This window comes from Tenrec ecaudatus, chromosome 9 (assembly GCF_050624435.1).
Source record: "Tenrec ecaudatus isolate mTenEca1 chromosome 9, mTenEca1.hap1, whole genome shotgun sequence".
Taxonomy (NCBI): Eukaryota; Metazoa; Chordata; class Mammalia; order Afrosoricida; family Tenrecidae; genus Tenrec; species Tenrec ecaudatus.
Window position 1 is genome coordinate 148585754 of NC_134538.1, and position 278255 is coordinate 148864008.

The following is a 278255-nucleotide window of genomic DNA, read 5'->3' on the forward strand; positions in this document are numbered from 1 at the left end:
CTCAACGTATTTTCTTTAAGAATTGCTTTCATAGTTAAAATCTTGGACCTGTGCAATTTTATCTCCTTTTTAGTCTAATATTTTATAATAAGCATTTCTTTTATCATTAAAAAAAGTCTTTGCCAACCTTAATTCTAAAGGTTACAAACCTCCCTTTAAAGTTTTAAAACATGCAAGACAGCATATTGGTGAAAGAAAACACGTGTGTGTGGAAACAGCAGTTCCCTACACATGCACATTCGGGACAGTTGTTATCTCTGAGATGGGAGGAAGGAAAATGAGACCCAGGAGAAGTCCACAGAGAAGTTTAACGACCTCTGAAGCAAACATGTCCAAGTGGCAGGATTTCCTACAACCAAATGGTGACACAAATAGCTTTTAATTCTATTCTACTTTTTGTTCATTTGAGTACTTTTAATTGTCACTGGTACTTATTATTGTCAGATACTGTTGAGTTGGTGCCACCTCATGACAAATCCTTGTACAACACAACAAAACACTGTCCAGCTCTTGCACCATCTTCACAGCCAGTCATTGCTATGTTTGAGCCCATTGTTGCGGCGACTGTGTCAGTCCATCTCATTGAGGGTCTTCCTCTTTTTCACTGACCCTCTACTTTACCAAGCATGGTGTTCTTCTCCAGAGGCCAGTCCCTCCTGATCACATGCTCATGAAATAAGTTCAAGATGCTTCTAAGGACCATTTTTGGCGCACTTCTTCCAGCACAGATTTATTCATTCTTCTGGAAATCCATGGCATATTCAATATTCTTTGCTAATACCGTAATTCCGATACATCAATTCTTCTTTAGTCTTCTTTATTCACTGTGTCCTACTTTCTCATGCATACGAGGTGATTGAAAATACCAGGGGCTTGGATCAGGGGTACTTTAATCCTCAAAGTGATAGTTTTGTTTCTGAACGATTGAAAGAGGTCTTTTGCAGCAGATTTGCCCAATGCAATGCATTATTTAGTTTCTTGACTGTTGCTTCCATGACTACTGATTATGGATCCAAGTAAAATGGGATCCCTGACAACTTCAATTTCCTCTCTAGTTATCATGCTATTGTTTACTGGCCCAGTTTGGTGGATTTTTTACATTTTAGTTAAGTGAAGGTGTAATCCCTACATCAGGGAGTGCTTCAAGTCCTCTTTGTTTTCAGCAAGTAAGGTGGTGTGGCAGGGTACGGTCACCTTCATGTTGCAGGTTGTTCATCAGTCTCTTACCAATCCTGACGCTGTGCTCTTCACTGGAGTTTTCAGATGATCGGCTCAGTATGTAGATTGAATAAGTATGATGAAAGGCTGCAATGCCGACACACACTTTTCCTGATTTGAAAACATGCAGTATACCCTTGTTCTATTTGCATGACTGCCTCTTGGTCTATGTGCTGGTTGCCATGAGAAAAAGCAAGTGTTTGGGGAATTCTCATTCTTTGCAATGTTACCCATAATTTGTTGTGATGCACAGTCAAATGTCTGGTGACTCCCCTCTGAGCACAGACCAAGGAGGTGAGCAGCTTTGCCCTTAGTCAGAGTGCGTGGGCGAGTGGACTAATACAGATGTGGTTAGGAACACATTTAACACCTTCTTATTTATTTTCCCTTTGACCCATTAAAATTTTGTTCTGGTTTTTATTTTGGATTTAGGTTGTGTGTGTATGTGTGACGGTGGTTGTTTTTGGTATACTTTGATGTGAAATCCATAATAGGTAAATCTATACAGTAACTAGGTCAATCGTCTCTTAGGGTTGTCAGGGGAGGATGGAAGGAAATGAGGAGCTGACCGTACGGGATGTTCTAAAATTGATCGATGATTGCACACCTCTTTTAGAAATATTTAAACCACTGAATTGTATGGTATGTAAGTTATACATCAATAAAACTGTTAAAATGTCTTTGCATAGTCAATAAAACACAGGTAGAAATTTTTCTGGTATTCTCTGCTCTCAGCCACAATCCACCTTACATCAGCAATGATAATCCTTGTTCCACATGCTCTGCTGTCTGGGTTGTATCTGCCAGTTCCCTGCTGATGCACTGCTGCACTGTTTGAATTATCTTCAGCCAAATGCATGGGCTATTTTGGGGATATTTTCTGCATTGCATTGGGCCACTGTTCACTGGAATGGTTATAAATATGGATCTCTTGGTGACACAGTGGGTCATGCATGGGTGCTGCTAACCACATGGTCAGGAGTTCAAATCCACCAGCTGCTATTCAGGCGAAAGATAAAGTGTCCATCCCCAGAAATAATGTTCGGGAATCCCATGAACGGTTACTATGACTTGGAATCGACTAGGTAGTAGCGAGTTTGGTTTGGTTGTTGGTCCAGTCAGTTGTCTAGGTAGCTGCCTTCCAAATTGCTTGGCATACACGAGTGAGTACTTCCTGTGTTGAATCTACTGAAGTATCTTGTTGGCATGCTGTCAACGTCCAGAAACTTGCTTTATTTTGGTTGCCAATGCCTTCAGTGCAGCTTGGATGTCGTCCTTCCTCCCCACGAGTGTTTGATCATGTACTGCCTTTTAAAATAGCTGACAATCGACCAGTGCTTTTTGGTATGACAACTCTCTGTGAATTCCTTTCATCCTCTTTGGATGCTTCCTACATCATTTAATATTTTGTGCCAGGTATGTAGCTGATGTTATATGGGTGATCGGTGAAGTGATCTGGACTAAGTCAGGTTGATTAGATTCTCAATCTAGTCAACCTTCTCTATGACTTCAATTTATAAATGGAAGACTTTTCATTATTTTCTTCCGAATCTGATTAATTTTAAATTGTAGTATGAACTATGTATGTGTCACAAAAATGCTGTTTCGAAGTGAAATTCTATGATGTAATCCACATTCACATGCAGTGCAACCACCACAATTATCCATCTCCAAAACAAATTTTAATGTACAAATTTCCAAACAGTAGATATGCATGCTTCCAAACCCAAACCCAGTGTTCTTTCCATAATAACTCTGCATTTCTCCCTACTCCAGGGCCCTGATAACCTATCAACTTTCTGTCTCTATGTATCTGCCTATTCTAGAGGGTTCATATAAATGAGGTCATACAGTAATTGTCCTCTTGCGTCTGATTTGTTTCACTTTGCTTATTTTTCAAGGGTCATTCATGTTATTTCAGGGTTACTATAATTTGGAAGCAACTCAATGGCTGTTTGGTATATGCTACATCACCTTGGTTTATCTTTTCATCTACTGATGGTAGTTACATAATCTGGTGTCAATTTGAGACTATTAAAAGTGAAGGGGTGGAGTTTAGCCTGTCAATCAGGTCGCAGCTTGATTACCTCATCTGGAGGTGCTACAGAGATAAATAGCTCACTGGAGGCCAGACCCACATGCACCCCTACTTTGTCTTCCTGCTGACAAGACACATGGGAGCTACACTGATGGATCCAGAGCACTGGAGCTTGAGGAGTCACATGGAGAACCAGGCCAGCACTGAGATGCTTCCACCACCACTGGATCCATAAGACTTTCCACCCACCGGCCTGTGATCTTCCTGCATTCAGCATCATTGCATGGCTGTGTGAGTCTAAAGAGGAACCTATGGACTAGTATTGACATATGGGCTAATATCGGACTTATGGATTTGAACTGGACTGGACTGGGATGTTTTCTTAATGTACAATTACTCTTTGATATAAAGTTCTCTCTTACACACGAGTGTCACTGGATTTGTTTCTTTAGTTAACACGGACTAATGCAGTGAACAATTGGGCTGTTTCTTCAGATATCTTTTTCGCTATTAAAAGTAAATTGCCATATGTTTTGCATTTACACCTTTTAAAATAAATGTAAGAATTTTAAACAAAACAGAAAATATACAAAGAATCTTTCCAAACCCCATAAACAAACCCCAAAACTTACTGCCATCGAGTTGATCTTGACTTACTGTGACCCTCTAGGACAGAGTAGAATTGGGCCTGTGAACTTTTATGAGTGTAAATTTTTACACGAGTGAAAAGTCTCATTTTTCTCTTGAGGAGCAGCTAATGCTTTGAACTGCTGACCTCGCAGTTATCAGTCCAACAAGTAACCCGCCAAGCCATCAGGGCCCCCCAGAATTAAACTCTCTGCTATTGAGCTGGTGCCTACTCAAAGCGACCATATAGGACAGTGGTTCTTAACCTTCCTAATGCCGTGACCCTTTAATGTAGTTCCTCATATGGTGGTGACCTCCCCAACCAAAAAATTTTCATTGCTACTTCATCATTGTCATTTTGCTACTGTTATGAATTGGGCGACCCCTGTGAAGGGGCCGTTTGACCCCCCAAAGGGGTCGCGACCCACAGGTGGAAAACCGCTGGTCTAGGACAAAGTAGTACTGCTCCATGGATATCTGACTCTAACTATGGGAGTAGAAAGTCTCTTCTTTCTTTTGAGGAGCGGCTGCTGGTTTCGAGCTGCTGACCTTGTGGTTAGCAGCCCAAGATGTACCCACTACACCCAGAGGGCTCCCTCCTAAGTCCCATAGCTTAGGGAAATCGTTATCCACACCTTAGGTTAACCTTCCTCTGGGTTGCTGAATCCCTAGAGAATATAATTAATATATTTGGCTACTACCTAAAAGCTTGGAGGGTCAATTCCCCTCAGAGGTCCCTCAACAGAAAGGCCTAGGGATCTACTTCTGCAGGATCCAGCGCTGAAAATGCTTAGGGAGGACCGTTCTACTCTGCCACATGCAGCAGTTGAGTCAATTCCAGGGTAATGCTTTCTTGGGAGGTGGTGGTGAGGGGGCAGGGGGCATAAATGATGCTAGTGTCTTTCATAGAATTCACATTATAGGAAGTCCCCAGGTTAAAAGTGTTGTTCTGATATACACCCCTGAATGACAAACCTATTATAGAAAAACTTTCAGACACTACATGGTTCCCATGAACAAATGGGCACTACTTAGTGAGGAGGATCAACTATGTAACTACTTTCCATATTATGCTAAAGAGGTGCCCAGACGTTTTCCCCCCAGAAGTGTTATTTAATGCATATAAAGGTACCTCCAACCAAACCTCACTGCCATTGAGTCCATTCAGCTACATGGTGACCCTATAGGGCAGGGTAGAACTGCCCCTGTGCGCTTCTGAGTCAGGCGCTCTTTATGGGAGGCTATTTCTGCGGTGGAGCGGAGCATGGGTTTCTGCTGCTGCCTTTGCAGTTAGCAGCCCAATGGTAACTACTGAAACACGGGGGCTCCTCAATAAAGGCACACTGCGAACTACATACAAAGGCAAACATTTGTCTGGCGAAAGATAGAAATCTAAGCCACACCTAACTGTTCTGACCGGCTTAGATATGGTCATCGGGGGACTGCCTGTAGTCCCTTAATTAAGGGTTAACAGGTAAAAGAAGATTTGGCATCCATGGAGGGACCTCGTAATCCCTCAGCTTTTACATTTCAACCAAGGGATACCTAACTTCCTTTGGAATTGCACAGAATGTGGTCCAAACCAGCACAGCGGTTCAGGTACCACTTTACTCTTTCCATCAACAAAGCCACTAAAACTTCCTAAAGGTGTGAACCCTCCCCCAGCCCACCCCGGTGACTCCGATTCACACCGACCCTACAGGACGGTTCTCTGGAATTTCCCAAACTATCAATCTTTACGGGAAACGGTCTCAGAGTAGTGGGTGGGTTTGAACTGCCCACCTTGCAGTAAGCAAGCAGCCCAGTGCCTAACCCAACGGGCCACGAGGGTGCTATGCTAAAGATTTTAGGGTCTCTGTTTCCTGGAGGCAGCAAAACCAGGCTCGCTCCGGGCCTCCAGCCTCGCGCGACTCACAGGCCGCCGCCGCTATTCCTTTAAATGCCCGCGCGCACGTGACCGCAGGCGTGCACACGCCGGACATTCACGCTGACAGGGTACGGTCGTCCTCCCCCACCTTCCCGTCCACCCGTAGGGTTTCTGGCGTTTCCTCCCCGGAAGCCGCAGCTCCTCGGGGGACTTGCTCTTCCTCATCCCTTCCTTCTGGTCACCTATCCTCATCCTTTTCCGTTAGTCAGCGGCGCCGAGAACTCGCTCTTCTCTTCAGAGTCCTAGCCACTTTCGGGAGGAAGCTCCCCTGCGACTACAACTCCCAGGAGGCATCGGCGGGCTCGCCCCCCCGGCGGCGCGCGGTGCAGGTCGGGGAATGAAGTCCCACAGCCTCTTCTGCGCGTGCGGCCCGCACCTCGCGCACTACAGGTTCCGTGACCCTTCGCGCGCGGGCCGGGCTGGGGAGGGGCCGCGCCGGGGCGGGCCGGGGCGGGCCGGGGCCGGGGCCGGGGCCGGGGCCGGGCGGGCGGGCTGGCGGGCGGTGGCAGGGGGTGGGAGCGGAGGCGATGGAGGGGAGGAGTGGGGGCATGGGGGAGGGAAGGGAGGCAGGAGGCGGGGCCGAGCTGGAGCTGGAGCCCGAGGCGGCGGTTGCAGCGGAGGCGGTGATGTCGGTGCAGGTTGTGTCAGCAGCGGCTGCCGCCAAGGTGCCCGAGGTGGAGCTGAAGGACCTGAGCCCCTCCGAGGTGGAACCGCAGCTCGGACTGAGCACGGCGGCCGTGGGCGCCATGTCTCCCCCGGCGGGCGGCGGGGACCCCGAGGCTCCCGCTCCGGCCGCCGAGCGGCCCCCGGCTCCCGGCCCGGGCTCGGGGCCCGCCGCGGCGCTCAGCCCCGCCGCCGGGAAGGTGCCGCAGGCGTCGGCCATGAAGCGGAGCGACCCGCATCACCAGCATCAGCGGCACCGCGACGGCGGCGAGGCCCTGGTCAGCCCCGACGGCACCGTCACCGAGGCGCCGCGCACCGTCAAGAAGGTACCGGGGCCGAGGGGCTGGGAGGGCCGGGGGCGCCCTGCGCGCCGTCCTCGCTGTCCCTTTCCCCGGAGCCCACTCCGTCCCCGTGCTGCCATCAGGCCCCAGGGCTGGACACGGCCGCCCAGGGCGGGGGGACCCGAGCCGGCGCGCTCTGGCTCCTTGGAATAGGCAGGGCACCCGAGACACCGAGGACCCCGCCCCCGGCCCTGCGCCCCAACACATCCCTCCTGCGTGCGGGGAGGAGACCCCTTGGTGGTGGGAACACCTGAGCGCTGTCGGAGAGCAACCGACCCGGGGAACGAGCCAGCCTGTGGGTACCTCGCCCCGCAGCCCTGAGCTGTAGAGATGGGGTGACCCGCTGCCTCCCGGTGGCCGGCTGCCTGTCGCCCCAGAGCAGTCCGCAGCGGCTGTGTGTGCCCTTCATTCCAGAGACTGTCCTACCTAGGCTCTGGTGGGAGTCTAGACGGGCAGGCGGTGGGCCGACACTTCTATTCCCTTCTCTTGGGAAGCTTTCCCTCTCCGCTCAGAATTACTAAGCTGGGTATGGAGAGAGAATGGCTGTTGGTTTTTCTTTTCCCCACACGATCTGAAAGTGTCAGGAAGAAATGCTTCTCCTTTGGGAGAACCGATCCCTTGGGGCTCTCTCTCTCAAGGACCGACTTCTTTCACGAAGTTTGAAGAGGCAGTAGGTTTAGAGCTAGACCACTGTGGAGTGTGTGTGTGTGTGTGTGTGTGTGTGTGTGTGTGTGTGTGTGTGTGTCCAGCTGTCTGCTAACCCGTGGTGGTGTGTCCTTACTTTAGCTACCATCCCTCGGGTGTGTATTGCTTTCTCTCTTAAAGCGGAACCACCGCCATAACCAATCGGCAAATGTTCGAAGAAAAGGTAAGAGTTGGTGTGGGTCACACAAAAAAGGCTTCTAGAGCTCATTTCCGTTATGAACACTGTGTGATCCGTGATTTTCTTCTGGGTGATTCTGAACGACTTTCAACCGCTTTATCCGAATAGCACACACACAAAAGAAGTGATGTGCAGTCTGCATTGGCTTCTGTGTCAGACAGCTAAAGGGGAGCCCTGGATCCAGGTATACTTTTTGCTGTAATACATGTAAAGGGTTCAGGTCGAAGGCAGAGGACCCTTTCGTTCTAGCGACCCAAACATAGGTGGCAAACAGACACTGCCCGAGGTACTGAGGGGATTGGTTTAATGGTGGTTTGGGACAATGTCCTGTCTGTTGCAGTCTGAAGCTCCTGGAACAATTATAGGTAGAGATGCATCGTGGGTCCCAGTGCTCATCTCTGTTAGACCTGGACACGGATCTAGAAATCGGAATTCTGTGTGTGACAACTTGAGCTGCTTTATAACTTTGGTCAAGTCCTTTCCCTGTGATTAAGTCCCAGTGACAGCTAACATCCGTAACAAGGGTCTTTTTGTGTGTCGTGTCTCTTACTTTGATTAGATCTCTTGAGAATAAAACTTCTTCTTTTAGAACACAGGGTCTACAATCAGGCAGGCCTGGATTTGAATCTTACTTCCACTACTAACTAGCTTGGGGATAATTTCCAAAGTGTCTAAATATGATTCCTCTTCTATAAACACTCTACCACTGAGGATTGGGTACAGCGGTCCTGAGGGGTACATTAAGAAATGGCAGCTGTTAGGGTGGTGATGAAGGACTGGTTGTATCTTATTCTCCCCATCATGGCTTCCTTCATACCATCCTGACCTCCTTGGGGAAAGTACACAGTTCACTTGTAAAAAGCTTGCACACCACAGGTTCGCACACCAGTCTGTTTTCTTAATTCTAAATATGTTTCGTGACTATTTTTCCTGTCGCTGACGCCCTCCCCCCCCCCAATCCTTCTTCCTCCATGAAAATACGGGTCCCATGATTCTAGACTTACTCAGCAGCCTCAAGGCTGTGCACGACAGGGCTGAGCTTGCCTACTATGTTAATTACACCCCAGAGCAACGTTCCTGCTTGACTTGAAGCAGGTGAAAACTCCTGGGCAAGGATACATTTGGATGACACAATTAAGGACATTGAAAGAGCTGCCTTTGGCGGGGGCATAGCCTTTACTTTTCTTAATCCTAATTTGGCCAAGTGAAAAGAAACATAGCATCAGTTCCCCCAAATTTAAAGTGGCCTCACCCAGGGATTGCAATGTGGCCATTTTGATTCAGCGCACCTCCCTTGATTTTCAGATTATCAATTTAAGGGAGCAGTTGATGGTGCTTCCCTCCTGTTCTTCTGAACCTGTAGCGAGGGGTTGGGATATTGGGCTGTGTGGTTGGGAACTGTTGCTTTTATCTTGTAACTGACACACACAGGCACTTTCCAACACTGGTTCTCCTTCCTCCAGCCGTAGATCCCTGTTCAGTTTTCTTGGTTACCATTACTCGGCTTTGGAGTGACAGCGAAGGAAAGAAGCGTTGTAAGAGCCAGAATTCCCAAGGGCCGTAGTTAAAAAGAGGGAACCCCTAGAAGGGAGCACAGCCTGTCTTTGGAACCTAGTTCTACCCTGTAACTTGTGCTCTGGGGCCAGAGCTCTTCACACATTTGGACCTAATATCTTTCTTGGAGAAGCTCACACTAAGTGGACCCAACCAACCAGGAACCTCTTTGTTGAGAAGCGACGAGTGAGCTGGGAGGACAGGTCCAGTCCTCAAGGGGATTTCCTCTGCAGGGAAGACCAGGCACAAGGAGCTGTGTGGCGGGAAGGTTACAACATGCCGATGATCCGTGGTAAGCCCAAGAAACCCAACGAGTTTGTGCTGACATCAGGAGCGGTAATAACCAACCATGTGCAACCAGACTCCGTGTCTTTTGGCAAAGCAGTGACTTTGCACTGGCTTCTCTGCTGTTAGGGGAGAATGGATTGAGCTGCCTGAGCTATGTCTGGCCCTGGATTTAGGTAATTATAGATGACTGAACTGGGATGACTCTCATGGAGCCATGGGATGTGGGAATGGTACGATGCCATTTACTGGTTAGGAAAGGGCAGGCCTGCAAAGTGTTCAGCAAGGCAGTTGGCACCGTGACCCTGCTCTTACCAGTGGCCGGCCGTTCATATGCTAGCATGAAAGGTTATGGGCTCGTAGCTCATGGTGACCAGACAGTGAGATGTGGCTGACAACATCATTTCCATTTCATTGATGAGGAAAGGAGGCCCGGGAGGTAAAAGTCTCTTGCCCAAGACTCTCCATGTCGGTGGTGGCAGAGAAAGCACTCAGATCCGGGTCTGTCTCTTTCTAACACGTGTGGCTTTCAGGTTGCCTATTTCTAGCTCTGTGTACCCCGTTCTGGCCATCTCCCAGGGGCTTTTCACATCCTCAGCGCACACTAAAGGGAGTCTCACTCCCGGAGGCTTAGGTCATCCCACACCCGAGGCTGGGAGGGTCTGAGTCAGGGCTTTAAGAAGAAGCTGGAAAAAAGTATATCCACATGTGTAACCTCAAAGGATTCCAAAATCAGAAGAGGGAGAGAAGCATATCTTACAGATGGACTAGCAATTCAAGATCCCCATGCCCCTCTCCCACCAGGAATTTACTGGGGATCGCAAACACTTGCCCTGCATTTTTAAGTTTAACGGAAACGTGAGTACCAGAGGAATATGCCCCTGCCACTTCCTGCCCAGCTAACAGTTCCCTCCAGTGTTTTAAAATCCCACCTTCTGGAGGAATCCATCTCTCATTAAGCCTTTGTAACTCAGAAGGGGGAATATACTAACTGTGATGTTTTCCTGCTGTGCACCAGTCATTGCCTTTAGAGCTTGGCATCCTTTTTTTTTTTTATCGTTTAAGAGTCCTCAGCGATAAGGAGTATCGTCATTGTGTTACTGATGAGGAAGCTGAGGACTGGAGAGGGTAAGGAATTTGGCTCAAGGTTACTACATAGTATGGTGGTGGCAGTAACAGAACCCTCATCTGTCTGGCTCCGAAGCCCAAAGGCCATGGAGCCTTTCTCTGATGGAACCTTCTGGATCAGTGATTCTCAACCTTCCTAATGCTGTGACCCTTTCATACAGTTCTTCATGTTGTGGTGACCCCCCCCCCCCTGCCCCAACCATAAAATGATTTTCGTTGCTACTTCATCACTGTCATTTTGCTACTGTTATGTACCGGGAAACCCCTGTGAAAGGGTCATTTGACCCCCAAAGGGGTCTTGACCCACAGGTTGAGAACTGCTGTTTTACAGGAACAGACAGCTTCCTCTTTGTTCTACAGAGTGGCTAGTGGGTTTGAGCCCCTGACCTGATGGTTAGCAGGTTGGCACTTAACTGACAATGCCATCAGTGCACCTTGTGGGCACCACTCAAAAAAAGTCCAAACTCACAGCCGTCAGGTTGATTCTGACCCCTAACGACCCTGCAGACCAGAGTAGAACTACCCCTGTGGGTTACTGCAAATCTTTTGGGGAGCAGAAAGCTTTACCCTTCTCCCATGGAGCAGAAAGAGGTTTCGAACTGCTGGGCCTTGTGGTTAGCATTCCAAATTCCGTATACCTAATCAGAGCTGTAGTTTAATCAGCGTTATCAGTTTTCAGTGCAGTTTGCAGACTTATGGCCTGAGCTTGGTGACACTGGCGGGGAAACCAGCCGTGGATTGAAAATATTTTCCATAGCAGGTCCTGAACTAAATGGATCAACTGAGGAATTTAGCACTCGTGGTGTGTATGGTTTTAGCTGTAAAATTCAGTTAGCCATTTTCCTTCTTCCATCAATACGAGGAGCTCATGATTTCTTACTCTTTTTTCCCTAAGACTGTATCATCAGAAATAGATCAGTCTGGGTCTAGTTCTTCTGAGCTTAGAACCACTATTAAGAAAGGCTGCAGAGGTTCCGCAGCAGCTCGCTGAGATTCTCTGACTACAAGACGTTTCCTTACAGCCTTTCTGAGTACTTCAAAGCTATCATTGAATGTTACATAACTTGAGCCTAACACTGGATTTATCTTCTCTACAAACTTCGCCTTCACAGAGCTCCAACATGAACCTTTTGGTCACTAACCACTTGATACGATTGACAACCTTTTCTTGGAAACTCATCTCTTGACTGAAGACGCTCATAAGGATTGCCATTTACGGAGTACTTAATCTGCACTAGGAAGGCCCTTGACGAGATGGATGGACACAACGGCTGCAACAGTGGACTCAAACATAGGAGCACGTGTGAGGATAGGGCAGGACTGTGTGGCTATGAGTTGGAACTGACTGGACGCAGCTCTGGTAGCCCAGTGGTTAATCACTCAGCTTTGAACCGACAGGTCATTGGTTAGAAACACTTGCCATTCTGCAGGAGGAAGAGGTGGCAGGCAGTCTGCATCTGTGACGATGACACTCTTGGAAACTGGGGGGTCTATTCTGCCACGTAGGGTCACCAGTCACGATTCCATGGCAGTGGGTTTTAGACACTTTCTATCTTACCTATGTAAGATAAGATTTTTCATTTGGTAGGTTTTAGTATCTTTGCTTCACATAGGAGGCAGTATAATAATAACTTGCCCAAGACTCGACTAGCCGGTGATACCTTTGGCATGAGTAGATGGAACCATGCCCATAGCAACAGTGAGAAGAAGCTTTGCCATGCTGACAACTTACTTCCGGGACCAGACTGCCATATGAAAATATGTTTAAGTTACCGCTCTCACGCCTCTGCTCAGGTCACTCCGTACAAGCCGGTAGATCTCAGAATCCACCCTCTCCCAAGGAGAGGCCTCAAGCACCATGCCTCACCTCCCCTTCCCCTCAGTCACCTGCTTCATCTTCCTCACAGTCCTTTCCCGGCCACTCGTTTCTTGCTCTCAGGCGGTCCAGTCCCTGCAGACCATTCCCCAGGGAAACCCTGGATGGGATCAGCCTTTAGGAGTGAAGTCGAGACAAGGCCAACAGGGGCAGAACGACAATGGCGCAGCCCAAACTGCAGCATCCCGCACTTGGCATTAGCCGTTGCGGCTTCTTCGCTGGGCCGATTGCTGGTGGCCCTGAAGCATGTTCTCTACTCTAAAAGCTACCCGTATCCTTTCTGGGGAATCCTTTTTCTGTCTAATTCAGCCAAAGCTGACGTGTGTTGTTTATTGAATTGAGTGGTCTACTGGAGGAACCTGGTCAGCTGCTTTCTTAATTGCCTACACTGGTGCTACTGAGGGATGTGTGAGCAAGTTAGAAAGCCAGGCAGATCAGTGTCACTGTAAATTCATAATCATCAGCATAAGGGGAGTAATCAGCATGGCCTAGCAATGTCATGTAGTTCTCCGGGAAGTTCACTTTCCCATTCACTGCAAACGACAATTCCCCACCTGCTCTGTTTCATAGCTCTGGTGTATTCTTCCTTCTTATTCATTCAGCAAATATTTCTTGAGTGACAGACTGGGTGTGTAGCAGCGGACAATAGAGACAAAACTCTCAGCACTCCTGATGATTGCCTTTTTTCTTGTTGGTTTGTGGGAATATACTATAGAATCTGGATTTTAATTATTTGTGTATAGATTCCCCTCCCCAGTCTATTTCTTGTGAACTCATAACTCTTTTGTGATTTAAACATTAAAAAAAACATTTTTACATAATCAGATGTAGTAGTTTGTTTGTTTGCTTCCCCTTTGTCTGAAACATCTTATATCTTAGAATGATCTTTTCTACTTTGGTGTTTTCCAGACACCACTATGTGCCCTGGTGATAAGTTTGCAAACAAATTCTCCTATAGTTTTTTCAGGTGTCTTTCTCGTTGTGTTTATTACAGTTTGGTCGTAGATCCACCTGGAATTTATTTTTACTTGTTTGCAAATGAAATGAAATCTTGCTCTTTCATGGTTTTACTGAAGATTGCTTCTTTCTCTTTAACTTGGGTTTTAACTGTTCTTCCTTATCATGTAGCAGCATGGTAGCAAACGCTAATTTGATTAAGGACTGTATTTAACTTAAGAATATGACACTAAAAATTACCATCTTTGTACTATTAATTGTAGCAGTGGTAATGAGTTATCTCATAGAAGCACTAGATATGTTAGCAAATTATAATTTTAGTTTAATTGAGAGAGATTAGTTTAGTTTTGGTAGAAATTGGGTCCTAGGTAGCATCTGAAAACATACCTTACTTAATGCTGCAGGAATTTACTTGTGCAGTTAAACTAAGTTTGAAATCTGTACTGCTTTTGATTCCTTTCTAAGATGACCGCCCCTTTTGGGAGGCCTTTCAGGGAATCAGGTGTGTGAGGTGAGGTTGCAGGAAGAACAGTGTTTTGCTCTGGGTTGGTCCTTGTGAGCCAGCGGTCTTTCAACGTTGGCCTCACTGTCAAGAAGGACTTCTATTTCTGATAGTAAGTAAACACTGTGAGAGTCTTCCTCTCCCAAACTTCCTCGGATAAAACTTGATGGAGTAAAAAATCAACAAAGAAAACCCGGATGGAGTCTAGTTTTGGGTTCTTTTGTGTTTTGGGAGACAGAAAAGGACTAGGAATTTTACTAGATTAATTATAGCCTCTTGTTTCTATAAATAAGAAAAGATTATCGGTCTAACCCTGTTTGCTATTGTAGGGTTGGGGCCACACTCTATTCTGGAAGAGGAGACGCAGCTTGACTGCTTCTGGGTAATTGTGGAATAATCGCCCCTGAGGTACAATGAGCTGCTTTTGTGCAAAAAGCACTTACTTGCCATTGCCAAACTCCACTAAGTGCCCTGGTAATAAAATACCAAAAGATACGGAGGAGAGGGGAGGGAATATAGCCATGCACATAAATCAATAGAAACACTCTCATTTTACATGAAGGAGACCCCGTGGCACAGCAGTTACGTGCTGGGCTGCGAACTGCAGGTTGAGGGTTTGAATCCACTCAGTGGCGCCACAGGACAAAGACCTGGGGCTCTGCTCCAGTAAAGATTACAGCCTAGAAAAGCCCAGCCCGAGGGCTAGTTCTGCTGTGTCACATGGGCTTGTCACATGAGTCCAAATGCACTCCACAGCACCTGACAGCAAACAGCAGCACGCAGTCGACTGTGAGCAATGCTGGGAGCAGGAGCTGGTACCGCTGGAGGTCAGCCCTGAAACAGATGTGAGGGGCTTGGTCGTCCCTGAGGGGCTTCACCGTGTAGCAGATCCCTTGTGACATTGCCATGTTCCAGTTTCGCAAGTCTCCAAACTCCCATTTGTCCTACACTTGGCGCATGCAGGCCGGACATAGAGAAACTCACATTTGAAACAAAGTAACAACTGCGGACATACCACACTCAAGCTGATCTGATTCATTGGTCAGTCAGCCATTCTGGAAAACCCGAAGGGGACATTATTGTCAGAGGTGGTTTTACTAGGTTTGGAGTCCTTCAGAATCTTAACTCTTCGCTCCACATCCTGGGTCCCTGGCCAGCAGCCGTGGCTTCCCCTGAGCTTGTTAGAACGGCACAGGCTCAGGCACTCCAAGCCCATACCTGCGGGACTTCAACCTGTGGGTCACTCACTGTGCAGCAGACCTGGGCTTCACATATATTCTCATTTCGTGTTCTGAGATTTCAGAATAAGGCAACCATTTCAGGGTATTCGGACAGGGTAGACACACTAAAATTTGTTGTAAAAGTTGTGATAAAACACTTGGAAGATACAAAGCTCCAGATAAACAGAGATGGACACGTCCACAAACAGAGACATCTGGATGCCCCACACAGGTCTCCCGCATACACAGCGCACGCTGAGGTTGTAGACTCTTAGGGAAGTCACCAACTGTAACATCTTTTTCCCTGCGGAGCAGCTGGTAGGTTCTAGCGTTTGACTTTTTGGTTAGCAGTTGACTTAATCACGGTGCCCCCAGAGCTCCATTCTTTCCTAGTTCTGCTAAATTATATTTTGGTTTTTAGATGACTTCATGGGATATTTTTGGTGTAAGGCTTAACGATGATCTTAGGGCAAGAGTTTCACTCAGCCTCCATGGCTCCAGAAGGGCTGGGTTCTATGAGAATTTGAAATTCTGTTCTGCATCTTCCTCCTTTTGATCAGGATTCTTCTATAGAATCTTTGATCAAAATGTTTAGTACTGGTAGCTGGGCACCATCCAGTTCCTCTGGTCTCATGGCAAAGGAAGCAGTTTTCATAGCCTCAATTAGTCACATGACCTACTTTCTCCTCTTGCTTAACCCTCCTGCTGCTGCTTTTTCAGAGGAACAGAGGCCACTTGTGCCTAGAACGGCCCGGCCTCTGTGCCTCAGACAAGGAGGCACCACAGAAGCACTGGGCACAAATTTTGGGGCTAGATAATTGGGCTGTGCCATGAAGCCATGACCCTAAACCTCCAGACTAAGGAACCCTATCCCACGGGGTGCTGGTTGTATATCCATAGCTTCAACCTTTCATCTTTTCCTCTCTGTCCATAGTCATTATGTCTCACAACTTTTGTTGCCAATTCACCTTTTTACAGATGGACAAGACACTCACAACAGTTACATTCATTGGCTGTGTGTGATACTTGTAATTGCTCCAGAAAGTGAAATATCAGCAGATGGGCTGCCATTGGGGCTGCAGAACAATGGAAGTCCGAGAGCCAGTTTTATTTGCATTCCTGCTTCTGGAACTGCCTGTTCCTGGGCATGGGTTTCAGTCTGACGTACTTACCATGCCTGAGTGGAAAGGCATCCTTCTCACATTTTCTCTCAGGAGCTGGTATCTGAGATCGCTAGTGAAGCAGAGCTGCATGCTCACATCCCCTTGGCATTAATTAACATGCCCCTCGTCCTCTTCCCCCCCCCCTGAGAACTGGCGCACGTCAGTCGGCCCCGGGGGGGGCAGAAGGCACAGAGGGCCAGCACCAAGTGGAGCCAGCACCAAGTGGAGGAACGCAAGCCCTACCTCTGTGTGTGTTGTTGCTTAGACTGGAGCGTGGGAGTGGGGACTTGGCTTCATGTAGACAGGAGGGCCATTTTGGGTGTTCCACCGATGATGGAAGTGTTTCAGATAGGCAGAAAGCACTGGAAAAAGAAATTGTCCTTCCCACCCAATTGAACAAATGCTAGCATTTGTAAAACGGCCTTTGTTCTGCTAGGTGTTGTCGAGTCGGTTCTGAGTCACAGATTCTGTGTACTGCAGGTCTGGCGCCCTCCTCCCAGTGGTTGCCTTTGAGCTGGCCGTCGTCATTGCCGTCGTACGTCGTACCCCAGTGTAGCCATGTCTTACCAGGAGTGCCTTCCAGCGGCACCGGATCGGATACAATTCTGCCGCCATTCGCCATTCGTGCCAATCCCTCAGCCGGGGTCTGCCTGTTCCTTCTTCCTTCCAAGTCTCTTCTTAGTCTGGAAGCTCCGCGGAACATGCTCACCGTGGGTGACCCTGCTGGCTCTTTCAATAGCCCTGGTAGAGCGTCCAGCTTCAGAGCAACACACAAGCCACCAAAGCACGGCAAACTGACAGACAAGTGGTGAAGATTTCTTTAGAGATTTTAGGGATCTAACGTGTGACAGATAAAATGAAAGACTCCCTTTCTCCTTTATTCTTTCTCTCCCTCCTGTCATCAAGGTAACTGGCACCCAGAATTGGGTGTTTATAATTCTCCTTCATGGCTTACGTCTTTTGATATGTGCTTCAGTGGTTAAGCCTTTGGCTGCTAATAGAAAGGTTAGCTGTTGGAAACCCTCCCCAAGCAGATTTGTTGTAAAATAGCCTAGTGATGTGCCTCCATGAAGACCACGGCCTCCAGGTCATGACCGGGGAGGTTGGGGAGAAATGGGCACAAAAAGGAAGACGGTGTTTGAAATTGTGGGGGAGGCTGCACAGCTCCCTCTAACCTTCAAGCAATCGAATTGTACAGTATATGAGTTACATGCCAGTAAAACTAACATAAATCCTTAGGAAGAACACAGCCTAGAAACTCTATGAGGCAGTTAAGCTTTTTCACATTAGGTAGCTGTGAATTGAAAATTGACTGGATGGCACGCAATAGCAACTACACACACACACACACACGTTGTTCCTTAAGAAACAATATGTAGCACTGTTCTGTGTGTTTATGAATATTACATAAATGGGTTTATACATGTTTTATTAATAATTAAATCGCTCCCTTGGGTTGTTTCCAGTAAGGAGTTCAGATCTGGCACTTGAGACCTCTGCTCTGTTGACATGGGCCTGCTACCAACTCAGAGGACTGTTAGACTCGGCTCATCACCAGGCTGAAGTTACAGACTCCCAGCCGGATCCTCTGTCCTTGCTCAGCAGTAAGGCTTCCGTAAGCCTATTGGCCCACCTCTCCCTTCTTCATACTGCTGCATAATGATGACCGCTCACAGAACTTGGCAATGAGGATATCTAAATGTTATTTCCAGTTACCTGCAAAGCTAACCCTGCAGAGGTGCACCTGTAACAGTACCTTCCCAGCTGCATTGTTGTTAGCAGCATCAAGTGGGTCCTGATCCCTGGTGACCCCACGAATGATGGAACAAAACACTGCCAGGCCTTGGGCCACCACTGTGATCTGTTGGGGTTCGGATGTTATGAGCCATAGTGTTTTCATTGGCTGAACTTTGGAAGTTTATCACCAGGCCTTTCTTCCTCAATCTGAAAGCTTTCCCCAAACCTGTTCAGCAACATGCAAGCCACCAGAACAGACCTGTATGTGGTGGCTGCACATGAGGTGTGCTGGCTGGGATTCAAGCCCAGGTCTCCTGCATGGAAGGAGAGAATTATGCCACAGAACCAATAGTGCCATTGCTCTGAATGACTGGTGTGGCTTACACATTTTGTGGTCTTTAAGATCTGTTTGGGTACCCCAGAAATAAGAGATTTTTTCCTCCTTCCTTTGGAATAGTGCCTTTTAATTGCCTTTCCTTGGTTAGCCGACGTGCTTTTTGTTCCTCCAGCACATAACTGGCTTTTGGTGGCTCTTACAATTTAATGCTGGCATATGGTACCCAAACCCAAACCCACTGCCATTGAGATGATTCATAGCGACTCTACAGGACAGAATGGAACTGTTGTGAGACTGAGTTTTTACAGGAGCAAACAGACTCATTGTGATTATTCTGTGGAATAGCTAGTGGGCTTGAACTGCCAACCTTGCGATTAATAGCCCGATGCTTAACACATTGTGACACCAGCTCTCCTTTGGCACATAATAGGTGCTTAGTAAATGCTTGTCATTATTAAACTGAGGCCAAGTCATGGGTCACTGATTTATATCACACTTCTCCCTTTATCAACTTAATTGCATCTGTCTATCCTTTAAATGAATATAACACTTGATGTGTGCATACATGGGACTTTCATGTTGTCATCTGAGCATCTGGAGGTCACCTCCTGACTTAGATTCTCTGACAGATGGCTCTGGCAGTGAGACCGGAGCCCAAGGATTTTCTGGCTCCCAGGCTAGATAATAGCATTGGGAACCTAGTGTAGTCTATGTCACTGGGATGAGGTTTTGTAATTCTATAGCAGAACTCATGCTATTCAAGAGCATCAGGTTAGACCAGCTATGACTTCTTTGACAGACAACTTAGTTTGTATATGTTACAGCTTTGTCTACACTTTTCTTCCAGATTTGTTCCTTAAAGATATAGCTTCACTCATGGTAACTGTGTCCCTATTGGAAGGCAGATGCAGCAGGAGGGCTGTTGGCTTAAAGGGAACGGGACTCCACTGTCAGCCAGACTCTTAGAGCCTCTCGGACAGTCTTGGGAAGAAAAGAAGGGTACCCGAGGAAGGTTGGGACTTGGCCAAGATCTAGCAGAGTATCAAGGAATACTCTCTTCAGAGCACTTGGTCATAGGAATCACTTCTTCCAGTAGCGGCACTGTGGTAAGCAATTCGAGCTTACTAATGGAAAGGGGGAGTAAAATAAAATTCAACAGCTGTTGGTTGAATGCCATTAAGCTCCTTATTACATGTCCAATACGCCAGAGCAGGCAGCAGCACACAGAAATCACACAAGCCTTTCAAGTTTTACACCTGGTGGTGATGAGCAGCTTCACAGACTGCAGCTCAGTATCTGTGTCCAAACAGAGAGACACTTTCAGGGTTTTCAGATGACTATACAATAGTATTCTTGAGCAGAGATGGGAATTCAAGTGTTTAAAAATGTACTCGGGTAGGTCTTCCTATTTTATGCCTTTTCAAAAGTTGGGTAAAAGGTCAGAGTGAGAGAAACAAGCAAACTGTAGTTACAGTTCTTTTACCTCAGTATTCTGATTACTGTGATTCAAACGAGCCTTTGGCTAAGGTACTCACTCTTACTGCCACTACGTTTCTGATTCTGACTCGCAGCATCTCCATAGGACAGGGACAACTGCCCCTGTGGGTTTCTTAGACTGGAATTCTCTGTGGGAGTAGAATGCCTCATCTCTCTCCTTCAGAGTGGCTGGTGGTTTCGAACTGCTGACCTTGTGGTTAGCACCCCAACAGATAATCCACCAGATTAATCAGTTGGGCTTTTTTTTTAACCATTTCGAATATTACCTTAATATCTAATGAAGATTCTTGTAGATCCTTGGAAGCTGGAGTCAGAGTAGAGGAGGCATCAAGGAATTACTTTGGAAGTTGTTTTAATGGGTCATAATCATAGAGAAGGAACAGTGTCAGTAAAAAAATAATAATTATTAACCAGCAGTAGTTTACCTTTAGGTAGCTCAGTATAGCTTTCAACTCAGTCGAATCCCTTTACTTATTTGATACTAAAGTGGTTTGGAATAAACTAGTTGACTTCTCAGTATGAAATGTTAATCTCAGAGAAGCTAATGCTGCTTTTTCTAAAAACAGCTATGATGAAAAATAAAAATAAACCTAGATTGTTGATGTTTAATTATATTGGTACATTGTTAATATTTTCCAGTTTTGCTGAGCCCAGAGCCCAGGGCTGTTCGGTTTCTGTCAGGCCCTCACTGTTGCACTGCGGTGCTGTTAAGGCTAGCCGAGTTGATTAAACAGTTGATCACTTGGCTTTCTTTTTAATCAGGGTAGACCTAAAGTTGCTTTCAGGTCTATTTAAGACTAGGAAGAAAGACCTTCAATGTACTTGCACAATCAACCAGTACAAACCGCACAGGTCACAGCGACCTGATCTGCACCCAATGGTGGAGGACACGGGTTCAGGCAGCATGTCGCTCTGTTACCTGTGGAGTTGCCATGAGTGGAGGCCACAATAGCACCACCATCTTTGAAATAAAGCTTGTGAGGAGGTTGTGTCGGCCTTGACCGCTATTGCTAATACAAAGCCTGTGCCTGCTACGTATGGTTCTAGGAGGGCATCTTTGTGTTTGCTGCGAGTTTAGCTTTAATGATGTTTGCCAAGGGCATCCGTGAGCAAATAGGTTGGGGAAAGGGCAGGGGGGTGATTTTCAGGCTTTGCCAGTTGGTTGAAACCTTGAGACCTTTCATTATATACCGTATATACTCGTGTATCAGCCAAGTTTTTCAGCACATTTTAAATGCCGTTTTGTGATGAAATTAGGTGTCTTGACTGACTTTCAGGTCAGCTTATACTCGAGTATATATGGTAACCCCTCATCATTTTCTGGCATAAATAATGTAGGTTTGTAGCAAATGCCTCCATCTCTTATAAGCTCTTTAATTGGCCATGCACTTCTCTTCCTTCTTTAGCGGCAGATAGATGTTTTTGTGCTTCATTTATCTCTGCAGGAGAAAAAAAAAATCTCTTTTTAAAAAACATTTTATTAGGGGCTCATACAACTCTTTTTTTTCTCCTAAAGAATTTTGAGCATTGTGTAATAGGTGCCAGCTACTGCACTAGATGCTGGGAATATAATGAAACACAAAGCAAGCTGGGGTCCTGGCCCTAAGGGAGCCAAGAACCTGGTGGGGAGGGAGGGCAGTCATTAGTCTCCTGACCCCACAAACGAATAGTGAGCCACAACTGCCTTAAACGCTATGAAGGAAAGGAAGATACACGATGCTTTGAGAATTCACTACAGGGAGGACCTGACCAAACCTGACAGGGACTTTCCCCAGAGAAAGTGAGACTTAAACTGAGATATGAAGACTGTGTGCATGGGAAGCAATGAGAACATTCCAGGCATGGGCCCTCGGCTAGGAGGGGACCGTAGCCTTTGAATAATTGAGCGAAGGCCCCATAGTGCATAATCTCAAGTGCAAAGGGACCAGCCAGTGCGAGATGCACGTCTGAGAACTGGCCTTTATCCCAACGTGGGTTTGAAAGTCAGAGAACAGAGAACGGAGGCAGGGAAGAGTTGAGACAAATAGATTTATTTGTGTTATGAAAAGAATCACCTTTTTATAGTATGGAAAACATATTAATAGGAAGCAAAGAGTGGAATATATACATCTAGGGAACCAATTAGGATGCTATTAGAGTACTCTCAAGAGGGAGAGGCAGAGACAGAAATAGATTGGGAGAGGATGGACAGGTGGAGGAGAGTGGAGGTGCATAGGGCGAGGCTGCAGGATAAATTGCGTGTGGAGGGCTGCAGAGGGAGGAACTGAGGATGACTTGGGCAGCTGCGAAGCGGTGGTGCCTTCACTCAGGCTTAGACTATCAGAGAAGAAGCCAGGTGGGGAGATAGATCACGAATTTGGTTTGGGCTGGTAGCTTTTTAAATGGCCTTGACTCATTCAAGAGGAGCCATCAAGCAGGCAGCCAGAGCCAGGTAAATGGGTCTGGCGGTAGAGACTAGGGGGTGAATTGAGTCATTGGATTTGTGTTCTCTGAGACTGTGGGACCCAAGAAGGTGTTGCTGTTGTCAGGTGTTGTTGAATCCGCTCGAACTCAGAGTCACTTTATGTGTAAGGGAATGCAGTGACACCCAGCTCCGTTCCATCCTTACAATCATGTGTTTCACTTTACGTGACAGCTCTGGGTCAGCCCATCTCAAGCATCACCCTCTTTTTTTTGCTGACCTGTTCACAACCACGATCGCTCCTAGTGATTTAAAGTAATCAAGACTAACTCTCACTGTTCTCATTTCTTTCTTTAACAAATTTTGTATTAATATTTTTACCTTCTATCCTAAACAGCTTTTTGTCCACTCTCCTTCACTATTCTCATTTCTAAGGAGAATTCTGGCTGTGCTTCATCCGTGATAGATTTGTTCATCCTTCAGGGAGTCTGTGGCATATTCAATATTCAGCACTACGATTTGAGGGTGTCAGTTCTTTGACCATCATTTTTCGTTTCCAGCTTTCACATGTGAATGGAACAGCAGCACGGGGATGTCTGAACCTCCTCTACCTTCACAAGAGGGAGAATTACCCTCCGCATCAGCCTAAGGTTGATTCTTAGGAGGTGAAGGTCAGACATACCTCCTTTCTCCAGCCTTTCCACCACTTCTGATACCAGCATTCTCTCTGCTTCTCCCCCACAGCACTCTCTGTGTCTCTGTTGGGTTTAATAATTCATTGCAGTGGCCACCCAAGTACTCATTATTATGGGGTTTCTTAGAGAAGCAGCAGTCTGTACCATTCAGAATCAGGAATGACTCAGGAAACTGTTCTTTGGTCTGGACAGCTTCTCAGGTATGCCAGCTTCTGTTGTCCGTCCCCCTGGGAGGTTGTTATGTGAAGATCATTGTGATCAGTTCCCCCTTTCAACCTCCACTTTCCCCTCCTCCTGGTATTGCTACTCGCATTATTAGTCCTGAAGGGTTTTTCTGTCCTAATTCCCTCTGTTTCCAGCTCATCTGTACCAGTGAACATGCTCTGGTCTAGCCAGATTTGTAAGGTAGAATTGGGGTCATGATATTGGGCGGGGGGGGAAGCATTAAAGAACTAGAGGAAAGTTGTATGTTTCATCCGTGTTACACTACACCCTGACATGCTCATCTTTTCCTATGACCCTTCTGTAAGGGGATGTCCAGTTGCCTACAGATGGGCTTTGGGTCTTCACTCCCCATTCCCCCACATTCACAGTGATAAGCTTTTTTGTTCTTTGATGCCCGATACCTGATCCCATTGACACTCTTGGTCACAGGCTGGTGTGCTTCTTCCATGTGGGCTTTGTTGCTTCTGAGCTAGATGGCCGCCCTTTTACCTGCAAGCCTTTAAGACCCCAGGCACTATTTCTTTTGGTAGGTGGGCACCATCAGCTTTCTTTACCACATTTGCTTATGCATCCATGTTGTCTTCAGTGATCGATCGTATTGGGAAGGTGAGCATCACAGAATTCTGGGTTATTAGAACAAATAATTGTTCTTGCTTGCTTTGAGGGAGTACTTGAGTAAAGGCCTAATGTCTACTTGCTACCTTAATACTTAACATATACTTAACAAATCAATATATGTGCATAGATCTATTTCCTTATCATTATATACAAATATATATTTTAAATGTACATGCCTATATTTAGGCCTCTATAAATGTCCTTTGCCTCCTAGTTCATTCCTCTATTTCCTTTTACTTTCCTATTGTCCCACTATCATGTTCTGCCTTCATTTGGGTTTCAGTAATTCCTCTCAGCTACATTGACCTTGATCAAGCCCTGCCAGACATCCGATGCCCTCCTTGTCATCGATTTTAGACCACTTGTCCCTGGGTTTGTTGACACCCTCCTTCCTTTCCCCCCACCTCTCCCTCTCCCATGTCACCCTGGAACCATCAGTCCCATTGTTTTCTCCTCAAAAATTTTTTTTTCTATTTCTCCTCAAATTTTTTATCCCACTTATCTAGATAGACATGCAGAGACAATAATAAGCACAAAAACAAGACAGTAAAACAAAACAATGACAAAAATAGAAAAGCCTATACATTGTTTATTGACCTGTAGGAGTGTTTTCCAGTTGAGTTTGATGAAGTGCCATGCCCTGGCCCCAAAGTCTATTTTGGTATTCCCCGGGGAATTGCATTGCTTTGCTCCCCTTGCTGCTCTGTTGCACGTCCTTAGTGTTTCACCCTGGTGTGGTGGGTCAGATCGGGCACAATTCCCACACTGTGTCTCCAGTGTTGTCCCCTGGAGCATTATGGGTCAGTGAGGGACGTTGTGTCTCATGGTGGGGCTGGCCCTATGGTCCTCTCTGTGCATTGGCTGCTCTAAGCAAGAGCATCGTCCTTGGGGCTTGGTGGACCAGAATGTGTTCCAGCCTCTCTCCTGCCCTCATCGTTACTCCTGTGTGCTCTCTAATCAAACGTGCCCATAACTCTCTGTTCTTGGTAGTAGTCCCCTCCATCTAGGGTGGCTCATTTTAAACCCCGTGTGATGGCAAAACTGACTAGTTCTCTGCTTAGGGTTCTGTATCCATTATTTGCCTGGTGTCAGCTTTGTAAGGATACCATCCCCCTTGGTGAGTCACCCAATCCTTGTGTAAGTGTCCCAGGTCCATGGAAAGAAAGGCTATATAAAAGCATCATATGATGACATACAAGGGGCAACAAAAAGTTCATGGAAAAATGGAGTTGAAAGATAATAGAATTTTTCCATGAACTCTTTGAAGCCGCCTTATACAACCAGTCCTTTGTATCAGCCTGCTCTGTAGACCTCTGCGGTATGAGAGCACCACATTCTCCTCCCCCATTGGGGCAAGACATGGACAAGCACAAACAACACTCCTACCTTTTTGCAGTTTCTGTGGCTAGAATTTTTGTGGAGGTCATGAACTTCTCAGTAGCCTAACTTTTAGCTTCATTTGAGGATTTTAGTGGTTAATACATGCCACCCAGGCAGGAGGGCACTCCAAACTAGTAACTGGAGAAGGGAGCAGTGATGGAATTAAGGTAACCTTGACAACCATTAGAATGAAAATGCACTTGCCTGGGAAGGAAGTTGAGAGTGGGGCCCTCAGGGATGTTCATTGGTAGCATTTACAACTGGAGCTGACTGGCGGTTGTCTATTTTTAAATCCTGGGGGAGCAGCTCTGTGGGCATCATTGAGTTCTGTGCCATTCCCTCCTTTAGTCTGTGTTCCGAGATGCCGCCACCACGTTTTATTTTTATTTATTTATTTATTTTCACGTTTTAATATGTGCCTCAAACAGGAAATGAAGCCCTCGTCAGAGGCATCACCAGCCCCTCTCTTCCATTGCTTCTCTCTGGCTGCCTTCAATCACTGACACTACTCCAGTGGGGGATGCGGGGCGGGGTGGGTGGACACCTGGGGAGAGAGTGTACCCGAGGGCCAAGGTTTGGCCAATGGCAAAGCAAAGAGTGTCAGAGAGTGTCTCTCTTGCAAGTAGCCCAAGAGAGACAACCATGGGTTCACATCATACATTTTTGGTTAAACCTTTGCGCTTTTAGAAAATTTTTTTTTCTTTTCTTTAGGTATTAGAGTTCTAATACAGGTTTCCTCTTGATGGACTAGAAATTCGATGCTAAGTGGTGCGTGATACACACAAACCTGAAGAAATTGTCACATGGAATGTGAGCGGTTCGGTACTGTATTTCTCGAATGAAGCCAGTAGCTTGAACAGCAGGGCTTGTGAGTTTCCAGTTTAGGATTCTCAGTCAGGGTTAGTCATTGTCATGCTGTTGGTGCTAATCAAATAGCTTGTCTGCCTCAGTTTACTCCTTGTGGAGAGTGAAAGCAGTGACTTTATGGTGGGGAAATACTCTCAGAAGGGATGAGCATCATCTGATGTAAGACAGACCCAGTGGTATTGATGCACTTCAGAGATTCTACTTACCTGGTTCCTATTAGGCCTTTTAAAATGTTTTTATTTTCGTTTTTAAATTTCCTTTCTCCAACCGTACTCTCTTGGTGAGTGTTTGCTTATATCACATTAGATTCTCCGGTAGAACAAGGACTTTTGTTGGTTTAGCCATCAATAGAGAAGTTGATCGTGAACCTCAAATGTGGGAACATTTATTATATTAAAGCCTGGAGCTGTGTAGGTGGGGAATAAGCATAAAATGCATCAAAGCACGATTTCTGCCCTTCCACATAATCCAGATCCTTCAAAATGGCTCTGATGCCACGTTTCCTCTGCAGATCTTCTCCATGGAAATCACTCCTGACTCACTCACTCGCTCATGAGTTATTCCACTGGACCACCCTCTTAGCCATTCTTGTCTAGACGTAGTGCCTGTGGTCAGTGTCACTCATAAAAGGTCATCTTCAGAATTGGAATCCCCAGCAAGTGACTTGACCCTTGGAGCTATTTTCTTCCTGGCTCAGGTCACTGTCTTCTTATCTCACTAGCTGAATTTGTGTTCCCTTTTTCAGCTGACACCAACACGCGCGTACACACACACACACACACACACACACGCACACACCCTCCCCCCATACACACACAACCCAATGAATATTTATTTTGAGTTTGTTGTTATTTGGTGCTGGTGAGTCAGTTCCAACTCATAGTGACTCATCTTATGTTTACAGTCAAATTCTCATTTTAAAAAGAGAAATAAGAGGAATGCAGGGCTTTATGCTTATCCTTGATGAATTTGATCCTGTATTTTCAACCTATTATTATATCAAAATAGTTTTATTAAGTCTTACATGGTATGTATTTTATAATTTTCCAGTATTTGTAAATTACTATTTAATCTTCAAGATGTTACTAAACTTCTGTGAAAGTAAACCAAAGGAACTCTGGGCATGCTGTGGGTTAGGTTCTGAGCTGCTAACCCCAAGATCAGTGGTTCAAACCTACTAGCCACCTGGGTTGCTATGAGTTGGAAATAACTTAAAGGTGTTGTTTTTTTTAATAAGCTGATATAGAATCCTGACAATAGAGACTTCCTCTAGACTGATACTCAGCCATTAATTAATCTGAGGATGATAGTTTAGCCCATTGCAAATCAATCACCTAATGAGTGTAAGAAATTTAGCGCAACTTTAACACGATGTATTTGACCTCTGATTTCTCAGTCTAATAATTCTGCTAAAAGAATTAGGCAGAACAAGTATTATGTTCTCATCTGCATATATGTAGACATAAAAATCTTATGTACAGTTAGGTACAGTCATGGATATAAGTGTACATAGAGAGAGAAATGTATATGTCCATGTACATGTATGTGTACACATATTTATTCATATAGACACAGTGTTTTAATCTGGGTAAACTAGGGAAACAAGTCCACAAAAACTCATATGTATAAAAGAGAGTTTTATATAAAACGGTAAGTGTACATTAAGAAAGCATCCTAACCCAGTGCTGCTCATGCCCATAAGTCCAACATTAGCCCATATGTTGGACACCGATCTACAAAGCCCTCCTCAATCTCACAAAACACACGCAATGACACCGACTACAGGAGGAAAACCGAATCAGTGAGCGTTTAAGCATCTCAGCGCTGGCAGGGGTCTCCACAGGGCTGCTCCAGCACCCAGGGCTGCATCAGGGTAGGTCCATGTGGCTTCTCCTCAGGGATGTCTCGCAGGAAGTGAGCCTTGCCAGCGGAAGTAGGGAACTGGCTAAGGCTGCTGCACCCTGGTCCGACCATCAGAAACCAAGAAACCCGAGAACTCACCGAACCATTTATCTCTCCACCCTTCAATTAATCCTACATGTGTTTATCATCCAGGTTGACCTTAACTATCTCACACAGTAATAGGTACTTCGTAGAAATAATGGAAACACCTTGCAAGATTGTTTTATTGGCTTTGAAGGCTCAGGGTCTCAGTCTCATGCGGCAACTTAATCACTTGACATAATGTAGTTTAACAAAGTCCATGTTCCACATAGTCCATAGTTAAAAGTAAGTAGGTCTGCAAGCAGCCATCTAGGAAATGACCATCAGTCTCTGCTCATCAGGAACAAAAAGAGAAAGAAGGAAACCAAACTCAGAGCAGAAAAAGTTTATGAGAATAATAACCCACATGAACCAAGAGCTCTTCTCCCCTGTGACCAGAAGAACGGGGCTGTGCTTGACTGCTATTAGCAGTGGTACTGACTAGGGTCAGATAGAGACCTTAGTAGAAAGAGGAAGCATTGGAACAAAACCAAATTCTTAACAAACCCAGACTTATTGGACCACTTAAGACTAGAAGACTCCATGTGAGTCTCTCTCTGAAGTAATATTCTTTAAACTGGGACTTGAGCTCCAGCCTCCAGCCCGGGTCTCGAGCCTCCTGCCAGGTCTCCATCCCACCTCCCCTTAGCCCACGCTGTGCGTGGACCTGGCTGGTAAGATCATGGCCATCCAGGTGAGCATGCTACCATGAATTGTGTCTGACTCCCTCTTTTCTATCTCTCATGCCCTCAATGACTTTAATATAACATATCTATCTCAAAAAACAACTGGGACTTGAAACTATCCATCAAGGTCGCCTTTTAGCAAATTAACAGAGTGGCACACTAAACAAAGGATGCTACCTGTGAGAAGGGAGCCCTGGTGGTGTAATGGGTACATGCTGGGCTGCTAACTGCAACGTTGGCAGTTGGAAGCTACCAGCAGCTCCTTGGGAGAAAAATTAGACTTTTTACTCCCATAGAGAGTTATTGTCTTATCTACCCTGTCTTTTCCAATCGCTATGAGTCGGCATCGACCCAATGGCAGTGAGTTTGGTTTTTTTGGTGAGTTATATAGGACAGAAAGAACAATTGTTCTAAAGCAAAGATGAGAGAGAAAGGGCCCAGGAAAACTAGAGCATTGGAAATGTAACAACCAGAATAGAATGAAAGGGATTATTGACACAGTGTGGAAAATGTAACTAATATCACTGAACAGTTTGCATAGAAACTGTCTTGCAGTATAAACTTTCATCAAAAATACAGTTTAAAAATGTTTTAAGTAAAAATAGGGTAGCATAATTATTTTTCTTAGCGCACCCATTTTGGCTTCTGGCATCTTCTCTACCGTGGTGCAGTGGGTTATGTGTTGGACTGCTAACCGTTAGAGCCCACCTGCTGTATCCTGGGAGAAAGATGCGCGTCTGCTCCAGAAAGAGTTACAGTCTCACAGCCATGGGGAGCAGTTCTCCGCTGTCCTGCAGAGTTGCTGTGCGTCAGAAATTGACCCAATGGTAGCGGATTCTCCACTTGATCACAAACTTATCATTTTGCTGGATAGGTTTCTGAAACTCCCAAACTAGAATTTCTAGAAGTTAGCGTCTTTTGTCTTTGAAATTCAAGTAGAATTTTTGTTTGTCTAATCGTTAGCTTCTCTTTCATTCTCCATGATAGGTCATGGAGATATCATTGTCATACTCCGTAATTATCTGTGCCTGGAGATTTGAAGTCACCAAAAGCTCCTGGGTATTCTTGACCACGTGTCTTCTGTACTTTCCAACCTGGAATGTTATTCATGGTAAAGAAAATGAAAGCAAAATAAAAACCGGATACTTTAGATTTTCTAAAGTATCTTTTAATGCGATAGAAGGGCTTGCTCTTTCTTATCTTTTTTTATATCCTATTTGGCTGGAAAAATACCCTGTTTGGTAGCACTTTTCAGAAGCTAATATTGATTCTCTACGCTGTGCCAGGCACTGCATTAGAATATTGGGCTCCAAGGACATTATCTATGTTCTCAGGGAGGTTACAATATATGAGTGGTTGGAGAGATGTGTATTTATGTAGAGAGTTACATCATCACAAGATAAGGGCTAATAGAGGATGTTCAAAATTCCAAGATGGCAATGAGAAAACCCAAAATCTCGCTGGCATCCAGTCAGTTCCAACTCATAGTGGTCCTAAAGACAGCAGAATTGTATTGCAGGGTTTCTAAGGCTATCATATTTATCATATTCAGAAACATGCTGCCTCCTCATCTTTTGTGGAGCATCTGGTAGGTTTGAACAGCCGGTCTTTCAGTTAGCAGCCCCCCTCCTCCCCCCACCACCCAGTGTTTAACATGTCATCCAGGATCCTTCATACTAAGGAACGACCATCATGGCCAATGTGTCATGTTTATGTGTGCCTCCACCAAGTAAATTCTGTTCAAGTGAATTCATGAAGTATCACCAATGCAGGGGGATTGGGGTGGGATTGAATGACAGCAGCATGGGCAAGTATAGGAAGAGGGCCACCATGATGGATTGGGAAATTGTACAAGAATCCAGGGTGGTTGAGCTCTGGAATTGACAGAGAAGTCTCAGTAGATGAGGCTGGGTAGATAGCAGGACTCACCCGTAAAGGGCCTCATAGTCTGTGCTAGAAACTGGTCTTCAGGAGGCAGAGGAGTGTCCCCGAAGTGTGTGAAGACATGATGCAAACCAAGCCACTTATCAGACATCAAAGACCCAGAACCAAAAATCATATCATTGTGAAAGTGGAGACCCAAAGCCCACCTGGAGGCAGCTGGACATCCCTTACAGAAGGATTTCAGGGAGGAGATAAGCCATTCAGGGTCCAGTATAGCACCCATGAAACATATAACTTTCTTCTAGTTCTTTAATGCTTCCTCTCCCCCCGCCCCAACTATCATGATCCCAATTCTACCTTACAAATCTGGCTAGACCAGAGCATGTACAAGAGTACAGCTAAGAGCTGGAAACACAGGGAATCCAGGACAGATAAACCCCTCAAGACCAATATTGAGAGTAGCCATACCAGGAGAGGAAGGTGGGGGGAGAGAGGGGGAACCGATCACAATAATCTACATATAACCCCCTCCCAGGGGGATGGACAACAGAAAAGTGGGTGAAGGGCGACATCAGTCAGTGTAAGACATGGAAAAATAATTCATAAAAGATCAAGGGTTCATGGGGGCAAGAGGGTGGGGAGGAAAGGGGAAAAATGAGAAGCTGATACCAAGGGCTCAAACAGAAAGAAAATGTTTTGAAAATGATGATGTCAACAAATGTGCTTGACACAATTGATGGGTGTATGGATTGTGATAAGAGTTGTATGAGCCCCCTATAAAATGATTTTTTTAAAAGAAAAAGAAAACCAAGCCACTCAGAGTTCTTTCTTATCATGGACTGTGTCAGTTTGTATAGGCTGTGCAGTGTTACTAACAACCCCTCGTTTCAGTGGCCCAGGGTAATGGAATTCCTTTTTGCTTATGCTGCATACCCATTGTGGGGCTCCCGCCTAGGGCTCCGGCCAGGGGAGACAGCTCCTGTGGGAGACCTACGCCTCCTGGCAGAAAGCAGACATGGCTGAACCAAATGATTGTTCTTAGAGCTTCTGTTCAGAAGCCTGCTGTGTCATTTCCTCTCACGTTCAACTGGCTAAAGTGAATCACTAGGCCAAGTCTGCCCCTCCACCAAGGAGGGGCTATGGAGATATTGAGCAATAATGAAGTCTGTTGATGCGTGTCAGATGTTATTTTTCCACTTTCTGCATTAGCCAGCAGCTGCTCGTGGCCATGTTCCCAGCACCTTGAAGTAGCTGGAGGCAGTGAAGCTGGTGGTATATAGAGAAAGGGGAGACCAGAAACGTGCAGGCAGCTTCAGTCTCTGTTTGCACTCGCCACAGCTCTTCTGGTTCTCTGCAACTCTCCTTTGTGTCTATGAGTCAACGGGGGAGGTCCCTGGGCAGGTATGCACTTTGGAAAGATGGCTTTGAATGCTGCATGGAGAAGAGGAAGGGTCCTAGTCTCAGAGTCAGAACAGTTAGAACGTTGGGTAAAAAAAAAAAAGCTTTGTTTCAGACATGGAATACAAATTAGGGGCAGGACCCATTCTGTTGACCTTACTCCTGCTCATTTAATAATCTCCACAACTGAAGTGTAGCAGTTGGGGAGTGATTTTCAAGTGCAGGCGTCTCTAGGAGCTGTTTTAATCAGCTGGACTTTAAGAAGGGAACTGGAAAGAACATTGTCCGGCCAGCTGGAAAGACCCAGTTAGGAGAGCGCTATGTTAATGCTGAAAGAGGCATCCGGGCGTGTTGGTAGGGTCTGTGCTTTCTGTGGGGAGGCTTCAGAGCTAAGTTTTCTTTTGTGAATCTTTATAAAAACAAAAACAGAAACAATGCACCTGAAGGTTACTTATTAGGGTGACTTTGGTAGCATTTTTTCACTTTGGGGGAAATAAATCAACCTCGACTTCTATTTTTACAGATTTATGGAGGTAGAATTTATATGTCATAAAGTTTACCCATTTATTATATTTACAGAGTTGTGCATTACCGTAATGTAATTTTTGGACCATTTTTTGCCAGCTCCAATATGAAGCCATGTAGCAATCATCTCTCACCACCCGCTTCCCGCAGACCACCACTAATCTAGTGTCTGTCTCTACTACACCTTTGCCTACTCCGCACATTTCTCAGAAATGGGACGCCTATGTGTAGACCTTTTGACTTTTAAAGTCTCTCCTTCCTAGATCTTTTTCTTCCTATTTTCTCTATGTTTAGAGACTGCTTTGAAGGTGACAGTGTTTACCACTCTATCTTGCCTGATAAACTTTCTTGGTTTATAATTAATCCTCCTTTTCTCTCTATCAGCTAGCACAATGCTGTGCACATAGAATAGATAAATATAGATCAGATGGACATTAAAAAAATTCTTGGTTGATATTGTTCCAGTGTCTAAATTTCATTTATTGCTCTCACCCCCACTTTTTCCCTGAACTATTCATTTTCCAGCTGAATAATTTTCCAGCTGAATAAGTTCATACTTATACTGCTAATTGAACATTTTTGACTCAGACCTCCTTATTCCTGTAGATTAACTTAATTATACAGTACTTGGTAGGAGAGAGGTCAATAGTTTACCCCAAAAAAGTTGACGCCAATGAGGAGACTATTAAAAAACACAAAACCATTATTCTGACTCATAGCAAACGTGCAGGACAGAGTACAACTACTCCTTAAAGTTTCTGAGACCGCCCATCTGTCAATCTCTACAGGAGCAGACAGCCTCCTCTTTCTCCTGTGGAACAGCTGGTGGGTTGGAACCACTGGCCTTGCATTTAGCAGCCCAAACGCTTAACCCACTGTGCCAACAAGGACTCCTTAGGGTTCTGTTGGGTGTATCTCAATAATTCATTTCTCAGCTTTAAACCCTTACTCACTGATGACAAAGTTCTGCCGTCCTACTGTAATGTCAAGGAGCCCTTTGCACATGGAAACCCTATTATAGGGTCACCATAAGTTGGTAGTGGGTTTGGCTTGGGCTTCATGCAGTGTCAGTTGTGCTTATAATTGCTTTGGTATACACCTGTTTGGTTGGTATCTTCTCCCATTTGGTATCTTCTTTCCAAGAGCACAAAGCTATTCAGAGAGGATATTCAAGCAGGATACGTCAGTCAGAACCTTCATGTACATGACAGGGAATCTGACCGGGCTCTTTCCTGTCTGTGACCAAAGATAAACACTTTCAGTTTTTACGTTGTTTCTCTTCCTATATAGCCTTTGTTGATGTTTTTCTTCTCTTCTGTCTATCATGTTCTTTACATCTGACAGGAAGAGACAAACATTATTGTAAATCCCAAAGCTGGGCTCACCAGGAAGTGAGGACACTCCTCAGGGGCGAAAACTGAACGAGGAGTTACAAACCTGAGTTTGTAGAACTAGAGAACTCAGGCTTTGGGGTGCACAGGCATACAGTAATGCCAGGTGTGCCAGGCCGGCCTCCTGAGCAAAGCCAGCTAGACTAAAGTCTGCCCAGTCTCATAGAGCCTGTCCACCGTCTCTGAACTCTGGATGGAAAGGGTCTGCTTCCGAGAATCTGTGCCCATGGGCTTGTCCTCTTGGGTGCTTGTTTTCAAATACCCCTCTCTTTCCGTAACCCAGAGAGTTCAATGCTAATAAGTTAACCTACCAAGTAACCCTGAGTCAATGATGGTCCATTGACAACAGGCTGAGACAGACACAGAACTTCCCTATAGAGATGTCCTCTGGGCTCCTACGGTGTATGAAAGACTTTATTTGAAAATAGAACTTTAATAAAAATAGATATGGTCATCAAAAATTGAAAACTGCGTACACAACCATAAGTGGTTAAATTGTTGGCGCAGTCCAACAGCGGACTACTGAGCAGCAGTGGGAGTGAATACTTGTGGCTAGGGAACATGGGTGATAAGAGAATGCTGAAATTACCCAGACTCAAAAGAATGCCTACTGTGTGGTTTTTAAAAACAAGCTTAAAAGCCCAGAACTTCTGGAGTAAGGAGCCATCATAGTGACCTTTGGGAAAAGGAGAGTGGTCATTAGCAAGGGGTGTAACAGGAGCTTCTAGGGCACTGGTAACGTCGCATCTCTTGATCTGGATTGAAGTTATGTGATTGTTTCATTTTTGTGATAATTAGCTGAACGTATGATTATCCCAATCTAGTAGAAAGCAGCGATGAAAAACATGATAAATGTCCTAACTCCTAACCAAACATGGGTAAGTAGAAGGCACAATAAGACACGGTACAATTACATCCAAATGCATCCACAATCATACTAACTGTAAATGAATCGCACTTACCATTTAAATGACAGGTGGTCCAAGATGACCAGCATCATTTCCCCACTCTACATACGTGTCATACTTCCATTTAGAAGTAGAGTTTATTCCTCCCTCCTCTTGAATCTGGAGTGGCTTTTGTGACTGTTTAACCAATAAAGAGAATGTGGCAGAAGTGACATTCTGGGGTTGTCAAGGCTAGGTCATGAGAAGCTTTGTAGATTCTATCTGGGCCTCTTTGAACGAACGGGACTTTTGGAACACTCGTGGAACACTCAAGATGGGAACCTAGCTCCTCTACTGTGAAAAGACCCAGGCAGATGGAAAGGTCTAGCTGACCTCGTATCAACAGCCAGCATCGACTGTCAACCAGGTGAGTGAGTGAGGGCATCATGTTTGACATTCATTCCAGGCATACGGCCTCAGTCTAGCCATCTTCAGCCAGGTATTTGAATCATCTCAGGGCTACTCTCAGATGCCGCGGGACAGATACAAACTGTCCACTGGACCCTGCCTGGGCTCCTAACCCTCAGAGTTAAGAGTGGATTAAAATGGCTTGTTGCCATTAACTTTTTCCTTTCTCTTTTTTGGGGGGCTGGAGTGGAGTATAGCATAGAAAACCAAAGCTGAAGTTGGCAACAGGGAGTGAGGTGGCGCCATAGCCTAAAGAGCACTCTCTCTCAGGGGCTTGATAGTGGGTGTTGTTAGTGAAGACTTACAGCACAGTGAGAAAACGGCTCTCGGAGGCTGGAGACGGGGAGCCCTGTCATCTAATGGTGTTCAGTTTGGTAGTACTGTGTCACCTGTGGTGACGTGGAAGGAGAAAGGTGCCTAATGAGCTTGGTCTAGCTAAGAGATTGCTAGGCAGAATGTTGAAAAGTGCCACCTGGCACCTTCTAGCTGCTTATGATAAGGCACAAATCAAAAGAACTAATGATTAACTATTCTGTATTTAAGCAGAACTTAGAGGATATCTTTCTAACCCACGACCTGTTGTGAGTAGAACTTTTTTCATCTCCAGGAGTGATTTAAATTTAGAAATGCCTGTATGACTTAAAGTAAGAAATTACTTAAGAGTAAAGGTAAAATTCAGGGGGTTATCCATAAAACATACCCCAAAACAAAGGTGTAAATATGACGTAGTTTTAGTTACTACAAAGTAACAACAACATTTTTCTAATAGGGTTCCAGTTTCTTCATGCACAGGTTTTTTCCATGTCAAATATGTTTAAACATGTCATTGTCATTAGTGAATGACAAACTCTCTAGAATACATGTATCTCTGTCTCATTAGGGTGCTTTAAGAAAAGAGCGCTTTTTGGTACTATTGAAAAAATGGTTTTCCCCTCAGGACCCATAATGAGAGTAGTGATACCATGAGGATAGGAGAAAGGTACGGGGAGAAAGCGGGAACTGATAGCAATGATCGATGTACAACCCCCGCCCCCTCCCCCTGGGGAGGGGGGACGACAAACAACAGAAATGTGGGTGAAGGGAGACAGCAGATGGTGTAAAATATGAAAATAAAAATAATTTATAAATTTTGAAGGGTTCACAAGGGGCGGAGTGGGGAGGGAGGGGAGTAAAGAGGAGCTGATAACAAGGGCTCAAGTAGAAAGAAAATGTTTTGGAAATGATGATGGCAACGTATGTACAAATGTGCTCAATACAATTGATGTATGGATTGTTATAGGAGCTGTAAGACCACCCAATGAAATGATTTATTAAAATAAAATAAAATGGTCTTAAGGTCAGAACTAATACCAAATAATAATAATAATACCCCCCAAAAAACTCAAGTTTTTCCCTAAATCTTCCTAAATCATTGTAACTTTGCAACAAATTTACAGGTATGCTGCAAGTTTGTAGATGGATCAGACATTTTAAGGACAGTTGGAAGTACCTAAAAATGAACCGAGAGGGAAGACTGTCCACCCCAGTGAATAAAGAAACTGGTTGAAGTCCAGCAATGGATGGAAGCCAACTGTAGAACTGTACAAAAACCGGGATCGCACATGAATTGGGTTTTTCAATTTTAAGAAATATCTTGGCTTTAGCAGGTTTTCGGATCGATAGGTGCCAACAGCATCGCTGATCTTTCCATCTGCCTTCTGAGTAAATCAAAGTGAGTGAAGGCAATCTTATGGAAGGGATCATAACCAGGGATGAGTCTTGGATCACTACTACCTTCCACAGAGCAAAGCTAATCAAAGCAACGGGATTGACTAGGCTAGTACAATTCAAGGCAGAAAATTAGGGTAACTGACTTTTGGATCCCCAAGGGGTAAACGTAATAAGTTCTCATTAAGGAGATAAGACAATCATGTGGAATTATGAGGAAGAAGTTTTCAGAAAGCTGAAAACTCTATATTGGTGAGAAAAAGGCCAAGAAATGTGTACCGAGGAATGTCCCTGCTCTTTCCTCAAGGGTAACAAGGATTGTCCTATGAGAATTTTATTCAGAAGCCGTGCCCCTTCCTTCATCCTCCAGCTCTGATCTTGCTCCTTCACATTCCTTTCCCCCAGAACTCAAAGCACATGGGAAAGTAACACAGTTTGAGTCCTTCCTGGATGCTAAAACTACCTTTTTGATTTTACGTAAATTCAAGGGCCCAGAATTCTTCAGGGAAGAATTATAAAGATGGAAGCACCATCTTCAGAAGTATATAGACCTTGTTGAAGAAGACACTGAGAAAGTATAGCTTAATAACATTTGATGTTTTTATTTAATAAAGGTTTCTATGATTTTATAGCAGTGCTTTTTTACTTACACTGAAGTACCATATGTACTCGTGTATGAGCTGAATTTTTCAGCAGAGTTTTACAAATAATTTTTTGGGGGGCTTGTACAACTCATCACAATCCATCGATCCATCCCTGTGTGAAGCACATTTGTACATTCATTGCCATCATCATTCTCAAAACATTTGCTTTCTACTTGAGTCCTTGGTATCAGCTTGTTGTTTTCTCCTCCCTTCCCACTCCCCCTCCCTCATAAACCCTTCATAATTTATAAATTATTATTTTGTCATATCTTACACTGTCTGACGTCTCCCTTCACCCACTTTTCTGTTGTCCATCCCCCAGGGAGGAGGTTATATGTAGATCCTTGTGATCGGTTTCACCCCTTCCAACCCACCCTCCCTCTACCCTCTGGTATCGCCACTCTCAGCACTGGTCCTGAAGGGATCTTCTATCTTGGATTCCCTGTGTTTCCAGTTCCTATCTGTACCAGTGTCCATCCTCTGGTCTAGCCAGATTTGTAAGGTAGAATTGGGATCATGATAGTGGGGGGGAGGACGAATTTAAGAACTAGAGGAAAGTTATGTTTCATCATTGCTACACTGCACCCTGACTGGCTCGTCTCCTCCCCGTGACTTTTCTGTAAAGGGATGTCCAGTTGCCTACAGATGGGCTTTGGGTCTCCACTCTGCACATCTCCCTCATTCACAGTGATTTGACTTTTTGTTCTTTGATGCCTGATACTTGATCCTATCGACACCTTGTGATCACACAGGCTGGTGTGCTTCTTCCATGTGGGCTTTGTTGCTTCTGAGCTAGATGACCACTTATTTACCTTCAAGCCTTTAAGACCCCAGATGCTATATCTTTTGATAGCCGGGCACCATCAGCTTTCTTCACCACATTTGCTTATGTATACGTTTGCTTTCAGGGATCATATCGGGAAGGTGAGCACCCATTGATAAGACTTTTTGTTCTTTGATGCCTGATAACTGATCCTTTCAGCACTTTGTTTACCTTCAAGTCTTTAAGACCCTAGACACTATATCTTTTGATAGCCAGGCTCCATCAGCTTTCTTAACCTCCCTGGCAATCTAATTATGTCAGTAATTTTGTACCCAAAGCAGTACATTGTTTTGCATAAAATTTGTTGTTTTATATTGTAGGCCTATAATTCTTAAGAAATTATTCATTTTAATCTTTCTAGTAGACATTCCAGGTATTATAAACTTTAATACACAGTTAACATTTACCCTGAGCCACACTCTGGGATTAATCACATTTTCAGCACATTTTTTTAATGGAGTTTTTGTGGTAAAATTAGGTGCCTTGGCTGATATTCGGGTTGGCTTATACTCGAGTATGTGTGATAACACCCTTTGTTAAGACTTTAGAAAGGTTTAAGGTGGTGTCTTATAGACACACCTTATAGACAACACATTTTCACTAGCTCAAAGAACTTTTAAAGATCTTTTGAAGACCTAAAAAAGGAACCAAGAGAGAGAAGACTGTCAACTTCAGTGAATAAAGAAACTGGTAGAAGTCCAGGAATGGATGGAAGAAAACCCCGAAGAACTGCCATGGATGTGGGGATCTCACATTGCCTCTGAAACCGTCTCTGCTAAACAATAGAACTTTTGTTGTTGCTGTTGTTTACAACAGCCTCATACAGGGCTTGGCATAGATTGAGTGGGTATAGATTCGGGTTTTGTTTTTAATTGAATTGAACCCCACCAAAATTCAGAGGAAACCAACAAAGTTTCTCAGAAGTTATATTAATAGAAACACTTCAATGTGGATGAAAATCAACAAAGATAGTGCACAGTGAAAGGGACCTTTGTACTTGGAGCCATTTGTGAGCAGAGCAGAGGGAGAAGGCCACTCAGTTGTAAGCACGCGCCTTCCTTACATAAAAGGGAGTGTGGAACTAAGACTAGAGCCAAGAGTTGTGGAACGCCTCAAGCAGTAAGAACTGGGCTGTCATCAAGAACTGGTGATGTGTGCTGGACTCAATTTCAAAATGACTGTGGGCCGGTAACTGCTGTGTATCTCCTCTTCCTTTCTGATTTCCTTCACATTTTAGACGAGTGTCTATTGTGGTTTTTCTGAGACTGACTACTGTATGTTCGTATGTTGGGTGTGTGGGAGCAGATAATTTGTCTCTTTAATTCAGATCAAGAGGAACTATAATGGAGTAGCTGCCCCTGAGGAACTGCATCTGAGGAACATCATCCACACCAGGACCTGATTTAGCTTTCGATATTGTCGACATCAAGCTGATGCCGTATTGAGATGACCCTGTTGAAGGTCTTGGGAGAGGGTGAGTGTTGTGCATGCGGGCGAGAATTGCTGGGCCAGAGGGTGGTCTGTGGTAGCCTTTCTCCAAGATGCCACCACCAGTTTCTTCCCTTCTTACTCTTTAGCGGTGGAGTCTGTTTCTCCCCTCCTCTTGACTTGTTTAGCCATATTCTGGAACTTCCAAGACTAGATCATAAGAAGCCTTGCAGCTAATGCCTGGGCTTCTTGAAATCCTCTCTCTTGGAATCTTCACTCTCATAATTCCATCATTGTGTTTGAAAGACCCAAGTCAGATGAAGAGGACACACATGGGGATCGGTTGACAGCCAGTTGAGCTCAACTGCCAGCCATGTGTGAGTGAAAGAACCATGTTGGACATTGCAAACTTAGACATCACCTGAAGAAGAACCAAAGTCCAGATGAGCCCTCTATTGAGCCATCCCGGCCATCTTCATTCAAGTCACTCCTTGGGAAACCCTAGACATTATGGAATAGACAGGAGTGCTCCCTTCCATGCTCAGCCAGAATAGATGGCCAAGAGAATCATGGAATAATAAAATGATGGTTGTTTTATGCCACTGAGTTTGGGGGTTGGCTTTTCATGCAGCATAGGTAATTAAAACATTTTCAGAATAAATATGAAAGTAGTTCTACTCTATGCAGTTTGTAAGAAACATTCAAAACATATGGAATTTGAAAGATTAAAAGTAGAAGTATGCAAGAAGCATATTACAAAAGAAAGGTGGTATGGCCAAAAAAGAAAACAAACAAAAATAAAGAAAGAAAGAAAGAAAGAAAGAAAACAAATCAGTCCATCAGGATTAGGGTTTAAAATCATCACAAAAAATAAGAATTAACTAGGAAGTTGTATTCTAAATCAGTAGACTTTTAATATTATGGGCTAAAAATATAAGGTTAGACTACAGGAAGAAAATATGTAGATACCATGCTAGGAATACATAGCTCCCTGCGGTTAAAATGTAGATTCTGATTCAGTATAACTGGAGAGAAAAGGAAAATTACTACCTGTGTGTTGAATCAGAATGAATCAATTCAAACTTCTGCCACAAAGTAGGATATTTTCATACATCTTTATCAGTAATTGATATGCAATAGTCCAAAATTTGAGTGGGTATAGAAGATTTGAACAAACAAGCAATAAGTTTGATTCTGTTAAGTGAGCATTTACAGAGTCTTACACTTAACAGATGAGAATATGGTTTTTCAAAATCAATTGTGAAAAAGTTAAACACATACCGAATTCATAAAATTAAGTCTCATTAATCAATGTGCGAGTTATTAGCAAGACTGTTTTCTTAATCAACTAAATTGAAATAAAGCAAAAAGATAACCAAAATATTTTATCTGATTGGGAACTTGAAAGCCCATGTCTATGTTGCTCAAAGGCCAAAGGAGAAACCATAATGGAAATCAGCAGTCAATCTGAATGGTAATCTAAAATATTGTTTATGAAAACTGTGGGAAAACTGTGGGTAACAGGGAAATTGATACTTAGAAGGAAAATTTGAGCCTTAAATACATACATACATTAGAGAAAGAGGAAGCTCCTTCATTTTCTATCTTAAGTATTCAACTGAAAAGTTAGAAAAAAATTAATAAATCCAAAGAAAGAGAAAGAAGAAAAATTAGAACCAAGTCTAATGAAATGGAAAATCCAAAAGTAGTAAGATCAACAAAACTAAAAATTGGTTCAAATAGACAAACCTTGGAAAGATTGATCAAGAAAGAGGAATGCGAAAGTGCAAATACTTACTAGACTTGTTTAAGAGGACGTATCTACAAATAGAACTTAGACTATAGAGTACAACTCAATTGGGAAATTTAGGTAAGAGAACAACGTTGCAAAAACCAAAGAAAAACCACGTAACTGACTATAGCTGACTGAAGAAGTATAAAGCTGAGTGTCCGCTGCCATCAAGTTGATTGCAACCCATTTGACCTTACAGGACAGAGTGGACCTGCTCCAGAGGGTTTCAGGCGGCACTTCTGGACAGAAGCAGACTGCCATCTCTCACCTGGGCAGCAGCTGGCAGGTCCAAACCACCAACCTTTCGGTTAGCGCCCAGTGCTTAACCTACCGTGCCACGAGGGCTTCTTGACCTATGTGTAATAAGATAGCTAGCTCTGTAGTAAGACAACGCTGTTGTTGCTTTTGTGAGCCAGTGGGTTGGTCCCAAGCCATAGCAGCCTTTTGTACAACAGAACCAAGCACTGCACGGTCCTGCTAAAAAGTGGTTACAATACACCAATCCTGAAGAGTTGATGAGGACGGAAGAACGAAAGGGACAGATACTACTCGACTTAATCCAAGAGCACATAGTCCAGGTCCAGCATACATGATCAAGTCACAAACATTTTATCAACAACTGCATGCAACTAAATTGGAAAACTTAGATAAAAAAAGACAACTTTGTGGAAGAAAATATTAACTCAGCAAAACTGCTTTAAGAAGAAACATGAACTAGAATAGACCTATAATCCTCGTGTAAATTGATTTAGTAATTAGAAGTCTACCCAGTAGGAAAGAGAGACAGATGATGATCTCTTTTGTCATAGCCTTATAAAGTATGTAATTGACATGCAGTAACTGCACATGCTTAGAGTGGGCACCTTGAGAAGTTTTGACATGTGTACAACTGTCAAGCCGCCATCATATTTAAGATCAAAATCAGCAATCGCCTCTAGAATCTCCTGCCCCTCCAGGTGCCTGTCCTTACCCCCTCCACTCCCCACCTTGTCCCTGGGCAGACATTCAGATAGGCTTTATGTTGCAGTGGGCGAGTTTGCGTTTTCTAGAATTTTTTTACGTAAATGGCATGATACAATATATGCTCGTTTTGTCTGGCTTCTCTCAGTTAGCATTGTTATTTTGAGACTCATCTATGTTGTGTTAAGGAGTGTTTCTTCCTTTGTATTGCCAGGCAGGGCACTACCGTGTGGCTACAGCACCCCGTATTTATCTGTTCATGTGTTGACAGATGTTTGGGTGGTAGCCAGCCTGGGGCTCTTAGGAATACTGCCACTATGAACACTGTGTGCAAGCCTCTGTAGACACAATTGCGTGGTTGAGTACCTAGAAAGGTGGCAGCTGGATCCTGTCAGTATGTGTTGGACTTTTAAGAGAGAGTAACCCACTGTTACAAAGAGGCTTTCCTGGCTGGCCTTGCCCCAGCAGTGCAGGAGAGTGTGAGTTCCTCCATCCTCCCTCCGTTGGGTCCAGTCAGCCTTCTCTATTTCTAGCCGTTGCATAAGATGTGCTGTTCTAATCCTTTCCGTACTGCTTAGTGCTCATTCTTTTCGTGCGCTTATTTGCCACCGGCATCTCTTTATTGGCAAAGTGTTCAAGTTTGACCATTTATTATTGGTTTATCTGTTTTCTTATTTTAATTGAGTTTCGAGAGTTTTTATTCTGGTCTCAAGTTCTTTTTCAGAGACAAGTAAACCCCAATATATGGTGTATTCAAATTACGATGAACTGCACTTAGGGGGATGTCTGTGTGTGTGTGTACATCTTATTGCTAGTAATATATACAATGTGTCAAGTACTTTGGACATGTTATCAGGATAGAGCAGTCCTGGAAGAAGGCCTGCTTTGTCGAGAATCAGTCCATCCTCAATGAGATGGACTGATGCAGTGGGTGCAATAAGGGCCTCAAACAGGAAAGAGTAGGGTGGTGTAGGATCAGACAGTGTTTTGGTCTGTTGTGCATGGAGGTCACTGTGAGTCAGCACCAGCCTGATGGCACTCAATAACAACAGCCTTCTTTTGACAAGCTTTGTAAGTTTGTGTCTTTCAAGAATTTGTCCACTTCAATTCACTTGTCCATTTTTGGCATAAAATTGCTTAGGATATTTATTTTCTAAATATATGTAGAAAAAATATGTAATACCTATAATATAGCATGATGACACCTGCCTCATTCCTGATATTTCTCCTTGCAGTTCTACCACTTTTTGACTCATATTTTGAAACATTTCTTCACCATGGCCTTCCCCAGTGTACAGTCTTGATTAATGTTCTGTAATTTACTTCTAGGTTCTTATATCCATTGTGATGGCTACGCAGAAACTCGCAGACAAAATTCATGACTACAAGGGTTTATTAAGGAAGTCAACAAGCTGGAATGCGAGTGAGAGATGCCCAAGGTAGTTAGTCATTACCAGGACAGGTTTCGAAGTTTCAGGTCTGCTTACCACTGTGCTGTAAGCCTCTGTGGGTTAGGAAACCCAGCACCCTGATGTAAGTGCCCAGAGGCACCCCACTCCAGGAAGCCTCTGCTGGAAGGTACTCAGTTCCACTTCAATGGCTCAGCAAGCCCAATTTCACACCTTAAATGCCTAGAGGCACCCGCCCCTCCAGTTAGCCTCACCTAAGGGAACTCAGCTCTATTTCTGTGGGTCAGCAAGTCCAACTTACCCAATTAAGTGCTTAAAAGCACCCTCCTCTGCAAGCCAGCCTCCTGCACAAAGCACTCATCTTAACCTGCTCTGTGGGTTGGGAAGTCTATCACTCTGTTCCACGCTCTGGCTCCTCGTTCCGCTGCTGCTCCTTTGGATCCAAGAGGCTCGTTGCACTAGGAGTTAAAAACTTTGGCTTAAATAATTCACTGCCCCTGCACTCAAACTCTCGACTCTTTCTCAATTAAGATACTCCTAGACTCTACTTGGGCTCCTCCTCCCTCAAGGCAGTGAGCTGAGACATACATAGACGCAGTGCCCTTCACTGCCTAATGTGCAATGTCTTGGTAGGATTGTTTCATGCCCTATATTTTGTCTATTGCTTTCTTTGTTTGTTTGTTTCTGGTGCATAGATGTAAAGTCTTGTTCATTTTAAATGGTTGGAAATTGAATTTTTCTATTTTCCATCCCTTTTTATGTGCTTATTAAAATGTTTCATGACACATATATATTCACCAGAGGTACATGAGTCAAAAGTAAAATTAGTGTAAAATTTTAGTAGAACTGAGTTAAACCTCACCCTTTTCACCTCAACACTGAAAGACTTACAGTTACATATTTCACTGGTTTGTTTTTGTCTTGTTTTTTTAGGGAATTCCTTTTGGTTTGATTCTAATAGAGTTCAGTGATTATCTGTACAAAAGAGGGCTAATATGTTTTATGACTGTTTGAGTAGAACAATGCTTCCTGTATAGATGCTGATGTCTGAACTCAGCATCACTATCTTATTTCCTATTAGCTTCCAAATAGCATCAGGTGGTCATTTCTGACTTTAGAACAAGCCCACTAATCTAGTCTCATTGGATCTTGTGACCTCAAGAAAGAAACCTCCCAGGAATAGAAGAAAGGAGCATTCACATCCTAAAGTCTTAAAAAACAAAACCGTGATCCAAGCAGAAAATGATTTTGATATCTTTAAACCCTTCCACAATAGTCTCTTCTTCCTCTTCTTTTTCAATTATTATTTTTCTTTTTTTAATGAAAGCATTGTCTTTCCCTTAGTCAGTGAATTATTTCATTTGAATAGATTCTTTTATTCCACTACCAATAACTGATTTCTGAGATCTCCTTGGGGTAGGCAGACAGTGGTCAGCTGAATAGCTTACGGAATATAAGGAGGACATGAATTCTGTTGGTGGATGTCATTAAAGAAAGGAAGGTGTGTGTGTGTGTGTGTGTGTGTGTGTGTGTGTGTGTATTTTTTAGGAGAGTGTGACTCTGAGGTTAAGATAAGGGAGTTTGTGTACCTTTTCCAAGAGCAGGTGAGACTATCTGACAAAAGTGCGAACACTTTCAGTCTGGGGCTTTGTCACACATTAGGTAACCTGTGAACACCACTGTAATGGGAATAAAACAGCAAATAGCATGGTATTATTATCATGAACATACTTTGGACCCAGGGAGCTTCTGAAAGGAGGCCTCTGGGTGTTTTTGGACTACATTTTGAGAACCACTATTTCCAAACTCTTTGGAGAACACAAGACTTTAAAGCCAGTTTTTCTGTGTTTTTGATCAGTATGGTGTTTAACCTAGTAATTAAGACTCCAGAATTGAAGTGGGCGGTGGAGCTGAAACCTCCACGCAGTGAACTGGGAGTCAGTCCCAGTGCATGTGTGTTTAAAAGTAGTTGTTCCAACCAAAAAAAGCAGCTGTTGTCCAATGTTTTTGTAGAATGTTGCTAACCAGAGAGAGGAATATTTGAGTCACATCTTGGGGGAAGAAGAACCAAAGAATTAGAGAGATAGAAAGAAGTAACATATAAAAAGATAATCTAGCAATAGAATTGTAGATGTTCAGACCTGAAAAGTACCTGTAAAGTCATTTAACCCAACCCTATGACTTTATAATAATTATTCACTCAAACCAAACTCACTGCCATTGAATTGACTCTGACTCATATGGACCCTGTGAAACAGCCTGGAACTGCCTCTGTGGGTTTCCAAGACTATCACTTTTTATGGGAGTAGAAAGCCCCATAACCCCATCTTTCTCCCATGGGGTGGCTGATGATTTTGAACTGCTTACCCTGCAATTAGCAGCCCACAGCATAAGCCACTACACCATGGGTCCGCAAACTCCATCTCCTGAGCCAGATGCTCTTTCAATGCATACATGTGGCTCTGAAGTAAAACTGAAAAAACTTAAAGGAGATTATTCAGATCATGGTGACTTTTTTTGTTTGTAAAAATATATTTGTGGCTCTTGGAGAGTTTTTAAATTGTTGTGAGGAACATGTTTGACTCTTTCATCTCAAAAGTTTGCCGACTCCTGCGCTATATCAAATCGTACTTATATAATGTCTCTCTGTCTCTTTTATCATTTAGATCTTTATTATTTTGTGAGGTAGTACCGATGAAGAACACAGCTTTCCCCCAGATCCTGAATGCTTCCTCCCCCCAACTACCATGATCCGAATTCTACCTTGCAGGGCTGGATAGGGCAGAGGCTGTACACTGGTGCATATGAGGGCTGGAGGCACAGGGAATCCAGGGGGGATGATACCTTCAGGACCAAGGGTGTGAGGGACGATGCTGGGAGAGTGGAGGGTGAGTGGGTTGGAAAGGGGGAACGGATTACAAGGATCCACATGTGACCTCCTCCCTGGGAGAGGGACAGCAGAGAAGGGGGGGGGGGAAGGGAGACTCCAGATAGGGCAAGATATGACAAAATAACGAGGTATAAATTACCAAGGGCATATGAGGGAGGGGGGAAAGGGGAGGGAGCGGGAAAAAAAAAGAGGACCTGATGCAAGGGGCTTAAGTGGAGGGCAAATGCTTTGAGAATGATTGGGGCAGGGAATGTATGGATGTGCTTTATACAATTGATGTATGTATATGTATGGATTGTGATAAGAGTTGTATGAGTCCCTAATAAAATGTAAAAAAAGAAAAAAAATGTCAAACATGTATTCTATCAACCACTTTATTGCCAGTTGTTTCATGCATTATCTTCCTATTTGCTAAATCTATTCCTCCAGATCATTAGGATGAAAATTCTACGTATCTTATGATTTCATCTGTAAATATTTCCATGTTTCTCTTTAAAAATAAGAACTTTAAGTAATGGCATTGTGCTCACATTTGTCTAGGGTGATGATGGAGGCACATTGTTTTGTCTTCCAGGGTCAAAGGTTTAGGTGGGGGATATGCTTCTGTGCATTACTGGTGGGCTAGATCTAGATCTAGCTGGTTCTACAACCCCAGCCTCTTTTTTTTCGTAATTGAACTGGCACCTTGCAAACCTTGCCTACTAAGCAAACAGCTCAAAAGAAGTTAGATTTCTATACTACTAATGGTTGGCCCAGCCCAGCCAGCCTCACCTGTAGAGTATGCAGTTTTACTCTGAAGCACATTGGATTGCCATAGTCAGGATAGGATCGCGTGAGGGCAACTTTCAAACTAGTTCTTCTCTTGAGTTAAAACTTCGAGCTGCTTTAATCGTTTTTGTATTCCTGATCCCCAACCCATGACTTCATGACTTTCACTACATTTGCTGAGTGAATAAATTAATGTTCTAAGCAGCGTTTTAAAAAGTGAGTTGATTTTGGAGGCCTGCGGGAGGATATGCCAAGTACGACTTGCCCATACAGGCAAGGGCCTGTGAAAATACTCTGGGTGAATGGGAAAGAAAAAGGTGCTTTCCAAGAGAGTGTTACTTAACTGCAATTTGTTAACAGACGTTGACTTGTGGACGCCACTGTTTCCAGTGGATCTTTTTCATGGTGTCTTTGTACAAATGATTAAGTCAGCGTCCTTGCTTTAACTTCTTTTGCTAAAGGATACATAGCATTTGGGGCCCTGGTGGTGCAGTGGGTTAAAGTGCTGGGCAGCTAACCAGGAGATAGTGGTTCAAACTACTTGTCTCTCCATTGGAGAGTGATGAGGCCGTCTTTACATCCTCTGAAACCCTGCGGGGCAGTTCTGCTCTGTCCTATTCTGACTGTGAGTCAGAATCCACTCCGTAGCAGTGGGTTGCATTTAAATAACGTTGAAAGGAATCTATATCTTTTCTTGTAGTTCTTTTCTCCCTTGCTATAAATGACAATGCTCACGTCTTTGACACATCTGCTCCTATGAGTTTATCATGAGCTTTATCAAACTCCTTGAAATAATTTAAGGAAATAAAGAAAAACAGCTCTAAGTACCCACTGTATATGGATTATGTTATAGGGACCTCCAGAAGTTCATAGAAAAAAATGGGATGAAAGATAATGGAGTTTTTCCATGAGCTTTTTAAAGCCCTCTTGTATATCTATATAGTTTTGCCACAGGCCTTTAGAGTAAGCGATCATATTCATTATCCCTATTTAATAATGAAGTGACTGAGACACAAAGATTTAAGTAACTTACCCAAGGTTTCAAGAATCCAATCATGAATTTTTTTCTCTTGTTTTTCCTTGCTTTTTTAGAGCAGTTTTGTTGACCTATGATTTATGTACCATATAATTCAGTGGTTTAAGTAGATTTAAGAGTTGTGCAATAATCATTAAGTCTTCGTCCAGAACCTGTGCAGTTAAATTACCTTCATTAACTACCACAGAATCCTTGTTGGATGGGATGGTGCTTATGAAAGGATTTTGCAATCATATGAGTAATAAATTTATTATATAACACCACAACAATGGCTATTTTATAACGATGAGTAAGTATGACTAAGCAAGTTTTTTTTTTTAATATGGAAGTTTATTCCAAAAATGAATCTGATTTTTCCCCAGGTCATCATTTCACAGGTAATATTAAGACAAACATATGAACTACAAAAGGATAGTTATTACCTTTTGTTTTCTTGTAAAGTAATTAGAATTTTCAAATTAAAAACATTTTAGATTAGAATAGCACTTGTGCTTGTCATCATTCTCCCTGTAAGTAACTATAAGTTGTTTTGTGTGCTTACTAACAATATTTTTTTCACACAGGAGCCTGATCGATCTTTGCTTCTCTCTCTCTCTTATGAATTTATGCATCTGTAAAGAGAAAATAACTCACTCGCACTATAATAATAAGTGATTGTTACAGCAGTGGTTGTAACATATGTAATAAAACCTGCTGATTATGCAAATTTCTTTGCTGACTGGCTGCATGTCACCCTTTTCTCTCCCACTCAGTAGAGTGGAATTAAATATAAGCATGAAAGTAACCTTAGTAGGGAAAACTTGGAGTCTAATATATTTATTAAAAGGGACCTCGGCATTAGTAGGAATTAGTTATTTGGGATACAGTTTTACAGGTTGGCCTTGAGATGGTAAAAATGTAACTTAGCTTTTAAAGGATATTGTTTAGCCACTTTTCTTCAAATTGCTATATCAAAGATATCTAGTAGCATTCTTTTCTATCTTTTAAGCTTTAGTATTAGGGAACTCAGTTATAATGATTGAGGTCAAGGGATTTTTTTAAGGGAACCATTAAATAGCAGTGCTAGATAGATGAGTACCTAGACAATAACCAGAGTGGGGAAAACTCTGGGAGACGCCCTGGGTTTGAGTGCATCCTTCCCGGAGCCTGATGTAGGACAGCAGCCCACAGGGAGGAGGGGTGTCTTGGCCACCGTCTTTGAGCAGGACACCATTACTTCCGACTCTGCGTGGCAAGAGATTTGGTTACCATGCAGTGTGTAAGTTTTCTAAGAGGGAAAATAAATTTCTAGTCAAGCATTGACCATTGTTTTCCTCATTTCAATTGTAGTACCAGGCACCTACATTTTGTAAATTCTGGTCTGACCTGGTTTTGCTTCATTGGCCAAGACTCAACCAGGAAGAAGCAGTTCAAAGCCCTGATATTTACAGCAATTATATCTTAAATATTTATTCAAATACAGTATAATTCCAGGAGATAGTTGGCTTTAGTCTGAAGCTATGCATTGTATTGAGGTCAGACTCGGATGTGATTTGTTGTAAATCAGTAATGTTAATTCACTTTTAAGAACTTATTTCAGACCCAAAGTTAATGCTGGTTTATTGGTTGTAAAAAATACACTATCCTATTTGGCTTGTTTGATAGCAATGGAAAAGGATTGTTTAGATTAACATCCATAGTACTTTTGTTTGTGGGAATCTAACCATTTGTTTTGTAGGAAAAGTGACATTAATTCCACTCTTCTTTCATAGGAGGCCTCAGTTTGTAGCCTAGTTGTCATTCAAATAGGAGGGGTACCCCAAAATCCAGAATCCAACCCCCAAAAGCTGTATATTTAAATTTTTTTACAGAACAATCTTATCACCTTCAAAGTACTTAATACATTCCCCAAATCTGTGATTCCATTCTTTTTTTAAATTTAATTTTCTTTTTATTGGGGGCTGGTACAACTCATCACAATTACACATTCATCCATTGTGTCAAACATATTTGTACATTTGTTGTCATCATCATTTTCAAAACATTTTCTTTCTACTTGAGCCCTTGGTATTAGTTCCTCATTTTTCCTCTCCCTCACGCTCTCTCTCACAAACCCTTGATAATTTATAAATTATTATTTTTCCATATATTACACTGGCTGTTGTCTCCCTTCACCTACTTTTCTGTTGTCCGTCCCCCCAGGGAGGGGGCTATATGTAGATGGTTGTGATTGGTTCCCCCATTGTCCCCCACTTTCCCCTTATACAACTGGTATCTCTACTGTCATTATTAGCCCTGAGGGGTTTATCTGTCCTGGGTTCCCTGTATTTCTAGCTCTGATCTGTACCAGTGTACATCCTCTGGTCTAGCCGAATTTGTAAGGTAGAATTGGGATCATGATAGTTGGGGCAGGGGGAGAGGAAGCATTAAAGAACTAGGGGAAAGTTGTATGTTTCATGGGTGCTATACTGCACCCTGACTGGCTTGTCTCCTCCCCGGGATCCTTCTGTAAGGGGATGTTCAGTTGCCTCCAGATGGGCTTTAGGTCTCCACTATGTACTCCTCCTCATTCACAATGATAGGATTTTTTGTTCTGATACCTGAGCCCATCAAAACCTCATGATCACACAGGGTGGTGTGCTTCTACCATGTGGGTTTTGTTGCTTCTCATCTAGATGACTGCTTGTTTATCTTCAAGCTTTAAGACCCCATATACTATATATCTTTTGATAGCTGGCCACCATCAGCTTTATTCATTATATTTGCTTAGGCACCCACTTTGTCTTCAGAGATCAAGTTGGGAAGGTGAGCATCATAGAATGCCAGGTAAATAGAACAAAGTGGTCTTACGTTGAGGGAGTACTTGAGTAGAGACCCAATGTCTGTCTGCTACCTTAATACTAAACCTATAAATATATGCACATAGATATATTTCCCCATAATCATATATAAATAGACCTCTATAAATGCCCTTTGGCTCCTAGTTCTTTCCTCTATTTCCTTTTACTTTCCTCTTGTCCCACTATCATGCTCAGCCTTCATTTGGGTTTCAGGAATTCCTCTTAGTAACATTGCCCTTGATCAAGGCCTACCAGGCCTCCTACACCCTCCTCGCCATCAATTTTGGATCACTTGTTGTTCCCTTTTCCCTGGGTTTATTTATATCCACTTCTTTCCTTCTCCTCCCCCTCTCCCATATTATCCCATAACTGTTGGGCGTGTTGTTTTTTCCTCCAGATTGTTTATCCCGCCTATCTTATCTAGAGAGATATACAAAGATAATAATATGCACAAAAACAAGACAGCAAAAGAAAACAACAAAGATAGTTCAAGGTCTGTTTGTTGACCTTTAGGAGTATTTTTCAGTTAAGTCTGATTGGGTGCCATGACCTGGCCCCAAAGACTATTTTTGATATTCCGTTGTTCTGTCCCCATTGCTGTTATGTTGCACATCCTTAGTGTTTCGCCTCAGTGTGGTGGGGTCAGGTCAGATCAGGCGCAATTCCCGTACCATGTCTCCAGTGTTGTCCCCCATATTGCTATGGGTCGGTGAGGGACGTCAAGTCTCGTACTGGGGCTGGCCCTATGGTCCTCTCTGTGCTTTGGCTGCTCTGAGCAGGAGTATTGTCCTCAGGGCTTGGTGGGTGTGATTCATTGGAAACATTTTTCAAACTCATCTGTTTGGATTGCTTATAGATCCTCCCTCGTTTTTTTCCTCATTGCTTTTACATCGTCAAATCTCTGTCTTTTCATGTCCATCTCCATTCTCGGAAATAAGAAGTCCCAAGGAGTGAGGTCAGATGAGTGAGGTGTGTAGGGAAAGGGCGGCATGCTGATTTTTGCCTAAAACTGGCTCACTGAGATGGCTGCGTGAGCAGGTGCATTGCCATGATGGCAAAACCAGTCCCGCTCTTCCACAAATCAGGCCGTTTTTGTCACACACTGTTGTGCAATCTTTTCAGAACCTGTAAGTAGAAACTTGATGAACAGTCTGACTTGGTGGAGTGAACTCCAAATGGACTGCGGATTCACATTGTCATCCATTTGGGAATTGACATATAGCCAGAACGAGGTCGTCTCACCTTTTTAGACATGAGAAAACCTCTCAGACACTTGAGTTTTTCCCATAGCACTGTCCTTTTAAGTCATTTTCAACACTGCAACAGTTTCTGTGGCATCTTCTCCAGAGCAGGAAACAAAATCTCACAGCTGCACGCTGTTGTCTTAAATAAACCATCACCAAAAAAAGTGAGTGAAAACTGCTTTCATGAAAAAAACATTCACTGTGACCAGAGAGAACCTTCCCAGGTGACACCACTGGGTGCACTAACTCAGAGCACATTGCTCACCTACGAGGGGTGGAGGGTGGGAGGGGTGGGGGTGGGGACAGACATGTACTATGAAAGCTCCGCTTAGTGGACCTTTTTTCCATTTTTTTGGTACCCCCTTGTATATGTTTAGTTGGAAGGACAGTTACTTTGTGTACCCAGGATAATGCTGTTTATTTGAACACACTTGCTGCTACCTATTTTTTCCTAATTGATGTGACTGTTCTAAAACCTGTTCTGTCGACTGTCAGCCCAAAGCCCACACATGACTGTGAGAAGTGCCAGGAAAGTGTTAGTGCTCCCAGTTCCCTAATCCTCATCTCTGCATGTTTCGGGGTCACTGAGAGCAGATGGCTTAGATTCTGCAGATGCTAGTGGTCTGATTTTGACTATTCCTGGGCTGGGATTTAACACTTGAATGCCGGTATATGTCAGCCACTTAACATGTGTTAATTTATTGAATTCTAAGAGCTATGTGGGGCAGATGATGTATTGAATTTACAAATAAGGAACATGAAGCTCTTTACCCTATGACAGACACCTTAAAGTGACACAACTCGATTAGAGTCCATCCTGGGCCCTAGCTATTCCTCTTTCTTACTATTTCTACACTAATCTGTATCTACAGAACCTCTAGAGCTGTTCAGATGAACAGATAGACTGCCTTCTGGTAGTCAATATTCCATAAAGAGGGACAGACAATGGGGTGAGCAGATATGGTAAGAGGAGTACAAAGGTATGTAATGTATAGAAAAAATCATAGGTCTCTCAGCCTATTGCAGTCCTAGCTCCGTCATGTCTTTATCACCTTTTTTGCAGTTTCCCAGTGTGTAAAGTGAGGATACTATTTAGCCTACCTTCCCAATGGGGTGCTTTGCCAGTGTGTCCATGTGTGTGTAAGCACGGAAGATTATAAAACTTTAGAAATATAAAGCTATTCTGTATTTTGAGTATGGAAAATCATATGGCTTGGCCTCTCTCTTTTTTTTTTTTTTTAACCCAGGGAACAGCTAGTTGATCTTGGCAGTAAGCCATTGGAACTCAAAGAAATAGCATCTGTCAATCAGGGTCATTTCTTGGAAGGAAGAATTGAAAAGTGGCACAGCAGTCCTTCTCCTTGACCTCCTTCTCTGAAAGGGAATGTGATTAGTGAAGCGGTCTCATAATAGAGTGGAGCTTCTCTCCGCTCGCCGGGGAATTGAAGCTGAAGCAGCCAGGCTGGGTCTGTGAAGCTCGAGCCATCTGATTTTAAAGGATTTAATGACATTTACTGTGATTAAGGTTTTATGAGGGATGTGCACCGTAGAGCAGCAGCTCCCACTTTAAAAATGTTACAGATGCATCAGTCTTTGTCCCAAGATTGAGGAGGGGACACTCAGGAAATGTCCCTCAGCCATTCCACAGCATCTTGAAGCCTAGAAACTGACAGCCCAGGACTAGGCACTGAAGGACCACTGCCTGGATGGTAGAACTCAGGCCCTCATATGGCATGATTGGATATTTCTCCAGATCTCTATGAACGAGCTGACTCAATTATAGAGACAGTTACAGCACAACACTCAGCACTTCATAGATGTGCAATAAACAAGTGTGAGTGCTTAGTGAAAACATTTATCTAACTAGGCCTTATTGCCTTCAGATGAAGGCAGTGAGTGGCCAAAGAAACAACTTGAAATATGTTTCTGTAGCAGGGCCTCCATAGAGGGTGGCTGCATGCCTTGCTGGAACCCAAATTGTCTCCAATTAGGAAGGAAGATCTTGCTCAGTCCTTTATTCTCCTCACAGTGCCTGCCTTTCTTGGAGACGTCTGTGTAAATACATAAAATTAAGGCCACTGGTTTAAATTATTTGGCCAACGTCAAGATAAAATTAGGCTGAGAGTCAGTTTCTCTAATTCTCTCTCACGATGTAGACTTTTACCTTTATTTGCAAGATTGATTTTGCATTTATTTTCAAAATTGATTTTAGATAAATCACTTTTATTGATTTTGATTCTTGGAATTTTCGTTTTCTAGTGGCATGGTGGTAATGTGTGTAGAGCTGTGATCTGCAAGGTTCTTGGTTCAAAGTCACCAGACACTCTAAAGGAGAAAGACAGGACTTTGTACTTCCCGTAAAGAGTTAAAGTCTCGGAAGGTCACAGGGGCAGTTCTAGTCTGTCCTTTTTATTTTCCCCCGGATTTTTAAAATTATTTTATTGGGGGCTCATACAGCTCAGTCGGTTCTTATAGGGTCCCTATGAACCAGCATTGACTGGATGACAGTGACTTTGGTTTGGTTTGGCATACTTCAGTGTTTCTCATAATTCTCTTCCCCAGTTCCCAGACCAGGGGCAAATAGCCCTCGCTTTCTGAAAGATCGCTTTACATGCAGTAGTACCAGTTTTTGTTAACGGAAAGAAATCTGAAGACAGTTTTGCTTTTAGGAAAAAGACAAAAGGCAAAACTAGCATGTAAAGTTTGTTTCCCAGTGAAGCTGTTCAAGAGACAGCGCACCGCACCCGCCACCCCCACAGCCAGCAGGGAGTGTGTTGGCAAGCTTCTGCCCTGGGCCTGACGCTGGGCATGTATTAATCTGCTTTATATAGGCAGTGTACCTATCAGACTACCTGCCTTCACTGGATGGTAGTGCTATTTTAGGTTTTATGTATTAATTGTTAGGTTACTTTTTGGGTCTAGGAATGCTCACATTTTTTTCTCATGTTAATGAATGATAAGTGCTTTTTCGATTTATGCCATTACAACTTAGGAAAGATCTTTTAAGCCCTCTATTCTCAGCTCAGGGGGAACTTTTATTTGTTAAAGAAATGTGTTTGAAGGGGTGGGAAATTGATCTAAAATTGACTGTGGTAATGATGGTACAATGAATTGTATGATATGTGGATTAGGTGCCAAATAAAAATGTTAAAAAAAATAATATAAGTGAGAGTAAGAGTTAAAATATCAGTCTCAGTGAGAATTGAAATGAAATGCTATGGTTGATGGGGGTGGGGTGGGAGTGGGGGGAAAGAAGCAAAATAAAGAAATGTGTTTGAAACTTTTGAAACTATTTAGATGAGTCAGTTGGGGAGATCACGTCAACTTCCTCAGGTAATGGTCCCTGGGTGGTAGAAGCAGTTTGCGTTCGACTACTGCATTTTCAGTCACGTCACGTGCATGTGACAACTGGACAGTGAATGAGGAAGACAGAGGACTAGATGCCGTTTGAGTGCGGCGTTGGTGAAGGATCTTGGAAAACACCAGCCCAGAGTGTTCCTTAGAACTGAGCATGGTGAGGCTTACCGTCTCGTGTACTCTGGACATGTGATGCGGAGGGAGCCAGTCCCTGGGAAGGACGTCATGTTGGGAAAGCTGAGGGTCAGTGAGAAAGAGGAAGCCCCTCCTCGAGCTGGTTCGCTGCAGTGCCTGCCACAGAGGGCTCAGACATAGCAATCGTGAGGCTGGCGCAGGGCCGGGCAGTGTTTCCCTCGTGGCAGCCAGGGTCGCTGTGAATCAGTAGCACCTGATCAACTGCAGCAACAACAGCTAACGGAAGGTCAGCAGTCCTCACTTACCTTAGAAGCTAGGCCTGAAAGCACTAAGATCACAGCTGTAGATCAGTTCTGTTGGGTCACACACAGTGTCACCATGAATCAGAACAGATTAGTCAGCAACTAAAAAATGAAGGAGAGGCATAAAGTGGGGCAGTTTGGAAGCACAGTACCCATGAAAATACCACCCACCGTGGGCTTCCTCCCTGTGAAGACCCAGGAAAGAAAGGCAGTTGGTTCCCTCGTGCCATGTTACCTGTCATTGGACCAAATCTACCCAACAACCCTTTGGGGTCCCTCCATGCCCTTGATAGAGACTAACTGCCCAGGAGTATGAAAGGGGAAAAGATCAGGATGTTCTATATACCCTAGAAAGTACAATGAAAGTTCCAGGCTCTTCTGACACCAGGTGTTGTACTTTAACCTCAAAAGCAGTCTCTGGATGCAGTCTGGTAGAAGAAATGAACTATTAAACTATGCCAGTGCAGAGCGCTCACGCTGCTGCCTACATCAGTCAGTCCTCAGAGGCATTCGTTTCTGTTCTTCCCGCAAAGATTTATTATTGAAGTGGGCGGCCAGCTTGTGTGTATGTTTCCTGTGTCCCTAGCACACATATGATGCAATCGGGTGATTAGGGATGTGAAAGGGGAAAAAAAGACTGCTGGGATATGGCTGCTTTGGGCAGACCCCACTGCCCACTTACTCCAATTAGAGACTCTTTGCCATGGCCCTTTCTCCTGGGCAGTAGGGGTGGCAGAGAGGTTACCCTGCAGCCCTGGCTTGTAGTGTGCTGTCCTCTGAACCGGCTGTCCTGTGCACACCTGCCTGCGTTGTGAGAAGAGCAGTGATGAAGAAGGTAAACCACAAAGACGCTCCCAAGGGGGCTCTGAGGGCTGCGGGACAGCTCCGGGCACCAGGTGCCTGTGGGGTAGGGTAGTGGAAGAGTCGGGAGTTCAGACCCGGTGTTGAGGATGTTTGGGCTTGAGACCTAGTAGAAGTAGCCACCTTCTTCCTGAGTACTGCAGGACACTGCCTTGTATCGATGGACAAGTGGCCCAGAAGGTTAGAATCTAGGACTGCTACCATTTGCAGTGTATAAAAGAGCTCTTGTGTATTAGTGGAAAAATTCCTTGAGAAAGGACATCTAGTTCTATCTGAGTAGGAGCTCTGGTAGTGTAGTGGTTATGGATTGGGCTGCTAACCACAAGGCCAGCAGTTCAAAACTAGCAGCCACTCCTCGAGAGAAAGACAGGCTTTCTATGCCCTTAAAGAATTAGTCTCAGAAACTCATAGGCACAGTTCTACCCTGTCCTATAGGGTTGCTATAAGTCAGCATTGACTCCATGGCAGTGACTAAGACATGGAAACCAACCAAACCCACTACTGTGGTCCATCCTGCCTGATATACAGGACAGACCAGAACTGCTCTACAGAGCGTCTGAGGCGGACAATCACCCTGGAAGCAGACTGCCATATCTTTCTTCCTCAAAGTGGCTAGTGAGTTCACACAGCTGATTTTTTGGTTCACAGCCTGGTGTGTTTACTACTTTTAAGCAGAACATTAGATTTTATTGCCACTCTGACAGCACTGTTCACCAACAGCTCTACATCTGAAAGTATCAAGGACTCAAAGAGCATCCTCTGGGAGTTTGTTGCACATGACAGAATCAGTTGAATACAACAGTATATTCAATGCTTTTCCTGCACTCCTGCAGGTTCTTAGGTGTTTCCAAAGAACAGTTGTCAAAATGTTGTTTCTGATTTCTGTTGTTCCAAGTGAACAATGAAAAGCATACCTAAGCTCTTAGATTTTTAACAGGTTATCTCAGGAGCTGTCTAAAACTCAACGCCTACTGCCATTGAGTCATTGCTGGCTCATAGTGACCCCTGTGGGTTTCTGAAACGGTACCTATTGATGGGGGTAGAAAACCCAGTCTTTCTCCCTTAGAGCTGCTGGTGGTTTCGAACTGCCAACCATGTGAATTGCATCCCAATGCCTAACAACTACACCACCAGGGCTCCTCCACAAGCTGGTTAGACCCTGGAAAGTTCATCATTTGTCTTTATTATCATCCCCTGCAGAAACCAAAGATAGATAATTAACATAGCCAGGGAATTATCCAGTGTAAAGATGCAAGGACCAAACATAAACCCCCTAACTCTTGTTATTCCAGTTGAGCTGGGCCCAATGTGGGCCACTGAAACCAGCCATTCCTCCTACGTGGTTTCAGGCTGAGCAGGAAGCAGACATGCTTCTCTTGGCATTCCTTCTTAGGCACCTGGTGCCTCCTATCAGCCCCTCTGGGATGACTTACCTGGAGAGTGTCTGCTGACTCTCGCCTGCATCCACTCCTGCGTTTCTCAGTAACTAACCAAGAAAGGATGCTTTTTTGTGTGTAACATGGGATGTGATTTGGAGCTGTTATTAAAATCATTACCTGCTGAATCTTGTCGTTCCCAGTTTATATAAGCAAGTAAAATAACTAGAGGTCAGTAGAGAAGAAGGCCTGAGGTGTGAGTTGAAAGATGTACCCTTCATTGAAGAACTTGTTTGGAAAATATCCCTCTTCTATTGGTAAGAGAAGCAGCAGCTTGATTTATTTTAACTAATACAGTCAGGTCATAGTCTGTTGGGCCCAGGTGGCACGCTCACCAACCAGCCTTTCTATTTCTGATCCCCTCCTGAATTCTGATGTTGGAAATACAAGGTAGCCTACCTGCCTGTGTTTACTGTTGAACTAGGGGGAAAAAAAATCACTGTGTCCTGTCTAGTTAACAATCTGCAAGTGGTTCACTTTTCCACCAGTTAAATTTTGCTCCCCAGTTCGGTTAGAAACTGGCTCCCTCTACTGGCTACAATTCACTTGACATTTCATGAGTACACTCAGTTTACCTCCGAAACACTAATAGGACAGCTATGAAAGGAAGGGTTGTTAACAACTTTCCTCTAGTTCCTAAATGCTCCCCCCCACCACTATCATGATCCCAGTTCTACCTTACAAATCTGGCTAGACTAGAGGATGTACACTGGTACAGATAGGAACTGGAAACACGGAATCCAGGATGGATGATCCCTTCAGGACCAGTGCTGAGAGTGGCGATACTGGGAAGGTGGGGTGGGGATTGGGAACCTATTATAAGGATCTACATAAAACCTCCTCCCTGGGGGATGGACAACAGAAAAGTGGGTGAAGGGAGATGTCGGACAGTGTAAGATATGACAAAATAATAATTTATAAATTATCAAGGGTTCATGAGGGAGGGGGGAGTGGGGAGGGAGAGGAAAAATGAGCTGATGCCAGGGGCTTATGTGGAGAGAAAATGTTTTGAGAATGATGAGGGTAACAAATGTCCAGATGTGCTTTATACAACTGATGTATGTATGGATTGTGATAAGAGTTGTATGAGCCCCCAATAAAATGATTTTTTAAAAAGTAAGGGTTGTTAAATGCAGTTAGCCTTAGGTGACTTTTCTGAAAGTTTCTAGAGGAGATTTTTGAGATAGTTATAAAGTTTCTAGAGGAGATTTTCAAGATAGTTACAAAGATTGCTTCGGGGAATAACTAAAAAGAAACAGGAAAACAAAGGCCTACAGAAACCAAACCAAAAGGATCATCTACAGTTACAAGAGTATGTTTGATAGGAACCAAGTCTAATTTTAGGCATTAGGCTGCAAACCTAAAAGGTCAGTGGTTCAAACCCACCAGCCATTCCATGGAAGAAAGATGAGGCTGTCTGCTCCCATAAAGTTTGGCACCTTATATAGGGCTGAGTTGGAATCAATTTGACAGCAGTGTATATCCATACAGAAGAAGATACTTTATGCGATTTTTTTAAAAAGCAGCATTCAGATAATGAAATTATTTTACAATCCTTCAAAAGGACCCATTATTCTAACTTAGGAGTAGTTTGGTGTGGTGAAGGACCTGTGGTGCTGGCCTTGGACACCCCAGGCCACATGACGTGGGCGGCATGGTGTAGGTCCTCCCTCTCTGTGATGTCCTGACAGGCAGGCGGCAGTTTTCAGTTGGGTACATTTTGGGAGACACTTGTTTTAAAGCATTACATACTGATGGTTACAAATGCCTGACCTTTCCATTTGGTTACGTACAAATACCTTCAGCCCCTTGACTCTTGTCCGCTAGAGCTCCTCCTTGCCCTCTACCAGCCCCAAGTTCCTGGATTAATTCTCTACTCCATATTCTCTGTTTCTGTCTGTGCCTGTACACAGGAGTGCTGTAAATTTATGGGATGGCTGTTTTCAAAACTCATGATTTCAACCTTGAGTCTCATGATCTCTTCCTCCCCCCCCCCCATGTTGCTAACCTGTGACTGACTGTGCCACGAGACGTACAGCCAATGAATAAGATCAGCAACTACTTACTCTTCTAGGACTCGAGCACACCGAGGCAATAACCAGTACCCAAGCGTGACTCTAGCCTCGATGATTCTCATGATCGCTTATCTGTAATTTTATTTCTATTTGCCTTCGCCATTTCCTGCAGGGGCAATAACCGTTCTCTTGAGAGTCTCCTCAAACTCCCTTATAAATTCTTTCTCATTGTCCTTATCTGACCTGGGCCACCAATATGTTGAGGCCTTCACTTGTGAGCGGCCTCAATGTCCTCCTCACTTTCCCCTTATAAGTCTCTCTGCCACCTTATCCTTACCTACTTTCCTTCCTGTCCAAGAGGAAGGGTCAGCGGTTCTCAACCTGTGGGTCGCGACCCCTTTGGGGGTTGGGTGGGGGGTGTCAAACGATCCTTTCACAGGGGTCACCTAAGACGACCAGAAAACACATAAATATTTCACAATATATAATTACCTAGTGTTTTGTGATTAATCACTATGCTTTAATTGTGTTCAATTGGTAAAAATGAAAATACATCCTGCATATCAGATATTTACATTACGATTCACAACAGTAGCAAAATGACAGTGATGAAGTAGCAACGAGAATAATGTTATGGTGGGGGTCACGACCACATGAGGACCTGCATGAAAGGGTCACGGCCTGAGGAAGGTTGAGAGCCACTGGGCTAGGTCTTCCCGTTTTAGAGAGTCGTGTCATGTGCCGAGATAGGCGGCGCCACTTCGATACCATCTCCGCCATCTCCTGGGTGACTTCGTGCCAGCACATTGCTGCTTCTCTGCTGTCTGTATTTCAATAAAGCAAACACATTTCTCTGATTCTTGCTTCCTTCCCTTCTTCTTTTGGTCCTTATAAAGAAGAAAGAAGAGAGTGTGTGTGCATGCTATTTTGGCTTTATCATTTCATTTCCAGTTCGAACTTTGCACTCCCAGGTCCCTGCACCTTGTAAAACTTTCTCTTTTTTTCTACAGCATTTAACTGCTTTCTAACATATACCATCAAGTATTCATTATATTCATCATTTATTGTCTGTCTCCTTCCTAGAGTCTAAATTCTACAAGGTCAGAGATATTTTATTACTGTTGTAGTCCAAGTAAATAGTAAGAGTTCAATAGTAAGTGCTCAATAAACAGTTGTGAAATGAGAGCATGAGTGTTTGTACGCACTCCTTATTTCATTATCACGCTGGTTGCAAATAGATGTTTACGTGTCTTTCAAACAAGACTGTGAGCTGGAGGGCTTAAGCCACACATTCTGGGTCCACAACACCTGCTGGATTGGGGTTGGAAAAGCTTACTGAACTAAGGAGACTGTGGAACGTATACAACCGTTTTGGTTTACCTACCAAGTCGGCAAAACCTGTAAGTGATCTCTCTATAAGGAGGTAAGACAGTTACTGAAAGGAGATGGGTTTGAGTGAAGGTTTAATAAGAAAAATATCTTTGGTAAGAATCCAGTAGAGGAAACACTCTGTCAGCTTTGAAATGATCAATAAGCAAATTTTAGTAGTATCTGGCTAAAATAAAGCATTATTAATTTATCTGGGGAATTGGCATTAGGGCATAATAATACTCTTGTCTCAGAGGCTTAAGAGGATATGCAAGGGGGCTTGCTTCCAAAAGTTCATGGAAAAATTAGATTCCATTATCTTTTCATTCTATTTTTTCACAGACATTGTGAAACCCCCTTGAATAAGAGACCTGGTGGGGAGTGGTGGGGACAAAACAGTGGGCATGAACCCTAGAGAGACCTGCCAGAAATGGCTGCTAACAAACTTGGTCCAGGCTTAAAATGTGATCCTCAGTCAAAGGAAGGCCAGTGCTATTCTGGGCAGCTAACAAAGGAGGATTGTGCCACGGTGCAGCGAGCTGGCAAGAGCGCCCTGGGAGTATCGCATTCAGCGCAGCGTCAGCATGCTAGAGACAGAAGGGGTGAGCTCCGAGAGCAACTGCTGGGCTGAGAGGGCTAAGTAGATGCAGCTATGAAGATCCTTGCAAGAGTTTAAGCCTGCAGGGCCAACCGGATCCTGGCAGCTACAAGATCCAGGAGAACAAGGCACCCCCAGATAGCTGAATGGTGCGAACACTAGAGCAAGAGGGGAATTATAGACGACATCAAGATAAACAGAAAAATGTGGAAGCAGTCAAGGGTTCCATGTTACTTGGATCCACAACCAACAATCAGGGAAGCAACAGTCAAGAAGTCAACGACTCACTCTCTCACTCACTCTCTCACTCACTGTCTTACTCACTCACTGTCTTACTCACTCACTCTCTCACTCTCACTCACTCTCTCACTCTCATTCACTGATTCACTGACTTACTCTCACTCACTGACTCACTCACTCTCTCACTCATTCTCATTCACTGACTCATTCTCTCACTCACTCACAAAAAAAAAAAAGTCAAACAACGTCTTACACTGGGCAAATCTGCTGCACAAGATTTCTCAAGAGTGTTAAAGAGCAAAGACGGACATCACTTTGAGGACTACAGTGCACCTGGCCTAAGCAATGATATTTCAATTGTGTAACATGTTTGTGAAAGCTGGACACTGAGTAGGGAAGACCAAAGAAGAATCGATGCCTTTGAATGATGGTGTTGGCAAAGAATATTGAAAGTACCACGGATTGCCCAAAGGACCAACAAACCTGCCTGGAAGAAGTACAGCCGGTGTGCTCCTTAGAAGTGAGAATGGCGAGACTTAGTCTCATGCATGTTGGGTTATCAGTAGAGACCCGTTCCTGGAAAAGGACATTGTGCCTGGTAAAGTAGAAGGGCAGTGAAAAAGAGGAAGACCCTCAGCAAGATGGATTTTGACAAGGTAGATTGCCATCATGTTTGCAGCAATGGGACTCCAACATCACAGTGATTGTGAGGAGGGTATGGATCAGGGAGTGCTTCATTCTGTTGTACACAGGGTGGCGATGAGTCTCAAGCAGCAGCATGGCGCCTGGAAGCAGCAGGGAACTGTGTACGGTCAAGCTAAAGGAAGGCACGGATTCCTACTTCTGAAAAGGAACGCCTTGATGGAGCTTTGTAGGTAACAACATTGCCTTCACGCCTCAGGACATTGGATGCTTTTCATAGTATGAAGCTATGAGGCCCACATGTGAGATTTAAGTTCTTTCCCTGAAGACATTAAGTGTTATAGAGGATTGGTTTAGTATTTTTTTTAACTGTGTACACTATATTAAAACGCTAAAGGAGCCCCGGTGGCTCTCTGGTTCAAATCCACCAGCTGTTCCCTGGGAGGTTGATGAGGTTGTCTGTTCCTGTAAAGATTTACATGGAAACTTCCTTTAGGGACAATATGCGTTAGAATTAACTCAGTGCCAGTGGGTTTTGGTTTGTACAACAAAGCAACATGGTTTAAGAGTTTCAACAGTAAATCCACTTTAGGTCTTGGGTTTGTTTCAGTTTGTGTCACTAATTTAGGGACTTTGGGAAGTGTCATAAGACTCTTCTTTTGAGACAGAATGGTCGAAGGAGGTCAGTTGTAAACTTCAAAAACAAAAAGCAAAAAGGAGATAAAATTCTGTTTCAACACACTTGCCTGTCCTAAGACAACCTAGTCCAGGGATCAAGATGTCTTAGACTAATAACAAATTTGTTCTTTAGGACATTTTCCGTGGCAGAGAGTAGAGCCATTGCTGTAGCTTAGTTATTTCTCCTTTCAAGGCAGGGCAGGGTAAAATAAGGTGACTCACCAAGAGATAGCTATTTCCTGAGATAATTATGCTTGTGTTTTCAAGTGAAATAGCCAACGGAGTCACATGAAAACATCTATTTTCTCACCGCTTGGCTCCTATGGTTTCCAGTTGCTTATCAAGAGAAACTGTGATGGAACCTTAAAGATAAGATTGGATGTGAAGAATGTTGAGCCAGGCCCGTTTCAACAGGTATATCTGCCTCTTCCCTTGGTTAACAAAATTTATCCCCACTGTCAGTTTGGATCCTCTGAGTGGCAGATGTTAAGATAAGCTTAAGGGGTCAAGATTTTATGGGAGCAGCATTTGTGAATAATAATGATGGAAAGAGCCCAGAGCAGTCAGGAGGAATGATCAGAATGTGATGCAGATCAAACTCCCTTCCTTGAAGAGAGGCAAGGAAGGATTGGGGCTGTTCACCACACAATTGAAAACATCTCTCCCTGGCAGAATGTGGTGTCCCCAAGTGAAGGCTGCCTCCTAGTGGAATCCTGTATTGGGCAGGAATGGGCCGGCACTGGCCAGAAGTGCCCCAGTGAAGGGTGCTTTCAACATCTGTGGGCGTGGCAGCTAGAGACTATCAGTCTGCCAAGCTGGAAGGAGCTCTGAGCGGTACAGCTACGTGGCTGCTACATTTCTTCAGCAAGTTTATTGATTTCTTAAAAGGATTCACAAAGTCTTACGGAAAAGTATAAATAAAAGTAGAAACTCCAAACTCATTCCCAGTAAGTCCACCCTGACTCACAGCGACCCTGTGGGACAGGCAGAACTGCCCCTGTGGGTTCTCTGAGGCTGTAAACCCTCAGGGAGCAGAGCCGCATGTTTCCCCTGAGGAGTGGCTGGGGGCGTCAGCTGCTGACCTTGAAGTTCGCAGTCCAGCATGGAAGCAGCTACTCCAAACTCAAGACCATGAAGTACACCAGAAGGCCCCATTGTTATGCCTTCAATTTGCCTTTAAGCTTGGTTGGCCTACTAACTTTCTAATTCAAGAAAGAATTTACTACTAGTGTAGTCCCCAGGAGAAAGTGCTCTGCATGAAATTCCACAGGGTACTTCCTGAGGAGGCTATACATGGGAAGTACTCAGTGATGTTTTCATGTCTACAAGATTTCTGAGCAAATATGCCTAGTTATTTTCTTTTTATTTATTTATTTGCCTAGTTATTTTCTTAAGGCTCTTTGAGACAATGTCTTGAAAAAGGCTGAGCATTGACTATTAAAATATAACGAATTGAAGATGATTATATAGCTGGAAACCAAGTTTATACTTAGGCACCACATTGCTGATGATGTGTACAGTTGGGCTAAGATTAGGACTCAGGGTCCTCAGAGAAGTCCATGGACTGACCCTCTGCCATTGTGTTCATTTGACTCCTAACAGCCCTATGTGGGGTCTCTGAGGCTTTGCAAATATTTATGTGAGCACAAAGTCTCATCTTTCACTCTCTAAGTGACTGGTGGTTTTGAACCACCAACCTTGTACTTAGCAGTCCAACATTTAACCAATAGCACTACCGGAGCTCCTGAAATGAACTGAAGGGCATTCAGATAACCTTGCATAAATAGGAACTCTACAAAAAATTAAAATAGCAGACTGTTCAGAATTATATCCTACCGTTTGCGCTCCTGCAGGGCAGCTGCTATCAGTTTCATTTAATGTCCTGTCAGTTCCCTTCCATGGAGATACTCTTTTTCCAGTTTGGCATCTACAGGTCTGTCCTTTGGACAACAGGTGGCACAGTTTCGTTGATGCCCTAAGCGCGTGCTTACCTTGATGTTTGAATAACATTCTGTTTGATGAATATATCACAATTTATCAATGCCAACAGTCACTATTAATTGACACTTGGATTATTTCCCATTTAGGACTATTAAAAATAAAGTTGCTGAATATACAAAACAAAAAATCCAAAGTCACTGCCGATTCATAACAACCATATAGGGCAGGATAGAAGTGCCTCTGTGATTCTCCAAGACTAACTCTTTACAGGAGTAGAAAGCCCCATCTTTATCCCACTGGATGTGTAGTTCAGTAGAATTCTTGCCTTCCATGGATTCCTGGCCAATCTAACTCATGCTCAGGCACCACTCACTGATCTGTTGAGTTCAGGCTTAGGTGTTTCTGAGATGCTGAAAAGGCTTCATTCAGTAGAGCTTCCAGATTAGGAAGACAGGCCTGTTTATCTGATGATCTACTTCCAAAACAGGCAAGGAGCCCTGTGAATCACCAGGGTCCAATCTGCAACTGATCGTGAGCATGGCGCAGGACCGCGCAGTGCTTTTCTAGTTTCTATTTTGTTGATTTATGCTCTGATCTTTATTATTTCCTCTGCCATTTTTACTTTAGGGTTTATAAGCTCTTCTTTATCTAGCTCCCACATATGGAAGGTGAGGTTTTTGATTTGGATTTTTATAATATACGTGCTCAGTGCTATAAATTTCCCTCTTAAGTGTTGCATTAGCTGCATCTCAACAATTTTGATGTGTTGTGTTTTCCATCTATTCAAATATCTTTTATTTACTTTTTTTTAACTCCTGGGTTATTTAGTAATGCTATTTTAATTTAGCCATGCCAAGAATAAGGGAGAAAGTATTCTAAAACAAAAACAAGAAAACTACAATAGAAGGGCAATAAATAGGTTGGCATATTGGAAGAATCTAGGTAAGTCTAGAAAGTTAGAACATAATGAGCAAGAGCAGGGCTTGATGCAGCAATTTGCAGAGACAAGATCATGTAGGGCCTTGAATAACAAGCAGCTACTTTGGACTTTATACAGCAGTGAGTTGTTGAAACATCTTAAATTGGGAGATGTCTGCTGTTGTGTGTAGGAAGATGGTTTAGAGCATCATGCGTGGAAACAGGATGATCAATTAGGAGGTATTTCTTGATTATCTAGGAAGTTATAAAAAGAAAGATTTAATGAGAAGCTACCACATTGTTCTCTTTGTTAGTTATGCTACATTTTAAAATTTGAATCCTAATGCTGCTACACTTTTATTATCTTTTTCTTCTATGTGTAACATAGTTGATATTTCAACTTTGAATGTTTATTTAGCCTTCCATTTTGCTTAGAGGAGCCCTGATGGTGAGGGGGAGAATCTCTTGGTTATTAACCTAAAGGTCAGTGGTTTGAATCCACCAGCTGCCTTAGGGAGGAAAATGTAGGGTGGTCTGCGTCTATAAAGAGTAAAGTCTTATACTAATGAAAGTACCACAAACATGTAAAGATGAAATGTTTGGTGCGTTGCTGTTTATAATACTATAAATGTCGAAACAACTTAACTTCTAACAATAAGGGATTTGTATCAACCTCATTAGTTGGCACCTTTCTGTACAACAGAAGGAACTCTTGCCTGGTCTGCACCATCAGGTCAGTCCATCTCCCCGAGGGTTTCCCTGGTTTTCATCCACACAGGGTTTCCTTCCCTAGCAGTTCCTCTTTCTTGAAGGTCATAAGGTGATAGATAAGAAGGCCAGAGGAAGGGTAGCAGCCTTGGCCATGATCACTTCTAAAGAACATTTTGGTTGTATTTCTTCCAAGACTGATTTGTTCATTCTTTTGGTATCCATATTCTTTGCCAGTAACCACGGTTCAAACGCATCATTTCTTCAGTCTTTCCCTAACAATATCCAGCTTTTGCATGCATTTGAGGCAATTAAAAAGACCATGGTTTGGGTCAGAGGCATAAACTTGGATTAATGTATTCAGGGGAATTCCAGCTACTTATAAAAAACAGGTTATAGTAAAAAAACCACACTGCCATTGAGTCAATTCTGACTCACAGTGACCCTATAGGTCAGGGTAGAACTGTCCCTGTCCGTTTCCAAGATTTAAACTTTTTTTTTTATCATTTTATTGGGGGTTCGTACAACTCTTATCACAATCCATACATCCATCCATTGTGTCAAGCACATTTGTACATTGGTTGCCGTCATCATTCTCAAAACATTTGCTTTCTACTTGAGCCCTAGGTATCAGCTCCTCATTTTTCCCCTCCCTCCCTGCTTTCCCCCTCCCTTATGAACCCTTGATAATTTATAAATTATTATTATTTTGTCACATCTTACACTGTCCAACATCTTCACAGACTTTTCTGTTGTCTGTACCCAAGGGAGGAGGTTATATGTAGATCCTTGTGATCGGTTCCTGATTTTAACTCTTTATGGGAGTAGAAAGCCTTAGCTTTCTCACTTGGTTAACAACCTAACAGGTAACCATTATGCAACTTACATTATGTGCTGAGTGCTGACTATGTTCAAGATTTAAAGTATATTATTATCCATTATCTAATTTAATCCCTAGAAATCAACTTCTAAGTGTGCACTCTTCTTATTTCCATTTGACACGTAGGAAACTCAGGCTTAAAGAGAAATTGAATAATTTGTCTAAGATTATTCAGGAAGTAGGAGAACTGGGACCATTAGATCTGTCTGCCTTCAAAATTCTTGTTCTCCAATATGTGGTATTTAAAGATTTTCAAGATTGTTGTGTAGGAAACTCATAAGGGCAATTATACCGTCACTTGGGCTCAGAATAAATCGACTTGACATCATCCATGACCACCACTGACAACAGTAGACATGAAAATATAGCATCACTAAAACTGATTGAGATGATAGTTGTACAACTCTTCTCAATGTAATTGAACTATTGAATTGTATGATATGTGAATTATATGCCAATAAAACTGTTGGGGGACAATATAGCCTCATATATTACATAGAGAAAGGTATGTTGTTGATTCTTCTTTTTAATATAAAATTACCAGGAGACTATATCTTAAAATGTTAGCAATGACAATAGTTGAATATTGAAATTGTGCTTGATTTTTCTCTCTTCTTTTGCTATTGTTTTCTACAGTGGACATGAATTTTATGATTCAAGGTTTGTTTGCTTGTTTTCTTTTAAGAAACTAATTATTTGACTGGAGGGGTGGAATGAATTTAAAAAATAATTTTTTCTCTTCCCCTCTTTCTGGACAGAGGAAGATTTCAAAATGGGTGTGACTATTCTTGATTTTGGCTGTAATTTCCTCTTGGCATTAGTTATTAAAAATTAAAAAGCTGAACCAGCAAGATTATTGGGAGAACTGAAGATGTGAATACCTGAAAGCTTTTAAAATAATAACAGCGGGACCATTATTCACTTTGTTCCTTGCATCGGGGACCACGGCCCGAGGAACAGGATTCAGAACCTAGAATCCTAGCACTCAGAAATGAGCCTTTCACTAGAAAACTCTCCTGCTCCTCTGCTTCCAGTTCTTGTCCTCAGTTTAAGGTTCTTTTTACCTGGCTGTGAAGAAGGTGAACCAATCAGAAACAATTAGCTTCTCTTTTGTGCCTGACTTTTTGAGTGTTCCTGTTGCCATGTAAACCAAAAAAAAAAAAAAAGCTAACTGTGCACAAGGCAGCTGCTGTCTGCACCTTCTCTCCCTAGACCTAAAGGGAAAGGTAGGGAAGGTAATTGGGAGTCAGAGGAGCGGCAGAAATTGAGGGAAGGGAGTACCATGCTTACATTCTGGTCTTGATTCTCACCCTCTTTCTAACTGTGTGCCTGAGGATAAATAAATTGCCAATAACTGCGTTGGTCCCTGTTGTCAGCAGCTGAGAGATGCAACTGACTAATAACTTTTTTCTCTTCTTGTTTGCATGTTGGAGACGGCCACTCTGGGGGTGGGATGAATAGGTTTCAGGCTTTCTTTTAGACCTTGAGTGGTACCAAATGGTGAATGTGCTCAGCTGCCAAAAGGTTGGAGGTTTGAGTCCCACCCAAGCTGCCTATGAAGAAAGGCCTGATGATTTCTGAAAATGGTACCACTGATTAACGAAAAAGTTCAGCTTTATTGACACAATTCACAAATATAATTTAGCAATTTAAACATATTAAAAAGAGTTGTACAGGCATCAGCACAGTCAATTTCAGGACATTTTCTTCTTCTTTGTGCTCATTATTATTAGCTCGCATTTCCCCCCAACATTCCTTGCCGTAACCCCAAGAGACTCTTAATCTAGTTATGTCTCTATGGATTTACCCATCCTGTACTTCACATACAGGAAAGCATACAATAACAAAATAAAACAGAAAAACCTCAATTGAAAAGATAACGGAAACTAATCAAAACTAGAACAAATTTGAAATGAGTCAAAAGGAGAACAAATGATAAGGTGTTAATATAAGTTAGCTTTTTTTTGTCCTTGCCTTTTTATTAGTTTTTTTTATAAGTTGGCTTTATACAAATTGCTTAAAGTTATACTTTTAAAGGCGTGTTCAATACATCTTCACTTACCTTGAGGCTTGTGAAAGAGACCGGGTGGTATCGGACCTCCTCACAAGGGGTGAGGGAGTGGTGGGACTTGTCATCAATCCAGCCCCAGGTCAGACAGGCCTCCACTCCCAACCTGTCTACCAATTCTGATCCCCGCCCCTAGAGTGGTTCTTCTTTGCACTGGTGTTGTATTGTGAATTAGATCCCTGGTTTTGCCTTCAACAGTTTGTAGACCTTCTGCCCCACTCACCGCACTTCCCTCACTGTGACATCACCTGTTCCACCGCCCCCCTGGGTTTCTGTCTCCTTTTCGCCTCCTTTCCTCACCCTTCCACACTTTGTTCTTGGGCAAATGCTTCCTCCTTGATCCCAGAAGGTCAGTTATCCTTTTTTAAAAAATAGTTTATATAAAATTTAAATATCATACACATCCATAGTTAAGTTGCTTTTTAAAAAGAGTTGTATATACATCATCACAATCAGTTCTAGTGCTCCCACCGCCCTCCTGTGTTCATTGTTTGCTTCCCAATTCCCCTCCCCTCCCTCACTCCATCCCTCATAAACCATTGTATCAGTTATTGTCTCTGCATCCACTCCTTCTGTGCTTTCTAGCCAGAAACCCATCAGAAACAACACAAAAATGAAACAAAGAAAATAATAATAATTAAAGATAAATGAAATAAAAATAAGAAGTAACAAAGAAAAGACCACCAGCAATATTAAAATAAGCCCGAGAGGATATTTCTGTTGTGGCAAAAGCAAGAAATACGTAAACCTAGAGCAAATTTAGATTGGGTCCAGAGGGAGGTCAGCTGACCAGGTACAGCTACTGTACTGAAGCTTCATCTCTAACCAAAGTTCACAATAATCTCTGATAGCAAAACTGTCAGCGTCCTGGACGGTAGCCAGAGGGCATCTGCCAGAGGCTTAATCCAACTTGGTACTCTGGACTCATTGCCCTCCATAGCTCTGATATATTTCCCTTCGTCATGTTTGTATTTTGTTATTGTCATCTTTGGATCATATAGGCTGCTGTGCGTCTTCATGGAGACTTAGATGACTGCTTGTTTGAATATAAACTGATAAGACCCCAGGCATTATTCCAAATTGATAGCCAGGCACCTTCTGCTTTCATCACCACTCTTTGCTTTAGCACCCTTATCTTTAGTGATAACTTCATGAAGGCAAGTATAGAGCTGCTCAGTTATTCTAAGGGGTGCACACCTTACTAGAGTTGTTGGTCCCCTTGTTGCCAGATCTATTGTTTGGCTTAAAATTGAGCCACAGTGAGTTCAGTTCCAGACATAGCTGGTGACCGAGGGCCATATAGTCTTCGGGTTCTACTTGTCTCTATCTAACCAGCAAGCCTGGTGTCTTTTATGATTTTAAGTTTCGTTCCACACCTTTCTCTCACTCTATTCAAAACATTCTAATGTGATCCTTTCAAGGCAATCAGTAATGGTAGCTGGCCGTCACCTTAGTCCTCTGGTGTCAGGGTTGTGGAATAACGTTCCCTTGGTTTAGTCCACTGGACTAATTGTTTCCATGAATCTTTGATTTCCGTCACTCTTCTTTCCTCCAGGAATAGACAGACTAATAGTTGTACCTTCCATGGCCATTACCAAGTCCCAGTTACCAAAGTAGAATGTAGACCATCGTCAGTTGACCAGGTGCCACTGAAGAATAGGATCCTAAGCCCTAGACCTAGTGACTCACTCCCTCAAAGTTGGTTCTGTCTAAGAAGCTTTACTAACTCTGCACCTGGATGTTCTACCCCCTTCATGGATATATCTACAGCATTTATCAGACCTATATATACTTATGGGTATAATCCCGCTCTCCCTCTCACCCCTGTTCAGCCTGTGTATCTGTGTATGCACTTACTGGTCTAAACAAAATTTCACATTCACTGCCATTGCGTCTATTCCAACTCCTAGTGACCCTGTAGGGCAGAGTAGAACAGTCCCTGTGGATTTCTGAGCCTGTACATCTTTATGGGAGTAGAAAGAAGCTTCTTTCTACTGTGGCACAGCTGGTGGATTCCAATTGCTCACCCTATCGTAGGCACACCAACTCGTAACTCACTATGCCACCAGGCTTATAGACACTGTTACCGCAAGACTGTGCATATGAGATATTACCTCATATAGAGGAACCCTGGCATCGTGGTTATCCAAAAAGCCAGCAGTTCAAAACCACCAGCCACTCCGGAAGGAGTTACAGTCTAGGAAACTCAGAGGGGCATTTCTGTCTTGTTTTATAGGGTTGCTATGAGTCAGCATCGACTTTGATGACAGAATTTCTGAGTTTGTGGTTCTATAATATGTCATGGATCCTGGTTAGATAAGACCTCTTTCCCCTAATCCCTCTTGTTCTTCCCCAAGAACATTTTAACCCATATTTGTTCCTTGGTTTGTTAGTCCTTATATTTGAACCTTTGTACTTCCACATAAAGTTTCCATTGTCTTTTAAAATTCCATTTAAAAAGGTATTGGAATTTTTACTGGAATTACAAACTGGGAAAAATGAGCACTTGTCAATATTATGTTTTCCTAACCAATATTGAGTTTATGTTTCCATTTACTTAGGTCTTCTTTGTTTGCTGTAAATGGTTTTTTTGTTGTTGTTGATGCACACTTTTTTCTAAATCATTTTATTGGGGGCTCATACAATTCTTTTTTTTTTAATTTAATTTTATTTTTTTAACAATTTATTGGGGCTCATACAATTCTTATCACAGTTCATACATATACATATATCAGTTGTCATACAATTCTTATCACAATCCATATATCCATTGTGTCAAGCACATTTGCATATTTGTTGCCTTCATCATTCTCAAAACTTATGCGTTATACTTGACCCCTTTATATCAGCTCCTCATTTTCCCTCTCCCTACCCGCTCCCTTCCCTGATCAACCCTTGATAATTTATAAATTATTATTTTGTCATATTTTTCCCTGTCCAACATCTCCCTTCACCCACTTTTCTGTTGTCCATCCCCCAGGGAGGAGGTAATATGTAGATCCTTGTAATTGGTTCCCCCTTTCTACCCCACCTTCCATCTACCCTCCAGGTATCGCCACTCTCACCACTGTTCCTAAAGGGATTATCCATCCTAGATTCCTTGTGTTTCCAGTTCTTATATGTACCAGTGTCCATCCTCTGGTCTAGCCAGATTTGTAAGGTAGAATTGGGATCATGATAGTGGCGGGAGGAAGCATTTAAGAACTGGAGGAAAGTTGTATGTTTCATCGTTGATACCCTGCACCTTGACTGGCTCGTCTCCTCCTCACGACCCTTCTGTAAGGGGGTGTCCAGTTGCCTACAGATGGGCTTTGAGTCTCTACTCTGCACTCAGTCTCATTTACAATGATATGATTTTTTTGTTCCTTTGATGCCTGATACCTGATCTCTTCTATACCTCGTGTTCACACAGGCTGGTGTGCTTCTTCCATGTGGGCTTTGTTGCTTCTGAGCTAGATAGCCGCTTGTTTACCTGCAAGCCTTTAAGACCCCAGATGCTATATCTTTTGATAGCCGGGCACCATCATCTTTCTTAGCCACATTTGCTTATGCATGCATTTGTCTTCAGTGATGATGTTGGGAAGGTGTGTATCATGGAATGCCAATTTAATAGAACAAAGTGTTCTTGCATTGAGGAAGTACTTTAGTGGAGGTTCAATGTCCATCTGCTGCCTTAATACTAAACCTATAAATATATGCACGTTGGTCTATTTCCCCACCATCCTATATAAATATATTTATATATATATACATGCCTGTATTTAGACCTCTATAAATACTCTTTGCCTCCTAGTTCTCTCTTCTATTTCCTTTTACTTTCTTCCTGTCCTACTATCATGTTTAGCCTTCAGTAACTTATCTCCGTTACATTGCCCTTGGCTGAATCCCCACCAAACCTCTTACATCCTCCTTGCCACTAATTTTGGATCATTTGTTGCTCCCTTGTCCCTGGGTTGGTCAACACCACCTCCTTACCCACCCCCTCCACCTCTCCCATGTACCCCTGGAACCATTGGTCCCATTGTTTTCTCCTCCAGAGTGTTCATCAAGTCTATCTTATCTAGATAGATCTGCAGAGATAATAATATGCATCAAAAAACAAGGCGGAGCAAGACAAAGCAACAAAAGAGAAAACAGTGATGACAACAAAAAAGAAAACCAATGACCCAGAGAAGAATAAATTAATTTTAAAAAGGAAAGAAAAAATTTTAAAAGAAAGAAAAACCTGTAAATAGATCAAGGACTGATTTTTGACCTATAGGCATGTCCTGCAGTCAAGCCTGATGGGGTGCCACGCTCTGGCCCCAAAGCCTGTCCGTTGCATTCCCTCGGGAGGTTCCTGCTCTGCTCCCCTCATTGCTCTGCCGCAAGCCTTTAGTGTTTTGCCTCAGTGTTATGGGGTCAGATGGGGCCAGTGTCAGCGAGGGCATGACCCCTGTTTTATAGAGGACAACCATAGTGTGTTTGGCTGTCCTCTCTACAGAAACAGATCATCAACCGTTTCTTCTGCTGTGCCGCTGGTTGCGGTTCCAGCTGCCAGCCATTTGGTTACCAGCCAATCACAAAACCTTGGTTTAGGTCGTCTTTAGCCATTTGCCTGAGTTTTACATATTGTTCTCCGTAAAGCACTTGTACATACCATGTAAGTGATATTGTCAGGTAATTTTAAAAGTATATTTTCTAAATATTTTTGGACAATCTGTAAAGACTTTTTACTTACTGCTCCTGTTCAAGGGAATTTATTATTGTCACTGGAACCATGTATTTAACAATAAACTATTTGTTATTCAGGGAAAATAGTACCTATAGACTCGAGTGTAAGCCGACCCTAGTATCAGCCGAGACACCTAATTTTACTACAAAACTGTTATTAAAAATGTGATGACCAATAAAATGATTAAAAAATGATGATGCCAACATATGTACAAATGGGTTTGACACAATGGATGGTTGTATGGCTTGTGATAAGAGTTGTAAAAGCCCACAATAAATGATTTTTTTAAAGTGTGCTGATAAACTCGGCTTATACTCAGGTATATATGGCGATTACTTTTGTATAGGATTTTATATTTAGTAACCTTTGTAAAAACTTATAATTAGTCTGTTATGTGTATATGTGTGTGTATTTACCCAGCAGTCATTTCAACTGTGAATATTAGGAGTTTCACTTTTAAACCCTTAGACCCTTTCTCATTTTCTGCTTGTCTTATTGCACTGGTCTTGTTTGCTGTGAAGCTGACGTTGACTCATGGCAGCCTTCTGGGGTCCAGAGGGAAGCCCTGCCCGGTCCTGTGCCACCTCCATGATCACCGCGCTATTGAGTCCGTTGCTGTGGCTTGGTGATGAGTCGCTTGACTAGAGAAACCCTGGGGGTGCAGTGGATTACACACTGGGCTGCCAGCTGCAAGGCCAGCAGCATAAAGCACCCGTAGCTCCAAGGGAGAACGATGAGGCTTTCTACTCCTGTGAAGATTCAGTCTCGGACATTCGGGGCAGGTCTAGCCTGCCCTGCAGGCTTACTCTGAGTCAGAGTGGACCCCATGACAGGGAGTTGTTTGTCGTTTTCTACGTCAGCAGACAGCATGCCTTTTTCTAGTGATGGCCTTTCCTGGTGACACGGCCAAAGTGAGTTGAAGGTAGAATCTTCTCAGAAGCATCTTCTCACTGTATTTCTTCAGCATCGGATTTGCTGGTTCTTTTGGCAGTCCATCGTATCTTCAAGATTCTTTACCAGCACCCTCTCTACCATATGGAGGAATGGAAGGTGGCAGGCATTCTAACATGTGTTTTGGAGGGCTAGACTGTAACCCATATCAAATGTATTTAGTGCGTGCTTCATATTGTTGGAAATATAAGTCACTTTTTAAGATAATTGACTAAAACCAAAAAATGTGCTTCTTTGGTACCACTTGCTAGAAGGAGGAAGAAACAGGCGGTGCAAGGAGGAACGGGGTTAGTACGTGTGTGTATGTGGGCTGGGGGACAGATGGGCGTGGAAATGGAGGGCTGGGTATGTGTAAGTCTTGGGTAGCAGTGCCCCCGACGCTTCTGTAGCAATCTTGTGGATTTCTAGAGTGTGGAAGTAATGTGCCCAGAGTTTTTATAGAAGTCCTATTTGGAACAAAATAGTGGGAGTTTTTTACAATGTAAAAGCATGCAGTCTGTGTCTGAGCATGCGGGAGCCCATGTCCTCCTCTACCTACCCTACGGGACTGAATCAGGGCAATTTCATTATAGTTAGCTGTTCGAACAGACTGCTCTGAACAAAGTGCTTTTCATTTGGCCATCAACTGTGAGAGTTCATGTGTCAGCATAAAAAAACCTTTCAATGTTTCAAAATTATTCAGTTATATATATTTAATATCATTTTATTGGGGGCTCGAACAATTCTTATCACAATCCATTGTGTCAAGAACATATGTACATTTGTTGCCACCACCATTCTGAAAATATTTGCCATCTACTTGAGCCCTTATATATATATTTAAAAACATTTATTACACATATTTAAAAGCTATAGATCTCTAAATTTTCCCTTTTGCCTCACTCTCCTCTTCTCTATGCAGGTAATTACTGTTGGTCATAGCTTCTTGTATTTTAGCTCAGAAAACATCACGAGGTGTGTATGTAATATATTTATTATCTTGCATTATATATAAATATTAGTTATACATGGACAACATTTTAAACTACATATCTTGAAATTATTCCATTTAAAATCTTATATATTAAGTTTTATAAAATCACTTCTCTTTTTCTGGCCTGTGGCATTCATTTTCTTTGAATGTATTAAGGGAATGCAAATTCCAAACATCTGTTTTTCTAATAAATTTTCTATTTCATTTAACTCACATTGTATTAAAATAGCAAAATGTTTCCCTTTCTATTAATTAAAAAAATTAAATATGAGAAGAATAAATGGAAACCATTTGTTGATATATTCATTATTCAGTGTTCTATTAGCTCATTCTCTCTCATGGTTGGCAGAGCCCTGCAGCTCCTCCACTAGAGGGCACTAGAACATTTCATTTTCTTTTACTTCAGGCGCCTCACAACCCTTTAGGACAGGGTAGATGTGTCCCGTGTAACCCCCAAGGCGGTGCCTCTTTACAGACGCAGGCTGCCTCCTCTTTACAGACGCAGGCTGCCTCGTCCCCAGTCAAATGCCTGCTGGTTTGAACTCATATTTTGGTCAGCAGCTATGTGCTTAACCGCTGTGGCACCAGGGCTTTCTTGTTGGATTTTAATGGGTTAGTAGTAGTGAATGTAGAATAAAAATGTTTCCATTTTCTTATTTGGCCTGAATATACTATGAATAGAATCTTCATCCTGAGATAACTCTGGGTTTGGGGTGTATGAAGAATGAAAATATTTTCCCTGCTAGCCATGCTGACTTTGAAGACTTATACTGTGTCAAATGCTTAAAGATGAAAAGAAGAGGGGGGCCTTGGAAAAATGAGAAAGAAATAGGACCTACTAGTCTGACGTCAGCCTTGTTCACATTGACTCAGTTGTATGCTTAGTCATTTACAAAGACAATTATGCGGCATCATTTTCTTGTGGTCACTTTAAAAGAATTAATAAAAGATGGGATTCTTGCCCTCCAACACACCAGTCAGCCAACTAGCTGTTTCCTGGTCCGCCTGAGTTGACTGTGACTCGTGGTGGCCCAAGTGTGTCAGAGTAGAAGTGGGCTCTGGGGTTTCCAATGGCCAACTTTTTCTGAGTTAGACCACCCAGTCGGTGAGGTGGCCTCATACCCCCAGCCTTTTGCCTAGCAGTCGTGCTCACTCCCCAGTTGTGCCGTTGAGGACCCTGTCTGAGAAGGTAGTTGAGGGTTACTAAAGTTCCTTTAACATATGAGGACAAGCGCATTTCAGATACAGAAGGGAAAGGCATTTGGATTCCAGTCTTAGCTCTTTCTCTTATTAGTGTTGATCTTGGGGCAGTTCATAACCTTTTTATATCAGTTTTCTCATTTGTAAGATACTGATAAGAAAAACACCTACCTCAGGGGATTATTAAGATTAAATGAGGTGATTAGTGCCAAATAGTATTTAGCATATAGAAAGCAATTCTATACTCAATAAATATTAGCTGCTGTCTTCTTCTTGTTGTATGAAAGACATGGAGATGTGAAATACCGTGACAGTTGAAGAGACTTAAGCAGTTGGGTACATCATTATTTTTTCACGACCCAAATTCAAATCTCCCCCAGTGAAATTTCCTAGCTCCTATAGATACTGAGCTGTGTTCCGCTTCACCCTAGTTCTTTAGTTGGTATTATAATTTCTTTTGTTGCTAGACTACCATGCTTTTTTAATTGGAGGAGCTACATGTTAGGTTTTCAATAAATGGGTACTGAATACCATGTATTAGGTACTATGCAGTGTGGATGATATAGATTAGGCCCCTGCCCTCTTAAAATGTAAACCCTAGAATGGGAAAACAACAATAAGCTATTTCGCATATTGTAATTAATAGACAACAAAATAGTCATGAATACAGAATAATGGGGCAGCATAATTTGAGGTGGGGTTACAAGGATCCACATGTGACTTCCTCCCTGGGAGACGGACGGCAGAGAAGGGGGGAAAGGGAGACTCCAGATAGGGCAAGATATGACAAAATAACAATCTATAAATTATCAAGAGCTCATGAGGGAGGGGAAAGCGGGGAGGGAGGGGAAAAAAAAGAGGACCTGATGCAAAGGGCTTAAGTGGAGAGCAAATGCTTTGAAAATGATTAGGGCAAAGAATGTATGGATGTGCTTTATACAATTGATGTATGTATATGCATGGATTGTGATAAGAGTTGTTTGAGCCCCTAATAAAATGTTTAAAAAGAATATGAGAGTAAGTTTTACTTGTATGCAATAAATTTGTTTACAAAATCTAAAAAAAAAAAAGAAAGGCCTTTGGAATTCTCTTTTTGAACTGAGACCTGAAGGACAAACTCCGTGGATTTGTAGGGCTCGCATATGCTCCAACTCCATCCACTTGCCATCTTAACTGCAACTGTGGTCCTTTCCCTCCAGGTTTATGTGGATTATGATGGTAATACCTGCATATTGGTTTGTGCACCATCCATTCAGTATGTTTGTATTCAAATAGAGCTCTGCTGCCTTTCCTTTCTGTGTCCACAAGAGGGACCTCGTGAACTGTGTGTTTGAAATTAACAAAAACCCAAGCCTGCTGCTTCCAATTGAGTCAAGTCAGACTCCTCAGTCTGTGCTTTCGTTTGCTACATGGTATTTTTTTCTCTCAATAATCTCTTTTATTTATTTATTTTTAATCATTTTATTGGGGACTCGTACAATTCTTATCACCATCCATACATCCATCCACTGTGTCAAGCACATTTGTACATATGTTGCCATCATCATTTTCAAAACATTTTCTTTCTACTTGAGCCCTTGGTATCCGCATCTCATATTTTTTCCCTCCTTCCCCCACTCTCCCTCCCTCATAAACCCTTGATAATTTATAAATTATTATTATTTTTTCATGTCTTACACTGACTGATGTCGCCCTTCACCCACTTTTCTGTTGTCCATCCCCCTGGGAGGGGGTTATAGGTAGATCATTGTGATCGGTTCCCCTTTTCTCCCCCACCATCCCTTTCCCCTCCTGGTATGGCTACTCTCAATAGTGGTCCTGAGGGGTTTCTCTGTTCTGGATTCCTTTTGTTTCCAGCTCTTACCTGTACCCATGTACATGCTCTGGTCTAGCTGAATTTGTAAGGTAGAATTGGGATCATGATGGGGGGAGGAAGCATTAAAGAAGTAGAGGAAAGTTTTGGTTCATCAGTGCTATACTGCACCCCTGACTGGCTCGTTTCCTCCCTGTGACCCTTCTGTAGGGGGATGTTCACTTGCCTACAGATGGGCCTTGGGTCTCCATTCCACACTCCCCTCATTCACAATGATATAATTTTTTGTACTGGGTCTTTGATGCCTGATACCTGATCCTATCAACACCTCGTGATCACACAGGCTGGTGTGCTTCTTCCATGTGAACTTTGTTGCTTCTCAGCTAGATGGACACTTATTTGTCTTCAAGCCTTTGAGACCCCAGATGCTACATCTTTTGATAGCCGGGAACCATCAGTTTTCTTCACCACATTTGCTTATGCAAGCGCTTTGTCTTCAGCTATCATGTCAGGAAGGTGAGCATCATGGAATGCCAGGTTAATAGGACAAAGTGTTCTTGCATTGAGGGAGTACTTGAGTAGAGACCCAATGTCCATCTGCTACCTTAACACTGAACCTGTAAATATTTGTACATAGATCTATTTCCCCATCACCATGTATAAATATATTACTTATGTACATGCCTGTATTTAGACCTCTATAAGATCCCTTTGGCTCCTAGTTCTTTCCTATATCTTCCTTTTGCTTTCCTCTTGTCGCACTAGCATGCTCAGCCTTCATTTGGGTTTCATTAATTCCTCCTACACCCTCCTGGCCATCTATTTTAGATCACTTGTTGTTCCCTTGTCCCTGGGGTTGTTAACACCCCCTTCCTTTCCCCTGCCTCCCCCTCTCCCATGCCCACCCTGGAACCATTGGTTCTGTTATTTTCTCCTCCAGATTGTTTATCATGTCTATCATATCTAGATAGACCTGCAAAGATAATAATATGCACAAAAACAAGATAGAGCAAAGCAACAAAAGAAAATGCAGGTGGGTCTCACTGACTATCCGCCAGGTACCCCGAGTACTATGCACCGGCCTGCTCCTCAGCAAGTGACCTCTAGGACCCTACAGGGACCCCTGTGCGCCTGCCCACATGACCTCAGAGCCCTGGGGCAGAGGCAGTTTTCTGAGTTATTTCTTTTCCCAGTAACTTTGTGGGAACCATCTTTTTAATTGAAAAAAACAAACAAAAAATCACCCCACACCTCGATTTTTTTCTTTTAAACAGGCAGAGCACTATCACCCCTAGAGATTCCCTAGGTGTGTGTGCTGTTGATTTCCTCCTACACTCTCAGGAATAAGTTTAAAGCAAGCTTTGCTGTGGACACTGTCTGTGTTAGTCACCATAGTAGAACTTGGAATTCCACATAGTAACCAATCAAGATGTTTCCCCAAAAATTACTGGAAAGAAAAAATGCTGGATTTTAAGTGGGATTTGGAGGTCATTTTTATCTTGGTGTTGTCAGTTCATGTTTGATAACATGTTTTAAAGCACTTACCCATGTATCTGCCGAAATAGTCAACGCCTTTTTCTTAAACTATAGACCCTCTATTGTCAGTTCGGGAAGGCATACTGAGTTCCTTCCCTACTGTTTTATATCTTGCTGTACACTTTCTCCATCTCCATCTTTCTCACCTTATTATTCCCAGCCCCCCCCCCGACTTGAGATACTTGCATTTATTGATATATTTCCTTGAATACAGGAAATACAATTAGCATTTATGTGCATGTTGTTTTATTTTCCTTTCATTTTGCTCTTACTTAACATCTAGAAAATGTAAACCCTAGCGTTTTCATTTTGAAATCCTTTTTAGCTTATTGCTTGAGACATCTTAGGGTACTTGCTCCTTTTCTCGAGGTACCCCTTTGCTGAGCTATGCCCTGTGTGGATCTGTAAGTATGAATTGCTTACTGCAGAGGATCTAGCCCTTCCGAAGCAAGGTTGTCCCTGGGAGATGTGGCGCGCCCTTCGTTTTGCCTTGCTCTAGTGTTAGGTGAGGCCCTTCAAATCGCTAGCTTCAGCCCCCTCTGCTGTCCTGCACAACAGACAGCCTGGGTCATGCTGCCGACTGTCGTAAGCAAAGGAGCTCTGGTGTTAGGTCCACAGTTCAAACCCACAAGCTGCTTATGGGAGAAAGAGGAGGCTCTTTGCTCCCATACGGACTTGCAACCTCTGAAACCTAACTATAGTGTAACCATGAGGCAGAATAAGCTCCATGGCACACTGAAGTTAGCTTTAATCAATGGCTTTTATTACACTTGATTAATCACAGATTCGACTTTCTAGATTCGAAGGGCCTCATTGCAGAGATGGGTAAACGTGTAACTCTATATGCAGAGACTATGCTTTCGGGATGCTGTGGGCAAGCATGGAGCATTTACAAGAGGAGGAGGTGAATTGAGCTGATTACAAGAATGATGCACCTGTATCACCCAAGGCTGAGTTCTACAAGACTGAAGTCAGACCTGCCCCACCTTCCAACCTTCTTACCAGTTCTGATATCAATTCTCCTTCAGTTGTGCTTATCAACTGAATTTGACAATTAAAATGCGGGCCATTCGGTGCAAAGGCAAGATTCACACGGGCCACATCACATTTACAAATTTTGTTAAATTTATATTTTGAAGTGAGGATTCAGGAATATGGATAGGATAATTAAAACACTATATAATTGCTTTTATTTAAATATGTATTTTATTTAATATATTTGTAAAACTAAAATTATTCTTTTTTACCCGAAACTTGTCAGCACTTTCTTCCTACTAGTTTTCACTTATCTATAATGTTGTGATTGGAAAATATAACTAAGTAACTAAAAAACTCACCAACTGTTGGACAGCTGACAAACGTGATGCACAGTCGTGATGGCTTCCCTCGAAAATGTTAACTAGCGCCGCCGCTGGGTATGACTCCCAACAGCACGACCCAGAGTGCTCTTTCTAACCTTTTAGCTATTGGGATCTGTTTACATACATGACACTGAGAGTGGCAGACATATGGCTTCCAAATGTCGCCGGAACGGAGTCAGTGCTTTTATACATGTCCACAGGTCCCAGGGAAAGGCCTGGGCACGTGGAGACTCGTCTTCAGTAGCTAAAGGGTTAACGAGGGAATTGTGTGCATGGTATTGCCTCAATCTCCCCTAAGCACTATTTTCTTCATAACAATTTTTTCTTTTTTTAATCATTTTACTAGGGGCTCATACAATTCTTTTCACAATCCATACATACATCAATTGTGTAAAGCATATTTATACATTCATTGCCCTCATCATTCTTAAAACATTTGCTCTCCTCTTAAGCCCCTGGCATCAGGTCCTCATTTTTCTCCTCCCTCCCATTCCCCCCTCCCTCTAGAGCCCTTGATAATTTATAAATTATTATTTTGTCATATCTTGCCCTGTCTGATGTCTCCCTTCACCCCCTTTTCTGTTGTCCTTCCCCCAGGGAGGAGGTCACATGTAGATCCTTGTAATCGTTTCCCCCTTTCCAATCCACCCTCCCTCTACCCTCCCAGTATTGCCACTCACACTGCTGGTCCTGAAGGGATCATCCGCCCTGGGTTCCCTGTCATAACAGTTTTTTTAATTTTCATGTTATTTCAGAGCATTGCGGGCCAAAAAAAATTACCTTGGGGGACGCATGCGGCCTGCGGGCTGCCAGTTTGACACCCCTGGTCTATTGCAATGATCACACAGTACTCAGACAATACTCAAGATTATAGAAATTATTAATTAAACAGGCTACGCATGCTCAAGATTGAGTTACCCAGCCAGGACAGCCTCTTCTCAGGCATCCCTTGCAGACAAGCATCTCTCTCTCTGGCCTGTGGCCGCTGAGATAAGTCACATGGTCTAACAGCCTCAGTCCTGCTCAGGCAGTGTTACATAGCTCTTTTATGGCTGTCAATAAATGCCCAGAGGGCATGCCACTCCACCATAACTCTGACTTCAGAGGTCAGCAAACTAGCTCCTCCAATTAAGTGCCTGGATGCACCCCACTGCAAAATCCAACATCCTGCCTACATGCCTAAAGGCACTTGGCTTTTACTTGCTCTGTGGCCTGGGAAGCCCACTGCTCTGGCTCTTGTTCTGGCTCATGGGTCTGCTGTCAGAACTGTCTCTGGGATCGAGGTTCAATGCGCAGGGGATCTTGGGATCCAAAGGACATAACTCCACTTCTAACTCTTAGCAATCTTGATGCTAATGAGATCTCCTCCCTGCTTGTGAGGGTTCACTTTAACCCTGTTAACAATCATTCACAAGTGAATCCTATCAGTGTCTTCCCCCACCTTCTCCCACCCAGACTGATCAGCAAAGGTTGTTAGGTGAGACTAACAAAGACTAAAAGTGTTCTATTGAATAGTTCATGGTACTGCAAGGCCTTTCTGAGATAGCTATTTGTGGATTGAAAAACAAACAAACAAACAAATTCTCAGTTCTTACAACCAGACCTCTTAGTGGTCTCCCAACATCTCCTACTGGAAAGGTTCTCAACCAAGTACTCTTGGGAGGCCCGATACCCTTTCCTGGGACCCATGAGCTCAGACCTCTGTGCTACACTGCTACCGAGATGCTGCCTGCCCTTTTCGTCATGTGGACGTGCACTAACGGTGCGCAGCAGTGGTAGTAGAGCCGCTAGCATAAGCTGAAGTAGTGGAGCTAAACCAGAAGCCGCTGTTTTCTTTTCTTTTTCTTTAAATCATTTTATTGGGAGCTCATACAATTCTTATCACAATCCATACATCCATCCTTTGTGTCAAGCACATTTGTACATTTGTTGCCATCATCATTCTCGAAACATTTGCTTTCTACTTGAGCCTTAATATCGGCTGTACATTTCTCCCCCTCCCCCCAGGAACCCTCCATAATTCATAAATTATTATTTTGTCATATGTTACACTGTCCGACATCTCCCCCCCCCCGCCCTCTTCTCTGCTGTCCATCCCTCAGGGAGCAGGCTATACGTAGATTCTTGTCATCGGTTCCCCCTTTGTACCCCACATTCCCTCCACCCTCCAGGCATCACCACTCTCACCACTGGTCCTGAAGGGGTCATCTGTCCTGGATTCCTGTGTTTCCAGTTGCTATCTGTACCAGTGTACATCCTCTGGTCTAGCCAGATTTGTAAGGTAGAATTGGGATCATGATAGTGTGGGGAGGAAGCATTTAAGAACTGGAGGAAAGCAACCCTGCACCCTGCACCCTGCTACCCTGCACCCTGACTCACACATCTCCTCCCGACAACTCTTCAGTAAGGGGGTGTCCAGTTGCCTACCGATGGGCTTTGAGTCTCCACTCTGCACTCACCCTCATTTACAATGATATGATTTTTTTATTCTTTGATGCTCGATGCCTGATCCCTTCGACAGCTCGTGGTCACACAGGCTGGTGTGCTTCTTCCATGTGGGCTTTGTTGAGAAGCTGCTGTTTTCAACATCACCATGCACTCAGAAGTAAATTTTTTCCCCGATCATTTCTTCCCCCACGAATGTCACCTAAAAATGCCTGTGATGAAGCGTAGAAATGAATGGTTCTGTTACATAAAAAGCCTCTAGTACAATTCTTTTTAATGCTGTGTTGAAATGAAAAGTGCGTGTGAAGCTGTGCTGCTTTCATCCAAAGGAGAGCTTTGAAGAGCTTTCTTAGTCATTACAGACCGGGTGTCCTGTTTTGCTTTTAATGGAACACCAGCTATACTTGAAAGAATGACTGACAGACACGATTGGACATTTGGCCGACATTTTCTCAAAAAGGAACAAAGTGATCCTGTCACTTCAAGGAACACTGTGTGTTGGCAGTGATAGAACTCAAACTTTCCAGAGAAAATAGGAATTTTGGAAAACTCTTCTACCATAATCTTGGTGGCTTTGTCAAGCTGCCGGTAATAATAGACTTCTTAGTTAAGCTCCTGAATCTACCTGCCTACTTTGTGTCCATGTAAATGTTTTCACCGTGTTCCCCAGGTAACGTGTCCCCTGAGAGCTTTTGATTTCCTCCATAAAACTTCATCTCTTTCTCCCTACCAAAGTTTTCTCCTGTCGGCAAATCACTTGCAAGCTAGACTTGAAAGTCATTCTTTACTTCCTGCCCCTGGCCAGTTCTGTTGAATTCCGTCTTCAGAATCACTTGAAATCTGTCTGCTTTCCCATCGTCTTTGCTGTCCGCCTGCTCCATCCAGGTGACCGGCTTCTTTCACTTGATGGATGGCACCAGCTTTTGCCTGTGATTCCCTGTCACGTAGGAGCAAGAGTATGGTTCGTGTCAGCAGACTGGGAAGAAAACCCAGAGTCTTTATCTTGGCTTATAAGACCCTTCACTCTTGAGTCTCTGCCACCTCATGTCATGCTCCTTTCCCTTCCATTCCGCAAATTCCAGCCACACAAGCCATCTTTTCATTGCTAAAACTTGTCCACGTCAAGGTCTTTGCCCTTAACTGTTTACTACCTTACACATAGAAAGCTTTTTCTCACCCTTTAGATCCTAGCTCAAGTTGTTTCCTCCTTAAACAGGACTTTCTTTTAAAAAATTAATTAATTTTAAAAAATCATTTTATTGGGGTCTCGTACAGCTCTTATCACAACCCATCCATCCATCCATCCATTGTGTCAAGCACATTTGGACATATGTTGCCATCATTATTTTCAAAACATTTTCTTTCTACTTGAGCCCTTGGTATTAGCTCCTCATTTTCCCCTCCCTCCCTCTTTCATGAACCCTTGATAATCTATCATTATTTTTTCCTATGTCCTACACTGCTCAGAGTCTCCCTTCACCCACTTTTTCTGTTGCCCTTCCCCCTGGGAGGAGGCTATAGAGAGATCATTGTGACTGGTTCCGCCTTTCTCCCCCACCTTCTCCTTCCCCTCCTGATATCACTGTTTTCATTATTGGCCCTGAAGGGTTTATTTCGAGCTCTTATCTGTATCAGTGAACATGCTTTGATCTAGCTGGATTTGTAAGGTAGAATTGGGGTCATGATATTGGGGTGGGGGAGGAAGCATTAAAGAACTAGAGGAGAGCTGTATGTTTCATCAGTGCTATACTGCACCCTGACTGGCTTGTCTATTCCTTGTGATTGGCTCATCTCTTCCTTGTTACCCTTCTGTAACGGGATGTCCAGTTGTGTACAGATGGGCTTTGGGTCTCCACTCCATATTTCCCTTCATTCACATTCATATGAATTTTTGTTCTGGGTCATTGATGCATGATACCTGATCCCATCAGCACCTCATAATCACACAGCCTGATGTGCTTCTTCCATGTAGACTTTGTTGCTTCTCAGCTAGATGGATGCTTGTTTATCTTCAAGCCTTTAAGACCCCAGATGCTATATCTTTTGATATCCGGGCACCATCAATTTTCTTCACCACATTTGCTTATGCACCCATTTTGTCTTTAACGATCATGTCACGTGAGCATCATGGAATGCCAGGTTATTAGAACAAAGTGTTCTTGTGTTGAGGGAGCACTTGAGTAAAGGCCTAATATTCATCTTCTACCCTAATACTTAACATATAAATATATGTACCTAGAATATATTTCCCTGTCATTATATGTAAATATATTTACATGTGTACATACCTGTATTTAGACCTCTATACATGTTGTTTGCCTCCTAGTTCTTTCCTCTATTTCCTTACTTTCCTCTTGTCCCACTATCATGTTCTGCCTTTATTCAGGTTTCAGTAATTCCTCTCAGCTACATTGCCCTTGATCAAACCCCACCAGGCCTCCTATACCCTCCTCACCATCGATTTTAGATCCTTGTGGACATTGTGTTCTTCCTTTCCACTGCCTCCCCCTCTCCCATGTCCCTTTGGAACCATTGGCCCCATTGTTTTCTCCTCCGGATTGTTTATCATGGCTATCTTATCTACATAAACATGCAGAGACAATAATAAGCACAAAAACATGACAGAGCAAAGCAAAGCAACAAAAGAAAACAAAAATGACAAAAAAAGAGAAATGCCTATAAATAGTTCTAGGTGTGTTTGTCGACCTTTAGGAGTGTTTTCCAGTCTGATGGGGTGCCACGTCCTGGCCCCAAATTCTATTTTTGGTATTTCATGAGGACTCCATTGCTTTGCTCCCTTGCTGCTCTGTTGCAAGCCCTTAGTATCTCACCCCAGTGTGGTTGGGTCAGATCAGGCACAAGTCCCGCACTGTCTCCAGTGTTGTCCCCCATAGCGCTATGGGTCAGTGAGGCACATGGTGTCTTGTGGTGGGACCGGCCCTGTGGTCCTCTCTGTGCATTGGCTGCTCCGAGCCGGGATATCGTCCTTAGGGCCTGGGCCAGGATGTGTCCCGCTTTCTCTCCTTCACTCTTCATATGCTCCTGTGTACGCTGATCAGACGTGCCCCTCTCCCTGTGCTGTAGCTTCAGTGCTGTCCTTTGGAGTGAATTCTTTCAGGGGGAGGAGGAGTGTCCATTCATGCCAGTATGCAATTAGTTTTTTGCTTTTGTTTTTTGTAAGCTAGCAGAGTACTGCAGGTTTTAGTAATAAGACCTTTGTCTGATGTGTCATTGCTAAAGATGTTTTCCCAGGCCATAGGCTCTCTTATTATTCTCTTGGTGAATTCTTTTGATGTACACAGGTGTTTTATCTTTGGTATACCCCATTTGTCAATTTGTGCCTCCTCTGTGTTTGTGTCCTTCCCTATTTCTGATAGCCTATGTATTCCCTGCACCAAAATTCTTAAGTTTGTTCCAATTCCCTCATTGATGGCCCTAATAGTTTGGGGTTTTACCTCAAGGTCTGTGATCCACCTTGAGTTTATTCTTGTGCATGGACTGATGTAAGGGTCTTGCTTCATTTTTCTGCAGGTGGATATCCATTTTTCCCCAGCACCAGTTGTTGAAGAGGGCATCTGCTTCCCATTTGATATTTTTGGGGCCCTTGCCTGTATGCTGATGATTTCAGTTCTTTTCCATTGGTCTTAGTATCTGTCATTGTACCAATACCATACTGTTTTGACAACTGTGGCTGTATAGTATGTGCTAAAGTCAGGTAAAACAAGCCCTCCCAGTGAGTCCTTCTTGAAGAGTTCTCTGGTAATTCTGGGCTTCTTCCCTCTCCACATGAAGTTAGTAATCAGTTTTTCCAATTTTTTTTTTTAAAAAATATGATATTTGTGTCGGGATAGCATTAAATTTATATAGTGCCTTGGGCAGAACTAACATCTTTACGACATTGAGTCTTCAGATCTATGAGAATGGTATATTATTCCATTTGTTGAGGTCATTCTTGGTTTCTTGTAATAGTGTTTTGTAGTTTTCCTCATATAAATCTTTAGGGTTTGGAGTCAGGTATATCCCTTGATGTTTCAGTTTGTGCTTGGCTATTGTGAAGGGTGCTACCTTTTTAATCCCCTCTTCCATGGTCTTGTCCAATGTGCATAGAGCAGTCCTATAGACTTCCATTTGTTGATTTTATATCCTGCCACTCTGCCATTTTCCTCTATCACTTCCAGTGCTCCCCTTGTGGAGCTTTTGGGATTTTCCATATATAAAATCCTATCATCTGCAGATAATGATAGTTTCACCTCTTCCTTCCCCAGGTGAATACCTTTGATGTCTTTTCTTTGCCTTATGTTGTTAGCTAGGACCCTCAGTGCGATGTTTAATAAGACTGGGGGCAAGGGGCATCCTTGTCTGGTCCCCTTTTTCAGTGGGATTGCGATCGTCTTTTCTCCATTGACTACCACGTTGGCTGTTGGCTTTTCATATATAGTTTGTATTATATTGAGGAGTTTCTTCTTATCTTCTTTAGTGTCTTAAACAGGAATCGGCATTGGATGTTGTCGAATGCTTTTTCCTTATCTATCAATATTATCATGTGGTTCTTACAATTTTTCGTGTTAATGTGGCGAATGATACTAATGGTCTTTTGTATGTTGAACCATTTTAATAATTTTATTTTCCTTTTTAAAAAATTTGTAGTGTTTTAATCCTTTCCTTTCAGTATATACCATAAATTTAATTATTCATCTACTAACTTTTTTTTTTGCCGATCCCCCTTACTTGAAAAAGTAAACAGACATTTCAGATGTGTTGAGTTGGGGTACTGATAGAAGAATGATAGGGAGTCCCAGTGGAGTACCGGTAACTGTCAGGCTGCCCACTGTGAGGTTGGCGACTCCAGCCCACTAGCAGTCTGCTGGATGAACGAGGCTGTCTGCTCCTGTAAAGATTTATCTATCGTCTTAGAAACAGCACATAGGGTCACTGTGAGTCACAATCAGCTTGATGGGCTTGTGAGTATTACAAGGAGAAACTGGCCTGGAAGCCATGGTGTAGAACTGATGCTCAAGAGCAAAGCAAGTAGGATGCAGAGTTTGGGGAGCTAGCTGCACAATAATCGTCAAGGATGCCTTGGATATGGGGAAGAGAGCGGGATCAGAGCACGGATAACAGAGAATAGAACTTTGCCCTGTGGGTTCCATAAGATAGTACTTTGTTGAATACCTACTGGGTGTCGGCACAATGCTTGATCTTGTTGCTAGTAGCTGATTCTGACCATGGTAACCCATGTGTGTAGAGCTGCACTGCTCCACAGGGTTTTCAGAAGAAGTAGATCACCAGGCCTCTCTTCTGAGGCACCTCGGGCGAACGCAAACCGCGAACTTCCCTGTTAATAGTAGAACGTTTCATCGTTTGTACCTCCGATGGACTCCCACGGGGTTTTTGATGATTGATTTTTTGGGGGGAAATACATTGTCTCTGGGTGGACTTGAACCAGCATCCTTTCAGTTAACAGTTGAATATGTTAACAACAACACCAAGGGTAATTTTAGAATGTGCTCGCTGCTTTAAAAAGATAAATAGCTCTTGCTTTCATGGTCACTGCTACACTTGCCTGGGACATCTCTGCCCTCCAGATAACTGCTCTCAGAAGTAAAATTGGGGTAATTTACAGACCTCAGAAGGAAGTGTTTCCAGCACCTGCAGATGGGCGCTGGCTCCTAACCTTTAGAATTAGAACATACCTGCCTTGGACTCATCCAGAGCAAGTGATCATACCTAAATTTATTTATTCTTCTTTTCTAAGGACTTACAGACAGTAGCTCACTCACCAACCCAGCTTCAGATGTTGGGTGCCTGTGGTTGTGGGGGCCGGGAGGGGAGTCCACCCAGTACTTTTTTTTTTTTTCACCCAGTACTTATTGAAGGTTCACATTCCAGCACTGTGTGTGCTTCAGTACCAGGAGCTGCTGTATTCACTCGGTTCCTAGTAAGAAGCAAAGAAATCAAGCACAAGCATGGTGTAAGCACATCTGCTTCTGGATCATGCTCATGCTTAATTGATTTCCTTGGAGTTCACTGGACTCGTCCCTGGTTGACTTTCCTGGGTGTTATCAGCAACCTTACTTACCCCTCTCTTTTCCTTGTTTGGAGTCCTTGGGTGGTCCAAGCCATTAACATCCTTAGCTGCTCACCCAGAAGTGCCTCAGCTGAAAGGTCTGACAACTTTGAGGAAAAACAAAAAACAAAAAAACCAACCACTGGAAACTGACGCAGCTGAGTTCTTTTCTGACACACACTTGGTCTCCTGAGGTGGAATGGCTCAGCGGCACCTGCTGGGATGCTTGCTTACTTGTCATGTACAAAAAGAAGGCACTGGCCCAACGCACTTCCCGGGGTGCTGTTAATGTTGTTTCCTTATCTGGGTAGTTGTATAGGGGTGGTGACTTTAGAGATTTTATCCTGCTGTCATGTTTTTTTTTTCTCTTTGTGTTTATTTTGTTGTTGAGAATACACACAACAAGACATTTACCAAGGCAGCAGTTTTTATGCATATGAGGGGGAAATAGCATGAAAAGATCATGGAATTTTCCCACAAACTTTTTGAAGTCCCCTTGTGTAATTTCATGACATTGATTACAATCTTAGAGTTAGGCAACCATTCCTACCTTGTTTTTAAAGTTGCCACTCTCGTTAGCACAGACCCACCATCCTCTAAGGTTGTAATCTCATGTTTTGAGTTGCTGTTGTAATTTCGATTAGAGGAGGCTTGAAAACCTTCATGGAAAGATGGAATTAAAAGATAATGGAATTTTTCTACAGATTTTTGAAGCCCCCCCCCCTTGTAAATAGTTCGTAAGCGAGTATAATGGTCAAGGCTGATCTTTTGTGCTCACTAAAGTAAACTGTGGCTTGGTTTTTAAATGACTTCAGAGGGTAGTTTGGGTTTAAAGTTTAAAGCCTGTCTCTGGGCAGTTGTCTCAGGATTGCACCGCCCTCTGCATCCCCAGAAAGACGCGAGCCCTAAGAATTGCTCATTCTACGCTGTGTCTCCCCTGGTGATCAGGACTCTACTGTAACGGCAGTGGGCACCATCCACTTCTTCTGGTGGCATGGCAAAGGAGGCGGTTGCTCATGGGGACAATCAGTCACAGGCTTCATCTCTTCCTCCTCTTCCTGAGCCTTCTCTTGTCTCTGTTGCTCCAGGTGAATAGAGACCAATTCTTGTACCTTGGACGATCCATCACCTGCAGGCTTTTAATACCGCAGCCTCTTGAAGTATGAGGTAATTAGGCTAGTTAATTGGTAGGATCCCTAGAACCATGACCCTAAACCTCCCAAAGAACCAAACCCCATGAGGGGCTTGGATGTTCATGAGCAGCCTCAGCAGCCTCTCTAATTTGTTGTGTCCTTGTTCATAGATTACATAACTTTTGCCAATTAAGTTTTTCTAAGTGTACAACTTATTGACAGAAATTATAATAGTGGATTACCTTTAATTTATAACATTTTCTCATTGCTGTTAATTCACCTTCTCTTCCTCTGCTCCACCCATGGTTACCACTGATAACCTTTGGACTCTACACAGTTAACCTTTTCTTGACTTCTTATGTGCATGAAGTCATATAATAGTTGTCCTTTTGTGATTGACTTTTTCATTTATCATGAAGACTTCAAGCTCCAGCTGTGCTGTAGCATGTATCAGAACTCCATCTCTCCTACTGGCTGAGTAGTATTCCATTATCAGTGTGGCCAGGAGCATTGATGAGCAAGTCTCGTTTGAGTCTGCCCTTTTGGTCCTCTTGGGTGTATTTCATAGGACTTTTTGGGTCCCATGGTAGTTCTACAGAGCTCTAGGGGTGCTATCAAGTAAGTACTGCACTACTAACCCCTCAGTCATTCCTCAGGAAAAAAGATGAGGCCCTTTGCTCTCATCAAGATTTATAGCCTTATCTGAACCAATGTGGTCTAGGGTCTTAAAGACTTGTTTTCAAACGAGCAGCCATCTAAGTGAGGTGTCAACTAAGTCCACACGGAGGAAGAAGCACACCAGCTTGTGTGATCCAGACATTGTCAATAATAAAATCTAAATCCCAAGGAGGGATAGTATCTGAGCTGAAATTCTGAACACCCAGTTTGCAGGAAGCTATGGAAAGAGACAATGATTACATTTTTAATTATCTGACCACTCTTACCTCCTTTTCTGGGTTGCTTCTCTGTCAACACAAACTCACTGTCCCCTAAGGACCCCATCGAATCTTTCCAGGTGCTGTTGTTACTTTGATCCCATGTATGAGGAGACAGTTTCCTGAGTAATTGTTGAACTTGGCATTGGAACGATTTCTACAAGGCACCTTTCTGCAAAATGATAGATTGGCTTACAAAATAGACCATTTCACCCAGGATGAATGTGCTTTCTTAGACAATTCAATATTTAAAAAGGCTTCGGAAATTTTGTGGGAAAATGGAATTAACAGCACACTTAACCTGAAAGCCAAGACGAGGATACAAGGGGGAGAAGGGACATTGGATTTCTGGAAACACTGGTCAGAACAGAAACAATGCTGACCCATGGTAAGAACTGTAAAAAGTGGCATAGACTGATTTGTTTTAAAACGGTTAAAGGGAATTTAATTCATTATGTATGCTTTCACCGAAAAACAATAATAATAAAAAGAATGTAGTGAGACGTTCACCTTCTACAATTAGTTACTGGTGAGATGCCTCATTTTTACATACACACACACACACACACACACACACAAGTATGAAGCGATGTGATGTGATGATTGAAGGACTGGGGTGCAAATTCCTTTACACTCTTACTGTGGTTGAACAATTGAGGGGTTCTGAGTCTCATCTTGACCTCTCTTCCAGGCAGAGTTAGCCAGAGGTGCTCACGGCATAGTAAGCTGAACCCTGACCTAAGTGGAACACTGCGCGCTGAGTTAGGGAAATTGCGGCTCCAAGTCCACATTCCAATCCCACGTTCTAGGGGACTGAGCAGGGAATGGGGACGGTGCCCTGGTGCCTGCTGGCAGCGCTAACAGGAGTCGTTCTGTTGCTGCATTGTTGGTCTGAGGACCGCTGGCTGGATTGGCCAGTGGCCAGGAGGGGTATTTGGCCACACTAGGCCTCCTTAGAAGGTTTCATAGATGTTTCTATTTGTGGCTTTAACAATTCTTATTCATACCTGGTTTTCTTTCTCTTCCTTGTACCCTTCCGGTGCCTGGCCTCGATGTGCATCCATTGGGGACTCTGCTCTAAGTTACTTGTTCTTTGATTAAATCATTTATTTATTCAGTCAATATTCACTGGGTGCTCTAGGCCCTTGGAATTTAGGAACTAGACACATAATCCCTGCCCTCAGGTTACTTGCAGTTCTAGCGTGCAAATAACCCCAAACCAGCCCTGTTGCTGCAGTCCATTCCTACTGATTCGGAGACTCAGCAGCACAAGGTAGGACTGCCCCAGGGTGTTTCCAAGGCCGTGCTTGACCTTTACAGAAGCAGACTGCTCCTCCGTATTTCTCCACTCCAGTGGCTGGTGGGCTCAAACCACTGACCTTTTGTTTAGCTGTTGTACCACCAGGGTTCCCTCCATGTGGGTGTAGACATCAGTTGTGTGTCAGTGCTGATCTGTGCTATGATAGAGATCTGTCTGGGGGATTACTGAGAGCAGGAAGAGCGAGGAGTATGTACTGAAGAGGCTACAGCAAAGCTCAATTTGAAAAGATGTGAGAGACAGAGGTGTTTTTCAGGGTGGAGAAGTAGGATATGAGATTTGAGGCCAAGAGGTATGTAGAGGCTAAGTCATGAAGGGGTCTGTGTGTCACGCTAAGGAGATTGAATTTTAATTTTTTTCAGACAGTGAGGAGCCATTGAAGCATTATAAATGAACTTGTTACGCAGTTACCCAGATAATAATCATACAGCATGCTGCCTCCTACTACGTGTTTGGATCAGCCAATTTACTGAAACAACTCAAAGAATGCAGAAGAGTGTTATACTTCAGATTATGGTTTTATTACATGAAAAATATAGATCTATAAAAGAAAAGACACACAGAGCCAGGTTTGGAAGCATTCCTAACTTAGAGTTTCTGTGTCTCAGAAAGAGTTGCTTTACCCCGCTGTGTGCATAGGTGACATTCCCTAGCCAGGAGGCCATTCAATAGGCATGCTTTAGCGGCATAGCTTCACACCATGGATTAAATCATGCCCCACTCCCTGAGAGCAGTCAGCTGGTAGGAAGAGAAGTTCTGGCCTAGCCATACACTCCGACCTCCCCCCCGCCCCCACACACATTCACAGACAGGAGGTTCCTAACTAGCATAAACCCTTAGGTGTGATTTGGTGGCCACATTAGGGCCACTTCAGTCTGGGGGGGGGGGGAACGGGACTCCAAGGGTGTAGAGATTACATATTTCTCAAGAGCCAAGCGCAAAGACTGGATTTTTTGAGGAACGTTAAGTTCTTTACTCCACAAGATCACTGAAGAACAGCAAGGTAAGATGACTGGCATTTAGGTTGTGGGATGAGGAAGACTCACCCACAACCCAAAACTCAAGTTGCTGTGGAAATGTTGGCCTTTCCAGTTTGAAGAGGCAGGGATTTGAGGCCTAGCAATTCCTGCCAGTGTCATAATTTACTAGATTGAACTTTGAGCTTAAGTCGTTAAGAACTTCCATTGTAAACTATAACTTCGGTGGCTAAGGAGAGGCCAGGGAAGTTATTGGTTTTTCTTATGGCCTAAGAGAATGTTGTAAACGTCTCGCGGACTGCCAAAAGAACAAACAAATCTTATCTCAGAAGTAGAGCCAGAATGCTCCTTAGAAACAAGAATGGCACGACTTCATATAAGGTACTTGGGACACGTTGCCAAGAGAGACCGGTCCCTGGAGAAGGACGTCCTGCTTGGGAAAGTAGAGGGGCAGCACAGCAGGATGCATGGACACAGAGGCTTCAGCAATGAGAACCACTGTAAGGATGGTGCAGAACGGGCAGCGTTTTGTTCGGTGGTACACAGGGAGCCGACTGGACCAGCGCCAAACCAAGAAAAACTAGATAGACTAGAAATCGTAAATGCCGGAACTAGACGGGGCCAGGATCCTCCCACAGTCCACGCTCTCCACCCCTCCCCTCCCCACCCAAGTTCCCTCTCAGGGTATAGTAAAGAGACTGAAGGACAGAGTAATTAGGCGCCTTGCCAGAGTCTATAGTAAGGAGATTGAAGAACAGAGTAATTAGGCGCCTTGCCGAGTTTAATAAACAGTTAGTGGCACACAGTGCTGTCTTCTTTGCCCTGTGCCTATGACTGTGCAGGCTCCAGAGTTAGCACTTTCTCTGGTCCACCCTCCTGCCATCAGCTACTCCTTCACCACGTCCTGGCCTTTCCCTTTGACCCCGCACATGTACTCCATGTGGCCTATCCTCATGGATGACAACGCTATCCAGTCACCCTTAGTAGAAACGTAACTGGCATGGAAGACTCTGAGGCTGTTCTCACGTGTGGAGGTGAGATTTTCAGAGACGCTCCCACGTGCCATCTTGTTTATTAACGCTGCAGCCTGCTAGCGCTACCTCCCGAGTTACCACTTGGTGTTACCACTCAGCATTGAATTCTGTGGCCTGCGCCCTGCCCTGGAGATAGGTATATCTTCTAGAATACCTTAGAACAGCAGTGTCAAACTGGCGGACTGCAGGCCACATGCGGCCCCCGAGGTAATTTTTTGTGGCCCACGATGCTCTGAAGTAAAATGAAAATAGAAAAAATTGTTATGAAGAAAATAGTGCTTAGGGGAGAGCGAGGCAATAGCGGACACACAATTCCCTTGTCAACCCTTTAGCTACTGTATACACGTGGCCCAGTGCCTTTCCTGGGGGCCTGTGGACGTGTCTAACGTGCTGACTCAGTTCCAGCGACATTTGGAAGCGATGTGTCTACCACACTCAGTGTCATGTAATGTAAACAGATCCCAATAGCGAACAGGTTAAAAAGAGCACTCTGGGTTGTGCTGTTATGAATCATACTTAGCGGCAGAGCTAGGTAACATTCTTAGAAGGAAGCCATTACGATTGTTCATCTTGTTTGTTAGCCGTCCAACATTTTGTGTTTTCATTAGGTACTTTGTTATATTTTCTGGTCACAACATAAGAGGTAAGTGAAAGCTAGTAGGAGGAAAATGCTGGCAAGTTTCGGGTACAAAGAATAATTTTAGTTTTATAAATACATTAAATAAAATAAATGTTTAAATAAAAGCATTTATATAGCATTTTAATGATCCTATCCATATTCCTGAATCCTCACTTCAAAATATAAATTTAAAAACATTTGTAAATGTGATGTGGCCCGCGTGAATCTTGCCTGCTGCACCCCGTGGCCCACGTTTTAGTGGCGTTTGACCCCTCGGCCTTAGCAGGTATGTCTAGGTTGGTGTTCGGTGCTGTCGAGTGGCTTCTGATCATAGCAGCTCTGTGCACAACAGAACGAAGCACAGCCTGGTCCTGCGCCATCCGTACAGTTGTTCCGTACAGTTGTTCTCATGTTTGAGTTCATCGTTGCAGCCACCATGTCTGTCCATCTCATCAAGGGCTCTCCTCTCTTTCGCTGCCCCTCTGCGTTCCCGAGCATGATGTCCTTCTCCAGGGCGTGGTCTCCCTTAACAACGTGTTCAAAGGAGGAGAGACAAAGTCTTGCCGTCCTAGCCTCTAAGGAACTTTCCAGTCATACTTCTTCCAAGAGATTTGTTTGTTCTTTTGGTAGTCGTGAGATTATCAATATTCTTCGCCAGCACCATAATTAAAGTATATAGATTCGTCTTTGATCTTCCTTATTCAGTGTTCAATTTTCACATGCAAGTGATGCAATTGAAAATACCATGGCCAGGCACACCTCAGTCCTCAAAGCCACAGCCTTGCTTTTCAACACTTGAAAGAGGTCTTGTGCCTCAGACTTCCCCAGTGCAATGCGTCATTTGATCTCGTGACAGCTGTTTCCATGAGCATTGATTGTGGATCCAAGCAAGATGAAATCCTTGACACGTTCAATCTTGCCTCCATTTATCTTGATGTTACCTGCTGGTCCAGTTGTGAGGATGTTGGTCTTCCTTACATGGAGCTGCCATCCCTACTGAAGGCTGCACTCCTTGATCTCCATCAGAAGGGCTTCCAGCAAGCAAGGCTGTGTCCTTTGCATTTTGATGGCTGTTAAAAAGCCTTTCTCCAATCCTGATGCTGGACTCTTCCTCATCACCCATGGTACAGTCTATGGTAAAATGTAATTATATTGGAAATAAGTGTATAACTGGTCAGTTAATAGACCTTCTCTTCTAAAAGTCAATAACCACTGCCTTGTTTCCATTTCAGAATCATGACCAAAGGTTATGAGGGTGTGGTTTTCAAGTGGTGTCTATTTTAGTTGAAACCAACACTAAGAAAGCGTGTGTGTTTTAATGTCACACTCAAATAACATTTAATCTAGCCTGTCAAACTGATATATTTTACTTGTGCTTATTCTTTCATTCCAGCACGTGCGGTTTTTGTTTAGTTTTGTGTTCTTCCATCCGTCATTTAAAATGACCACAAGGGCAGTAACCCTGCGTTTTTGGAATAAGCAATACGGAGAGCACAAAGAGGAGCCCCTGCGCGGCCTGAGGGGCACCGGCAGGCTGGGCTCCACCCGCTGCCGAGCGGCCTTCCAGCCTGGCTGTGTTCCTGAGCACTTTGTTGTGGCACAGAGCATCACGGCTCTTTATTGTCCCAGCTCTAGGAGCAGAAACTGAATGGTCCCTTCCTGCTGAGTTGATGTTATTATGAAGGATGAAAATCCTATGAAGGACTCAACTATGTAAATCACTCTGTGTGGAAAATGGTCCAAATCTTATTACATGGACATACATCAATCGAATGCACTGATTATGCAGGTGGCCCCTAGAGTACTCTGAGGTATCTATACAGCCTGCAAAGTGGAAAACCTCTTTGGCATTTTCTAGCCAAATGTCAGTCACTGGTGACAAAGCCAGACTGGGATGAGGTATCAACAGAAAGGTATCAGAAGTTTGAAAAGCATGCATCCAAATGGATATGAAGGGGACTGGATGGAGTGGAGACAGGCCCAGAGTTCACCAGCGGTGTGGCAATGATGAACCACATAACTGTCCTTTAGTTCTTTAAGATTTCCTCCCCTTACTATTATGTTCTATATGTGATATACCTCACTGGTGATGTTAGACTTGTGTATGTTGATTTGTACATTTAAGATTGCTCAGTACGTGGTAATCAAGATAGATGACCCCTCAGAGACACTGTCAGGAGTAAGGGTTCCCTGAGAGTATGGAAAGTGAGGGGGGTGGGAAGCGGGGAAGAGGAGAGTTGATTGCATTGATGATTGTATATCTCCACCAGATGGGATTGAACAACAGAACTGTGTGGGACAGGATGCGGTATATTGGCATGAATAAGATATGTCAATAAAAATATTATTCGGGTGGAGGGGGGGGAAGCCAAACTGGGAAAGCCCCCCTTGATGCTAACTTAGGATAACTTAGGATAAACATGTATACAAGTCATCGTAATATGATGGGGGAGACCCGGTGGCATAGTTGGGCTGCTAACCACAAGGTCAGCAGTTTGAACCCACCAGCCAGTCTGGGGAAAGATGGGGCTTTCCACACCTTTTAAGATTTACCATCTTGGAAACCTCCAGGGGAGTTCTACTCTGTCCAGTAGGGTCACTGTGAGTCAGGATTGGAGAGGTGGCAGTAAAGTTTTAGATGTTTTTTTAATAATATGAGGCCATGTGTAAATAATGATACAACCAAGGAACAATATTAGAGGAAAGTGAGAGTTCTTTTTTTATTTTTTAAGGCCAGGCTTCCTGGCAAAAATATTATTTGAGCTGAATTTTGAAAACCTTGAGTAAGTGAAGATGACGGAGGTGAAGGCGTAAAGGAACACATTTCAAGTGGAGGAGGTAGTATGAGTGCAGGCGTGGGGGACTTGGGGTGGGGGGCAGAAAGGAACACAGCATAGTAATGGTGTAGGTGAGAGAGACTGCCATTTAATCAGCACTTAATGTGTGCACAGCTTTGAAGTCCTCTCCAGCCCTGTGAAATGGGTGCTAGTTCCCCTACTTCACAGATCAGAAAATGGAAGGGCGGGGGTGGGGGGGTGAGTGTCAGGGTCAGGACTCAACCCAGGTCCGTCACATTCCAGTGCCAGTGTCCTTAGCTGTACATTCAGAAATGGCAGGTGATGTCGCTTGCCCAGAGGAAAGAGTAGATGTAGCAATAACGGAAAGGTTTTTAAGAGACGCTGCAAATTGATCAAGGAGGGCACAGTGAGAAGCATGGGGGGGGGGGGCGGTTGAGGACATCCAGAAATACTCATGGGCTCTAAGGAAGAGGGAGAGAAAGACGAATGAGGTTTTAATAGCTGGTTGGCAGAGGAAACAGCATCACTGAGGAGATGTCTTGTCTGGAGAGTAGGAAGCCGCAGGATGGAACACATTTTTATTTTAGACGCGGTCGGTGCCTTGAAGGCAGGTGAGCCATACTGTTGGAAATGGAGGCAGCAGATGGACCTCTCACTGGAAGAAGTTTGATTGAAAGGGAGCCCCAGGGAAAATAATAACTGGCCATTGCTCAGAGCCCTGGCTTTATCGGAGCTGACGCCTTGCCTGAGCGCCGCATTTTAGCAACCTTCCCTCTGCGCCTGCCCATCTCTGCTTTCCTTCATCCTCCCCATTCGATGGCCTCAGCAGCCTGACTCCCCCCCTGCCATTCTCTCCTTGCTCCTCTGCTCCACCCTCCCTGTGAACTGAGGGACCTCGGACACGCCTCATTCATCCAGCCCACCAGCCCCTCTCTGTTTCCACTGGCTTTCCCTCTAGTCTGGACCTCTGGGCAGTCACTTGAACCCACTTTCTCTGGCATCTACCAGTAGCTCTCCCCCTAGACCAGTGCTTCTCAACCTTCCTAATGCCACGACCCTTTCATACAGTCCCTCGTGTGTTGGTGACCCCCAACCATAACATTATTTTCATTGCTATTTCCTAACTGTAATTTTGCTACAGTTATGAATCGGCCGACCCCTGTGAGTTGTTCAGCCCCCAAAGGGGTCAAGACCCACAGGTTGAGAACCTCTGCCCTAGATGTTACCCCTCTCTCTCCATGCCATATCTAGCAGGAGGGGCCCCCAAGGGGCCCCCAAGAACAATAGGTCATAAAATACTATAGCCATTAGCCCCAGGGAGCTTGTCCTCCGCAGTGGGGATTCACAGCGGAAAGAGTCCCTGGTCCTTAAAGGGAACCAAAGCAGGCATCTTGTTAGGCTTCTGTTAGGGTACTCTGAACTGGTCACCTACTCTGCGGCGGGGTGACATTGAGTCAGTTCTGGCGCATAGCAGCCCTGTAGTCAACAAAAGGAAGCACGGTGCGGTCTTGTGCCACCCTCGCCACTGCTTCTGTGTGTGAGCACACAGTGACTCTCTCTAGGAAGGAAGGAAGCAAGTAAAATAGATGTGAGCATTGCTTTTCCTCTAGTTGTACCTTATTTCCAAACTCCTCAGAGGGCAAAGAGGGAAGCAGTTGGTGTGGGGAACACAGACCTGTAGGTAAAAAGTGGATTGGGAGGGGGACTTCGAGGCTGCAGTGGTCTTGAGTCAAAGCCCCTCCCCTGTGTACCCTTCATGTGGGCAGTGAGGCCCCTCTGGCCTTCATGTAGGAGCCAGCAGAGGGAGCTGTGTCCAGAGCATTTTTCAGAGCTTTCATGAAGTCCTGGCTGCACAAAGGCCTTCCCTGGCTCCATCCAAACCCCCTGCAATATGAAGTTAGCCTGAGATTTGCCCGAATTTTGTGCCAGACCCCGACCTCAGCATAGCACTTTCCATCCGACAGCCCCCGGAACTCATGATTTCAAGGGAACGCCCGTGGCCTGTCCTGACCCAAACCCAGAAGCCCTAGAGAAAAGGGAGTGCCTCCTTGGCTGCGGCCTCTATTGATCTTGGTATCAGCACATCCAGTGACGTGTCCTGAGGGGCGGGAGAAAATTAAGGAGTGCCCTACTGGGGGAAAGGAAGGACCAAGCCCTTGGGTCTTACTGTATTCTGCACACAGTTCTCAGTGGGAAGGTGAGGTCCCGTGTTTGGGGAGCCTGAGACTTAGAGCCTGGGTGGAGATGCTCACTGATGAGTGGGGAACCAGCAGCAGAGGGCTTTGACGCTGGCGCTGGCGAGGAAGGGGGCTTATCAGGCAGTTGACTAATGGAGACCTGCGAGAGGGCACACGGTTTCTCTGAGTCGCTGTGAACTTTTGGAAGCCCTGGGCTTGGGTCTGTTGTGGGGCACCCCGCTAACCCTGGCCTTTCCAAACGCACTTTCCGTTTTGCTTCAGGACCTAGACCCCCCCGCTGCACTATGGAGAAGTGGGACGGGAGTGAGGGCACGTCAGCCTTTCACATGCCTGAGTGGATGGTGAGTTCTCCGGTCACTTTGCTTTTCCTCCTGCTTCCCGATCATGAGAGGCCACCACTGCCGACAGGGGACAGTGGTCACCAGGAACAAGTCCCTCTCAGGGCCGGTGCTTTGGAAACAGTGGTGACTGGAATTTCCGACTGGTGCCGACCCACTGGGTCAACTCACCCTGTTTGGCAGCTCGGGGTGACGCTGGGAAGGTAGGGGAGCAGAGGCTGTCCGGTTGTCTCTGATGGGCTGGGCTGGGCGGGGCCTGCCTGCTGCTGCCAGGGTGCTGAGGGGACTGTTTATTCTCCCGTCTCCTGTCACCACTTGGCATTTCTCTTTTCAAGCTGATGCTTTCTCCTGGGTAAAGAAAAAAAAAAAACCATGTGATCAAAGACACCCAGCACTTGTGGGAAGGGTGTTCTGTCAGGTTTCTCAAAAGGTTGCAGACGCCTCTCTCCTACATGCCTGGGTGCCCCCCACCCTAGTCAAAACGCTTCCCCCAACTGTTCTTCATAGGTGTGTTCTAGAAGGCAGGGACTTGCAGCTCTCAGTACAGTTCTTCAAAGTACAGTATTTACCTAACATGTTGAATATAGTGATAATGAGGATTTATTTGTTAATAAGTGCTGGTACATAAAACCTAGCATTTTAAATACAACTTCAAATTTGTTCCTACCTGTCTGGCTTCTTCTAGATTTAGTCTGACTGCTTACAGATCTCACACAGATTGACGCTTTATATGTAAACAGACAGTGCCGTGTATGTCCCTATGGGAATGTGGTCAGGCCCCTCTACAGCTTGTTCCAGGTGTTGTTTTTTATCATGTACAGAATTATGTATGTCAACGAACTGTTGATAATTGAAAATTAAGTATTAGCAGACCCAAGAAGATTGCGAACAAAAGCCCAATATAAGAGCCTGCGGTTAAACTCTGTTTTTATGACTGTTGTTCATTATTGCTGTTGCTGTTCTTCATGCTCTTTTAGAACCTTGTGCTCACTTTAAAAATATTTGATGAAAAGAGAGCCTATAATGTAGGGTGCATTAGATCTAAAGAAAAAAATGGACTCTGTAGCCATTTACTAATAACAAGAGGGAATTCTGACCTCCTTGGGGGCCACATTAGGAACAGTACAGAAAAATTGGACTCTGCATTAGTTTGCCAACTGAGGACCCCTGGACTTGCGACAATGTCTCTGCCTTACCTTGAGCTGCTAGCCACAAGGTCAGTGGTTCCTGCTTATTAATCGTTCTGTGGGAGGAAGAGGAGGTTGGCATTCAAAGCTTTGGAAACCCACCCACAGGGGCAGTGCTGTCATCCTCTAGGGTCACTGGGAGTCGGAATCGACTGGATGGCAGTCAGCATCTTATCGTTCCCTGCTAAATACATCTTCCCTGTGCAAGAGAGGCTCCTTGGAAAACTGCCCCAAAGGAGGGGAGTTAGTGTGCCTGCGCTTATGAGATGGGACTGTGGAAGCTCCTAGAGAACACTTGTTAACAAGACAAAGCGTGGCTATCTGTGTTACACACACAGCCCCTCTCCCCTTTAGCCACCTCTTGACCCTTTCCTCTTTTGCAAAAGTAACTTCGACCAGCACTTTCTTTTCATGACAATGAGAAAGGGTAGGGAGTAGTGCATCTTCAGTAATGCCTTCGCATCATCTGCTAGCTTTTCCTTGCCAAACATTAACCTTGGGAGGCTTCCTTTCAGTTAGTGCTTCAATCATTAACTTCTGTCTTGGTCAGGAAGTGCTTCATTAGGCTGCCACTGATAATCCACTTAGCCAGCAAAATTAGCAACTCTCAAATAGATTACCTATAGATTCCCAGGTCTTACCTGTGATATGCGCAAGTGCCTTTGAAAACCCAGGAGACCAGGCCTACACACAGTTGAGTGAGAGAGCTGCCCCAGGCCTGCTGGAGCTGGTGTTCCAGTTTATACATGAGTGTCATGAAACCTCCCAACAGAGACCATCCCCATCTCCAAAGGAAACAGGAGCCTCATCAGGGAGGAAGTTGCAGCAGAGAAGGCGAATTGCTAGTAATTAGCAGCAAAGTGGGACGTGCCTTCCCTTCTGAGAACAGGATCAGACCAGAGCCGGCAGCTGACAGTACTCACAGTGCTGGTCACAGTGCTGGCCGCCCTCCCTCGGGGACAGAAGCCAGGGTGCAGTTTGAAGAACCCCAGGCTCAAAGGCGGTGGACAGGCAGCCTTTTGCATTCACACACCATCAAGTCACTGAGAAGCCTCTGCTTGGGGGTAGGGGTGGGGGGATCTCTGCTCCTCAATGGTTTCCCTGGGAAGCGTTGTCATAGTCATAGCTTTGTTCAGGAAAGTCACCTCCGGAAAAGTTTGAGGCACACAGCCTTTTAAGAATTGCCCTTGTAAATGTGTGTTTACTTCCCCTGAAATCCTTCCTCTCTTCTGCCAAGGAGATGCCTGCTCTCGTGCGCATGGAGATCAGCAGTAACCCTTTCTGAAGTTTCTACATTTAAATATTTCCTCCTCCCACCCGGGCTCTCCAGAGCACAGTACTTTTCCGTAGGAAATCTGGCCAGCCCACCACCTGGCTTGCATTTGGAGAGAAGAAATCTCACTTGTAGGTGAAGCCTTTGCTCGGGCAGCTTGTCCACCTGCCAGGGTGAATTTCTGGAACTGTATCCACCTGCAACTGAGGCAGAAACCTTTAGGGGAAATGGTGGTAGAGGGGTGACTGGTAACGCAAACCCGGATTGACACTGCAAGCAGAGACCCTTCTGAGGAGCTGATGACAACTGTGGGCCCTTTCTCCAGGAAAAACATGCACAAACACCATTCACGGAATTTTTAGAGGTTTCAGGGTATCGCTTTTCGTCCTTTGGGCTAAGAGCAAGTGTCGAGGGTTCTGGGTATCCAGAAAGAGCCCTGGTGGCACTGTGGGTCAGGCAGTGGGCTGCTTAAAAACAAGGCCAGCAATTCAAAACTACTAGCTGCTTTGTAGAAGAAAACCGAGGCTTTCTGCTTCTGCCAAGATTTCTTGTCTGGGGAACTGAGAGCAGTTCTACTCTGTCTAGAGAGAATGGACTTCAAGACAGCCACGGACTCTAGGGTAAGATATTTTGACCTACAAGAATAAGATGATAATTTATGATTGCACATCACTGTGAAGTCTTCAGTGCCCTTTCGTAGACATTACTTTATTGTTTCAGAACATTCTGGAGGCAAAGTAGGTATCATTGCTTCCACTTGATTCAAAAAAGCCAAACTCACTGCTGTCTAGTAGGCTCCGACTCACAGTGACCCTGTAGGACAGAGTAGAACTGCCCCTGTGGGTTTCTGAACCTGCCACTCTTCATGGGACTGGAGAACCTCATCTCTCTTCTGAGGAGTGGCCGGTGGTTTTGAATTGCTGACCTTGAAGTTAGCAGCCCAGTGCATAGCCCACTCTGCTACAGGGCTCCTGTCATTGTCGCGAAAGAGGGGATCAAATAGTGACAAAGGAGAGTAAGCCCAGAAGGATCAGCCTCTCCTGGAAACTTGTTCTAAATTCAAAACCCTGGTCTCCACCTGAGAGCTAAAAAACCCACCAAGAACCAGAAAGTTGCTGTGGAATAGAGTCCAATTCTGGCTGACCCCAAGTGTGTCTGAGTAGAACGCAGCTCCTCCATAGGGTTTGGTAACTGATTTCTCAGAAATGGATCCTCATGTCTGCCTTCTAAGGTGTCCCTGGGAGGACTGAGACTGCCCCCATCCCACACACCTGATTGTGAATTGGGTGAAGGTTTTCAGAGCAGATCCCTTTCCCACCCAGCAGTTCATGCTCACTGCATTCCATGATTGCAGTCCCCAGTTTAACAGCGTTCATCCCTTTGTTTCCTGTTTTCAAGCCGCCTCCTCTCCTAACTCTTCTGAACTTTGTCCTCTGGGAGATTCTGCCCTTTTGTTCTCCAAAGGTTAATTATTCTAAGGTATGCATACTTCCCAGTTATGACGGCACCCCTTAAAGACCTGTTCATTGTTAAACTGAAAATAGAGCCACTGGGGTGGGGTGTGTGTGTGTGTGTGTGTGTGTGTGTGTGTGTGTGTGTACACATGTACGTGCGTGCATTCAGTTCCAGACCTGAAGAGCCAAGTCTCAGGGTTCTACTTTCCACCGGTTGTTTAGTAGCCAGGTGCATTCACTGTGTGGACCTCCCAGGCAGTCACCCTAGACTCACTGAAGCAGAAGCACCTCTTCAAGTGTGTTGACTGTGAGAACTGCTGGGTTACAATTGTAAAGCGGCCAGGCTTACCTTGTCGGTAATGTTATCCTGCTGTGACTTATGGTCAAATTTTAGCAGCCTCAGGCTCAGAGCGAACCACTTGAGCCAGCTTAGAGTGTAGAAAAGATACCAACTAGTTCGTCTCCAGTGTTTGTCATACAAGTAAACCACTGAGTGATAGTGAACCTGAATATGTGAGTTCGATTTTGGTGCTTGGTAATGGCATTGGCGAGGTTGCCAAGGGAAAGGTGTTAGATGTTTAATTCTTCAGCCCCAGGACCATCTGGGATGATGTTATTTCTGAGACCCAATCTGGTAAGAAAATAACATAAATTAAGAGGAATGAGGTGAGGCTAGTATGTGTAGGATTAGGGCCAAGGGAGCTCTTTGGTCTTCTGCGGCAGGTTGTGGGCCAGGGGGGAGAGCTTCACTCCTGATCCAAAGGCAGGCCCCATTCCAGAGCCATCACTTGCCTGCTGTGAGGCCCGCAGGTGAATCCCCTCTCATCCCAGAGCTGCCTTTCCTCAGGTGTCAAACGGGGATTGTAAGGCCTGGGGTTTTAAGATTCTTGTGCAAATTACAAGAGCCACTTATACATAGGACTGGCTGCCTATATTCACTTAAAGACCAGGGGCTTCAAAGAGTTCGTGGAAAATAGAATGGAAAGATAATGGGATTTTCCCAGGAACTCTAGGAGGCCTTTCCTTTAGTTCTCCTCCCCTCAAGGAGTCCTCAGGCTGTGCAGCCTCGTCCAGCCCTTTAGCTGATAACCTAAAGCTTGGAAGCTCAAGTCCACCCCGAGGTGGCTCCAGAGAAAGGCCTGGTGATCTAGCACCCCACCCCCACCCCGACCCCCCAAGCAAAAAACCCTGGGAGCACAGTTGGGCTCAGACCCTCATGGGGCTGCTGTGAGCCGGCCCGCTGGACTTTAGTTCTGTTCTCCCCCAGATGTCAATAAGTACATCTTATTGCCTTTGTCTTCTGAAATAAAGGATGATCCTGAGGGGGAAGAACCAAAAATTAGCTCCATTTTAATCTTCTGTCTTGTGCTCAACCAACAGTTACTGTTAAAGAATCCAAATCATATTCCCGTCCTTGTTGACTATAACATAGTTTAGAGTAGCTGGTCCCTTTCCAAAACGTCAGCAAGAAGCCCGATTCTTGGCCCTTTCCTTTGTCTTTCTGAGGCACAATCACCAGGAGGAGGAGGCACATAGGTGCGGCACTCCCCTTGCAGCCACACCTTTCATTAGCCACACACTCTGGGAAGAAAAGCTCCCAGGGTCCCCCAGCAATCGTGAGCCACACCGTGGAGACCCCTAGAGTCAAAACACGTGTGTGAAGGACCCACAGGAGCGCCCCGAGGACACGGAGCCTCTCAGAGCCATTGGCACCATTCCTTTTCTCACTGTGAATCAGTTCCCACATTGTTTTAGGGGCTCGGTGGTTAATTTTTTTCTAATGAGACTAAGTTAACAGAAATCATCTGACAGGGAAAAGGAGGAGGTAAGGTTAAAACGGAACCTAATTAGCAAGTTAATTATAGCAGGGGGAAAAGTGCACCAGTTATATAAATAAGCTATTGTTATGCTCATGCAAGTTGGGCCTTGTCTAGGGACTTGTTAAGGTTTGGAGGTCAGAGGATCCGTGTAATTAGGTGTTTAGGGGAAAAAAAGGCGGGGGGAATGTAAGAAAACAGCCACCTGAATTCAGAATGGCTGATGAACCACTAACAGAAATGCCTTATTAAAGTGGGGCTCTGCGGCTGGCAGCCTTGTTGGAGCTGCTTCAGGGATTCCTGGGAAGGATAGCCTCCCCACACACAAAAAAAAAAACCAACAACAAAACAACCAAGCTAGTGGGAACCAGAGCCAACTGAATTGCTGATGAGAAGGTTTAAAGGCCTAGCCACTAGGGTCCCTGGACCACAGAGGTGGCGGTGAGACTGGTAATGTCACTATGCGGAGCAGCAAGAAGAAATACATTGTCAGTGGCAGCTCTGGTATGAAAGCCCAGGTGAGGCTCCGCTCCCCTTTGCCAGGCTTGCTGCTGTGAACGCCAGCTGCTTGTACCCCCTCCCTGCCTGCCTGCCTCTGGCACCAGGTCAGCCCTCGCCCGCTCTCCCTCCCCTGCCTTAATGCTGGTAGGAATTCGGTGGGTCTTTCTGAGGAAACCAGTTGCTCTGAAGGCTCTGGTGGGTTACAGATGAGGCAGGAAAGTTTGGGGTAGACCACCCGCCGAGGCACCACAGGGTGAGGGGGTGGGTGGGAAGGGGCAGAGAGCACTACTGGGTGAAGGAGGTGGACTGTTGAGTCAGGAACATCACCTCTCATAAGGATGATGGAGGGAAGAGACAGACGCCAGGGAAGGACCCACTTCCCCATAGAGCCCAGTTATTACTAAAAGAGAAATATTAATTTCTTGGGAAAACAGTCTACCTTCGAAAGCAGTCTTTAATATTTTGTCTTAAGGAGTCCATTGTCTAACCAGTAAACAAAATCTTAGGACCGTGAGTAGAGGAAGCCTCTGTAGCCCAATATTCTCCACTGCGGAAGGACAGACAGCCCTAACTAACTGTGGTGGGCGGGAGGCCTTTCCGCCGATGGATAAACTCTATAGTGAAGAGAACTTGGTGTAGGGGAGCTCTTTAAGGTAAACGATCCATCCAGGTATCTACATGGTATAGCTCTGTGTGAGTACTCAGGGAACCTGCAGCTCTGGAGAACTAGTGTGACCGGCCCCCACTAGTGTTGTGTGGTGGTGGTGGTGGTGGTACATGAGGGGACTTCCTAAAAGTCATGAATAAATGGAATGAAAACCCAGACTCTGGGTCACTGCCATCAAGTCGATGCCAACTCGCAGTGAATAAAGACAGTGGGTTTCCCCACAAACGGTGTGAAGTTCCCTTGTCTCTCTAAGGCAGGGTTAGTGGGTGCTGTTTCGTGACTCCATGTGAGCCTCGGGAGTCAGTCACGACTCCTCTTCTCAAAAGAGCAGACAGACAAGGACATCTCGAACAAGGGTGGTGAGCTGTATCTGGCGAGGAAGCCTCACCACTGTCCCCTCATCTTCTCATCGTTTCCCTGCCCAACTTTTTGTTGCTCTTAAAATTACTTTAACAGTACACTTAATGCTTACTATAGTTACTTAAAATTCACCAAATCCAGGAAGTGGAGACAGCTAGAATGGAATGATTGAATGCTGCGTGCCAGGCATTTGTGCCTGAGGATCCGGGGTCAGGGCACCCAGCCCCTGCCTCTATGGTTCATGAGGGCATAGACAGGCCGTTGTGCTCAGTGCGGTGAATGTTTCATAGGAAGTACATGCACGTTCGGCTGCTTCTATGAGTGCATAGAAAGAACACTGTGTCCTTTTGGAATAAGGTGCCACGTTACTGAAAGGATCAGTTTGGGCTTTTTTTTTTTTTCATTTTTTCCAAGAGCTGCTAATACCGTAAGTCAGAAAGAACTAATCCAATGGCGTTTCCTGTGGGCGCCATGTGTTCCTATGGCTGTAGCTCTGCAGGAATGCAGCGTGGCCTGGGTTGGGACTTGTCTTCATCCGTGCCCTGCTGCAGTGACTTGGTGGAAATGCAACCATCATCTCCTGCTTTCATTCCGGTGCCATCAAGGACCCACCTTTTCCCATCAGCTGTCAGATCTTTGGTCCTTATCAGTACACCCACCTCTGTGCCGAGGAATCTCAGCAAACATTCAGGTAGGGAAAAAGAATAGTCATTAAATAAAGGAGATGAGCTTTGATTTATAGCATATTAAAAAGTATCAACATTCTCCAACCCTGGAAGAGAAACTATAAGAAAGTTCTTATGACAGTTGTCTAAAACTGTCTAAAACAGAACCTCAGAGTGTGGTTCAGTTATCTACCCTTCGATGCCATTATTATGCTTAGACAAATGATCAAGCTAGGACTTTATGATTCCAAATGTTAAGAAAAATAACCCTCTACTCCCTGGTGAAGGAATCCTGGAGGCACAGTGAAGCAGCCAGCTGCTAACTGAAAGGTTGGCAGGTCAAACCCACCAGCTGCTCCTTGAGAGAGAGCGAGCTGCAGCATCTGCTTCGGTAAAGATGCCAGCCCTGGAAACCCTCTAGGCTGCTCCCCTCTCTTCTGTAGGGCCACTCTGAGTCAGAATCAACTAAACCACAACTAAGACGCATATTTACCAGGATCTGAAAGCTAATTTTTCTCACTCGTTTTTGTTTTTTTTTAAACTACTGGACTGCTTGCAAGAACTGAAGGGGTGGGGAGTGGAGTGGATATACTGAATTCCTACCTGATTCAGTGTGCGTACGTTGTATCATCTCACCCTTGTGAAATTAGTACTGGTATCTTCTTGCATATGTGAGAAAATGAGACTCGTCTTGCCCAGCACCACTTAGCTAATAAGTAGCTTAGCAGGATTTGAATGCAGTTCCAGAAAGTTCTATATGAATGCAAAACCTCTTTTGTTGTTGTTGTTTATACCACATTTCCAGCATCAGAATCTTGAAAACTGGGGTGGGGAGTTACTTTACCTCCGTTTTCTCATGTAAATATGGTGTTGTTAGGTGTTGTCTAATAGGTCCCAATTCATAGTGATTCTATGCAAAAGTGAAGGAAAGAAACCCTGGCTGTGCCATCTCACTTTGTCTGTGGCTGAGCCCATTGTTGCAGATAATGCAACACTGTGTCAATCCATGGTTCAAGGGCCTTCCTCTTTTTTGCTGCCCCTCCACTTTAGCAAGCATCTTGCCCTTCTCCCTACCTCTATGTATAAATGTTGGACTTGGTCATTGCAAACTTCCTTTCACTTCACTTCCCACTTCATTTCAGTGAAAAGATTTCTGTCTCATAATTGAATATGATTCAACTTTCTAAAATTTTATTTTAATCAAGTTATCACCTTCTGTCTTTTTTGTAAGGGGTAGAGGGGACACAATTTTATTCTCAAAAGTATGTCAGAGAAAATCCAAGATTTAAATGTGATAGAAACATAGTGGGTAAAATATGAGAATTCATTCCTCTCTGCAAAGAGTTGTTCTGGACATTCCAAATCCAGGTTGATGTAATCGGGTCAGCTGGGAGAAGAGATAGGAGCCGATAATGTAAGCCTTGAATGGCTGTCCCAATGTGGAGATTCTTGTCCTGTTTATAACTGGGATTCTTTTCTTAGCAGATCCAATTTGCTGACCAGAAGCAGGAATTCAACAAACGTCCCACCAAAATTGGACGCCGTTCTCTGTCTCGCTCCATTTCTCAATCATCAACTGACAGCTACAGCTCAGGTAAGTGCTAAGGGGCAGTGGGCCCTCCCGTTCCCCGCCCCCCAGGCTAATTACACATGATCAAGCCTGTGCTTTGGAATAAACATTTTGACTCCAAGTCAAAATTGAAGACCATAATTCTGGATAGAATCCCTGGGTTCCTCTTGGGAATTCAGAGTGGAGCTTAATGGAAGGAGGCTCCTTCTTCCAATAGAGGCAAAGCGGAGATTATTAAAGAGCTTGAGATCTTTGATTTCCTCAGAAGGGTAGGAACATTTACACTGAGCAGCACATATGATTTTTTTTTTACCATAAGTGAGAGGCTCACCATGACTGTATCCCCTGTACTTCCCAATTCAAGAGGAATTTTTGATTGCCCCAAGATGCAGTAAAGACATTCTAGCTAGTTCAAACAAGTGAGCCCTTTGCCTGTCTCCTCAGCTGTGACAGTGGAGTGCATGTACCTCCTTTCCTTCCTTTGTGGTGGCACGAGTTCCGTACCATCTAATGCAATGCCAGATGACCTATTCCAGTACAGGATCCCTTGAAGTCCCTGACCATTGTTGCACCAGTAGCCAGGACGTGTCTGATCCAATAGGCAGGGATTTTTACTTTGTTTCTCTGTCCGAATATGGTAGGAAGCCAAGTGTTTACCCTAGTTACCTCCTCGCATTACTAATAGTATCCCTTAGGAAGTTTTGGTTGCCATCTGAAATCTTAACCTGTTCTTCCCACAATGAGGGAGATACTGTTTGCCATGTGGAGGTGAAGAGAGCTTACTTGGAGAACTGTAGCTTTTAGGTTGGGCAGATGGTTATCACATTTCTCTTTTTATTCATCCTCCCCCTCACCCCTACTGTGAATGATGTAAAGCACATGACAAAAATCCTTATGGATTTTTATCGTAGGTTATCAAATTCTGTAGCTAACTTATTCTGCTGGCATAAGCAGTGTTGAAAATTCCTAAACTAGCTGGTATATCTTTTGAAACTATGATAATTTTGAAAAGAATATACATAACATTTTTGTGCATTTATGCACCTTATTTAAAGATTTATACCAAATAATGTGTTTTTGCAAAGAGAACCAATACCTGTCTTCTCGTCCAACCCCCATATGCAGAGAGGGTACTTGAAAAATATTGATGTGAAGAGAGTGGTGTGATGGCATTGGTCTTTGAGGGTGTCCTAGTTGAGTAGGGTTCCCTAGTTGAAAGCTCTCTGGGGAATATTGACTAGTTTCACCTTTGCAACGTTAGACCATGTAGGTTGAGCTACATAAAACTGACTTATTTTTGTAAGTCAAAGATTGTCAACCTAATGTATCCATTTGAGGGTCTGGAGTCAAAACATCGTGGAGCTGGAACTGAAGTTGAAGATCAATTACTTGGTTTCCCACTAACCCATAGAGTCGCCTCTTTGTGACTTCCCGGCAAACGGCCACCAGCTTCCCTGGGAGCATTGCAGATGCCTTGTCTAGTAGTTAGCTCTTGATGCGTTCTTTCTACAATCCCTGGACTTTAACGATTCTGCTTAGAAATAAAAATAACCACTTTGGGTTGTTTCATCTTGGAGAGCATCATGGTCACCTCATGTGGATCTATTCCAGATTGTTAAGTGTCCTTGTTTAAATCAACATTTTACCAGAAATACACATTAAATATTACATATTTTTGCATCTATTCGTCATATGTATTTTTAATTTAATTGGGGGGTGTAATAGATATATTTAAAGAATCTTGCGCAGGTCCCTGGTTTTTATGGCATTCTTTCCCTGCACTGGTTAGAATTGTACTTGGCGTTGTTTGGTGTCCTTTTAAAAACATTATGCCTATGGACTCACAGTCCAGATGTCGTATGAGCCAACCGATAAGAAGTGTTATTCTCCAGAACTTGGCTCACTGCTTGTGTAGTGAAACTTCAGAGTATGATTGCTTCTTTAGTAGCTAAATCACACACTGTTGCTTTGTTTTATTTATTTATTTCACAAGAACATTTATTTAGCCTATTTAAGCAAACTCTAAATGAAAATGCCTACTGCCTATAGTTTGGGACTTGGCATTAAGAGACATCTCATGTCTAGATTTTGCCCACATTTGACTTCTGAGCCTGGAAAGCTTTCGCAGCTGAGCATGCTCATAGCAAAGGCAAAGGCGCATTCTAGGAGATGGTACAGAGAGCCAGCCCTTCGCGCCCGGCAAACGAGAAGCCAGGAAGAATTGAGCTGACTCACAGCTTTATCAATACCGTAAGATTGCGAGTGCATGTCTCTTAGAGCCTACATCCTATAACAGTGAGCACAGGAGCCTTGCATTCTTGCTCTGAGAAAAGGCCAAAGTTCTTATAAGGACCCACGAGGCTGCGGACCATTACATGTTTGAAATCTGCTCGACTCCCCCAAGTCGCCCTCTCCCAACTGTTCGCTTCCCTCCAGCCAGAGCAGGCTCTTTGCACCCGCCTGCTTTCAAAGCCTTTGTGTTTATTCCCTCTGCCTGGAAGGCCCTCTTTCCGGATAGAGACATGGCTGGATGGCCACCCTCCTCCCATCCTACCCGAGGACCACCTTCTCATTGGGCTCCATCTGGATGCACTCCCAAGGCCCTGTCCATCACTCCCCATCAAGTTCCCCTCTTTTCTTTTCTCCATCACCCTGAGGCTTAATCTGATAGATGTTTTACTAGTGGATTTTTGTCTTCTCGTTTGACTGTGTGATCCATGAGGGAGAGACTCTTTTCTGTTTGCTCACTGCTCCTTTCTCAGCACAGCGAACTGTGGCTGACACATAGAAGCACTCAGCACGTAAATACCAGCAAAGGGTGTCCAGAGATATTCTTGTTATGCTGCGTGCCCGGGTGACCTCTCTGAAAATACTCTATGTATGTGAAGCAACTGGAAGATAGATCCCTTTCTTTCTAAGTGCTTCATTTCCTGAAGTTACTTAGAGGTTTAAGTGGACTCTGGCCTACTCTCCCTTCTTAATTGTCCTAGTACTCAGCTTTCCCATACTTTCATTTCGGAACCTCTCCCTTCCTTTCGAGGAGTCCCAGGGGAGCAAGGTTTAAGTGCTGGGGTGTGAACTTAAGATTGGAAGTTTGACCCCACTAGTGGCTCCACGAGAAAAAAGGCCTGGTGGTCTGTCCCCATGGACTTACAGCCTTGGGGACCCAACGAGGCAGCTCTGCTCTGCCTTCTGTAGCATCGCTGCCACAGCACCCCCGCACCCCCCCAGGGTTCCTAGCTTGAACCACAGGCAGAACACAAAAGAGCCGACAAGCTGTTTCAAACAAGGACAGCATGTAACAGATGCTGGCAGGTGCCTTGGGAAGTAGGGCTCAATTCTAGTGGAACCCAGACTGACCAGGACCTCATTCATCCCTGCAATTATTTTTTTTTAAACAAACTTCCCAAGACTCTTGCCCCAAGGTCCCTGCCCTCTGCCCCCTGTGCCTCCACGCCCCCCCCCCAAAAAAAAAAAACCATGAAAACAATGCAGAGAATGAAAGAGACTATTCTTCTGAATGAGAGTATAATTTTCTGTGAGTTGTCCATGAGGAAATGGTGGGAAACGGTAATAGTGGAAGATGAGGAGTGAAGACCCAAGCCCCCCATTCATCATCGGCTCCCGTAAAGCCGCAGTCACTCCAGATGTTCCCAGGCATCCACCGCTGTGTTTGTTTGCATTCTGGTTGCTCACTTAGCTCTTCATGGATCTCCTGCCAATTATTTATGGTGCTTGTGTGCGGCCCCCTGCTGCTCTGCTCGGGAGCCCTCTGCGAACTCCTTCACCAAGTGACTCGATTGGACCCAAGGGGAATGCCTGACAGAAACTAGTCTGACAAAACCAACCAGTTCAACCAGAGTCCTTAGTGTGCCTCTCCTGGCAATTACCCACTGTTTCACACTGCTGCGAGAACGAGAACGGCTGCGGCAGGTCTGAGCCATGGAATATATGCCCAGAGGGGCTCCACTAAGTGGCTCCACAAACTTCAGGGAGGGATCCATTATCTTTTCATTCCATTTTCCCACAAACACTTTGATGCTCCTCCTGTGCATAAAGAGTCCTCCCTACAAGTTAAGCTTTGAGGCTGGGAATTTTTTTTGGTGGGGGGGGGGGTGTTGGTGCGGAATCTTGAAGCAAGAGACCCTCTTATCATAAAGTGATAGTGTTCTTTATATTATTGTTCTACCTAGGAAAAATACCTTTTTTGGTATTATTTACTCATAAGATCATTTCCTGATGGTCGTGGGGGAAAGGAAGAGCCTGCAGGGGAGAGGGAAGCAGTGGGGTCTCTTAAAGTCCCTGTTTTACAGTTGGATAAATTGAAAATTGGTCACTTAGACAGTTAGAGATAAAGCTAGGCCCTGGGATCTCAGATCTGCACTTCAGTGGGTTATTGTCCTGGTTTTCATTCCTTTGTCTTATAAGTAAACTATGACTGTAGGCTTCCGACTACACCAGCAGGTACAAACCACTAGTCAAACATGCATGTACTTCTGGGTAGGGTTTTTTTTTAATTTGCCTAGGAAAAATCTTTAATGCTATTTGAACTCTTCAAAATTGTGCTATCTTAAATCCAGTGGTAGAAGTGAATGCTGCTGAAGAGAATTAGAAAAGTTGTATCAATGTTGAACTAGTTCAGAAACAGTCTGCCCGTTTGGTCTGAATCTGACGACCGTGGTGGATTCACATGGTAGTGGTAGTACAAGCTAGACCACGGATACGTCCAGTTCCCATCTGATAACAGGCCTCTAGAAAGGGTTCTTTGGAAACAAATCCATTTGACTCAGAAAAACACTGGTTGAAGTACTATGACTAACTAACTCCTAAGTAGTTACAGTTCAGAAAGTACAACACCACTTCTTCCACAACATCTAGAACAGGGAAGGAATATAAATACCCCTTTGCTTTGTGCGAGAGGGAAAACAACTCAAGACAAAAATTAGAGTGCTTCTCTTAAGTTTTTTTTCTTCTTCCCCTGACTCATCCTTAGAATATGAAGAGGCCTAGGAGGGGAGAGCTATTCTGGGTAGAGGTAGGACTCAGCCTCAACCTTTTAATCACCGCCAGCCAGCCACCTGCTGCTGCAGTAGACTAATAGGAGATGATAGAGTTGGCCAAAACAGAAACATTGCTATTGCTAAATGATATTATATGTATGTCTTTGCTGTTCAAAATCCTAAAACTAAGTAAGAACCCTTAAAGGTAAGTTATATTTGATGTGGGATTAAAAATATGTGTAAGAAATCATAATCATCAGGACTATTACAGTAGGCCCAGCACTTTGCTTACTTAATCGTATTATTTAATCTTCTCAACAATTGGACTCAGACAAATCAGATCTTCCTCTTATACAATCATATGGCATCCTGATTTCTGCTTTATAGCATATATTACAATCTCATTGGGGAAAACCTTTTAAATTGGGTGATTAATTACAGTAAATTACTGTTCATTATTAATTACTTCATGTCTGACCCACCCACTAGACTGAAAGCTCTAGGAAGGTCAGGACCATTCATCTCAGTCCTGCATCCCCAGCCTTCCTAGTGACCAAACCAGGAACAAACCAATGGTTAATGAATGAATTAACCACCCTCTGAACTACATTCTGGTATTGCCTCTACTTTATACACCCCAGATCACAGCCTGAGGCTTCAACCAGAGCCCCTCAGCCCCTGGGACCCTTAACCCCTCTACTGAAACCACCATGGGGAACATCAGGTCTCTGGGCAAGGACTTGAATTTTCAAGCTATTCGGGATATGAACATGGTCTTCAAAAGTAATCACACTCTCCGCTTGGGTCAGGATTTCTCTCTCTTCTCTTGGGGAGTAGAAACCAGCCTGGCTCCCTGAGCCCCCAGTACAACCTATTCACAGTTGCCGAGTGTCGTTGACGGGCAGGTGAGGGCCAGGAAGCTGTTCTTGGGCCAGAGGTCCTTTGAGCTCTCACTCTGCTGGGAGGGAGCAGCACCGACTTCTTGTACAGATTAACTTCTTTCAAGAACAAAAGTCTCTTTGGGAATTTACTAATTCCCATGCCTCCCTGGGGCCTGTGTTCATTCCCGTGCCTCGTGGTGGGACTTTGCTCCAGGGCAGTTGTCCAGCTCCAAGAGAGCTGCCCAAGCCCCCACTGCCTGGATGGTTTTGTAGTGACCTGATTAACTGGGCAAGGTCAGACTTACCTCCCAGAGGTAGACCCAGGGCTCAGAAATCCTTGAAATGCCTTAGTTCTTGGCACCTAAGCAGATCAGAGACCTTAGGAGCTCCGAGCACCTGGGATCTTCTCCCCTGAAAAGTGCTAGCAGTATTGCTTGTCCCACCAAGAGCCACATAATGCTTTCCTGGGCAGGCCTTCTAGCCCCCTGCCCTCCAGACATCAAGGGCTGCTGCGGAGGACGCGTTCCTCAGAGACTAGAGGGTAAATCAAGGAAAGGAAGTGCTTCAGCATTTCCAGCAAATGATTGCCAGCAACAGCCTAAGCAAACCACAAAATCTCCACCCCTCTGAGCCTCATCAGAGGTCCCCGGCCTTTCCCCCTCAGTATCAGAGCATCTGATGATCTTAGAAGAGGGCTTCTCCGCTTCTCTAGGAGACCACCACAGGGCTTGACGCAGGGCCCGCAAGCTCGCTGAATCCTTCATTGTCAAGGTCTGAGAGCCGGCCTCCAAAACAACACTTTCTTGTGTGGTTCCTAATTACTTTCCCACGGCCTCCTCGTTTTTCAGTCTTCTCTGTACAATTATTGCACAAAGACACAAATTACATCGGACAGTTGAGCAGTGTCGGGCGGGGCTGGGGTTCCAGAAACCATGACACTGCACTGGGAAGTTTAGCCTGGTCCCACCCTCTCTCCTCGCCCACCACCAAGACCTGCTTTGTGCCCGGAAGATAACATTAGCCTGAGACTCCCTCCCAGTCGGTGCTGCCTTGGCAGAAAGTGTGGTCAGCACTTTCCCCCAGAGGTGGCAGCACGGGTGCTGTGGTGTGATGTGCACTCTACTCTGCCACCTAGGGTCAGTCTGTGACGTCGAAGGCCGGCTCGGTGGCACCTGGCACGCACGGCAGGGCAGCAGGCTGGAGCTCCCCTGAGTGTTTTTAATTCTGTCCTTCCAGCGGCTTCCTACACAGATAGCTCGGACGACGAGACGTCCCCCAGAGACAAGCAGCAAAAGAACTCCAAGGGGAGCAGCGACTTCTGTGTCAAGAATATCAAACAGGCGGAATTTGGGCGGAGAGAAATTGAAATTGCCGAACAAGGTGAGGCAGCCACACAGCAGGTCCTCCTCCACGGGCCCGTGTCTCCGCCTTGGCTGGCAATGCTTGCTTTCCACCTCCTGGGTTCTGGTAGCCAGCACACTCCCCCTGGGACAATGAAGAATACTTGAAACAAAAGAGCTGTAGGCGCGGGAAACATGGGGGGGGGGGGGCATACAACAAACCCTGAGGAGGCTAGGAGGTCCCCCTATGGTGAGGAGAGAGGATGGGCAGTCCCAGCCCTGGAGCGGCTGCCTCTGAAACCAGTGGGTGTGCACGCGTGGCCCCACGTGTGGCTGTGCAGAACGGTGTCCCATGGGATTTTAAGTGATTTTTCAGTCATAAATCTCTGGACCTTTCTTCTGAGATGGCTGTGGGGATGAGGTAACCTTTCAGCTGGCAGCTATGCACGAGAAGCATTTGTATCACCCAAGGGCTCCCAAGCCCTCTCCACAAGGACAATCTGGTGGCCAAGTGTGGACCCCCTGAGAAAGCTAATCTATCAGAGAAAGCGTTTTTCCTTTTCTCCTTTTCCCTCCACGCCCCACCTGCCTAACATCGCTGTGCCTGTGCTGGACCTTTCCAGAAATGCCTGCCCTGATGGCCCTGAGGAAGAGGGCGCAAGGAGAAAAGCCTCTGGCTGGAGCCAAGATCGTGGGCTGCACTCACATCACCGCTCAGACCGCCGTGAGTCCTTCCCTTGCCCGCCCTGGCACTGTGGGGAATAACCCCCTCCAGGTGGCGAGTGCTTGCCACATGCCCAGCCCTGGGTGACCAGTTAGCAGGCCTTCGTTCTCACACTGGCCATGCCAAACAGGAATTCCTGCCTGTCCCCAGTTAACAAACAAGGACGCCGAGGCTCCCAGAGCTTAAAAATTATACAGCCACCAGGTCACAGAGTAAATATTTGAACTTCAGTGTACTTCACTCCGACCTTCTGTTTTCTCCATCATGGTACACTGCTTCCCCTTATCTTCTTTCCAGTCCTTTCTACGAGGGCCCTCTGTGAATTGCATTGCTCTCAGCTGCAAGTCAGAGAAAAGTGGATTAATTGAATAGGGGGAGGGGCAGGCAAACTATCGGGAGGTGAATAAGGAACTTAAGTTGCTTACTACCTAAATCACAAAGTTGTGTTTTTTTTCTGGAAAGACTTTAATTTGGGGGTGGGGAGAGGGGGCGCGGCACTCAGTCCTTCTTGGCAGCGGCCTTCCTCATGGCGGCCAGCACGTAGCTCAGCTCCTCTCTCTTCCTCTTGGCTCGGATATGTGTGCCCACTCGCTTCTTGATGAACTTCAGTGCCCGCTTGTCCTTGGAGACCTTGAGCAGCTCCATGGCCCTCCGCTCGTAGGGTGCGAAGCCGCACACCTACCGGATCATGTCCCGCACGAACTTGGTGTGCTTGGTGAGGCGCCCGCGGCGGCGGCTGTGCCTCGGCTTGCTCACGTGCTTGGTCACCTTGTGGCCCTTGTGGAGGCCCACAGCCATAGGGGAGCGCACAGCCATGGCTGCGACTCTTTGATGGGTGCCCCACAAAGTATTTTTTAAAAAGAAATTACCATAAGTCTTTCCCTGCTTACCCCAAAAGGGAGAGAAAGGCAGTGGGAGCCGGCCTGGCTTGTGCAGCCACAGTGCATGTGTACATTGTGCAGCTGCACAGACAGCTCGACGTGCCCTGGCTCCAGTCTCGGCCCCTGTGACGCTCAGAGTTGCCACCTTAGGGTCCTTCCTTCATCCTCAAGCTTCCGACGGCTTTCCAGCCACCACACACCGAGGAAGAGGACCGCTTCTCCGTCTCTCCTTTCCCAGAAGTCCTCTGGGACACGCTGACCTGTCTCACTGGGCAGAACTGGGTGACACTGACAAGGGGCCAGGGTCACAGTGATCGACTCACATCAGTGATTCTCAGATTCTGTGCCTCATTTTCTTAAAAACGAACAAAACCATTCTGGAGTGCAGTTGTGTAATCCTGAAATGAAATTCAGATCTCACGTGTATGTGTACTCATCATGCTTTTAAAAAAAATAGTATTGCCATTTACTATCAGTATCTCTTTTGTTTTTTATGATGCTTTTTAAAAACCACCACAAAATACTAGTTTAAAAAATGAGAGAATAAGAAGGAAACCGTTTATAATAAAACATTTCTCAGTGTGCAGATGCTGAGGCGCACCACTGCCAGTAGCCAGATTCTGCTAGGATTTATTTGCAGCCGCATCTGAGTGAGAATGCAACAGGATAGAGATGTGGCCTCGGCTCCGGTGCCTCTGAGCAGCCTTGTCTAATACAGAATCTCCTGAAAAGGTTAACAGCAACAAAAAGGCTGCGTGTTTCTCTCTCAAGATTTACACAGTTGTTGCATTCCTAGAAAACTGCTCTTACTTTGTTTTGAAACAACCAAACTCTACTCAATATGTAAAGTGCAGTGAGATTCTCAACTCAGATGGTTATGAATAGGTATTTTACCCAGGGTAAACTTGCACTGGGACATCTGCACACTGGAAAATCGCACAAGATGTGGCACCAATTTGCATGACACGGGCCTGTCCTAGCACATTCAAACCGCCTCCCTCCCTGGCCCTGCCCACTGACTCCCCATAGCTCCCACCAAGTCCTGTGACCACACACACACTCCAAGGAAACGAGCCTACAGTTTCCAAAAGCACCTGTGTTGAGCCATCACCCCTGCTTAGACAGCATCCTGAATGGGCCGCATGTGGAACGTGTATTGGGTGATACAGCATCAGGAAGGTCATACATCCAAAACAATGAATTGCCAACGATCATGGCCTCTCTGGGAAAAGTGGTGCATTGAGAGCAAGTCTAGAATCTTCTGAGGGATTTATAACATCCAGGTCACCTGTCCAGCCAGGTCAACTTTCAGAAGAGGGTCTCTCCTAATGCATGTAATGCATGGCACTCACGTGGCCCAGTTTCTAACTAGAGACTGAAGAGCTAGCTCAAGGCACAGACCCCTACAGTTAGCCTTGTCATTAGGCAGCTTTTCTGGGTTACATGGTCTCTGAGGAAAAGAGGTCCCGGATTATCCAAAATTAATATAGCAAATTGAAAAGCCCTCTCTTTGTGGAACTATAAACGAATGCTTCCAGACAGAAATACTGTCGAGCCCACTGTCAGGGCAAGGAGGCTGAAAATAGGGTCTCACGTTGCTAGATCCTGTGAGTTTGCTTTTAACCTGTGAAGAGGCCTCCTCTTCCCGGTGGCTTCTTTAGCCTTCTCTGAATGGATTAGTCACAGTTAGCTTATCAATTTTAATGCTCCCACCCCCACGTTTTTTCTTCTTCCTTTAAAAAACAAAAAAATATCACAACCGCCTTTTCTTCGTGATCGTCTTGTTTTCCTGATTACGAAGTCATTCATACTCATTCTCCAGCATTGCCGCGGTACATGCTGTAGGCAGACCGTCTCCTAGAGCCCGCTGGTCTGCAAACAGCTACCCTGGTGCGTGACTTCCTGCCTGCGCACCTCCTAGACGTGGAGCTCTCGCTAGTCTTGAGGTGAGCAGCTGCCGTGCTTTCTCACCAGAACCCATGGCTGTGCCTTCTAAACAGCCCTGGTTAAACCAGCTAGTTCAGGCCCCGCCAATCTGCCTTTATTCCTGTTGGTGCCCTGAGAGGCAGCAGGCCTAACTCACAGATCTGTGACGGGTTTTTATCTTCTTGATGCCAGTCGCAACCTTGACTCTTGACAGCTCAAGAGAAATATTGTTGATTTTATAGATTATCCGGCTTCCTCTCCTAGGATGTCGCTTGCAGCAATCTGGAGCCTATGCAGAAATAGAACTGTAGCCCAACAGTTTTACAAAATGTTTTAGCTCGAATGTAACAGTCTTTTGGGTAAGCTCAATACATTACCTTAAGTAAGAAACAAAATGTAGTGATCAGCTGGAACCTGCCTGCTCCCAACCCTCCTTCTGAAGGCAAGTTCCCAAGTTCTTCAGCAGTCAGAGAACCCGCGGCCCAGGTTATCCCCGGCGGGCCTCCTCGGTGCCTGCAGTTGTCGACTACATAAACGAGGTGTCTGACCAGCTTTTGCCCAGCCTTGCTCACCCTTGCTTTCTTTCCCGTTCAGGTGCTCATGGAAACCCTGGGCGCTCTGGGAGCCCAGTGCCGCTGGGCGGCCTGCAACATCTACTCCACCCTTAATGAGGTGGCTGCTGCTCTGGCAGAAAGTGGTAAGCGCCAGGCCTGGGGTCCGTGGTGTGGCTAAAGTAAGTCCCTGGACAGTTTCAACATTCCCATATGAAGTCTTCAAGGAAGGCCGACAGCAAAAGCTGTCAGGAAAGAAATCGATGCCAGCTTTTGATGAGTCTGCTCTCTGCTGGTGTCTCCCGTCATTGTGACCTCACTGACTGTTGGCATGCAGTTGCTACATACATTGCCCACGTCTGGGTCCATGATCAGTTCATGCCTTGGCTGGGCTTGCTCATGTTAGAGCACCACTGTCCACTTCTCACTGTCTACAGTGACCCAGGCTAGAGGAGAAAACGCTGCAGGGCCATAGCTTTGCGGCCCTGCTAGTTTCCCAGTGAGCTATGTGCCCTCATTTGCTGTTGGGTGTTTCTGCCTCAGCAGTAGGGAGGACTTGACCTGGCAGGTGAATGGCCCATCACAGTGAAAGGACGAGAGACGTAGAGACATTGGGACTCTGCCAGTGCCTGGCCTTCTCTCTGGCAGCACAGCACAGAGGAGTGTACCCACACTTGCATCAGAGCGCTGGAGAGGGCCAGGCCACCTGCAGAACATGCGCCCCGCCAACAGTCCTCTTCTAGCCTCCCACTCACATCCTCTTGATTTTTAAAATTCGCTCATGTGTGAAGCATGTATAGAAAAATGAACTGATATTAAATGTAAAGCCAGTGACATGTACACATATTTTTAAAGTAAATATTTATTGATCTAAGATATAAAGTCAAATTAGAATGTTTTTACCCTCGGACTCTGATATTATAGAGAGGTGACGCATACATAAACAATGCCAGTACAATGTGTAGCAGAAATGTCACAGCTATATATTCAGGACACAGACAAGGGGCTTATCAAAGTTCTGATTCCTTGAGTGATCACTTCCGATAGATGTGGCACTTGGGTGGGCACAGGACCGGTGGAAGTGATTTTGGGAGGGCTCCAGCCACAGCAGATGGGAGAACTAGAGTGGAGAAGCAGGAAAGAATTCAGAGGTGGTTGGGAAATGAGTGTTGTAGTTTGAGTCAAGGAATAATTATTTCTGGTTTCTTCTCCCCCCTCCCCACCCACCCTTTTAGGGAGGTTTCTATCACTTCTCAGATTCTTGTCCCCTCTGGGGGCAAAGGGAAGGAAACGGGGCTGAAGCAGTGGTGATCAGTGAAGGAAGTTAATCGCCCAGGGAGGGCAGCAGACAGAGAGTTTGGCTTTGAGGGTAGCCAACATCCTCCCGGTAAAGTTTCGGCCGGCTCTCTTTTCAGGCTCTAAGAGTTTTCCTTTTTCCCTTTTCTCAGGGTTTCCTGTCTTTGCTTGGAAAGGAGAGTCTGAAGATGATTTCTGGTGGTGCATCGACAGATGTGTGAATGTGGAGGGCTGGCAACCAAACATGGTGGGTCGGGTGCTGCTCACAATTCCATCGGGTTTGGGGAGGGGCGTGTAGGGAGGCCGTGGCCCGGGGAAGGCCTTTCCAGCCAGAAGCAAAGACGATGTCCTTGGGTTTTCAGCAGCTCTCGGTGTTATGTGAAGGTTCCTGCAGAGAACCGGACCTCTTCAGAACTTGGAAGTGCTTTTAGTGCTGTCCTTAAAGGCCTGCTGTACAGTGCTACTGCAGGGTCGTGCGGGACTGCTCCAAATGGGAGCGGAATGGGCTTCTGTTCCAGTGCCGCTGCCCACTTGCATCCCCACCCCCCAAAAATCCTGATGGGGTCCCAAGTAAATTTATTCTCTCTCTCTGTAGTCATCCTCTGTTTCAAAAAGAATGGCAAAGCACCTTTGGATTTGTTCCCTGTGCTGTTTTTATGTTGGTCTCCCCTTCTCCCAGTTGCCAGTTCCCAGAAGCTGAGAGCACATCAGGGGCGCAGAGAGAGGCAAAGAGCTGCTCTGGGTTGGGAGCAGTCCTGCTGCCTGCCGGGGCTCAGGGAATTGACTGAAAAATGCACCCCTGACCCTCCAACTGCAATCGCTGCCTGCGTGGAAGATCGCAGAGCAGGCCTCGCTGGGTCTGCAGTGGTGGGGCAGCCTCTCTCTGGGTGCTGGGGTCCAGGTCGCTCTGCAGCTGGGCTGGTATGCAGGGCTGCCTTAGACTCTTAACAGCCTGGAAAGGAGGGGGGTCGTCTCGGTGTTGGCTCTAAGATGAGTCAGCTCACTCCAGCAGGGTTTGACAGCGACAGGAGGGAGTCTGACTGACAGACACTGACGATGATGTGCCAAGGGGCTTTTCCTGGGAGGAAAACATTCATCTGACAATCATGAGCATGGTGGGGGATGGGGAGGTGCCAGAGAGCCTTGACAAGCCGTAGAGCCAGCATGCACTACTGGAAAGGTAAACGAAGAGAGAAACACAGGGACAAAAAAATGTTGCTCCCCCAAAACAGGGCCTTCTCACGGTCTAGGCATTTGCTTTGCTTTGCTTTATGTTCTGACTTCGGAAGGTCCCCTGTTGACACTCATTTCCGGCTGCAGAGTTACAAGGTGGGACTCACGGGCTACCCTGGTCATTAGAGATGGCCATTCCCTGCCTCGGTTTAGCACAGTTGTTGGCAGAGGAAAGTGGACGAGACTAGGGGCCCTACAGCACAGAGCTGTCAACTGATGATCCAGCTTTGCATCTGATCTGTTTGGAGGCTGTGGGAGCAGCTCCATGAGTGATGCCATCTGTGCAGAAGGGGCGCGGGGGCCCCAGAAAAGCCTTCGAAGGCTCGGCCGGGAAAACCGAGCCCTAGCTTAGAAAGCCCTAGCTGTGCCAGGGTTCTCACAGAGGCCAACCTTGGGAGGTTTGCTGAGCCAGAGAAAGCAAGAGCGAGATCAGGTGGTAGACTTGAGGTTGGGGATTTAGTGCACCCTGGGGTCCAGGGTGGCGTTTTTTGGCACTTCTCAATAGAGTTGATCATTGATGGGACTGCAGAATGCCAACAGAGGGCAACTCGGCTCTGTGGGGACGTTCCAGAGCAGGGGAAAGAAAGGTTTGGAAAGTTTGCCCTTCTGTCAGAAGGGGAAGGGCTGAGGTGCTGGGGTGCTGGCGGCGGTTCTAAGTTAGTCTTTCTTTCGCTCATTTATTATTCAGAAGCTACCCTCTGGTGCTGGAGGCTCCAGTGGGCACAGCCGCGTGTTTCTCTTTAATCCAAAACTGAAGTAGTGATGAGCTGTTCAGAGGCACGCTGGCACACCTACATGCTGCCGCCTCCCAGTTATTTTTAATTTGGTTTATACAGAGTGTGAGGTTGAGCCAGGCAAAAACCTACACTGTTGCCTGATAAATTGGGCAGGAGAAGGACTGTACTTTGGGCAAAGCATAGGATCAATATGTACAGTTTGCTAAGCCAGCAGAAGGGACATTAGTTACCTGGCCTTTGATTTAAACTGTACCTTGACTGGCGATCTCTAAAGTCCTGAATTAGAGCAAAGAAATCCACTTGTATCCAGATGAGGCTTTCCAAATATTAGAATACATCCACGAGCTCTAGGGTCTGGAAAACCATTTCAGCTGCTGATCTGTACAAAATCCCCCTTTTGGGTTGCTGTGTAGTTGGAGATATGTCATGTGGGAAGGGTATTTGGCTATGAGAATTCTAATTTGTCTCTCACCCCTCATTGTCTTTTACTTCAGCAAAATGACTATTTGGCAGATTATTGTGTTTATGCTGGCTTTTAGTTACCACGTAGCAATTTAGTTAGCCATTGAGCAGGGACTCCTTATCATTTTTGGAAGAGTACAGGAAGTTTGAATATCTGTCATTGAGTCACTAGAAATTGAGATCCGAGACCCAGCAAAGGACTGGGAGCTTGGGGCCTCAACAAATGGAATGCTGGTTGTTATTGCAGATCTTGGATGACGGAGGGGATCTTACTCACTGGATTTACAAGAAGTATCCCAATATGTTTAAGAAAATCAAGGGCATAGTAGAGGAGAGCGTGACCGGAGTCCACAGGTGAGAGTAAACATGTTCATACCAGGTTTGTGCGCCTAGACTCTTACCCCTTTAATCACATACCCGCAGTACATATGCCAAAATGGAAACCCGTGGTGAGAGCAGGTCTCAGTCTGTACATTTTCTTTTCTGAATTAAGAAAAATGACAAGATCTTAAACAGGGAGAGGCCAGAGACAGTGAGTCCTCACAGTTCCCTGCTGTCATAATGCAGTGGCACCTGGTCCTTTGGGGACAAATTCACTTATTTGACCAACATGCACTGAACATCTGCAATGAGCCAGGAACTGCTCTAGGTGCTTGGAACGATGGGCCAAGCAGACAGAGCGTGGGCCCCCCATAGCCCTCAGTGAAGGACAGCAAGGACTTGGGTTCTGTTTCTCAAATGAGCATTCATTCCGGGGATAAAACTGCAACCATTCCTGCTTCCTCTTTGTCACCCATAAAGAACTGAAAGTATAAAAATACAGTTTTAGAGAAGCAAACTCCGAATAAGCCACTAGGCTACTTCAGTATAGAGAGAGCTTTGGACGAGTACAAAATTTGGAATATTCAAAACTATGGGTTCATACTATCCATCCTTCAGACTCTAAGCAAGGAGCTGATAGTGAATGAAACTCATTGTTGTAATTTTCAGTTGACCCAGGTTGTTACTTCAAACTTCTTCAGTCTGGATGCCCATAGTTCTTTTATCGTTAACTTAGTAGAAACACTTTGATTTATCAGCTACTCTAGAAATGTAATTTTAATTAGTCTTGACCTAGTATTTCCCACCTGAGTTGGGAAAAGAATTCATTTTGAATACCTAGTCCTGGCAAAGTAGAAGTAAAAACAAATCTGCTACTAGTGAGCTGCTGAGTGGTTCCGAACTGACGCCGGGCTCCCTTCAGAAAGGACACTTGAAAGTGTGGGGAGGGTCTCTGTTTACCACAACTACTGGAGGGACAATGACATGAACTCGGGGGCCAAGAGTGCTAAATGCCCTACAGTGCCAGACGCGTCCATCCTACACAGCTAGCCCTAAGTCCCAGCAGCTTCCCGGTGGAGCAAATTTTGACTTTCGCTCTGGGAGGCTAAGGACTATACCTGTTTTTTTTCATCTTATTAATCATGACACAATGCACTTAATGTACTTTCAGTAGATTTTGCTTCAATAAATCAATGAATGTCATTATAAATTGATTCACATTGTTCATATGCTGTGGTCCTAAAATCCCATACTTGACCCTATAATACTATCCTTAAAAAAAAAAAAAAGCTATAGCTTAAATCTGTTTGTTTGCAGTGTTGTTTGCAGTTATATAAAAGCAGAAGAGGGCAGGAGAAAATCATGTAATGGTTCATACAGAGGAAGTTAAGGAAGCTCTAATGCTATCTAATTCGGCCATCAAAATGTATAAATAAGAGTACTATATAGAATCTTATAAATGGTTATACATATTTACATATGTGGATTAAGATGACAACATTAAAACTCTTTGAAAATTAAGAGTGGTTGTGAGTAGTGAGATTCTGCAGAATTTTGGAAATAGTACTTAAAGTTACTCCTGTTATCATTGAAAGAGGCATCCATCTGATACAGGTCCTTCAAAATGAAAGGGAGGCCAGGGATTCACTGACCCTGCCTTTTGACTATGGACTTTATTTATAAAGCATAGGCAGGCTCTGGAAAGCGAGTCACCCGTTCCAGACTCACGTAGTAGGACAAGATGAGTCATGTCCCACGCCTCATAGGCCCATGCTCAACTGACACTGTGTCCAGTGTCCTCGTGTCTCAGGCCTTCTTGGTTCCCTCCTCCTCAGACTGTACCAGCTATCCAAGGCGGGGAAGCTGTGCGTTCCGGCCATGAATGTCAACGACTCAGTCACCAAACAGAAATTTGACAACCTCTACTGTTGCCGTGAATCCATTCTCGATGGGTACGTTTCGTGGTGTTTGGGCCGAGCTTGAGTTGTGTGGTGTTTGAGAGCTCTGAGCCACCACTGGTGCCTCAGTTAGAGGCAAGTCCATGTCCCAGGAGGAGTCAGGTGGACTCCCCTCTAGGTGGGCAGAGTGCTTACTCTGTGAGCCTATCAGTATTACAAGGGAGTAACTGAAGTCAAGTTAAACAAGTAGATGTCTTCGAGGCTGTGGGGAAAGGCTCCTGGTGCATTCATTCCAGGTCTTGCGGCCAGCTCTGGGTCTCCTACTATCCTATAAACCTCTGGACCGCTGGACACTTGTGGCAAGCACTCAGTTCCAAGAGCCATTTCTCATTCTTCAAATCCGTGAATACTGCCAGTCTGTAAAAACCGAAGAGAATGTACCAAGTCCCGGGTTCTGCTAGTATGTGTTTTCTGTTCCCCCGCTTGGTCCTGAGAGCCCTTAACTTCTTGCCAGGAAGGCTGTCATGTCCAGTGGGAAATCATTATGGTTTGTAGAATATTACTGTTTTTCCAGATGATTTCCATCGTGTCTAGGCTAATGGAAAAGTGAAGAAAAGGCCTATGGGCCACAGTGCCAGGGAGTCTGGACCCTAGACTTTACATTGAGTGGCTGCAGCCAGAGAGACCTAGAGCACTGACCCTATCCTGTATCATCTCTAAGGCCTTAGACTAGCTACTAACCTCTCTCTTCAGTTTTCCCATCTCTGCCCTGGTGACAGTAAGACCTGCTTCGTAGCGTTACTGTGAGGATTAAATTTGATCGAGCTTGTATCCTGTTGCTTGGTGATCCTCCCCTTGTCATTCTTTGTAGAACTCTGGGTTAAGTCAGATCTTAAGGAGAATTTCTTGCTTTTAAATGCTTTCAACTCAGAAAATATTTCCAAGAATTGACCCTTGCCAATTCTAACTACTGATCATCATTACTGCTGTAGAGTCGGTGTTATTATCAGAGACTGGACATTTAAGTGTATTGCTAGTCCATCTGTCCATCTATGGACCATCCCTAGTTCTCTCCACCACAAAAGTGGAGCCTAGAGGCTGATAGAATCAATCAAATCTGGGTATATTTTTACTAAGGCGGTTACTCATCCACAGAAGAACGTCTTTTAGAATTTTCATATTCAGAATCTGTAAGCCTAAAGTCTGTCTATGCTGACTGGGTTCAGTACACAATCATGACACTGTACTAGGTTTATAAAGAAGGACAGCATCCCTTCCAAGCAGAATCACTCTCCATGTAGAAACGGTTCTTTAATGTCAGAGAAGCGTGAAAGTGAGTGAGGGCCAGTGGGAAGCTGTGGAACCAGAGGTTAGATTTCAACAGTGGCGGAATAGGGAAAGTTCAGCTACCTGCCAGACACCTGTGAGAGCCCATAGGTGCGGTCAGAAGGTGATCAGCTTCCCAATTAGAAGACATCCATCAGTGGAAGACATCCATCAGAGAGCCCAGAAACAGACCCACACGAAGACAGTCAGCGGACTGTTGACAAAGGAGCAGAGGTGACAGGAAAGGCGAGTCTTCCCAACAGGTGGTGCTGGGACAACTGGACACCCAGGCAGAAGGCAAAATGAAACTGAGTGTCGGCGCAAGTATTAGCTCCAAAGAGATCCGAGACCTGAGTGTGGGCAGCCTAGAAGGTCACATAGACTCTAGATGACCTTTTAGACACACCCAAAGCGCCCAGTATGAAGAAAAGCCTCCATAGATTGGACTTCATTCAAAAGCAAGGCTTCCTTTCACAGTGGAAACCCCATGAAAGTAGCAGGACTCATTCTGGACTGAAGAAAGAAGTGGAGAGCAGTTTTCTGATCAAATGTTTGCTTGCTTCCCCCAGACTTAAAAGGACCACAGACATGATGTTCGGTGGAAAGCAGGTGGTGGTGTGTGGCTACGGAGAGGTAAAGGCCCACCCCTGGCGGGCGCCCCCAGCATCTTGCTGAGCTGCGCTGGGGCTCCTCATGTGCAGGAGAGTACCGCTATTAGATGGGGAAGCCCCTGCAAGGGGCCTCGGCTTCAAGTACAGTCTTGCTTTGTCCCTTTGTGTTTTAGCCACTGCTCCCGGAGTCGGTTTTCCGCCTTGTTCCCGTGCCGCTCTGTGATGCTCTTTTTGCTGTGTTTTGATTCTGAGCCGTGCGAGTGGGTGTTTTGGTGCACGTGACTGTGCTAAGCGGTGGCCGGGGGCTGGCTTATGAGCTGCCATCAGTTGTTCCTCTCCCGCTAGACCCCGGGTGGGAATCTATTCAGCTGGCGGGGGCCGCTCTGAGACACAGGCTCCTCTGACAGCCCCTGTGCTGTGTGCTTCCTCCCTCTCCAGGTGGGGAAGGGCTGCTGCGCCGCCCTGAAAGCCATGGGCTCCATCGTGTACGTCACCGAGATCGACCCCATCTGCGCCCTGCAAGCCTGGTAAGCCAGCCCTTCCGCACCGCCACCTCGCCCGGGACCCAGCGTGGCCTCCAGAGAAGGGCCTAGGTGGTGTGTGCCGAGTCTTGTCTTGGGGGCGCAACCTTGACAGAGGCTGCCAGTAACCCAGTCGCCTCAGGGTCCTGTGCCTCAGCCCTGCTCTGCAGAATTCCCAAGGAAATAACGAACAACCGGGAGACTGCCCTGAGCCTGAGAACCCGAGCTCCACGCAGAACCCGTGCCCGTTAGAAAGAAAGGGGCACCGTCAGACCTTTCTGCGGCCAGGCCTGTCCTCCCACAAGGCCAGCGGTGAGCCACAAGGACACATCCCAGAGCCGGTCACCCACAGCATCTGGGATCTGAGTGCAGGCTGGTGGGAGTTCTCTGCCCTACTCTCCTGATACTCTTAGTTTGAAATAATTCTAGAAGGAACGTTTCAAAACAAACAGCCAGGAGACTAGTGTCTGCCATGTCCAGTCCGCTGCTTGCAAAGTGAGGGGAAGTGTGTTTCTCAGAGAAACCCGGCTGGACGCGCTCCCTTCTCTAAACCGCGTGCTTCTCCTCTGCCAAACATGATTGTCTTAACGACCTCAGCGCGCCGGAAGGTCAGTGAAACAGGGTGGCATCATGCCAGGTGGGGGCACAGTATGGAATAATTGTGTATGTAAAGCGCAGAGCTGCTGTCACATTCCAGACCCTCAGGAAAGGGTAGGGACGATCCTCCGCAGCAGGATAAAAAGTTGCAGAGTCCTGGCAAGTCTTTCCTGAAGAACATATTTAAAGATCTGACCTCCACTCCCCTCACAGCTGATCCCCGAGCCCACAGCTCTCCCCAGCCGAGTTCTGGCGTTTTTCCGCGTCAGGGCTGCACCACACCCCAGGAACTCTGGCCTCCTCCAGGCACTGTGCAGGTCTCCTTACAGAACCTGCTTCCGCGCTGTTCCGATTCGATTCTGCGCTCTTACAACGAGGTCCCTCTTGGACTGGGGGTGAGGCCATGCTGAGGAAAATAAGAGAAGGCAAGCCCTGGAGAATAACCACTGGACTTGCTAACCGCAGGGAGGCAGTGCATACACCTGCTCCTCTATCAGAGAACAATGAAGCTGACGGCTCCTGTAAAGAGGTACAGTCTTGGAAACCCTAGGACGGTCCCTGTGCACCGGAGCTGACTCCATGGCCACAGTGTGGGGCTGCTGCCAGGCACACTGTGGTCCGTGCCGAGAGGGCAGGGACAGCTCGTGCTTCTGCAGGAGCGTAGAGGAGAAACAACAGCGGAGGACTCAAGGGGACCAGGTGGGAAGAGGTGGCTGTAGACCTGAGTCTGGAGTCACCGGTGCAGCTGTTTTCTTTGGAAGCGTATCCCAGCCCGAGAGAACTCGTGTGTCGACACAGGATGTTGGAAACGTGGTCTGTTCAAGAAGCTGTGTGAACGAACGTAGGTACATTTGAGAGAGCAGTGCAATCTGAAGTAGAAATCATGTCAACTACTGCAACGTGGCCTCTGCCTCAGAGCAACCCTGAGTCTGAGAGCCAGGCCTGCCCAGGCCTGCACTGCCCTCACTGTACTTGTGGGGTCAGCCCACAGTTTCAGCCACTCGCTCAAGCCAGACAGCTTGTTGAAGTTCCTTTTTGCTGACCCTCGGTTCTACCAAGCATGGTGTCCTATCCCTGCTGCCTACGTGCCCAAAGTATGCGAGACGGGATCTCACCATGCTGGCGTCCAAGGACTGTGCTGCTCTCTCCCCGTGCTTAGCTCATCGCCACAATGACCCCACCCGTCATTCAGATACACCCGCACCTCTCCAGTCCCCCCCTCATTGTGCAGTGTGCACCGCATAGAAGGGCACCCACAGCACTCTGGCCTGGCTCAGCCTTCCCTCTTGGTCCTCACCGTGACATCTGTGCTTGGTTAACCCTTCTCAAAGGTCTGGTGTAGCAGATTTGTCCAGTCCAATCAGTTGTGTGGTTCCTTGACCACTGTCTCCGTAAACATGGCTCGTGGATTCAAGCAAAATAAGCTCCTTGGCCCCCAGCCCTCTCTCCGGCTCTCCTATAGTCTTTTCCCCAGTTGTGAGGGTTTGGGTTTCTCTGCGTTGGCGTGCGTCCATCCTGAAGGCAGTCGGTAGTCTCTAGTCTTCATCAGTTTGTGCTTCAAGCTCTCTGCTCCCAGCAAGCAAGTTTGTGTCATCTGCACAGCTCAGGTTGTTTAGAGTCGTTCTCCGATCCCGATACTGTGTCCTTCTTCAGATAGCCCCGTTTCTGGATCGTTTGCCCAGCATACAGGTGGAATGAGCATGATGGAAGGAGAAGACCCTGATGCCCACCTTTCCCGATTTTAAGCCATGCCATCTCCCCTTGTTCTGGTTGAATGCCTGCCTCTTGGTCTCTGTGTAGGTTTCATGTGAGCACAGCAGAGTGTGTTAGAATTCCCATTCTTTGTAATACTGCTCGTGGTTTATTATTCACCCAGTGATGGCCTTTGAATAGGCAATAAAACACAGGTGAACATCTTTTTTCAGTTTCAGCCAAGAGCCATCCTCTATCAGTCATACTAACCCTTAGTTCACATCCTCTTCTGAACCTAGCTTGAATTTCTGGTAGTTTCCTGTCAATGGAATGCTGCAACCATTTTTTAATGACCTTCAGCAAAATTTTATTTGTGTCTGATATTAATGGTATTGTTCCATAATTTCCTCATTCTATTGGCTCACCTTTTTTTGGAATGGGCACACATACGGATCTCTTCCAATGAGCTGGCCAGGTAGCAGTCTAGTAAATGGGCAAGCAAGTCTAGTAAATGGGCAAGCAGTCTAGTAAATGGGCAAGCAAGTGCTTCCATTTGTTAGAACATCACTTCCTGGAGCTGTGTTTTCCACTTGCCTTCAGTACAGCTCAGACTTCTTCCTGTGATACCATCGGTTCCTGATTATATGCCACCTCCTGAAACAGAATCATGAGACTTCGCATTTATGTCGATGTAAATGTTGGAATCTCATCCTAAAAGCAATGGACAGTCTCACTTGAATATTTTAAGCAGTGAAGTGGCAAACTCTGAATTGCATCTATGGAAATGGTAGAATGAATTAGAGAGATGTAAAACGTGGGGCACTGCCATGGGGCCAGGTGCTATGGTAGTAGGCAAGAAGTCATAAACCCAGAGTGTCGATAAGCACAGCTCGAATGAATGGAAAAGAGGAGACGGATTGGAAAGATGGTAAGAAATTGAAGTAAAAAAATCAACCAAATTTCTTGACAAATTCAACTAGGGAAAGGGAGCGGGCTAGGATTCTCCAATGTATTTGGCTCATACAGTTTGCTGAAGATGGTGCCGTCTAGCAAGGGAGGGCACATAGGAGCACCGGGGCTGGGGATGGAGGCATGGATTTATTTTTTAGCACACTGCTAAGTTTGAGATCCTGTGGGACATCCAGGAGGAGCTAGCCTGTGGTTATGTGACCCATGGCTCTGAAGCTTCAGCGAGGCCTGCACTAGCAGTGTACCGTACATCTGTGAAGCGGCCACCAGAGGTGATCATTGAGACCAAGGAGCAGGAATCGATGGTGTCACATGAATGGAGAAGAATGTCAAGGAAGAACCTTCCAGAATGCCACTATCAGAGAAGCAAAAGGAAACCCAGAAGAAACCAGCAGTATGAGTCTCAGGAGTACACAGAGAGGTTTAAGAAGGCAAATGATGTTCAATACAGCTAGCATGAGGACCTACAGAATATTTTTTATTTTGGCACTCAGAAGATCACTGATGATCAGTGTTTCAGTGGAGTAGGCGGTTCAGTGGCTAAGTGAACCTTCTAGAAGCTCAGTTTGGGTGTTTCATGGCTCCTGTTGTCGGGAAGAAATAAGTCCCAGGAATTCAGTGGGGCCTTTATGAACTGTGGTGCTCAGTCGGGGTTTTCTGCTTAGGTTCGCGCTATCAAGATTGAGAGCACAGGTACCATAGGGATTGGTGTAATAACTTTTGAGGTTCTGTGGCAAAAGGCTCCCCAGCCACTTGTTTGGTTCATTGGTCGTGCTTTATTTCTACAGCATGGATGGATTTCGACTGGTGAAATTAAACGAGGTCATCCGACAAGTGGACATCGTTATTACCTGTACAGGTATGATTACGGAAGAGAAAATGCGCGACACTTGGGAACACTTTAAGGCAGGAAATTAACGTGACTGGAAACTCTTAAAGCCAGAGATAGCAGTCCACAAACCAGTCAGTCGTTCACGTTCTCCCTGCCATCATTCTGGCCCTCCCTCCAGGAAAGTCGCTCTCCACAATTCTAACGCCCCACATTTCCGCCCACCCCCAGCCACCTGCAAGGTGAGAGTCATTGGCAGAGTTGTGTGGGAAGCCAGAGCTCAAATTTGTACATAGGATATTTTATCTCATCTCCCAAAGTGAGCCAGGCCGCCTATCTCCAGTCTCTGTAACTGAGCTGAGGCCAGAGCAGAGTCCTCAGAGTTAGAGAAAGTGAGGCAGGGCAAACCTGCCATGGCAACCGTTTTGAAGTGCACGATTTAGTAACAATTACATGCACCGTGTTGTGCGACCATCGCTGTTTCTTTCTGTTTTCACTTTTATTTAATAGCCATAGTGAAGCTCACATAGCACACATCTTCCCCATTTAAAAGTAAAGTCCTGCAACCGTCACCACCATCGACCTCTGGGACACCTTCACTTTCATCACCCCTAAAAGAAACCACACGTCCACCCGCAGCCCCTCCTTGTTCCACCTAACCCGTCCCACTACCACCGAGTCAACCCAACTCTTAGCCACCTTGTAGGACACAGTAGAACGGCCCCCTCTGGGTCTCCAAGGCGGTAAGTCTTTACAGGCGCAGGCGAGCTCAACCTTCTCCCATGGTACAGCTGGAGTTGAACTGCTGCCCCAGCAGGCCAATTCGCAGCCCACTATGCCACCAGGGATGCTCCGTATCTTCCTTAGCGATTCCTAAAGTGACCTAGAGAAGTTCAATGATTTAGGACAGGTCCACTAGGATGGGTAAAATAAAAATGGCAGATGTAGCAAGTGTTGGTGAGGACTTGGGGGAATCAGAATCCTTGCCTGCAGCCCGGGGATGGGGAAGAGGGGCCCTCATTCTGGAAAATGGTTTCACGATTCGTCAACATGTGTGCAAAGTAGAGCTACCGGTTCATCCAACAGTCCCAGCCCGAACCTGGTTAAAGGAACACGGCAGTGGTGGCACAGGGGGCTAAGCACTGCGGCTCGCTGAAAGGCTGGCAGGTCCCGGAGAAGGGTGAGACCGTCTGAGCGCATATGATTCCCAGGCTCGAAAACCCATGGAGCGGTTAGTCCCCTGCTCCTTCCGTCCGACCAATTAGAACAGTCTCCTTGGCAGTGGGTTGGAGGGGGTGTGAAGTGGTATCTCATAGGATTTTGATTTGCATTGTTAATGAACGGATGATATTTGCATACAGGACTAACTAGGCTAAACCTTTTTTCATTGTTCTGTCAATTATATACCTTCTTTGGAGAAATAAATACAAGGGGGTTTTGAAAAGTTTGTGGGAAAATTACATTATCTTTTCATTTCATTTTCCACAACTTGTTGAAGACCCTCTTTACTTGGTTTCTAATTGTGCGGTTTGTCATTTTATTATAAGGAGGGCTCATTATCAATTCTCTACACAAGTCCTTTATCAGATACGTGACTTGCAGTCTGAACCCACCAGCACCCCCACAGGGCAAGGTGGGCAGTGTGCTTCCGTAGCGGTTGCCCTCCATCCTGTAAGGCCCGGCACAGCAATGGGGTTGGCTCGTGCTGTGAGAGTCTTCTCCCGGTGTCACAAAGATCTCCACCTGTACCTTCTTCTGAGTATATTGCCGCTTTAGCTCTCACCTTTAGGTCTGTGGTCCACCTCTGGTTAGTTGCTGTGTACAGTGAGATGGAGGGGTCTGACTTCATCCGTCTGCATGTGGCCAAAGTCTCCTGTGTTCTTGATTTTGTCTCCTCTGTTTTTAAGGTAACAAGAATGTGGTGACCAGGGAGCACTTGGACCGAATGAAGAACAGCTGCATCGTTTGTAACATGGGACATTCCAACACAGAGATCGATGTGGTAAGGTCAACCAATTCATTAGTGGGACGTTCCCCTGACCCACCTCTCCCCAAGAAGCATATCTGGGCAAGGAAAGAGCAGAGTCACCGGCTACCTTCAACATGCCTGTCTTGGCAGAGCTGTCTGCAGCTGCTCACCGACTGACCTACGGCCTGCTCTTGAGGCCAGATTAAAGTTCCTTCTATCAAATTGGTCATTTCAAATGACTGGCTCCTTCCAACCTACTTGATGCCATCCGACCTTGCCAGGGCATGTTTAGATGGAGACCTAGATAGACTGAAAATGACCAAAAGCATACCGTGAGGCTGCATCATTGTGGTCAGCCGGCGTGGGGGATGTTGATTTTCGCAGGGAAGTGAGAGCGTGTGTCGGGACAGGACAAGTCAAGAGAGGGACACCTGGGGCTGGTGTCAGACCTGGCTGAAGCATTCCACAGTGGAAGCTTGGTGCCCTAGATGGTGATCCCTATCTTTAAATCGTGTGCTCATGAGAAGGATACCCCCCCCACACCCCCAGCCTTCCTTCCTAAGAAACATCAGTGCTGTAGATGCCTGGGGAGCCTGTGGCAGGGACTGTGCTCACAGGATTGTGCCCTGGGCCCCTTCTGTCTGCTGCATATTTCTTTCTCTAGAAGGCAAAAGACCTGTGACTGTACGCCTCACAGTTCAGATGATGAAACCCTTAGGTGCCCATGTTTTGCCAGCCTCTGACCTGTGATTGATTTCAGAACTACAACCGCAGGCATTTGCTCCCCATGAAGAAACTGATGGGCGAACACCAAAAATAGACCTTGGGGCCAGGGCGTGGCACCCCATCAGACTCAACCAGAAAACACTCCTAAAGTTGAACTATTTATAGGCTTTTCTTTTTTAAAATCATCGTTGTTGTTTTCTTTCGTTGCTTTGTTTTGCTCTGTCTTATTATTTGTGCATATTATTATCTCTGCAGGTCTGTCTAGATAAGATAGGCAGGATAAACTATCTGGAGGAGATAGTTTCAACAGTTCCAGGGGAACATGGGAGAGGGGGAGGCGGGGGAAAGGAAGTGGGGTGTTAACAGACTCAGGACAAGGGAACAAGTGATCTAAAATCAATAGTCAGGAGGGGTGTAGGAGGTCTGGTAGGCCTTGATCAAGGGCAATGTAACCGAGAGCAATTACTGAAACTCAAATGAAGGCTGAACATGATAGTGGGGCAAGAGGAAAGTAAAAGGAAATAGAGGAAAGAACTAGGAGGCAAATGGCATCTATAGAGCGCTAAATACAGGCATGTACATATGTAAATATATATGATGATGGGAAAATAGAGCTATATACTTATATGTATAGGTTAAGTCTTAAGGTAGCAGATGGACATTGGGCCTCTCTACTCAAATATTCCCTCAATACAAGAACACTTTGTTCTATTCAACTGGCCTTCCATGATGCTCACCTTCTTGACATGATCGCTAAAGACAAAGTGGATGCATAAGCTAATGTGGTGAAGAAAGCTGATGGTGCCCAGCTATCAAAATATATAGTGTCTGGGGTCTTAAAGGCCTGAAGATAAACAAGTAGCCATCTAGCTGAGAAGCAACAAAGCCCACATGGAAGAAGCACACCAGCCTGTGTGATCACAAGGTGTCGGTAGGATCAGGAATCAGACATCAGAGAACAAAAAATCATATCATTGTGAGTGAGGGGGAATGTGGAGTGGAAACCTAAAACCCATCTGTAGGCAACTGGACATCCCCTTACAGAAGGGTCTCGGGAAGAAGCCCCACTGAAAACCAATTTGCTCTATAAACTTTCATCCAAATCACGCTCAAAATTTTAAATAAAAGGACCGGCTGAACCAATTTATGAAACTTGTAAAGAAATGCTCAGACCACCCGTAGTCCTGAACTCTCTGAGTCACCTCTGCTAGATGGCTGCTTCCTCTGGGGCCAGCACCTGGTCTTTCTGAGCATTTATTGAGCACCTCATTGTATGCTACGTTGGCCTTCTCACTCACTCACTCACTCACTCACTCACTCACTCACTCACTCACTCACTCACTCACTGCCACCAAGTCACTGCGAGCCCTGTGGGTTTCTGAGGCTGTAACTGTGTACAGGAGTAGAAAGCCCAGTCTTGCTCCCGCAGAGCTGCTGTTGGTGGTTTTGAACTTGCAGCTTTGGGGATCGCAGCCCAATGTGTAACCACTACATCACATTGACCTTGAAGGTTCAGAAATGAAAATATGAGAAAGTCCCCTTATATCAAGTATCTTTTACCCCAGTGACTAGCCTGGGGTAATGCTAGTCAGCAAATATGAATCGATTTCATTATAACTGAAGTGCTCCCCTTTGTTTGTATGAAAACTTAGGGGACCTCGTCCGTCTCACCACCTAAGCCGATGGATAACTTTGGAATTTCTATTTTAGGCGTTGCCTAGGTCTGTCCCTGATGACTGGTATGATTGTAATAAACTCACCATCTCTTCTCTTGCCCTCTGAACGTACAATATGCAGAACTGCAAGGAGGGTGAGCCTCAGAGATTCACGCTCCCCTGAGCATCTCTGTAGAGGCCACCTGACACTTGCACTAGGTCACGAAGGTGCTTTCACTTTAGGGGGGTTCCACCACCATAGAGAGAGTGGAGCAGGGGATGCTGGCACAGGAGGGCAGAGCCTGGGTCCCCCACATGCTATGTGTAGGACACAGCCTTCTCAAGCTAATCCCATTCGGCACCGATCCCTGTTTTTCTGTGTTGCTTCAGCACTATGTGTTCAGTTTGCACGGTGTTGATTTACACTTGTTGCATGTTGCTTTGTGCATGTTTTGGAAACTCCCCTGCCCCATGGGAATACTGTTTTGAGGCCCCCGCTTAAGTGTGAGCTTTTTGAGGCAGAAGGCATGCCTTTGGTTTCTTTTGTATTTCCCATAGCACCTTGTACTACGCTCAGCAGAGAGTGGGCGCACAGTATATGCTGTGGTTTGACACCACCCCCAGCCCAGCCCAGGCCTGAGATTAAACTCCCTGAAACAGACCGATCCTAACCTGATCTGGGCAGGTCTTTCCTACCTGGCATGCCGGTTTCTCCTCTTAAGTTTCTCTGTGAAACAGGGTCAGCTTGCCGACCCCAAAGGAGCCCCTGTCACTGACAATGTGCCTGCTGATGTGTTTCAGGCAAGTCTGCGGACACCAGAACTGACCTGGGAGCGAGTGAGATCCCAAGTGGACCACGTAATATGGCCAGATGGCAAGAGGATAGTACTGCTGGCCGAGGTAAGGCCTGGAGCCGGCAGGGGCAGGTGGAGGGGAGAGAGACCCCTGGCACCTCAGCCCAGCGCTTGCTCAGACTTCCAGCTCCGCTGAAGCACACGTTTCACTTTACCAATGGGTTTTACTTCTGATTGTATAAGGGCTTTCCATTCAGCAATTAAAGAAACTATTTTGGTCCCAGCTCTTCACCAATTATGCTGTCTCTCCATGTCACTCTGTGGTTGAGTCAGATAATGACTGTTACTGGGGAAAGAATTAACAGACAGAAGCAGAGCCACTGTGAGCAAAGCTCATGAAGAGGTGATGGCTTTTGGGGGCTGGTTGCACCAGTAAGCAGCACGTGGAGGCTCTTGGCTGTAACTGTGTTCGCAGAGCTCTGGAAAAGTCCTGTCTTTGCTGCTAGGAGTTCTCCATTTCGGAGAGCCCATTGTCCTGAGTCCAGGACAGGTACCAGGCTACAACAAGGATGATAGAAAGCCCTTCTCTTGGGTTTCGATTTTCAGTTAGTTTTCAATCAAAGGAACTGAACATGAATGGGTAAAAGATAACCATCTTTTCCTGGGAGCCCATAAATTCATGTTTAAGTATCATTTCTCTTCCCATTTTCCTCGCCTCCAATCCTTTGAGGCATCTTAAATACTTGAGGGACTGAGTTGTTTTTTCGGAGTGTGTGAAGAGGCTTGAGCAGGTTGCTCAGTATGCCTTGATCACTTTGATAGCAGCCTGCAACCTGGTGACTTTTCTAATTGCCCCAAGAGGTTGCAGCTAGTAATTTCAGTGACCAAAGAGTAAGCACCACAGCTGTTCTTGGCGACTGTCCTTGCACAAAAACAGCCGCCAAGCCTCTTGGTAAACAGAGTGGGAGAGGGTGGTGTTGGGGGGTTTCCAGCTCTTCTGCTCCCTGGAGGACCCATTCAGAATATGAGACCGCTGGGGTTCAGGAAACCAAATGGAACCATTCTTTGAGGGACCTGCAGAGACCGCCCCTTGCAGGCCCACACTGAAGCCGGGCCTTCTGGAGGCTGAGAACAGCAAATTCCAGAAGTGTTTATGGTTTCAGTTCATGCCACTCGGTGAATTCCTGTTTCTTGCACACCCCTTTTGCCCGGCAGGGCTGATGGGGAGTGGTTGGAGAGGGGCAGTGGGCTTGGCTCCTCTCCCTGCAGAGCCTCTGCCCGACTTGTTTCTCTGTGAACCCTCGATCCAGGGCCGGTTGCTGAACCTGAGCTGCTCCACCGTGCCTACCTTCGTGCTGTCCATCACAGCTACCACGCAGGTGAGCTCCAGGCTGGGGAGTGGTGGGCCTGGCAGGTGCCACCCCACCTCTGGGGCTTGGCCGGCTCTGGGCTACGTTGTCAGCATCCATCTCACTCTGCTTTTCCAGGCCCTCGCCCTGATTGAGCTCTACAATGCCCCCGAGGGTCGCTATAAGCAGGATGTCTACCTGTTGCCCAAGAAAATGGGTGAGCATGCATTTCTGTCCCAGAGTCGCCATGGAGAACAGGTGCAGATGCCCAAAGACCTCCGTTCCTTACGGAGTCAGGGGGGATGGGATGTCTTCATCTTTCTAAAGTAAGAGCAAGGACTCCCACTAGATTCCGCTCCTGTGAGCTGCTCCCCCATACCCCGTTTCTACCTGGAATGCCCTTGAGATGGCGGTTCGTCGCAATTCCATGGAACGTCCTTTGCATCTGAAGCATTTTCTCTCTTTAAGGATCTTGTATGCAAGAGTCTTGAAGGAGGGAACCGCTTCCCCAGGAAGAGGAGACCCATGTGACATCGACTGGCTCTGGTCGGTGCTAGGCTGCTAAACAGCCACGCCGAACTTCGCAGGGAGAGACCAGGCTATCTGCTTGGAGACAGTGCATCTCGGACTCCTGCGTGGACAGTTCTACCCTGTCCTTGGAGGTGCCTTGAGTCGGCATTGACTCCACAGTAGTGAGAGGGTAAAGTCTCGGGCCCAGCAGGACTCCCATGCCCCAACTTCTAACCCTGGCTTTCTGCTTCAGGCCCAAGGAGAGGCTGAAGAGCCTCGGTCCTTAAGCGGTCTGTTACAAAGGAAACATTAAACTGTCTTACATTTTTTTAAGAACCTGTCTCACACACCTGAATTGATCTTGTATGTTTAAACTCTCAAGGGACTAAATCCCCTCTGAGTCTGTTTTGCTTGATACCAGGATAGCAAAAAGAAAAACCCCCAAACCGCCCATATTCTGGCCGAATGCATGATAAAGTTGGTAGGAGACCAGACAAGCATGGGGGAAATGACGTAAACTTATGAATCAGGAGCCTTTGTTGAAGGAGCTCTGTGGGACAGTGGATACGTGCTGGACAGCGAGCAGATCAGCGGTTCGAACGTAGCCACCGCTCCATGGGAGAAAGATGGAGGCGTCCTGAGTGACCCACCGAACAGAGCGTTCAAAACAGACGTCAAGTCCCCTTCTCTAGGCCCTGCCCTGCCCTGCCCGCCACAAAACTTCCTGCTTCTTTGAGTGCCCCTCCACCCTTTGAGACCTTTGGCATGGAAGCACTGGGCCTGAGGCCTGAGGACCCATGAGCTGAAGTTGAGCTTTTTCCATTCTGCCCTGGGAGTTGGAAGTGTGCCTCCCCAAGCCTAAAGCCTGCCACGGGCAGCCAGCAGCCAGGAAGGCATGTGGGCTGAAAGCAGGGGGGTTGTGGTCTGTTTCAGATGAGTACGTGGCGAGCCTGCACCTGCCCACCTTTGATGCCCACCTGACAGAGCTGACGGATGAGCAGGCCAAGTATCTGGGTCTTAACAAGAACGGACCCTTCAAGCCTAATTACTACAGGTGCCCTGGGCCGCCCACCCCCCTATGTAAAACAGGGAGGGAGTCTGGGGGGTGGATGGAAGAACTTGCTCTAGAACTTGGTCTCTGCCCATTCACACGAACCCAGAAGAGGGGCCTTACCCCTGTACCACAATTCCTGAGGGTTTCTCGGAGGCCATTTAACATCATGTTTCTGAGTTGCCTTTCTCCATTTCGTCTTCTTGCTATGAGTCTTCCCACATAATGGATGGAGAAGTGCTGGTCTTTTTCACTCAGGTGAACTAGAGCCACCGGTATCGACCGCTACCGTGTGCCCTCCAGGAAAGCCCCGCTCTTCACGTCCCAGCCTCCCACAACCAGATAGCATCTCAGTCTCATCTTTCTTTTTCCACCCAGGTATTAAGTTCCTGTAACTGAAGCCAGAAGAAGGTTTAAGGAATAGAACTCCAAGTCTTTGCTTCACTACTATACAGGAAACAATCCAGCAAGCTGCTTCTCCCATCCGAGCTGCCCGCCGTGCTCACCTTGTAGACCATATGTTAGGTTATTTATTTATTAAAATCTAGAATCCTGTGCCTGTCGCCTTGGCCCAGAGTGTGGTTACTGCCCCACGGGCTGAGAGAGCCACAGAGGACAGGCTGAGGAAGGAGGGAAATGGGGTAACCATTCCAGTGCATCTTTGCCTCAAGCCCCGTTGATCTGAAACCTCAGCCGATGCCATTCTCTCTTGTCCAGGGTCAGGGGTTCGTCCAGGCCTTCCCGACCCCTTGTTCCCTGGGTCTGCTGGACTACATTTTCAGCAGCTGCCTTGCTCAGCTCCAGCTCCTCCCCATGTGAGGCCTGGTAGAAGCCACTGAATGACCATGGCCTGGGTGGCCAGCCTCGACCATCCCCGACGATCACTGCCTTCTTTCTGAAACGGCTGCTAGGAAGGAGTGCTACAGCTTTGACTTTGGCTTTGGCAAGCTAAACCAGAGCCCCGCTGTGCCTGTGCCTCCCAGAGGCTCCTTCCTTAGCCAGGACTCCCTCTCCCCCTGATCTCTTGTGTCCGCCCTGGAGCGTGCCTCCCCTGTCATCTCAGCCGCTCTGCTGTTTGCTGCCTTTTACCCCACTCCACTCCACTCAGGAAGTGGGGACCCAAAGTTTTATTTCCCTGTCATTTACCTGGAGAGTTGCCCCAGGAAAGGCCCCCCAGGTTGGTTTCCTCTCTAAAAGAGAGCTTGTTTTGGAGGGAAAACCCCCCCCCCAAAATCATGGCTTCTTAGGACTCTGCTACTTCCTAAGCAACTTCTGAAAATTCTGTAAGGAGTAGAGGAAAGCAGACCTTCCAGGGGACTTGAAGAGTGCGAGCTTCAGAAATAGAACAAGTCACTCAGCCCGCAGAAGCAGGGTCTGTCTGTCTCCCGGGAAGAGCAGGGCAGCTTCCGGGCTAAGCTCTACACACGGCCCCGTACTCTGTGGCCAGTTGATCAGAGCTGGTTTGAACCTCATCAGACAGCTACCACCTCTGGCCGTGGCCAAGAGCTAATGCCTCTGCGATCTGCTCTGTGTTCTTTGGACTCTACTGTGGTATCTTTCTATGTTCTGACCTCTCCATCTAAGGATCCTGTGTGTCCGTTTCTGGAGCAGCTTCACCATTAGGAGGACGCAGAGTGGATGTGATTGGTATGACCTCCCACCTGAGAGCAGGACTGCTTTTGGAGACCGCAGTGAGACAAGGCCAGTTCTAAGAGCTAAAGATCAGCGTCCCTTGGGATTTTGAAGTAGAGAAGCCCCCACCTTTCCGCTCAACTCCCCGGCCTCCCCCTCCCACATACACACACACACACTCACACTTTACCATATTGAAACTCTCAGGATTGTTTCCCCACTTTTTCCCCATGCTGGGCTGCCTCAAAGTCTCAAGACCAATATGATATGACGGCCAGGACAGGCCGGACCAACCAGGGTCACTGTGACCTTCCACTCTGGTTCTCCTCCTGGGTCCACACTCTCCAGTGCCCCCTCATGGGTCCCCTCAGGGCTGGTCTGGAAGTGACCTTACTTTTGGCAGTAGAGAGGTGACACTTGGCTAGATGTCTGTCTGTCTCTTGGAATAGTAAACAGGTTCATCCCACAGAGACTGGCTCTTCGGGAGCCATGTGTCTGAGAAAGTATTAGAAAAATGTCCCCCACCCATCTGTAGCGCCTGTCCTGCAAGGAAGACCACAATTGCTGAAAGCCCCCCCCAGGCCACTCCCTCCTTTCTCTGGCCTCCCAGAGTTGTCCTGAGTTCACTGGCTGTTTCTGCACCTCCTCTTATTTCCAGAGCAGATTCCCACAGACAGGTCTCTGGCCTCTGGTCTCCTTTGTTCTCATGCCAGAAGCTGCAGCCTGCTGTTGCTCAGTGTGCCTGCCCAGTGTTCTCTCGGCTCCAGGGGTGAGCTTGCTGAGGGCATCGTGCTGTGAATAAACAGGGACCCTCCCTCAGCAGCTTCAGGTTAGCTGGGGAGTTGTTGCATATGGTGAGGTGCTTGCCTCCGAGTTTCAGATATCTCCTTATGTCTGTCTGTCTGCCTCTCTCTCTCTCTCTCTCTCTCTCTCTCTCTGTCTCTCTTTTTCTCTTTCTCTCTCTCTCGACCCAGTTTCATCAGTCATTGATACCTGCTGGTATCTGGAAGCTTGGAGGGAATCCCTACCATGTTCTCTGCAATGAATTAGAGCTACTCTTCAGGTTGGCTGGTTGGTTAGTTACCCTCTTCATAGACATGTTCAGTTTATTTTCCCAGGTCTCTGATCTGACCACCTCCTGCCTTCCCACCTCCCTGCCGCTGCCCCCACCCCTACCCCCAACACCCCTTGGAGCCTGGCTGCCTGTGGCCTCACACTTTTTCCTGCAAAGCTTTTTTGCTGCTTGACTTTTCTCTGAACAGATCTGAAACTGCTGCCCCCGTGGTTTTCTCAAAATCCACTTTGTCACGGTTTTAAAAAAGAAATCAAAATGCATTGTTGCATTCTGCTTTTTTAACAAAGGAAAATTACAGAACGAAAATAGGCAACACCAGCAAATTATATATGGACAAGTTCTGAACTATATATACATATATATTATATATATCCAAAAAAAGTAATCATCTAATTCTCATGATCATCTTACCACACAGACCTCTGAGGATCGCCTTCTCCAAGAGGTTCTGGAAATCTATGTCTGAGTGATTGTATTAGATCAGCAATAATGACCATGTAATCTCAAAAGACAAATAAAATATTCCTAAAATGAATTCTTTGTCTCCAGTGCATGCCTTGTGTCTGTGAACTAGCGACTGGGCAGAGATGAGAGCAGTCTGCAGGCAACAAGCCAGAGGCCTGATGTGGGCCCCGATGGGGAACCCTTCCCAATACACGGGTGGGGAAGATTCCCTACACTGATCAACAGCTGTGTGAGCGAGCCACCATCCTGGGCACGTTTAGGACAGCTGCACTACCGCCTGGCTCCAAGCCCCATGTGTACCACCTTAAGTCAGCACCCCAGCCTGAACAAGAGGACCCCACAGTGTGAAACCCTAGGGAGGGAGGGTTGAATTAGGTTGCCTAAAGCCACCAGAACCCGACAGGTGGCGGGGGGATGGGGGGGGTGGTCCATTTCTCTGTTCCTTCTCAACTACCTTCTTCCTTCAGTGACCTAAACTGGCTCTACAGGTCACGGGGCCAACATGGGTTAAAAAATACATACTATTACCGCCCATGCCTCAGAATCCTCTGCCACTCAGATTCCCGTTTACTGAAGCTAAGTGCCTGGGGGCTAGAAAAGCCTGGGCCCAGGGAATGACTCCGAGCCAGGGCCACTGCAGTGCGGAGGAGGAGGACGCAGCAGGAGCCTGGACTTGCTCTCCAGCCACAGATCTTGGCCCCTGTGAAGTCTGGACCCTTGGACACCCCCGGGTCTTAGTTTCATACTCACGGGTCAGCCTAGGCTGCCCACTGCTGAGCAAGTCTCCCTTCCACAGGGTATGGTGAGAAGTTTGGAGTTTGAGCTTGAAGTGGTGTGACCATTCAGAGCTGTGTTTTTCTTGCCTGCAAATTGTTTGGCACTGATGTATGTAGTCGTTGGGTGCCATCAAGGAAATGCCGACGACAAAATGAAACTCGGCCAGCCTGGACCTGCACCTCATAATCGGTATCTTGAGCCCCCTGTTGCAGGCACTGTGCCAATCCATCTCCTAGATGGTCTTTCTTTCACCAATTCTCCACCCACGATGTCCTCTTCCAGGTACTGGCATCTCCTAGAGCAGTGGTTGTCAACTTGTGGGTCACGATCCCTTTGGGGGTCAAACGACCCTTTCACAGGGGTCCCCCAATTCATAACAGTAGCAAAATGACAGTGATGAAGTAGCAACGAAAATAATTTTATAGTTGGGGGGGTCACCACAACGTGAGGGACTGTATGAAAGGGTGGTGACATTAAGAAGGTTAAGAACCACTGCCCCAGAGTAGGGATCGAATGACCTGAGGTATTAAAAATGCCTTCTGCAGAGTCTGACATCTCTTCCTCACCTTCATCCAGGGCCCTATAACTGGCCTCATGACACCTACCTGTACCCTTTCTGCCTTTGCTGCTACATTATCCTCCCAAACCTGGGCCTTTAAGATCTCTTGTCCCTCATCCTTAAGTTTTCTCAGGTCAGGTGCTGTCTCTGCTTCACCACGTCTCTGACCTTTGCCAGTTAGAGGGGAAGGGGTGTGTGTTTGAGCCTTGTAAGGACACCGGTTAATTACCCCCTGGCAGTAGACTCGGAAGGACTAAAGAGAGGGAGCCAGGGGAATTGGTAGTGCAGGCCCCAAACCAAAAAAACCCATGCACTGCTGTCCAGTCAATGGACTTGACCACCCTGTAGGACAGAGTAAAACTACCCCGGGAGTCCAAGGCGGTGCTTGTCGACAGAAGCAGAGGGCTCCCTCTTTCTCTACAGCATTGTTGACAGACGGGTTCAAGTCATTACCTTCCCGAAGCACTTAGCTACTGCACCCCACGACTCATATTTATGGGTACCTCCGCTCCTTTGATGACAAATAGGCTGAAAGATGGGGGGGTTATCAATTCCAATAATTATTACACAAAACAAAGAACTATATTGCCATCGAATAGATGGCAATTTCTAATGACCCCATAGGACATGGTAGAACTGAAGCTTCATCTTTTCCCCTTGGACCTGACAGATGGTTTCAAACTGCTGACCTTACAGTTAGCGGCCCTATGCATAGCCACTACAACCATCAGAGTTGCTATAAGTCACTGACATCAATCCAGTCCTTGCCGACTCACCAACCCTGTAGGACAGGGTAGAACTGCCTGTGAGCTTCCAAGACTGACTCCATGGGAATGGAAAGCCCCACCTTTCTCCCAAGGAGCAGCTGGTGGTTTCGTACTGTGGACCTTGTGACTTGCAACCCAGTGAGTAACCACTATGCCACCCGGGCTCCTGTAGACTGGACGTTTTCACTGCATCTGTGCTTTTTGCTGCATCTCCAGGTGCCTTCCACCTTGTGACAAGCACTGAAAGTCAGTGCTCTGACCTTGACTGCCTCCCCATCCCCTGGGGGAGGTGGGAGGTGGGGGTGGGCGGGCAGAGGGCATGGAAAAGATCATGGAGTGAGGTCTCTGTGGAGTCTGCAAGCTTGCTAGCACCACTCGATAGCATCTCTTCTCCCAAAACTCCAAAGCAGCTGGAGCTCTGGGGTCAGCCATGGGCAGGGGCCTTGCATGGATCCTCAACCCCTCTCCCAGTTGAAGATAACCTTTCCTGCTCTATCCACAAGGCAGGCAGCAAAAGCAAAACTTCTCAACGTGGGCCCCGCCTGTCTGCTGTCTCTCATGGGGAGTCTGCTGGGGGACAAAGCTCATACCAAGAAGGTGAAATCCTGGGCCTGCCCGTCCTAGCCAGTGGCTAGAAAGAGAAGTACGGGGGAAACGAGAGGGAGAAGCAATGTCTTGTATTGAGGAGCCCCCACGGGCTGTGCAGTGGCAGGTTTACCACTCTGAAGCAGGGATGAGCGAGGCGTGGGTTGTGAATTTTAAAGCGGAGCGTGAATCTCTAAGAGTTTAACAAATTATACCCCCCACACACAAAAATTCCCAAAATCAAATTGCTTAGGGCTTGAGCCAAGGCATTTTTTCGGGGTGGTGGTGGTGGTGGTGGTGGCAGGAGTCAAACCCAATTCTATTCTACTCAACCAGTGGGTATCCACTGGGAAGAGTTGGGCCCCTAGGGGACACAGGTCAATGTCTGGAGACATTTCTGGTTGTCACACAGAAGGAGGGTGCTGCTGAAGCCAGGAGTGTTGCTAAACATGCTGCAATGCACAGTGTAGCTAGCCCCCCACAACAAAGGATAAACTCGCCCCAAATGCTAATGGGACAGCAGTTGAGAAACCATGTGCTAAACAAGTGTAAATGAGGCATACCAAAATGAGCAAGACTTGGCCTTCCATTCCAGGAGTTTATATATCCCTGCTTGTGGGGGTGGGATGATAGAGGGGCGGGATGTGAAAAGAAAGTGGGTGGGTGCAGGAAGGGGATGTTGGGGAGCAGAGAAATCAAACCCAAATAATTGCAAGAAATGCCCCCCCCCCAACCCTGCCTTGAGCTACCACCTATAGACTAGCAGAGGGAAGAGTGGGAGGGAGAGATGTTTGGGAAAGGGATCGAGTCATCCTTAAGACATGACATGAGCATCCACCTATGTCACACCCCCAAAATCATCACACATAAACTAACCCGAGGGTTGGATACGAACAAAACAAAAAAGTAAAGCCTACATGATTTACCAGTAAGACAGGGATTCCTTTGGGCCCTGGGGAAATTGGGGTTTTCCATCCAGGCAGGACACTGCTTGGCACCAAGGCAGCCTGAATGGGCTGAGGAGGGTCAAAAGACTTCCTGGAGCAAGAGGTGAGTCCCAAATGGCATCTTTAAGGAAGGAACCCCTTGGAGAGAACAAGCCTTCCTACGGAGCTGGTTCTCAGAGCCACTGGGGCAGGATCGCGCGTCATGTCATACCCCGGAATTGAGAGGAGGAACTGCGTTTGTGAGTCTTGGTTTCTGCTCAGGAAGGTTAGTGAAGAGACAGAGAGCCTAGTGCGGTGCCTGGCAGAGTGACGCCTCAGTTACCCGGCCCCCTCCTAACCCCTTCCAGGCCGTGGAGAGCGACTTGCTGGGTGGGGGCTTGTTGGAGAGGCTTCTGACCAGTCTAGGCTGCCCTAGATACTCATTTTAACCTGCTACGGGCGAAAATTAGGGAGAGGGCAGACCATGCTGCCTGATTTGCGACCCCACCCCCAACTTCCCAGTAACTCGGGGCTCTTGGGGAGAGGGATGAAAGCCTGGGGAGTCGGCGGGGGACACTCCCGAGCGCACCCCGTGACAAAGGCGCCCCAAACTGCAAGGAAAGGCAGGTGGATGGCCAGGGGCAGCCATCAAGGGCATCCGCTTGAACAGAAAAGCCTCCCCACCCTGCAGCCCCTGCCTCTTCCTCACTCCGGCGGCGGCCAGTGGAGCGTTCCCTTTAAAAATGTGAGCTTCCAGGGGCAGCTGCAAGGTGTCTCTGCGGGGTCCCCGGCCGCCCCAGGGACTGCAGCGGGATCTGGGACACGCGCAGGAGCCAGGAGTTGGGGGCAGGGGTCTGTGGTAACGGGAAAGCGGACTGCAGTGGAGCTGGAGGCGGAGGCTAGAACCCCGAAAAGGGAGCGCGGAGCCGAGCAGTAACGCGCCCGAGCTCGGAGGTGGGAGCGGAGAGCGGGTCCGGGAGGTTCCCGCGACGCCGCAGTACGCCTTGAATGAACCCCCACCTCCTCCCAGTCCCGCTCCCAGGGCCGGGTGGCCAATCACGTCGCGGGGCGGGGCATCGGGGAACGTCCTGGCCAATCGCGACAGAGGGGCGGGGCCGGCGCGCGGCGCGGGGCGGCGGGGCGGCGGGGCGGCAGCTGTAGCTCCGGCAGAGCCCGGCGGCCGCGGAGCGGGGCAGCATGGAGGACCCCGCGGCGGCCGGAGCCGGGAGCTCGCCGGCCAACGGCAACGGCAACGGCGGCAAAGGGAAGCAGGCGGCGCCCAAGGGCCAAGAGGGCTTCCGGAACCAGCGGCGCGAGTCGGAGGTGAGGAGCTCGGGAGCGGCGGTGGAGGTGACTCCGCGCGTACCCTACCCCGCTGCCAGCCCCCGGCCCCGGCCCCCCCCCCTGCACCCTCCCGCCGCGGGCCGTGAGGCTCGGTGGGTCCCCAGCCCAGCTGCTGTCCAGCCCTGCTGCGGGGACTCGCGGTCCCATTCTACAGAGGAGCAAACCGAAGCGCGAGGCGGCGACGTGAGTGGCCCTGGTCACGGAGGCTAGAAGCCAGTCTCCGACCGGAGGGCTCGCGTGGCGGGGTGACCGGCCTTCCCCGCAGAGCCCTACTAGGGGTGCTGTCCATGGGCGCGGCTCCCCACCCGGCTGTCCATGGGCGCGGCTCCCCACCTGGCTAGAAGGTGCAGTGGGAGTGCTGGGTGGGACTGTCCCAGGACTAGGAAGGAGCACCGTACCACCCAGTCCCCCTTTCCAGCAAGATGAAAGCACTCCCCTCACCCCCCAACACACACACACACACACACAGAGAAGGAGGGGAGAGGGGAGAGGGAAAGAAAGCCAGTCTCCATCCAGAAGCTCAGAACAGAGGTGGCGCCCTCCTAGGGCGGGGTGGGGGGGGGGGTGGGCGTTCAGGGCAGCACAGAAATGACTTGCTTTGAGATCACACATCCGCAGAGGGGTGGGGACGAGGACACTTCGCCCGGGTTTGCTCCCAGCCTAACCGTTGCGTCTGTGAGGTTTGGTCCCTGGGTTCTAGTTTGCCTATACAATCAGGTTTCCACCACCTAACAGACGCCCATGCAGAGTGGCTCTTAGTCCCCGACTACCATCCTCTTCATCACCCATGCCCCGCCGCAGAGTTGGTACTGGGAGCAGGGTCTCTGCCCCAGCCCAGCCCTCCAGGGCTTGCTCAGTGTGCTGGTCATGTATTCATGTGTGCTCTTCCCTGGGAGAGGGGCACAGGAGGAAGCCACCCCAACCATGGGAAGGTAGAAGTGGAAGAGGGAAAAAGACTGGCCCCAAAGTCTCATCTCCCTTCAGAGGCCAGGCTGGACCGACCTGGAGACCGCCTGCTTTGCTAGATCCGTGTGCCATCTACCAGGGCATCTGTCTCTTGCCAGCCTACCAAGCTGGCTTTTCTGGGCACTCTGTGCCTCTTTTCCTCACGGAGATATGTTTCTTGCTAAAAAAAAAAAAAAGAAATTTAAAGGACGAGTTGTTCATTAATCCAACAATTGTTGAGTTCTTTTTGTGGGCCAGGCATTGTACTGGGTGCCAGACAATCAGGCCAAGGTCTCTTGCCTGGGTGCAACCAACAATAGCCAGTGGGGAAGGTGGGGGGAAGGGGCAGGGGGCAGGCAATACACAAAGGGAAATAAACGACAAAATCATTTCAGAATGATCCGTGCACTGGAGGAATGCGGACTGCCTGTTCCCCCATCTCCAGCCTGTCTTCAGCACCAGGCCCTGGTGACATTTTGCATGAGTAGGTCAGACACCTGGTGGATATCATCTCATTTAATGGCTGCAGCCCCTGGAGATGGGACTTTGCAGCCCCGTTTTGCATGAGCTCAGCCTCCAGGGACTCCCAGCTTCCCACCTGCACTGCAGTAACCTCCTGCCTGCCCGAGGCTGCACTTCTGCCTGGAAACTGTCTTGGACTGCAGTGACAGCCCCTCTCTGGGCTGTCCGCCTAGGAAGATTAGCTTCCCTCCACCCTCCCTCCCTGCAGCAGCGGAGCAGCTTCACCTGGTAGGGCCTCGCCCATGGCCACAACACTCAGGAGCCAGGCTCAGGTGATGCCTGCACCCCCACACCCTACCCTCCTTTTGCTCTGCAGCGGGACTAGCTTTGCCGGAGGAGCCATCCTGGGGAGAGATGGCTCTCTTTCCTCTCGTGGGCCTCTTGAGAATTCCTAGAATGACTGCTGGCACAACCAGCTTAGTCTCCTCATACATCACCCGTTTACAGGGTGCTCTTGGCCTCCCCTCTCCCTGTGAAAGCCCAACCTTAAAAGGAAACTCCAGAATCGCTGTTTGCTTAAAGACAAGATGCTCAAGCAAGCTGAAGGATTCTCAAGCTGCTTCACCTGGCAAGCCTCTTTCACCCAGACCCCTGGGGCTACTGGTTCCCCAGCACCTTGACAAAGTTTACTGGTCTGTGATAGAGGCAGGGAGGGGATTCATGACATGGAAGTGAGGTTGTTTTTTCTGTTTGGGTTTTTCCTATAAAATACAGTTCATTAGATTAAATTGAAGGAATATATACAATTTAAAACAATGGTTGGTTTGTTTTTTAAACTATGGGAAGCAAACTGAGTTGGGACAGCCATTAATTTTTTTTAAAAGAAATCACCTAGCAAAGAAAATAATCAGAGTATATCACATATAAGAATAAATATTAAGCTTTTGCTCCCATTTGTGTGTGCACGCGCATGTGTGCATGTGCTGGAACTTGAAGCAAAATGTATTCATTGACTGAAGGTTAAAAAAGTTTGAAAAATATTACTCTTCATGACCATCATATATTCTAGGATTATATCCTCCCAATTGGGGGATTCTGAAAGTATTTATTTTTTGGAAAAAAAGAAAACACAAAAGAACTCTACAGGTTTATTTTCATTTCTGCCAGTTTCTGTCATCCACAAGTATGGAAGTCCCTGCTGTTAGAGATTTCCACGGCACTCACCTGTGTCGCAGTGTGCTGTGAACAAAGAGCCACACAACCATTTACCAGGTCTGATGCCTGTTTGCTCTTCATAGGGATCCAGCCTTAGGAGAGAGTCTAAATAGGGAAAATACATAAGTGGATCACAGCATCACGCATAGAATAAAGAAAACGTTTTTTAAAAATTTAAATACCTAAATGTTCAACAGTCGGGAACTGGCTAGGTAAATGGATGGGTGGGTGTTCGCCCACTTACGAACCATTAGGAAGATAAAATAGTTAACCGTTTATACAAGGGGAAATGAAAGGCGTTGGTAGAACATGGAATTGAAGCCCGCTTGTGAGACAGTGCTACCAAGTGGTAGGTGGTGTTCTAAGTGTTTTTCTTACCTGTATTCCTCATCTAGCCCCTTATAACGTCAGTCCTGCTCTTACTCCCATTTTACAGACGAGAAGAGAGAGGCACTTAAAATGGAGGTAGTTTTCCTTAGATCGCGTTGCTAGTGTCGCGCAGAGTTGAGATTCAGGAACTAAAAATATAGATACAGAGTCTGGTGTCTGGGAGGTCAAGTGGCAATGTTCTGCTGGACCAGAGGATGTACACTGGTAAGATGGGAACTCGAAACACAGGGAATACAGGACAGACGAACCCCTCAGGACCAGTGGTGAGAGTGGTGATACCAGAAGGGTGGAGGGAAGGTGGGGTAGAAAGGGGGAACCGATTATAAGGATCTCCATATAACCTCTCTGGAGGTCAGTCAACAGAAAAGTAAGTGAAGGGAGACATTGGACAGTGTAAGATATGACAAAATAATAATGACTTATAAATTATCAAGGGTTCATGGGGGGGAAGGGAGGGGGGAATGAGGAGCTGATGCCAGGGGCTGGAATGGAAAGCAGATGTTTTGAGAATGACGATGGCAACAAATGTGCAAATGTGCTTGACACAATGGATAAGCATTGTACGAGCCCCCAATAAGATGATTTAAATATATATATACTAATATTTTTTAAAATGTTTAATCCTTTAAGAATTAAAAATAGTTCCTGTACATATGATGAGGGGACTTTAGAAAGTTTGTGAGAAGATTCCATTTTCTTTCCATTCTATTTTTCCATGAACTTTTTGAAGCCCCTTCATATGTAACACACTAGCAGGCAATATTGCAAAATACTTAACGAGAGGTAGGGAGTGAAATGCTATAAGAATGTTTTCCAGGGATTACAAATCTACAGAGATACCGTCATAGGAAAATAAACCTCTAGTACAACTTGGAGTGGAAATGCTGGCCTACTTGGAGAAATCCGAAGTCACAAGCCACTAGAGCAGCGGTTCTCAACCTGGGGGCCGCAGCCCCTTTGGGGGTCAAACCACCCTTTCACAGGGTCACCCGATTCATAACAGTAGCACAATGACGGTGATGAAGTAGCAACGACAGTGATGTTACGGTTGGGGGTCACCCCAACATGAGGGACTGTATGAAAGGGTCACGGCACGAGGAAGGTGGAGACCCACTGCTCTAGAGTGTCTTGTGGATGGGAAGCCGTGGTTTGCTGAGAGCCCTACCAGGCCCCACCCTGGCTGAATGACAGTTGAGGTCATAACCCAGTTCTCTCTCGGTTTTGCCCATCTCCGTTTTCTAGGGGTGCTTGTCTGTGTTGTAGGCCTGATGTGGTGCTGCCTGCAGCTCTTGTGTCTCTTCATTCTACAGCCCCACCCTTGGCCACCAAGAGGGGAAGAGGATGCAGTGGGGTCTCATCCTCCCTCCTCAGCCCCTGCCCCAGTTGCCTGAGTTACCACAAAGCGTTCTCCCTTACAGGGCTCTGTGGACTGCCCCACTCTGGAGTTTGAGTATGGTGATGCCGACGGACATGCAGCAGAGCTGTCAGGTATGGGCTCAATAGACAGGTCTGTAGAGAGGGACCAGGAACCCTGCTGGCCCAGTGGGGCCTGCCAACCACAAGGTCCGCAGTTCAAAACCACCAGCCGTGCCGCAGGAGAAAGATGAGGCTCTCTGCCCCCGTAAAGATTTCAAGTCTCAGAAACCCACAGGGACAGTTCTTCCCTGTGCAATGGGGTCGCGCTGAGTCCAAGAGGACTTCAGGGCAGTGAGTGCTTCAGCAGAAAAGAGGAGAAGGGCCGGGAGGAGAGGGAACTTGTCTGCTCCCAGCCAGGGGCCCTGGAACAAGTCTGCCCATGGCTCCCTCTTCTCTGGCCCTGCCTCCGGTAAAAAGTCCTGTTTGCTCTCCCAATTCTCCGGGAATCCTCGGGCCACATTCTCCACCCTTTCCTTCTGCACTGCCCTTCCTGTCAATCTGCACTCTCTTTTGATGGTCCCTCGAATCTCCTCCTCTCCCTACTCTCCCCCTTTCTCCCTGTCACCATACCATTGCATGCCTCCTTTTGGCTAACACCTCCTACCCTGGCCCTCTTTGCTTGTCTCCTCCACCCTTCCCAATTACGTGTCCCATACGTACGGCCTCTGCAGTGGAGCTCTGGGCTGGGGCTTAGGGTCCCACCCTTCCTCTCAATGCCAGGGCAAGGACCGCCGTGGTACACATGCTCTGCATGCCAGTTATTAAACAGGGGATGGGGGAGCGGGTATGAAGGGCACATACCATGTCACATGGAGGTGACACTTGGAGACACGCTTTTTTTGGCGAAGGACACAATTGTAAAGGCATGCTGGTGAGTGAGTGACGGAGGGAGAAGTAAGTTGAACACCCAACAAAGGCAGGGCATCCAGAACAGGAACAGGCAGGAGATGGGCAGCCCCCTAGAAAGGCAGGCAAAGACGATGAATAAGAATTCGTAGACGAGAAAGCCAAAATGGCCCCTAAGTACACGAAAAGATGCTCCGTGCCCCTCGCAGGTGGGAAGCCAGTTAGCACAAGTACTGTTTTGCAGTCATCCGATGGCAATACCTCAAGGCCTGAAGCTGGGAGCGGGCAGAGAAATGAGCACTTTGGAGGCTGCCCAGCCCTGGAAAGCAGCGGGGTTCTACATAGGAAAGGTGGAGACACATGTACGATGGCTGGCCCGATGGGTCTTTCGCTTGGACCTAGGAAAACACACAGGAGGATGTGTATGGCTGCCTGGTTTACCACAGTGGTGAATGGAGAGCAGCTGGAAGTGCCCTTGGCTGGGCAGTGAGAGTAAACTGTAGGCCGACTAGCACACGGGCAGCTGGGTGGCCCTTGAAATAATGGATCCCGACCGGCATGCAGCTGGGACACAAGAAGATACTCAGTACCGCGGTGGCTGAGCTGCCGACGACACAGACCCATATCATAGGCTGTGTCTGAGCACACCCGTCGTGTAAATATCAAAATAGGCACTCGAAGACCACACACCCACCTCGTGGCAGAAGTTACCTCTAGGGAGAGGAATAAGGATGGGCAGCAGGGGGCGGGCTCAGATGGGGAAGGATGGGAACCAGACAGCACAGGCGTGTACCTTCGTCCCGTCTGGGTAGAGGACCCTGAGTGACATAAGCGTCTTTGCCACATGTCTGCATCTGAGAGTCCTTAACTGCGAATCCAGTCACATAAAAGGCAAAAACCAGGTTCAGGGCCCCAGAGCCAGGCTTGCCTATGCTCCTGGGCTGGCGGCTCGGCTGACCACGATGTGATTCCGGGACGGGAGTTGCCGTGGATATTGCCGAGCTCAGGCATCCAGAGCCCTTAGCGAGCCGCTGGGCAACTCTCTCATTTTATGAGTGTCCTGTGAGTTCGTAAGGTCCAGCCAGGGTCCCTGTGGGAGAGCCGAGATCTCAGACACATCATCAGTGCCTCACGCTGAGTGCAAGGAGGCCACTGCTGGCGGAGTGTGCTAGAGCATTCACGGAGGGGCCATTGGGTTTCCCAGCCGCCCTGTGGGATCTGCTGCCGGTGAAGTGGGCTCATCCCAAGCCCACACAGCAGCCAGAGCTGTTGCCTCTGCCCCCGGGGCCCTGGGCAGAGATGTAAATGTCTATACCTTTGAGAAAGTCCAGCACAGGGAGAGGGAACTGGCTCCAACCCTGAAAGACCTGTGGCCCAGGCTGGCTGGGCCCTGCCCCGCCGCATGGGAACTGGCCTCTGCATTTCAGGACTGTTCCCTGGAGCCCGGTGGGCAGAGCAGGAGTCCTGACCCCGAGCGATACCTGCTGCGCTGCACCAGCCAGCTGGCAGGAGGGGAGCAGATTTGATGTAAATCACCCGGGGACACGAGTGGCTATTTTTAACTGCTCTGAAAGCGAAGGAGCTGGCTCTGGACAGAACTGGATACAGGAATGTGCTGGCACTGTCAGCGCTGAGCTGACCTCCCCCCCCCCCCCCCATCACTGTGCCCCAGGGTCCCTGCTGTCCGAGCCTGCTGAGGGTTTGTGACTGTCCTCTCTCCTGTCACAGAATTGTACACCTACACCGAGAGTCCAGATTTCACCACCAACCGGAGGTGCTTTGAAGACGACTTCAGAGTGCAAGGTGATCTCCCAGCCTTCTGTACAGGGGACCCACCCCAGCCCCCATCATCTCAAGGCCGGGCCTGCTCAGATGCTGGAAGCCCCCACCATCCCCACCCCCCTCCCTTATTGCCCATGGGATGCAGTGAGACCGTGGGAAGAAGCAAGAGAAGCCTCCCCTGGTCCAGGGTACAGCTAGGACCCTGCCTCACTTAGACCCTGACCTCATGTCCCACCCCTGCCCCCCAGGAGTGTCCCTTCCCACAGCCCCTCACAGCAGTTCCCTGTGGCCCCCCCTGCCCTCTAGGGGGTGTTTACCCCCACAGCGCCCCTGTCTGTGCCCGAGAGGCAGAGGACAGGTGTGAATTTTAACCTCTCCAGCGAGATTGGAGTCTAATGGGGAGGGGGAGGTGTCCATCACAGGTGTCCCTGGTGAGTGCTGGCCTCGGGGGACAAGGTTGAGTGTCACCAGGAGGTAGCCGGTGTCATGTGAGAGGGAGCTGCTGGCTGGGGCACCAGTGAGGGAGAGGCCCCGAACTGGGCGTACAGGAAGGCAGCCACACAAGGGGTGCGGGCCGGGTTCTCCCCTTCCGTGCACTCTTGCTCCCGGAGGCAGGGGAGTCTCCTCGGAGAAGAATGGGTCCAGGGCTGACCACCTATACTATCAGGAGCCGTGGTGGGAAGGGGCAGCAGCAGCTCTGGTGACCGGGTCTGGTATCTGCCCCCCAGTGCAGGCGACAGAGTGGCTGGAGCTGGAGGAAGATGCCCAGAAGGCTTATGTGATGGGACTCCTGGACAGGCTGGAGGTGATCAGTCGAGAGCAGCGGCTGAAGGTGGCCCGGGCGGTTCTCTACCTGGCCCAGGGTGAGTGCTCCCAAGCCCCTCCCCCCTCCCTACCCAAGAGGAGTGGGTGCCGGGCGGGGTGCTGTCAGGACCAGCCAGGTACCCCACTCGTGCAGGAGGACCTCTGACTTGTGCTTAGGAGAACGTGGCCCGGGCGCTGCGTGGGGCCCTCCAAGAGCCCCCTGTGTCTTCCCAGGCCTCCTCAGAGGGTTCTGTTGCCCGAGCCCAGCCTGTGGTCCTCTGTGGACTCTAGCACGTGGGTCAGGGCCGGTGTGGCCCAGGGGAGACACAGAGTCAACCCTGGGCCCTCTGCTTGTTTCTCACTGGCCTGGAGAAGGTTCAGGCTGGCAGGCGGGTCATGAGGAGGAGTGGCTGGGGATCACTGGGAGATGATCAGAGCCAAAGTGCCGCCCCCCCACACCCCCACCCTGCCTTGTTCATCCTATGGATGAGAAGCGAATCTCAGACCCAGGGCAACCCTCATTAGAAATTCAAAAACGGAGAGAGAAAAGTAATAAATGTGTGTGGGGGGTGGAGGGATAGAGAGGTAAGCGTGGGGAAGAGCAGCCCCCATAGCACCCAGGGCTGGGCCCCCTACAGCTCGAGGGCCTCCCCCAGGGCTCTTCCTGGAGGACAGGGCAGGAGGGAGCTGCTGGGGTGCAAGGAGCACTCAGGTGGCTCTGCCATCTCCTCATCCCTGTCTCACCTCCTGCTCTCCACTGCAGGGGCGCCTGGCAGCAACTCTCCAATAAGCTGCCTTGTCTCTTTGGAGGGCGGGGCGAGTGTGCTACAGGGCCAGCAGCGTGGGGAGCCCCGGGTGCCCGCCGGGTACCTCACCCTGCCCCTTGTGGCCCTGCCTTGTCCTTTAGGTACCTTTGGGGAGTGTGACTCAGAGGTGGACGTGCTCCACTGGTCCAGGTACAACTGCTTCCTGCTCTACCAGATGGGCGCCTTCTCCGCCTTCCTGGAGCTGCTTCACCTGGAGAGCGAGTGAGCAGCGCCCCCACCCCCGGCCGGGCTGTCCCCCGTGGCTGGGGCCCACGCCCGCACCCCAGCCCCGGGTTTGTTCCCTGGTGCTCCGCCATCCTGAGCTGGGATGGGTTCCCCACCTGTGCTCCCTTCAGGCCTTCCCTCTTGGTGGGGGCGCCCACACCTCCTCTGCTCACCTGAGCCTGGAGGCCATGAAAGCGACTGCTCATGCCTGCCACCAGCAGTTTTGGGTCCGGTTCAACAGGTGTCCACAGGGTGCCCCCTCGCAGCACTGGGCTTGGTGGGGATGGTGGGTGCGGACCCCACAGGCCGGATTGCCCAGGGCCATGGCTGGGCCCCGCTCTCTGAGCCCCATCTTTTTTCCCTGGTCCCCGTGCTTGTGGATTTGGCCAGTGGGAGGGAGGAGGGCCCATGGGTGTCTCTCACCCCCTCCCTCCCTCCCGCGCTGGCAGCAACAGCCAGGCCTGCAGCAGCGCCCTGCGGAAGCCTGCCATCTCCATCGCTGACAGCACGGAGCTGCGGTGAGGGGGCTGCCGAGAGGGCTGCGCATCTGGGGACTGGTGGTTTCCCCTTCCTGGGAGTTGGGAGGGGACTGGGGAACCGCCCCTCCCCGCGCCACCCCCCACTCCCCCTGCTGACCGGGAGCTGGTGGAGAACCTCGACCTTCGTGACTGCAGGGTCCTGCTGAGTGTCCTGTATCTGCTGGTGGAGAATATCCGCCTGGAGCGAGAGACCGACTCCCGTGCGTGGCGGGCTGCCCGCGAGACCTTCCGCGCCGAATTGAGTATGCCGGATTGGGGGTACTCAATTGGGGGTGGCTCAGGGTGGGAGCCTGACATGGTCAGGAGAGGCAGACTACCCCGTTTTGGTCTCTGGATGCTGCAGTTAGAAGCACCGCCATGCTTTTCTGGGCAGAAAAGTTGCAGGGTGGGCCTGACTACCTTGGGAGCAGTCACCAATCTTCTGTGCTCTGGTTTCTGCGGTAATAACGGGGTTGTCCCGCACCCTTCACGAATCCCCCTGAAAAGCTGACTCGAATCACTGGGGGCTCTGAGCGCGCAGGCGCACCTGTGGTGGCATCAGGGCTTGGCTAACTGGGCAGGACGATGGTCCTTTCAGGTAGCACCTTCTATGTGGGAAGGTGAAATGCAGTCAGGACCCAATCTGCGGGGCTCAGCCCTGAGGCTCCTCTGCGGGTGCTTTTGAGCCTCCTTTCGGGAGGAGTAGGGAGAGGTGAGTGCCTTCCTCGGAGGGCTGCCCCCACGTACCCCCTCCTCTCTCTGTGCCCCCAGGCTTCTCCATGCACAACGAGGGGCCCTTTGCCCTCTTGCTCTTCTCCATGGTCACCAAGTTCTGCAGCGGCCTGGCCCCTCACTTCCCCATAAAGAAGGTCCTGCTTCTGCTGTGGAAGGTGATCTTGGTGAGTGGCCAGCCCTCGGCTCTGCCCTGCTGTCCCTCCATGCAGCTGGGACATGAGGCGGGGAGGGGGGGGCAGCTGCTGGAGGGGTAGTTAGCTGTCCTAGAAAAAGCCAGCCCTAAATGTTGTGGAAATGATGATGGCAATGTATGCACAAATATGCTTGATACAATTGATGTATGGGTGGTGATAAGAGCAGCAAGGGCCTCCAATAACATGATTTATTCAAGTAAAAAAAGCAAACAACAAAAAAAGAAAAAGCCAGCCCTGTGCCAGCAGATGGCCTGTTGGTGCTGGGCCAAGGGGAGATGCCACTTGGAGTTGGGTGTCCCGGTCCTGCCCCCACGGAGCTGCCCTTTCCTGGGAAGAGCACTTGCTGGCTGGTCTGGAGCTCCGAGCTCTGCTGACACTGAGGGGCCTTGAACAAGTCTGGGCCTCCTTGTCTCAGTGCCAAACCGGGGTCACTGCCTGTCCCCAGCCAGAGAAATGCAGGGTTTGCTTTTTTAAGAGAAGCCCCTGTGAGAAGTGGCTATTGTTTGTCACTAGCTCCCGATCCCCCCCTGCCCCCCCCCCGTGCCTCTGCCAGTGAGGCTGGCCAAACAGCAGCCCTCCCGGGCGGGCATCAACAGGAGGAGCCGCCTGGCCTCGGCTGCAGAAAGCTAGTGACCTCCAGTTTATGGCAGCCGAGTGTGCCCTCTACGGGGACACGCGATTCCTTGTTTTGCTGGGGTCCCTGGGAAGCCACTCTCCTGCGGTTCCAGCCAGGTCAGGAGCCAGTTGTTAAGAAGGGCCCCGAGGGCCTGAGCTGTGGCTTTTCACCTGCTCCCTGTCTCCCTCCCTCTCTCCTCCCCACTTGCCGCAGTTTACCCTGGGTGGATTTGATCACCTGCAGGCCCTCAAGGTGCAGAAGCGGGCGGAGCTGGGCCTGCCTCCCCTGGCTGAGGACAGCATCCAGGTGGTGAGGAGCATGCGTGCTGCCTCCCCGCCCTCCTACACGCTCGACCTGGGCGAATCGCAGCTGGCACCCCCGCCATCCAAGCTGCGAGGCCGCCGCGGCTCCCGCAGGGTACGGATACAAACAGGATGGCACGGACTGGCCACCACGCAGGATACTAAGCTCTCTTGGGTGTCGCGGACCAAGAGTCCGTGACCAGGTTCGGCTGCCCCTGGTGGCCACCCAGTGTCTGTGCTGGCCTCTGTCCCCGGTCCTGAGAGCGGGCTCCCAGGCAGGGGATGGATTTCACGGTTGGTACAGAGGAGTGCCAGCAAGTCAGAGGAAGGTTCTCGGCGAGTAGGACTGCCATGGTGGCTTCCCCGCGGGCTAGGCCCAGCACTGATTGTGAGGCTGGCACAGGCCCGGCTGTGTGTCCTGTCGTCCTCGGGGTCACTGAGTCAGAACCCACTGGCCACCTAACAGCAGGCTGTCTAGGGCGATGTGATGGCAGCTCTCGGGCGCCACATGGGCTCTGTTCTAAGCTAGGTGTTCTCTGGCATCCTGAGCAGACAGGGTCTAATCCAAGGAATTACACGAACAGGGCCCTCCACTCGTCCATGGGCGGCTCTGCCTTTCTCTCAGCAGCCGGGTTTATTTGGGGATCCAGGGCTCCCATGTGTGAAATGACTGTTGAGGGTTCCAGGGATGGCCTGCAGCTGGGGAACAGTTCAGAAGGCCCACTCTCCCCAAGACCTGGCCTCTTCCTTGAGCTACAGGAGCCGGGGCCCGATGCCACCCTCGGGGGCCCCAGTCCGCCTTCTCTCGCTGGGCCAGGATGCTGTTTGCACCCTGTGTCTTCTGTTCTACAGAGTAATACTTACTCGTTGGCAGTTTGGAACAAATATAAAAGAAGGTTAAAAAAAATCACCTACAGTCTTAACCACCCAAAGCAGTCACTCTTAACTTTTTGGCCTATTTCTGTCCAATCCTTTTTTTACTTTTGCTTTGTGAGGACGAGATTTAAAATTCCAAACCCGCCTCCCTCTGCCTGGCAGGAGCTGCTGCCCTCATCTCCCTCGTCAGCCAGCTGGCGCCTGCTCCCAGCCAAGCCGATTAATGGAATGTTCACCTAACGGGGGCATAAGGAGGGAAGCGCAGGCAGGAAAAGGCACCCCCGCCTTCGGGAAGCTGACAGCTACCACTGGGGGATGGTCTGCTCGCTTCCTCGCCCGCTGTGGGGTGGTTGTCTGAAGGTTGCCTGCCCAGGGATCCGGCCGATCGGTGCAGTAGGATCGAGGTTGACGAGAGGGCTGTTCTCTTAAAGCATGGTCCTTGAAGTCCAGAAGCCTGTGGATTTATGGGGGGACCTAGAGGGCAGTGTGCAAGCTCATTCTGTGGCCCCAAGATGAGAGCCCTGTCCTCCCCCCCTCCCCCACCACAGCAACTGCTCACCAAGCAGGACAGCCTGGACATCTACAACGAGCGGGACCTTTTCAAGACGGAGGAGCCGGCCACAGAGGAGGACGAGGAGTCTGCCGGTGATGGAGAGCGGGCCCTGGATGGGGAGCTGGACCTATTGGAACAGGAGCCCCTGGTGCCTCCGCCACCCTCCCAGACACCCCTCAGTGCCGAGCGGGTGGCCTTTCCCAAGGGCCTGCCCTGGGCCCCAAAGGTCAGGTAGGTTGGACCAGGCTCCAGGGGCCCTGAGCTTTGGGACCACACTCACAGAAGGCCCGGGGTGGGGTCGTCTACATGTGCCAAGACGCCATGCACTGGGTGTGATGTGCCCCCTGTTGGCTGCTATCTCCCTACCCCCCACCACACACACCCTGCTCCAGTCCTCACATGGGCAGGGAAGGGCCCAGAGAGGGTCCTCTTTCAAAGTGCGCTCCCCCACCCCTCTCCACCATGGTCCCCGCTCTTCTCTCAGACAGAAGGACATTGAGCTCTTCCTGGAGACAAGCAGGAACAAGTTCATCGGATTCACTCTGGGCCAGTAAGTGACCGGGTGGGCTGTGCTGCCCATCTGGGGGTAGAGCAGGTAGCTTACCACAGTAGGATGCTGCCAGGTCATCATGGGGTGCCGTGCCCCCCCACCCCCGCCCCGAGAGCCACCAGGCTCTGGGCAGCTCTCCGTGACCACTGCGGGTCCTTTCCATGTGACCTTCTACCTGGGGGCGGGCTCCCATCCACTTTTCATAGAAAGGAACTCAGTCTTGGTCCGCCCCCAGGCCTCGGAGCACCAAGCCATGCTCCTCCTGGGGCTTGGTTTTCTTGGGAGGGACCTGGATCATCTGAGCTGACCCTCTGGGCAGGAGATAGGCACATGGCCTTCCCTTGCCCCTACCCTTATGAGCCCTGCCCTTCCTGGCCTCCACCATAGCTGAGAAGGCATCTCGGCCCGTGGGGGCCCCATGCCCAAGTGACCACTGGCCTATGTCCCCTTTTTAGTCCAGTGAGTCCACAAGAGACTCTCCGTGCCCCCTGGTCCCAAGGACAGGTCTGTGTGCCAGGGAGCTTTCTGGGTCCTGAAGCAGTGATTACCCGGAGCTGACAGGAAGGTGAGGGGTGGGAAAGGGGCATGGTCCACGTGACACAACCCCCCAAGGGGTGTTGGGAACTGATGAACTGATGTGCACCCTCCTGCCGGCCTTCCACAGGGACACGGACACCTTGGTCGGATTACCCAGACCCATCCACGAGAGTGTGAAGACCCTAAAGCAGGTGCGCAGGGGGGCCCTCCGTCCTCGGGAAGAGGGAGCCCTCCAGGGCAGTGGGACCTGATGGCCAGGGCCCTGGGTGGGTGCTGGGGCCCTTCCTTCAGACACAGTGGGAACTGCCTCGCATTTCCCCCTCAGCCCTTCTGCCAAAGAGGAGCCACAAAACGGTCTTGATCTTTCCCTTCTTAGCTGATCCTCCACCTTCAGGCTCATCAAAGGGCTCTTCTTCCACCCCCGCCCTTTTACTTTCTCCTCCCCGCTCGCTGCCTCCCTGCCTGGAAGGAGCTGCAGCGAGTGGGACTTCTCTCTCTCTCAAGCCTGGGGCTAAGACTGGCCTGCCTCCCTATGGCCCAGTGCTTTGTGGAAGACACATGGGCTAAGCATGTACTGGGTGGGAAGCACTGTGCTGGGAGCTAACACTACAGACGTGATGCAGACTCCAGCTCTCAGAGAACATGGGGGTCTCCTTGAGGTGACAGCTCTGGGACCGGATGTCCTTCTCCTTATCCCTGGGGAAGCTCAGAAGGGGCTTGGCCCCACACAGCAGAGGGAGATCCTGGGTGCCTTCAACTTTGCGCTGGTCTCCTCTTGTCTTCCCAGCACAAGTACGTGTCGATCGCAGACGTGCAGATCAAGACCGAGGAGGAGCTGGAGAAGTGCCCCATGTCCCTCGTAAGTAAGCGGTGGGTGGGTGTGTGTGTCCGTCCGTCCGCCTGTCCATCCAGGAGACTGCTGCAGAGCTCTCGCACTGGCACGCACTTGTTCCCAGGCCCTGGGCCAGACCAGACCATTGAAGTTCACACGGGGGATCCCAGAGGGACCCTGGGATAAGCTGGACAGTCTGGCTGGCACAACGGTCAAGCCAATGGGCACAGTTCAGATGGGAGGGCGTGACAGAGGCATCCACAGGCTGCTGCGGCGTGGGCTGTTCAAGTCGCCCTGGGAGGGGGTGCTAAGGCAGGGTCTGAAGTGTGGGAGAGAGCATTCCAAGCAGAAGGGGCCGCCTTAATGAGGTCACAGCAAGTGTGTTAGAGGTCACGGAGGAAGTCCAGGGTGGCAGGAGCCCAGGGGGCAGAGAGGTGGCCCGGGGCAGTGCAAGCAAAGCTCAGGAGTTCAGGATGGGGTGACAGGGACGACCTCAGGCAGGCTGTGACAGCGATGCTGGTCCTGCTGTGGAAAAACCACCAGGAGCTTGGGTGCTGGGGGATCAGAAGCCCGGGGGGCCAGGGAATCAGAAGCCTGGGGGCCGGGGATCAGATATGTGGGGCTGGAGGATTGGACATGGAGCCGTCCCCATAGCTCAGGTGACGGTTGGCGTGGTGAACTGAGCCGGGCTGGTCCTTGTGGAGACAGAAAACTGGTTGGTTTGGGACAGAGCTGCCACCCACAGTGTGCCGTCGGATTGGATGTTGGTGGAGGGGCAGAGAGGAAGAGGCAGAATAAGCATACTAACGAGACTCGGGCAGCGGCAAGAGCCCGTTTGGGATGCACACTTTAGGTGGGGCTGGGGCGGGGCCTCAAACAGTTAGCACCTGAGGACACCCACCGGAGGGGCCTTGGGACACAGGCTGGCGGGCACTTCTGCAAGGCGGCCTGAAAACACCAGGGCCCTGCTCTCCTGGGCACCCCTGGGGTCCCCCTGAGGTGTCGACTCTCACACCCTGGACAGTGGCCTGAGCCAAACATCACCTTCTGCCCCAGGGGGAAGAGGAGGTACCAGAGACCCCATGCGAGGCCCTCTATCAGGGCATGCTATGCAGCCTCCCGCAGTACATGGTAAGCTTCCCGAGAGGTGCACACTCTGGGGGCCCTCCCCACCCTGCTGCCTTTGCTCCGAGGCCAGGCACCTCTGACCTCTGGCCTTCCCTGAGCTGCCCTGGGGCATGGAAGGAGGGATTGGCTGGGGGTGCCTCTGAAGGGCTGTGTTCGCAAGTTCTTTGGGGGTCTGGGGAGAAGGTGGGGTCTACACAGAGTGCACTGGGGGCTCTCCCGAGTAAGTGCCCTCGTCCCTCCGAGGTCTGCCGAGGCGTGTCTTGTCCTTGTAGTGGCTGGCTGGACAGGGCGAAGGTGCTGATGGACAGGTGGGAGGAGAACAAGGTGGAGACACTGTGTGGAGACTGTTTATCCTGTTTCCTCCCTATACTTCCTGCCTCATTTCTAGAGATGCCCCTCACCCTCCTCAGGCCACCTGTGCCAGACTGCCCAGCAACTCCCACCAGCCCCCACCGTAGCACCCAGCCGCCTGGCCTCTCCCTGGCCGGTGTCCTTTCTCTTCCTAGAGCTGGGAGACCCGTCCGTCCTTGAGGGCACGTGGGGCAGGCTGGGGGGCGTGGGGCGGGGCTGTTGGGGGAGGAGGGCCGGCTCAGGACCCATCTCCCCATCTCCTGCCTCCTAGATTGCGCTGCTTAAGATCCTGCTGGCCGCAGCGCCCACCTCCAAGGCAAAGACAGACTCCATCAACATCCTAGCCGACGTCCTGCCTGAGGAGATGCCGTGAGTGGCCGCTGGCCCGGTCTCTCCTGACCCCGCCCATCCCCCTCTCCCCCCTGGCCACGTCCCCTCCCACGGCAGGGCTCTTGGTTCTGCCCTTAAGGTTGGGGGCCTGGAGGCTTGGGCCCTGCTGCCCGGGTGTCGGAGTAGACAGGCCGAGGGAGAAGCTTCCCAAGGAGAGAGACATTGACGACAGAGACGGGCTGGGCGGTACTTACCGCAAGACTAGCTGCTCCCGCCCAGAGGGCCTCGTAAGAAAGGCCCAGCATTCTGCTTCTGAAAGGCCTTCTCTCACTGCCATCCATTCCGACTCCCAGCATACCTGTGGGACGGCAGAACGACCCCTGGCAGTTTCCAAAACTGTGACTGGGGGGGGGGGGGGCAGGGAGTGTCCTCTTTCTCCTGCATAGTGGCTGGTGGCCTCACATTAGCAGTCCAGCTCTCTGCCACTGTGCCCCCAGACCCTCCCAGGTCACAGCCACAGGAAACCCTGTGGAACAGCGGTTCCACTCAGACCCTCAGGCTGACCAGGAGTCCGTGGGTCCCACGGCCACGGGCACAGCCAGATCCAAGTCTGTCGATAGGCCTAGGTTCCCGACTCTATCTTGGACTTGTGTCTGACCCAGAAGCCCAGGTCCCGGAGGCCCACTACTCCAAGGCCGGGCTCCACGCCCCCTTCTCTGAGCCACCCTCCCCCACAGCGTCACGGTCCTGCAGAGCATGAAGCTGGGCATCGACGTGAACAGGCACAAGGAGATCATCGTCAAGAGCATCTCCGCTCTGCTGCTGCTGCTGCTCAAGCACTTGAAGCTGAACCACGTCTACCAGGTGAGCCCCGCCTGGCCTGGCCTGGCTCCCAGAGCTGGGACAGACGCAGGGCCCTGCTCGCCCCCAGCTGATCCCTTTCCTTCCTAGAGAGCTGGGAGGGAGGGGGGCGGTGCAGGTGTCTGTCCTTGATGCGCCTTCCCGGGGATGGGGCAGCCGTGAGGAAACCCAAGAGCCTGAGTGAGCGTGGGAACACACCCGGCCTGAGTGGGCGCAGCAGAAGACAGGCTTTAAACACGCCCCCAGCAAGGGCGCACGGGTCCCTTCAAACACCCCCAGCAGGGGCCAGGAGTCAGCTGAGTTCCAAGTGTGTCTGAAGCACTTTTCTAGCCACGTGGCGGGGACAGAGCTCGAGTCAGACACGGACGGTTGCAGGGAGCTGTAATGTGTTTCTGGCCACCTCTTCGTGGGTCCTATGTGGCCAGGCGGCCAGGCGGGTGCAGGTTTGTTGATCTGACCAGTGCACGGTCAGTGACTCCTGACAAGGTCCCAGGCCCAGTTCAAACGGAGGAAAGTTCTCAGCCCTGGGTGTGGACTGTCTCCTCCATCCAGGCTCCATAAAATCACCTGGGTCAGCTTTCAGAGAGGCAGCGCTGGGCAGGGAGACGTGGTCCTGACCTACCTGACCTTACCAGACACCCAGGGGCAGAGGGAGAACCTGGATACCCAGGCTGCCGTGGCCACGCTTCACTCGGGCAGAGCTCGGGAACTGACAACACCTTGGTTCTCGGCTTCTCCTACCTGGTTTCTGCACCAGCCCAGCAGTCTGTGTTCGTGTGCTAGATCCGGGGACAGACTGCCTGGGACACTTTGGTGCATGCTTGGTAAAGCTTAGGGACACCGCCCCATGATGTCACCCGCATGGCACAGGCCCCCACCTGACGCCCCCTAAAAAGCTTGTTCTCAGTGCCACCTGGGAGCCCAAGGGCCGGCCCCAGCCCTTCTGCGCAGGAAGCCCTGCCCTTTAACCTCTGTTCCAGAGAAAGCGGTGACAGCATGCTTCCATACAGGCTGACAGCCTCGGGGCCCCTACGGGACAGTTCTACTCTGTCCCGGTGTCTCTGAGTCTGCAGGCAGCGGGGCTGGCTCTGAGTTGGAGTTACAATGAGGTGCTCCTGACTCGAAAGCTGAAATTCACGTCCCAGAGGTTCCCGCATGCTGTCCCCCCCCCCCCCCGGGACATGCTGCACCTGCCTGCTCCTCACCCACGGCTGAAGCCTCTCAAGCCAGGGGTCGGGGGGGCGGGGGGGGGGGGGCTGGCCGTTCCTCGGAGCCTTCCTTCCCAGTGCTGCTTAGGAGCCGGTCTCCCAGAGTTCTTGCTTCTCGGGCTGCTTTAGGTTTGGGTCTTCAGTCACATCTCATGGCCAAAGTGTGTCGTGAACAACCACCTGCCTGCGCAGATCCATGCCCCAGACCAGAAACTCTGCCACGGGGTCGGTGCCAACTCGTAACAACCCTGAAAGACAGGGTGGAGCTGCCCCTGTGGGTTTCCAAGACTGTGGCTCTCGACAGGAGTAGAAAGCCCCATCTTTCTCCCAGTGGTTTCGAACTGCTGACCTTGTAGTTGGCAGTCTGACGTGTAACCACGACACCCTAGGGCTCCTAATGTGCCCACCTGTATGTGATGGATGTGCAGAAATCTGCCTGGGGCATGCACAGAAACGACAGGGGAGCGGTGATTGGAGAACGCTCACACCAGGCCGATGATTGGTGTGAAGAAAGTGTCTCCCCACACCCCCACTCCCCACCCCCACCCCTGAAGGCTGGCCAGGCTGAGCTGTGAATCTTCTCAGAAACACTACAGATTCACGCCTGCCTCTTTTTATCCCCAGAGGTGCCCTGGTGGTGTAATGGGTTCCGGGCGTCAGGGCCGCTAACCGCAAAGCCAGCAGTTCCAAACCACCAGCCTCACCTTGGGAGAGAGATGAGGCTTTCTGCGCCCGTAAAGATTGACAGCTTCAGAAACCAAAGGGGCAAGTTCTGCTCCGCCCAGTAGGGCCACCGTGGGTCAGAATCAGCTTGACTGATGGAAGTGAGCTTGGGCTGTCCAGGGTTTGTTTGCTTTTCCAGAGGAGCTTGGTGGCTCTGTCAGGTCAGGGTTGGACTCCTAACTAAAGGTTGGTGGTTCAAACCCACCCGCTGCTCCAAGGGAGAACGACGAGGCGGTGGGCTCCCATACGGGTGTACTCTACAGAAGGCCATGATGAGTCTGGCATGACGTGGCGGCTATGGGTGTCTTCCCCCTCTGCCCTCCACCCCGCCACTCCGGATAAGATCCTAGCCTCTGCTTTGGTCTTTTCGTTCAGTTTGAATATGTTTCGCAACACCTGGTGTTTGCCAACTGCATCCCCCTGATCCTGAAGTTCTTCAACCAAAACATTCTGTCCTACATCACCGCCAAGAACAGGTAAGCGCCCCCCCGCCCCCCCCCCCCCCCGGGCAGACTGCTTTGCAGGGGGCTATTAGGGGCTGTGGAGAAAGCCACACCCTCTCAGAGCCTTGCAGTCTCGCGGTGCCTGGGTGGCCAGCCCCAGCCGTTTCATTTGACGTCCGTGCCCACAGGCGTGTGTGTGTGTGTGTGTCCCACGTCCCAGAGGTGTTTGAGGGGTTCTGAGACAAGAAGGGAAGCTGTGTTTGGGGGCGTTCCTGCTTTGCCGCAGGAGCCAGATGATTATTATGAACCATCCTCCTCGAGTGGTAGAGCGGCACCCAGACCTCGGGGTCAATCGCAGGGTGACGCTCCCGAGTAGACCAGGTAAAGCCACACCAAATGGGTCACTGGCGGTAAATAATGCTGCCCAGGAAGCTGCGTCTGTAGCTGCAGTAGAATGAAATGGGGTCTTTTAACTGCTGTTTTCTAAGGTGCCCTGGCGGTGTAGTGGCTATTGCCTGTTGGGCTGCTAACCACGAGGTCAGTTTGAAATTCCTAGCTTCCCTGTGGGGAGAAAGACTGGGCCTTGCTCCTGTTAGCAGTTACAGTCTAGAGGAAAACCCACAGGGCAGTTCTGTCCTGTCCTGCAGGGTCGCTGTGAGGGGACACTTAGTTGATGCGGTAAGACTTTCTGTACCATCTCAGCGCGGAGAGAGGTTTCCGACGTGTTTCCGGCTTGTCTGAGCCATGAGGAAGCACATGCAGGTAGACTGGCCGACGTAAGAAAGGTCAGCGTGCCAGAGAGAGGCCTGAGCCAGGTAGAGGCAGCTCCAGGCACAAGCTGCCTGCCACACCTCCTACCCAGAGGGCCTGGGGGCTGTGGGGCAAAACTCTGTCCTTTGATCTTGGGGAGACTGGAGCTGGCCCCAGAGATGAGCTGTCACCTGTCTGTCGCTACCAGCCCGAAGCCCCACGGTGGGGAGGCAGCTGAGAGGGGCACAGCCCTTCCCCTGGAACATGGGCCTGCCCAGGGCTCACTGTGTGGTATCCAGTCTTGCCCTGCGTCCTTCCGAGCCCCCGTGGGAAGCATTACAATGGTTCCCCTGGCTAGGCCCGAACGCATGAGTGGAAGTGAGGCTGCTTCAGGAAGTGCCAGTAGTTAGGAAGGGGGATTCCTTTGGAGAAAGCCTTTCTCCCGAATCACACGGAGACCTGTGCACCATATAAGGCATGGGAGACAGTTCCACCCGGGTTACCGGAGACAGGGCAGGGCAGGCTGGGTGAGGACACCTCTACGTGTCAGCCAGGCCTCTGGGCTATGAGTAAGCGGGTCCAGCTCGACCTGGACCACACAGCAACCGGAACTGGTTAAAAAAAGACAACAGGTGATAGGTCATTGTGAGAAGCCTCATGCAGGGCTGTGGCTCTGAGCCTCATGGGTAGCCTGTATCTCAGCGAGACCAGGAAGCCCTCCGCCCCCACCTTGACCCCCAAGCCTCTGTGCCCCTCTCTCTGTCTTCTCAGGCCACTAGTGAACTTGCCCCCCATGAACCAGACATGAGCCATCGCCCTCAGATTGGACTCACAGCCGGTGCCTCTTCCAGACTCCCCAGGTCCAGCCCTGGGTGCTGCCTCTGTGGTGGACTGGGAGGCGGAGCTGACGGCCCCCACTGTAGCCAGGGGCCTGAGCAGGGGGGATGGCCCCCCCACCAGGCATCTGTTGGGTTTAGGGAGACAGCCCACGTATTTTGCCGCAACTGGCGAGGATGGGATGGAGCACATCTGCCACCGTTGCCTTGGAGGGAACTGAGCACATGGGACACCCACAGCTCTATCACACAGCCCACCTGCAGCTACTTGGACATGCATCTGTGTCCCCTTCCACTAACACGTAATGCCTTGAGGGATTGGCCCCAACCCGTCTTCCGTGGGCTGGGCTTCTGGGGAAGGAGGCCCTGCCTTATGCAGATGGTTTCTTGCCTTGCCCACCCCCTAAGCCTGTCCTCTCTGCACCTGCAGCATCTCCGTCCTAGATTTCCCCTGCTGCACCATCCAGGATCTGCCGGAGCTCACCACCGAGAGTCTGGTAAGCAGATGGGGATCGGGTAGCCTTTGAAAGTGCCAGGTGGCTGACGCTGGCACTGGCTCTTTCCCACCGCTCGTCCAGCCCCATCACATCCTGGCCTGGGAACCTCAGCGCAGGGCAGACGCACTGGCAAGCTCTCGGAGCTGTCGGAATTTAGAGCTGCTGACCCAGTTGGGAACGGTTTGGAAAAGCCGAGCCTGCGTTTAGCAGAGGAGAGGAGCAGAGAGGGCTGGTGGGAAACCCTGATGGGAGAGTGGGTTTGCAGAGGTGAAGGGGCTGCATGTGGTGGCCGGAGACGGCATGGTCCAGCTCAGCCAGACATGAGCCTGCCCCCTCTCTGCTGTGTGACGGGCTGGGCACGTGGCTTTTTCAAGAAGCTTCTCGAAGCCAGGAGTGTTTGGGGTCAGAGAGCATGTAAGCTCCGTCTCCCTGAGGCAGAAGCCAGTGTGCCCACAGGGGGTGGCCCAGAAAGTGCCGCTGCTTGCCCTGCACCATTCGGCAGGTGCAGCACCCCTCAGATGCCCCCCGTGTCTGACCAAACTCAGGGGACAGCTTGTCCCCTCTCCATTTTTGTGTTGCCAGAGGTACCATGGCTGCCCCTGGAACTGCTGGATGCCTGGGCCCTGCTGCTTCTCCCCCCTTGCCTCCTCCTAAAGGTTTCAGCACCCTCAAAGTGCTGAGTCAGACAAGTCCCCACTCAGAATCAACTCGCGCCTTCTGTGGGCCGGACTGATTGGAGCCGGCAGACGATGGTGGTGGGTGGGCGCTGTGTTTGGGAGTCGTTTGGCCCACTCCCTTCCTTTGGAAAGCAAGAGCGCTCTCAGGGACCAGTGGGTGAAGTGACCTGTCTCAGACCAGGGGACAGACTTCGAGTGGAGTCCAAGGCGAAAGTCACACGCTGAGACACCTTAGCCCCGTCCAAAGCCAAGATTTCCTGCCCAATTTAGAGGTGGTCTCAGCAGCTGGGGATGCCCCGGGGGGTCCCACGCCTGCAGGGGACAGCTCTACGCTGCCCAGCAGGGTTCCTGGACATTCCCAGACCTGCTCTTGTTTCGAGGTTGAAGCCCAGGGAGGTGGCCGGGCAGTTTCACAGCCAGCAAAGGAAAGCACTTCCGTGACCTCAGCATTGAAGGTGGGGGACGCGACCCCTGCCATTCCCAGCTGGGAGGAAGCATGTGTGTCCTGCAGAAAGTGGCGGAGCTGGTGTTCGAGACCCTGCTGTTTGCGGGGCATTTCAGAACCAAAGTCAGCCCTGGCTTGGCAGCCTGAGTGCGGGCCCTGTGGCAGTGGGCACTCTGTTCCCAGGCCCTGACAGGAAGCATCCTGCCACACCTCCTGTTTGGATTGAGCATAAAATAGGGAAGCAACAGTTAACCTCGTAACTGTCCAGGAGCGGGTAGAAGCGTGTGGCTCGGTTTGGGTTTGTTTCTTGTTTTTTAGTGTGAGTTGAGTGCAGGTGGACAGAGCAGGCCACCAGTGTCACATTTGACAGCTCACACATTCTGTTTCATCATCTCCGCGATGGCGGTGCCCCCAATGGGCCTCCACTAACACCCCACCTCCACCCCGCCTCCCTGCGGCTCCCATTGCTTCTGCCCAGGAGTCAGGGCTGCCCTGTTGGTCTCAAACTCGCACTCCAAGGGCTGCGGGCCTCCCTAGGGTTAGCACCGCCCTCACTGTGGGCCCTGGCCATTGCTCGGCTATAAACTGAGCCCTGGGTGAGAATTGGTGACACCAGGCCATCGGCTTGCGCATTGCACCCGTCTCTGTGCACCAGGAAGCTGGCTTGCTCTTATGATCTTAGGCTACGTACCATGTTTTCCCTCCGCTCTGTTCAGGCCCCGACGGGACCCCTCACAGAGCAGTGGGCACCATCGAGTTCTTGGTCATAGGGCCGTGAATCAGCCCATCTGGCTAAAGGCTGCCTTCCATTTTTCCACTTTGATCCGTTTTCCTCTGGACAGAGAGAGACCCTTAGATGGCCGCACAGGACCTTTTAAGACCATAGTCAGAAGTCACCAAAGTAGTATGTAGAATATTGCCTTTGCGAACTGCATTAATGCCCATTTGCTTGGTGTCCCCCGAGACTGAGACCTAGACCTAGACCTACTCCTACTCTTAAAACACAGCTTCATGCTAGGACTCCCCTGAGGCAATGGTGACACCTGGTGGTGGGCGTGGTAAATGCACTTTTCTGGTTTGCCTTTACCTGGTGTGCCGAGCCCAGCTGTGAGTCCAAACCGATGATGTTTGCACTAAGACACCCTGATGTTCATCTGAGTCGAACGGATTTCTTTTTCAGGCTTAGAAAATCACAAACCCAGAAAAAGGTCTGTACTTTACATGTATAGGGTCATTTTTTTTAATTTCTGGTTTTCCCCCTTGACTTAAAATTATTATACACATGTTAACCAAAAACTGAAGAAACACAGAAAGTATAGAGAAGACAATGAAAATGCCCTTCGGTATATCACCAACCTATAATCATTGTTGTTATTTTGGTACACATGTTTTGGGGGTTTTTTAAATCATTTTATTGGGGGCTCTTATCACAATCTATATATCCATGCATTGTGTCAATCACCTTTGTACATTTGTTGCCATCATCACTTTTAAAACATTTTCTTTCTACTTGAGCCCTTGGTATCAGCTCCTCATTCTTTCCCTCCCCCTCCCTCCCATGTAAACCCTTGATAACTTATAAATTATTATTTTTTCATGTCTTACACTGACCAAAGTCTCCCTTCACCCACTTTTCTGTTGTCCATCCCCCAGGGAGGGGGTTATATGTAGATCCTTGTAATCTGTTCCCCCTTTATACCCAACTTCTCTACACCTCCCAGTATCGCCACTCTCAGCACTGGTCCTGAAGTGATCATCTGTCCTGGATTCCCTGTGTTTCCAGCTCTAATCTGTACCAGTGTACATGCTCTGGTCTAGCCGGATTTGTGAGGTAGAATTGGGATCGTGATGGTGGGGTGGGTGGGAGAAGCATTAAAGAACTAGAGGAAAGTTGTGTGTTTTATCGGTGCTACACTGCACCCTGACTGGTTCGTCTCCTCCATGAGACCCTTCTGTAAGGGGATGTCCAGTTGCCTCCAGATGGCCTTTGGGTCTCCACTCCATACTACCCCATTCACAATGATCAGATTTTTTTTTTCTTTGATGACTGATACCTGATCCTATCGACACCTCATGATCACACAGGCTGGTGTGCTTCTTCCATGTGGACTTTGTTGCTTCTGAGCTAGATGGCTGCTTGTTTATCTTCAAACCTTTAAGATCCCAGACGCTATATCTTTTGATAGCCGGGCACTATCAGTTTTCTTCACTACATTAGTTTATGCACCCGCTTTGTCTTCAGCGATCGTGTTGGGTAGGTGAGCATCATGGAATACCAGTGTAATAGAACAAAGTGTTCTTGCATTAAGGGAGTACTTGAGTAGTGGCTCAATGTCCATCTGCTACATTAATACTAAACCTATAAATATACGCACATAAATCTATTTCCCCATCCTCATATATAAATTTATTAACATATGTACATACTTGTATTTAGACCTCTATACATGTCCTTTGCCTCCTAGTTCTCTTATATCCTTTTACTTTCCTCTTGTATCACTATCATGCTCAGCCTTCATTTGGGTTTCCTATCAGTTACATTGCCCTTGATCAAGCCCTATCAGGCCTCCTACACCCTCTTCGCTATGGACTTAAGATCACTAGATCACATGTTATTCCCTTGTCCCTGGGCCTGTTAACACCCCCTTCCTTTTCCCCCATGTCTTTAACACCCCTTCCTTTCTCCCTCTCCCATGTCTCCCCAGAACTGCCGGTCCATTGTTTTCTCTTCCTGATTGTTTATCCCCCCTATCTTATCTAAATAGACCTGCAGAGATAATAATATGCACAAACAACAAGACAGAGCAAAACAAAGTGACAAAACAAAAACCAAGGAAAACAGAAGAAAAGTCAAAAATTAGTTCAAGGTCGTTTGTTGACTTTTTTTTTTTAAACGTTTTATTAGGGGCTCATACAACTCTTTTTTTAAAAAAATCATTTTATTAGGGGCTCATACAACTGTTATCACAGTCCATACATATACATACATCAATTGTATAAAGCACATCTGTACATTCTTTGCCCTATGTTTGTTGACTTTTAAGAGTATTTTCTGGTCGAGTCTGATGGGGTGCCATACCCTGACCCCAAAGTCTACTTTTGGTATTCCCGGGGGGCTTCGTTCCTCTGCTCCCTTTGCTGTTCTGTTGCACGCCGGTAGTGTTTTGCCTCGGTGTGGTGGGGTTGGATCGGGTGCAATTCCTGCACTGTGTCTCCAGTGTTGTCCCCCATAGCACTATGGGTCAGTGAGGGACGTCGTGTCTCATGGTGGGGCTGGCCTGTGGTCCTCTCTGTGCCTTGGCTGCTCTGAGCAGGGATATTGTCCTCAGGGCTTGCTCACCAGCTTTTTGAATGAAGCCCTCCAATCCATGTATTTCACTTGGCGTGGTAAACTTTAAATTTCCAAAGTATTATTAAGTATCTTGACAACATAGTTTTCATGGCAATACATCTGAGCCTGTGCCTTAACTGTAAAGAGATGGCCCCATCCTGCTGCTGCGGGCCTGCGGCGCCCCGTCTCTGCACCGTGAGCGCTCCTCCTTGGGGACTCTGACCCAGAATCATGGTGGGCACTGCCCTGACTCACGTGCTCTCCGCTTTCTGCATTTGAACTGGCTTCACCTCAAGGCTGATGAGCAGGGCGGACACGAGGGGAAACAGACCCTCAGACAAGGATTCTGGACTCTTCCCCTCTCGCCATATGCCTGCTTTCCCTCTGTGTGTTCTCCCGGATCCCCCTCTCCTGGGGCAGGAAGGCTGGCAGCTGCTGAACTGCCAAACACCTACGTTCAACCCACTCCGCACATGGAGGAAAACCAACAAAACCCCCAGGAACCATTCCCTAGTGTGGGCTTGAAGGAAAACTTCTATGGACCTCAAACACCCTTGGCCACTGAGAGGTCCTGAGGAAACACAGAAAGCAGGGGCTTATCCCCAATTTTCTCTCAGCAATTCCCTCTGTCCAGTTGGAGACGGACAACGAGGAGATGGACAGGAAATGCTGACAGTCGTGGAGTTCTGTGAGCCAGTAGCAATCCCTGCGGGGACACTAGATACATGACCTGGGGCAAGCCCCTTCCCTGGGCGGCAGTGGCCCTGTGAATGACGGCACCTGAGCACCACAGCTGCCTCCCTCCTGACCCTCACTAAGCTCCTCCCTGATGCCCTTGGTTGTTTCCACACCAGCCCGGCGGCGCTCTGCTTGGCTGTGGAGGGATCGCCGAGAACAGCCATCAGTGCCTTGGGGCTGGAAGGGCAGAGGCGAGCTTTCCGACCCGTGGAGCGTGGCGTGGCAACTGTCTCTTGGTGACCGTGCCCCTCAGACATATACGTTCTTACCTAACTGCAGCTGGCAGCAGGGAAGCTGGTATTCTGCTCGGGTCAGTGTCGGGGGCCAGGCCGAGGGGCACGGGCCTGCTGCCCTTCACAGCCCCGCTCATGGAGACCCACGTGTCCCTCGGTGTCCTGGGGCCTGCCAATGAGGACCAGAGGAAGACCTGCCTTAAGTGGGCATCAAGGAACGCAAGGGAGCCCGCAGGGCTGCCAGGTCTGAAGAGGCGCCCGTGGAGCTGCAGGCCTGCCGAGAAGGAGATGACGCCTTGCTGGGCTGATGGAGCTTCCACGGAGCCTGCTGCCACCGCCGCCACTGCAGCGGGAACCACTGTCCAGCCACTGATCCAGCCTGCCCTGAGCCAGGCAGCATCTGGGGACCTGTGATCAGCAGGAAGGGAGAGCAGGCCTGGGGGGCTAGGCGGCTTTCCTGGGGCTCTCGGGACTGAGCTCTGAGGACAGTCGTAATCCCTCAGTACTTTTCCCTGGAGTCTCGGGAGGAAGTGCAAGTATGTCGCAGACTTCTAGAATGGTCGAGTCAAAAGGACTTTGAAAGGTTATCTAGTTCAGCCGCTTATAGGACACAGGAGAAACGAGTTCCTGCAGGTCATCCTGCCAGGACAGCACTGTCGCCCCCATGTCCTGGTGCCTCTAGAAGGCCCCTCTTTGCTGGTGGCTACCGAGGGTGGGAGGGTGCTGTTGCGTCAGAAGCCAGGGCGGAGGAAAGGACCTTGCTGTCCCACCAGTGTAGTCTCCCAGCTCCTGTAAGTGCTAGTAGCCATCATGAGCATTTAAAAATCGGCCTCCCCTGCCACAGACACCAGGTGGGACCACTAAGGAGCCTGACCTGTCCGGGACAAGCCAGGCCAGCTGATGCGCTGGGGCAGAAACTCCCATAGAAGTTTCCCTCAGGAAGCCCGGCAGTGATCTCCCAGGACTTGTTTCAAACCAACGCTGATCATTTACGACAGAAGAGCCCCAAATCAGACCCAGTGCTGTTGAGTGAAGCTGGCTCGCCATGGCCCCGGAGGACAGGGTGGAACCGCCCCCTTTGCGCTTCCGAGGCTGCAGACCTTTATGGGAGCAGAAAACCTCATCTCTCTCCCAGGGAGCGACTGGTAGATTCGAACTGCTGACCTTGCAGTGAGTCAGCCCAACGTGTAACCGGCCCTCCCCCTACCCTATCCCCACCCCCATTCCCCCCCCACACACCACCGCCACCAGGGCTCCTTTTCTTTCTTTTTTTTTTTATTCAGAATTATTTCTGAATGTTTTTTAAAAGTTTCCCTGCAATGTTTTTTTTAAATCTTTGGTCTTAACTTACTTCCTCCATCCCCAAGAATCTGACTTTTTCCAACTTAGTTGCATGTTCACTCCTCCCGGTTTAGAAGCCTGCCTGCCTTGCTTGGTTCAACTGAGCTGGCGGGAGCCAGGGGACGTCTCCGTTCACCAGGCTCGCGCCTGCTCGCCCTTCTCCTGTGTTCTGTCCCTGGAGGTGGGAAGAAGTTCCAAGATGGTACTTGGCCACCCTGCTGGCTCATTGACTTATGTCGCCTCTGACACCCAGTATGTATCTACAGCCCCCAGAGCACATCGGGCCGCCTATTTCTGTCTCCCAAAAAAATGGGTTCTGTGAGGGAACCCCCGCTTCTAATCTGACATCCATCTGCGATCTCGCCTTGGGTGCTCACAAGCTATCATCAAGAAACATGTCAGAGAAACACCTGGTCAGAAGGCACCATCTGCCATCGCCCCTCCCTGGCTGGGGAATTATGCAATACAGCTTGCTAAGGGGGATGGCGGTTGATAAAGAGCCCAACGCCAGTGAATAGAGGCTCTCCATCCTGGTTTGAACACACCAGCACGGGTCCTGACGTTGAGCAGGGACCAGCGGGACTTGTCTGGGGGCAGTGTGGATGGGGGTAGAAGTCTGTCCTGTCTTTTGGTACTCTGAATCAAGCCCCGAGGTGCCAGGCAGTCTCCCCGGGTCGGCAGTTGAGTGTTTTCGGATGAAGGATGCTATGTGAAGAGCAAGTGAGGGCAGCCCCCCACCCCGCTGCCAGCTGGCCGACCCCGGGCTCTGGCTGTGTGGGTCACGGGACGGACCTTGCGTTCCAGGAAGCCGCAGACAACAGCCACTTCTGCTGGAGGAACCTCTTCTCGTGCATCAACCTCCTGCGGCTGCTCAACAAACTGACCAAGTGGAAGCACTCCAGGACCATGGTGAGTGGGCGCTGGGGGCGGCCGGGTCGGCCCGGCCGGCTTTCTCTGTGAACACGTGCAGGTGGCCTCCCGGATCTCAGCCTCTCCTGATTCTGGGCCGTTTGGCCCCTGTGAGATGACCACCAACCTGCCCATCTCTCCTCCCGTCTCCAAGCTGAGCTCTCAGGGCAGCCTTGGGGAGGTCGGTCACTCTTCTCTGAACTGCAGCCAGGCACACCGTGCGATGCCAGCCCAGGAGTGTCTCCGGGGCATTGTTTGGGGGAAATGAAAGATTAGAAACCACCCACCGGTACCACATGAGCCAGTTGCGTGAATTCTGGTACCGGCCTCGTGGTAGGATAGCGGTTCTCCACCTGTGGGTCGTGACCCCTTTGGCAGTCAAATGACCCTTTCACAGGGTCGCCCGATTCATCACAGTAGCAAAATGACAGTGATGAAGTAGCAAGGAAAACAACGTTATGGTTGGGGGCCACCACCCCATGAGGAACTATAGGAAAGGGTCGCGGCATCAGGAAGGTGGAGAACCGCGGCTGTAGGGGGAAGTAGTTCTGTCCGACTGTGGAACACTCTCCCACTTCAGCCTTGTTAAAAGACGCCGAGAGTGACGGGATCCGTTGTTGGTTACTCTGTGCCCTCGTAGAGCAGGGTTTGCATAGAAGAGCTAGCTGAGCACAGCACACAGGAAAACGGTAGCTATGGAAAGGATGGGGGGCGGTGGGGGCGGCGCTGGCAATGTTTCTTTCACGTTATACGGCATGCACTTGGAACCTCGGAAACGTTGACTTACCAGAGCCCCCTGTCCCTGCGGACGAACTAGAAGGAGCACCTGGGTCTTGGCTCCCCATAAACCTCCCCAGGGGGGCTGTGAAGCCGCCGGGTTAGGGAACTGCTGGCCCCTGGTATCCCTGAGTCAGACATTAAAAAACATCTAGCTTCATCCCGGCCTTCGCCCCCCCCCCCCCCCCCCCCCGTCCCCCTTCTCCCGGCAGATGCTGGTGGTGTTCAAATCGGCTCCCATCCTGAAGCGCGCCCTCAAGGTCAAGCAGGCCATGCTGCAGCTCTACATCCTGAAGCTGCTGAAGATCCAGACCAAGTACTTGGGACGCCAGTGGAGGAAAAGCAACATGAAGACCATGTCGGCCATTTACCAGAAGGTGCGGCACCGCATGAACGACGACTGGGCCTATGGAAATGGTGAGTGTAGTCCAGCCCCGGGGCAGCAGAGGCCCACTTCTCTGTGTCCCCCGGCCCCCCTTCCCGGGACGTGTTGGTTCCATGTTTCAGATGAGAAAGCAGAACCCATGGGTGCAGGTGTGGCTAGGACAAAGTTGAAGGCTGATGCTGGCCCGTCCTTGGTTGTATGTCAGCTATGACAATGTGTTGTATGAAACCGGGAAGAACCTCTCCCTTTCCAAGACACACCTCTCAGGGACAGTATTCTCCTAAAGATTTTAAACGTTGCTTTCTGTCCCATAAATGTTCAAAGCCGTTAGGATGTGAAATTGGCAAACGCTTTGCACTATTGCCACGTGGACCGCAACATGCGGAAAGCCGCCCAAAGGTGGCCGCCGTCACCATCCTGTCGTCTAAGGCGCCGATCTTTTCTGCGTGCACACGCGAGCATGTCTTCCCGCAAGGATGGGAGATGTTCGTGCAGTTCACATCCTGCACTGTTTCAGATTGGCCCATTTCCACGTTAGAGACCAATGAAATCCATGTACAGAATTCTCCAGTTGTCCCAGAATGTTCTCTGTAACTTACCTTTTCCAAACCGGAATCTAAGCAGGGTCACAGACGTTAGCGGCCCAGTGGGCTCTCTCGTTGGTTTGGAATCAAGCAGGGTCTCTGTTTTCCTGCGACACGGCCTGGCTGAAGAACTGGGCCAGCTGGCCTGGGAGGTCGCTGTGGGCCTCTGGCCGGCTGCTTCCTTTCACCTGGTTCTTCTGCCTCTGGGACTTCCTGGGAAGGGAAGGGTGTCACGCACTTTAACCTCTTTGGTTCTCAAGCTCGCTGGGTGGTGTTGGGTGCTGTGCATTGGCTCCTGTCAGCAGATGTGCTCTGCAGTTCAGCTAGCAGGACTTAGAGCCAAGACGGGCAGTTTGCCTGAAGCCACCGGAACTGCCTGGTGCAGAGCAGTCAGTCCAAAGGCACTGTCACTAGGCTTAGTTTAGATCACAGTTCTTTCAGTAACACATCTGCGTCCTAAGACTGGGGCTCGGCGGCGGGAGCCGTCCAGTTGGAGCTGGCAAGCAGCTTGGTTGTGGAGAGTGAGGGCATTTCAGTGGTGCGACGGAGTGCCACTTGCCTGGTCCTTTTCCAGACCCTCCGCAGGCTGACTCGTGACCAGTCTTTGCTGCCTTTTGTGACCTGCTTGGGCTTTGGGGGATGCCGTGGTAGAGTTCAGACAGCGTCCTTGAAAGTTTAGAGTCTGAACCAGCGGTTCTCAACCTGGGAGTCGCGACCCCTTTGAGGGGGTCGAATGACCTTTTCACAAGGGGTTGCTTAAGACCATATTTCCAATGGTCTTAGGAACCGAGACACCACTCCTCTATCCGTCTCCAGGCGGGCCCACCCAAGTGCAGATACACCCACATACGGGGGTCACCACAACACAAGGAACTGTGTTACAGGGTCTGGGAGTTAGGAAGATTGAGAAGTACTACTCTAAATGAACTCTAGTTATAATGTCTTACTAACCGCTCAGCTTAGCTTAGAGTGGCAGCCGAGCTCAGAGAATTAAGAGAGGCATTTGACTGGCCTCTTAACGAGCCAGCATGCGTCTCCAACTCCGACCCCTCCAGCAGAGCGTGCTACATGAAGCCTTACACGTGTTCAAGCCCGGCACACCCAGCGTTGCTGCCCTGAGGAGCCCAAGCCCACCTGCACTTCCCCACCACAGACTGACGGGGGCGGTGTGGAGGGCCTGGGGAGTAGGCTCAGCCATAAAGTGAGTGTCCCCAGTGAGGGAGCAAAAGCAAAGCCCGTTCTCTGCTTTCTGTGGCGGGCCTCCTAGAAGCCTCGCTCTTTGCTTAGCCTGTCACCTGGCTTTGTCACATGCCGTGGCTGGAGCCCGGAGTCGAGAAGTCTTTGGTGACCAGCCCATTGGGATCCTTCTTGTCGCACCCCTTCCTCTTTCTTCCTGAGGCTTGGAATCTGCAAAAACAGCGGGTCTGAGTCATATCGACACGGTGGCAGTGGGTTTGATATGGCGGTTGTTTGCATAAGGTGACATAGATTTAGAACAAAGGATACGTAGACCTAGTAAGCATGTGCACTGTCACGGCCATCAAGTGGGTTCCCAGGACAGGGTAGAACTGCCCCTGTGGGTTTCTGAGACTGCAGCTCTTTGGGAATAGAAAACCTCATCTCTCTCCTACGGAGCGGCTGCTGGTTTCGAACCGCTGCCTGGATCATTTTCTGCCCAACTCATAACTACTACGCCGCCAGGGTTCCTGGGATGTGCAGTGATAAAAGGGGATTTAATCGGAGCTCTCCCATCCTCAGAGGTACCACTGGTCCCAGTTTTCTAAACTCGCCTTCTAAAGAGACTGTGCGTACGCGGGGGTGGGTTTGTGGGCACAGGCGGTTGGTGGTCAGCGGCAGTAGGCCATGTACTCAGTATGTTGCTCTTTCTGGAAAAGGGAATTCGGAGCAGCGGCCTGGCTGGAGGCCCGTGTTCCGGTGGGGGGAGAGTAGTGATCCCGTATGACGTGCTGCCAGCTCTCCCTGTCTTCCCAACCTAGACGTCGACGCCCGGCCGTGGGACTTCCAAGCGGAGGAGTGCACGCTGAGAGCCAGCATTGAGGCCTTCAACAGCCGCCGCTACGACAGGCCCCAGGACTCGGAGTTTGCCCCCGTGGACAACTGCCTGCAGAGCGTTCTGGGCCAGAGGCTGGAGCTGCCCGAGGAATTCCACTACTCATACGAACTCTGGCTCGAGCGAGAGGTGTTCTCCCAGCCCATCTGCTGGGAGGAGCTGCTGCAGGGCCACTGACCTGGCTCCCGTCAGCAGAGACCCCGGGGGTGGGGATTGGGGGGAGGGGGTTGTCAGAAGGTTCTCGGGGCTAGCCCAGGGACTTCCAACGTGGTCCCAGGCCGTCTGGGCGCTGTTGGCCCAGGCTAGGATCCTGGTTCACAGGGCACTGATCAGCCTGCCCTGCATCTGCCGGGTGCCCAGCTGACCATGGGAATCTGTGGGTCAGCCCTGGGCGGGCTCTCTGGCCGGGCTTCTCTCCCCATGCGCCTTGCCTCAAACCAGGCCTTTGCCGGCCCCATGAAGGGAAAGGCGTTTGCCCCGTGTGGGGTGTTAGCCCGCGTCATTCATCTCAGCACCGAGAGTTGGTTCCTAGGGCAGCGGTTCTCAACCTGGGGGGTCACTATCCTTTGGGGATTGAATGAGCCTTTCACAGTGGTCGCCTAATTCGTCACAGCAGCAAAATGACAGTGATGGAGCAGCAACAAAAGTAGTCTGATGGTTGGGGTCACCACCACATGAGGAACTATGAAAGCGTCGCGGCACTAGGAAGGTGGAGAGCCACTGTCCGGGGGCCTTCCAGAGCCTTGGCAAGACCACCTGTGAAACGCTGCCGTGCACGTTTGGGCAAAGATGCCTGGCATCCCCTCCCCCTCTTTCTAAGCCCAGCCACTCGGGCGAGTTGAGTGCCCACGTCCGCGCCCGCCCTGTGGGAATAATGGCTCCTTTGCTCTGCACTTTGGGCCACGTGCGGAAGGCAGATGGCGGGGCCGGGGGGGGGGGGGCGAGTTTCCTCAAGTCCCCAAGCGATCTGTGTGCAGCATGCAAAGCGCGGCCTGTGGGTGGACTCTGTGGGGCGTGGGTTCTTTCAAAGCCACCACCGCGGCGGCCCGGTGCACTGCTCCGGGGCAGTCCTAAAACAGGTGGTTACGCTGCAGAAAATGATCCTGTCGGTCCACCTCGTTTTTCAAATGACAAGTTAGTGCCAGGAGGCTCCATTGACTGAGCCGGCTGCGTCCATTTGCGCTCCTGCCTGACTGCTCTCCTAAGTGACCAGAACAGCAAGTGCGGCCAGCTGCCAGGTCCCTCTCCCCACACACACACACCCCGTGTTGAGCCCTAGTGTTTGTTATTTGTTTATCCCCGCTCTTCTCCCCCACCCCACCAGCACTTTCCGGGCATCCTGTGGGGGTGCAGCTGCCCTGCTTCCACCCCGCCAGCGCTGCCCGTTTCTTTGAGGCACCAACCGCTCCACGTGGCTCTGCTGGCAGCCAGGTCACCCAGGTCTCGGCACCAGCTCCTGCCCACCCAGGACTACCCGCACAGACCCACTGCCTGCCCCCCAAGCTTTTCAACCGCCGAGACACCCTGTAACAGCACCAGCTGCCCATGACCGGTCATTTCGGAAGGTGCGATGAAGAGGCCCAAAGCGGCGGCCAGAACTCTTGTCGATGAGCCTTGGACGGATGGACGGACCTCTCTGTGTTTCAGGGCAGCACGGTGTCTGTTTCCATGGTAAAATGTCCGTTAATGTTCTGAAGAAAATTACCTTGGGTTTCAAAAAGAAAACCCTTCTTAAAACACTCTAGATTTTACCCGAGTGAAAACGTGAGGACAGCCGCCCTCGTCATCAAAATACTGTTGGGGACCTGTCTTTGGGCTGTCGATTCCTCTGGGGGCAGGCCTGCATTTCCAACTGGTTTGAATGCAAACCCGGGTAACCAGCCCCCGGCTAGCTGATTCCGGCTAGCTGAGAGGGCTAGCTGAGTGGGTTCTCGTCCAGACGCGTTTTCAGTTGGGAGTATTTCGGCCGTTTGTTTTGCTTGTTAGGGACGTGTTCATCTACTGAAGCACTTTAATAAACAGGAAAAGTAGCTGCAGTTTGTAATCCGGTCTTTCACATCAACACGAGAAAACCTTAAAAGCCTCAGACCCAGGAAGGAGGGTGTCATTAAAGGGAGTGTGTGTACAAACCAGTCTTCGTAGACGAATACAAGCGCCTCCAGACACTCAGTGACTGATGGCCGGCGTGTATTTCTCGCCCAGAGGTCTGGGGTGAGCTCAAGTTCTGCCTGGCTCAGCTTGGCTGGCTACCGGGGCTGCTCTCTGCCCATCTCCTCATTCTGGCCCCAGGCGGATAGACTAGCCTGTCTAGGACTTGCTGGACTCTTGGCAAGAGACCATCGCCAACCCATGCAAGGACATGTGAAGCACCTGGCTGTCGTAGCTTAAGGCCAAATTACCCAGGCTCCATTGATCAAAAGCAGCTCACCTGGACGAATCGAACACTGGGCCAGACAAGGACATTCCATCTCCAGGGTGGCAAGTATGGAAATAATCATCTTACACAAGAGACAGTGAATGGGGAACAGCCTTACCCCATCTAGGTAAGAATCTCTACTGTTTCCTTCCACGTAAAATACTTATCAAGGAAGACATGTGAAAAGTCTTATCTAGTCCTGACATGAAGGGGCCCTGGTGGTGTGGTGGCTATGAGTTGGGCTGCGATCCTCATGCTCGGCAGTTCGAAACCACCAGAAGCTCCCCGGAGAAAAACTGGGCTCTCTACTCCCATAAACAGAGTCTCCGAAAGCCACAGGGGATTGATATGAGTCAGTATTGCCTTGATGGCACTGAGTGGGGTTTGGAATCGTGACATGGCAAGTCCAGGATCTCAGGTCTGATGCAATGTCTCTTGATCCTGAAACTTGGAAAAATGACAAAGCTAGCTGACCCCACCATCACATAAATGATGGAGCAGAGAGGACAGCCTTAAGACGCATTGCCCACCAAGGGAGCAGCCGGAAGGCACACAGCCGTCCACAGGCCATGCTATACCGTACCCCCGTCTCCTGTTACTCTGGGTAAGAGACATGTGCTGGAGCCTGTTCCCTGGAAGTAGCTTCCTGGCCCTTGATTTTGCTCTGGGGCTTTAGGAGGTAGGGGGCTGGGGCTTCTCAGATCCTCCTTGGTCACATCTGCATTGGGGAGCGGTGGTGGTGCCTGGATGAACTTTTTTTTAAATCATTTTATTGGGGGCTCATACAGTTCTTATCACAATCCATACATACATCAATTTTCTAAAGCACATTTGTACATTCATTGCCCTCATCCTCAAAACATTTGCTCTCCACTTAAGCCCTTGGCATCAGCTCCTCATTTTTCTCCCTGCTCCCCCCTCCCTCATGAACCCTTGATAACTTATAAATTATCATTTTGTCATATCTTACACTGACATCGCCCTTCACCCACTTTTCTGTTGTCCATCCCCAGGGAGGAGTTTATACGTAGATCCTTGTAATCGGTTCCCCCTTTCTACCCCACCCTCCCAGTATTACTACTCTCAGCACTGGTCCTAAAGGGATCATCTGTCCTGGATTCCCTGTGTTTCCAGTTCCTTCCTATCTATACCAGTGTATGTCCTCTGGTCTAGCCAGATTTGTAAGGTAGAATTGGGATCATAATAGTGGGGGGGGAAAGGCACAGGAAGCATTTAGGAATTAGAGGAAAGTTGTATGTTTCATCGTTGCTATACTGCACCCTGACTGGCTTGTCTCCTCCCCACAACCCTTCCTTCTGTAAGGGGATGTCCAGTAGCCTACAAATGGGCTTTGGGTCTCCATTCTGCACTCCCCCTCATTCACAATATGATTTTTTGTTCTGATGATGCCTGATACCTGATCCCTTCGACACCTCGTGATCACACCAGCTGGTGTGCTTCTTCCATGTGGGCTTTGTTGCTTCTGAGCTTAGATGGCCACTAGTTTGCCTTCAAGCCTGTAAGACCCCAGACACTATGTCTTTTGATAGCCGGGCACCACTGGATGAACTTCTTGGTTTGCTTCCTGTTCGTGGAATGTTGGCCCCAGAGCCACTTCTATTTTGAAGAGTCATCTTTTCATTGGACTGGCAGTTTCTAAACTTAGAAGCTCTCAGAAGCTTTTAACAATCGAATTCCCATCAACTCCATGTGGCAACGCCAATCTGCAAAATAGCTACAGTTTAAAAAACAATAAAATAACCAAAGTGATGATACCTCTCTACTAAGTTACTTTTGGAGTAAATCTGGCTCTTTCTTTACCTTGAGCCATTTTTCCAATTGCAGGCAGAAATTATGAACGAGTATGTAGCCCAGTCGGGGACCTTACTAAAACGCCCGAGTAGCGCTGTTGATTCAGGGCCTTGTTGGTTTCAAGCATTTAATTTCCCTCTCGCTCTCATAAATTAGACACAAACAATGAGACCTTTCAACATTGTAAGACCTGAAATCTCTAGATCCGCCTTGCCTTAGTATCCTTGTATTAAAAAAGGGTCAGTTTTCAGTTTACCTAAAAAAAAAAAATTGAAAAAAAGCTAAAGGAAGTTGTCCTAAAAGCAAGAATGATAGAATAAGGAGCTTTGAACATCAAGTGGGAAGAAATCTGGTAAACAAACCTATGGGTGAAATATAATAGGCTTGAGTTTCTAAACTGCCAATTGAAGACAGTGAGCACTGATGTTCTGCATCCAGAGAGGAAAAATAAGATGCATCCGGCTGGAAATGGTGAAGGGAAGCAAGGGAAGGGGAGGTTTCCACATTGCACTCAAAACTAGTAACTGAGGACACCAGGAGACGGTGGATAAGTCTGGGCAGAAGTTATACCCATAGCAGCCAATTCAAAAGTGATACTCAAGGTTCTATTCTGAAGTATTACCGAAGCACCTGTGCTCAGAACCAGTGTGCCCAGCTGCCACTGCGTGCTACCCTGACTCAAGACACAATAGAGGATCCTGGACAGAGTGAAAAAAATGAAGGGAAAACTCCATTTCCTGAAAGAAAAAAAAATAAGCCCAAAGGGACGAGACTCTAACCCTTAGCTGTCTTTTGTAATTGGAACTGAAGTCAGTCTCTGGGGTCACCTTTCATCCAAATAAGAGATTGGCTTATAAAGCAAATAATCTGTGTTCCCGTAAATAATCAACATTTACTCCAAAGCAAAGAACAATGAGGAAAGGAGGGGTAGGGAAGCTAGATGAGAAACCATCTTTTGCCCCAAACATCCAAATCATGCAAAGTTAAGCTCGGAGCCATTCAAGAACCGAGGTCTCACTGAGTCAATTCACATAGAAGAAGACTTAACGATGTCTAAAGTACAGGAGGGCACGCTAATGTGCAACCAAACACCACGTGGAAAAGGTAACCGTAACCGATGCATCAAAGGTATCCAAGGTCCAAAAGCAGTTAAGTAGGAGCCTTGCTTGCTGTGTAAACTTCTGCCTAAAACACAATAAACTCTAATCTACAGGTGAATCCAATTGGAATGCTGGGAAATGTTCAAATAGCCCATAGGAAGACAGAAAACACGATAAAAACCAAAGAAGACAGACAAACAAAATGGCAGGCTAAGTAGAAACTTTCTAAATACACCAATTACACAGAGCTCAACAGTGAATTTAAACGGTCTAATACAAGAGTCTCACGTCAGATATAACAGGCAGGTGACAAGCAAAGAGATGAAAAAGGACATTAGGTAAATCCATGGAAGGCAGAAGTACTGGATAAACCACAGAGCAAAGGATATGGCTAGAGACCGGGACGTCATCCATACTCGGTGATACCGGGTTTCTCAAGCCACCTTGTTCCAAATTTGGATTCGAACACTGAAAAGTTCAAGAACTGGACACATTTTCCCCCTAAGAAATCATGGAAAACCAGATCATTGGTTCTGAGACCCCCAAATTACACTTAAAAATTCACTATGGAGGCTTTCAGCCTTCTCACAAGTCACTCTCTTGGACACTCTCTCGACGTCGGATTGTTTGTGATTTCAACCTCTTCGATGGTCAGGGTCCTTTGTGTTCTGGCTGACAGTTACACCCTTGCCTACCTGAGCCGCTTTAATTACTCCGTTTCCTTGCAAAAACATTGAACACGTCGACTTAGCCATGTACTCAGGCGCCAAATCCGAGCAGCAGCCACCTGATCCAAAGGTCCGTGATTTCGTTCTCTGACGTGGCTCACAGGTGTCACTCTCCTGCCGGCTTTCTTTGGAGCCATAGGTGTGAGGTTTTATGCAAACAAACCCTTCAAAGGCATAATGGCGAATGTTTCAACGCAGGAGCACAAGCATCGTGCGTTGCCGGAGAGCACTGCTCCGACTGAAGCCACCCTCCCTGGTGTCCCCAGCGCTGAGCTATGACATCTCACGCACTCGGCCCAGACAGGGCTGTTCAGGTTGGATTTTCGGTTGGACTCTTGAGCAGATTTCTTCCCAAACATTGCTGTTCGAGTCGTGGAACATTCGAGCTTGGAGCCGTTCGACAGTCAAGGCACCACTGTCATGCTCAGTGAATCGACTCACCCAGAGGACAGCAATTCTCAAGTTCACCAAAAAGCGGGGCTGCGAGTTACATAACACCCAGCCGGATCAACCTGAAAGTACAAGTGGATAAATTTCTAATTATAGTGGGAGGCTTCGACGGCTCTTTTGTAACTGTATAGGACCCTAGACGGAGCATCAGCAACGATGCGTCAGAAATGATACTGAGCAACAGGACCGAGTTGACCTCTGTAGAACACGCCACCGTACCACAGAACGGACCTTCTTTTTTCAATGTAGACCACGTACCAACCCTGACCCTACCCTGGATCAGAAAAGAGAAGAAAAGTCAGATCTTTGTGGGGTTTTTTTTTTATAGATCTTTGTGTTTTTAAGTCACTTTTTCTTGTAGTATCTTATCAAGATGCAGCTACTACCAATAATCACCAACTCATGCCACCAGCATTCTGTCTTAAAACCATTCTGCCTCCCAGGTTGGCCTGAGCAACACATTTACCAAGTAGGTGGCAATTGTAGGGCCTGGGCTGCCCATTTTCCAACTTTACAAGCGAATCCAAGATACACTCCTCTTAAGAGCCTTGATCACATCTTGAAGATGATGCCTTCTCTTGCCAGATAAAATAATAGGGCGTAGGCATATCTTTTTGTCTTTTTTGGGGTGGCGGGAGCACGATTCAACCCATTACACTCAATAACAAATCAGCAAACACCTAACAAATGGCAGTATCGATTTACCTGCCTCTCCTTTCTATCATTAGAAGTGGGAAGTAAGTCCCAGGAGAAGCCAACACTGCTGCCATGGCTCTCCCTGGATGAGCTCTCTCAATTAAAACCCATCGTTCTCACTGGCTCCAGTGACACTGTGGTCCAACATTCGGTGCTAACGGAAAGTTCAGCAGTTCCAATACACTAGCCACTCCATGCAAGAAAGATATGGCGTCTGCTTTTGTCAAGATGGCAGCTTTAAAAACACTGTGGGGCTGTTGAAAAGACCACCTACCTCTTGCCGTTTAATCCATTTCAAACCTTTATTTACAAAGAACACCTCTAGAGCAGTGGTTCTCCACCTTCCTAATGCCGCGACCTTTTCATACAGTTCCTCATGTTGTGGTGACCCCCCCCCCCAACCATAAAATTATTTTCGTTGCTACTTCATCACTGTCATTTTGTGACTGTGATGAGTCGGGCGACCTCTGTGAAAGGGTTGTTGGGATGCGCAAAGGGGTCGTGACCCACACGTTGAGAACCACTGCCCTAGACTCAATAGCTTCAATGACAATGGACTTCGGTGGGTTGTGTTTTTTTGTTTGTTTTTTTTGCAAAAGGCTAACAGCCATAGGTGGAACTGTCCTCATGATCTAGTGCCACTGTGACACAAAGACATGCCTGGGTCATTGTCAGGTACCATCAAGTGGCTTTTGACTCATAGTGACCCTGTGCACAACAGAATGAAACACCCAGATGGGGACGGACCTGTGTCCACCTCACCATTGATCTTACGCTTGAGGCCATTGTGGCAGCTACTGTATCAGCCCAGCTTGTCCAGGGCCGCCGCCTTCTCCGCTGCTCCTCTCCTTGACCAAGCATGATGTCCTTCCCCAGGGACTGACCTCTCCTGACAACATGTCCTAAGTGTGTAGGGCAAGCTCTCGCTATCCTTGCCTTTAAGGAGCATGCTGGCTGTAGTTCTTCCCGGACAGATTGGTTTATTCCTTGGACCGTCTGTGTTCTTCAAGAGCACTCCAATCTAAAGGCATTGGGTTTTCTTCAGTCTTCCTTTTTCAATGTCCAACTGTCACCTGCCTATGAGGCCATTAGAAATGCCATGGCTGGGATCAGGACATGTTAGTCCTCAAAGAAACATGCATCCTTGCTTTTCAGCACTTGTAAAGCGGGCGTTCGTAGCAGATTTCCCCAATGCAAATCATCATTTGATCTTTTGACTGCCGCTTCCATGAGCATTGGTTATGGGCCCAAGCAAGACAAAATCCTCGACACCTTCAATCTGTTCTCCGTTTATCATGCTGTTACCTCTTGGTCCAACTGTGAGGAGTCTGGGCTTCTTGACATTAGCTGTAATCCATGCTGAAGGCTGCCGTCCTTGAGCTTCAGCAGCAAGTGCTTCAATCCTGCTCACTGTTGGCAACCTAGGCTGTGTCATCTGCGTATGATAGGTCGTTAGTAAGCCTTCCTCCAATCCTGAGGCCGCATTCTTCTTCATTTCATTCAGCTTCTCTGATGATTAGCTCAGCATACAGATTGAACAAGTCTCGTGAGAGGATACAACCCTGACACACATCTATCCTGATTTTAAACCATTCTTGATTCTGTACACACAACTGCCTCTTGATTTTGCAAGAGCAAAATTAAGTATTGGGGGATTTCCATTCTTCTCAAGGCTATCCCTAGTTCATCATGATCCACACAGTCACTTGCCTTTGCAGTGGCTGACTTTAACAACAGGAATTTAGTTTCCCACTGTGGAAGAGCCTAGAACTGAATTCAGAGTGCTGTCTCTAGGGGGTGGCTTTCTATCTCTACTGCCTCTGAAGGAAGGCCCTTGTCTCTTTTTAGCTTCTGCTCCTGGGGGATCTTCGTCTACCCTGACAGCTGTGTCAGGAAGGGTTCTCTAGAGAAACAAAACCAGGACAGTATGATTAGCTAGTCAGATAGATAGATGTATACAGTGAGAAGGTGTATAACTCCCACACAGCAGGACAGAGGGCTCCGTTCAACTCACTCTGGTGGAACAGTTAATATACTGGAAGTCCTTCAAAGTCCTTCAGCTCACGTGGACTGCCGGGTCCAAAGTCAAGGAAGCAGACAGCAGAGTCCTCCCTCAGGCAAGGCCAGCAGAATGCCCGAAGGCAGCAAACAGCAGGGTGGGTCACCAATCATCAGTAGCTGGAACTTAGAGAAGCAGGCCCAGGTGGAATATTGAACTCAAGCAATGCAAGGTGACAGGCTCCACCAACCTCAAGTGCAAACTGCATACACACCAGCAGCGTAGTGAAGCAGGTCTCAAAGGAGCCGTAAGCTCTAGTGACACGATCCACAAGTTGGCTTGGCCACCAGGTAGTGTATCACACAGATTGAGGCAGAGCACTAGCTAAAGCAGCAGCATGCAGGTCCAATTGCCAGAGAGCAAGAGAGATGGGAGTCCGCCTTGTAGAGCCATTTATCTCTTTGCCCTCCAATCAAACTGCGACCTGATTAAACCCCACAAGTTCCTATTGGCCAGGTTGGCACAATAAACCTACCTATCACAACATATTTCTCTCCCACATTTCTGCTTGATGGTTTAATCGCTTTATATTTCACAATGTGGAATGTTTAAAGTATGAATCCAGGAAAATGTAAAGTCATAAAAAATGAAATGGAAAAACACATACACGCCAATATCCTAGACACTAGTGAGCTGAAATGGACTCTCGCTGGCCATTTGTAATTGGAAAAAATTGTGGCTTTAAAGTAGAAAGAAAGTGTTTGCTTCGGCAACACATGTGCTAAAATTGGAACGATACAGAGAAGATTAGCATGGCCCCTGCGCAAGGATGACACGCAAATTCGTGAAGCGTTCCATATTTTTTTTAAAAAGTAGAAAGAAAATGTTTTGAGAATGATGATGGCAACATATGTACAAATGTGCTTGGCACAATGGATGGACGGATTGTGATAAGAGCTGTACGAGCCCCCAAAGCAAATGATTAAATAAATAAAAAAGAAAGGATGTACATTATTATTAAAATTGGATTAGTAGAAAAAGATAAAATGAGGAAAAAAGTATTTATCATGGGAAAATTTTTGATTTTACTATTCTGGGAATGAAAATTTAAGAAAATTAAGAGGAACGATGAATTTATCATCAAAAAGAACATTTCAAGACCTGTCTTTAAGTACAATGCTGGATGCTACCGGATGATTATATGTCTGAGGAAGACCAGTTAGTACATTATTCAGTCATGCATCAACCTCAAACGCTGTGCCGATCAAACATGCAATCGCAATGCCTTGATATTTACTGGTGTTTGGAATGTGAATGTTGGGAACCAAGAGGAGGGATCAAAAGCTGGGAAACATGGCTTTGGTAACAGCTACAAAACAACACCGCATGATAAAATTTTTCATTGCAAAGACCTTTTTCTCAACAAAATGAGCAGTGACATGGACCAGATGGAATGCACAGGAATGAAATTGACTACAACTGTGGGAAGAGATGGTGGCGTTCAGTATTATCAGTCCAAACCAGGCTCGAGGCCAGCCTTGGAACATACCATCAATTGTTGTATATGCTAGTTCAGGTTGAAGCTGAAGAAACAAACCAGTCCATGAGAGTCAAAATATGACCTTGAGTCTATCCCACCAACAGTTAGAAGCCATCTCAAGAACAGATTTGAAACACTGACTGCTAATGACCAAAGACCCGGATGAATTGTAGAAACCCAGAGGGTTTCCAAGGCTGCAGTCTTCACAAGAGGGCCCCTGGTGACCCAGTGGTTACAGGTTGGACTGCCAACCTCAAGGCCAGCAGTTTGAAACCACCAGCTGATCCCCAGGAGATAGACAGAGCTTTCTATTCCTGTAAAGAGTTACGTTCTTAGAAACCCGCAGGATGGCTATGAGTCGGAGTAAACTTGTTGGCAGTGATCTGAGTTTCCATTTTGATCTTCCCAGGAGCAGACTGCTGTCGGGTTCAAAGTGCCAACCTTCTGGGGAGCAGCTAAGCACCTCGGCATCGTGCCCCCAGGCTCCTTCCTTCAGGAATGAACCCTAGTTAAAATTCAAAAGAGCGAGGATTTTAAACTTTTCCTTTATGGAAAGGAAAACCACCCAAGCCTTTTTAAGGAAGTCCACGAGAACACAAGTCATCCCTCTGCGGCTCACATGTTCAGTGTTTCAGACGTGTTCAGGGACTTCCTCACTGCCGTCTGTCCCCTTTCCTCCAGCTGAGGACTCTTCTTCGAACATAATGTACCTTTATTGTGTGGCTCCACCAAGCTGGCCTGGCAGAGATCCTCTGAGTGCAAAGGTGGAGCAGACTGTTTATAGCTGGGCTCGGTCTCCATGAGCCGTGTGATAGGTGACAAGCTATTTAATCCCTCTTCTGCCTGACATGCTCCATCTGGAACATGGGGATAGGAATACTGCTTCCATCCTAGCAGTGTCAATGAGCCAATAGCACAGGGTAGGCATGGACTTTCTCTGTGCTCCTGGACTACTCTATAGTGAACAATCTTTTGCTTGCTTGCTTTTTTTCAAATCCAAGATTCTGTTTCTGGGTCTGGCTAGCATCTGTCTCTTCCAGCCTTGCAGCACCTTGTTACAGAATGAAAGCCTTTCTTCAAAGTCGCAGTCAGGGATGGGGTTCCTAGGAAGCAAGGTAAGCCTGGGCTTTTCTGTGCATACTTAGCAGTCTGTGAACAGTTTCATATGTTTTCCACCACGTGAGAAATTGTTCACTATAGATTATAAATAGACACAAGTAAACCTGTGCTCACCTTGCTCCTGGAGGATTCCACCCTTGCTTTCTAGAGATTTGACAGTAAATGAGCTGGGGGTGTAGTGGTTATGAGTTGGACTGCATTCCCCAAGGCCAAAGCACTTCAAATCCACCAGCCGCCCAAGGGAGAAAGATGAGGCTTTCTATCCCCATAAAGAGTTACAGTTTCAGAAACCCACGGGGGTGAGTCTACCCTGTTCTATATGAGTCAGCATCAATTTGATGGCACTGCGTGTAGTTTGGGAGTAGATACTGGAAAAAAAAAATAAACTCCTAACTCCCGGTCCCATAGTATGGGGGAGAACTGCCCCTATGAGTTTCCAGAATGGTAGCTCTTTCCGGAAGTAGAAAGCCCCATTTTCCTGCAGCAGAGTGGCTTGTGGTTCCGAACTCAACAGCGGAACACAGAACCACAGCCACCAGGGCTCCTCCGAGGTGAGTGAGCAGGCAGGTCTCCTTCTCTACCGCCAGGACAGAAAGGAAGAAACGGGAATTTTAAAAATTCAGCTTCTAAGAAGAATATCCCAACCAACAGACCCATTGCTGTCATGTTGAATTCCGACTCGGACCAAGCCACCCTTTTGGACAGACTAGAATGACTCAGTGTTTCCCAGACTGGAAATCTTTTCTGAAAAAGAGTCCTCTTCTTTCTCCCACGGAGCAACAGGTAGGCTTGAACTGCCGACCGTGCAGTCAGTTAGGGGCCGAGTGCTTCACCACCGAGTCACCAGAACTGCTTTCTACAAAGATAGTATCGGAATAGTCTAAGTTTGGGTATTCTAAAAAATTTTGCTTCATTTCGGGCAATTTTTAAGAACAGCATAGCTAGCAATACTATTTATAAAATAGGCATAAGGAAGTGTATTTGTAACCAGATAAAATTAACTCGTGCTCTTCCATCACCCAAGCCAGGGTATTTTCAGTCACCTCATATGCATGTGAAATTCCAACAATGGATAAGAGAGCCTGAAGAATTCCTGCCTTTGAATTATGGCATTGCATGCTAACTAAGATATAGTAAGTGTATCACAGACTGCCAGAACAACAAACAAATCTGTCCTTGAAGGAGGGCGGTCACAATGCTCCTTAGGAGCAAGGTGGCAAAGCTGGGTTCTCGTATCCTTGGGCCATGTTATCAGAAGGGACCAGGCTCTGAAGAAAGACTTCAAGCTTGGTAGAGGGGCAGTGGAAACGAGGTAGAGCCTCAACAAGGTGGGCTGACCCAGTGGCTGCACCAGTGGGCTCCCACAAGGACGGCCCAGGGCTGGGCAGTGCTTAATTCTGTTGTGTACAGGGTCATTGTGAGTCAGAATCAACCTGTGGCCCTTGACAACAATTCTGATTTGAGGTTAAATAATATCTAAATTTAGCATATCTTCCCAGTTTACACCCGTGTGCAGTTCTTCTGGAATAAACAGATCTATTTTAAGTCTTAAATTATGTGTGTTTTGTTGAGTAGGCAAAGCCATTCAACTGTGTTAATCATAAAAAACATGGATAGCCTTGAGAAGAATTGGGACGATTGTGTTCATTTGGAACCTGTCCAAAGACCAAGAGGAAGTTATTTGACACGAACAAGGAAATAGTGCATGGCTTAAAATCAGGAAAGGTGTGCTTCAGGGCTGTATCGTTTCACCAGACTTCCTCAATCTGTCTGCTGAGCAAATCCTCAGAGAAGCTGGATGGCGTGAAGGGCGCGGCATCAGGATCAAAGGCCCAAGAACAACTTGTGATGTAAAGGAAGGCCTGTGAACAAGCTGCAATACAACCTTGCTCCCTAAAGGTGAAGAGAGCTTTTAACACTTGCTGACGGAACTCAAAGTCTGCAGCCTGCAGTGCCGAGTGCAACTCAATGTGAGGACAAGGAAAATCAGAAGCATTTCAGAAGACCTGGCAGCGGAGGATTTCAGGCTTGATCAATGGCTGTGGTGAAGTTACTGTGCCAAACACGGATCCCTTTCACCTCTTTTGATGATGAATCCGGAGAAAATGCTGGGAAGCTCTTGAAGTTCAAACGTTGGTTCTGGTCCAGAGCGGAGCAGGTGAGCATAAAAGACAAGATCTTGTTGACTTGTGGACATCAAGCCCATCCTTACCAGCCAGTGAAGAAGGATTTCAGCCTATGCCCTCAATCACAGTAAGGCCTCCAGACGGACGACCAACATCTTCCTACTGCAAATACTTGCATTTCTTGACTCTATGTCCAGGGCCCACCCCACCCCCATTCCTGTAAACAGATTCTCAAACAGAAATTGCTACTCGCCATTAAGACTGAGAATGTTGGTTTTATGTAGAGTATAAAAGTGTGTCAGACTGTGTGATATTATTAGCTGATTTTGTAGACCCCCCCCCACTGGCCTATGAAAGTTAATGCTGTCATACCCACTGGTGGTAACTTAAAAATTGAATGCAAACATTCCTTGCCTGGTTTGTAACTTAAAGGCCTAAGGAGCCCTAGCAACAATGGTTGCTAGCCCACAGCTAGCCCACAGCTCCCGGCTCTGACCCAGGCAAAGACGGGAGCAGAAGAGCACCATCTAACCAAAATCACATCAACTGTGCTTTCTGTTTTCGCCGAGGGGGAAACCGTACACACCATTCTGAAAATCCACTGCTTCCCTTGTGGGAAGTGTTTCTGCAAAGGTTCTTGTGTAGAGAGAACAGGGAATTAAAATAAAAAATTAGGTGTGAAGAAAGAAAAGGAAAATCTTCACGATTGGTCCCACGGGTCACATCGCGATAAAGGAAGGCTGAAGCTGTCAAGGATGTCAGCCTACTTGGATCCACAGTCAGTGTGCATGGAGGTAGCGTCAAGAGATCACGCAACATTGTGCACTTCTTTAACGTGTTTAAGAGCAAGAATGTCACTTTGAGAACTCAGGGTGTGTCTGACCCAAGCCATGATTTTTTTTAATCATCTTAGTTGCATGTGAAAGTTGGAAGGAAGACTGAAGAAGACTTTGTACATTTTAATTATGGTGTTCTTGAAGGATATTGACAGTATCCACACACAAAAAAGTATCACGGACTGTCAAAAGAACCAACAAATCTGTCTTGAAAGAAGTACAACCGTAATGTTCCTTGGGAGTGAAGATGGTGAGACTTCATCTCAAGTGCTTTGTTGTTGATGTTGTTTTAAATCATTTTATTGGGGGCTCTTACAGATATTTTAACAATCCATAAATCAATTATATCAAGCAAACTTGTACTTACGTTGCCATCCTCATTTTAAAAACATTATCTTTCTACTTAAGTCCTAATTATCAGCTCCTCTTTTTCCCTCTCTCCTCTTCCCTCCCTTCCTCGTGAGCCCTATCGTGGACGGCTGTCAAGAGAGCCCAGTCGCTGGAAAATGACATCAGAGTTGGTAAAGCAGAGGGGCAGCAGGAAAAGAAGACCCTCGATGAGCAGACTGGCACAGTGGCTAAAACAGTGGGCTCAGACATAACAATTTTGAGGCCGATGCAGGACCAGGCAGTGTTTCATACTATTATGTATGTAGGGCTTCTACGAGTCAGAACTTGACCACAACTTAACAATAACAACGTGACGTGTGGTGGTAGGTAACAACAGTCTAAGGTCTGCCTTTCAGCTACCACTTCAACACCGTCCTCACCTGCACACAAGTCAGATAGACGAGGCTTGCTCCTGCGGATCCATCTGGTCCAACGGAAAATGTACTGCCCTTAAAATCGTTCCAATTGCCACCAGGCCATTCCTTTTGTCCCTTATCTACCTTAAGACATGTTTTCTTGAACACGACCTCTTTTAGAGCGAGCAAAGCTTCCTGGAAACACCGTAAAGTCACTAAGTGCCTCAATTTACCCAGTTCCTTCACATCCATTCTATCCCATCAATCCAAGGGGACGCGGGGGACCCAGCATGATCCATTGGCCTCAAGCGACATAGCTACTAAGTATTGAGGGCGAGACTTGAAGCCTGCTTCCCTCCAGTCCAGGGCACCTTCCTGAATCATTGTCGTGGTTAGCAGCAGAGGCTGGACAGACAGCCAAGGAGGCAGACAGAGTGGGCTTGGACTTGGCCTGAGTGACTTGGGCAAGTGACTTGCTCTCAGAGCCAAGCGGAGGCAATGGAGCTGAGGTCACCTGCTTCAATGGCCGATGCCAGGGTGTGTGTGACGTGCTTAGGAAACGGGAACCAGCGTTTGCAACGCTGAAATGAAGATCATGTCTCAAACTACGAGACTCAGGAGAGGCACGGGCCCAAGGGAATTTGCACAGGACATGTGGGCCTTTGGTGATGGCTCAACGTGGGAGATGCAGAGAGATGAGCCAGAGGTGGCAAAGGAAGATGGAGCGGCTAACCCAAGGCTGGGACACCCTCAGTCCAGGGTGTAGAATGAGTTCTGAGGTCGTCCCAAGGGAAGTAGTCGCAGGCGTGGCTAGCGAAGCCATTGTGTGAGCCGTGGAGGGAGCAGAGCAGACCTCTGAGGCCTGGGGATGGGGGCAGCCCACATTCAACACAGCAGAACAGAGAGGCATGAAAATGAGGCCGGGGGTGGCCTCCTTCAAGGTGCAGGATGGGCCAAGAGGACAGTGCCCAGCTCACAAACAAATGTGGAGGCTTCCAGGAGTGAGCAGAGAGTGGCCGCCGTCACCTAGGCTCAGAGGTCGAAGGATCAAGATGTCACTGAGGTTGGCAGAACGGGAGAGGAAAACACTTCTGAAAGCAACCCCATTAACGCCTCTACCCACTGCCGTGTGCCAATCAAGATGCGCCCAAAGAGGGTGCTGCCGTGGAGAGACTCTGCAAAGACAGCAACTCTGTCTCTCACTGTGATACAGGGAAACCCAGTGCTGGGAGCCAGATTAAGTGGAGTGGGCACAACAGGGTGCTTGAAGTCCTCCCCAGAGATGGCAGGGTTGGGGCTGGGCCTTGAAGGTTGAGTAGGCATTTTGATAAACAGAGGAAGAGAAGGCATTCCTGGCCCGCCTGGGGGACCCAGTGTCAGCCAGAGATTGGGAGGTGTGAAAACTCAGCCAATTCCAGAGATGGTGGGGTAGGAGGCAGCAGGAAGCTAGCTAGAAGGGATCATGGCAAGTTTTTAAAGACTAAAAACCGCCACACCAAGGAGTTCTTAGCTTTGTAGGAAACAAAGTTTCAGAAGATGATTGAGACCTGATTCAGTCTCCTCAAGAAGATCTCTTGGGAAAGGAAGTGGCAGGGATGGAACTGGGTCCCCGAAAAAGATACGCCTTGCAAGTCCTAACCCTGGAGACCTGTGGGCCGACCCATGGATGTACGCTTGTTTGGAAATGGCCTTGAAAGATGTTGACCCTTCACACGAGGTCACACTGGAGTAGGGCTGGCCCTCATCCCATCTGAGTGGCCTCTTTCTAAGAGACGCAGACAAAGACTGCCCTGTGACCACTGGGTGTTGTGCAACTGTGACATGGGCTACTTGGTGCGCTGGCAGCAGCCGGGGAGGCCACGGCCAACTCAGGGGGCCCTGGTGATGTCATAGGCTGCTCGGTGGGCTGATAACTATAAGGTCTAAAGTTTGAACCCACTATCCACTCCAAGGGTGAAAGATGAGGCTTTCTGCTCCAGTAGAGATTTGCTCTTGGGAACCCAAAGGGGCAGTTCCACCTTGTCCTAGAGCAGTGGTTCTCAACCTTCCTCATGTTGCGACCCTTTCATATAGTTCCTCATGTTGTGGTGAGCCCCAACCAGAAAATTATTTTCATTGCTACTTCATAACTCATTTTGCTACTGTTATGAAGTGTCGTGTAAATATCTGATATGTAGGATGTATTTTCATTGTTACAAATTGGACCTAATGACAGCATCATGATTAATCACAAAACAATGTCATTAAATATTGTGAAATACTTATTTCTAATGACAATGAAAATTTGCCTTGAAGCATGATGTAGCATGGGTAACAGTCTTCATGCCAGGGTACTTGTATGTGGGCGTAGCTACATGTGGGCAGACCCGCCTGGAGAAGGATAGAGGAGCGGTGTCTCAGTTTCTAAGACCATTGGAAAGAGGTGTTGCTAGGAGTCAGGATGACTCAATGACAGTGTTTTGTGTTTTTGAGACCCTACAACCAATGCAGGCATGTGCCTGTCTGCAGGGAAGCCTGCTGTGACTTGTGGTGACGCGTTAGGTATCACACAGTAGAATGGCGTCATCCAGGGTTCTTGATCTTAATCATTACAGAAGCAGGTTGCCACCTCTTTCTTCTGCAGCACCACTGGGTGGGGTCAAGGCACCAACCTGCAGGTTAATCGACACGTGCAAAGCCAATGGCTGATGAACTTGTGCCTGAAGTCAGGCAACATAAACAGCAAGTAAGAACAGAATGACAGGTTGAGCAAGAAAGACTGCAAGGGAAATTTTTAAGAAGTGTTCTAATTTAGTGCCTTGAAGTCCTGGTGCTTCTGTGGGCTGGGGATAGGCTGCTTGCCACCAGGCCAGCGGCCCAAAACTACCAGCCACTCTCGGGCAAAGATGAGGCTGTCTGCACCAGTAAAGATGGACCTATCGGAGTTTCCAGTCACACATAGGTTTGCTGAGTCAGAATCAACTCTGTGGCAGTGGATTATTTAAAAGTGTTTTTCAAGACTCCCCCTCCTCCATCTTTAATTTGCACAGAGCCTCGCAAAGCATGTGCACCTGTGTAACAAGAGCATTTCCAGCTTTTCCTCGTATCCCTGTGCAGCTGACCCAGCTTCCCCAATGCCCACCCAGTCTGCTTTCAAGAGAGTGGATTTTAAAAATGTCAGCAGGCGGAGCTGAGGAAAAGCTATGCTGAGGGAGATTTGGGCGTGATCCTGAAAGGCCTAAACCTAGCAGAGCCAGAGGTGTGCAAGTAGGAAGGGCGGACTGTCCCTCCCCATTTCTCCTTCCCCCACAGGTCCAGCGAGGCCAGCAGAGAAAGTGCGGGCACAGGGCTGGAGAATTTTACTCTATGGAGGCATACAAAATCAACCTCTCCGTGTCAATTCTGCTGCATAGCAACCCTACAGGACAGAGAACTGCCCCTAGGGGTTCCCCAGGCTCCAGATCTTTACAGGAGTAGAAAGCCTCATCTTCGGCCCATTGAGAGGCTGGTGGTGTTGCACTGCAGTCCGTGTGGTGAAGCAGCCCAACCGGTAATGCACTTTGCAAAAGGCCTTGGAACATTGGATTTTTTGTTTTTATTGATCAAGAACCTGGTCCAAACACTTCCTAGTGCTGTGTCCTCTTCCGAAACCCCGCTGACCTCAAGTCTCTCTCAGTGGCTTCCTGCACTTTCTGTCCCACCCCTAGTCTTTGGGACACCCCCACCACCCCCACCAGTCATAGTAGACTGGCTCCGCCCTCCAAACCTGTTTACAAGTTGCCTCCTCACCTTCCCGAGCTGAGAGTTCTGTCACATGACTCAGTGTAATGCGCTCAAAGTAATACACCGATTAGCACGTGTATCTTCTGGACCCACCTAAAAAAAAAATCTTACGAATAAGGTGTTTGTTTCATTGAGGGCTCAATTCCCAGGGCCTGGAAGAGTGTCAGGCACGAGGTTGAATCCACAGGAAAACGCGGAGCCAAGATCGAGCTGTCAGATGTGCAGCAAGGGCAGGGCGGCGCCGGCCGGCGGGAGACCTTGCGGCGGGAAGACCAAGCGCGCCCACTGCCCGTTGGGTGCCCGCCCTGGTGCCCGCCCGCCCCGGCACTCCCACTCGGGGCAGAGGGGACCTTTTCTTGGCCCACGCTCTCTCGGGATTTGCACTGTTCTCGTTTGGAAACCTTTCCCCGTCTTAGTCTCACATTACACCCCAGAGGTCTTCTCTCGCTTTTCCAGAAGTGGCTGCGGCATTTCTCCAAGGTGCTGGGGCAGCTCGGCCAGGGAGCGACCCGCCTACCCGGGGACGGACCGGCCCGCCCCGCCCCGTCCCGCCCCGCGGCCAGCCCGGAACGGCCCCCAGCCCGAGCCAGGGTCTGGGCGCTCGCAGGAGCCGCCGCCGCCGCCGCCTCGAGCCAGCGGGCATGGCCCAGCCTGCGCGGCGCAGCCAGCGGGGACCGGCGGGTGCGGAGAGGAAGACCCGCGCGCGCGCCCAGGAGCGCTCGGGGCCGGCGGAGGGGGGCCAAGCCGCTCGGCGCCGCGCCCCGGTGCTATGGCAACAGGTAAACACTGCGCGGCCCCGCCCCGTAGCGCGCGCCCCGCGTTTGTGCGCGCGGCCGGCTGCCCCCGCGGCCAGCCTCAGTCCGTGTGCCGGGCGCGCGTCGCCAGCCCGCGCCTGTCGGAGGGCGGCGGGTGCCCAGGCCCAGCGACGCCGAGACTTCGGGCAGTGCCGAGTCGCGTGGAGGCCGCCTTGGGGCTGGCTGACTGCCGAGCCCTCAGTCCCCTCCGAGCTTTGCGCTCCGGCGTCGCAGGAGGGAGCTGCGCCGCCCGGGCTGGGCGTCGGGGTGCCACCCCCTGCGTCTTCGGAGTCTCAGGACTGAGGATGGATGCCGTATGCACCTGAGAGAAGAGTTGCCATGGTAACGCGTTTTCTTTCGATCTAAGAATTGCTGGGGGTCTCGTGAAATGACCGGATCCCAGCCCTGCCTTCCGGAGGCGTGCTTTCCCGCCGCAGCCGTGGCCACCTGCGAGACTGGCACCTTCGTCCGCTCTCGGGGCCGGAGCCTTAGGACAGTGATGGACGCTTGCTGTGAAGATGAGGCGGGAGGGGGCGGTCCTTGGCCTGGACTGTCAGACACTCCTGGGAAGGGCGGGGGAAGCAGAGCTGAGCCGGACCAGGCCTTCTTTCCAGGCGTCTTTGGTTTGGTTTTGTTGAGCAACTTTCATACCCAGAGAATGGTTTATGATGGGGAAAAAGAAACAACAAAAAAACAAGCTCCTGTCCGCGGGATACCAGTTCGGGCCACCAGGGACCAGTTACTGCTGCTGAGGCCCCAGGTCCCTGGGCAGGATGCAGGATTCTTCTCTGCAGATGCAAAGTGGGCGTGAGCCCAGGTGCCACCACCAGGGCTGTCCCCTGTCCCACTCCCACCCCCTCGAAAGAGACCTGCCCTACCAGCCCCCTTATGAGGAAAGGCTCTTGGAGGGAAACTTTGGTGCAGGGAATCCTTGCTTTTGGTGCCCAGGAAAGCCCACAGCCCCATCCCTAAGTCCTGGGCTTGCAAAGCTCCTGTAGCCACATTTCTCTGTGAAATGGAAAACCTTCACTTCTAGCTTCCATCGGAGAAACCGCAGTTAAGCTGGGCTTTGAACCATCTTGAACTTGCTCTTCATTCTCCAAGGGCACTTCATCCTCTTGGCTGTAAACTGCTCTTCAGCCTTGACCCAAGTCACTCGCCTGGCTCTCCCTGTTCTAGTCAGGCCCTCTGTCCCAGCTGCTGGCATTCTGGAAGTCTGCATCCAGGATGTCTCTGATCGCCTTTGGCCTCCTTGCTTTCCTGCCAGCTGGATCTTTCCAGAATGGCTGGGACCCTAGGATCCTGCCCGAGTCCTGACCATTGCCTGCTGAACTGGGCGCTCAGGGCTCGAGTACAGTAAAGGGGTCTCAACAGACCAAGCCTCCTTCTAGAAGTCGCCTTCACCAGCCCTGTCTCAAGCTGTTGATGTTTCAAATTCCTCTAAGACCCAGCTCCTCCCTGTATTGTGCCACTTACTGCTCTAACACCCAACCAAAGCACACCCGTTGCTGTTGAGTTGATTCCAACTCATGGCGACCCCATACTGCACAAAGTAGAACTGCCCCATGGGGTTATCTTGCCTCTAATCTTTACGAGGGAGCCTGAGTGGCCCAAATAAGCTGTAAACTGCCAGCAGAAAGGTCAGTGGTTTGAACCCATCAGTCTCTCCATGAGAGAAAAGACTTCGTGATCTCCCATGAAGGTGACAGGCTAGGCTACTCTTTGTGGCAGTTCTGTGTCCTGTAGTCACTGTGAGTGGGAATTGACAGCACACACACAGACCCCAGGCCTCTCTCGCATAGCGCCACTGGGTGGACGCAAACTGCCAACCTTGAGGTTAGCAGACAAGCGTAAACCGTTTGTGCCACTGAGAAACCTTCAAACATTCTTTGCTGAGGCCTGGGATTGAGTGGTACACTCAGACAAAAGCCCTGGTTAGGGCAACAATAAAGATATGAACAAATAAATAACCCCATTGATGTTGATTCCAACTCAGCTGCGTACTTCTTGTTCTTAGGGGCAATCAGGCTGGTTCTGACTCAGGGACCCTACACACAACAGAATGAAACGCCGCCCAGTCCTGTGACATTATCACAATGATTGTTTGGGGCCATTATTGCAGCCGCTGCCCATCCCATCAAGGAACTTCCTCCTTTTTGCTGCCGCTCTACCTAGCTTGGAGTCCTTTTCAAGAGACTGATTCTCCTGTTAAAGCTAAAACCAAACTCACTGCCATTGAGTCAGTGTGGACTCATCGCTAGCCTGTGGGATAGGGTAGAGCCTGCCCCTGTGAGTTTCCGAGACTGTGACTCTCTGGGTGTAGCTGGTGGTTTCAAACTGCTGGCCTTGGGGGACGCAGCCCAACATGTAACCAGGATGTCACCAGGGCTCCTGCGTCACCTGATAACACGTTCAAAATACGTGCCAAGGTTCTCTTCATCCTCTCTAAGCAGCATTCTGGCTGTTTGTGCTTGTGCTTCTGTAAATCCGCGAAACTTTCAATATTCTTTGTCAGCAGTAGAATCCAAATGTCTCGATACTTCAGTCTTCCTTAGCCAGTGACCATATAGGAGAGAGTCAAACTGCCCCATAAAGGTTGCTAGGCGATAAATCTAAGGACGCTAATTGCTACGTCTTCTTCCTGGGGAGCAGCTGGTGGGCTGAAATTGCTGGTCATTCGTTAGCAGCTGAGAACCTTCACCATCCCCTAACTAGTGCACCATGATGGGGAAGAAGATAGTGACAGTGCCCGGAGTGGGGGCAGGGTGGGGTGGGAATTTTCAGCAGACTGTTGCAGCTAGGGAGGCCGACTACACCCTTCTCCTAGGACGGTCCCAGTTCATGTTTCTGTGCTTCTACTGGTTGAAGGATCTGGGTTTGGGCAGCCAGTTCAGTGGTCATCCTGGATGTAGATAAAGTATAGAAAGTGCTGGGGCTGGGGGGGGGGGCTTTCTGAAGAGGTAATTTTGAGCAGAGGCCAGCACAAAGAGAAAAGCCGCCCCCTGGGGAGGGCTGAGGAAGAGCAGGGTCTCCGCAGGGAGGGGCTGAAGGCCTTTGGGAAATAGAAGGAAGACCAGGGTGACCAGAGCCAAGTGCCTGCATCAAGGAGTTTATTGTTGTTGAGTGTGTTTGGAAAGGAGCCCTGGTGGCTCAGTGGTTAAGCGCTCACCCACCACTCAAGAGGCTAGCAGTCTGAACGCAGCTGCCATTCTGCAGAGGAAGGAGGACAGCCGTGGAGACGCTCGGGGCATTCTAGCCCTGCGCTGTCCTATTTGTGACTGACAGGTGCCAACTAGTTGGCTCTAACTCTCAACTACGTACCGCCGAACAAGCCACCACCCGATCCGACGCCATCCTACTTGTTCTTAGGGTTGAACCCATTCTGGCAACCGCTGTGTCGGTCCACCTTGTCCAGGGCCTTCCTCTTTCTCACTGCCCTTCACCTTTACCAAGCACGCTGTCCTCCTTCAGGGACTGGCATCTCCTGGCAACATGTCCAAAGTAAGTGAGATGAATGTCTCGCTGTTTTTTGCTTCTAAGAAACATTTTGGCCGTGCTTCTTCCAAGACAGATTTACTGGTTCTTTGGGTCGTCGATGGTACTCTCAGTATTCTTCTCCAGCACCATAATTATTCTTCTGTCTTCCTTTCTCTGTGTCCAGCTGTCACGTGCATATGAGGTAATGGAGAATGCCATGGCTTGGGTCAGGGACACCTCAGGCTTCAAAGTTAACATCCGTGCTTTTCAATACTTTAAAGAGGTCTTGTGCAGCAGGTTTACCAAATGCAACACATCTTTTGATCTCCTGACTGCTGCTTCTGTGAGTTTTGATGGTGGATCCAAGCAAGATCGAATCCTTCACGACTTCATTGTTTTCTCCACGAATGCGACCATCGGGCCAGTTGTGAGGATTTTTTTTTCAATGTTAATTCAATTTAATATTTTTCCTCAACAATGAGTTGAAAATAGTTGCGAAACCATGCATTTAATTTTGCTAGGTGCAAGCGTACAAGCTTTTAAACTTACAACAGTGTTAAGGTAAAGTCAAATGGAAATGGACTAATGTTTTCAGCTTCTTGACACTGCTCTGGGTGTGGAAACAAGCCCACTTAATCACTCAACGCTCTATGAAGCACACAAGCAATTTATTGTCATTACTTAAAACATTTAGACTTCCAGCAGGCAACTGAAAAGGCAATTTTTCAGTACTTCTGACATTGTAAATGAACCAGGCAATTCCTCAGAAGGCCAAGGGCATCCTTGATTTACTCGTCCAAATGCTTAGGATCACAGTCGTTCCTAGCATCCGTTTTCCTCCTTCCGCGGGCGGAGGCCGCCCGCGCCACCCTGCAGCCGCGCAGCTTTACGGGGGGCCGCGCGGCCCTGCCGCTCCTGCCTCTGCCACGCCGGGCCTGAGCTCAGCCCCCGAGGTCACCGCGCGCTGCCCTAGGGCCACGCAGGGTCCCTCGCCCCGGCTGGGGCAGCGGCGCGGGCTCAGGCGGGCGCCCGCGGACCGAGGATTTTTTTTTTTTAACGTTTTATTAGGGGCTCATACAACTCTTATCACTGTCCATACATATACATACATCAATTGTATAAAGCACATCTGTACATTCCCTGCCCCAATCATTCTCAAAGCATTTGCTCTCCACTTAAGCCCTTTGCATCAGGTCCTCTTTTTTTTTTTCCCCTCCCTCCCCGCTCCCCCCTCCCTCATGTGCCCTTGGTAATTTATACATCGTTATTTTGTCATATCTTGCCCTATCTGGAGTCTCCCTTTTCCCCCTTCTCTGCTGTCCATCTCCCAGGGAGGAGGTCACATGTGGATCCTTGTAATCAGTTCCCCCTTTCCAACCCACTCACCCTACACTCTCCCAGGATCGCCCCTCACACCGTTGGTCCTGAAGGTATCATCCACCCTGGATTCCCTGTGCCTCCAGCCCTCATATGTACCAGTGTACAGCCTCTGCCCTATCCAGGCCTGCAAGGTAGAATTCGGATCGTGGTAATTGGGGGGAGGAAGCATCCAGGATCTGGGGGAAAGCTGTGTTCTTCATCGGTACTACCTCGCACCCTGACTGACCCATCTCCTCTCCTAGACCCCTCTATGAGGGGCTCTCCAGTGGCTGACACTTGGGCCTTGAGTCTCCACTCTGCACTTCCCCCTTCATTCAATATGGTATATATATATATATATATATATATACATACATATATTCTTTTTTTTTTTTGCATGATGCTTTATACCTGGTTCCTTGGGCACCTCGTGATCGCACTGGCTGGTGTGCTTCTTCCATGTGGGCTTTTTTGCTTCTGAGCTAGATGGCCGCTTGTTCACCTTCAAGCCTTTAGGACCCCAGACACTATCTCTTTTGATAGCCGGGCACCATCCGCTTTCTTCGCCACATTTGCTTATGCACCCGTTTATCTTCAGCGATCCTATCATGGAGGTGTGCAGCCAATGATGTGATGATTTTTTGTTCTTTGATGCCTGATAACTGATCCCTTTGGGACCACTCGATCACCCAGGCTGGAGTTGTGAGGATTTTTATCTTCTTGACATTGAGTTGTCATCCATCCCAAAGGCTGCAGTCCTTGATCTTCATCAGCAAGCGCTTCAAGTCCTCGTCACTCTCAGCAAGCAAGGTTGTGTCATCTGCATATCATAGGTTGTTAATAAGCCTTCCTTCAATCTTGATGCGTCATTCTTCTTTATTTAATCCAGATTTGCTGATTATCTGCTCGGCATAGAGATTGAATAAGTATGGGGAGAGGGGGGTCTGGATGGCAGTGTAGTGTACAGAAGACCCAGGCCCTCACCACCAGTAGGAGAGCCACGGGGAAAGGCTGACATTGTCAAGGATTGTGTCTGCCTGGGCTCCACCATCCATGCTCATGGAAGCAGCAGTCAGGAGATCAGAAGATGGGCTGCATTAGAATCTATTTTTTGGCAGGATGAAATCCCGTAACTCTGCAATGGCCAGGAGCCATTTGTGCATGTCTTTCCAAAAGCTGTGATGGATCTAGTGTTTTCCAGCCCCCATTACAGCTTGATCCTGGCCTCTCCCATCTGCCTGCCAGTGTGGCCTGGCTCCCACTGAGTGTGCACACCAGACTCTGAGCACTTACCTCCTGCTCGAGTGTCTTCAATGGCCTCCCGATCATCTGATCAAGGAGCCAAGAGATGTGATCCACTCACATCCATGCTGACATCTAATATCGGAAACAAGAAGAGCCAGTCGTCTGGGACCATCAGGAGACCCCCTGGGGTGACTCACTCCCAGTGGGAATGAGCTCAGAGACTCTCCTTTGCCAGGGGTCTCATGCTCAGAAAATCACAGCTCCCACGGCGGGGAGAGGCCAGCAGACTTTTTCTGGAACGTGTGTCTCTGAGAGTGACCCCCCTCCCTCTGCAGTGAGGCCCCTGTCTGCTTCTCCACATGTTCTCAGTGCCTGCTGGCCTCTGTCCACACGTGGATACCCCTGGTGCTGCGGACTTGCCCCGGGGCCACTCCAGCCGGGCGCCAGCACAGGCTCTGTGAGTGGTGCATACCAAAGGGACTTTGCAGGCGAGTGACCTGGGACCACAGCTGGTTCCTGTCATTCTGACCGGGCAGTCCAGAGTGCCTTTGCCCTTTGCCTCAGCTTTCTGGGACCCTGTGCCCTCAGTTGTCCAAGACAAAATGTCAGTGCCTATGTTACGGGTCTTCTCTGGTGACAGTGACTACATGGGTCTGCTCGGCCAAAGAGGAGTCCCAGGTATCTCAAGGAATGCTGGTGATGCTATTGGGTCAGCATAGAGCTGGTGACCACAAGGTCGATGGTTCAAATCCACCAGCTGCTCCTTGGGACTAGGATGGGATTGGCTGCTCCCATACATATTTACAGCTCTGGAAACCCAGGGTCATTATGAGTCAAAATTGATTCGAAGAAAAAAAAGTATGGGGAGAGGATACAACTCTGATGCACACTTTCCTCATTGGAAACCCTGCAGTATTTCCTTGTTGTGTTTGCACAACTGCCTGTTGATCCACGCATAGGCTCCCAATGGGCACAATCAGATGTTCTAGAATTCCCATTCTTGTCAAGGCTATCCATAGTTTGTTATGATCCACACAGTCAAATGCCTCTGCCTAGTCAATGAAACACAATTAAACATTGTTCAGGTAGACTCTGCTTTCAGCCAAGATCCATCTAACATCAGCCATGCTATCTCTTGTTCTACATCCTCTGAATCCAGTCTAACCTGGATTCATTGTACTGCTGCAACCTTTGTTGGATGATCTTCAGCAAAATTTTACTTGCATTTGCTATTCATAATTTTGTTCTATAAGCAGTCTGTTGGGTTACCTTTCTTTGGAATGGGTTCAAATATGGGTCTCTTCCAAGTAGCTGTCTTCCAGATTTCCTGGCATAGATGAGAAGTGCTCCCAGTGCTTCAGCTTGTTGAAACATTTCATTTGGCATCCCATCAATTCCCGGAGCTTTATTTTTGGCTAATGCTTTTCAGTGCTGCTTGAACTTGTAGTTAGGTGCCATCAAGTCCATTCCAACTCAGCCGCCCTGTGTACAACACCCTCTGCCCAAGTCAATTCCAACAGCCCGGTCCCGTGTCATCCTCAAAGTTGTTTTATATTTGAACCTGTTGTTGCAACCCAAGCTTGATATCTTTTTCCAGGGATTAGTCTCTCTCGATAACACATCCAAAGTACTGGAGCCGAAGCCTCACCACCCTCAATTCTAAGCCCTCTGGCTGTATTTCTTCCAAGATAGATCTGCCTGTTCTCCTGGCAGCCCATGGTACGTTCAGCATTCTGTCCTAGACGGTTGCCCGAAGTAGAAATCAGTCAATGGGTGTGTTCTGAAGACAGTTGCAGCCAAGAGCCAATCCTAGGACTAAATTAGTTCAGAAAACAAACAATCAGGTCCTTATAGTAGTGCCTTAATATATTTATTAATGTATAATTGATATGCAGCGAATTGCACATACAGTATAAAAATTATTAAGTTTGACACATGGATACACCAGGAGCCCTGGTGGTGTAGTGGTTATGTGTTGGGCTGCCGACTGCAGTTCACAAGTACCAGCTGCTCTGTGGGTGAAAGATGGGCCTTTCTTAGCCCACAGTTACATTTTTGGAAACTCAAAAGGGTTTTACTGTTCTGTAGGGTAGGAATAAGTCGGCATTGACTTGATGGCAGTGGGTTTGGTTCTATGAGATGTCTACACCATGAAACCATTGTCACAATGAAGATACTCCACCTGCCCATTGCTTCAGAAGTTTTCTTCTTCTGTACAGTTAAGCTTCACTTAATGCCCATAAGACATTCTGTGGAAAAGGACATTATGTGAACTTTGTGCAAACACCATATGAAAACCTTCTGAGAGCTGGCTTCTGGTCACCCTTATTGCCTCTGCTGGTGCCCCAGTGGAAGGGGCCAGAGGAACCAGTGCAGCAGTGGTTGAGCAGATCAGAAGGAAGGGTGCAGGGTGGTAGCAGTGAGCCCAGCCTAGCTGCCCAGAGCAGCTTTCCTTTGCCTTACCTGCCTGTATCCATCCCCCTCATGACCCGCAGCTGCAAATAATAGACAAAAGAAACCTTGCTTTCCCTTTACAAATCAAACGTTAGGGGACCAAACCAATTCGCTATATAAGTTTTCACCCAATCACAATGAAAAAAACCCTTTGAGACCTCAGACATTTATACGGTCTGCATGGGCAGTAAGTGACGCATACCTAAAATAATGTCTCCTCTCTTGGCTTCTCCTGTCCTGCTCCCACGCCAGGTGACTACAGATCTCTGCCCTTTTGCAATTTCAGTGATTTTACACATGTTGATACATGTATTCTTTTTTTTGAGCTGGCCTCTCAGCAGAATGTGAAGTTTGTACACGTGGTGTGTGTTGACAGCCCATGGCGGGGTCTTGTGGAGAGAGGGGTTGACCAGTCCCCTGCTGCTGGGCTTTGGAGACCTTTCCTCTCCCGACCGAATTGCCTGTGGCATTTTTGCTGGAAGTGAGTTGTTCCTGGCTGGGTTCCCATCTGTTTCTGAGTTCTGAATTCCTTTTCCCTGATCTAGTTGTCTCTGTCCACACCTGCGTTCTGCAGACTTGATCACAGTGACGTTGTTATCATCATAAATGAAACCTCGCCCTCTGATTTTACTCTTCTTCATTTTCCCAGCCTTTTGCATTTTTGTGCGGATTTTAGACTCTGCAAACAGAGAGGACTTTGACTACAAATGCCACCCCGTCATCTTACCTTTGCATTTCCATCTGCGTTTTGGGGTCTGACGGTCAATTTCAGCAAATAGACGAGAGGAACTAAACACACCACACTACTCTCGTAGGGGAATCTTAGTTCTCAAAAGCACCCTAGAGATGAGCACCCATGCATTTTGGTAGTTTTCCAGGATAAATCAAGGGTGGTTTATGTGTGCAAAGTGTGGACTCACCCAGAAGGCCAGACCTTGAAGAGTTTATGGCAAAAGCTGCATTTTACAGCTCAGGTACTGCTTTCTCCCCACGAGGACCGTTCTATGGGAGCTTGTGGGTGTGTGGGGGGCTGCACGTTGCTGCTTTCACCCGGATCAGCTCCCGAAGCCTGGCTGCTGTGTTAGGAACTGTGCTTCTCTTTGTTAACTTGGAACATTAGTAAATGAAGTGCTATAAACAGGACATCTATTGTATACCAATATATAGCCCTGTAGACTTCAACATTTCTCTCCTTCCTCTTGCCTAAAAGTGACACTGTAAAGTAATGCACATCCCCTTCTTTTCTGGACTGGTGGGTCAGAGGGCGGAGGGAGGTCCAACTCCTTACCTGGCACATTGTGAGCAAAACTTTATGGCGCCCAGGAGTCCTGGTGGCCCAGTGGTTATGAGTTGGGCTGCTAACTGCAAGGTCAGCAGTTCAGAACCACAGTTGTACAGAGAGAGAAAGACAGAGCTTCCTGTTCCCATAAAGAATTATAGAAACTCACTGGGGCAGTTCTGTCCTGCCATAGAGGGTCGATATGAGTCAGCATTGACTCAGTGGCTCAGTGAGTTTGGTGTGTTGTTGTTTAGTGGGACAGGCTAAGTGCTCAATGCTAACCCAAAGGTCGGTGGTTCGAAATTACTAGCCATGCATTGGGAGAAAACACATAGGAATCTACTTCCATAGAGATTTCAGCAGGGACAATTCTACCCTGCCCTGTGGGGTCCTGTGAGTTGGAATCAACAGCCAGAACCACAAGAATAAAACTCTGAAAATAGCTGGTTTCTAAATAGTCTCCATTCGTGGGTTGCAGAGGGCAGCAAGCTCACAGCGTAACTGGGGGAAGACAGCCTGGTGCAGTCACACCTCGCCTCTGCATTTCCCTTTGTAGGACAGGAGCGTGAGGACCTACCTGCTGGAGATACAGCACTAGGGATAAGAGGTGGAAGGAAAGGCAGTGAGGGACCTCCGTCAGGGCTTGCTCCGTCCTCCTGACCGCCAACTGAGGTCGAGACGGCCACACAAGTGCCCAGATACTCATTTGCATCCTGGTGATCTCATCTGTGTTTTCATTTTTGGTGTGGAAATTTCCAAAGAGGCACAGAAATAGCATAGTAACGTGAGACCCCAGAGAGCCAGCCTTCCGATTCAGAAATGATCAAGATTGCACCCTTTTGCCGAGGAAACGGCAGTGTCCAACAGGAAATCTGAGGCCTCTGCCCTCTCATGCCTCTGGATTTCAGAGCTTTTCTGACAGGGGGCCATTTCCCCTTCACCCACAGCCACCACAGGCCCCTCCCACAATGCCAGACCCACTGCGGCCAAGTGGATTCCAACGCATAGCGAGCGACCCTCTGTGGCGGTGGTCCTCCACCTGTGGGTCTCAACCCTTTCACAGGGGTCACCCGCTTCATAACAGCAGAATTACAGTGATGAAGTAGCAGCGAAAATAATGTTATGGTTGGGGGGTCACCACCACATGAGGAACTATATGAAATCACAGCATGAGGAAGGTTGAGAACCACTGCTTGTAGGGTCCCTGAGACACATTATTTTCACAGGAGTAGACAAGCTTGTCTTTTTCCCAAGGAGTAGCTGGTAGGTTTGAACCCCAGACATTGTGATGAGCAGCTGACTTTCTAACCCACGGTGCTACGTGGTATTAGAAAATGTCCCCAGTTGCTTCCAAAAGGCCTCTTTTTACAGTTGTTCAGAGTGCAAACAGGTTCATAGGTGGCATTAGGTTGGGTCTGTAGCAGCAATGTGTGTGTGGGGGGGGAGGGGTGCACTGTTCTCGATAAATGATGCATTGAATTGCCTGTGAACTATACTCCCCCACTCATGTTTATGGAGTGCTGTTGCTGTTTTGATTTCTTTTTTTCTCTTTTTAAGGAAAAACAATTCTCAAGTCCAGAGTGGGACTCGACTGGATGGCGTTGAGCTTAGTTTGGTTTTGTTAAGTTTCGTAGGCTCAACCGAAGTTCTGGAAACTAACCCCCTTATCTTTATACTTGTCTCTAAAAGCCAGGTAAAGGGAAAAAGGGGAAAGTCTCGGGCAAGCCCCGTGGGAAGAAGCCAAAGAAGCAGGAAGTGGACATTCTGAGCCCGGCGGCCATGCTGAACCTGTACTACATCGCCCACAACGTGGCCGACTGCCTGCGCATGCGCGGCTTCCGGTGGCCAGGGGCCCCGAAGACCAAGAAGGGGAAAAGCAAAGGTTAAGTAGCAGCAAAGCGGACTGAAGACGCTTGAGGCGCCGCCCGCTTCTCCCGCGCGCTCCGGGGCCTCCGGAAGGCAGCCATTCCTGCCCAGGTGTGGAATCGGCCATCCTTTGAAAATCCCCCTTCGGTTCCGTGGGCATTAAACCTTGCTTTCGAAGGCAGTTCTGGTTTGGCTGGGTTCCTTCCGTGGCCCAGGGGGCTTGGGATGTAGAGCCCGAAGGGCGTAAAGCACGGTTTATGCACCAGCAGGCCCCACGGGGCATGCTGCCCCTCCCTGCCTGTGTTAAAGGTAAACGAAAAAGGATTTTGTTTCTGGAATGTGCTTCCTGGCACTCTGACGCTGATTTGAACTACTGCAGATGCCAGCACCGTGGCACCGGTGCTCTGCCCTGGTCTGATGAGAGGGCAGGCCAGACGCAGCCCGCTGAGTGCCATTGACCTCTGCACCTGCTGAATTGTGTCTCTGTGGTTATGTATCTGCCTGTGATCTGCGAGGTCAGCCGTTCGAAACTAGCCAGCAGCCTCTCCTGGAGAAAGCTGGGACTTTCCACTCCCGTAAAGAGGTTACAATCTCGAAAACTCACCTGGGCATTTCTAACCTGTACGGTAGCGTCGGCTTCGACTTGGTGACAGTGTGTTTGAGAAAGGGAATCCTAGAGGTCCCCTGCCTCATCCCGACAGACTCCCATTCTGGGCCCTTCCGTAGACATCTGGCTCCCACTCGATGATGGCATTTTCAACCAGTGTCCCCAGACCACCAGTGTTGAGCATTTCCTGCAGGTGTACAGTCAGGTGTTTGGCTTTAGTTTTACCTGGCTATGTGATAAGGCATTTTTCTACACATTGTCCACAGAAATAAAACGCACCTGATATTTCTTACCTTCAAACAAACCAACAAGGGAGCTGACAACAGCCCTGGTGGGATGATGGGAGACGAGAGCAGACCCACCCGCATCCCTTTCTTTTTCATTTCCTCTGACTCTTCCCCACCATGTCCCACCTGCAGGCTTTCTTTTCTACTTGGCTGATCTTGAGTCATGGAACTGGCTAGAAACTTGCCGTGGCCTGCAGCTGAGGTCCAGTGTCTCCCCAACCCTGTGAAGGGACACTTCAGAAGTAAGACTATAGGCCTTCCTCCAAGGCCCCAAGGCCGGGAGCCCTGCTTCCTTACTTAGTGTTGCTGGCTCAGAAAGGCCGCGTGTTGCAGCTCTATGGAGCAGAAATCCACCTTCTCTCAGTTTCGGGGCCTAGAATTCAGGTGTCCTCTTCTCTCTGTGGTCTTGTCCCTGTTCAGCTTCTGTTCCTTGGCTCCTGACTGATCACGTGGCACGCTTTCCCCCCTCTGTTCTTGCTCACTTTCTTAGACAACTCTTTTATATCTCAGAAGAGATTGACTTAAAGCAAATGCGACCGTAACACATGACCAATTCCCCCAATGATGTTACTGCCACAGGTATGAGCTCCAAAGTGCCATCAAGTCGATTTCAACTCATTGCGGCCCGATAGCACAGGGTAAAACTGCTGCTGTGGGTTTTCAAGACAGCCACCCTGTACAGGAATAGAAAGCCTCACCTTTCTCCCTTGGAGTGGCTGGTGGTTTGGAACTGCTGACCTTATGATTAGCAGCCCCCTGTGTAGTCATTTGCATCACTAGGGACCCCAACCACATGTATAGAGGTTAGGATTTCAATATGAGTTTTTGGAGAACACAATCCATAACAAGCCAATATGGAATGTGGAATGAAACGCATGTTTAAGTACAAAGGCCATCCCGATTCATCACCCAGCATGCCATGCGTGTGAGCCTTCTGCCCCTGGCCCTGGCCTGCCTCGCTGCCACCAGCCCAGCCTCCGCTGACAGTTCTAGGCTCAAAGCTGGTGGTTCCAGGGAGTTTCTCCTGGCAATGAAGATTGCCTGGGGAAGATCTCAGAGATGGAGCCATCTCCAAGGGAGACTGCAGCCCAGACCCAGGATTTCATCCATGCCGGAGAAAAACGGAAATGCCCTGAAGCTCTGGGCTCCCTTGGGCCCATGTGAGTGCATTGGCTTGGCACTGGTACCTATGCCCCCGGCAAATTCGCTCTGCAGTAGAGCCGTCCGGCCCACGAGGTGCGGCTCAAGAACGTGCCTTTGGGCCAGTTCCCAGGGCCTCTGTTGGCACTGCCGGACCTGCAGACTCTTGCCTGGGCCAGCCGTCAGTTTTCTGCTGGGGAGATGGCTCTAGCATCGCTCCCTTCCTGCTGTCCCCAACAGAAAGTTTTATTTAGGAGGCTCCGGGGAGGTGTCCATTGGTAGGTATCCCCACAGACGAGGGAGTCTAGCTTTAGAAATGGCACAGTGACCGAGGACCGAGGCTGGAACAGATGGCAGGCCCTGGCGTGCAGGAAGCACTGATCTGCTTGGACGGGGTTTGCACCCACTTTTTAGCAGACTGGCTAACGGCGCTGTGGCGTTCATGCTCATTAGAACCCTGGGTTCTGAGAGGAGCCCCTAGGGAGTTGGGATTCAAGTTGCCGTGTTGTAGTGGAAGTCTAGCATAGGACACTAACTATCATATGTGGGCTGTACGAAATTGTGACACAGTTTACATTTTTAGAAAAAAATTTTCATTGGGGGTGAATCTCTAGATGTGAAACTTCTTTTAACGAAACCATCCCATTTCAGCACATGTGTTCAGCACGACTTCACTTACACTAGGAGGATAAGTCAGGGCCCCTGCTCTCAAGGAGTCCCCAGCCTGGTGAAGTGGACGGATACCTAGATCCAGCTCAATGGACAACGCTTACAGTTTGTATATGTTTCTTTGCACCATGGTTGTAGAGCCTGGAAGGCTGAGGTCCAGGGGCTTGACCAGCAGACTGGAAACTCGGGTAGCAGTTTGTGCTACAGCCTTGAGGAACAGTATCCCCTGCCCCAGGAGATCTTCAGCTGATGGGATGAGGCCCACCAATATCACTCCTTTTCTGTGGAAGTCAAGTGACTGTAGAGCTTACCTGTAATTACAAAATACCTTCACAACAAGAACCTAGACATGTGTTTGAATAAATGACGTGTTATTGCTGAGCCAAGTTGACACATCACAACATCTGTAGGACATTTGATGATGAATGGGCCCCTTCCAGCTTCCTGTGCTGAGGCTCCAGAGAAGAGCTTGGGGGCAGGGGCAGTTACAGGAAAGCGCATATGGTCCTAGCGTGGACAGACCCAGTGCTGTCTAGAAAGCAAGGATTGTGGTGAAGGCTCATCCTGAGACTTCAGGGGCTCTGTGTGAGAAAGGCTCTATTTGAGGGTAGGGCTGGGAGCAGGGCCCAAAGGCAGTTAAGAAGTTGTGGGGGTGGGGAGAGACTGGGGGGCAAAACCAGCAAGTTCAGGAGTAGGGAAGTGCCCGCTGAAGACAAGGAAGGCTTGGCAGTAACATGGGGATGGAGGACAGTTTTCAAATGGAAACACCCCTGCAAACCCGATGACAAAAAAGACAATGCATGCTGGCAAGGCTGTGGAGAGTTTGAAACACGCACACCTGTCGGTGGCAACACAGCTGGTACACGGAGCAGCATTTCCTCCACATGCTCAACACAGTGTTCTCACGATCCAGCCACTCCATTCTTGGGCGTATTCCCAAGAGTACTGGAAACAAAGACTTGTACCCCAAGTGGTCACAGTGGCATTATACATTAAGAGTGAAAACAACAAAAATGGCCATCGATAGACGGATAAACAAAAATCAATGATAAATGGATAAAAAATATACCCAAAAAACTGATTCCTGTTGAGTGGATGCCAACTCGTAGTAACCCTGTAAGGCAGAGTAGAACTGCCCCTGCCAGTTACGGAGACTAACTCTGGGAATAGAAAGCCCCATCTTCCTCCCAAGGAGCTGGTGGTTTCGAACTGCTGACCTTGCCAGTAGCAGCCCAATGCATAACCACCTCGCTGCCCAAGCCTTTGGGATATCCATGCAGTGGAAGATGATTTGCCAATACAAAAGAATGAAGTGCTGTTCTACATGCTACATGCAACACGGATGGACCTTGAGAACATTAAGCTAAATGAGAATAAGGCCGTCACAAAGGTCACATATGATTTCATTTCTGCGACCTGTCCAGACCTGGCAGATCATTAAAGCAGTGGATTAATGGCTGCCAGGGCCTGGGATCAGAGGGAAACAGGAAGTGAGTGGAGGGGCTGCTTTGGGGGCTGATGAAATGTTCTGGAATGAGATCGTGGTGACTGTTAAATACAACCTTGTGAATACATTAAAATCCACATAATAGCACACTTAATCAAAATGTAATGGTACGTGAATTATATCTCAAAAACATTTTAAAGGAAATGCCAGTGAGCTGCTAGCAACTGGAAACGGCCCTGAAATCATGGGAGATAAGCACGAGTCCCACATGGCAGAGTGGCCAGCCCCCACAGAGAAGGGGCAGGGGGCATCTTGCCCAGTTGTTCCACTGACTCCCCCGTGATATTTTTTAAGCACCTTGAGGCAAATCCTAGCCGTGCCAGTTCACCATGGAGGACTTTAACCTCCACATTATTTTTAAGCTTGTCGTTTTCTTTATTGAATGATGTTTCCATTATAAATTAAGTGGGATTTACACTTCAGATCAGCCTCTGCATTCAATATAAGCAGGTCATTTTAGATTCAAATCTCACCTCGGGTGTGATCTGCCTGTGATTTTATTGACTCAGTGGGAGCCCCTGGGTCGTGCAAACCAGCAACTAGCTCCAAAGTGAACAAAAACCTCCCTGCGGGACCTCAAAAGAAAGGCCGGATGACAGTCCCCGCAAGGTCACAGCCATGGAAACTGGTCTGAAGCACACACAGGGGAGGTCGCCGCCTCCATGGCAACCTCTGGTTTTAATCAAGTGACAATATAGTAAGTACACTTTGTTTTTTAATCCAAAATTTTTTCTTCAAAATAAAATTCAAAGATGAAATAAAGGGAAACTCTAGAGCAGTGGTTCTCAACCTTCCTCATGCCGTGGCCCTTTAGTACAGTTCCTCATGTGGTGGTGACCTTCCCAACCACAAAATTATTTTTGTTGCTACTTCATCACTGTCATGTTGCTCCTGTGATGAATCGGGCGACACATTGAGAACAGCTATCCTTGTGGTTTCTAGTATCCCTTGCCCTAGGAGTTTCCATCATTGCCAAGCCACCTAGGGACCATGGGGGGGTTCAGCCAAGGGGGTGGGGAGGACAGGTCCCAAGACAAAAAGACCCTGGAATGGGCTCTCTGGGCTCCAGGTAAGTGATGTTCCCTCTGCACCAAGATGCACAAGGCACCAAGAATGAAGGAGGAGACAATGTTACTAAAACAGCCGGGATGCAGGTATACAGTTTTAAAGGCCTGGGGGGGAAGGGGGCTCCTTGCTCAAGGAAGCTGGTGGGGTGTGTCACACCTTGTGGCCCAGGTCCTGACCCTCTCTGAATCACTGGGGACAGCCTGACGCTGCAGCAGCACCTCCAGGAACTCACTCTAGCAACACACTGTCTCCCATCAGAAATGACACCAAGACTTGGGGGGGGGGGGGGTTGGAGTGGTGGCGTAAGCAGGACTTGAAGCCTAATAGCTTCTATATTTTTGTATCCGTGGAATTTCTTAGCATCAAGATGACCAAGAAAACCAAGTTTGCTTAAAAAGAAAAATCCATTCTCCAATAACTAAATAGCTAAATATTCTATTCTCTGCAGTCTAAGAAGGACGAGTACTCGTGGGAACTTGGGAAGGATGCAGCATTTCCATCCCTGCCTGAGGGGGGATGCATTTCTTGTCCTGAGTCTGGTCCTTGAAACTGTATCTTGGTCCTGTTGACTCAGCTCATCCATCTGGTCACCTGGTGCTGCCACAGCAGACACCACAAGTGGCTTTCCGGAACAGAAATTTGTTTTCTCACAGGCGTGGAGGCTAAAAGTCCAAACCAGGACCTCGATCCGGTCCACGGGCAGGTCATTCCAGGCATTCCTGGGCTCTTTGGCATCTAGCTGATCCTCGAATGGCATCTGCCTTCCCCTCACATTTCCTGCCTATGTGTCTACTCAGCAGAAGCCCTCTTGACCCCGTGGGTAAGCCCCCAGTTGTGAACCCAAAGGTCAGAGGTTCAAACCCACCAGCCACTCTTTGGGAGAAACTGGTGGCACTCTCCTGCCAGTCTTGGACACCCAATGGGGCAGCAGACTCCACGGCAGGTGGTTTGGTTTGTTTGCTTTGCCCAGTCTTTTCTCAGGCAGAGACGCTTGTGGGTTTGAACCACCAACCTTCTGTTAGCAGCTGAGAGCTTAACCACTGGGCCCTTGGGGCTCCACTCCTAAAGATGATTGTTCTTAGGGGTCATTGACCCAATTCATAGTACCTCTATGAGACAGGTGAGAACCATACTTCTGGGTTTCTGAGCCTGTGGTGTAGTGGTTCTGCACTGGTCTCTGATCCTTAGGGTTGACTGTTCAAAGCCACCAGCAGCTCTAAGGGAGAAGGACTGGGTTTTCTACTCCTGTAAACAGTTACCTTCTCAGTAACCCTCAGGGGGTCACTATCAGCCAACATTGACTCACTGGCTATGAAGTGAGTTCATTCATTTTGTTGGAAGTCCTTATGGGAGTAGAAGGCCTGTGTTGTCAGTCACAGAGCTCCTGCCATCTAGATGGCACTGAGTCTTCAGATTACAGCCTCGGAGGCTCTCTGGGGCTTTCGGCTCTGACCATATACATCACCCTGAGTAAGAATCGACTCACCAAAGACACATGGTGTAGCTGTGGATGTCATGCTGTTTGGAAGTGGGGTTTTGGTATGCTAATGAGATAACACCCAGGTAGAGTGTGTCCTCAATCTCGTCACTAAGTTATAAAAAGCAGATCAGATACTGAAACCAAGCCTTGGGCCCACTGAGAAGAACTTAAGAGTAGAACTTCCCCATCAAGTTTCCAAGGCTAAAAAAAAAAAAAAAAAGTTTCCAAGGCTATACTCTTAAGGGGAAGCATTTTCCTCCCGGAGAATAGCCAGTGGGTTTGAACCACCAGCCTTCCAGTCAGCAGCCTAGCACGTAACCAATGCACTGCCCTGGCTACTTTCCACAGGGGCCAAACCCCCAAAACAAACAAAAAACTCACTGCTGTCAAGTGGATTCTGACTCATGGTGACCCAATGGGGCAGGCCCCTCAGGGTTTCTGAGACTGTAACTCTTTTTGTGTGTGTGTGTAGGTCCATGTGGCCTCTCCAACTCAGGGCACTAGGTAGTTCCATATGTCTTGTCAATTGCAGTGTCTCCAAGGGAATGAGAGAGAGAGAGAGAGAGAGAGAGAGAGAGAGAGAGAGAGAGAGAGAGAGAGAGAGAGAGAGAGAGAGAGAGAGAGAGAGAGAGAGAGACTGTAACTCTTTGGGATTAAAAAAAACCTCATCTTTTTCCTGTGGAGCAGCTGCTGGTTTTGAACTGCTGATCCTGGTTAGAGCCTGATGCGTAACCACGGTGCCACCAGGGCGTCTCCACAGGCATAAGAGCTAGAATGTCAACATGTTTTACAGGAAACAATGCAGTCCCTAAGATCCCAGGAATCCTGCCATTCCTCTACTGCCCACCCTCTTCTCAGGGCTGGGCATGCCAGGCTACTCCCAACCCCATTCTCCCCTCTCCCCGCCCCAGACAATTTCAACTGCATTTGTGCTTCCTGTTTTTGGTTAACCATTTATAGTTTGGAATGTTAATAAGGGTAAGAATGTTAATAGCACAGGACAATGATGATCCACACCAAATTTTTTTAAACAGTTTGGTGGCACTTAATCCACATATCACACAATTCAATAGTCCAAGCCTATCAAGGATTGTATAATCCTTACCACAATTTCAGAACGTTTTCTTTCTTCTTTTCCCCTTTAAATTGCCTTTAAAATGAATTGTGTAATCCCGTTCAATTCTAGTGCTCACGCCCCTTCCACCTTCATTGTCCACTCCCCAAATCCACTCCCCCTCCCCCCTGCGTCCCCTACAAACCTTTGTATCAATTATCTCTATGCATCCACTCCTGCGCTTCACAAACTGGGAAACCCAACAGAAACAAGAAAAATAATGAAGTGGTAAGGATAAAACAATAGTACTATAAAGATAAAAATACAATGAGTAAGAAAAAAGGACCATCATCAATATTTAAGACGCTAAAGCAAGAAGTTTTGCCATAGAATAAGCAAGAGATTGTTGCACCTAGAAAAAATTCAGGTTGGGTCCAGAGGGCAGTCAACTGACCCAGGTATCCAGTTTGATCCGGTATAAGCAGGATCACAATGATCTGTGTTTGATAGTAAGGCTGTTCCAGACCTTGGCCTGGATGCTCTGCAGGTGGATTTTGGACTCCCACAATTTTCCACACCCTTCCACAAATTGGGTGTTCACAGTTTCAGCTCTGATACTTTTCCCTTTATCATATTTGAATTTTATCATTTTCATCTTTGGATCACACAAGCTTCTTCCACATGGGCTTAGCTGACTCCTCACTTAGATGGCTGCTTGTTTTAATACAGGCCTGTAAGACTCCACACACCATTCTGATCGATAGCCGGGCACCATCTGTTTTCTTCACCACACTTTGCTGTAGCGCTCTTATCTTCAGTGATCATGTCATGAGGTGAGTATTGAACAGGGCCATGTTCTTAGAACTAACTGTTCTTGGGTTGTGACTAGAGTTCAGGGGGGCCCAGAATCCATCTGCTTGTCTCTGGGATGTGCATGACTCAGGTTTGCTCTGGCGGTCGTATTACGACAAATTCAAAACCCCGTAAGACCAGCTGCCCCAACAACAGCTACAAACCAACTAGCAGAAAACAAGAGACAGAAAAGCAAGCAAACGAAAGCAGGGAAACAAAAAGCCATGATCCACACCTAGAGCCGGTGTGGATAGAGCCTGTGACAGCCTGGACTTGTGATTGAAGACCTCTTAGAGTGGGAGACGCAGCGGTGGCTGGGGAAGACAATGGAAGGTAGGGTAGAGCTCACCTGGGGCCTGCTCAGAGGGACTCAGAGTTGATTTGAAGGTGTGGCTCCCTCCCAAAGGCCTGAGGAGGGCAGGGCTCCGTGGGCTTTCTCGGAGAGAGATAACCTTGTGCACTGGGCCAGGAGAGTGTGGGAGGAGTTGCTACCAAACCCACCTGGGGAAGGAACATGAAAGGACAGTACCTTCACAGACCCGGTCTATGTCACTTATGAGGGGGTGTTTCTGGAACAGCCTGGCTTACAGACAGCTCATTGGATGTCCGGCATCACATGCTAGGTGACTCCCACCCTGAAGCCTGGAAAGCTACAGACTAGATCCCTGACAACAATCAGGATCCTTTTCCACCTGGCTGGAGGTCACAGGTGCACCACCACCTGAATGGCTAAGACCTCCCAGGATATCAGGATCCAGGGCAGATTGGGATGGACACAGGAGGATGTTGCCACAGGTGATTTCAGGGTGGGGGTGGGGTGAGCCCGGGTAGCTAAGAAGGTGGTGGCCAAGAGAGGGGATTAGGATTAGGAGGAGGGTTAGTGGTGGTGCTGGTGGTGGTAGGTGCCATCAAGTCAGTTCCGACCCATAACGCCCTGTGCACAACAGAAGGAGACATTGTGCCGTCTGCCCCATCCTGACAATTGCTCCCATGCCAAAGAGGAGGGTGCTCAATGACACGGGTTAAAACCGTGGCTGCAACCATGGGCTGCATGGATTCTGTCAGGACATGTTGACCTCCAGGATTCTGAGACCCATCCAAGCGCTGATACGTGATAGTGTAGAGGTGCAGCCACCCCCTGCTCCTGTCCTGGGACTCTTCCCTCACATCACACTCTACAGCGGGGAGCAGGGGAGTCGGCAAACTCCACCAAACGAAGGCAAGTGACTTTCTGAGATGAAAATTCAGAATCGAATTGTGATGGAAGACTTTGACCAAGTAGAGTAAGCAAATGAGCGGTGGCCTGACCAGACCTCAGGGCCGAGAGTGGAAGTCCTGCCCTGGAGGTAGGAAATGGGGCCCAGAGCTCCTTCTGGTACCTGGTCTAGGTGTGAAAGCTTCCTGCTAGCCCAGCCCCAGCCCCGCCAGGCCCTCCTCTCTGGAGAAGAATCTCCTGAGTCTTTCCCCAGGTCTCTCAGCCCAGGCTGAACGCTCTCCTCACTCACCCCCCACCCCATTATTATTTGTATTTCGGTGTTTCCATTTCAAAACATTTTCACATGGAGAAAAACAACCACGTGAGGCGGCAGGCAAGGAAACAGGCTGAGAGTCAAGTTCTTCCCAAAGGTCACACAAGATGGGATCCAGGTCTAAACTCAGGCCTCTTTGGGGCCAACCTCCTTGAGAAAACAGAGCAGCATGGATGCCCCTGTTCTAAAGCTTATACCCCACCTGGAATGCCAGTCACCCACCCAACCTCCCAATCCACCCACTGTTGACTCTCCAACACCCCCCCCCCAGCATATTGAAGTTCTTCATCCGCGCTCAGCTCAGAAAACACCTTCTCAGTACTGCTTCCTTCCTAAAACAGACATTTGTTCAGTCAGAGCCCGGGACAGCTGCCTCCGTTTATGCCAGGCCAGGGCTGAGCCCGCACCTGCCTCAGGGGAGGCTGGGGAAGGGTCTGGACCTTTCACCTCTGCAGTGGAAGGCAGGCCTTTTTCGCCACGGAGGCCTAGGCAGTGAGGCATGATCCCGACCCGGAGGAAAAGTGTTCAGGAGGCAGGCGTTTGAGAAGAATGACGGAGACCGACACCAACAGCACCAGCACCACCCACCGCCCCAGCTGTGTGAGAGCTCCACACACCTCTCCTCCTTCTCACAGGTCAGCATTGAAAATGCTGTCTTCCACACAGCGAGCCCTGTGCGATCAAGAACGAGCACCCGCCCCTCAAGGGAAAATAACTGACTCTCAGAGGTCCTCCCTTCATTTCCAGTTCAGGGTGCCCAGGGTGAGTATCCCCACCCTCCACTGGACCCCTCCCTCATAGCTCCACGAACCCAGGTGCCTCAAGCCCCCCTTGGGTAACCGATCTGTGGTCATATTCCTTTTCAAAACAAAACCCAAACTCACTGCCATCGAGTCATTGCTGACTCATAGGAGTACTACAGGACAGGGTAGGGCTGTTCCTGTGGGTTTCTCAGACTGTAACTTTCTCCCCAGGAGCTGCTGGTGGTTTCGAACTGCTGACTTTTCAATTAGCAGCCCCACTCACAACCCACTTTACCACCAGGGATCCTTGCATATACCTTTCACTAACCTGGGAATGAGATTCAGAAGTAACCATGTGTGTGCACAAAATTCCTAGCTGTACTATACAGGGGAGATCTCAGAATGTGATGTAGAAATGTATTACAAGTAAAATATAGCTCACTAAGTGAGTGCCGGGCACAACATCAGAAGTCTCAGGGAAGAAGTTAGATGGTGTGTGAGTCCGGGTAGACTAGAGAAACAAATTCATAGACACTCATATGTGAATAAGAAAGAGGTTAATATACAAGAGTAATTGAATATTGAGAAAACATCCCAGCCCCATTCAGATCAAGTTCATAAGTCTGATATGAGCCCATATGTCTGATACCAATCTATAAAGTCCTCTTCAGACTCACAAAACACATGTATTGACGCTGAATGCAGGAAGGTCACAGGCCAGTGGGTGGAAGTCTTCTGGATCCAGTGGTGGTGTAAACACCTCAGTGCTGGTGGGGGGCAAGGGGTCTCTCCACGTGGCTTCTCTGGCTCCATCGGTCCATGCGCCAGGGTAGGTCCATGTGGCTTCTCCATCTTCCAGTGTGCAGCACCGTCTGTCTTGTCAGTAGAGCAACATCTTGGGGCGTGAGCTGAGAGAGTCTCTCCTGCCTCCAAGGAGGAATACAGGATTTCCCAGAATTCTCAGAAGAAGGCCATGCCCACAGAGAGGCCTCATTAGCTATGACCTGATTGACAGACTAGACTCCACCCCTTCACTCTTAATCCTCTCAGGTCCCAAATTGACACCAGATTATGTAACAACCACAGATGGTTACAGCCATATGAACACAATGAATCTGCTACCTGCTACCAGGTAGCTGGCTTCTGCAGCCACTTACCCACACAGGCTTGGTTTGTATCAAAGACCTGTGTTGGTAGCAGGCGCGGCACCTGGCACTCCAGGCAGCCAGGCCGCCTTGGGCTAAGGGAGACTGCATCGGCTCTGTTAGCTATCTGTTGGCTTGCAATAGTTGTTTAAAGCAACAAAAGTATTCCCTCATGTAGCTCAAGACTTTAGAAACAGATTTCCCGGGTCATTTTCTGGTGGAGGGTTCTGTTCCCGGCCAATGGGCTTCCAGTGGCGCCACCACCGTCTGGGGAGATGTGTGTGCAGCTAGGATGCTAAACAGGGTTCCGTGGAGCTTCCAGAAAAATCTTGGAACTCTTTTCTTGAGTAAGCTTGGGCCTCCTCGGTTTGCAGTGGTAACTGCCCCCGACTCTGACCCCCAGAGCCCCCTCTTATGCAGCATCTGACTCAGGAAGACAGTGGGGAGGGAGAACTCCAGAGGAAAGGATGGCTCTTGGCAAGGCTACCCACTCCCTACAGGCGGGTATGCCTGGGCCCTGGAGAAAGGCAAGAATGGCTTCCCCTGTTCGGGGGAAGAGCCGCTGAGGAGGGAGTAAAGGAACAGGAGTCGTCATTCCCAAAGTGGGCCAGCCTCTGTGACACTGGAGAAAGCAGATGACCGCTGTCTCAGCCACCACCACACACTGAGCCACGGCAGGGTCTCTGGGGACCAGGTCAGACCTTCTAGCCAACCTGGATATGCTCAGGCTGGTATGGTACCTGACTTCCTGCCCAACCCCCTCAAAAGCACCGGAGCCTCCCAGAATCCTGTGGGCCCAGACACTCATCTGTAGATATGGAAATACCATCTATAGCCACAGGGAGCCCCTCATTATCCTGACTGCTCATTTCGACCCCATTCAGGCGGAGAACCCTTGTTTATGTGGGGAGGGGCGTTTGGGGGACCTGAGGGATGAGAGGAGGGGCAGATCCATTCTCTCAATTTCACTACCTGCCCAGACAAATCTGCAGAGACCCCAGCTGGCTTATAGTCACTAGAGACTAAGTGGAGGAGGGGAAGGGACATTATTACAGAAGGGGTGCTGAGTTTCTGTTTGGAATAATGGAAAACTTTCAGAAATGGGGAGTGGTGATGGTTGTAACCGACGGTGAACATTTTTTTTTAATTTAATCATTTTATTGGGGGCTCATGCAACTCATCACAATCCATACATCCATCCATTGTGTCGAGCACATTTGTACATTCATTGCCATCATCCTCAAAACATTTGCTTTCGACTTGAACCCTTGGTATCAGCTCCTCATTTCCCCCTCTCCCACCCTGTTACCCCCTCCCTCATGAACCCTTGATAATTTATAAATTATTATTATTTTGTCATGTCTTACACTGTCCGACGTCTCCCTTTACCCACTTTTCTGTTGTCCGTCCCCCAGGGAGGGGGTTATATGTAGATCCTTCCCTCCCTCCACTTACGGTGAACATTTACATTGAGTAAATTTGCCCTTAAAAATAGTTACAATGGTATATGCATTGGTCTGTGATAAGACTCTGTCGCCTCACGTATTTTGGACTTGTCAGGAGAGAGCACCAGTCCCTGGAGATGGACGTCATGCTTGGTCAAGTTCAGGGGCAGTGACAGAGAGGGAGACCTTCAACAAGATGGACTGACACAGGGGCTACAACCATGGGCTCAGGCACAGAAACCATTGTGAGGCTGGAGCAGGACCGGGCAGTGTTTCCTCCTGCTGTGCACGGGTTGATATAGGTCAGAACCGACTCGATGGCACCCAACAACAATCAGTTGACAGCAATAAACATTTTAAAAAGAAAGCAACATCTCATTTCTCTTTCTTCCCTTTGCAATTAGGGACATGTCCCTCGGGTGGCCCAGGCTCTCGGGTCTCCACGTCCCCCAGGTGTGGGTGGCAGTGATGGGGGAAGGAGAGGCTCTTTGCCCACTCAGCTGCTGTGTATTACAGCTTCCCCGCGCCTCTGGCTGACCCCCTTGGTACCCTCACCCCATTATAAAAGTAATATGGGCTCATTGCGAAAATTTAGAAAGCATAGAAAAACAAAAGCAAGAAAGAAGCAATAAAGTAACCCAAACTCTCAAACCCTATAATCCTGCCACCCAGAGGCAATCCCTATGAATATTTTGATGGGTTTCCTTCCTGGATTTTACATGCATTTTCTGGCACTGAGATCATAATTGCATACATAATTCTTTGCTCTAATTTTTTTCTCACTTGGTACAGGCGGTTTCCAATATCATTAAAAACCGGTTGGAAATGCTAACCTTTTCCCCCGCATTAGGTGGTTTTTCTTTTCAAAGTTATGTATATATTTTATTTGGTTTTGGGGATTTTTTAATCGTTTTATTAGGGGCTCATACAATGCTTATCACAATCCATACATACATCAATTGTGTAAAGTACATTTGTACATTCATTGCCCTCATCATTCTCAAAACATTTGCTCTCCACCCATGCCCCTGGCATCAGCTCCTCATTTTTCCCCCTTCCTCCCTGCTCCCATCTCCCTCATGAACCCTTGATAATTTATAAATTATTATTTTGTCATATCTTGCCCTGTCCGACGTCTCCCTTCACCCACTCTTCTGTGGTCCGTAGATCCTTGGAACTGGTTCCCCCTTTCCAACCCACCCTCCCAGCATCGCCACACACACCTCTGGTCCTGAAAGGATCATTGCCCTGAATTCTCTTTGTTTCCAGTTCCTATCTGTACCAGTGTACATCCTTTGGTCTAACCAGATTTGTAAGGTAGAATTGGGATCATGATAGTGAGGGGGAGGAAACATTTAGTAAATAGAGGAAAAGTGTATGTTTCATCATTGCTACATCACACCATAACTGGCTCATTTCCTCCCCCAAGACCCTTCTGTAAGGAGATGTCCAGTGCTCTACAAATGGGTTTTGGGTCTCCACTCTGAACTACCCCCTTAATTAACAATGATATGATTTTTTTTGTTCTGATGATGCCTGATACCTGATCCCTTCAACACCTTGTGATCACACAGGCTGGTGTGCTTCTTCTATGTGGGCTTTGTTACTTCTAAGCTAGATGGCTGCTTGTGTATCTTCAAGCCTTCAAGACCCCTATATCTTTTGATAGCCAGGCACCATCAGCTTTCTTCACCACATTTTCTTATTCACCCACTTTGTTTTCAGCAATCTTGTTGGGAAGGTGAGCATCATGGAATGCCAATTTAATAGAACAAAGTATTCTTGAATTGAGGAAGCACTTGAGGGGAGGCCCAATGTCCACCTGCTACCTTAATACTAAACCTATAAATATATGCACATAGATCTATTTCCCCATCCTCATATCTAAATATTTTTATATATGTACACGCCTTTATTTAGACCTCTATAAATGCCCTTTGCCTCCTAGAACTTTCCTCTATTACCTTTGGCTTTCCTCTTGTTCCACTATCTTGCTCAGTCTTCATTTGGGTTTCAGTAATTCCTCTTGGTTACATTACCCTTGATCACATCCTACCCTCCTCACCACTGATGTGGATCACTTTTGTTCCCTTGTCCCCGGGTTTAGCACCACTTCCTTTCCCCCCACCTCTCCCTCTTCCATTTCCCCCCAGTACTGTCGGTCCCGTTGTTTTCTCCTCTAGATTGTTCATCCAACCTATCTTAGACAGACCTGCAGAGATAATAACATGCACAAAAATACAACAGAGCAAAACCAAGCAACAATATACAACAAAACAGCAACAAACCAATGACAAAACACAACAAGAAATAAAAGCTTATAGTTAGTTCAAGGACTGTTTGTTACCTTTAGGAGTGTCTTCTGGTCAAGTCTGTTGGGGCACCAAGCCCTGGCCCCAATGTCCACCTTCAGCATTCCTTGGGGACCTCGCAGCTCCGTTCCCTTGCTGTTCTGGTGTACCCCCTTAGTGTTTTGCCTTGTGTGGTGGGATCAGATTGGGTGCAATTTCCACACTGTGTCTCCAGTGTTGTCCCCTGTAGGTTTATGGGTCAGTGAGGGACATTGTGTCTCATAGTGGGGCTGGCCATGTGGTCCTCTCTGTGGACTTGCTGTTCTAAGTGGGAACATTGTCCTCAAGGCCTGGTGGGCTAGGATGTGCTCCACTTTCTCCTCCTTCCCCTTCATCTGCTCCTGTGTGTTCCGATCAGATATGTCCCTCTCCCAGAGCTGCAGATTCAGTGCAGTCCTCTGAAATAAATTCTTCTGGGGGGAGGGGCAGGTATCCACATAGTTGAGATTGGGGCTGGCCCCTCAAACCTCTCCACTTGTTCCTAAGTCCACGCCAGCATATTGCATTCACATCTTGAAGCACTGAGTTGAAGTCTGGTCCCTCTTTCAATGTGGAGATATAAACAATACTCTCCCCTTGGGTTGGTTAGTGCCCTGTGCCCCCGCTACCTATTTCTTTTTTTTCCCTTTTCCCCAACTCCTTTTTAGTTGGCTACCATATATATCCCTGTATTTGGTCTGGTCCCTGACATACTACCTGGTCCTCACCCCAGGAATGTTTGTATACAGTAGCTTTTTCCCTATGCCCCTTTTGGCATTTTTTATTTTTTTAAGCTTACCTCAGTGGACTCATGCTGTACTTGTCCTTTTATGCTTGGCTTACTTCACTTAGCACGATTTCCATCAGTTCTTCCCATGCAGCGATGCGCTTCATACATTCATCACTGCTTTTTAGCGATGCGTAGTACTCCATTATATGTATTTTAATCCACTTGTCAGTTGATGGAAATTTGGGTTGTTTCCAACTCCTTGCAATTGTGAACTGTGCCGCAATGAACATTGGAGCACAGATGTCTGGCTTTGGTTTGTTTCTTGCCTCTTCTGGGTATATGCCCAGTAGGGGTATTGCTGGGTCATATGGTAATTTGATTTTCATCTGTTTTAAGTATCGCCAGATGGATTTTCATGTGGTCATACATACTTACAGGTCCACCAGCAGTGGATGAGAGTTCCTGTCTCCCCACGCCCCCTCCAACACTTGTTGCTTTCTGATTTTTTTAATTGGGCTATCTTTGAGGGTGTTAGGTGGTACTTCCTTGTTGTTTTAATTTGCATGTCTGTTATGGCAAAAGATCGGGAACATTTTCTTATATGTTTGTTGGCCATTCGGATTTCTGCCCCTGTGAAACTTCTGTTCAGGTCCTTTGCCCACCTCCTCAGAGGGCAATTAGTTTCTTTCTTTTTGGAAGTGAGCAGAGTACTGTAGATTTTAGTAATAAGGTCTATGTCTGATGTGTCATTGCTAAAGATGTTTTCCCAGTCCGTAGACTCTCTTATTACTCTCTTGGTGAATTCTTTGGGTGTACACAAGTGTTTTATCTTCAGTATATCCCATTTGTCAATTTGTGCCTCCTCTGTGTTTGTGTCCTTCCCTATTTCTGATAGCCTATGTATTCCCTGTGCCAAAGTTCTCAAGTTGGTTCCAATTCCCTCATTGATGGCCCTAATACTTTGGGGTTTAACTTCTAAGTCTGTGATCCACCTTGAGTTTATTCTTGTGCATGGAGTGAGATAAAGGTTTTGCTTCTTTTTTCTTCAGGTAAATATTCTTTTTTTTTTTTTTTCCAGGAGCACTTGTTAAAGAGGGCATCTGCTTCCCATTAGATATTTTTTGGGGCCCTTCTCAAAGATCAGTTGTCTGTGTGCTGATGATTTTATTTCTGGGTTTTCAGTTCTTTTCCATTCATCTGAGTATCTGTCATTGTACCAATACCATGCGGTTTTGACAACTGTGGCTGTGTAGTATGTGCTAAAGTCAGGTAAAGCAAGCCCCACCCCCCCACTGTGTCCTTCTTTTTGAGGAGTTCTCGGCTAATTCTGGGCTTCTTCCCCCTCCATGTGAAGTTGGTAATCAGTTTTTCCATTTTTTGAAGAACGACGAGGGGAAATGTATCGGGATTGCATTAAACTTATATAGTGCCTTGGGAAGAACTGACATCTTTACTATATTGAGTCTTCTAATCCACGAGCATGGGATATTCTTCCATTTGGTAAGGTCGCTCTTGGTTTCTTGTAATAGTGTTCTGTAGTTTTCCCCACATAGATCTTTTGTTCTTTTAGTCAGGTATATTCCTAGATATTTCAATTTGTGTTTGGCTATTGTGAAGGGTACCACCATTTTGATCTCCTCTTCTGTGGTCTTATCTGATATGTATAGAAGCCTGATGGACTTCTCTTGTTGATCTTGTATCCTACCATTCTGCCAAACTCCTCTATTGCTTCCAGTACTCCCCTTGTGGAGCTTTTGGGATTTTCCATATATAAAATCATATCATCTGCAAATAATGGTAGTTTCACCTCTTCCTTCCCCAGACAAATACCGTTGATGTCTTTTCTTTGCCTTATACTGTTAGCTAAAATCTCCAGCACGATATTAAATAAGAGTGGGAACAAGGTGCATCCTTGTCTGGTCCCCATTTTCAGTGGGATTGTGTTAGTCTTTTCTCCATTGACTAGCACGTTGGCTGTTGGTTTTTCATATATAGCTTGTATTGTCTTGAGGAATTTTCCTTCCATTTCTATCGTCTCAAATGTCTTAAACAGGAATTGGTGTTGGATGTTGTCGAATGCTTTTTCTGCATCTATCGATATTATCATGTGGTTCTTATAGTTTTTCATGTCAATGTGGCGAATGATACTAATGGTCTTTCTTATGTTGAACCATCCCTGCATCCCTGGTATGAATCCCACTTGGTCATATACTTTTGTATTCTATTGGCCAATATTTTGTTAAGGATTTTTGCATCAATATTCATTAGGGATATTGGTCTGTAGTTCTCGATTCTTGTGGGATCCTTGCCCGGCTTTGGTATCAGTTATACTAGCTTCATAGAAGGGGTTTGGGAGTTTGTCGTCTTTTTCTATGTTCTGGAAGAGTTTGTGTAGGATTGGTGTTAGTTCTCCCCTAAATGCTTGGTAGAATTCTCCAGTGAAGCCACCTGGTACAGGGGATTTTTTTTATTGATAATCCCTTAATAACCTTGTCTATTTGTTCTATTGCTATGGGTGTGTTGAGATTCTTGACATCCTTTGGTGACACTGTAGGGAGGAATTGTTTTCCAAGAATTTTTCCATGTCTTCCAAGTTGTTGAATTCATTGGAGTACAATCCTTCACAGTACTGTGTAATTATCCTATTGATTTCATTAAGGTCTGTTGTAATGTCCCCTCTTTCATTCCTCATTCTTGCTATTAAAATTTGTTCTCTCATTTCTTTGGTTAGGTTTGCCAGCAGTCTGTCAATTCTGTTTTTCCTTTCAAAGAACCAACTTTTAGCAGCATTAATTTTTTCCATAGTTTTCTTATTTTCCCTGTCCTGAATCTCAGCCCTGATTTTTATTATTTCTTTTATTTTACTATTAGTAGGATTGTCCTATTGACTCTGCTCTAGTTGTAAATTTTGTGCCAGCATATCAATCATGAGTCTCTCTTCCTTTCTCAGGTGTGCATGTATTGCTATGAAACTTCCTCTGATAACTGCCTTTGCTGTGTCCCGTAAGTTTGGGTATGTCATGTTCTCATTCTGGTTGGTTTCTAGAAATTCCCTAATTTCATCTCTGATCTTTGCCAGTCCACACACCTTTTGTAATAGAGAGTTATTCATCCTCCAATTGTTTTCTCTTGTTTTCTTCGTCTTCCTTTTGTTCATTTCCAACCTTATGGCACAGTGGTCATAGAGAGAGGTCTGTATGATATCAATGTGCTTAAATTTATGTAGATTCACCTTATGCCCCAGCATGTGTTCTATCTTTGAATATGTGTCATGCGGGCTTGAAAAGAATGTGAATTTATTTTTGTATTTGGATAAAAAGCTCTAACTATCTATCAGGTCAAATTTTCTAATTCTAGTGTTTAGATCTCTAGCCTCCTTGTTGAGTTTCTTTCCCTGTGATCTAGCTTTCTCAGAGAGTGGTGTATTGAAGTCACCCACTATAATTGTTGAGGATGTGATTTCTTTTTTCATCTTTTGTAGTGTTTGGTTGACGTATTCAGTGGGTTGCTCATTCTGGGAATATATATTTACAATGCTTAGTGGTTCTTTGTCTACCATTCCCTTGAGCATTATATAGTGTCCCTCCTTAGCTCTTTTTGTGGTTTGCACTTTGAGGTCAATTTTATCCAAGATTAGGATTGCAACCCCTGCTCTTTTATGAATTCCTGTTTGCTTGGTATACCTTTCTCCAGCCTTTGATTCTCAGCCTGTTTTTGTCTGTAGCCTTGAGATGTGTCTCCTATAGGCTGCAGATTAATGAGTTGTGTTTTCTAAGCCAGTCTGCTAGCCTCAGTGTTTTAATGCCTGATTTCAGGCCATTGATATTCAGGGTTATTATCTCAGTCTGCGGACTCGGTGATGTCATCTTATACCTTTTGTGTTGGGTGTTTTCCTACCTTCCTTTCTTATTAGTGTGTTCTGCGTGTGTGTGTATAATTCTTGACTTCTTTCCATCCTTAAGCCAATGCTATCTTGGGGTCTGTTTTCTCTTTGTTGCCCTCTGGATGAGGTTGTTCTGTGTGGCGGTCTCTTATTTCTGCTTGGTGAGTGTTGTTCTTCTTCCCAAACTGGGTCGGCAAGGATCTTTTGTAGGGCTGGGTTTCTTCTAACATATTTTTTGAGTTTTTCCTGGTCTGTGAAGACTCTTAGTTCTCCATCTATCTTGATCGATAATTTGGCTGGGTAGAGTATTCTTGGGTTTGCATTGTTTTCCTTTAATTTTTGAAATATGTTACTACACTCTCTCCTTTTCTTCATAGTTTCTGCTAATAGGTTTGAACATATTCTTATTTGGGAATCTTTATATGTGATTGCTTGTTTTTCCCTACCTGCTCTCATGTTTTTCTCCCTTTCCTCAAAATTGGATAGTTTAACTATTATGTGCCTTGGTGACTTCTTGGATTCAGTCTAGCTGGTGTTCTTTCAGCCTCCTGAATGGTTTCCTGGTTTTCATTCATTAAGCTGGAGAAGAATTCTCTTACTATTGTTGCAGATGACTTCTTTGTTGGGTCTTCCTCCAGTAATCCAATAATTCTAACGTTGTTCCTCTGCATAGTATCAGACATAGCTCTTAGGTTTTCTTCAGCTTCTCTGATGATCTTATTAGATTTTTTTCGTGTTTGTTAAAGTCTGCTTGACTGTCCTCCAAGTCACTGGTCCAGTTCTCTGCTTCCTCCAGTTGATTCTCGAAATCCGTGTGTCTGCTATTGGTTTTTGTTATCTCCTCCCTAAGCTCTTGTATTTCCCTTTGGTGTATAGACTTTATCTCCTCTATAATTTCGTCTCTTTTTCTGTATTGTTTCCATCATATCCTGTATGACTCCAAGCAGCATTCTGAAATTTTCTTTCTGTGGCAGTTCAAAGTCTGCTTCTTCTATGCATGTCATTATGTTCAGGACATCTTCTGCCATTGCCTTTTGTTTCTCCTGTTTTTTTGTTGTTGAGGTCAGGGCTGATGGCTGTTTGTGTTGCGTTGTTTTAGAAGAGCCAAGTGCCATTTTCCAGGGAATTGAAGAGCACTGGCTCTCTCTGGGAGACTTGTAGAAATGCTTCTTTGAACTGTCTACAGCCAATTTCACTATGGAATTAACCTACCATTTTATCCTCCTGTGGTTTCCCTCTCAGGGGAGTGCCCAGAAGGCTGGTGGGTTGCCTGCTTTGGTGTTGCGGAGGTTGGGCAGAGGTTCCTGCAGCAGCTTGGAATGTTGATGAGTGTTGGCAAAGCTGCCTTAGGCCTTTTGAGGTGCTAAGGTAGGCGGGAGGCGGTTCCCTCAGCCACGTGGGGCAACAGAGGAAAAAATAGGAGCTCTCCCAGTAATTCCCCGGCAAGTAGTTGGGTGGAGTATCCCCTGGTGGAGGTCAGCAGGGCTTTCCCCAACCTCAGGATAGCTGCACAGGGTGGAGCTCACCTAGCTTGGTGGGGGGAAGGTGTAAATGCTCTAGGCTAAGGGGAGTGGTATGGAGGTCAGCCGTGGAGTGGGAGAGAACAGGGAAAAGACAAAGAGGAGGAGAAAAAAAGTAAACCCGCTGAGACTGTGAGGGGATGGAGAGAAGAGAAGGAAAGAAAAGTAACAATGTAGCTGAGCCCCATCCCTGCCTGTGGAGCTGGGAGGGTTTAATCTCTGCCCCCAGGTGAGGCAAACTGTGGCTGTATGGCCCTCATGTTGGCTCCAAATGGTCAAGCCCTAGCTAGTCTCCACTGTGGTAAACCAAAAGCCCCCAGCCCCTCAAAACCTTGTGGGTCTGTGCCTACTTATCTTTATGATGCTCCTCCTGTGATCCAGCAGTGTTGAATTCCGCTCTAAGTAACCTTCCTGGGCTGATTTCTGCGGAGTCCCTCTGGTATGTGTTACTCAGGCACCATCTTCCTGGAAGTCTCAGGTTGTTTTTCTAATTACCAAAGGACTATATGCTCAGTGTCATGAGTTAAAAGCATTCAGAAATATGAGTAGGGGAAGGAAAATGGGGGAAATTCCCCCTTGTGCCTCCTTTTGCCCTCTCCTCATTCCTCAGAGTTCAACCACTTTTAATACAAGAGTGTTCCACCTTGCAGGCTTTACTCTAGATTCTCACAAAAAGGGCTTTAAAAATGGGTTTGACAACTGGCCCTTCCACTTTACAGTGTATCTTGGAGACGCTTCCTTATCAGTTCATAGAATCCACTGCACTTCAAACCCCTTGCTCTCCAGTGGATTCTACTCACAGCGACCCCACATGACAAAGCAGACATGTTCCATGGGGTTTTCAAGACTAGAATCTTCATGGAAGCAGACTACCTCATCTTTCTCCCTCAGAGCAGTCGGCGGGTGTGGTAGTTACATGATCTTGTGCCAACGTGAGACTATTAAGAGTGAAGGGGTGGAGGTTAGCCTGTCAATCAGTCCCAGCTTGATGACCTCATTTGGAGGTGCCATGGAGATAAATAGCTCTCTGCAGGTGGACACTCACTCACTCCTTGAAAGACATTCCTGTGGGCAAGACACATGGAGCTATTCTAGAGCTCTGGAGCTGGAGGAGCCATGTGGAGACCCCCACCAGCACTGAGATGCTTCCACCACCACTGGATCCACAAGACTTTCCACCCACTGGCCTGTGATCTACCTGCATTCGGCACCATTGCATGTGTTGTGTGAGTGTGGAGAGGAATTATAGACTGGTATCGGATATATGGACTAATATTGGACTTATGGGCTTAATCTGGGTTGGGCTTGGATGTTTCCTCAATATTCAATTGTTTTTGTGTATAAAGCTCTTTATCGTACATATATGAATGTCTTTGGATTTTGTTTCTCTAGTCAACCCAGGCTAACACAGTGGGCTTGAACCACCAACCTTTCAGTCGATAGTTGAGTGCTTACGCACTGCTCCTTTGCGCTTGATAAAGGTGCCAGATAGTTCATCTGAAAGTGTACCATCTTTTTTCCCCCCCTTCATTCCCCTGGTAATAGACATTTAGGGTGTGTCTAGTCCCTCGTGTATCTCTATGTCCATGGGTGGGGGGGTTTCTCTTGAACAGGACCCTAGAAGTGGAGTTATGTGTCTAATAGTATGTGTATCTTAGCACTGTGACACAATGGTGGCATGATGGCTTGACTGCTAACCCAAAGGTCCTGGAAAGTCCCTGGGGGAAAGATCTGTTGATTCTATAAAGAGCACAGCCTAGAATACCCTAGGGCAGTTCAACTCAGTCACATGACATCACTATGCACAGAAATGGACTTGAAGGCACCTAACAATAACCACGAAACTGTGATACAAATAAGGCTTTGTGTCAACTTGGCGAGGCCAGGAACCTTAGTGGTTTGGCAGGTAAACATGGTCAAGCCCCCATGATGCGCCCTCCTTAGGAATGTGGCCTGCTTCCAAGAAATGTGAGAAAGTTTGCTTGCTTTTTGCTGGGTCTGAATCCTGCATCTGGCTCTCTGACCTCTGGTTCTTAGGTGGACTTGAGTCAGCAGCCTGTTGTATTGCCTGCAGATCCTGGGGATCATTGGTAGTCTGCTTTCTTCTCTTGCAAACTTGTATTCATTCACCTCTGCAGGCAGAAGCCTGCTGTCTGATCTTCTGATCTTGGATTCATTAACTCCATGCACTTGAAATTTACCTGCTTCTACAGCTTTGTGAGACATTTCCTTCAATAGAAAGTTCTCTGTGAACATACCTAGGTAGGTTCCACTGATTTTGCTTCTCCAAAGAACCCAGCCAAAAACACAAACCATCAATCAAGCAGTTGCCAGTGGAGTTTAATTCCCACCCATGGTGAATTCACGTGTGTGTGTCCTATAGAACCGGCTGGTTTTTCAGCATTATGCCATCAAGCCTTTCTTCTGAGATGACTCGGGCGGGGGGGGGGGGGGGGCTCCAATGTCCAATCTTATGTTTAGCAGCAGAGTCCTTAACCCTTTGTACCACCCAGAGACTTCAAACTTGTGATACTCAAAATACATCGCAGTGAGCTGATTCTAACTCACAAGGACTCTATAGGACAGAGGAGAACTGCTTTCTCAAGGTTTCCAGGCCTCTGAGTCTTCACAGAAGCAACTGCCTCACCTTTCCCCTTCAGTGGGGCTGTGGGTGATAGTGGCCCATCTTTCAAGTAGCACCTCAAAGCCTGTGCTGCTCAATAGACTTCCTTTTAGAAGATTTTATCCATTACATCTCACCAATAGTATGTGTGATTGGGGGGGGGGTACCTTTTAATAGATGTGTGATGATGGGTTGCCTGGTCGTCTAGTGATTGAGAGTTGAGTGTAGAAGGCAGATAGTCTTGAACTCAAATCCCAGCTCTGCCACTAGAGGGCTCTAGACTTGGTGAGTTAATTATTGTCGCTGTGCCCCAGTTTTTAATCAGGTGAGAATGATGAGGATACTAGCCTTATTCTCTTGGGTTATTTTGAGCATTTTAAAAAATGCAATAATGCATATAACAGTTAAATGGTGACTCATTGTTACTGTACTTTGCTTAATTATTCCCTTTTGTTGGACAGTCACAATGCAGAGAATTTTAAAATAGGCTTCCCGCCCCCCCACCCTCCCACCCAAGGGTTTTATCAGTTTTATTTCTTTAAATGTTTTAAGCATCTATTGAAAATAACAGTTTTGAAAACTTTTACATTTATTTACTGGTAATATTTAAGCAACTTTAGAGTTAATTAAAACACATAACCCCTGTTATACTAATAAAGTACTTTTTTAGAACAGAAAAATTGATCACCTAGTACAGAGAAACCTCCCTTATACCCACTCTCTCCCCAGCTTCCTCAATTCTTGATAACCACTTGGCTCCCATGTGTGGAAGCACTGGTGGTGCCCACAGTTAAAGGCGAGGCTGCTAACGGAAAGGTTGGGATTTCAAATCCACCAGAGGAGCAAGAGGAGCTGTGTGAGAGCTGGTTTCCATAAAGATGACTGCCTTGGAAGCCCTATGGGAGCTATTCAACTCTATCCCTTGGGGTCACTGAGTCGGAATCCACTGGACCACGGGTCGGCAAACTGGCTCTTGCATAATATCCAGCTCTTTCAGTACATACATGTGGCTCGGAAGTACAATTGAAAGCTTTTAAAAGCTATGATTCAGACAATGGTTACATGTTGGGTTGATCCTAAAGGTCCACAGTTCAAAATCACCAGCTGTTCTTGCTGTTCCCATAGAAGTTACTGTTTCTGAAACCTACAGGGGCAGTTCTATGTGGGGGTCTCGTCCAGCGAGACCCTCACGCGGTGACCCGGAGTGGCAGCGAACCTGGATGGAAAAAAGACACAGAGACGTGGAGCAAGACAAGTGCTGATCAAGCCCGTTTATTTAGTCAAAACTCGGGGTATATATTTACATTAAAGAGGAACTGGGAGGTGTAATTCTAATAAGGCATACTGCATAACATCCAGAAGTATAACAACGTTAGCCAGTCAGCTGCAGGTAGAAAGTGGGAGGCACATATTTTAATGAAGCATACTATGTAACAACCAATCGGCTACATGTTCCTAAAAAGGTAAAAAGGGTGCGCAACAGTTCTCAAAGATGTCCGTGGTGACGTCTGCATGCAAATTAAGGCTTACGGGTGAACTTATCACTATGTTCCTAATATGGTATAGCTGCAGTCCAATGGGTGCTCAGTATTTTAACCAATGGCAACAAGGTCAGTTATTGCAACTGCCCATGCTACTGAGCACGTAGCTTGGAATGTGGGGCGAAGTTGGGCAGGAAACAAAGCCTTGCTGTTAGAAAGCAGCCAAGTTTCTGCTACGTGGCTGAGGCCAGGGTCTTAATGGTTATCGGCTCCCAACAGTTCTACCCTGTCCTAGAGGCCAGTGGGTCTCCACCTTCCTCATGCCGCGACCCTTTCACACAGTTCCTCATGATATGGTGACCCCCCAACCATAACATTATTTTCGTTACTACTTCCTAACTGTCATTTTGCTACTGTGATGAATCAGGAGACTCCTGTGAAAGGGTCGTTCCACCCCCAGAGGGGTCGCGACCCCTAGGTTGAGAACTGCTGCTCTAGGGTCACTGTGCGTCGGCATCCACTCGATGGCAGTGAATTTGAGATTCAGATAATGGTGATTTCACTTGTTTGTGAAATATTTTTGTTTCTCAAATAGTTTTTAAATTGTTGTAAGGGACAAGATGGGCTCCTCTTTCAAAAGTTTGCCAACCCCTGCAGTAGCCAGCCACAGATTGGGATTTGGGTGGGTTATGCATTGGGCTGCTAACTGCAAGGTCAACAGTTCAGCAGTTCAAAACCACCAACTGCACCACGGGAGAAAGATGAGGCTTTCTGCTCTCATAAATGTGTACAGTCTTGGAAGTGTGCAGGGGCTTGCTTTGGCTTGGAATCCACTCAGTGGTGATGAGACTATGAATATCACCGAATTGACAATATTAGTAAACTCAGTGTAATATGGAGAATATTATGTGGAATATATGTAATATATAATAAAGATGATGATAAAACAATTACATACCATTACATGTGTTATGCTAATACATCTAATGTTTATCTTACTCACAATAATATAAGTCATTTATATTACTATTATCAATTGCAATATGTGCTTTGTATTATAATATCAAGTCTATTATTAGATAACAAATGTAATGATGATAAAATAAATTATGTAACATGTTTTATATGAATCCTTCTAATTGTTATATTACTAATACTAATTATAACCCTTACATTATTATTTATATTCATAGCATCATATTTTTGTGTTGCCATGAACTAAGTCCATGATTTATTTAGATTTCCTCAGATTTTTTACCTCATGTCCTAGTGCTGTCCTGGGATCCCACCCAAAGGAAGAATGACCGACTCCCTGACATCAGGTAGCACTGAGACGGCAGCTCTTTACGGGCGTAGAAAGCCTAGTCGTTTTCCCGAGGGCCATATCAGATCGCTGGTGGTTTTGAATTGCCCACCGTTCCTTTCACAGCCCAGCACGTCCACCGCACCACCAGGGTTCCTGGTGACCCCACCCAGGACCCCACGTTACCCAAGGGCGTCACGCGCCTTAGGTCCTGTTTAGCCGTGGCAGTTTCTCTCAAATGGTCCTTGTTTCCCAGGTCTTTTGTTTCTCTTTTAACTCTCTCTTTTTTTTTAAAAAATAAATCATTCTTTTGGGGGCTCTTCCTGTTCTTATAACAGTCCATACATCCATTGCATCAAGCACACTTGTACGTCTGTTGCCATCAACCTTCTCAAAGCATTTTCTTTCTACTTGAGTCCTCCCTCTCCCACCCTCCCAGCCCCCAGCTCATTTTTATAACTAAGCCTGCCTGTAGCAGTGTCCGCCCCCACACGGAGTATAAAGTAGTGTCTGCTTCCTGTATCTCACTAGCTTTCAGGCACAATGACCTAGATATTTTTACATAAACAGGGAGAAAGTCGTGGCAGTCTCAGGTCACAGAGCAGGCCCCAAGTCTACAAAGGACTTTCAAAAACATGATTCACCTCTTACTGCTTCTTCAACTCCCCAGGACGTGACCCGTAACTGACTGCGGCCCCCTCCTCACCTCTGTGGCGGCATTTCAAGCACACAGGCTCCTGGGTGCTACCAGTTTGAGCCTCCCTGGTAGAGCTGAGAAAATGTTGGCTGCTCTGGCATTCCAGAGTGGGTGGCGGGCGGGCGGGCAGGTGGGCTCTGCCGGGTCCCACCCAGAGGCGAGAAACAGAATTCTACCTTGGCATTTGGGTAGGCCTTAATGAGGACTCAATGGTTTGCCAAAGTCACGCACATAAAAGTACCGGGGTTTATGAGCGCCCGGCAGCCCAGCTCTGACTGCTGGCAGGCCTCCCATCAGGAGGGTGGTTTATAGAGAACCACACACAGGTGCTGGGCCTCAGGGCAGGAGCCCTGAGGTGGACACATTCAACCAGCAGCCAGAGTCTGCGCTTGACTTAAACACAGCAAAGAGCCTGGCCCACCTTCCTGGGCGACGCCTCTGGGCCACTCCTCTGTCAGAATCCCGGGAATTCCATGGCCCAGTTCATTACCAGGGTTTCTGTCCTTGGTGGAGCACCCAATAGTCCCCCTTTGCATAGTTATTGCTCTAGGAACGATTGTACTAGCCAACTGCACCCAGAGTCTGTGTGGCATCTGGTGTACAGACGTGTGTGTTACACATGGCTTTTCTGCACCTTAAACAAACAAAAAAAGAAACAAGCAAATCAAACTCACTGCCGTCAAGCGGATGCTGACGCACAGCGCCCCTATAGGACAGAGGAGCACTGCCCCTGAGGCCTTTGGAGACTGTCGGTCTCTATGAGAGTAGTAAAGCCCATCTTTCTCTCACCGAGTGGCTGGTGGTTTTGAACGTCAGTTAGCAGCTCAACGCGCAACCACAGCCCCCCAGGGCTCCTCAGGATGCCCCCAAATGCTTTTGTGAACCCCGTTGTGCTGTTAGCAGGTATCCAGTCAATCCAGACTCAAAGCAACCCCGTGTGCCCAAGGAGCACCGTCTCACAGGAGCCTCGTGTTCGTAATCTTTGCAGAAGGAGCCCGCCCTGCGGGCCTTTCTCCTACAGACTAACGGCTGGTTCTGCGCGCTTAACTGCTGAGCCACTGTGTCTTCTCTTGAACCACCTAAAAATATCTGTTTTGATTTTTCAAAATCACTTTTGAATGACTTCAAGTCATTCCACTCATAGGAAATGTTCATGCCTTTATGACCTTCTTAAGTAAACTGGAAAGGTTTGGGAGACATCTCTATGGGGCTTGATGGGAAAGGTAATTATGTTTTCTTTATATTAAAGAATTATATGTACGAGCCCCCAATAAAAATGATTTTTAAAAGAATTATAAAAATAAAAATATAGTGTAATTGTAAGGACATACTGAACGAGTGTAGAATTTTCCAAATGAAATCTTTTCCCACTTTTAATGAGAAACGTGAGCTGGATTCCACGAACATAACCATTCCTTAAAACTAACTTTAAAAATTATGATTGAAATTATTACCAATGACGAATTTTGAATGATAATCTAGTTAAATTCTCGGTAATCACCATCAGTGAGAAATTTTGCCCGAGAGACCATTTTAAAGCATTTTTAATAAAACCCTTAAAAAATTTACAGGTGCAAAGCCTTGTGAGAAGGCAGGGATTTCGAATTCATCAGCGTCTCTCATGTCTACTATTTTGAGACGATGCTCATAAAGCTTTCAACTGATTGGCTGAGGCCCACCCACATTATCAAAAGTAAACTTAATTAGGGTTTTGAACTGGTTCAAACCAGTTCAGTCATGACTGATGAAGCAAAACTGAAACAGATGCAAAGTGCTAAATTAAAACAAATTGTGGCAATAACAGAACACTAGCTGGAATGGGGAAACTCACTGTCAAAGCCCCAGAATGGGAGACTGGGAATCAGCAAAGTGAGTCCTTTTAGGAGCCTGCTGGCTGACACCAGGTTGTGGTTAGGATTGTGCGAGACACACACATTCAAAAGCAGCAAAGTCATCTGCCATCTCTGAGCAGGACACCGTTGTTTCTGTCTCTGTAGATTGAGAGATTTTGTTGCTATGCAATGCACAGAGGATCCTTGTATTCTGAGAGGGAGGTTAAATTACTCGCTGGACTTTGCCTGGTAATTTTTCCCATCCTAGTTAGCATGCTGGTCCATTCACATTTTAAAAATTCAGGTGTGCCCAAGTGTCCCTTAAGTGGCCATGAGAGAACCAGGCAGAACTAGTTTGAAGCCCTAAACTTAACTTAGAGTCAACTGGCAGTAAACGTTCATCGCGTCTACTAAATACCTGACACAACTTCTAGACCAAACAACCGACATCATTGTCCAGTCAAGTAGATACATAAAAATTTCACCACATGATCTAATTCTTCACCCCTAAATCCTCCCCAACTTAGAGTATACCATTCAGTGGTCTTCGGTCTGGTCAGAATTGTGTAAAGATTTCAGTTTCTTGTCTTTCAAATGGGGAGAATTGTACACAACCATGTAGAATGGTTTTGAGAATGAAATGAGAGAATTCATTAAATATTAAGTGCTAGTACATTCTCTAGCACATGAAAAAAATCTCAGTCAATAGTTATGGTCACAGTGAATCAGAATTGGCTTACTAGCAGTGAGTTGGAGGTGTGTGTGTGTGTGTGTGTGTGTGTGTGTGTTGTGTGTTCAATGATGCTGGAAACAATGCCCTTGCATTTCAAATCCCAGCAGGACCATCCATAGTGAGCGGGTGTCAGCAGAGGCTAGGATAAAAGAACTGGTGATTTACTTCTGATGAAAATCCTGAATATTCTCTGATGGTGTATGTGTGTGTGAGTCTGGGTAGACGAGAGAAACTAATCCATAGACACTCGTATGTATATAAGAAAGGTTTCTGTACAAGAACAATTGAATATTGAGAAAACATCCCAGTCCAGTCCAGATCAAGTCCATAAGTCCAATATTAGCCCATATGTCAGATACAATCTATAAAGTCCTCTTCAGACGCATGAAATACATGCAATGGTGCCGAATGCAGGAGGGTCACAAGTCAGTGGGTTGGATGGAAGTCTTGTGGATCCAGTGGCATTGTAAGCCTCTCAGCGCTGGCAGGGGTCTCGATGTGGCTTCTCCGGCTTCAGAGGTCTGGTTGCTTTAGGGTAGGTCCATGGGGCTTCTCCAGCTCCCAGGGCAGAGTATCATGTGTTTTGTCAGTAGAGTGTCTCAGAGTGAGCAGAGAGAGTGTCTCCTGCCTCCAAGGAGGAAATCCAGGAGATGCCAGAATTCTCAGGAGAAGGCCCGGCCCACACAGAGGCCTCCCTAGTTATACCTTGATTGACAGGCCAGACTCCACCCCTTCACTCTCAATCCTCTCAAATTGACACCAGATTATGTCATGACCACAGGGTGTTAGACAATGAGCCCTCTGGGTTGGTCGCGAATGACTGTGAAGATGGCCCAGGACTGGGCAGCGAGCGGTCTATTCTGTTAGACGTCGGGGCGCCTGAACCAGAATGGACTAGATGACATGACAATGACTAGGACGACGCTGGTGGGTGGAGGAGGAGGAGCAGTCAGACACTGCTGCCTCAAGGAACACGCAGGCGTCCTCACGGCCTGGACAGTTGCTGCAGGAGCTGGGCTTCCCCAACACGCCCTCTGCCTCCACGTGGCCCGGAAGGCCACTCTTTCCCGGTGGATGCCCACGGCCACGTCCGTGTCAGCACGGGGTGTGGCAGCTGCTCCCAGTGGCACAAGCTGCGGCATCAATGTAAGGCAGGAAGTGACGCAAACTGCATCGCTAACAGAAAACCCGGAACAAGAGAAACTCAAGCCAGCGCCAAGAAAAGCCCTTTCCTCAACCGACCTCTGAACACCGGCTACTCGGTCTCCTTCAGCGAGCGGTGTCTCTTTTCCCGAAAGGCAAGTCGCACGCTCTGAATAAAAAGGGATGTCGGCTGGTGTGTTGCCTGTCGCCCTCTTCCCGGAGCTAGCCAGCCTAGGAAGTCTGGACTCGGTTTTTAAATTCTTTTCTGCACGTGTACATATTTATTTTTAGAATATATACAAGGGGCTTTCATAGTGTGTGTGTGGGGGAAACTAAAAGATGATGGGATTTTCCCATGAAAGCGCTCACGTGGAGTTGTAGATGCGGATACAGGCATGTAGGACGGCTTGTTGCTTTGACCTGACTTCTAAAGCCTGAGCCTTTCAACTCACTGATCAGAAGGCACCTATCACACACATGGTCATGAGAACGGCCGGTCACTGCATGTCACGTGCTCGTGAGTGTGTGGCGGTGTTCTTGTGGTTAGCACTCCTCCCACTACCACGTGTTCTCTTGAGACATCCCTCTCCACCTCCTCAGTTCTCATTGGAGTGTGTGTGTGTGTGTGTGTGTGTGTGTGTGCGTGTTGAAAGTTTACATAGTACATTCGGTTCCCATCGGACCATGTTCATACCACGTACATTTTTCACACTGTGCCAACATCCTCTTTCCCTTCTGTTTCCTCTCGTTCCCTTGCTCCGGCTTCCCTGCCCCGCTGTAGCTTCCAGTCTCTGGTTGAGGGCGGAGGTGGACCTTTGGGCGCCTCTGCTTCATTCCCTAAGGAGCCCCAGTATTCACAGGGAACGTTGTTTATGTTAGAAGCCATTCTGTTATCTGCATGAAAGGCGACCACTGAGAGGGGACCCTGAGAGCAATAGTCTTGGGGGCCCCTCGCGTCTCTACCAGGCCAGTCAATGTGGCCTTTCTTTAGGAGTTTGCCATGTGTCCTACGTCCCCACTGGATTGCCAAGATAAGCAGTTGCGCTGGCCTCTGCCACGCAACACTGGTCCCAACTCCAGCCAGGGAACAGCTGGGTTTGTATCGTCTGAAAATCCAGCTGGTTCAGAACCTCGAAGCAAGTGACAGGACCCCCCTGAGCTTGTCAGAAATCTGGAAGCTGCCTGTTCACCTGGGCTTGGCTTTTGCAGACAGACACACGCCTTCATGGCAGGGGTCGGGGTGGGGGGCAGACAGGTGCAGGTGCCCACCCAGACCTGCTGTGCCCTGGTGAAGGTTAATAGGCCTCAGTCACTATCCGTGGCTCCCCTTGGAGTGCCAAGCGGATGGACAGTGGGCAAAACTGTGAGACTTTCCAGGGGGAGCCCGGTGCCCTCCTAGAGCCGATGGTGATGTTGTTGTGGTTGGGTGCCAGCGAGTCATTTCCAATCCACAGCCACCCTACGCTCAACAGAACGAAACGCCGCCCGTCTCCTGCCCCCCTCACATGCTTGAGCCCATTGCTGCAGCCACTGTGTCCATCCGTCCATCTCATCGAAGGCCTTCCTCTTGTCCACCGCCCCTCCACTTTACCAAGCACGCTGCCCTTCTCTAGGGACTGGTCTCTCCTGACCACACGTCCCAAGTACGTACATACCCTTGCCTCTAAAGAGTACTCTGGATGTGCGTCTTCCCAGACAGTTTGGTTTGTCCACAGTACTGTCAATATTCTTTGCCACGATTCAAACACATTTCACCACAGCGCAAATGCAGCGGTTATTCTTCGGTCTTCCCTACTCAATGTCCCACTTTCACATGTATTTGAGGCAATGGAAAATACCCTGGCTTGGGTGGGTCAGGGGCCCTTAGTCCTCAAAATAACCTCCCTGCGTCTGAACACTCTAGAGAGGTCTTGGGCAGCAGATTCGCCCAATGCAACACTCTGCGCTGTTGACCGCTGCTTCCATGAGCATTGATTGTGGATCCGAGCAAGATGAATTCCATGACAACTGCAGTCTTCTCTCCGTTTATAATGATGATGAATTCCTCTATATTTCACATTCTATTGTCACCCAGGACATATGTCCCAACCGAGCAGAAAACGGCCTGCTTTGAAGCCAGACAGACCTGGCTTCATACCTGGCTCAGACGCAATGGTGGTAAGTCAAAGAGTGTTGCTACGAAATAATACAAACCTTTATTAAACAGAAAGGTCAGAATGTGAAGCTATTGCTTCTTGACACACCCACTATCTACGTGTCTCCACTTCTGAAGACAGCCCTGGTTCCTTCAAAGACTGAGCAGCCTCTTCAAGGATGAAAGCAAATCATCTGCTTGGCACAATTTTTCTGATCTTTTTCTCACCAGTGCGGTTTTCCACTGTCTTAACACGTCTTCCTGTAATTGTCCCATGTCCTTCAAGACCATCTACCAAGACCGGCCCCTTTGGAGTCCCCAGAACAGTGGCTCTCACCTTCCAAGCGGCCCTTTCTACCTTGACTTGAACTGGCCAGCAGATGTCCTCAGAAGTCACCGCTTGGAGCGGACCTTTTTTTTTTCTTGAAGGAGTCTAAGGCAGGTGTATCACCGAGAGAACTTGTCTGCAGTCCAGGCCGGGGGGACATGTTTGATCATGCCTCCTTTGAAACAAACCGCAGCCTGTAGGAACTGGATGCATGGAAGCAATCCGCTTTTGGCTAACTCTTGTCTGAGTTGAGCCATCCGGACAAGCGATGCAACCTCTCAGAGACTTTATTTCTCCTCAGAGAGGCAGGGATGATCTCTTCCACACAAGGTAGATTTGGAGGATTAAAGGATGCCACGCTTAGGAAGCGTCTGGCCCCTGAGCCAGAACAGAGAATACACGAGTAAGTTCCCTTCTCTCGCATGTCACACACGGAAACATGGCCGGCCGGTAGTGTAGTGAAGATTAGCCAGAGTGCCCTGCCTGCCTGCGGAGAACGGTTTGGTGATTCTTCAGAAAGTTCAATATGAACCTAACTACCATGTGACCCCGTAAGTCCCAGGTATCCTCTACACCCCAAAGAACCTGAAAGCAGGAATGTTCATGGAAACCTGCGCTCTAGTATTCAGGGACGCACTCACTGGTCATGGGCGCCAATAGGTGGAAATTGCCTAAACGTTCATTGACAGATGAATGGACCAGGCAAATGTGGTGTAGCCACGCAGTGCACCGTTACTCGGCCCCAAAGAGAAAGAAAGAAACTCCTGCAACGTGGTACGATGTGGGCCGCCCTTGAAACATCGTACTGAAGAAAACAAGGCGGTCACAAAAGGACAGATATTGTCTGATCCCACTTAGATGAAGCCGACAAATATGCAAACTCAAAGTCACAGCCATTGAGTCCATTCTGACTCCTGGTGGAGACCCTATAGGGCAGGCCAGAACTGCCCCGGTGGGTTTCCCAGCCTGTGACTCTTGACGGATAGAAAGCCTCAGCTTTCTCCCCAGGAGCGGCTGGTGGTTTCGAATCGCTGCCCTTGCAGTTAGCAGCCCAACACACAACCACTAGGCCACCAGGGCTTCAAGGCAAATACAGAGGGACCAGAGTTTATGAGTGGTTACCAGGGTTGGGGCAAAGAGGGAGGCCCTGCTTAGGGACCCCGAGTTTCTGTTAAGGGTGACGGGATAGTTGGGAACATAACTGAGGTGACAACCATACAAGATCAGTGTCATGGATGATGCCTCTTTTTATTCACACACACTGACTCCGTTAAAAAAAAAAAAACTGGCTGTGATTGGTTGGCTTAGAGTTCAAACTCTTATCAGAGCCACCAGCCTGCCCCGCCATGGCTGCTGCTTCGCACTCAGTTTGTTCTCGGTGGGAAGCTTGTCTTGTGAGGAACGGTCAAAGTGACGGGCAGTCTCATGAAAGTGTTTCCTGAGCAAGCTGCCTGCCATGGGGACAACCTGGGGCGGCCTGTTCTGGATCTTTCTTTACCGCTGAGCTGGCCCAGTGCGTGAGTGGCCATTACAGGAGCCAGAGTCCAGCTTCAGAAAGGCAGCTCACACCTGCCCTCGGCTGTGAATCCAGGAGAGGCGGTCACTGGGGTTTCCTGGGGAGGGAGGAAGGGAGGGGGCGGTGCTTTCTGTTTTATTTATTTGTTTCGTCAACGCACCATAGCAGATTACTTTCAAAATGAAATGGCAATTAAAGGCTCATAACGATGAACAACGGCACTGTTCACGGTCCCTTCTGGTCAGCCAGACTGCTTTCCGTTTCTTCAACCGGAGTATTGACTGCCCTGCTCCTAAGCACTAGGCTGCTTTGTACCAGGTTCAGATGTTATCTATGGGATTGCCGCTGTGGTAGGTAAGGATTGAGCATTCTTGCCCCGCCCCCGCCCTTATCACATGTTTGCCTTTCATCAGAATCCGGCGTGTCCTTCATAATGATTATGAATCATTTATATCTTTGCCTAAGCCCACAATACGCCACTGACTCAACCCTGGCTCCCTCTTCCTCCCCCCCCCCGCCCCCTTTCATTTCCTCTTCCTCACACCTCTCCAGCAGCACTGGCCTCCTTGGTACCTCAAATGTGTGGACAGGCTGAGTCCCGCCTACCCCAGGGCCTTTGCACTTGCTCTTTCCTTAGTCAGGGTGCTCCCTCCCTGACGTTCGCCTGACCTGCTTCCTGCTCCCAGCGCTCCTTGCTGGGAAAGCCATTCCTTACCGTGCTGTCTCAAATAACACCCACCACTGTCCACTCACTCTCCGGCTTTATTTTTCTTTGCAGATTTACCACCACCTGACATTATGTGACATAGTGGATGATTTTAATCTTGGTCACCTATTTATTGAGGACAGGGACTTGGTTTATTGCCGCAGCCACTGGAGAAACATTGATCGAGTGAACGAAAGCTAAGTCATGCAGTTGCCTGTGATTTTATTTCGTTACTGGTACAATTTCCACGCCCCTCCCCTTGAAGTTGATACTTACGTTGGTTCCTCAGTTGCAACGTGCTCGTTTTAACACGTGTAGTAGCAACAATGCAATAAACAAATGCAGGAACGGATGTCATCGGTGCGATGCTTCCGAGCAGTTTATAGACATTATTCAAGTTTTGCCTATTGCTTGTCCCGCTAGATCCGTTTTCTAGCCCAGAGTCACCTGTTGCACTACATTGTCACCTCTACCCTGTTTGTTTTCATCCGGCATGGTACCTTTCTCTCTCTCTTTAATGGGATAACATTTTTGAGGGGACTTGGGAGGTTTTTGGAAACTCCCCATTTTTATTACTCTGAGATTTACTGATTGCTAAATTCGCCTTTTAAAAATGAAAATGCCAGGAACATGATCTAGACAGAATCGGAGGTAGGCCTGTCTGCAGAAGCCCAGGCAGCTGCTACCTTTAGGGGGACCTGCCCAAGAAAGATGGGGGACTGACGGTTCTCTTGGCATCTTCCTTGGGATGGCCAAGAAAATTCCAAGGACGGGATCTTCATTTTGTTCAGTGAGTAAGAAAAATCCCACTTGATCGGTGTGAAGAGCTGTGAATCAGCACCAAAGACCGTCCAAAAGTCATTCTAAGAGCCTTTTCTCTTTCTGGGAGCGAAACTGCCAGGAGAGACTTCGCTGGGTTTCAGCGGATCCAATGGTCAGCGAGCTCTGGCCGCCAACAGGAAAGCTGGAAGTTCACGGTCATCTCAGGCGCCTCAGAAAAATGGCCTGCTGATGAATTCAGGAACATCAGCCGTTGAAAACTTGATGTAGCACAATTCTATTCTGACACCCGAGGGTCCCCATGAGTAAGCACTGCCTTGACAGTAGCTGATTCGTGGGGCTAAGGGCGGGAAGCTTTCTCTGCCAGCGGTCACTTGAATATTTTGAACATCATTCCAGGGTCACCCTGGCCAAACATTTGATGAACTCACCCCTACTGCGGTGGCTGGAGCTGCGGTGTGTGATGCTAACTGGTATTGATCATGTCTCGGGCCTTCTGCGGCCCGAGGGCCAGACGTGCCCGGCCCCTGGTAGGTGTTAGATATCAAAAGAGAGAGAACTTTCAGGTGCCTGGGGGTTCCTCATATCTGTCTGCCCCATTCATCTTGGCACCCACAACAGTTAGAAAAATGCCCGGTATCTACTGGGATTAAGTGGTTGGCAAATATGTTCTGAATTTCATTTCTTTGTTTGGATCACCGTGTAAAAGTTGAAATGTCGGGTATATAAGGTAGATAGAATGTGAAGGTAGGACTGTCTAGGGAAGCCTTTAGGAGGAAATGTCCCGGAAAGATAAGGGCCTGCACTTGTCTTTAGGTGGTACTGCCACGAAAATGTCGTGGAAAGCACCTTCGTTTTGCTAGGAGAGCAAGCAAAATGCCACTCGATGGGTGTGAACAGCTGTGAATCAGCGTCAGAAACCATCTAAAAGTCATCGAAGAAACTTTCTCTGTCAGCTGGAGAAATTGATGGTCAGGGATGATGTCAACTGGCTAGAGGTGGAGTTAAACCTGTCAATCAAGTCGCAGCCTGATGACACCTCCTTGATGTCATAAACCTTTTCAATAAGAGCAAGAATGAGCAGAGATGGATATCCCTCTCTGCCACTTGGCCTGCCTTTCTTCTTGCTGGGACTTCACTGGGTCTCCATGTCTACCTCCGGGGAGCAGCCCCATGCTTCCACTGACCTTGAATCCAGTGGTAACTGGCCGATGATCTCGCACTTCCTCACCACTATACCACCAACATGGCAGAGCCGAGACAGCCCAACCCGCTGGCTCCCCGTCATTCGCCTGCAGCTCTGTGAGTGGGAACAGGGACTCTGCCAGCCTTGGGTCTAGGGACTTGGCTTGGACTGGGCTAGGGCACCTTCTTGATGGAAAGTTGCTTCTAAAAGTAAAGCTCTCTTTTGTACATGGTGTTGTTTGGTGCCACCCAGTCGGCTCCAACCCATGGCAACCCTATGTCCAACAGAATGAAACACTGCCCAGCCCTGTGCCAGCCTCGCCTTGGTGCCTACACCCGAGCTCACGGATGCAGCCACTGTGTCCATCCCTCTCTTCCAGGGCCTCCCTTCCACCTTACCAGACAAGATGTCCTTCTCCAGGGACTGGTCTCTCCTGACAACATGTCCAAAGTATATGAGACGAAGTCTGGCCGTCCTTGCCCCTAAGGAGCACTCTGGCGTTACTTCTTCTGAGACAGATCGGTTTGTCCTGTTAGCTGTCTATGGGATTTTCAATATCCTCCACCAGCACCACCAAATGCATTTCTGGGACATAAATGAGCATCACTGGTTTGTCTCACACAGTTGGTTGGTTTCTCTCTCTCTCTCTCTCTCTCTCTCTCTCTCTCTCTCTCTCTCTCTTAGTGGATGATCACATGGCACAATGCAGTGCATTATTTAACAATGCTCTTCTAATCATAGTGTTAATTAGTCCTGCCAAAACGACCTTCAACTTTCATTTTCCTGATGGGTTTGGGCAAGGAAAGTACGTACTGATTGGATTCTAAGATTCAGCTGAGAGTGATTGGAAATGGTTGTGAGTGACATCCTGCTGGGTGTGAAGTGAGCCAGCTCAGGAGCCTTCAGGAAGGGGATTTCAACACAGTAAGAAGCAGAGGCAGGAGTGGAGCACGTCCTTTGGAGCCTGAGACTCCTGTGCACTGAAGCTGACACTTGAGCAGCAGCAGAGCCAGGAGCCAGAGCACGAGCCAGAGCGATGGGCTTCCCAGCCCACAGAGGAAGTAAAGCTGAGCGCTTCGGGGCAGGAGGGGGCCTTGTGGAGTGGGGTGCCTCTGGGCACGTCATTGGGGAAGCTGGGTTTACTAACCCTGGAGGTGGAGTTGAGCACCTTCGGTCTGAGGTTTGTGTGGAATGGTACACCCTTTGGGTAGTTTTGGCAGCCCCAAAAGAACTTTAAAACATTGCCTGAGCAGGGTAGAGGCCAGGCCAAGAGGCTGAGGGTCAGAGAGAAGCCTACCTGTGGGCAGACAGAGAAGAAACTGTCCTGACTGAGTACCTATACCTTAGGAATTTGTAACCCATCGATTTCGTAATATTCCCCATAATCATAATATGGTCTGTGAGTTCTGTGTGGCCATTGCAATGAATTCTCGAACTGTGAGAGGGACAGCTGGTGTCAGCAATGGTAGGGTGGGGCATGTCTGACCTCCGTTCCTACAAATCTACTTTGGGCGATGCTGATGTGGAGTTTGATTTTCCTTTACCCTACTCGTTTTCAGAGATAGAGGAGATCAGACACCCCCCCCATGCCACATTCTTTTTTTACACATGGTTATGAGACATAGGAGCCCTAATGGTGTAGTGGGTTATGTGTTGGGCTGCTAACCACAAAGTCAGCAGTTCTAAACCACCTGCTACTCCACAGGAGAAAGACAAGACTTTCTACTCCCTTGAAGAGTTACAGTCTCAGAAACCCACAGAGGCAGTTCTACCCTGACATATAACGTCACCATGACTTAGAATCAACTCGATGGCGGTGAGTTTTGTCTTTATGAGGAAAGAGTCGTTCAGCGGTAGAAGTCTTGCCTTCCACGAACGAGATCCGGGTTGAATTCTCAACCAGTGCCCCTCAGACACAGCCTCCACTGACTGTCCCTGGCGGTTGATGTGTGGCCACAATGAGGAACAGTTTCAGCGGAGCTTCCAGACTAACACACAGAAGGAAAGCCTGACAATCTACTCCCCAAAGTCAGCTAATGGAAATGCCACAACTCATAATCTTCTGAGAATAGGGCAGGGTCCATTCCCTTGTGCATAAGGGTGGGCGTGAGTCAGAGGCTGACTGGGGAAATCGCAGTGGGTTAAGCCCTGGTGAACCCCCTCTGACCTGGGACCAAGGGTGTGAACGGCTTTGCTAACATGCAGTGGAAAGCAGATTGTTGCAGATGCAGTCAGGTTAAAACTTGGCACCTTATCATTTGATCTCCCTTATGATCCACTTACATATGTTCTAGTTTGTAATATTTCCTGCTTTTCCGTAGAGGTTATTTACCCATTTCATTATTGTTAAGTTGTTTTTTTAAATGTTTTTCTGTATATGAAATCCAGGCTAGGTAAATGTACAGCGACAATAACTGGATTAATGGTTTTTTGAGGGCACAGCAGAGGAGGAGATTGGCAGGGGAAGTGGGCAGCTAGCAACGAGGAGTCCAAGAATGAGGAAAAGGTTCTAAAACTGATTGTGCTGGTGATTGTACAGCTCTTCTTGATGTGATTGGATTACTGAATTGTATGCTATGTGAATGACATACCAATAAAACCAATAAAAACAGAGCAAACCCCAAATAACAGCCACACCATGAGAGAAAGATGGGGTTTTTCACTCCTGTGCAGTAGAGCCCTATGAGTTGGCAGAAAGTTGACGGCAGTAGTTTGTTTTCATGTTCTTCTATTACATATATTCTAACACCAGCTGTCCTGCCTACAGCACACCCTGCTCCTCTGTTGGGTTGCGGATTCATTGCAATGGCCCCCAAAGACTCACAGAAAATACGGCTGTGGGCCTTATTAAAGGAAGAAACAGGTTATGGTTCAGGATCAAGAGCAACTCCATCTACAGTTCTTTGACCAAGACAGCCTCTCCTCAGCCAGGAGTCAGGCCTCTCTCTGACCCCTGACCCCCTAGGTTTCTCAGGTCTCTCTGACCAGCCCAGCGTCCACCCTGCTTAGGCAAGTGTTACAAAGCTCTGCCAGTAAGTGCCCAGAGGCACCCTACTCCACCATGAAGCCTCAGTCCAAAGTCACTCGGCTCTCTCACGCCATGAATTGGCAAGCCTACCTCTGCTGACGAATACCTGCAGGCAACCGCTCTTCCAAGAAGCCTGCCTGAAAGTGCTTCAGCTCTGTGCATCGGCAGACTCTTCGTGCCCTACCTGCTCTGTAGGTCAGTAAACCCTGCACTTCCTCTCTTGCTCTTTTCCTGCCACCATTTCTCTGAAGCCATTTCTCACCATCTTGTGCTGTCTCCGGAGTTACCACTCTCTTTCTGGCTTCAAAAGACACGCTCCAGTCCCATCTCTTCTGTTTGATGAGAATAAAGTTGCCTACTTTCTGCCTGTGGGACGGCAAATCTAACCAATCTCCTCCTTGGGGCTCCATGTTCTTTATTTGCATTATTATAACCGTTTGGTGGAAATTACAAGACCATGGCTAGAAAGACCATCTAAAAGTGATCGATCGTATTGGCCACCTTGCAGCCACGGTTCTCTCAGACCCGCAGGATAACCCCCCCACCCATTACAATCTTTTTACCCATTGAGCACCGTCATTAACAATGGGTCCTTCAGTAGATCACAGTGTTCTCAAGGTGAGGTTACTCAGGTACCTCCAGCCATTCAGGACTGCTTCAGGTATCTTATGTGATCTGTTAAGGTTCTCCAATAGCCTTCTTGGCTTTACCCTTGCTGGTGTCTGATCAAATTTAGCAAAGGGAAGATTATTCCCTTACTCTGAGCCTCACAAGATATCAGCATAGCTAAGCCTTGAAGGGACTTTAGATCCCACCACAGCACTCTAGTCCAGTCCTTCACAGTTGCAACTTCCACAGTTGCAGTTTGTGACTTCACAACCCTGTTCACAAGTCACACAATTTGGTCCTGTAATCCTATGAGCATCTTCTCCCACCCTCTTTTCCCCAGACCCATCAGGGAAAGAGAAGTCTGTTCAGCAGGGCTTCTCCCATGTCTCCTCGTTCTGAATGTAACACACTCACAGATGTACATCTGCCAGTCCCTTCATGACTTTCTCTCCTTCTGTTCTAGAAAGCCGGTGTTTACATTGCCCATCCCTATCAAGCCTATCAGAAACACTCTGAGCATGGTCCTTGATCTGAAGAATCTTCTGTCCTGGTTGGAACTTTGAGCATCTGTGTCTACCAACAAAGCCCAGTCCAGAGCAAGCCATCAAACGGCAGCCATCTACACTAGCTCACGGTGGCAAACACCTTCCTCTTCATCTGGTCATGGTTCTGATCAGCTCATCCTCCTGTAGGCTCAGGAATTCACACAACTTTCTATACCTCAGACCAAGCAAGCTTTCCTCTCTTGCTCACTCTTACTCATCCCTAATCTCCATAGATTAGACCAAGGGATTCCAATGGAACATGCCTAAATTTAGTCTTCCTTCCTGCTCCTCCCCTGCTTCTGCTCATTGAGTGGACCTAGGTAGCCATCTCAAGTGAGCATACATACCAGGTGTCTACTCACAGGCTTCCTTTAACTTACTCAGTTCTCAGCCATCGAGGGGATTCTGACTCATAGAGACCCTCTAGGACAGGGCAGAGCTGCTCCGGTAGGGTTCTGTGTTTGCTTATTATTCTGTCCTAAATCAACTCATAGACTAAGACAAGTATATTTACCTAAAGACTTGTCTGTTCCCACCCACTGATCCCAGAGAAATATTTGAGCATGTTTTATTTGGAATAAATCAGTGCATGTATGAACTAGAACCGCAGTAGCAATATTTTTTATGTATCCTTATACAGGTAGGTCTGTTTTGCAGCACTAGATAGGAAAAACACTCTAGATCCAGAGTATATACCATAACCCTTTCTAACAGCAGTCCAGGTCCATCATCTCTTCTCCACACCTGACTCTCTTCCCATTCATATACATACAGAACTGAGGCTCGCTGTAGAACCAGACTAACTCCCTATTAATCATCTTGCTTAATAGACTTGGCTTTTGCCCAGGCCACTTGAGACTCAGCTTTTCTCCTCTCAGTTATAGAAGAACCTTTCTTTCTTTTCTGTCAACCATTAGATAGCAACCAAAGTAATCATCTACATTTCCCAAGTTTCACATCCCACACCCTTTCGTGCTTCTATAATGGGTGGGGACCTCTTTTTTTTCTGCCAAAGGTAATTTGGATATTTATAACATTATTCATAGGCCACATAAAATTATCAACTTAAAAATTAGCCTGCTATACGTAGTGAAACATTGAATTCACTCATGCCTAATGTGATGGCTGGGACTGCTTCTCTTCGGTGAGGCATGTGAGAGTACATGGCATTGATGGTATTGATGGTTTTGTAAGCCTTAGACGGCACGCACCGCCATTTGTCGTTCAGTTTGTCTTACCGTCGTAGCTTATGTGGTGCTGTGAGGCTGGAGGCTGTGGCACTGGGATTTCAAATGTCAGCAGGGTCACCCAAAGGAGACAGATTTCAGCAGAGATTCCAGAAGAAGAACAAACCATGAAGAAGGAATGGGCTGCCCACTTCGGAGGAAGGAGTTGCAGAAAACCTTACATTGTGGAGTGGAGACATTGTCAGATGATGAAGGCCGACCGACTGGAAGCAGAATGTTGTCAGAGATAGTACCAAGGATGGGCCCCTTGTCAGCAGGCAGTCAACTGTCACCGATAAGGAGCTGCTGGCTCAAAGTAGAGGGGACCATGGTGACACGAAGGGAGGGAAGCCTATGGGGGTGGAGTCTTCTGGATCTTCATTTGCTGATGGGGCACAATGCAAGGTAGGGAGAAATAGCTGCCAAATCCCAATAATCGTAATGTGGAGTGTACCGAGAATGAATCTAGGAAAACTGCAAGTTGTCAGACATGAAACAGAAGGAATAAAGATCGATATCCGAGGCATTTGTGAGCCGGAATGGACTCATATTGGCCATTTTGAATTAGACAATTACATGGCTTACTATGTAAGAAATGACACAATCGAGAGGAATGGCCTTTCAATCATTGTCAAATAGGACAGTGCAATATCAATCACGAAGTACAATTCTGTCTCTGATAGGATCATATCTATTTGCTTTCAAGGAAATCCGATCAGCACAACTGTTATTCAAATTTGTGCACCAACCACAAAAACTGGTGATGGACAAATAGAAGAATTCTACCAGTCTTGAATCTGAAATTGATCAAACATGCAATCTAGATGCATTGAAAATTACTGGTGATTGGGATGCAAAAGTTGGAAACAAAGAGGAAGGAAGAGTAGTTGAAAAATATGGTGTTGGTGATAGAAATGAAGCTGAAGGTCTCATGACAGAATTTTGCAAGACCAATGACTTGCTCATAGCAGATATCTTTTTTCTACAACATAACCACTAACTATACACATGGATTTTTTCATATGGAATACACAGATATTAAATTGACTACATCTGTGGGAAGACAGCAGCTAAAACCAGGCCAGGGGCTGACTGTGGAACAGACCATCAATTGCTCATCTCTAAGTTCAGGAGAAAGCTGAAGTAAATGAAAACAAGTCCACAGGAGCCAAATTACGGCCTTGAGTCCGCCCCACCTGAATTTCGAGACCGTCTCAAGAGTAGCTTTGCTGCACTGAACACTACAGACAGAAGACCTGAAAGGCTATGGAAGGCCATCAAGAGCATCATTCATGAAGAAAGCAAAAGTTCATTACAGAGACAGGGAAGAAAAGATCAAAGTAGATGTCAGACGAGACTCTGGAAATTACTTAATTGTAGAGTAGCGAAGGCAAACGGAAAAAATGAAGTCAAAGAGCTAGACAGCGAATTTCAAAGGGCAGCTTGAGAAGACAAAGCCAAATGGACAAAGAAAATGGTCAAAGGCCTACAGTTAGAAAACCAAAAGGGAAAACACACTCAGCATCGCTTAAGAAAAAATTCAAGGCTGGAGTTACAGGGCATTCAGCTGTGTGGCTCATAACACACTATGGACAGCCTTGAGGAGAGCGAGGATTCCAGACTACTTCTTTGTGCTCACGAGGCCCTTGTGTGAACAGAACAGGAAATACTGCAAGGTTTAGGATCAGGAATGGTGTACGGCCGGATTGCAGCCTCTCACCATAATTGTTCAATCTGTATGCCTAGCAAATCATTTAGAATCATAGAAATCATTATATGAAAAGAATGTAGCATCAGGATTGGAGGAAGGTTAATTAACAAGTTTATTAATAGGCCTGGGCATAGTCAATGAAATACAAATAAACATCTTTCTGGTATTCTGTGCTTTTTCAGCCAAGCTCCACCTGAAATCAGCAATGACAGCCTTTGTTCCATGTCCTCTTCTGAATCCAGCCTCAACTTCGGGCAGCTCCCTGTCCACGCCTGGCTCTCGTGTTGTCATATTCTTGTGGTTTGTGTGTTGCTGTGATGCTGGAAGCTATGTCACTGCTATTTCAGAGGCCAGCAGGGTCACTGTGGCAGTTACATCTGTGTCAACTAGACACTCCCGCTGAGGGTGGAATCAAACCTGTCAATCAGTGTCCTTGGGGTCATGGCCTTCTCATAAGGAGGAGCTTGGAACCTCCCCCTCTCTCCGCCACTGTGAAGATTGAAAGTCTCAGAAACCCAAAGGGCCAGTTCTCCCTGTCTTAGAGAGTCACAATGACTCAGAGTCCATTTGATAGCAGTGAGTTTGAAGTTTGGGATTTACCCTAATCTATTCATAACTCTCCTTGTTATTTCCCCGTGGGGTTAAAGATTATCCCAATGTTTCTAAAGCTGTTAACACAGAACTGCTGCTGATAACATCATTATGACCCATGGCTACAGTGTGGTCAAGGCCTCCATGAAAAGAAGACGGTCTGGAAGAGACTGTCTGAGATGTGACTGCAGTGACCTTTCAAGACATTCCTCAAGATGCTTACTCCATGACCCTGGAAGCCTCTCCAACCCTCTCGGACATCCTGCTCAGGAGGCAGGCTGACCTGTTCAATACTGTCCTCCTTGGGAATCTATACTCAATAAAGCTCTTTGGGGGCAGGTAATCTGACTCGCCAATGTGGCAACACCAATATGCAGATCCAGGTGACATTTCTCAAGAAGAAAAGGTGTTGAAACTACACAATAAGGAATTCAAAACAATGGTGTGGCAGTTACATAATGTCCTGTCAACTTGAGGGAAGGGGTGGAATCTAGCCTGTCAATCAGGTCTTAGCCAATGAGGCCTCTATGTGGACATGGCCTTCTCCTGAGGATTCTGGGAACTTCTGTCTTTCTCCCTGGAGGCGGGAGACATACTCTAGCTGCTGCTCCATCTTCCTGTTGACAAGCCAGATGGACCTATGCTGATAGAGCCAGAGCCCTGGAGCTGGAGGAGCCACGTGGAGAATACTTCCACCACCACCACGGGATCCACAAGACTTTCCACCCACTGGCCTGTGATCTTTCATTGCATGTGTTGTGTGAGTCTGAAGAGGAAATTATGGGCTGGTATTGGACATATGGGCTAATATTGGACTTATGGACTTGATCTGGACTGGGCTTGAATGTTTTCTTAATATTCAATTACTCTTTGATATAAAGCTCTTTCCTATACCCATATGAGTGTCTATGAATTTGTTCCTCTAGTCAATCCCGACTAACACAAATGGTAAGGCTAAATTGGTGAGCTTGAAAACAAATCTCTCAATACTAATCTGCTAGACCAAAAACCAAACTCATTGCCATTGAGTCGATGCAAACTCATAGTAACCTTAGCAGACAGCGTAGAATTTCTCCACATGAGTTTCTATGACTGTAACTCTCTCTCTATCTTCTTAAAAATGTTGACTCTTTGAGGGAGTAGAAAACGCATCTTTATCCCCTCAGAGCTGGCTGGTGGTTTCACACTGCTGACTTTGTGGGTCGCAGCCCAGTGCGTAAACACTATGTCACCAGGGATCCTAATCTGCTAGAGGAACAATAATACAAAACAATATTACAAAGAAAACCAAATACTTTTGTGCGGTATCATCAAGGCCAGCAACTTATGTATGAATCTGCAACAGGGATAAACAATAAAAAGAACAGAGAAAATGGTTTAAGAGTTTTTGAAAGAAAACTTTTGCAGCATCAGGAAAAATGAGAAGACAGGAATTTAAGAAGCAAAATGAACCCCAAATAGGATAGATCTCACACACACACACACACACACAAATCACCAAGATATAATATTATATTATAATGTATAAAATAATATAGCATGTAATAATATATTATCATATAATAATATAATATAGAATTTAATATAATACTTATAATCATCAAACTTTCAAAAAAAACAAAGAGAAAGAAAGAATCCTGGAAGCAGCTCAGGAAAAATAAAAGATTACCTACAAAGGAGCGCAAATAAGACTAAGCACTGATTTCTCAGTAGAACTGTGCGGAGCGTCTGTCTTTTGGCTAAGTAGAAACCATGTAGGCAAGAAGGCAACAGAATGACATACATGAAACTCTGAAAGAAAATAAGCAAGAAACCCAGCAACACTGTCCCTCAAAAACGATAATGAAATTGGGACATGTCCAGATAAACAGGAATTAAAGGAATTTGTAAAAACCAGACCAATTTTACAAGAAATACTTAAAGGGAGTTCTTTTGACAAAGAACCAACAGCAACTTAACAGTCTGAGGTTAAAATACACGAGAACACTACCCAGACGTTAACTTAGATATTGAAGCACCCCAAAGTAAACAGACATAGACAACGGAAAATAGGGAACCAGAAATATCAATTTGTAATGAAGACCACTATAAAGTTAATGGAGGGAATAGTGCAATTACAGAACTTTCAAATAGAGAGGAAGTCAAGTAGAAGTCAGGATAGAACAGAGTGTTTTAAATTTGAAAAGAAAATCAATATATTACAGGGTGACCGCAGAGAAAATAAATAAACCTCAACAAAGTTTTTTAAAAGGAAAATCATATTCAATAAGACTAAAACAAAACAAAAAGAATAAAATAACAAGAAAACCAACAGAATAAACTCAGCACAGAAGATGATGTGGAGTGAATAAACCAGCAGTACCACAAACACAGCAAAATGGCAGCAATAAATTCGAGCCTCCGCAGTTGTACTGGATTTACGTTGACTCAGTGCACTGGTCAAGAGACAGGGAGTAGCTGAACGCATAAGGAAACAGGACCCACTGACACACTGCCTATAATACACACACTTTAGACATAAAGACAAAAATTGACCAACAATCAAAACATCGAGGAAGAAAGTCAAGCTAAAGACAACCTACATAAATCAATCAATCAGGAGTCACGATATTAATATATAGGCTTTAGGTAAAATCCAGCATAAGAGACATTGTTGATTAGGTCTCTCTGGGCTTCCACAGTGGCATACCGTGGTCAGGGCCACAAAGGACAGAAGGTGAGGGGGCACCTCATCTTCAGATACTTGCAAAATCGATCCGGATTCAGGTGTGGCTCTATGAGCAAGTGAATATGCAGAGAGAGGGCTGTGTCATAAGCCTTGATAAGTAGGTGAACCTTGTATATCAGGTGATGCAGAGGAGATTTGTCCTAAAACAAAGTCAAGAAAACAACTGGGTCAGCTCATGCTGGAAGGAGATCGCATTACTCTGCTACAAAGTGTGTTCAACTAGAAATGATCATTGAAGTGAGAGCTGAGGGCAAAGCTGAGCTCTCTCACTCCTGCTTTTTTTAAGGGTTCTCTGCTATGGCCATTGTTCTAAAGCATGCGCTCATATTGTTTTCATTACCCTGATGTTCTTACTGAGCCACAATAAAGGGCCTCCGCGGGATTGATCTGGCCTGGGCTCGGATGTTTCCTTAATGTACAATTGCTCTTTGATAGAGAAGTCTCTCTTACACACACGAATGTCTTATGAATTTGTTTCTCTCATCCACCCAGACTAACACGATGACTGATAGCTTACTCAACCACTACAAAGGACTAGAAGAAATTAAAAATGCAATTTTAAAATTATTTTAATCAAATGTGAATGAAAATACAACATACTGGGTGAAGGGAGACATTGGTCAGTGTAAGGCATGAAAAAATAATAATTTATAAATTATCAAGGGTTCATGAGGGATGGAGGGTGGGGGAGGAAAGGGGAAAAGTGAGAAGCTGATACCAAGGGCTTAAGTAGAAAGAAAATGTTTTGAAAATGATGATGACAACAAATGTGCTTGACACAATGGATGGATGGATGGACTGTGATAAGAATTTTACGAGCCCCCACTAAAATGATTCATAAAGAAAAAGAAAATACAACATACTAAAACCTTTGGCACAAAAGTCATGTTCAGACAACTATTGATAGCAATAAACACAAACATCAGCAAAGAAGGAATCCAAGAAAAGAACAGCCCACATTCATCAGAAGAAAGGCGCCAATGAAGATTACAGCAGAAATAAGTGAGATAGAAAACAAAACAATAGAGGGAATCAACAAGACAAGAGGTTGTTCTCCTCCAAGGATTAACAAAACTGACAAAACACTGGCAAATCTAACAAGGAAAAGAAGATGCAAATAACAAGAATAAGAAATCAAATGGTGGTGCTACAACAGAACCGACTGAAATAACAAAGGGAACACCAGGGAAAGGATAGTAGCTACAAAGACCTGCACACCAACACGTTTGGTACCTTAGGAAGCAATGCACACATTTCTAGAAACGCCCTACCTAAGGGAAGTAACACAGCCTGAAGTAGGAAACCTGAACAGAGCCATAACAAAAGAAGAAACTGATCGGATCATTGAAAATGCCCCCACCCCACCCCACCCAAAATCTGAGCCAGGCAGTTTCACTGGTGAATTCGTCAAAACATTCAGTGAAGAGCTCACACCATTCTACTCAAGTTATTTAGAATGTAGAAAAAAATTTTAAACTCAAAAATTATTTTTTATTTTTTAAAATCAAGCAGAGACACCACACACACACACACACACACACACACACGTATATGTGAGCAGCCATTTAAGTTGCAACTATTGGTCTGTCCCCATCCAGAGGTAAGGGTGATAAAAATGAAAAACCACATTTATGTTTTCATTAATTAATGAAACAATTAGTGCAGTGGACTTATAGACCACATAAACACCTGTTCCCACAACTCTGAGAACCCAAAATGTAGATGGTAGCATTTATATTAAAGGAGTTTTGTGTGCTCATGGTGACCTGAGAACACTCAGCTCTTGAAGATTGGGGGCCCCATTCTCCCGTGGTGAAGGTAAACGCAATTGGTTTGAGGTTCAAAACTCTCAGAATCAAACTGGTGGCTGTCGCTAGTCATTTCCGACTCATAGTGACCGCATAGGACAGGATAGAAGTGGCCCTGTGGATTCCTGAGACTGTTACTCTTTATGGGAGTAGAAAGCCTCATCTTTCTCCAGTAGAGCGGCTGATGGTTTCAAACAGCTGACCTGGCAGTTAGCAGCCCAATCATAACCATTGCACCACCAGGGCAAAGTAATCGTAATTTGTTTGGGAGGGTAAATCCTTGCTGTTAGTGGATATATGTCTTTTATCTAGAAACAAATTCACTATGAGGATGGTGAGATAGACCAACCACAGTGCAGGCACACCTGTGTCATGGTGATTTGGCAGCAATCCTGCGTCAAGGAAGTCTATCTGCCACCATGTTTTCAGCAGCATGCATCCACCCTTTGGTGATTCTCACAATATTTCCACAAGGCCATTTCTTTGCATACTTCATAGTCTCATCAACCTCATTAACCTATCTTGTCTTTTTGCTGGGAGACCAAAACCTTCTAGTGATTCGCTTTACGGTGGTGATGTGGAACTGAACCCACCATATCTCTGAGGTGGGCTTGTAGTCACACTTTCATGCTATGCTTAACAAGGTGCAGTGTAATTTGGTATTATAATGCGTGATAGGTTTGAAGAACTGTTTAGACATGCATTTGAGAATTGGAGAAATTCCCCGCTGGCGTTCCATTGAATAATTGGTTTTGAACTTGTTTTAGAAAACTGATTTGTTTACAAACGGTATTGAAAGAGACCCTGACATTCACTATGTAAGTTTAATGTATTAGATGTATGAGCTATTAGATCAAGAGTCATTTACTAAACAAGTGACTAAGCATTCACTTTTTTAAACAAGGTTACAGAAAACTTTATTAATTAAAATATTGATTTTATACTTATCCTTATTCAACGCCAATACATATATGGATCTACATATAAGGATCTCTTTTTAAAAAAATCATTTTATTGGGGGTTCATAAAATTCTTATCACAATCCATGCATACATCAATGGTGTCAAGCACATTTGCAAATTTGTTGCCCTCATCATTCTCAAAACATTTGCTCTTCACTTAAGCCCTTGGCACCAGCTCCTCATTCCCCCCCCTTCCTCCCCGCTCCCCCTCCCTTATGAACCCTTGATAATTTATAAATTATAATTTTGTCATATCTTACACTGTCCGACATCTCCCTTCGCCTTCACCCACTTTTCTGTTGTCCATCCCCTAGGGAGGAGGTTATATGTAGATCCTTGTAATCGGTTCCCCCTTTCCACCCCGGCATTAACTTCTTGTGCTTTGGTTCTCACTGTAAATATGACTGATCTCATACGTTTTGTTGGGTGAAATGTATTGAGCTTGCAATGGTACTTGGCTTTTAGTAAGTGCTCAACAAATTAATCTTTCTCATCGATCATCTCTATGAAGAGAATTTATTTGTTACCTCTGGCCTTTGAGGACAATATTTTAAAAGTTAAGCAAATGCCATAAACTTACAAATGCTGTTTGCACAGCGTGGGGGAAACATGAAGTTGTTTGCTCCTATTAAGATTTACTGCCTCGAAAACAATGGGGCAGTTCTGTTCTGCCCTCTCTGGTCCTTTGAGTCAGAACCCACTGAATGGCAGTGAATCTTCTTGGCTGGGGGTTTGCAATGCTTAAACCCATTGCTCGTTAGGTGATCCCCGTTTATAGCATCGCTACAGGGCCGAGCAGAGCTGTGCACAGGCTCCCCAACGCTGACTGCCACATCTTCCTCCCCCAACGTGGCTGAGTTCAAAATACTGAACTTTGGTTTCATTTCCGAGTGTGTCACCATTGGGCTCACTTTACATTGTTTAGGGAAACGTTTTAACAAGGTTGTAAATCAAGCAGTTTCCTTCAAGGAGTTGAATATGCTCCTAAAGACTCCTGGTGGCGCAGAGCGGTTAAGCGTTAGCTCACTAACGAAAGATTAGTGATTGGAACCCACCGTTGGTTCCATGGGAGAGAGATGAGGTGGTGGTCCCCTCCCGTCACCATTAACCCCCAATGCCATCAAGTCCATTCCAACTCACAGGGACCCCAGAGGGCAGAGGAGAGCGGCCCCACGGGGGTTTGAAGGCTGCTGTCTTTGGGATGAAGATCAGCATATCTTTCTCCCGCAGAGTGTTGCTGGGTCCAAGCCCCTTCACTTTGAGTTAGCAGCTCAGCTAAGGGCCCCACCAGGCTCCTTAGAGACAGAAGGGTCCCTTGAACACAATTGTTTGGGGGAAGGAGGGAGGGAAAAAGAGGAGCTGATTCCAAGGGCTCAGAGAGAAAATATTTTGAAAATGATGAAGGCAGCATACGTACAAATATGCTTGATACAATTGATGTATAGACTGTTATAAGAGCGGTGAGACAACAGAAAAGTGGGTGAAGGGAGACAGAGGACGATGTAAAATATGAAAGTAATCATCTAAAATTTATCAAGGGTTCATAAGGGAGGGAGGGTGGGAGAAGGAGGGGAAAATGAGGAGCTGATACCAAGGGCTCAAGTAGAAAGAAAACGCTTTGAACATGATGGTGGCAATATATGTACAAATGTGCTTGACATAATGGATGAATGTATGGATTGTGAGAAGAGATTTAAGAGCCCCCAATAAAAGTATTTAATTAAAAAAAGAGCTGTAAGAGCCCCCAATAAAATAATTTATTAAATAAAAAGAAAGATGTCGTAGATTTTCAATTAGGTGAGATTAGTGGATTAATTAATTTGTCTTTTCCATTACGCCCAATCCTCCTTGAACATATGCCAACTCATTGTGGTCTCCCTTGTCACACACTGCTTCCTTCAACAAATGTCCTGCCTCTGTAGCCCTTAAATGCTTTTCCCAACTTTTAGGGAGTCCCCAGTGGTATTTTCATGTGCTCAGGAACAGTGATTCATCATCATCATCATCATGACCCCAGCAGCCACCATCAATCATACCTGTATTTTGCACCAAGCAGTTTACATGATGAATGGTAATTGGGAATGGCTAATAATACCCAGCACTCACTGTGTGCTTCCTGGATGGCAGGTCTGGCCTGAGTCCTTTTGGTATATTATTTCTGTTAACGTCGTCAAGGGTGAAGAGACAGAAGCTCAAAGGTCAAACAGCTTGCCAAGGTCACACTATTAGAAATTAGCCATGAACCAGGCAGGCTGGCCTGAGAACTCATGTCATCATGGGCCTAGATTGCCCAGCGGAGGCCTGTGCCCCCTGACAGCACACGGGTGTGGGAGCCGTGAGGCCAGTGCTCTTTGTAGGGATACGAACCCCTTCCAGACCAGTCCTGATGTTCCCTGAAGTGCAAAACTACCTACCAGGAACTCATTGCCAGTGAGTCACTTCTGACTCCTGGAGATGCAGAATGTGTTTAGAATAGAACTGTGTTCCAGCAGGTCTTCTGTGGCCGAGTTAGCCAGCCCTTTCTTGCAGGGTGCTCCTGCATGGACTAGAACTCCCAACTTTTTTTTTTTTCTCCCAACTTTTTTTATTAGCAGCTGGGGCTATTTACCCCACCCAAGGACTCCTGATGTTGCCACAATAGTGTCAGGTTCCCTTTAACCCTTAGAGTGCTGGAACCTGGCCTCTTCCAAACAGAGCAGGGGAGGAAGAGGGCTGCTACTCTCTGGGACTGGAGGCCGTTTCTCACTGGGTGCTTAAGAATATAGACCCCACAACCTGCCTTATTCAGTCTCCTCATCTTCCTCTGAGACACACAGCCTTCCTTGAGGAGAGAAGACAACCTCCCACAGCTGAAACCTTCCTGGAAATGGACTCCAATTGTTGAGTGGAGAGTCTGCCCCTCTGAGCAGCCCGAAAGGCAGCTACTCAAACAGAGATGTACAGCCTTGCTTTAAGTACATACACGCAGAGTGGCTTTCCATCTCTCTCTCTGGTGCTCAGTCTTCCCCACCCCCTTTCTCCCCTTCACCTGTCTGCTCCAGGTTCCTGAGAGTCTTACCCTCCTCTGATAGTTAAGGTTTGCGTCGACTTGACTGGGCCAGGATTCTCAGCAGTTAGGCAGGTGAGACAGTAATCCCCTATGATGAGATCTAATATAATGTAATCCTATCCATGATGAGGTCTGCTATGAGTAGCCAGACAACTGAGAGAGAGTTTCCTTGGGAGTGTGGCGGCTAAGTGGTTATGCGTTGGACTGCCAACTGTAGGATTAGCAGTTTGACACCGCCAGCCCCTCCATGGGAGAGAAACAGGGCTATCTACTCCCCTCCATCACTTCTTTGTCAGTTTGTCATACTGTGGTGGCTCGTGGGTTGCTGTGACGCTGGAAGATATATCACTGATATTTCAAATGCCAGCAGGGTCACCCAAAGTGAACAGGCTTCAGTGGAGCTTCCAGCGTTGACTAAGAACAGTCAACGAAGGAGTTGGCTCCCCACTCCAGAGGAAGAAGCCGGTGAAGACATTATGCAGAGCTTTGAAGCCCTTTCAAAGCCTGAGAGCCTCAACAAAGGACTCAGAACCCAGCTGGCAGATGGGCCCCGCAGGTCTGGGGGCACTCGAAATGCGCCAGGAATTGATGGAACACCCACTGAAATGTTTCAGAAAGCTGAAGAAGTACTGGCACCACTCACTCGCCCATGCCAACAAATATGGAAGACAGCCCAACTGACTGGAAGAGATCTGTATTGGTGCCCATTCCAAAGAAAGGTGACCCAACAGAATGCTCAAACTATAGAATGATATCATTGATAGTGATTAAGCAAAAGTAAAATTTTGCTTAAGATCATCTGACAATGGTTGCAGCAGTACATTGACAAGAAGCTGCCTGAAGTTCAGGCCAGAATCAGAAGAGGTTGTGGAACAAGGGGTATCATTGCTGATGTCAGATGGATCTGGACTCAAAACAGAGACTACCAGAAAGTAGAATACTTGTGTTTCATTGATGATGCAAAGGCATTTGACCGTGTGGACCATAATAAACGATGGACCACCTCGAGCAGAATGGGAATTCCGGAACACTTCATTGTGCTCATTTGGAACTTGTATATGGATCAAGAGGCAGTTGTATGAACAGAACATGGCTTAAAATCAGGAAAGGTGTGAGTCAAGGCTGCATCCTCTCACCATGCTTGTTCAATCTATATGCTGAGCAAATCATCAGAGAATCTGGATTATATGAAAAAGAGTGCGGCATCAGGACTGGAGGAAGGCTTAACCTGCAGTATGCAGATGACACAACCTTGCATGCTTAAAGTGAGGAGGACATGAAGGTGAAGTTCAAAGATGGTAGCCTTCAGGATGGATCACCACTCAATGTAAGGAAGACCCAAATCCTCACAACTGGACCGATAGGTAACACCATGATAAATGAGGAAAAAGGTAGAAGCTGTTGAGAATTGTATCTTACTTGGATATGCAATTAATGCTCATGGAAGCCACGGTCAAGAAATCAAAAGATGTATTGCAGTGGGTACATCTGCAGCACAAGACCTCTTTAGAGTGTTGAAGAGCAAGGGTGTTACTCTGAAGACTAAAGTGCGCCTGACCCAAGCCAGGGTGTTCTCCTTCGTATCACGTGGATGTGAAAGTTGGACAATGAATAAAGAAGACTACAGTACAGATGCATTTGAATTGTGGTGCTGGACAAGACTGTTGGAAGTATCACAGGCTGCTAAAAGGACACTGCGGTCTGTACTGGAAAAAGTAAAGACGAATTTTCCTTAAAGGAAAGGATAGCAAAACTTCTTACATACTTTGGACATATGAGGGGGTACCCCCACCAAAAATGGTAAAAACCTCCACTGGGCAGAGCTTTCGTAGTCAGTAAGAATTTTTCCTGTTAATGCACCCAGTGGCGTCACTTAGGAGGGTTCTCTAGTCACAGTGAATTTTTTCATAAAAGTAATTTTGCTTGAACCTTGTTTTTGGTGATTATTGATAGAAGAGAACAGTGTGCGGCTGTGAAATTTTGTTTCCTGCTCGGGGGAAAAATGCCGCAGAAACTGTTGTGATGTTGAATACAGCTTACAAGGACAGTGCTATTGGAAAAACTCAAGTGTATGAGTGGTTTTCTCATTTCAAAAAGGTGAAATGTCAATTGATGACAAACCTACTTCTGGATGTCGGTCAACTTCCGGATCATATGAAAATGTCGATAAAATGCATGCACTTGTGCAATGATGGACCATTGGAGACAAGGAAGTTCTCTGAACCATCTTGGAGCTTGGTTCAGTGAATTTTAATGGAAGATTTGGCAATGAGAAGGGTCACAGCAAAATTCGTGCCTTGGGTTCTGACTGACCAGGAAAAATCTCGAGTAGAAACATGCTGTGCTTTAAAGGAAAGGCTCTGAAGTGACACAGATTTTTTCCCCAAGATCAATTACTCATGAGGAGATGTGGTGCTATTCTTACGACCCTGAAAGCAAACATCAATCAAGCCAGTGGAAGACGCCATCATCACCTGGTCCAAAAAGAGCATGTCAAGTGAAATCAAAGATCAAGACGATGCTCATTTGATTTTTTTTATGTGAGGGGGGTAGTGCATTTGGATTTCAATGGGCTCAATAGCAGTGGGTTTTTTATTTGATTTATATACATAAGGAACACTTGTGGTGCTGCGGTTAAGAGTTGGACTGCTAACCACAAGGTCAGCTCTTCAAACTCACCAGCTGCTACTCTGGAGAAAGAGGAGGCTGTCTGCTTTCTTAAAGATGGCCAGCCTTGGAAACCCTGCCAGTCAGAATGGATACAATAGCAGTGTGCTTGGGGTTGGTTTTGCCTAGGTATATATATATATATATGTATATATATATATGTATATATATATATATATATATATATATATATATATATATATATATAAAGCCTCACTGGTTTTGCTCCTTCAGAGAACCCACCCTAAGATATCACCCTTCAGGGCCAAGTTAAGGCGCACCTCTTGGTGAAATTTCCCATGTTATTTCAATTCTGCTTCCCCAGAGCATTTACTCTTTGCTTAATACATATTGTATCTTTTCATATGAGGCCACTTAAGTAATGATCAGGCTGAAGACTTCTTAGGCCGTCCAGTCACTACCCACCGCTGAGCACGTGGGGCTTTCTTCCCGTATTGTGCCGTCTACACGTTCTGACTCCCTTGTCATTAAAAATGATCACTAGAACTTTTCTGGAGCCGTCTCCATTCACCTAATAGGATGGATTTTTTTTTCTTTCTGCCCTTTTAAAAAGATTGATTCTAGACTCTTTTTAGATCACCCTCCCTGGAGAGCTTGCCACAGAATATGTAGGGTCCATTTATCTTGAGAGTAATTTGCATTTCCAAGGAGAGGGACACTACACTGTGAGGGCTCTGGCAGAGGGAAGGGCCCATGGCAAAGGGTTGAGGAGCCTGGAGTTTCCTGCCCTGGCGATCTGAGAGCATTCTAGTTTGGTCTGTAACCTGAAGGGGGAGTACAGACGACAGATGAGGTGAGAGATGACAGCAGGGATGAGATCCCAAAGGTTCCAAAACCATCTTAAACAAGTTAAACTTTAAGCACAGTGAGATCTTAAGAGTCATAAGGAGGACCATAGCATGATGTACTTTTTTTGAAAGACCAATCAAGACAGTGTGTGGAGAATGGATTTGAGAGGACAATTCCAGAGGCAGATGCTACTATACTGTAGTACCTTGATAGGAAATAACAGAAGTCTGGACCAGGATAAGAAATGATGAAAACTATAGTTCTAAAGCTCGAATTGGATGTGAGGGGTTGAAGGGCGAGCATGACTGTGGCATAATAACTACAGCCAGGTTTCTGGCTTTAGGGCATGACTGGAAAAGTACTCCCTTTCTTACAAAACGCTGGAGACATTCCACTGCTGAATTTTGAGAATGGTGATTTTTAAGTAAATTGAGGGTTTTTGTTTTTTTTTAGTTTATTCTTGAACACTAAAGTTTCCTAATTTTCTTAGGCAGTTTGATTGGGGATAGCCACTCCCTAATACAATGGATATTCAAAGTATGGTGTGATAAGAATCCCCAGTGGACAGTGAAAGCTTGTTAAAAATGCAGGTTTCTAGGCTAGCAATGCAAGATTCTGGAGAACTCATTGAGGCCCAGGATTTCAATAATCAGTTCAGGTTCTCTGAAGCAAGAAATCCCCTGATCATTCTTTAGAACACCAGTAACATTCATTGTAGCATTATTCGTAATAGCTAAAAGGTAGAAATAACCCATCTCCATCACTAGCTGCTTTGATAAAATCTGATGTGTTCATGTTTTAGTGATCCAGTGACTAACAGAAATGCCACAAGTGGGTGACTTTTAACAAACAAAGGTATTCTCTCAGTTGAGAAGGCTGAAGTCTAAATTTGGGTGCCGATTGGGATGGCTTTCCGTCAGCTCTGGAGAAAGGTCCTCCTCTCCTTTCAACACCTGCGGGTTAGCAGTCCTTGGATGTTTACATGGGTCCTGGCATCAGCCTTCCCCTGGATGGAGAAGATTCCAAGTGTAGGAACCCCATGTCCAAGGGGGGTCTGCGTCTGGCTTTTCTTTCTCCAGGTAGTCAGGACCCCTGTGGTCCCCCTCTCCTTTATCTCTTGGGAGGCAAAAGGTTTTAAGTGCCACACCCAGGTTCAACTCCCCTTTAGAGGATTAAGGTTGTAACCTAAAGCTTTTTTAATTCAATCCACGACACCACCTACTGGAATATTACCTAACCTTAAACAGAAATGAAGTGCTGACATGTTATGAATTCGATGGATTATCATAAACAATATGTTGAAATAAGTCAGACACAAAGGCCAAACACAGTTGATTACACGAATGAAAAATATTTAGAATAGCACCCACCCCCCAAAAACTCAAGAGACAAAGTTTATTAGTGGTTAACCGTGAGAGGGGGAGACGCAAGTTCTTGCTGAAGGAGGATTGAGTTTCTGCTCCAAGTGATGTGACAGCCTTTGGAAATGGGCGGTGAATGAGCAGCACGTCACCGTTCACAAGATGACAAACGCTTAGATATATATACATGCATGTATATATATATATATGTGTGTGTGTACACACACACAGCCTCAGTTTAAAACAAGACAGCCATCTGCCAACACAAACGCTCCATCGCTTTTTCCAGCTTGCCCCCCTCCGGACGCGGTACCTGCGGGAGCGGCCCCAGGGCTGGGGCTCCGTGCCCGGCCCAACGAGGCCCCTCAGGGCCAGGCCGGGTCCTGGCTAAGCCGCCCGCCCTGCGCGCCCAGGGCGCCATGTGGGGCCGACAGGGCCCTGTCTCACTGTTCGCCGAGCAATCAACGAGCGCGCCGCTTTGTACAACTTTTGTTTTCCACGGCTGTGCAGGCAAGGGCAGCGAGCGAGGGCCCTGCGGACAGAGAGAGAGAGACGGAGAGACAGAGAGAGAGAGAGGAGATGAGGACGCGCTGGGCAAGGCAGCGCCGAGGACTGGGAGAAGCGCCCGTGCATTTGTTGGGGCACCTTCGGGAGGTCTTAATTCCCGGGGTCCGGGCGGGGGCGACGAGAAAGGTTAGGGTCTCCCGATTAGCGACCATTTTGGGCCGCCTTCCTGGGCTCCTTCTCCGGGGCGCCGGCCTGTCCTGGAAAG

The 278255-nt window shown here is 47.5% G+C and overlaps 2 protein-coding genes, 2 non-coding genes and 1 pseudogene across 5 annotated transcripts; 4 read left to right on the top strand and 1 right to left on the bottom strand.

Annotated features, from left to right (window-relative positions):
- The first annotated feature begins 6388 nt into the window (after nt 1–6388).
- On the top strand, nt 6389–146598 carry AHCYL2 (adenosylhomocysteinase like 2). Of its 2 annotated transcripts, none has more exons than XM_075558650.1 (17): nt 6389–6799; nt 112845–112956; nt 120050–120193; nt 120777–120877; nt 124279–124381; nt 125684–125778; nt 128211–128317; nt 130120–130236; nt 132078–132141; nt 132558–132646; nt 136687–136757; nt 138635–138729; nt 141879–141977; nt 143182–143250; nt 143359–143437; nt 144664–144784; nt 145160–146598. In XM_075558650.1, exons 1-17 carry the CDS (start codon nt 6437–6439, stop codon nt 145164–145166), a joined length of 1836 nt encoding a protein of 611 aa, XP_075414765.1. In that variant the 5' UTR covers nt 6389–6436; the 3' UTR covers nt 145167–146598. The 2 variants fall into 2 exon arrangements, with proteins under 2 accessions (XP_075414765.1, XP_075414766.1); XM_075558651.1 differs by having other exon boundaries at nt 112848–112956.
- On the bottom strand, nt 60968–61100 carry LOC142457566 (small nucleolar RNA SNORA3/SNORA45 family). The gene has a single exon (XR_012786279.1). It is a non-coding gene; the product is annotated as a small nucleolar RNA SNORA3/SNORA45 family (small nucleolar RNA).
- Nucleotides 146599–152764: 6166 nt separating the features above from the next.
- Nucleotides 152765–186311, top strand: STRIP2 (striatin interacting protein 2). The gene is made up of 21 exons (XM_075557728.1): nt 152765–152890; nt 157342–157411; nt 159914–159988; nt 160696–160830; nt 161679–161799; nt 162252–162320; nt 162477–162583; nt 163092–163219; nt 164079–164282; nt 165592–165827; nt 166081–166146; nt 166811–166874; nt 167471–167542; nt 168572–168646; nt 169266–169363; nt 170062–170188; nt 172492–172592; nt 174576–174642; nt 182212–182316; nt 183306–183510; nt 186060–186311. Exons 1-21 carry the CDS (start codon nt 152765–152767, stop codon nt 186308–186310), a joined length of 2502 nt encoding a protein of 833 aa, XP_075413843.1. The 3' UTR covers nt 186311.
- Nucleotides 186312–196091: 9780 nt separating this feature from the next.
- LOC142457469 (U6 spliceosomal RNA) lies at nt 196092–196198 on the top strand. Its single transcript, XR_012786198.1, has one exon. It is a non-coding gene; the product is annotated as a U6 spliceosomal RNA (small nuclear RNA).
- Nucleotides 196199–262194: 65996 nt separating this feature from the next.
- Nucleotides 262195–267049, top strand: LOC142456192 (small nuclear ribonucleoprotein E-like; annotated as a pseudogene).
- Nucleotides 267050–278255: the final 11206 nt, after the last annotated feature.

Bases quoted from the DNA above. Each gene is read 5' to 3' on its own strand.
- AHCYL2 (XM_075558650.1), top strand. From the start codon at position 6,437: ATGTCGGTGCAGGTTGTGTCAGCAGCGGCTGCCGCCAAGGTGCCCGAG. The intron at 120,194-120,776 runs GTGAGGCAGCCA...GGACCTTTCCAG, and splicing joins AATTGAAATTGCCGAACAAG to AAATGCCTGCCCTGATGGCC. The intron at 136,758-138,634 runs GTATGATTACGG...TCTGTTTTTAAG, and splicing joins CATCGTTATTACCTGTACAG to GTAACAAGAATGTGGTGACC.
- STRIP2 (XM_075557728.1), top strand. From the start codon at position 152,765: ATGGAGGACCCCGCGGCGGCCGGAGCCGGGAGCTCGCCGGCCAACGGC. The intron at 161,800-162,251 runs GTGAGCAGCGCC...CCGCGCTGGCAG, and splicing joins CTGCTTCACCTGGAGAGCGA to CAACAGCCAGGCCTGCAGCA. The intron at 172,593-174,575 runs GTAAGCGCCCCC...CTGCACCTGCAG, and splicing joins TACATCACCGCCAAGAACAG to CATCTCCGTCCTAGATTTCC.